The sequence below is a fragment of the Pongo pygmaeus genome, chromosome 11 (genome assembly GCF_028885625.2).
Source record: "Pongo pygmaeus isolate AG05252 chromosome 11, NHGRI_mPonPyg2-v2.0_pri, whole genome shotgun sequence".
NCBI classification, from domain to species: Eukaryota; Metazoa; Chordata; class Mammalia; order Primates; family Hominidae; genus Pongo; species Pongo pygmaeus.
In genome coordinates, this window is record NC_072384.2 from 65,508,722 (window position 1) to 65,797,079 (window position 288,358).

Sequence of the window (288,358 nt, forward strand, 5' to 3'; positions counted from 1 at the left end):
TTTGTTCATTTATTCATTAAACAATTAATGAGTTCCTATGGCAGAAAACAAATTTTTTGTATCTACCATCCTGGAGCTTAAAGTCTAATAAAGGTAAATAAACATTAAACAGATCTTTACAAAAGGGAATGAGTAAATTACAATAAATTACAAGTTATGACAGGTTTAATAACTTTTCAAAGCTGCAATCATCAAGAGCCTAAAGTGTGTGGTCTCTGCCAAGCTTTAGGGTTTAAGTGAAATTCACATCACTTGTTATAGTCCAGGAAATTCTTTGACTGAATTTCTTCAATTGACTTCTTTTAGACTATTGTATGGTACTTTGTTTTTCTTTAAAAACACTCCAGCAGCTCACATACCTGATGACTAAGAATTTCTGATAGCCATACATTTACTTCCTACTTACCTGCATTATCAGATGTTGGGAATGTTTCTACTCAAATATCATGATGGCAACTTACCAGGGGAGTTATTTTTTTCTTGATTTTCTTGGCTAGATCTTGACATTTTATCTATGCAAAAGTAGGAGAGAGAAGACACAGAAAGATACATTTAAGAGTCTGTTCTTTTGAAATAGAAATAATGAATTATTTAAGTGTTTACAACTGTGATATACAAAATGTCTTCAGACAAGATGCCATCTGTTTTTCCTTCTACTTCTTTAACTAATCATTTTTTCTAATTGATAGAATAAGAAATAATGATAACTCCTCCTTCTGCCTGGTGTGACATTCAGATAAACAGTACAATATTTTAGATTTTCCTGTCTTAAGTCCAAATTCACATCTGAAAAATCTTACCCACTGTCAAATTCACAACATATTCCTTTTGAATGTGAGAAAACTAATGCTCCATTCTAATTTTTGTCATAAGTTTGAGAAAAAATAGGGTATTGATATTTGATTCTTGATAACTTTGTTTATAGCAGTGTTTCCCAGTAGTCGTCAAACTCTTTAGAGGAAACACATGCTAATGCCAAATGTTTCCTCTGCAACAATAAAGGAGTAGACAGAGACTTCAGTAGAAGTGAGGTTGTGGATTCCGTTAGGCTCTATATGTGACCTTCTTTGGATACATTGTATCTGATTTTTCTCACTGATCTTCCTTCCCCTGACTTTTTCATTGGTTTCTCTCTTCCCTGCATCCGTTTCAGCATCTGTTTATTAGTAGCCAATACTTAATGCTGCTGCTTCACTGCATTAACTGTAGGAGAGTAAAAACTTTACCTCTACCCTCTTAGGTACTTTGGCTGATCCTGAGAATGAGTTTAGTGTAAGACATTAACTAGAGAGAAGCATGCAAAGTGTTTAATATAAGTTTCATGTGACATGGGAGCCTTCATAAGCAAGTGAAGACCCCAAGAAGTAGCAAAAGCTAAATGCTTTTATATGAGGTTTAACAAAGGGAGACAATTATAGAATAGTAATTAACTTATGTGGAGAGGCTAAATGGAAGATAAGAACTATTTTTCAAAGGTCTGTTTATACTGAATTCTCTTGGCTATCACTCCCTGCTGAAGAATGCTACTTTTCTCTGGGTACAAGGAGGACGTCGTTCACATGAAAGTTTTTAATCTCCTGTTTTCAGGAAGAAAAGGGGAGACAACCATGCTGTTTTGCATCTACTGCTTTTCAAATTCTTTAGCTCAGTAATAATACTATGCCAAAGTGGCATATTTTGGGGTGGCACAGTGTGCCACCCTTCCTGCATCTGATCAGCTTGTTGTTTCAACTCGCTTGCCCTAGATACTTCTTCTTCCACCAGTTAAGACATCTGTTTATATAAGAAAAGAGGCCAGAAGCTCATCCAAGTATCACTTCACACTGATGCAGCATTCCTCTGTCCTCATGACAGCATCCAGACTCCATCTCCCTCAGGAAGAGAATCCCTTCCATTCAGAGTAATGCTTGGAGGCAGAGGTTATGTTTCCCCCACCAGCTGAGAAGGGTTTTTTGTTACGCCCCGCCCCCCTCCCCCCTCCATGTTGTCCAGGCTCTTGCTTTTTTTTTTTTTTTTTTTGAGATGGAGTCTGGCTCCATCTCCCAGGCTGGAGTGCAGTGGCGCGATCTCTGCTCACTGCAAGCTCCGCCTCCTGGCTTCACGCCATTCTCCAGCCTCAGCCTCCCGAGTAGCTGGGACTACAGGTGCCCACCACCACGCCTGGCTAATTTTTTTTTGTATTTTTAGTAGAGACGGAGTTTCACCGTGTTAGCCAGGATGGTCTCAATCTCCTGACCTCGTGATCTGCCTGCCTCGGCCTCCCAAAGTGCTGGGATTACAGGCATGAGCCACCGCGCCCAGCCCAGGCTCTTGCTTTTTATCCAACTCTTGCTTTCTCATGCACTGGGCCTTCCTAATCAGCCCATCCACTTGTCGGAATTAGCACAATGAAAACAGCTGGAGCTCACGCCTCAGGATCCCTCTTCAGAAATTTATTTATAACTGTGCTTTTAATTTGTGGCAGTATGTTTCTTTCCCCAAATGTTTATTTTGAGAATATTCAAACATACAGAAAAATTGAAGCGGAGTATAATGAATGCCTCATGTTCATCACCAGAGAACATTTTAGAAGTGCTATTTTGTATTGCTGTCTATATTTTTCATTCTCTGTTTCAAGTAGATAGCCAGGCTATGTGTATTTTTACAGCAGGATAAAAGAAAAAGCCTACTGTGCTTTAAAACTGTGCTGCCCAATAAGGTAGCCACTGGCCACATGAGGCTGTTTAAATTTACATTAAAATTAGATGTAATTAAAAACTGATTTGTTGCACTACCCACATTTTAAATGCTCCGTGGGCACAGTGGCTAGTGGTTACTGAATTGGACAATATAGGTATATAGCATTTTTATCCTCTTAGGAATTTCTCTGGACACCACTTTAAAAGACATTTAGGTCTTTTGTAAAAGACTAAATTTGTTAAAGAAATAAATCTGCGTTTCTTGGACGGCAGGAAGAGGTAGAGAAGTACCTCTGAAGCAAGAGAGGGAGGAGCAGTTTCCAGAAACTGGGAAAGGGATAAAAGCCGATAGGTCCTGTAATTTTTAGGGATCCAGATGTTCGTCTGTAGCAGTGCACCCAGAGGAGACAAAATCTCAGATAAATGGTTGCATGGTATGCCCAGGAGAGCTGAATCTAGGACACAAACCTCAAGCGTCCACTTTAATTTGGCAGTAGGGAGTCCACTAGAGGCTCTAATAGAAGGAAAGGTCAAGAAATTTATCTCATTTTCTGAGCACTGAGGGATATGGCTTGGCTGTGTCCCCACCCAAATCTCAACTTGAATTGTATCTCCCAGAATTCCCCTGTGTTGTGAGAGGGACCCAGGGCGAGATAATTGAATCACGGAAGCCAGTCTTTCCCATGCTATTCTTGTGATAGTGAATAAGTCTCGGAAGACTTGATGGATTTATCAGGGATTTCTTTTTCTTTTTTTTTTTTTTTGAGACGGAGTCTCGCTTTGTCACCCAGGCTGGAGTGCAGTGGCGTGATCTCGGCTCACTGCAAGCTCCACCTCCCGGGTTCACGCCATTCTCCTGCCTCAGCCTCCGGAGCAGCTGGGACTACAGGCGCCCGCCACCATGCCCGGCTGATTTTTTTGTATTTTTAGTGGAGACAGGGTCTTGCCGTGTTAGCCAGGATGGTCTCGATCTCCTGACCTTGTGATCCGCCCACCTCAGCCTCCCAAAGTGCTGAGACTACAGGCATGAGCATCAGGGATTTCTGCTTCTACTTCTTCCTCATTTTTCTCTTGCTGCCACCATGTAAGAAGTACCTTTCACCTCCTGCCATGATTCTGGGGCTTCCCCAGCCATGTGGAACTGTAAGTCCAATTAAATCTCTTTTTGTTCCCAGTTTTGGGTATGTCTTTATCAGCAGTGTGAAAATGGACTAATACAGTAAATTGGTACCAGTAGAGTGAGGTGCAGCTGAAAAGATACCCAAAAATGTGGAAGTGACTTTGCAACTGGGTAACAGGCAGAGGTTGGAACAATTTGGAGGGCTCAGAAGAAGACAGAAAAATGTGGGGAAGTTTGGAACTTGCTAGAGACTTGTTGAATGGCATTGACCAAAAGCCTGATGGCAACATGAACAATAAGGTCCAGGGGTGGTCTCAGATGGAGATGAGAAACTTCTTGGGAACTGAAGCAAAGATGACTCTTGTTATGTTTCAACAAAGGGATTGGTGGCGTTTTGCCCCTGCCCTAGAGATTTGCGGAACTTTGAACTTGAGAGATGATTTAGGGTATCTGGCAGAAGAAACTTCTAATCAGCAAAGCATTCAAAAGGTGACTTTAGTGCTGTTAAAAGCATTTCATTTTAAAAGGGAAACAGAGCATAAAAGTTGCAGCCTGACGAATGCAGTAGAAAAGAAAAACCCATTTTCTGAGAAGAAATTCAAGCCAGCTGCAGAAATTTGCATAAGTAGCCAGGAGCCTAATGTTAATCCCCAAGACCATGGGGAAAATGTCTCCAGGCCATAGCAGAGACCTTCACAGCAGCCCCACTCATCAGAGACCTGGAGGCCCAGGAGGAAAAAGTGGTTTGGTGGGCTGGGCCCAGGGTCCCCATATGTGTGCAGCCTAGGGACTTGGAGCCCTGTGTCCCAACCATTCCAGCCATGGCTGAAAGGGGTCAATGTAGAGCTCAGGCTATGGCTACAGCGGGTGGAAGCCCCAATTCTTGGCAGCTTCCATGTGGTGTTGAGTCTGTGGCTACACAGAAGTCAAGAATTGAGGTTTGGGAACCTCTGCCTAGGTTTCAGAAGATGCATGGAAATACCTGGATGCCCAGGGCAAAAGTTTGCTGCAGGGGCGGGGCTGTCATGGAGAACCTCTGCCAGAGCAATGCAGAAGGGAAATGTGGGGTCGTAGGCCCAGTAGACCCTACTGGGGCACTGCCTAGTGAAGGTGTGAGAAGAGAGCCACCATCCTCCAGACCCTGGAATGTTAGATCCACCTACAGCTCGCACCATGCACCTGGAAAAGCCACAGACATTCAACATCAGCCTGTGAAAGCAGCCGGGAGGGGCTGTATCCTGCAAAGCCACGGGGACAGAGCTACCCAAGGCCATGGGAACTCACCTCTTGAATCAGCGTGACTTGGATGTGAGACCTGGAGTCAAAGGAGATCATTTTGGAGCTTTAAAATTTGACTGCCCTGCTGGATTTCAGCCTTGCTTGGGCCCTGTAACCCCCTTCTTTTGGCCAATCTCTCCCATTTGGAATGGCTGTATTTACCGAATACCTGTACTCCCATTGTATCTAGGAAGTAACTAACTTGCTTTTGATTTTACAGGCTCATAGGTGGAAGGGATTTGCCTTGTCTCAGATGAGACTTTGGATTGTGGACTTTTGAGTTAATGCTGAAATGAGTTAAGACTTTGGGGGACTGTTGGGAAGGCATAATTGATTTTGAAATGTGAGGACATGAGATTTGATGGGCCAGGGGTGGAAAGATATGGTTTGGCTGTGTCCCCACCCAAATCTGAACTTGAATTGTATCTTGCAGAATTCTCTCATGTTTTGGGAGGGACCCAGGGGGAGGTAATTGAATCATGGGGGCCAGTGTTTCCTGTGCTATTCTCGTGATAGTGAATAAATCTCACGAGATCTGATGCATTTATCGGGAGCTTTGCTTTTGCTTCTTCCTTGTTTTTCTCTTTCCGCCACCATGTAAGATGTGCCTTTCACCTCCCACTGTGATTCTAAGGCCTCCTCAGCCATGTGGAACTGTAAGTCCAATCCAACCTCTTTTTGTTCCCAGTTTCAGGTATTTCTTTATCAGCAGTGTGAAAATGAACTAATATACCAAGTAAGCCTGCGGATATGGTTGATTTCCAGAGAGAAAGATATGATACTGAGTAAGAATTAGCTTCTAGGCAGTCTAGTGTCAGTTTAGGATTTAATCATGAATAAAGAGAAGAAATTTGGCAACTGAGTTTCAAGCCCACTTAAAAACTTAATAAAAGTTATCTTTGGAAGTTATTTTAAACACAGTGTACAAACATATTTACGTAAAAAGATAATGTACATATTTGTGGCCACTGGGGGACATTGTTCCCTCATACAAAAGACAAAGAAGATTTTGGAGCAGTGGTTCTCAAACATGAGCATACATCAGAATGACTTGGAGGACATTTCATCTACTCTCTTAGCATTTTTCAAGACTATGATTTACTGTTAACTGCAGTCACCTTGTTGTACAATAAATTGTTCTCATGACAAAAATGAAAAGTATGTAAGGTAATGCATATGTTCATTACTAGATTTATTAATTCCACAATGTATATACACTTGAAAACAATATGTCGTACATGGTAAATACACATAATTTTATATGTCAAGTTAAAAATTAAATAAAATAATAAAGATAATGAACATTTAAAAAAATCACTTGAAAGGCTTGTTAAAACACAGACTGCTGGACCTCTACCTGTAGAGGTTCTAATTCAGTGGAGATGCTGGGAAGGAGACAAAAATATAAATTTTTAACAAGTTCCCATGTGATGCTATTGCTGTTGGTCTGGGGACCACACTTTGAAAGCCACTGCTTTAGTAAAACTTTTAAAATACAGTATTAAGACTATTTATTGATCAAACTTACTTCACCATGAGAATATTATAATGAACACAAAGAACAATCTGGATGTACTGATAGGTGGCCTTTATCTGGCATAAGAAGAATGTGTGCAATTATACTATTTTTAGATGGCAATAGTACTATAGAGCATTATAGAAGGTTATAGTTTCTATATAGTTAAAGAGAAGGTGTACAGTGGATGGGGCACAGCAATGATGTGCAAGAACAAAAAACAGAACCACTTCTGAGACTAAATTAGCTTAGGTTTAGACAGAGCCTGGTCCCCAAAATACTGATATAGGAAAACCTCTCAAGGTGTGTAGCTGGGAGACTTCCTGTTCCAAAATGTTTGTGTAGACACAGGTTTCCTTCACTCTTCATTCCCCCTCCCCAACAAACCAAAACAAATATACAGCCCTGAGATTTCACCAGTGACTTCCAAAAATTCAAGTGTGAGGATAAATCAGTTCCTGAGGACATAGAGAAGTAAAAAATTCTGAGCAGATGGTAAGAGAATCAAATTTTCATATCCGAAATGCCCCTTCCTAATATCTGCCCCACACCAATTTGCAGAAAATGTCCCTTGATTCACAGTTTCTGCACTGGATAAGGTGAGATCAAGATGAACAACCAGCTTTCCTACCATCTTGGGTTCCCTGGTAGGAGACCTATTCATGCCTCAATCCACAGCAGGTATTGTGAGTGTCTGGAAGGAGAGAACAGCCAGAGACAAGGAGAGAAGGTGGAACTACCATTCTTAGTGCTTGAAACTCTACTCTGTACTTAGGCCAAAGGAGATGCCAAATTACAGTGGCTGCTCACCAGCACCATGCTGTAGGAGGTACATGTCACAGGTCCCCTGAGCACAAATCCCCAGCCAGCCTTTTTATACGACCAGGATATCCCCTTTCAAATCTCCCATTGCAGATGGGCAGTGCTCTGATTGTTTGCTAGTGCAAAGGCAAACCTGAGTTTAAGGTGCCATCTAGTCCTGAAAGGAGGAAGTGACCAAGTGAGAAAAAAGTATAAGATATTGAACAGGTAATTTAAGAAGAATCTCTAAGTTAACACCCCATCCCCAATTAAAACCAAAACAAGCCAGACAGAGAAGGCTAAAATAATCCTTTAATGCAAAGATGTAAATATACATCCACAAGAAACAACAGGAAACAGGAAACCATGAACAACACAAATGGACAATGTAAAGAACCAATGATTGACCCTAATGAGATGACAATACATCAAATACCTGACCAAGACTTCAAAATAATAGTTTTAAGGAAACTCACTGGTATCTAAGATAATGCAGAAAAGGAACTCAGAAATTTATCAGAGAAATTAAACATGGAGGTTGAAATAAAAAAAGCCAGCAGAAATCTTAGAACTGAGAAATACATCTGCTGAGCTGAAAAATTCACTGGAGGCTCTCAACAGCTGAATGGATTAAGCAGAGGAAAGAATCAGTGAACTAAAAGACAGGCTATATGACATCACAGAGGAAAAAAAAATGAAAAGCAAGATAGAGAATATTACATAGGGTAGCTGGCATGATGGCCGAATAGGAACAGCTCCAGTCTGCAGCTCCTGGCGAGACCAACACAGAAGGTGGATGATTTCTGCATTTCCAACCTAGGTACCCAGTTCATCTCACTGGGACTGGTTAGACAGTGGGTGCAGCCCATGGAGGGAGAGCAGAAGCAGGGTGGGACATCACCTTACCTGGGAAGGGCAAGGGGCTGGGGAACTCCTTCCAGTAGCCAAGGGAAGCCCTGAGGGACTATACTATCCAGCGCAGATACTATGCCTTTCCCATGGGTTTTGCAACCCAGAGACCAGGATATTCCCTTGTGTGCCTACACCACCAGGGCCCGGGGTTTCAAGCACAAAACTGGGCAGCTGTTTGGGCAGACACTGAGCTAGCTGCAGGAGTTTTTTTTTCATACCCCAGTGGCACCTGGAACTCCAGCAAGATATGACTGTTCACTCCCCTGGAAAGGGGGCTGAAGCTAGGGAGCCAAGTGGTCTCACTCAGCGGGTCCCACTCCCATGGAGCCCAGCTCTCACTGCCAGCACAGCAGTCTGTAGTTGACCTGGGATGATAAGAGCTTGGTGGTGGCAGGGGCATCTGTCATTACTGAGGCTTGTGTAGGCAGTTTTCCCCTCACAGTGTTAAAGAAGCCACTGGGAAGTTCAGACTGTGGGAAGTTCAGATTGTATGAAACTCACCATAGCACAGCAAAGTGCCTGGAGCCAGACTGCCTTTCTAGATTCCTCCTCACTGGGCAGGGCATCTCTGAAAGAAAGGCAGCAGCCTCAGTCAGGAGCTTATAGATAAAACTCCTATCTCCCTGGGACAAGGCACCTAGGGGAAGGAATGGCTGTGGGCACAGCTTCAGCAGGCTTAAACATTCCTGCCTGCTGGCTCTGAAGAGAACAGCAGATCTCCCAGCACAGTGCTCAAGCTCTCCTAAGGGACAGACTGCCTCCTCAAGTGGGTCCTGACCCCTGTGGCTCCTGACTGGGAGAGACCTCCCAAGAGGGGTTGACAGACACTTCATATGGGAGAGTTCCTGTTGGCATCAGGCAGGTGCCCCTCTGGGATGAAGCTTCCAGAGGAAGGAGCAGGCAGCAATCTTTGCTGTTCTGCAGCCTCTACCAGCGATACCCAGGTAAACAGGTTCTGGAGTGGACCTCCAGCAAACTCCAGCAGACCTGTAGAAGACGGGCCTGACTGTTAAAAGGAAAACTAACAATCAGAAAGCAATAACATCAACATCAAAAAAAAAAAAAAAAAGAAAAGAAAAAAAAAAGGATCAGCACCAAAGATCAAAGGTAGATAAATCCACTAGATGAGGAAAAACCAGCCCCAAAATGCTGGAAATTCCAAAAACGAGAACACCTCTTCTCCTCCAAATGATTGCAACTCCTCTCCAGCGAGGGCACAAAACTGGATGGAGAATGAATTTGACAAATTGACAGAAGTAGGCTTCAGAAGGTGGGTAATAAGAAACTACTCGGAGCTAAAGGAGTGTGTTCTAACCCAATGCAAGGAAGCTGAGAACCTTGATAAAAGGTTACGGGAACTGCTAACTAGAATAACTGGTTTAGAGAAGAACATAAATGACCTGATGGAGTTGAAAAACACAGCATGAGAACTTCGTGAAGCATGCACAAGTATCAATAGCCAAATTGATCAAGTGGAAGAAAAGATATCAGAGATGGAAGATCAACTTTATGAAATAAAGTGTGAAGACAAGATTAGAGAAAAAACGATGGAAAGAAGTAAACAAAGCCTCCAAGGAATATGGGACTATGTGAAAAGACCAAACCTACGATTGATTAGTGTACCTGAAAGTGACAGGGAGAATGGAACCAACTTGGAAAACACACTTCAAGATATTATCCAGGAGAATGTCCCCAACCTAATAAGACAGGCCAACATTCAAATTCAGGAAATACAGAGAACACCACTAGGATACTCTTCAAGAAGAGAAACCCCAAGATACATAATTGTCAGATTCTCCAAGGTTGAAATGAAGGAAATAATGTTAAGGGCAGCTAGAGAAAAAGGTCAGGTTACCTCCAAAGGGAAGCCCATCAGACTAACAGCGAATCTCTCTGCAGAAACCCTACAAGCCAGAAGAGAGTGGGGGCCAATATTCAACATTCTTAAAGAAAAGAATTTTCAACCCAGAATTTCATATCCGGCCAAACTAAGCTTCATAAGTGAAGGAGAAATAAAATCACCTACAGACAAGCAAATGCTGAGAGATTTTGTCATCACCAGGCCTGCCTTACAAGAGCTCCTGAAGGACGCACTAAATATGGAAAGGGAAAACCAGTGCCAGCCACTAGAAAAACATACCAAAATATAAAGACCCACAACACTATGAAGAAACTGCACGAACAAATGTGCAAAATAAACAGCATCATGATGACAGGATTAAATTTACACATAACAATATTAACCTTAAATGTAAATGGGCTAAATGGCCCAATTAAAGGACACAAATAGGCAATTTGGATAGCGTCAAGGCCCATCTGTCTTGACCCATCTCACATGCATCAGGAGACCCATCTCACTTGCAAAGACACACATAGGCTCAAAATAAAGGGATGGAGGAATATTTACCAGGCAAATGGAAAGGAAAAAAAAAAAGCAGGGGTTGCAATCCTAGTCTCTGATAAAACAGACTTTAAGCCAACAAAGATCAAAAAAGACAAGAGCATTACATAATGGTAAAGAGATCAATGCAACAAGAAGAGCTAACTATCCTAAATGTATATTCACCCAATACAGGAGCACCCAGGTTCATAAAACAAGTTCTTAGAGATCTACAAAGAGACTTAGACCCCCAAACAACAATAGCGAGATAGTTTAACAGCCCACTATCAATATTAGACAGATCAACGAGACAGGAAATTAACAACTATATTCAGGACTTGAACTCTTATCTGGACCAAGTGGACCTAATAGACATCTACAGAACTTTCCACCCCAAATCAGTGGATTATACATTCTTCCCAGCACATGGCACTTATTCTAAAATAGACTACCTAGTTGGAGGTAAAACACTCTCAGCAAATGCAAAAGACGGAAATCATAACAAACTGTTTCTTAGACCACAGTGCAATCAAATTAGACTTCAGGATTAAGAAACTCACTCAAAACCACACAACTACATGGAAACTGAACAGCCTGCTCCTGGATGACTACTGGGTAAATAACAAAATTAAAGCAGAAATAAACAAATTCTTTGAAACCAATGAAAACAAAGACACAATGTACCACAATCTCTGGGACACAGCTAAAACAGTGTTAAGAGTGAAATTTATAGCATGTTAAATATATAAATATAGATATACATAATATATATAAATATAAATATAGCACTAAATTTATAGCACATCAGAAAGTGGGAAAGATCTAACATCGACACCCCAACATCACAATTAAAAGAACTAGAGAAGGAAGACCAAAGAAATTAAAAAGCTAGCAGAAGACAAGAAATAACTAAGATCAGAGCAAAATTGAAGGAGACAGAGACACAAAAAACCCTTCAAAAAAAATCAATGAATCCAGGAGGTAGTTTTTTGAAAAGATTAACAAAATAGGCCACTAGCCAGACTAATAAAGAAGAAAAGAGAGAAGAATCAAATAGACACAATAAAAATTGATAAAGGGGATATCACCACTGATCCCACAGAAATACAGACTACCATCAGAGAATACTATAAACACCTCTATGCAAATAAACTAGAAAATCTAGAGGAAATGGATAAGTTCCTGGACACATACACCCTCCCAAGACTAAACTGGGAAGATGTTGAATGAATCCCTGAATAGACCAATAACAAGTTCTGAAATTGAGACAGTAATTAATAGCCTGCCAACCAAAAAAAAAAAAAAAGCTGAGGACCAGATGGATTCCCAGCCAAATTCTACCAGAGGTACAAAGAGAAGCTGGTACCATTCCTTCTGAAAGTATTTCAAACAATAGAAAAAGAAGGACTCCTCCCTAATTCATTTTATGAGGCCAGCATAATCCTGATACCAACCTGGCAGAGACACAACAAAAAAGGAAAATTTCAGGCCAGTATCCCTTATGAACATCAATGTGAAAATCCTTGATAAAATACTGGCAAACCGAATCCAGCAGCACATCAAAAAGCTTATCTGCCACGATCAAGTTGGCTTCATCCCTGGGATACAAGATTGGTTCAACATACGCAAATCAATAAACGTAATCCATCACGTAAACAGAACCAATGACAAAAACCACATGATTATCTCAATAGATGCAGAAAAGGCCTTTGATAAAATTCAACACCGCTTCATGCTAAAAACACTCAATAAACTAGGTATTGATGGAACGTATCTCAAAATAATAAGAGCTATTTATGAAAAACCTTCATAGCCAATATCATACTGAATGGGCAAAAGCTGAAAACATTCCCTTTGAAAACCAGCACAAGACAAGGATGCCCTCTCTTACCACCCCTATTCACCATAGTATTGAATTTCTGGCCAGGGCCATCAGGCAAGAGAAAGAAATAAAGGGTATTCAGATAGGAAAAGAGGAAGTCGAATCGTCTCTGTGTGCAGATGACATGATTATAAATTTAGAAAACCCCATCTTCTCAGCCCAAGGACTCCTTAAGCTGATAAACAACTTCAGCAAAGTTTTGGGATACAAAATCAGTGTGCAAAAATCACAAGCATTCCTATACACCAATAATAGACAAGACAGAGAGCCAAATCATGAGTGAACTCCCATTCACAATTGCTACAAAGAAAATAAAATACCTAGGAATACAACTTACAAGGGACGTGAAGAACCTCTTCAAGGAGAACTACAAACCACTGCTCAAGGAAATAAGAGAGGGCTCAAAAAAACTGGAAAAACATTCTATACTTATGGATACGAAGAATCAATATCATGAAATGGCCATACTGCCCAAAGTAATTTATAGATTCAATGCTATTCCCATCAAGCTACCATTGACTTTCTTCACAGAACTAGAAAAAACTACTTTAAATTTCATTTGGAACCAAAAAAGAGCCCCTATAGCCAAGACAATCCTAAGCAAAAAGAACAAAGCTGGAGGCATCATGTTACCTGACTTCAAACTATATTACAAGGCTACAGTAACCAAAACAGCATGGTACTGATATCAAAACAGAGATATAGACCAATGGAACAGAACAGAGCCCTCAGAAACACCACACATCTACAACCATCTAATCTTTGACAAACCTGACAAAAACCAGCAATGGGGAAAGGATTCCCTATTTAATCAATGATGCTGGGAAAACTGGCTAGCCATATGCAGAAAACAGAAACTGGACCCCTTCCTTACAACTTGTACAAAAATTAACTAGAGATGGATTAGGATTTCAACATAAAACCTAAAACCATAAAAATCCTAGAAGAAAACCTAGGCAATACCATTCAGGACATAGGCATGGACAAAGACTTCATGACTAAAACACCAAAAGCAATGGCAACAAAAGCCAAAATTGACAAATAGTATCTAATTAAACTAAAGAGCTTCTGCACAGTAAAAGAAACTGTCATCATAGTGAACAAGCAACCTACAGAATGGGAGAAAATTCAATCTATACATCTTACAAAGGTCTAATATCCAGAATCTACTAAGAACTTACACAAATTTATAAGAAAAAAAACAACCCCATCAAAAGGTGGGTGAAGTATATGAATAGACACTTCTCGAAAGAAGACATTTATGTGGCCAACAAACATAAAAAAACGCTCATCACTGGTCATTAGAGAAATGCAAATCAAAACACAATGAGATACCATCTCACACCAGTTAGAATGGCAATCATTAAAAAGTCAGGAAACAACAGATGCTGGAAAGGATGTGGAGAAATAGGAATCCTTTTACACTGTTGGTGGGAGTGTAAATTGGTTCAACCATTGTGGAAGACACTGTGGTAATTCCTCAAGGATCTAGAACCAGAAATACCATTTGACCCAGAAATCCCATTACTGGGTATATACCCAAAGGATTATAAATCATTCTACTATAAAGACACATGCACACGTATGTTTATTGCAGCACTATTCACAATAGCAAAGACTTGGAACCAACCCAAATGTCCATCAATGATAGACTAGATAAAGAAAATATGGCACATATACTCCATGGAATACTGTGCAGCCATAAAAAAGAATGAGTTCATGTCCTTTGCAGGGACATGGATGAAGCTGGAAACCATCATTCTCAGCAAATTAACACAGGAACAGAGGACCAAACACCACATGTTCTCACGGATAAGTGGGAGTTGAACAACGAGAATATGTGGACACAGGGAGGGGAACCTCACACACCGGGGCCTGCTGAGGGGTTGGGGACAAGGGGAGGGAGAGCATTAGGACAAATACCTAAGGCATGTGGGGCTTAAAACCTAGATGATGGGTTGATGGGTGCAGCAAACCACCATGGCACATGCCTGTTAGAATGGCTTTTATAAAAAAGATAGGGAATAATAGATGCTGATGAGATGTGGAGAAAGAACCTTTTATACCATTGGTGGGAATATAAATCAGTATAGCCATTATGGAAAACAGGATGGAAGTTCTTGAAGAAACTACAAATGGAACTACCATATGATTCAGTGATACCACCATTGAGTATATATCCAAAAGAAGGGAAATAAATGTATCAAAAAATATCTGCTACCCTGTTTATTTCAGCACTATTCACAATAGCCAAAATACGGAATCAACCTAAGTGTCTATGAACAGATGAATGGATAAAGAAAATGGATCTGGAGATCATCATACTACGTGAAATGAGCAAAGAACAGAAGGAAATATTGCATTTTCTTACTCATATGTGGGAGCTGAAAAAGTGGGTCTCATGGGGTAGAGAGTAGATTGGTGGTTACCAGATGCTAGAAGGGAAGAGGGAAGTAGGGAATGAAGAGAGGTTGATTCATGAGTACATATGTACAATTAGATAGAAGAAATAAGACCTGATGTTCAATAGATCAGTAGGTTGACTATAGTTAACATTAATAGAATGCATATTTCAAAACAGCTAAAAAGAAATAATTTGAATGCCCTAGAATAAAGAAAGGTTATTCTATTTAAGATGATGGATATCTCAGTTATTCTGATTTGGTTATATGAGTGTAGCAAATTGTTACATGTATGACTAAAATAGGTACAGCTATTATGTATAAAGAAAAAAGATGTGTACTTGAATATGGCGGGCCTTAAAATTCAGTGATTTATTTCCAAATTGTTATTCAGACAGTATCAAGGAGTCTATATTTGTCAGGATAATCTAGAGTTAGATCCTATTTTAGAGTTTAATTAGAGGCTGAAACGTGAGCTTCCTGATGACATATGCACAGCCTTGAAGGGCAGAGTAGAGGAAAATCACCTTTCGCAGGTTCCTATCATCTGCCACAAATTCCTAAGAATTGGATGCTCTTCTATAATATTGGTATCCTTTTTCCTCTCATAGTTATAATACCAAAATCACTGCATAGATGGAAGTTATACCTTGTCAGGAGAAACCCTTTGTATATTGTCTTAAAAGTCTATAAAATTAATGTGAGCTTTACTTGATTCACTATGTTAATTATGATAATTGTTTTGTGCCTCTAGAAATCGTTTTTACTCTCTGAAAAATAATGTTTCGAAACGAAAATGGACCTTGAAAGATTTTATCTTTCAAATCCTTCATTTTGTAAACGAGAATTCGATGTTCAACAAAGTTAAATAATTAGCTCAAGGTGTTAGCAATTTTATTAGACTAACAGTATTTCTGGTTTTCTGAAAGAGTGATTGAGAAACAGTAGCTTAGGAAGTTTGAAAAATTAAGTAAATGTTTTTGATCTAGTTTTACATATACTTACAACTCATGAAAAAATATGAACAGTTTTAGTAGTGTTTATCTTTGGGCTTCTCATTTCCTACTATGTAAATTTCAGTCTTGTTTTGTTACAACAATCAAGACTAATTTCTATTTCAGAAATATCTTTTGCAATCTCTTTGAATGTTTTAAAATAAAACCTCTACTGCTTAATAAGATTAACTTCTTTTAACTATAATTGTTCACAGATAATTAATGTTTTTTATTTATTAATTCAAATGGTAAGAAAGAATTGAGTAACATCAAATATGCTAATAGTGTGTGCGGTATACTATAGGCTGAATGTTTATTGCTAATAGCATTTGCCATATTCTATAGACTGAATGTTTATATCTCTCACGAATTCATATATTGAAATCCTAACCTCCCATATGATGGTATCTGGGGGTGGATCTTAGGGAGGTGATTAGGTATGATAGGAGAGCCCTCATGAGTAAGATTAGTGTCCCTATAAAAGTGCCCAAACATCTCCCTCACTCCTGTCATGTGTGGACTCAGTAAGAAGACCATTGTCTACGAACAAGGAAATAGGCCTTCACGAGACATCAGATCTTCTGTGGCCTTGATCGTGTGCTTCCAGCCTCCAGAACTTTAAGAAATAAATTTCTGTTGTTTTTAAGCCACCCAGTCTATGGTATTTGTCGTAGCAATCTGAATGAACTAAGGCAGAAATTGATACCAAAAAGTGGGAGTGCTGTTGTAATAAATACCTAAAAATGTGGAAGCAGTGTTGGAACTGGGTAATGGGTGAAGGAGGCTGGAAGAGTTTTAAGGTGCATGCTATAAAAAAGTCTACATTACTGTGAAAAGGGAATGTCATAAAATTCTAAGACATACCTGACTAGTTTCATACTAAATTTAATACTATTAATGCCTAATGAATTTTATTGTAGCAAATCATAACATATAATAAATAGAAGAAGCTCTGCTGTAATAATGTCATTCCTCATTCTCTTCTCTGAGAGAAATATTCCTAGACACTTTAACCATTCCCCATAAATCCTATTATCCACCTTCTTACATATTTATACATTCACAATCTTATGATTACTACATTTTGCTCTAGCATTTCACCTGTCTCAGGTTATTAATCAGTATAACTCAATAGACGTTTCCCTTAGGTAGGGCAAATGGCTGCACTTATGACTAAGTCTGATCAAAGGCACAATCTGTTTGCCTTTAGAAATTTTTGTTTTCCATGACTGCAAGAAATACTGCTGAACAAGACATTTCTTCATCATCCTTGATGAAAGATGAACATTAATAATGCAGATAGAAATCAGTCCAAGTAATGTTGAAGAGAAAACAAGGTCCAGTAGCACTACTTCCTTTTAGAAGATAAGAATAAACAAATTTAAAATGGCAAGCTCAATAATTTCACCCTAACAAAAAATGAGGTGAGTACTTAATAACCCTTGAATTCTAAAGAGTTTAAAACCAATTTATGTACTCGTATCTTGAAAATATTTGTGTATAAACATATCTATACTTATCTACATCTATGTCTGTTTCTTTATAGGTAACAGGTATGGTATGCACTGTTATGCATGTAACATATGCTCTTTTAAATATGAGTCATATGTATCCAATATGACTGAAATATACCAAGGTCAATTTTCATTTGTAAGTTTTGTGATATCTTATTCTTTTATGTATCTTATATATAATGGAAGCCCTCTGATATTCTGTATAAGTAAAGAAAAAAGATTTTAGAGGCATAAAAACTTAAAAAAAAACTATTTAAAGCAATACTAAAATTTAATTCAATTGCTCATTTACTAAATACTTACTCATCATTTTGTGTATGCCAAGCACTATAGAAGTTCATTTCTGCCTATCAGGCAGATGGTATATATTTTCTTGTGATAGCATAGAAGTAAGGGTGATAAAAGGGAGAAACCTACATTCCAAAATACACATAATGGTGGATTAGTAACCCTCTGTCCTGATATGCCTGTAAGAGTCCTAGATTGTGCCTGTTTTAGCACAATTATTAATATTGTCCCCTTTCACTCTCAAAAGTGTTTGGGTTTGAGTATCTGGGTACATGTCCAAACCCTGACACTTTTGAATGAATCCCACAGAGATTCACAGGAGAAAAAATTCTTTTCCAGTAATAAGAAACAAAGAAGCTGTCTCCGAATCCTGAAGAATGGGCTTGCTTTCACAGGGTAGAAAGAAAGAAGATATTCAAGGCTTATGTCTCATCATTGCTTGTGTTTTCCCAGTAGCTTCCTAAACTTTGTCCCTGATTTCTGTTTCTTTTGTCTTTTTGTTTTCAGCAGTTGCTTGTTATTTATTTTATTTATTTATTATTTCCATTGCTTTAGTGGTACAAGTTTTTTGTTGTTGTTGTTGCATGGGTGAACTGTATAGTGGTGAAGTCTGAGCTTGTAGTGTAGTGATGTAGTGATGAATAGTGTACATTGTACCCAATAGGTGATTTTTTTATTCCTCATCTCCCTCTCCCCCTCCCTACTTCTGAATCTCCAGTGTCCATTATAGCACTCTTTATGGCTTTGCATACCCGTGGCTTAGCTCCCACTTGTAAGGGAGAACATGTGGTATTTGGTTTTCTATTCCTGAGTTACTTCACTTAGGATAATGACCAGTTCGTTCCATCCTAGTTGCTGCAAAACATGTTTCATTCATTTTTATGGCTGAGTAGTATTCTGCCATAAATACTACTATTTAGTCTTCAAGCTTGTCCCGCCTAACTTTATTGTTCTTGTTGTTCTGTTTTGTTTTGTTTTAGACTTTAGCAGCCTGAGGCCATGACTTTTAGTTTCTGTCCCTAGTGATAAGTGGAAAAGGGAGATGAGCAAGGGGCTTTACTGACCCAAGCAGAAATAGAAACTAAGAACCCATGACTGTATTGTCTACCTTGGACACCCCTGATTTTCTTTATCCACTCTTCAGTTGACAGACACTTATGTAGATTCCATATCTTTGCAATTGTGAACTGGGCTGTGATAAACTTGCAAATACAGGTGTCTTTTTGATATAATAACTTACTTTCCTTTAAGTAGATACCCAGTAGGGGGATTGCTAGATAGAATGTTAGATCTCTTTTAGTTCTTTGAGAAATCTCCATACTGTTTTCCAAAGAGGAAACATAAATTGTACATAAATAGTACGTAAGTTGTACTAATTTATGTTCCCACCAACAGTGTATAAGCCTTTCCTTTTCACTGTACCTCACCAACATTTATTGTTTTTTTACCAATGTCATTTTTCCCAGAATTAGAAAAAACAATTATAAAATTCACATTGAATGTTTCCTTTGTCTTGAAGTCAAAATCTGCTCTCACCGACTTTTGCTTCTTTTACAAATTTCTAAATGGGTCTTCATCACCAAGGCCCCCACCGTGCATTTAAGGCCCTTTATCATCTGAGTCCTGCTTGTCTCTCAGTCACTGTCATTGCTCACTTTTCACATTAGCAACAGTGAACTCTTGAAAATGCTCTGAACTGTCCATGTGTTTCTTATTTTCACATGTGTCTTTGATTGTCATCATTAGAACAAAGACTTATGTAGTAATTATATGCCTGGAACTGTTGATCTGAAAGCTTTACTTCCGTTAACTCATTTAGTCCTCATAAGAATTATTATTACCATTTTTACAGATGATGAAATTGAGGCAATGAGAGGCTAAGAAACTTTTGTAATATCAGTATAGCTGATATTTGAATCCAGGCAATCCGACTCTAGAGCCTGTGGTTTTGGCCATTGGTCTGATATTTTTGCTGTCCTGGCTGTCTTACACCCTTATTCTTCAAAACCCAGATCAGAAGTTATCCCATTATAGGCTCGGCATGGTGGCTCACGCCTGTAATCACAGCACTTTGGGGGGCCGAAGCGGGTGGATTACTTGAGGTCAGGAGTTAGAGGCTAGCCCGGCCAACATGGTGAAACTCCGTCTCCACCAAAAACACAAAAATTGGTCAGGTGTGGTGGTGGGCGCCTGTAATCCCAGCTACTTGGGAGACTGAGGCAGGAGAATCGCTTGAACCCGGGGAGTGGAAGCTGCAGTGACCCGATAATGCGCCACTGCACTCCAGCCTGGGTGACAGAGGGAAACTCTGTTTCCAAAAAAAAAAAAAAGTTTTCCTATTATATAACCTTTCCCTGTATCCTCACATAGCATTACTCATTTGTTCTTCAATATATCCTGTAATTGTACTTATTTCTTTTGCTGAATTAGAAAGATAAGTTGAACAATAACAGATATGGGGAAAGCTGCTTGACTTCTGGCTAGTTTTGTTGATGGCTGATAGGGATAGACTATAAAGGGACTAATTTTGGACATATTAAGTTGAAGGTGATAGCTGAATATGCAAGTACAAAAGTCCAACAGACGTGTGGAGATGCAGCACCAACTCAGCAAAAAGGCTGTTGCTGCAGTACACATCTAAAAGGGGAGAAAATATTGATAGAGAGTAAAAGCAAAGAATCAAAGATACAGGCCGGGCGCAGTGACTTAACGCCTGTAATCCCAGTACTTTGGGAGGCGGGGTGGGTGGGTCATGAGGTCAGGAGATCGAGACCATGCTGGCCAAAATGGTGAAACCCCATTTCTATAAAAAAATACAAAAAATTAGCTGGGTGTGGTGGCGTGAGCCTGTAGTCCCAGCTACTCAGGAGGCTGAGGCAGGGGAATCGCTTGAACCAGAGAGATGGAGGTCACAGTGAGAGGAGGTTGTGCCACTGCACTCCAGCCTGGCAACAGAGTGAGACTCCATCTCAACAACAACAACAAAAAATAAAGACAAAAAAAGAAAAGAAAAAGAATCAAAGATACATTAAGAGGCCTAGGGTACTCTAGTTTTATGGAAGACACAGTAAGATGCAATTTAAAGAGGGAGGTGATGATCATCATCACCATTGAATTCTAAAAAATCTGCCAGATACGATGAAGACTGAATAAAGATCAAATTTAGCTAATTTAGAGTGGTAAAAGTAGGAGCCAGGTTTGAGACCATGAAGGAGAGAGAGAAGGTGCTCTTGAAGAGTAAGATTCAGCATTGGGCTGGTATTTGAATTTGTTTGAGTCACAATTTATTTCAAACAGCTTGAAGAAGAAAAATAAGACTTGTATCTCAATGGTTTCCAACAAAATATACACATAATAATGGCAAGTTTAATTAACACCCCGGTAGTCAGTTCATAACAACTTAGAGGAAAACTTAAACTTTCTATAACAATATTTTTTTAAGATGAATTTATCCTTAAAATTTTTTTTTTACAAATTTATTTTAGGGACTTTCTGGTCTCCATATTCTCATAAATAAAAGTTGCATTCTGTGAGGAGAAAACAAAAAAACTCACCACAGTGAACAATTGAATTGCTCTGTGGACATCATGCCTTTCTAAGCAAGCATTGAATATAGGAGATGTATTTGTGATAACCAGAGACAGAGTATGTATAGCTTGGCTCCATAGGGGTAATGTTCTCGGTTCCTATATCTACCTTTTGTATTTTCCAGCCCTTCCCTCATAATGTTACTGGGAAAGTTAACAGCTAGCGTAACATTTTGAAAACCTAAAGTGTTTAAATCAACAAGATTATTCACAGTCAAATTTTCTCATAAATATCACTGGAACCTATATTTCTTTTAATTTTAACCAAGAGTGAAGGTGGTGAGTATAGAGCTCTGGTTTTAGAAACTAACCTTTAAAAATAAAGAGATAATGACACAGTGAATAAAGATGCATCAGGGTTGAGCAAAGTTTTTTTTAAGATTAGAAAAACTGATTTTGAAAATGCAAAGGCAGACAAAAAGGATCAGTCAAGAGGGAAAGAATAAAGATACAAGAGAAGTAGAACAAGTCATGGAGCAAGGTATCTGAGAATGTAGAAATGAATGGGAAAAACTGATCTCTGAAAAGATATAAAAGGACGGATTGAAAGAAGGAAGGAAGGAGAGGGAGACAGGAAGGAAGGGAGAGAGGGAGGAAGGGAGAGAGGAAGGGAGAAAGGGAAAGATAGGAGGGGGAGGTAAAGTAAGAAAAAGGAAGGAAAAAGGAAGAGAATGGAAGGAAAGAAAAGGGAAGGGAAGGAAAAGGGAAGGGAAAAGGGACTTAGATATTTTTCACTGGATAGGAAAGAAATTGAGGAAGTTTATAATGATGTCCTCTTGTTTCTTGCTGAGGTGAGGGGATGAGTTATCTGCAAATATGAGGAGTGTTCTAACGGAATGATAAAGGACTCAAGCAGTTGAGTAAAATCAATTGATATTGCAAATTATCCACTTGTGATTTTAAGAATTTCTTGGTGATGCAATTTTCCCATCTATACTTGATTGTCTAGAGTATTTTCCTCCTCTAGTGCCTTTGCTGCCACACTGATTAAATCAATATTGATTGACAACCTCAGTGGGATATTTCCATGTGCCGGGAAGAATAGTACTATCAGCTGTACCCAATTCATGGTGATTTAGAAACACATTTATTTTCTTATATAATAAGAAATTCCAGTGCACACATGAAGAATATGCAATTACCAGACATATTTGCTGTCTTCAGTGCGACAAGTTATATAGTTCGAGTGTCTGGGCTTTGTGATACATATATACAAACATACAAACTTATGCAGTAGAGTTGTCTATCCCAATGGTTACTAGACTTTTGAATTTCATGCACCAGTAAAATACAAATGGGAGGACCGACACCAGGTTGCCAATTTTCCATTTGGCTAAATAAAATATTAAAACCAATAACCCATTATCACGTATTCTCACCATCATTTCAAAAGAATATTTAAACATTAAATGGTATTAGTCTTTAGAAAATAATCTAAAAGACACAATTTCAGGATAAAGGTCTTTAACTTGGATATGTTCAGCTTTATAAATATTTATGGCATTATTCTTAATTTTCTGGCTTAACTATAGACACGTGAAAACGTTGTCATAAGAATGCTGCTCTGTGGAGCTGTGTTTGGAATTACTGTTTATACCCACAGTGTCTGGTCCCCAGCTTAGGCAGCAAAGCGCCACCTTCTGTTATCCAAATCAGATCTGTTTAGCATCAAATACTGGGGTCTTAACCACTATGCCACAGATCTTTTCTAAAATATTCTTATTTTAATTAAACAGTGATTATTATGAAGAACAAGGAATGTAATCATTTCTGTGACATTTCAGGAAGATTACTGCTAGGAAATGAGAATAGCAGTTAAAAAACCAGTATACAATGAATTAATTACAAAGTGTAGATCTAATTTTGAAGAAAGAAATTATAAAGTCCACGGCATATAAAATATGATAGTGTGAACATGCAGACATAGGCACTTCAATAACACACAGCAAAAAAAAAAAAAAAAAAAAATCCTCCCCTTTCTAAAGACACACACACATCTATACTTTTATCTATGTCTGTTTACATACATACATATATATATAAATGTAACTCATTTTTCTTTGAACTGATTCAAGAATGAGCTACAGACATTGTTGCATTCACCCCTAAATACTTTAGCATGCATTTTCAGAGAACAAGAACATTTTCTATTTTCATGGAATAGGCACACTAGTCTTAACAAAATTAGGAAAATTAACACTATTATAACACTAATAACTAATAAACAGTCCATATTCAAATTTATTCAGCTTTCCCAATAATGTTATTTGTCTGTTATTTTTTAATTTGATATTCCATCCTGAATTGTGTTTAGTTGTCATAGTTCTTTGACCTCATGGAATTCTTTAGCCTTTCTTTGTCTTTTATGACATTGACATTTTTAAAGAGTTCGGTCCAGTTATTTTATAGAGTGTCCTCAATTTGGTTTTCCTCGTAGTTAAATTCTGGTCTTAAAATTTTGACTGCATACCAAGAAGTAATGTGGCCCTTTCAGTATATCTTATCAGGAGGCACATAGTATCAGTTGGTCTCATAATTGATGATATCTTTGAAGGTATTGTCTGCTGTGTTTCTCCAAAGTATACTTTCTTCTTTTTAAATTTTCTACTTAATAGAGAAGAGATACTTTAAGATGATACAAATATCCTATTCCTCATCAAACTTTCACCCATGAGTTTTAATACTCATTGATGATTCTTCTATGAATCAATTGTCATTAGAGTGATTGCCAAATAGTGATTTTCTAACTCCATTATTTCTTCTACAATTGTTAATTAACATTCAACTGCAAGAAACAGATTTGTATTTTTCCTTATTTACTTACATCAGTATGTATTTGCTGATTCTTATTTTATTCAATGAATTATAATCTTTTACTATCATTTATTTTGATGCTCAACTTGCCCCAGATTTGGCCAGTAGGAAGCCTCTTCTGGTTGGTTCCTGTGTCTTACTGACATGACCTCATCATTCTTTGAAGAATAATTACTTTTCAGCACAGAAAATATCATGCCAAATATGTCAAAATGAATATGGAGATTTATATGATTATGTTTTACCAGTTCTCTTTGTATTTGGAACGGTAACAGTGAGTAATGGCATGGATGGGTAGTATAAAAAGTCTGCAGGGTTTATCCTATAATTCTGACCTACCTTAGTTGGAAATGGGAATTTTTTTCATCTACTAATATATCAGAATTAATTGTTGTGTTGTTTTAGGATTGTGATGTTATGAAGAGGCAAAGTCAGTCCATTGTATAAGGATGGGAAAAGCACTTTTAATTACTGTCCCTTTTCTGATTGAGGCTATATTCCCTCTTCTGGCTTCACCTGATGACAAGGGAAGGCTTCTCATTCCTCAGAAATTTAGATAGATTAATTTAGACTGTTAATTTTACTATCTGGACCACCCGAGTAACCTTTCCATGATATCTGTGAATTCTGCACTGGACTTCATTGTGGTTCCCCCAGTAACTGTTTTCCTTTATTTGCAAAAGTTAGCAAGATTAAGACCCCAAGCTGAAGCAAGGCACATCTTTGCTTCCTGCTGACTTTCATGAGCTATTGAATCACCTTGTATCAGCCAGGCAGGAGACAGATGGCATGCTGAAATGAGGCATATGGAAGAATTTCATGAAGGGGACATTTACAAAAGTGTCAGGCAATGTTAGGAGAAAGCTACAAGGAATACAAAAGCACTCTCAATGCAGCAGCAGACCTGAAGGAGCAAGGGGAGGAGTGATTACCAGACCCCAGAGAAAGTAGCTTCAGTTGTATGAGGGGCAGTCTGATTGGAGTATGACTTTTGGGGGAAGAATGAGTCCAGTGCCAACCCAGGGCAACCCAGCAAAGAAGGAATTGGAGAAGAAATATTCCTATGTCAATCTTCTCTCTCTGGTGTTTTCCCACTGGTGCTTCTCATTGGCCAAACCAATTGGGAGCTCAAAGCTAGGAGAGCCCATTTTTGCAGTGTGTAGAAGTCACCCTTCTGGGACACACAGAATGATGCAGAAGCATAGAGAGTGGCTCTGGAGGAGCAAACACAGTATCCTACACACATGGCAATTCTAAATTTTTAAATGATGATTTAAGGGTTTCTTTTCATAGCTCAAGGGGTCATCCACCATCACTCTGGCTCCCATACTTCTCTTCCTCCTAGAATCACTAGCTATCCTCTGACACCAGTTCTTCCTCCTAACAGAGAACACACCTGCTGTTTGTAATTCTGGGAGATCATTACACCCTACCTCCAGTGACACATCTACCCTAGGTTTTCTTGTCAACCTGGGTATGCCTCTGTGGGGTGGGTGTGTGTGTGTGTGTGTGTGTGTGTGTGCGTGCGCGCTCCCCTTCTCCCCCAATTTGTAATGTAAAAAATCTCCATATCATTAGAATATTCTGTTAACAAAAAGTGACTGGGCAAACAATAAAATAAAAAATGTAATCTTTATTAGTTTTGCACATTTTAAATGTTGGTTAGCATTATTTAGCATAATAGTAGCATTTTCCAGCATGCAGTTCACGAATACAGTTTATCTAAGTAGTTTTAAGAAAAAGAGGAGCCTATGGTTTGCTTCTGTAAGAAACACAAAATGTCCTGATGTAATTGACTATATAAGTTGACTACTCAGTTTTTGTGGAAAAAAAAATTATGAAGCCCACATTATATTTAGAACAATCTAGAGCAGCATTACTCCAAAGAAATGAAAACATCAACTGAAGTCAGAAAAAAAGAACAAAAATAACATAAGCACTACCTTCAATTCAGTTAGTACAGGTACTACCAGAAATATAAATAAAATTTTAAACTCTTTTCCAATTGCAAAGCATAATTTGGATATGAATCATGAACCTATTTTGCTCCTTAAAATTGTGAAATAATCTAAAATTAGCAAATGTAATTAAAAAAGCAGAAATCTACAACTACCCAGTCTTGTTTTCATGTCTTATTTAGCAAATTTCTTTCATGAAAAAGTACTATGGACAGAAAGTAAGAAAAGTGATTGTGATATCAACCTGAAGATAATTTCCTCTTCATATTTATGTACATAATGCTGAAAAATAAAATAAAATGACTTTTTACAGTATTTATATTTGCTTATAAAATTCTAAACACATTTTTAACAGGTTAAGCAGTGTGTTTTTTTAAACGTGTCTGTACAGTCTGGCTATATACCATATGTTATCCACTTAAAATGTAAAAATAACCAAAAAGCTGTTAAAGTGCTGCAAACTATTGCTTAATGACTTAAATAAATGAGATCTGTTGAACAATTTCCTTGACTTTACCACTGACATATGGTTTCTCATAAATGAGATTCTGAGCAGTGAGAGAAACCAGATACAGCAGCATCGTAATATAAACATGCATTGATAGCATCCAAACTATCTATAAATGGTACAGAATACATTTTATTACCTGTGTAAAGCTTGCACTCTACATTTCTTGTGGTACATATTTGATGCAATAAATACTGTGCTTAGGTCATTATTTGTTTGCTCAAACGTGCACCACAGGGTAAAATGACTATTTACATAATAAATAGCATTTCATTAACATATACAGTGTCAACCTTGCTGAGAGCCGAAGATGGCTAAACAAAGTGCAGGATAAAGCAGAAATTTATAAAGAGTAATTTTGGTCAATTCAGTTTTCTGGCGGTGGAGGGTGAGGGGCAATATTCATTATTCAGGTTTTTTTTTTTTTTTAAATACAACAAAAAGAAACATAACATTTATGACTCCAGACATTTGAATGAAGTTTGCACCTGCTAAGATTTACTGGCCTACCCACAAACAATCTACCTGGTCTAGGGGCTGGATTTCACAAAACAAGATCAACAAAGCACCTCCACTTATCACCCAATTACCCCTCCCAGAAATATGGTGAAATTTAAGAACTTGTTTTTCTTGTGACTTTTTCTCATGCATGATCTCTAAATGCAGCATGCCCTCATGCAAACCACGACTTTGTGTAGCTGGGAGGGCCATGTAGTTGCCATACCCTCCAGGTGGCATACCTGTTATAGAGGTCCTTAGCCTATTTCTCAACAGAAACTTCGTTTACAAAAATAGTCACATATAATAAACACATGGATTAACAAAAAGATGAATCCACTAACAGATTCCGTAAAAATGTGACAAATGTGGCAGTTGAAATGCAAACAGTGGATACAATTACTACACTAAAGTGTTTCATGTTAAACAACCCCAAAATTATAGGTTTGCACCCCTTGAAACTGGTCCCTACAGTCTGACTAGCCATTGTGTATCTTATCTTCAGCAGTGTCAGCTGGTAGTGAGAACAGTAACCTCCTGTCAAGGTCGTCTCCCCTTTACACAGAGTCACAGTTTGCTGACAAGGGGTCACTGTCTTATTGTAGGCACTGACCTTAAGGAGATTTGTGTAAAAACAGTCAGTTTGGCATTGACCTCCTAAAGGAGTCCTGTTGATAAAAATACATCACCTTCACAGGCTGTAAACAATTTGTCACCCAATTATTTTTATTTATTTTCATTTATTTCCCTTTGGCTTTTTCATCTTTGCCTTCTTGCTCATGTTTTTCCACAATTGGCTTTGTCACCCGGTCATAGGAAGGTGGACAAACTGCAGTGGACATGGTCAGATCAGTTTTTTCTGTAATAGAGTTTTCATTTATTCTGTCAATTATCATGTCTTCTTTTATAAGAAGATTAGCCCCACCTTTGATTTTGTTTTTATTGTACGTAAAGGAAGCTTGTTTTACAGTTCGCTTTAAAAGGTGGCGTCTGTAAGCACGCTGAATAATAACAGCAGATACTTCCTCTTGTTTTCGTTTTAAAGTAGTAGTGATTGGCTGATAGGAGACCTTGGAAGGATTGGAAGCCATGAATCGCTCTTCCATCTGTATTCGTAGAGCATCCATCTCTCCACTCTCTCCTAGAACCCGCTTTGTAAAAGCAAATAAGATATCAAGACAGTGGATCCGGTCACCACTCACCATGGGCAAATCCATGGCAATGAGCTGGAGTTTGTTTGGTTGCGGCAGATTGAGAGGCGGTTCAAGCGCAGCTGCAAACTGAGATAATTTTTCAAATTCCATGAACTGAGTTGCATCGGGATCAAACTTCTCCCAAACCTCATAGAACATCTCAAAGTCATCCTCACTCAGAGGCTCTGCACTTTCTTCAGTAGCAACACTGAAGTTCTCCAGGATGACCGCGATGTACATGTTCACCACAACCAGGAAGGATATGATGATGTAACTGACAAAAAAGAAAATTCCAACAGATGGGTTCCCACAATCTCCCTTAACTGAGCTTCCAGGGTTAACTTTATTAGGGTCACAGTCGGGTGGCTTACTGTTGAGAATGGGTGCTAACAATCCATCCCAGCCAGCAGAGGTTGTAATTTGGAACAGGCAGATCATGCTGTTGCCAAAGGTCTCAAAGTTGAACATGTCATCGATCCCAACTTCCCTCTTAACATAGGCAAAGTTGGACATCCCAAAGATGGCGTAGATGAACATGACCAGGAAGAGCAGGAGGCCGATGTTAAACAACGCAGGAAGGGACATCATCAAAGCAAAGAGCAGCGTGCGGATCCCCTTTGCTCCTTTGATCAGACGTAGGATTCGGCCAATCCTAGCAAGACGGATCACTCGGAACAGGGTAGGGGACACGAAATACTTTTCTATCAGCTCGGCAAGAAACATACCTATGAATAAACAATGAGAATAAACAGTGAAGAAATCATGCGTTAAAATAAACATATGTTTCTTCTAAAGCTTCAAGGTAAGGTTCAGAGTCCTGAACCCAGTTATATTATCTTAAATATGACAGCTGTATATGATATATATATATATAAAATTGTACATGATATATTATAAATAAATCTTAACTTTGAAATTCAGCAATAATTTCAACTATAAGGATTATAGTACTTTTTTATCTTTAAGAGATGTTTATAAACTACTTTTAGTTTATGTAAAGTCCCAAGTCAGAATTTAAAAAGAAAGTAAGTTAAAAATGCACATTTGGCCAAATAGTAGCAGCCCAGCAGTATAGGTACAAGTTTATATGTATACAGTGACTTTTCTGAAATTGCCATATTCTAAATTCTCTATTTACTCCTTTTCCATCTGAAAGTATTGGCAGCTTTTGATGCTACTTTCATCTCCCCATGATCTTGGTACTTAGTTAAGTTCCACTCTAATATTTTTATATACTTATTTCTGTATGTTCTGGTGCATTTCTAAAAGGATCCCAGGTTGATGCTCTTTTTAGTATCCTGTACTTAATGTTGTATTTCAATTCTTTTTGGTCTCCTGTACCTAACACTGTAATCTCAGTCTTCTTATTTTCAGCTTCTCTCTCCATTTGCTTTTTAGATAAAAACAATACTTGTAAAGTTAAGAAGAGCTCAAGAAACTAAATGCCTTCAAGTTTAAATGCCTCATTCTGAAAAGACGAAGTGTAAGAGTGTGTGTGTGTGTGTGTGTGTGTAAGAGAGAGAGAAGGAGACGTGTGAGAATACAACTTTTTATACCTTGGCCACGCTAGTTATAACCAAGGACTCTAATTAGTGGGAATCAAAGGCTATATACAATGAGTTGGATATAAGGCCAGTTTCTTCAGAGTGGGGAGTAGCATGAAAATCTGTCCAACAGAGGTGCCTCATTTTGGATAGTAAAATATTGACCCAATCATATCATCCTGTTTAGGGAAGAATGAATAGTTTAGGCCCAAGAGACAGATGCTTTTCACTTTACTAGAGCTTTAGTTTTGTCTAATGAAATGAGCTATTGCTCATGAGACTAGTTATATGTTTCAGGCTTGGAAGTATAGTACTGATGATGTCCCATGCCACCTTATTTCCCTTGTGCATCATTATGATAAACCCATTTTTAAGGTAGTCTAGAAAATCTCTACATGACACTTGCAGAGAACCTACTGTATGCATTTGCTAATGTTCAGTCCTTGTCTTTATTCTCTTTTTATGCAATACTTTTCCTTATCTTGAAACCACTTTCCACTAATATCTATATGCTGGTGACTCCATGTCTATTCTCTAAAGCAATTTTCCTGAGTACCAGACTACATTTCTAGTCTTGTTAACAGAACCATCTAGATACTGTATTGTTCTTCAATCTCAACATGTCAAAAACATTTTTATTTTAGTTAATAGCACAGTTCTAGTTCAAATGAATGAGGTTTTACTACATTTACACTAAGTATATTATTCTAAATGGATAGAATAAGAAACAATACTGACATATAGTAGGAGACATTTTGTTAAAAAACCAAACACACATGGATAAAATGTATCAAAATATTTACAGTTGATTATCTCTGATTGCTGGGATGATCTTGAATCTAATCTTGATTGTTTCAACTTTCACTTTTATTTAACTGAATTTAAGAACTTTAAATATTTCTTACCTACAATGGAGAGAATGACAACCACAAAATCAAAAATATTCCAGCCAATGGTAAAATAATAATGGCGTAGAGAGATGAGTTTCAGTACACACTCTCCAGTAAACAGCACAATGAACACCAGATTGATTCGTGACAAAATGGTAGTCACATATTCACTCTGGTCATCTGTTTCCACCATCATTGTGACCATGTTAAGACAGATGAGAATCATGATGCTTATGTCAAAAACTTGTCTGGTTACGAAGTCAAAGACCATTGCTTGAAATTTGTTCTGTAGAGAAATAGAAATGCTTTTAACAAAGGAGTTTTCTCATGTGCATTAGCATTAAGTACTTTCTGCATTAATTGACTTTCTAGTTTCTTGCAAAGTAGTCATTGGCCCTGATTTTTGTAAGAATGATTTATAGCATATTAATTGTTAAAATTTAGTTATTTAAATTGCCATTTACTAATGTGTATTTCTCAGAATAACAATCCCTTGTCCAAAGAGGGTTTCTGATAAAAACAAAAACCAAACAAACAAAAGAAACATTCAACACTGTATACTTCTTCCAGAGGTATGCAACGCATATCAACATTTTAAGATTATGAAAAGGTAAGAAACCCATTTAATTTTTTTTCAAGACTTTCCAATGATCAGCTGGACCATACATCCATTTTAAAATATAGTACTATTAATATTTCACTTGTTGTATTCTCAAATAATTGTTAAGGAGAATTTGGAATTTCCAGGACACATCTATAACATTATGCATTTAAATACCACATATGGCAATATTCATATTCTTCTACCAAATAGCCTTGGCTAACATTGTCAGACACAGAATGCTGAAACTGCACAAGGATAATGAGACCAGAATGACATTTCCTATATGTTTATGTCAAAAAAAAATTCACGTTCTTTGTCATTGATCTGTGATTCTGCTTCCCATTTCTGCCACTGCTAGTCACTGAAGGCCATCTGCAGGCTTATTTCTTTGAGCCACTGAGGAATTCTGAGGGCATTTTGCAACTTATATTTTTCCTACAAATTGTTGGTTCATTTCTACTCTTAGTGCTAAATTTTAATGGAGAAAGTACATATTTCTCATCATTCTCAGGAAGGGAATATTCAATCATCACAATATGAATATTTGCTAGTATTTTCTTCCTTGATGCACCCTAGGAATTACTGAAACCTCTCAGATCATCATAAAAATATTTATAATGTGGGATAATAGCTGTCCATTTTCATAGCAGTTTGTTTGTTTCATCATGGAAGCATGAGTACTGTTATTTATCATCATAAACTGTAATTACTGACCCTGACTTCTGCAGACATTAGTAATATCTAACTCTATAGCCATACATATGAATAGTAGATACTGGAATTCTTTCCTCCTTTAAAACACTTAGTATCTCTAGTGAAAAATAAAATAGAAGGTGTTATTTCACTCAACACTTCATCCATTTCTTAAAATATTAGGAAATTGCATTTCTTATAGCCCCATCCCAAGGTTTACTTCTTTCCCTGATATTACTTGGCAACCGTTCTTGAGTTGTGTGATTAACCTTCTCCTGTGCACATCACATTGTCTATGTGTCCATTGGCCAATTAATATGGATTCTAATGGGGTGCTTCTGAGTCTCTTGAAGTCAAGGGTGTATCTTCTATTTCTTCGTGTTCTTTTTTGGTCTTTATTTTTTTTTTGTTACCATTACCATAAAAGATACAAACTAATGATGCTCTAAAAGTGAAAAAATTTTTTCTACTGGAAATGTTAGCTACTTTCTTTTTTGTGAGACAAGCATGCTAGTTTTTGTTTTTATATTTTTCCCCCATATCATTTGGTATTTCTTACTCCTGGTCGAGGTATAGGCTTTTGCGGTTTTTTCGATCCTAATTTTTTCATTGCATTATAGTATTTCTTCTGTTCTTCTGTCATAAAGATGTCTTGACCTCCAAAGTATAGAAAAGAAAAATCAAACTGGTTAAAACTGTGTCCTTTTGCACATTTTTTTCAATGTTAAAATAGAAAATGGATGGCTAAAAAAAGAAATACAAAATTCAACTGATTAGCATAATTATATCTGGGATTTAAAATGTAAAAAATTAATTGTACTCTTTAGGTATGATAATATTTAATTCCCTAAATAATTCAAAATTGACTTTATTATTATTATCTTATGAAGACAAACACCCCCAAATCTCAAAAAGGTTAAGTATTTTACCCAAGACCTTATGCTTAGTGAGTAGCGAAATTTGGTTCACTGAGATAATAAATACTTGGTACCTTATACTATACATACTACCTTTATGATGTTAAAGGCAATAATTTTCTTATTTAAATGTAGCAAAGAGTTAGAGTATGTATACTGCAAGACAGTTTGGAGTTACTCATTAAAAAAGTCACTCTAACTCTGTCAAGAATTGGAGCAAAGGGATAAAAAGAAAACTGGATGAGTTAGTGAGAGATTTAGGGGATAAATCAGAACTCATAGCATAGTAAGTATGGGACAGACCAGTAGGGATAGAAGATTGGAACACTGGCAAGTAAGTGAAATGGAGTAGCCTGATATTGACTACAGAATACTACTGGTAATAAGAAAAGGGAATTGAGGGGAGAATGTTCTGTAGTGAAAGAAAGCACTCATTCATTATACAAAAAGCAAACATACTGAGCAAGTGAGATGAAGCAACAGTACATAAAGGAAGAAATACAAATGGCCAACGAGCATTTAAGAACATGTTCGAATGTAATAAAATACATAAAAGTCATAACAAGGTGATAAAAGTCATAAAAATTAAAATTAAATACAGTTTTCACCTATTAAATACCAAATATTCAAAAACAGAATGTTTGGTGACAGTGGGGGAACAGTGGCATGGGTGTTCCATACACTGTTATTGGGAGTTTGAGTAGTTATATTACTCTAGGGGAGTAAAATACTTCATTGTGGGAATTTATTCTAAGGAAATAATTAAAGCCTTATTTTCTCTGCCTCTCTCTTTTTTTTTGTACGAAGACTTTCAACAAGGTACTATTTAAATCATTAAAGATTAAAAACAATCTAAATTATCAACCTACTGGGGAATGAATAAGTAAGTTATGATAATGCATATATGAAGACTTAACAAAATGAGAAAATACTTATGTTAAGTCAAAAGTGGAATTTATAATTATAGATAAAAAGCTCAACAATAAGAGTATGTGTGGAAATAGTCTGAACAGAAAAACAAAATGTGAATGGCAGCAGTTACTTCCAAGTGATGATATTTATTTACTTTCTATATGTTCTATAATGTACATAGGTAATTGGGACAATCAAATGAACCTTATAAATGATAAATAATAGTCATACAATTCAAGACTGAAAGGGATAGCTTATAATTAAATATCTTGGAGAAAGAAGTGGGAATATATAAAAGAAATCAATGAAAGAAAAAAGCATAACAATAAACACTGGAGGAAGCTTACATCCAGTGCCTAATTTATTGCAACGAATTAGTTGGAAAATATATTTTCAAGGGGGAGTGGGTAGTTGTAGGGATAAAATAACAAGTTGCTTTTGGGAAAGATGCATATTCGGTTGCTTTCTAGTTTTATTCTAATTATTATTTTTTAAAAGATAGAAAATGTTTCTTGATAATGAATAAGAGGAGGAAAAACTTTATGAAACTATGAACAAGAGTGTGGAACACAGTTATTCTTAGCTTTCTATAGCCGGAAATATATGGATAGTGAATGACAGAGGAAGAGGAAGGAAAAATCAGTTATAATATATACTCCCATTTTGTTTCTAAATTCAAGTACTCATTTGGCAGACAAAACACTCCAAGGAATAATTTTCTATCTCAGTGGGAGAGAAAATATTAGAAATACTTATCTTCTTTTTCTGCTGGTTGAAATTATCTATGATGACACCAATAAACAGGTTCAAGGTGAAGAAGGACCCAAAGATGATGAAAATAACAAAGTAAAGATACATGTACAGACTTTCTTCATACTTAGGCTGGAGTTCCACCTACCAAAGGGGAATATTTTGTAAAATATTACCATACATTTTAGTGCTGGAAATGTCATTGGTGCTTTTTCATAACAATAGAAAAAATTATTCTTACTAATATGTCAGCATTTTTTTTTCTGAATCAACTACCTCTAAAAAACATCCCTGAAATTAGCCTTCAGGGATGTCTTCATGTGAAAAATATGGCTACTATGACATTCTAAAATCTATTTTTACAACTATAAATACAAATAATATTCTTCCATTTGAACAGTAATGTGCTAAATTTGCAAGCCTAGGTACTGAATTTTAGTAATTTTAAAATTATTAATAAAAAATTTAAAACTGTAAATATCTATAGGCTAGGTTTAGAAACAGTCATTCATGTATACATGAAATAATGTAGCAAATAAGAAATGAGTTGTTCATTCAGATGTTTGGCACTATACCCTAAAGTAACAGTCATTGAATTTTTCAGATTAAGTAGACATAAACGGACAGTCCATTTTATAAATCCTCAGTTGATTATTTAATTCCTAGATTGTGCTTAAAACAAATGGGCTATTACTTATAATTTAGTAATGGACTGAAAGGGTTACTATAGTTTTTTAACAGATTCATGTCCTTCTAAAGGCAACAAAGTTAAAAAACAACTAAACACACAAAACAAAATATAAGTGACAAAGTGAAATAAAATAACTCTGGAGGTTATCAAAACGATATTCAACATAAAACTGAAGCTATTTGAAATGCACTTCAAGAAAGATAACACCAAACTATCAGGTTGAAGACTGCAGGGACAGAGGTTATTCTTTATGATGATAAACAGATGGGACTTCAGAATAGAAAGATGAAGGTTGATAGAAAATACTACATCTTACAAAGTTTTGAAGAGCAAAGTTGGAATGAGCATGAATTTCAGTTTAGGTCATGGAGCCTGAAAGAGGCTGAAATCAAATAAAATAGGTTTATACTTTGGTGATATACACTTAAAGGAATCTGTTGGCCGCAGAAGTGATTGCAACATTAGTAAAGATTCCAGTCAATTTATGAATGCTAAAATCATATAAAAACATTATTTTATATGGTTTAAAATATGATTATTTGAAAGAAATCATCACAGTGATCTAAGGCTGACAGAACAATATCCATAACTTTTCATGCTGTCTAATATGGAGGGTGACTATACATTTCAACTAATGATAGAAATCATATATTTCTTCAAATTTGGTCCTGCACACTAAAATTACTACTAATTATATAATGTGTGGATAAATAGGAAACAAAATAGAAAATATTTAAAAGAAAAATATTTATAATATTCAAAATAATTCATGTGTTGAATTATCTTAGTAAGATCTTTCTGATAAACATTGCTATGCTTGAATATTTACCTGTCACACTTTTTCCCAAATATTTTAAATCAAGATAGAATCATTTCATTTGGTCGTTTATGCTTTATTCGATTAATTTTACCACCTGATCAATATTGTAAAAATACTTAGAACACAAGGAATACTTACATTTCTGGAATCAACTGCTGCATACATTATATCCATCCATCCTTTGAATGTGGCCTATTAAGAAGGACATGCATGTTTTACTTTGGAGTAAAAATAATTTAGACCTGATGTTTAATAAATATTCTTACTGATATAATTTTCAAAAGGGAATATTTTTGAAAGACATTTCAAAACAAATTTTACATAGATTTTGGACCAAGACAGTATCTTAGTACGGCTTTTCATTTCTAGAACACATATTGAACAAAATGGCCATTTGGTATATCCTCCCCCTTGATAACCAACTCACAAGCACTTTTCAATTCTTTAGAGTTCATGGTATCATGATATTTAAAGCAGTATTAAAATTTGCTGGAGCACTTTTTAGAATGTCTTACAAATGCCAACACATGTGTCAATAGCTCTATCAGCCAAATAATTACAACTTAGATCTAAGGATCATCTGCTAAAATATATCTGCAGGGTGATCAAAGTGATTGAAAATTTAAGGTTTCTCTTTATTGTAACAATGTAAGGATGGTACCGGGATACATAAAGGCAGGGTTGCAACTATCCTTTTAAGAATTTTGCAGCAAAACATTTAGAAATACAATCCTTTGAAGAATTTTGGATCAAAACATTTAGAAATAACCACCTATTCTATTTTCTTTCTGAAATTCTTGAAGACAATAAGTTAATATGAATAAGAAATGTGAACAATAGTACAGCAGACACTTGGCACTCACAGGATGAAGGATACTCCGGCTAATAACTTACAGTAATTTGTTATTTGTCCTGGGGCATGAATTTTGAGTCCTGTGGGCCTAAAAGGATTATCCCTTAGCTAGTGAGGGAGGCTAGCAAAGCCTTTAGCATCTGTATCACAATATATCTTTGTTTTGATAACACTAACCCTTGTGAAGTGGTGGATATCATGAGACAAAAGCTAAGCAAGGGTGTGGGTGACAGCCGTGAAAAGAAAGTAATGACTCCTTGCTAGAAAGTACAAGGCTTTTGCATATGAAAGAGAGATGTGTTAAATATGTCAGTGGCTTAGGTCAATGATAGAACAATTCCATTATACACTTGGTATAGAAACAGAAAAAAGTGATTCAAGGGACCATTTCAATGACTTACTAATCAATAGAGAGGTGATTCTATAAAAGCCAAATGTGAAGCAGTATTTTAGAGGGTTTTTTTTTTTTTTTTTGGTGGCAGAATTTATTTAATAGTTTTGTGCAGGACCATCACTATATTTTCAGAATTGCTTACATTTTAAAGGATTGCTTAAAATTTTTAATTTTTCTTTCCTCAAATTTATGGAGGAAGTGGTTGCTTTAGTGATATTTACAAGTATGGTAATTAGTTAAGGGTTAGAATAAGTGCCCAAATAAATATCATCATGTGTCGACAATTTTTAAAGAAAGCATTCTTGCTAGATATTTTTAACTTTTATTTTTATTTGTCTGTAGAGACAGGGTCTCACTCTGTTGCCTCCACTGGTCTAGATCTCCTGGCTTCAAGCAATCCTCCAGCCTTGGCCTCCCAAAGAGCTGGGATTACAGGCATGAGCCACCATGCCCCACCCGTTCTTACCAGATTTTAAAAATCTCTATTTTAATTGCATGAATATTATTCAGAGTAGGTCAAAAATGTTAAGAAGAGAAATAAGAATTTCCAACAAAAAGATGGGAAGAATTTGTAAAGTAATCATAGTAGACACCTCTGGAAAAGCTGCAAAAGGGTTTTGACCAGTGTTGGTTTGTTTGCTTGGTTAGTCTTCTGGTTGAACAGTTGAAACCTTGGTGAGCAAAAATTGATTTCTGCCCTAAAGACACTGTAGAACCACAAGGCAAGAAAGAAATTGTACAGTCTTTTTTTTTTAAGCTGAGTTTTCAAATAATCTGGACTCTATTTTATTCCCTGCTTTGTTGTGGTGCTGCTGCAGCTAGAAGCAGAATCAAATGAAAATGTTTAAAGGGCTACCTTTTTTTATATAAATTATAAACTATTTTTCGTGGAGACCCAGTCTTAGAGACCTAATAGTGAAAACATTAATATTTAGGATAAAATAGACTTAAATAATGGTGCTGAAAGGTCATTTGAGATAAGACAACAGCTGCTTGCGCATCATTTTTGTTTCTAGTTGCTTCCAGGTATTATTTCCATTTCACTATGGGGATCTAATTCTCTTTTTTGTTGTTTTTTGTTTTTTTTTTTAGATGGAGTTTTGCTCTTTGTTGCCCAGGCTGGAGTGCAGTGGCACCCACCACTATGCCCGATTCTAATTCTAAAACCTAAATGTCATTCCCCAAACTTTGATCCAAATAATAGAACTCAGCAGCAGTTAATCCCTACCAATTAATTACAATCCAATTAGGTGTATTAAGTGTATGTGTTTTGGAAGATGATCTATCTGTTAAGTGTATTCTGTTTTGGTAGCTGATCAGTGAAACAAGCCTTCTAATCACAATAAAAAATGGCAAAGTTACTGATTTATTAATTTACTTGTTTACATAGAAAGAAAGAGCAATACGGAAACAAAGAAAATACAAGAAAAAAGACAAAGAGGTCTTTGTTTGGCCTGGTCAATACTGACTATATCTGCAGTCCTTACATGTAATAAAGTTTTCACCCATCTGGGCTCATAAACGTGTACTAACAAATTGAAATTTTTTAAATAGAAAGAAATATATACTTTTTTTAGGAACTAAATAATAGATGTATGTCATTATTTTGTTATTATTGCAAACAATAAAAATATTCAGAGAAAATAGTGTTCACTTACAACTTGAAGCAAAGAGAGATACCCAAATCCTACATTATCAAAGTTTACTTTCACATTTTTCCATCGAGCAGTCTCATTTCTTTCTATTAGTTTTAGGCAATCAGTATGATTATTCACGTCTTCGATGTCAAACCTGTCACCAGTTGTGGTATTAATACAGTGGTAGAATTTGCCAGCAAACAAATTTACGCCCATGATGCTGAAAATTAGCCAGAATATAAGACAAACCAGAAGCACATTCATGATGGATGGAATTGCTCCTAAAAGGGCATTCACAACCACCTAATACACAAATGGAAAAAAAGAAATGTCAGAATTCTTATCTGTTAATAAAGAAAAAAAAATTCCCCTAGTAATCTCTGGTCTTTCCATTTTTTTTTTCTATCAAGGCTATTTATTCTAGGATATGTAAAAGCAAGGTTTAAAAAAAAATCTTAAAATTCATTTTTTTTCTTAAGCAATACACTTAGGAAAACAACTATAGGCAATATAACCAAGAAATGAAACGAAAATGTTTTTTAAAAAAAGGGAGGGAGAAGCATTAAAAAGTTAAAGGAAAAGGAAAATCAGAGGAACTTGCTGCCAGATGAAGTCAGAATTGTGTTGTTTATCAGAAAAAAGAAAAGTTAAAAAGCCTATACAGAAGTTTAACTCATTTTAAAAAGGCAATATATTCAAGAACAAAACTAAAACATTTGGACCTGAGTTGATTTGACCAATATATTTTTAAAATAACTTAAAAATTCAGATGATAAATATAAAAAATATTATTAAATACCTAATATAATTGTCTTTAATTATTCATGCATTGCTATGACTAATAATTTTTGCATAAGAAGCAAGACAATTTGCATTATGTATTTCATTAGATCATCACATCGTTTATTTCAAGCTCCAGTCATGTCAGTTGTTTCATTTACTGAGTTTAATTCAAAAAACTTATTTCAAATGAAACATAATAGAAATCATTTCTTAGGAAAATAAGAAAAAGAGGGATGCCATACATAGTTTTCAAATCTGTTGTGATCACATGAAGTTCTGTGTTCAATTATTAAATTATTATCTACTTTTTTTTTTTTCTATAGAAGGATGTTTTCCCCCTCTTTACTTCCGGACCACTAGTTAAAAATCTGAGTGTTCATGTTTGGAAACAACATAGGGATGGCTTCCTTGCTTTCTCCTCCATACCTCCCACTGGAGCTGCACAGGAGTGGCTAAGAGGGAAGGTAAAAACAGACCCTAAAATGCTTATAAGGGGCGGCTGCCTCAAACTTGGACATTAATAGCTAAGTTTAATTCCACTTATGTGCTTGTATTATTCTTGTCAGTCTGATCCAAAGGAAGTAGTCGTCAAAACATCTTCTATTTGCCATTTGATGCCAGTGTATTTTTAGAACAATTTTTTTTTTTAACTGCCTGTCTGAAAAAAAATACATGAGCCAATTTCTTATACTTCTGAGCCCTGTTTAAAGTCTGTAAAGAACTCTAGGCCTTCTGGGGAACATAAAACAGTGTGATAAGTGGCCAAAGAAAATAAGAATACCAGTAATGACAAAGGTAGAGGGGATAAGTATGAAAAATTAATTTGGTTGAGTTATCCAGGCAGAACCAAATGATGTGGGCCTATGCAACTACCAAGCTGACACGTGACACTTTGCCTTATCTCATCTGACTGTCTGCAACAATACAGTGGACTTCATAAATTCTCGTTTTATAATTTATTTTAAATGGATGAATAGAATTAGATTTCTTTTAGGTTAGAGATTTGGAAATTGAAATCAAGTTACTATTTATTTCCTTTCTTTTCTGAATATTTTGTCCACTATCCAGATTACAATGCTGTTTCTAGTGTGTATACACAGAGTACTAATTAAAATATGTATTTTGCCTTCAACACTCAATTTAGAGTATGAGCAGAACATTGATTATCTATACCTATTTCTTGATTTTCTTTTCACATTACCTGTCTCACATTTTTTCTTCGAAACATTTCTCAGCTTTGTCACCTCTTTTCCATTCTCACAGTCACCACCTAGAACTGCCCTCTGTTATTTCATACTTGCACTATCATCTGTCTCCTAACCTTCTCCTTCATTTAATCTATGTAAGATGAATTAATCTTCCCCAAGTCCCACTTGAAAGTTATTTATTGGCTCTCTAACTACCAAATATTTTTCTTACCTTGGTATTCACATCACTCCACAATCTATATTTCCAGTTTTAACTTCCCTGGTCATCTATACTTCATGCCACTTCAATTAATATAATAACCATATGCTAATATAATTGCCAGATAATTGAGGTGCCATTTACATTGAAATTCCTTGTCTAATAGCTCCTTTTCTGAAATACTCTCCCCTCTCAAAGGCTTTAGTTCAAATAGCACTTCCTTCATGGAGCCTAACTTTGCCCCCCAGTTTAGCCTCCTAAATAAAGAGGAATGTTTTCCCCTTTGAATTCAAGAATCAGAATTCTAGTACTGAACAGAACTGTACAGATAATTCAGTATTGTGTTCTCATTTGGCATATGAGAAAAATGAGGTTAAAACAAGTTAAGTTCAGAAAGCAGCCTATAAATAGCGTTTAGTGCTGTTTCCAGTCTATGTGGAAGAGTTGCTCCCCTTATCTGGTACCCATATTACTCTGTACTAGAGTTCAGTGTAATCCTGACAGATGGTAAGATTTTCTAAAAATTTAAGATGCAAAAATATGTTCGTGAATCTTCCAGGGCCTTGAGTGTCTTGAATATAAGAACATACCAGAGAGCTTTGAATATAGGAATAAAATAATGGTTGACAAAAATGAATGGATTAATGAAGCAAAGTTTAGCTTAGTATTTATTGCTCAAAACATAATTTTTAAATGTTATTTCTGAATATGGGATGAGAATAATTAAGGAACTGAGCACAGGGAGAAGTTTGTGCTTAGGAAATATGTTTGAGAGGTTTACTTTGAAACTGGGGATTGATTTAGAGTTAAAACGAACTCTATGGAATTTATGATGCAAGCATGTACTCTGCAGCAGTGCACTTCAGGATATGATTTGCAAAGTTGGCATACATTTGGCCCAGAGAAAAGTTTTATTTTTTTTGTGAAAATAAAAGAACCTTATCTTAGAAAACATCTGGCACAGTATTGGGGAGTTTATTATACAAAGCTATAGTCATATTTATGATGTATTAAATTAGACAGTGAAAGATCATAGAAAAGATTTCCTTTTCCCAAGAGTTCCAAGCCATTCCTTGGTTCAGCAGAGAAGGAGGTGTATTAACTTTTTTCAGTCTCAATAAAGCTGCAGTAATTGGTTCTCATGGGGGGAAGAAAGTAGGCAGAATTAGTCTGAATAAATTGGAAAGAACAAATTGAACTTTCAGGCTACATGAAAGGAGATGTCTGAGAAAGGAACTATCTTAATGAATTAATACTGTACTAGAGGTTGTTTCTTCTCAGAAGCTTTTTTTCAAAACAAACATCATCAAATAAAGTTTCTCTACTCTAGCACAACCAATTCTATTTCTGGTTCACTACCTGCGTTTTTAAAAATAAGTCTACACTAAATGAAGGATTGATAATTAAATATGCAAATTCACATTAGAAATTTTCATATATGCAGAAATGTCTTTTTATCTGAATTAATTACTTTGAACTTCAAATCAACATTATTCATGAATTCTAGTGCTTCTCTAATAGAAATAAAATCCATGTGAATAAAAATAAAAGTGGGCAAAGTAGGCATCATCCATTTTTAAGTATGAAGAAGAATAATAGAATCTTTCTTAAAAATCTAAAAAAATTATGTTGTGGGTTTTAATTAAGACAATTATTTTTGTAAGCTATGATATATTGGTGATCCAAACAAAAATTCTGACTTTTTCTGTCTCTCAAGTATAAAAACTCTTCTTCTCGTATAATACACTTAAACTTTAAGAATGAATAAAATGTAGAGTTATGTTTATGTATGTTTTCACTGTGATATCTTTTAAAATCCTAGAAAGTTAGTTGGGAGTTACTTATTCTAAGAAGTGAGTTTATGCCTTAAATTTTATCTTAATAGTCATGATAAATGTTTTTGTTTTATTTCTAGGTATGTATTCTATTCTGCATAATTCAAATAAGTGGATTCTTTTACATTAACTTTTTGTTTACAACACAATTCACATGTGCTTAAGCATTCAACTATTTCTTAATATATTTTTGCCTTGTTAACATTTTGAAAATAACCCCATATGAACTTACACAATAAAAAATGAGAATGGTCACAATCAATACCAGTCTTATGAAACCTGAAATATTGCACCCTCGTATCTGTTCATACATATCAATAATCAACTGATGGTATCTAACTGGTAATTTTCAGGACCCACACCAATGTACTAAACAGCAGGGGCTGTATGCCTCAAACAGTATAATGAGCTTAACAAGTTAAATTGTTTTTTCACATAATCATTCTACACCAGGGTCCCCTGCCGTCACCAATCCAGTAATCTCCCCAAAAATGGATAACTCCATATACACATAACTAAATCATATTCAATGAAACTTAATAATGATATCAACCATTGGGGTTAAAATCCACAGAGGGTAAATTCATAAAGGTTTTTTTTTTATTTTTCAAATGAAATTTAAGACAATTGAAAAGAGGGGATTAAGATGTAAATACTGTATTTTCCCTACTGTGGTGCAATAATAGAACCCTTCCCAATCCCTCCCTCACCCCACTACACATAAGTCACAGTGCAAGGATTAAAGGTAGCAAAAGGGGTAATACAGTACCCATAATAAAGGGCTCAGGGGAGGAACCAGCGCTCCACCCCATCCAAGTTGGAGCAAGATTATCCTATACAAAATAGAAATATATAGTTTGTTATTAGTTAGAAATCTGATATGACAGAACATTTGGTGTTACTTTTGTTCATGATGCTCTCCGTCTGTTTCCCTATCCATTAAGACTTGAGTTCTTTTGAAAAAGAAGGTATTTAAGATTTCCTAGGTTAGGAAATTAAAAATACAAATTTAAACACAAATTTTATTTTACCCTAGATATTCACGACATCAATTCACTCAGTTTAATTTTACAAGTTGAAAAATTTGGACTGGAAATTTGAAATACAATAAATGTTTAAAAGCTGTCAGCCAGAAATGTGCATAAAACATGCAAAACACAAAGTGCAACGTGATGATAATTTATTCGTTACTTTCTAACTTCTTATCAAGCACTGTACAACATGCTTTATTCAGTAATGTTGCATAAAAGCACATGCTTTGAAAAAGTAACAGAACAACAAAAATAAAATGAGTGCCTGAGTTACGCTTTGACGCAGCTATTGTGATTTTATGCTGCTAGGGCAAAGAATTAAATGAGAGTTTCTGAGTATGTTCAAATCTCACTTCCCAATCATAATCATCATTCTTATATCCAACCTCACCATCATTCATGATTATATTTTTACAAAGTAAAACATCCAAACACTAGAAGTATAAAAAATAGAATCAATTATAAGGTTATTTTGACTCTACAATGCCAAACAGGTATTGAAGAGATTAGTCATTTTAGTGCTGTGTGTATGCTGTCATTATGAGGAATAGAGCTATATTCATAAATCTGACCATTTAAATTATTAGTTTTATCACTATCAGCATTTATAAGGATTTTATGTCTAAAACTCCAAGTTTCAAAAGCTAACCTCTTTTAATATAAAAGGCATTAATGATTAATAATTATAGATATGGTTATTTCTGAGAAAATTAAAAGTATACCCACAAGATCAACTTTTTTATAGAAATGAAGTGTAATGTATGGAGATATCTGAGCACTTGACCAATGAATTTAATAAACTTCCAAATGGTCAAATGTAAAAGGTTTATAATATTTTCAAATGTTTAGCATTGTTCAGATTTCACAAGCCATATAAAATATATTATTTTGATTCAGGCAACATGTTTTCAAGTAGAATGTACAGAAATGACATTTTTTATCCAGAACTGAAACTGCCAGTCTGAAACAAAACAAAGTGACATTTAATTGGAAAACAGACTTAATTTTTATATACCCCAGAGAAAATTTCTGATAACATTTTGGTGAAAATTTGAGGCTCTCTGTGAGAAATAAAAGAGGACTACTTGTATTATATTGAGTTGTTGATAATGAGGACAAAGTTTTCATATATGTTAGGGAAATCGAAGACAAGTCCTACGTTCTTACAAAGTGACATTTATAATAAGATTTGAGAAGAGAACATAAGGCTATAAACAATCTACAAAGTGCAAATGGAAGTCTGCAATACAGCTTAGTTTCCATAAAAGTAACTAAACCTTAGGAGGTGAAAGAGCAATGTTTTCCTATTGGAATCACGCAATTCAGTGTTTTGTTTTGATAATAATTTTTTTTAAAAAAGCAGAACTAATTTTTTATATTATACATCTATAAACTAATGCTTTAAAAAAGGCATGGAAAATAGCAAGTCTATAATGGCAAAATTTCTAATCTGTTATGAATGATGGAAAATGATTACTGGGTCTTTAAAAAGGATAAAATAACATTTTGTGTGACTCTGACCAATAAGATGCAAGTTAAGGTTAATTTATAAATTACCTATAGTAATGAGTCAAAATTATATTTTCTGTTCATTATAAGTGTTTTACTTTATTGTTATAAAAATGATGTGGATTTGTATGTAATCTTTAAGTTAGTATTACTACTTTCATAAATTCAGTCAACACTTAATATCTAACCATCTAACCTTGAATATATTCAAATAATGCAAACTTTGGCATTATACAGACAAAAGTTTTAACAACTCCTTTCATTTTTTTCTTAACACTCATACTTAGGCACATGTGTGATTCACATTATTTTCAGGAAAACTCATTAAGTACAGTATATCATCACAAAGAATAAGTACCTGATATAGAATTTACTTTAGATTACTATTATATCATTACACATAGTACTTTAATAATGCATCTGCTTTTTTTTGTATATAGATTTGTAAGGAAACTCCCAAGATGGATTAGGAAATAAAGTCATTTAAATAAGCACAGCAGATAAATGATATTATATCATTTCAAGAGAGGCCTATTTCTCTTGCATATCACCTAGAAGTAAATATGCAACAGATAAAACAATAAAGTAGCAATTTTGCAAGAATTTGCCATTCCTTTTGCATGCATGGATTTTCCTTTTTCTAAATTTAATTTAGTTTAATTTTGGCTATATGCAATACTTCAGGTTCTTTCATTTTTCTTACCCTCATCCCTTCAAATCGAGATAAGGCTCTTAGAGGTCTCAGAGCTCTTAGTGTCCTGAGAGATTTGATGGCTCCAAGTTCTGAGTAACCCAAGGCATTTGCTGTTAAACTGACCAATGAAACCTGCACACACAAAAATAATAACAGTTAATAAATAGAATTATCATTCAATGTGTAGTTGCTATATAATACAACAAGTATAATTTTTGCTTATAATTATTCAGAAGATAAATGTTCAGACATTTTCATTAAACCTTTAAAAAATTAAATATTTTCAGTTTGATGTAAAGGATGTAACTTTTAGGACATTAATTAAAAGCTAGTTGAAAAAAATCCTTAAATGTCATATAATTTATCAACTGAATAATTAGAAAAAAAAGTAAAAGTTAGTAAAAGAAAAGAAGGAATCAAGGTGGAAAAAAATTCATTGGCTATTCTTCCTTTATTTTATTAAGTTGCTGTTGAATTTAAGGCTTTTCTTGTAGCTAGTTATAAAATACAAAAACTGCTGTTGTACTAAAAAAAGCAAGAAGTTTCTACCGTGCATCAGTATATTCAACTAATCATAATTGGTATTCTCAGAAATTAATGAACCACATCACTTTTGAAGGTGATATTTTGTCTTGGTAATACCTTGCATTTTCACTTGTTTATTCTTACATAAGTAACTTAGAAAGAAATTCCATTACAAAACTTCCTAAAAATTTTTTATACTAATTTATGGCTTCTGCCATGATATCTGGCCCCAAATGGCCAATGAATGAATATTTACCAAATACACACAGCAATAAATTTACTTCATTTGTATTCATTTGTAGGTAATATACATGACTAAAGGAAAAATCTTACGTATCTAATTCTCTAAATAAGGAATTTACCAAAACTTTGTATTCAAGGAAGATTACAATTTATTTGGCTAGAAAGAGGCTAGTATTGGACAATTCCACATATACTGGACACTATTTTTGTAAACTTTTCTTTTTTAAAATGTATTAATTGTATCATATTTAATATACTTCTTACATTATTTGAGATGTGCTGTAATTAGTCTTTTTATAGAGTGCTATACTGATCTTCATTAAAGAATTAGAACAGAATTATTGTTACAAACTACAAAATTCTCTATAAAATTATTTTCTTAAAATGTTTCAAAAATGACACTAAAAAACTTCCACCAAAAAGCTGATGTGTAATAAACATAATAGAAAAAAAACCTCAGGAAGTTTTAAAGGGTTAAATTACATTTAGATTTAAATTATAGTGTAAACAATTCTGAAATTGAAATATAATGTAACTTCTAATGCTTGAAACCTCAATATTAGAAACTTTCTCCCTTATTGATGTGATAAAGCAATTCTTCCTTTGAGATTTCTCTCAATTGGCTCATTTCACAGTAACATTGTTAAGTTTTTCAAATAGCTTAGCTTTGCCTTTGTTCAGAATCAAGGAGATATAATGCATGCATGATTCTTAGCTCAAGAAACACTTTCCACAAGAAACCCTCATAGTCTTGCTGGGTTAGTATCTTTTTTGGGGTAAAACTACTCAATATGAAGTCAGGATAGTTTTGCTATAGCTTTCTAAAGCTGAAACTTTGCCAACTTGATAATAGAAAACATGATGCTTAACTTTAACACATCTTGAAGTCAGTCACTTGTTTTCAGTAAATGCAGTATTAATCATTGGGGATACAAATTCTACAAAGGGCTGTTTGGGCTTGCCCTAGAATGTAAACTAGATTTACATTCTAGGAAAACTTTCACTGCTGCATAAAGTAGACTTATCTTTCCCTACACTCTGCATACCTTACTCCCTATAATGAAGTCATAATCCATATAATCTACTATTTAAATCTACTCTTTAAAAAGTTTGAGTAAATCAAAGAGAATTTTTTTAAATGACTGTAGCACCCAACAGTATCACTGTTTTTATTGATTGCCTTTAATACTGTACAAGTTTGGGGTCAAGAGTTTGGGGCCAAGGAACTAACTCAGTGGCACAAAGTCAACAAGTGATGGTCCTGGGATACAAACTTGAGTCTGTCTGACTCACAACATAAAGGATTTAAGCAACATACCTTTTAAGTTCCCTGTTTCACTACTTTCCCTACAAACTGCTGATGTGTTGTTTTTTCTTTAGCTTTCTCAGATAACTAGAGAACTACCGTAGATTCCATCCCCCAATGCTATTTTAAATCAGAATTAAATTAGCCCTTGTCTTTCAGAAACGACACTCTCATTGAGTATATGCGTTTAGTGGTTATTATAGTCTGTCAACATAACATAGTGGTCTGAGACTCACTATTGAAGAATTTGAATATACATAAGACAAGCTACCTTGAACAGAGACAAAAATAGGAATGATACCTACATCAACAATTAAGAAGTCCAGCCAACACCAGGCATTGGTGAAATATGTTTGATAGCCATATGCCACCCATTTTAGAAGCATTTCCAGAATGAAAATGTAAGTGAAAACCTTGTCAGCATATTCCAACATCGTCTTAATCGTCTTTCGCTGATCAATATATATATCTTCAAATGCCTATAAAGAAAATGTTACACATTATTAGCTTTCAAAAATAATTATACTCTATAAGCTATTTTAAAAATCTAATCATATATGCATATGACATTTCATTGGAATAGGAGGGCAGAGAAACAGTAGTTACTGTTACTTTTTTTTTTTCCTCTCAAATGTCTTTTACTTATTTGAGACTATTGGTGAAATAAATAGGGGAAAGACTATTGGTGGAAGAAAAAGAAAAGTATGATTCCAATGAATTAATTTGACTTAGCAAATAGTTCCTGATGTTGTATCCTGATGTGGCCATCCCAACTTGAAGTTATATATTCCTTTTGTTTCATTTATTTTGCTTCCTTCTATTGGCTTTTTTTTTTTTTTTTTTTTTGCTATAGAAAGGAGGTTGAAGAAATAATGAAAGCTTATGCTTTTGTAAAGCAGAAATTGTGATTGATCTTCGCAGTCTCCAATTTGACTAAATAGTTGGGTTCATCTGCTTTTTTGTTGTTGTTTGTTACTTTTTAATAGTTTGTTTCTCAACAGACATACAGCGTGACAATGATTAAATGAAATTACTTTTCATTTAGATTCTAATATATATTCTTCTATTATGAACCTCTTGATGTTTCACTTCTAAGTATGCATTCCTTTCAACGGTGAAAGACTTCTAAAGTAGCATGTAGAAAATATTTCTTTCTTCAGAAAAATTACAGGTAAATATATGTCTGTGTTAGAATTATAAAAAGTTAAAGAAACTAGTAACACAGTTGCATTTCAATCAGGCAAACTCTGTTTCTCTCTCTTTCTCTCTCTTTTTCTATCTATGGTATTTCCTTTGTGTTAGTGTTTCCCTAAAATGCTATCTGTATGTTTTATTTATATTTTTATAAATAATTTTCCTATAACAATAAATTTATTCTGATGAAATGAACACGTTGTTATAAAGATAAACCCATCCTTAAATGAATCTCTTGGGCATGCTGCCCAATATTTATTGTTACCAACTTTCATTATTTCCTGAGTAGCACAAAAATAGTGAGCACACAATTGGAAAAAGACAGAGAAGTGGTCCCTAAGGACTTACTACTGTTCATCAAGAGATAATAATAATAAATACTATTTAGAAACAAAATTTATCAGAACTCAGAGAATATATATTCCCATCCCAGGGCTTCCAATAACTTTTTTTTTATTAAATAATTAGTAATTGAATATTCACGTCCTTTGGTGTTAATGAATAAGCTGAAGGGCTACACTTTCTGGGCTATTTAATAATAAGCAAAAATTAATTATTAGCTTCTTAAAATTATATTTACATACATAGTAAAAGTAAATCCAGAAATACAGAGTTATAGAGTAAATCTATAGTCTAGAAGATACAAGGTGGGATAATTAAAAATGCATTGGATACTAAGACAATGAAACAGAAAGGATTAATAAGTCATCAGTATTAGAATGTTCTAAAAATTAGTGCTGTATCACCTTTTCTTAATCTCACTCACCAGAGCACCACTACTAAGGAGAATCATGAAAACAATGAAGGTCTCAAACCAGTTATGTTCAACTATTCGGAAACACGTCCTTCTCAGGTTCCACCATTGTTTTCCTCTGCCTTCTTCCACATTGATTTGACAACACTTGAATCTTTGTACACAGCCTGCAGAAATAGTGTTGAAATAAAAGTAGATAAAATATCTCTGCTTCCATAATATCCTTTAGCAATGTCCTTGTCTTGTCTTTTTATTACTATGCTCATCTTTATCTTGCTAGCATAGCTCTCTAAGCCTAGAATAGTAAGAGCACATTCATTAGCTGTGTGAAGTTGTGGAAACATTCAGCCTCTTTAAATGGTGCCCTAGCAGACAGTATTTGCTTTGTCTGCCTCACAGTGTTATTGTCCAAGAGAAACTTTGTAAATTACAAATAAATGTGAGATAGCTTTTCCTTGTACCATATCATCCTGTTGCACTCTGTTGAAGTCACTCCAGAAAAGAACTTTAAATTGGACATTAATAATGATAAGCAGAAAACTTCCCTTTTATAAAGGATATAGAGTAAAAATGTAGATCTCTTTCAACAATGCTGCATTTGTTACCATTTAGGATTTTTTGTGATGTGCCTAGAAGGTCTTATGTAATTTGCATAATTAATTTAGTTCACTAAAATCTAATTTGTATGGTTTGGCTTTGACTTGTCATTGCCTTCCTCACACACTGCTTTCACTTAGTCTAAATGAAATCAACAGGTACTTCTGAGTACCATTGTAAGCACACACAAAAAGGCATAGAACATGTACCTTACTCCCAAGAACCTTAACCAAAAAAAATCTGGTTTAAAAAAAAAAAAAGGTATAAATACAGGATCCCTGCTCCAAGGCAAAAAAAAAAAAAAAAAAAAAAAAGAAAAAAAAGGAAGGAAAGATACGTTTGAAGAAAAAGGAGAAAGGGAATGAAAAAAGGAGGGAAAGATACGTTTGAAGAAAAAGGAGAAAGGGAATGAATGGAGAAAAAGAGGAAGAAAAGAAGGGAAGGAGGAAAGAAGGAACTAAGGAGTGAAGGAATGGAGGAAAAAAAGAGAAAAAAGATAGTAAAGCAACATATAACAGTTCAAAAAGAAAGAGTTTTCGTAGGATAATATATGTTCTCAGGTAAATTAAATGGAAATATTTGTTACAGCCATTCAGAGGAACAAGCTGCTGTTCCACCATGGTCAGATGAGGGTAATTTTGAAAAGGACATTAAGTGACATGCATGATTTGTATAGGGAATAGAAGAAGACTGAAGGTATACTAGGCCTATGAAAAAATAACATCAAATAGAAAGTATGCATATTTCCAAACTTCAAATTCCCAGGGATATCAGACCACAGGAAATATTAGTTGTAGGAAAAACATCTCTCTTCTATCTATTGTCCATACTGCACCAGGCTCAACTAGTGACTGTTTAGGTATAGAGTTTCAAGGGCAGTATTTATTCCCCATTTCATCCAACAATTATTGGAAACTGATGTTTTTATTAAAGAAACACAATTTAGCACTAGCAATCCATTTAGTTTTAGCAGTCAGAAAGTTACTTTTTAGGCAAATTCTGTGTAGGATCATTTTCACTAGTGTCTAAGATGCCAACTTATTGTGAAATCACTACTTAATTTAAAAATAGAAGTTTTGATGGTATTAAAACATTTTTCCTCCATGTTCTTAATCTCTTCCACATATTGGGCAGATATAATCAAAGCACAACACTAGACTTTAAGTATTTTGTCTGTCAGCATATTAGAGGTAATTGAATTATATCTATTACAAAGTGCCATTTTATTATATGTGATTTATTTTAGCTGACCAACAGCTAAACAAGCTGCACTCCAAATGAAAGATTAACATTAGGATTCTTTTCTTTACCTTCAGTGAAACAAGCTTCCGGTTCAAGGGTTTCTTCAGGTTCCACTACGGGCTGTTCTTCTGCAGGTGCGCCGATGTCCACAGTGCTACCTTCTGATGAGCTACTGCTTTCATTCAGTTTCTGTAAGTGAGATGGACATAGAAAGTAAAGTCCTTTAATTTTGGTAATAAATTGCCTGTCAAGAAAGGATTATTACTATGAATTTGTTTTTTATTCTTCTTGAGGTAGAGATATTTTTAGAGAAAGAGATTGAATAAGAGGAAGAAATAAGAAAATCATTGTCTATGCTAACCCTTTTACCATAATTCACAATGTAAACATGAAATCAGATTGCTATGTTATGAGGTTACAAAAGGCCATCAGTCACATGTACTGAGCAAAACACTGCCCTGTGGATTAGAGAATCAAGGGACAGAGGGAAGAGAAAAGGGAGGAAGAGAAAAGGGAGGAAGAGAAAGGGAAAAGGAACAGGAGAGTAAGGGAAAAGGAACAGGAGAGAAAGAGAAACCTTACCTTAGAAGAAAATAATGTCGTTAGGTTATTCTGCAGTTTAATGTTTGACTTTACATATTTCTTTAACAATGTCTTACCTGTGTGTACAAATACTACCTGTTATTTTCACTCATGTTACTAAGATTCATGGTTAAGGTGTTCAGAGTTATTTACTATAAACGTGCTCGTTTGGAGAGAAATTGTTATAAAATGTCAAAAATTACATCAATAAACAATCTTAGAGATATTAAATAGACATCTTCAATTTCTGGCAAATATTTTAGAGCCTGAAGTGTTGTAAAATGAGATAAATACTGTGTGGGAAAATTCAGTTTCCTCTGACAAATCATGTTTATGTTAATATGCCATGTGAAGCTGAAAGAACAAAATCTAGTTAAACAACAACAACAATAACAATATCCTTCATATTTTGACAATAGTGATGGGATACACATTTCTCTTTCTAGAGTTTCGGAAGACAAAGATGGCAGAGATAATAGAAAAGATTAACTAACATATTAAGATAGGAAAAACTCATGACACTCTTTCTGAAGACCAGCAAACTGGCTTATAAGTTTTTGGCAAGTGTAATTAATTCATTAATTTATTCAACTAATATTTTTTGAACACCAACAATATGCTACCAGCTGAGTATTCACTGATAACTGAAATATCTATTATCCTTATTGGAGTATCAAATCTAGTACAGTATTTTCCAAACTTTAGGCTTATGTAGACCCAACAATAGGCATTTAAGTGCACACAGCAACAAGCCATTCAACCCGTTATCGCAATATTGTAAATAGTAAAAATTAAACACAATATTAAAATTATTAATATGAATTTCACATACATAGGAGAGTGTTGATATTTCAGAAAAAGTTTCACCAAAATATTTGTATTTGCTTGAAGGATAGCTTATATGTCTGGGTCCATATCTAGTTGCCTTCTTTCCTTTCCTTTTAATTTCTTAAAATAGAAAAACTTACCTGACAATTACAGAAAATTAGGACCTATAATGGCATGTAGCTCTGTCATAGCTCTGTGAATTCAGGTTGAAGATGATCGTTGAAATTACAAAATATTTCTCACTGAAGACTAATTTCAACATTCTAACACATATTAAACAGGCCTGCATACTATGCTCAGAAGCTGAAAAGTTGATTGTTCAACATGATAGACAGTAGTAAATAGATTATAATCTACTTTTGGGTTGCATTTAGCTTTGACTATCTTTGTGTTCTGTTCTAGCATTTGCACTGAATTAAAAACATATCCAGGAATAAGTCATTGGTTTCTTCCTCTGACAAACGAAGAGAATCACCTAGTGGCAGGCGTTAGTCACATTCTCAATCAAACTACTCATAACATCACATGATCTTCTGAAGAAATTCTTATGTCTTATCCTCAACATTACACAGATTCATCATTTGGCCATAAAGTGATAGGCCTAGGCTGAGACTTGTCACTTCAACAAGTGCCTTCATATTTTAAAAATGACCTTGATTGGCACTATCCGGGACATAATGAAATTCATTACATATTTTATAAAAAACATGTGAGCAACATTTCATCACCCATTGTTCTTCACTGTAGAAAAGCAAATGCCCATTCTTCATGAAACAATTAGAGAATGGAATTTGAGAATTTTAACAATTTTCACCAAAATTAATTAAGAACTAGAAAGGATATTATTTCCTGTGAATAAATTTGTGTGGAGAGGCATTCAGGTACAAAGAATTATAATAGCAAATCTACCTTCTATATATATAACTGTTATCTGCTAGGTCTGATCCCCACATAGTTTTCCAGTCTATATCAAGACTCACAAAATAATAGAATATTAGCATAGAAATCTACTCTTCATCAGTATAGGTTGTCAGTAATAAGCAGAACAAAAAGTTGCTGAGTAATTAATCTTCATGTAAGTGCCACACATAAATGACTGATTCTTTGCACATAAGTGTTTTATCCAATTGTAAGGTGAATTAGATCCTGGCATGAACATGTGCATAAAAATTGTTCTTCCTTGATTACAATGGTTATTGCATGATATTAAAGTATACTGATACAGTGATAATAAAGTATTGCCAATAACTAGTTTTGCTTTCTTACCAACCATATTTGTTTTCTTATGAGGAATACTACTTTTAATGATACCTCTGAAGCATTGATTTTTATTCTGCCTTTAAGTGAAACCACTTATTCATTTTATGAATTAAAGCATTGTTTTTTACTTTTTCTAAGACAAAGACTTATCTGACTTACCTAAGTTGTGACTATTTTCTGTGAAAATTACAAGAACCGAAAAGACCTTATGTTACTTTTTGACACATTTTCAAAATGGCATTCTCTGAAGAAGACAAATAGATCAACAGTTCAATAAGCTTTAATATTCAGATATTTATCTTATATTTCTTATTTAGACATTTATTTTTAGGATGCTTACCTAAGATGGTCACTCTTACAGAATTACTTTTTAAAAATACATGTATACTTATAGTTTTTCTGATGTTTTTGCATTAGAGTCTCAATTCACAAAAAAAGCTGAGTTTTAAGTTTATATGATTTCCATTCCTATTTTATCACTTTGAGTTACTCAACCAAGATAGTGTAATGATGATGTAACACAATACGAGAATAACATCAAAATGGAAAATTGAACAGTGTAAGAGTTGGCATGCAATTGGACATACACGAACTCTACCCTGTCTACTAAATGTTAGGAAAGTAAAAGTTACTACTAATTTTAAGTACATGAGCAAGTGCTTGTAAGTACTCACAGTACATTGGTAACTCTAGAAGAATGTAGTGGATATTAATAACATAAGATTGTATGAACTGTATGATTGTATGAACATTACAAGATAATATGAACTCTAAATTAGCTTATATTTAAAATATGTTAAATGTTTCTGAATAACTTTGCTATTTCATGAGGACTACTTTATAAACAAACTGGGACCATGGGTGGGCTATAGATCCAGGAATTGGTGAATAGTGTTACTTCTCCAAATTGTAAAACATTAATGGCAAAGCCAAAGATAGTCACAATGGATGGATACGATATACTTCTAAGTGTGCTTTCTTTTTTTAATGCATAGATCCTGGAGTCACTCCATATTTCAGAAATTTTAAGGTGATTTAAAAGATGATCAAATGCCCTTATTAGCATTCCATTGGAATATCTGCACTTGGAAAGTTCACAGGTCTAGACAAGTGATCGTCTACATGTTTACAAATTAATTTTAAAACATTTTTTAAGCAATATAAGTATGTTCTACAGTCTGTCTGAACTACTGTAGGAAAGTGGAGGTGTGCCTAATAATACTCAAATTTAGTATGCTCTCAATCTAAGTAATGACTTTTTAAACAGTCTTAAACATACTTCTTTAACCAAATTCCTGATTCTGCAATATCACTCTTTCAGCACCCAGACTCAAATTTTTTTTTTTACTTTTACTTATTTCAAACATTGGCAGTAATCAAAAGTCAGTTTTCCTTGTTTTATCTCTGAAATAACTATTTGCTCAGCCAGATTCCAAATTCCTATGAAATTTCTGTTTATTCTTGTTACCTTTTCTTTGTTTAACTATAAATAAAAATGGCCATCCTCATTCTAGCCTCATGTGACTTAGACCTTTGTGGTCCACAAAGCTTAGTTTATGTATGGTGAATGACTAACAAACATTTGGTGAATGAGTGAATAGATGAATACCTCTGTTTCAGATATTAGTGATGGATGAAGTTTTTGTTTTCAACTTAGAGTTCCAACCAAATCTTCCAAATTTGTCTTTCACAGATAGAAGCTGTATGTTAATCAAGGCGAACTTCTTTTTTTGTTGTTGAAATGGAGTCTCACTCTGTCGTCCAGGCTGGAGTGCAGTGGTGCAATCTCGGCTCACTGCAAGCTCCGCCTCCTGGGCTCATGCCACTCTCCTGCCTCAGCCTCCCAAGTAGCTGGGACTACAGGCGCCCACCACCATGCCCGGCTAATTTTTTGTATTTTTAGTAGAGACAGGGTTTCACTGTGTTAGCCAGGATGGTCTCGATCTCCTGATCTTGTGATCCACCCGTCTTGGCCTCCCAAAGTGCTGGGATTACAGGCGTGATCCACCGCGCCCGGCCCAAGGTGAACTTCTTAATGTTCTCTGACTTTTTGTCATAGTGATTTTTCCTCCCATCATTGTGGAAGAGTAATAATTGCTCTCTTATTTAAACCCCTTTCAACACTTTACAGGCACTACTTTGGGCACATATTGCTTTTTTATTATAACTTCTCTTCATTCTAATGGACTTACAAAATTAATGACACTTGCAGTTTTCTCAGTAAAATACAATAACTGATGACCTTGATGTGTAAAAATTGCTCAGGTAGTTGGCTACTGCCTAGGATATCTGCACATTTCTCTTTTCACCAGCTGAATAGTATGCTTATCAAGAATAAGTTATGTTTATTTTCAAATCAACTTACACTATTCTAAAATACTGTAAGTGTGTAATTTAATCTTGTAGAATTTGAAAAATGCATTTAAAAAGTGTTGTTGTATTTATAAAAACTTAGCCAGAATCATTGAATAAATGTAATACAGGTAAATCCCCCACATGGATACATGTACATTAAAAAACCATAAAATTAGGTGTGAATAATTACTTTTTAAATAGTTACAAATATAAATTTCTGGGAAGATACTAAATTCAGGTTGCTTTATATGATTCGTTAAGATATTTGTCTTCTGGGGGAAAAAAAACTAAACAGAAATAATAGATGATGAATTACAAGTGCAGCTCATGCTAAAGCATTGGTGTAGCACTCCAAACAATGAACCCATGCTAGAACAAGGCACCTAAAGTGACATTTTTATATGTCATTTTTATTTTGTAAATAAATGGAGCAGTTGAATGTTTGGGATCCAGAGAAGTGTATACATCTTTCAGGAACAATATATGATTAAAAATTAGATTTAAAAAATGGTATTCATATTTGGCTTAAGCTCTACTTCCCAAGTCAGCATTTTGCAAAGGGAGGCTGGTAAGCCACATCATGGCTAACCCTTATGATAGACCCTGATTCTCATAATAGTAAGAAGAATTTTCCCCTACTTTCAAATCATAATAACATCAGAAAAAGTGACATGTGACTATTAGAAAGATTAAACACTAAGCAATGGGGCTTATGTCAATGAATTACTCTAGATAAATTATGATAACCTGAGAGAAGTGTTAGTGCTTTTTCTAGAAATTTATATATAATGTAAATAAATGAGCATTCGTGTAAGAAAGGAAAGAAAAACAAACAAAATAAAATAAGTTCACAAGTGACTGAACTAAACTGTTTTTAGCCAAAGCATGGGGAACAACAAGAGTTTTGATTGGCATGTTAAATAAGGAATACAATACAGAAATTAAAATTAAATTAAACAAATAGTAAAGCTTTTACATAGTCAATAGATTAAAATAAATAAAAACATTAATATAAAAGTCATCCAGACCTTCTCAAAGATGATAGTAAGTTTATAAAAACAAGAAAGGCATTAAGCTTAAACACATAATTTGTATAAATTATTTCTAAAATGCTATATGCTTAGTCTTTAATGTACTTTAGAACTTAGAGAAAGTCTATCATCTGCAGATAATAAATTGTACAGCTAAATTTCAATCAACAATTATACCAACATTCAGTATGTATGTTGCAATGAAAGGCATCTGTCCTACTAATATTACAGAAGAGGTGTTTCCAGCCAATGTTTTCCAGAGATCTCACTCCAGCCTTAAGTGGCTAAAGGCTTTAATTCGAGCAGGGAAGTTCCACTTTCATCTAATTTATGCATGATACATGAAAAAATTTGATTAAAATATTATTTAAAAGATTGGAAAACTCCCTATAGTCCCAACTACTTGAGAGGCTGAGGCAGGAGAATTGCTTGAACTTACAAGTTTGGGAACAATTTCAGCATTATAGCTGGATCCCATTTCTAAAATAAATAAATACATAAATGAAAATTTAAAAAATTTTGAAAATGTATAGGAAAGCCATAATTGAATCAAAATTTGGGGAAATGCATACCCAAATTTAAAAAGAGGATATTAAATGAAAGAAAAAATATGTGTGGTGAATATAGGGGAAACTATGTGGAATTTAGTATCATGAATTTCAGTGGAAAAAAGGTGATAAAATGAAAAAAATCTGCAAGATTTAGCAATTTCAGATGAAACAACTTGGCACTAAGCTAATGCAAAGAGCCATTATTTTAAAAAGGCTCTTAAAGTTTAGAATTTGTCACCAACACCACTAGTAACTGGGTGGGGGGTGGGGTTATACCAAGTGAAGAGACAGTATCTTTGTAGGTATTTAAAAAGTTATTTCAGGGGTTTAATCTATAAACTTGAAGAAGAATTGACAGTATGTTGAATGACATGTAAGAATCTCTTCTTTATGTCTGCAAACATGCTTTCTTCATGACAGTCTGTAGTAAGCAGAATTCTAAGATGGTCTCCAAAATTTCTGGCCACTGTTGTCATGCCGTTGTATAATCCCCTGCCCTTATGTATGGGCAGGACCTGTGACTTGTTTCTAGCCAATACAATGTGGCAAAAGTAATGGGATGTCACTCTGGTGATCATGTCACACTGAATCATTTTAGAAAAGTTATAATGTTTTCTTTTTTCTCCAAGAAATAAATAATTAGTAGTTCTGACTTTTTAATGCTAAGTACCAACAACCAGGCTTACAGAAGCAGCAAAATGTGAAAGCTTTGCTACGTGAAAACATATACTACCAATCAGGTAAACTTGACAAATTATACTCAGGTGTTTTGCTAGAAGCTGAGAGGGGTTGGAATTGAACATGACCTCAGAAAACTACAATATTCAGATTGGTAAAGTAGACCTGGATAGTATAATTGTTTTGGCAAAAAACACACAATAGGTTAAAAAAAAAAACACTAGTATGCAAAATTCTCGACTTTAAACCTCTTTTTAAATTGAACATGGTGCCTCTATGAATATTTTATAACTATACCTCATAACAATAAGTATGCATATTGGTCATTTCATTTGCATATATGCAGAATATGTGCATACATTATCATGTGGTAAAATGATCCATATACGGAGTAAGTAGATGATATAAATTACTTTATACAGCCACTGTCACTCACCATTTCTGAACTGACTATTCCAAGAACTTTCAAAACAAGTGATGGCCTCCAGTGGAGCCAACAACCTTATTTTTTCACCCTTCTCCTGGCCCAGGCCCCAGGAGTGGAAAGAAAGCCACCAACAATGAATTGGAAAGAAACCCAGACCTGGTTTGACCTCTCACTTTCTGTGTGGCTTTGCTCAAATAATTCTTCCTTTAGCCCATTTTTTTTAATATGTAAGATGAAGAGATGATCTTTAAAGTTCCAGCTTTAATTTTCTATGACTTTGTAGTGTTTCAGAATTTGAAATGATACATTTGGACAGTCTTAAATCCAAGAGAGATGTGAAGTGAGGACTGATGAGAAGGTGATGAGGGAGCAAACCTGGACTCAGGAGGAGAAAAGGATGAGGAAGTTCAGAGTGGGTATGGCTGCTGGGCCTGCACAGTCTGGGTAACATGCTGGGACTGTGGCTAAAAAAGTCCTGTGATCAGCCTGGTCAACATAGTGAGATCCTGCTGTCCCTACTAAAAAAAAGAAAGAAAAAAAATGGTGATTTTTTTTGATATGGAGTTTCGCTCTTGTTGCTCAGGCTGGAGTGCAATGGCGTAATCTCAGCTCACTGTGACCTCTGCCTCCTGGGCTCAAGTGATTCCCCTGCCTCAGCCTCCCAAGTAGCTGGGATTACAGGTGCCCGCCACCATGCCTGGCTAATTATTTATATTTTTAGTAAAGACAGGGTTTCACCATGTTGGACAGGCTGGTCTCGAACTCCTGACCTCAGGTGATCCACCTACCTCGGCCTCCCAGAGTGCTGGGATTACAGCATGAGACACCACGCTTGGCCAAAAATTTTTTTAAATAGCTGGATGTGGTGGTGCATGCTACTTTGGAGGCTGAGGTGGGAGGATGGCTTGAGCCCAGGAGGTTGAGGCTGCAGTGAGCTGTGGTTGTGCCACTGCACTCCAGCGTGGATGACAGAGTGAGGCCCTGTCTCAAAAAACAAACAAACAAACAAACAAACAACAAATAAATAAAAAGAAAAATCCTGTGATCATCTCTGACCAAGGAGAAACAAATAGCTGTTCCCACCTTAGAGACAAAGAAACCATCCACATATAGCTGGGCTTTTAATTTCGCTATTAGCTGTATATGAAATATTCAATTACTAAACATTTATTGAAAGGTACCATGTTCTGAGATTTGTGTTAAGTATCTGTCTCATGGATCTCCTTCATCAGCATAATGCATTATTTACCTGGGTTTTTGTTTTGTTTTCCTTTTCATGTGTTGCTTTTGTTTCTTCTTTTTTATTGGCCAAATTGAAAAGTAGAAATTACACTACCATTGTTTTGATATTAACTTATTTGATAACAATTAGGAGTAATATTTCTTGAGGTTTGTCTTCCAGTTATATTTTTTATGACTTGTCTCTTTTGACTATTATTTGTTTGTTTATTTGAGACAGGTCTCGTTCTGTCACCCAGGCTGGAGTGCAGTGATGCAGTCACAGCTCACTGCAGCCTCTACCTCCCAGGTTCAAGCAATTCTGCCTCAGCCTCCCAAGTAACTGGGACTACAGGTGCATGCCACAACACCCAGCTAATTTTTGTATTTTTTGTAGAGACAGCATCTGATCCTCAGGCTGGTCTTGAACTCCGGAGCTCAAGCAATTCACCCACCTTGGCCTCCCAAAGTGCTGTGACTACAGGAGTGAGCCACGGTGCCTGGTCTTTTGCCTATTTTTCTATTGGAGTATTAGTGTTCTTGTTTGATTGCAGTTGCTCTTTATACATAGAAAATCATTTGAATTTTCGTAACAAGGATTATTTGCCAAATGTATTTGTTTTCTGTGTCTGTGTAACAAATGAGCATGCACCCAGCATCTTAAAATAACATAATATTCACCAACTCACAGTTTCTGTAGGTTGGAAGTCTGGCACTGCCTAGCTGGATTCTCTGCTCAGGGTCTCATTGGGATGATGTCAAGGTGTTGGCTGGAAATCCAGTTCTTTTCCAGGGCTCAGGATCTTCTTCCAAGTTTACTGTCGTTGGCAGAGTTCATTTCTCATAATTATAAGACTGGGCTTCCTACTTTCCTGCTGGCTCATGGCCCAGAACCACTCTCAGCAACTAGAGGCCACCCATAGTCTCTGGCCACATGGCTGCTGTATGCAGTTTACAATATGGGTGTTTGCTTTTTTCTGGGCCAGGCAGAGCATATCTTTTCAGCTTCCTCTATGTGATAGCAGGAGAAATCACTGTGCATTTAAAGAGTTTGCCTGGCCTGATTAGGTCAGGCCCACCCAGCATCATCCCCCTTTTTGTCATAAATGTAATGTAATTAAAGGGTGATACCATATCCACAAGTTCCAACCGCACTCATGGAGTGGGGATTATACAAGGGCAAGTGTATTGAGATCATCTTAGAATTCTGCCTGATACACCAAAGTTTGTGTGTCTTACTGATTTTTTTTTCCTAAGAACCACAACCTGTTATACCAATATTGTCTGCTACATTGATAATTCACTATTTTTTCTCTTTATGTATATCTTCTTTCTTTTTTGTTCCTTTTCTAATTTCTCAAAGATATTTGTTAGGTTCTTTCATCCCTTCTTAATCATATTGGTAATATTAAGACATATTAATGACTACTTGGTCTTCTTACACAAATTTTGACATAAAATGCTCTTATTTTTGAAATAGCTATTTAGGTATTTTATTACTCTTTTATTCGATATTTGTTTAGGAGGAAATTTCTTAATTTTCAAATGGTTGGAATTCTTTCTATCAATTTATTATTAATTTCAGGCTTAACTACATTGTGACTGGATAACCCTATATGCCAGCTATTTTAAATTTATTGAGCTTTGCTTTGAACTCCAGTATATGGTTACTTTTATAGAAATATTCCATGAACCCTTGAAAATAAAAATTTTCTGTAAATATGTTTTTTGAGATAATATACAGTCATAATATATTTACTTTTGCTATTAATATTATCCAAATTCTAAATGTTGTCATCTATTTTTTAAAATATTTTACCATAGGCTAAAAAAGTTGTATTAAAACCTTCATAACCAGTATATTTGCATCAATATATTCTTATAGTGGTTGAGATAAAAGATGAAGTGGTCCAATTCTTTATTTGATTGGGATAATAACACTATTATTATTAAATACTCAAAAAGGGAAGGAAAAGCTCCTCTTCAGATGTGTAGGAAAAGTCCACCTCTATGTTAGCACATGAAATACGAATTCAGATAAAATACTAAAGAAATTCAATAACGGCAAAACTAAAATATTCTCAAATAAGTATTTTTACAGATTTAAAAATCAGTAAGGCCAATTAATTTTTCCTTTTTTGTTCTTAGATTGAAATTTAATTTCATTTTGAAATTTGCTATTCACTAATAAAGCAATTTGTTCTCACTGTTTTAGAGATTAATGGAATATTTCTCTTTTTTTTTTTTTTTTTTGAGACTGAGTCTTGCTCTGTCGCTTAGGCTGGAGTGCAGTGGCGTGATCTCAGATCACTGCAAGCTCCGCCTCCCGGGTTCGCGTCATTCTCCTGTCTTAGCCTCCCAAGTAGCTGGGACTACAGATGCCCACCACCGCGCCCAGCTAATTTTTTGTATTTTTAGTAGAGACGGGGTTTCACCGTGTTAGCCAGGGTGGTCTCGATCTCCTGACCTCGTGATTCGCCTGCCTCGGCCTCCCAGAATATTTCTTAAAATCCATTTTAATATTTATTAAACCATGAATCAACCTTAAATTTTACTAATTTCTAAATAGGCTAGTTCATTTGAGAATATGTATATTTTCACACATGAATCTTAATAGCTAAATTATACACTTATACACTGACTTGTATCATCCGTGTATTTTTGGCAGGCTGACTTAATATGTGAGCTGACAGAATGCAGAGACGACCACGTTGTATGTGAAGCATCCACTTTGCCTTGTACACCAGGGCATTCAATAACCACTTAATAACTACAACCCTGATGGTAAAAGCATTTTTCCTCCGCAGCGGATTTATGCAAATTTCTTGTTTTTTAAAAATGTTCTTTACTATAGCAAATGATTTTGACCTTGAGGGTAAGGCAAAACAAAGCAAGGCAAAGAAAACTTTCTTCAATATTCTCTGAGAGTAAGTGATTAAATGCTTTTTTTCTTGTTCTCTGACTTGATCCTACAATGTTTATGTTTTTATTTTTAAACTTGGTTTGTTATAGGGAGCTTATTTATAGAGTTTAGTAGGAGTTCAAATTATAATAAGTAATATAAATAAATCTGGAATTTAAGGGTCAAACGCATACTTAATATGTGGTCATGCGATGTCTATATATTTGTATATGTATATATGTGTGTACACGTATATATTTAATATATATATTTAACATACACATATATATTTAAATGTAACATATGAAGAATATTACCCAAAGTACTTATTTTTAAAGCTGGACAGGTACTATTTTAATGCTGGGTACTTTTACTATTGTGACACATGTATCTCCTAAGTCATGCTAAAATGAGGTTCTCTACCACCTCAGAAATATTAGTATTAATATTTCATTGTGTACGCTGTGCACTAGTAAATATTTCTGTTGTACACTATGCATATTAAAAATTAAAATGACCGCTATTAAAGACTCTCAACAAAGGAACAATATAATATCAATGGAAAAGACACTGTAATGAGACTCAACATTTCCACAGGGCAGCTAGAAAACTCAAATATTAACTCATTAATTCCCACATTATTCCCAGTTGATTTCTTCATCAAACTGTATGTTGAAAGGACAATCTTCAGTGATTCTTCATATTTATAAAATGTCAATTGTTTCTATTCTTTAGTCAAACACTTGCCCAGTATAAAAGTGAAAGTGGAGGAATATGGCTCTATACACTACTCTGAATTTTGCTTTCGATATGTCACACATAAACTTTTGTATCAATAATTAAATATAAGGGAACAAAAGCAACACATTTCAGACATATTCAGTCAATAGAAAATCATGGTAATACAAAAAAATTGGAAAGAAAACAAAAAAATTCTGAAAAATTGCATTTATAATCCCCAAGCTAGAAACCAAAATGCAAATCAAATGAGTAATTTTCATTGTTAAATTCATTTTGCCAAATTGAGCACAGAGTTTCTATAAAGTTATTTTGACATTGATTTTTAATGTTAAATTATAACATACTTAATAAGTGTCTACTGGGCAAATAAACTATATATCTATATAATGAAAGAGTTGAAAGTACTGCTGTTCTGAGGATCAGAGAAACTTGAGTTTGAATCATAGTCACTAGTTTTATGGACTTTAACCAATTATCCCGACCTCCTTAGGCTTTAGGTTTCTAATTTGTAAAATGGTTCTTACTTCACATCCTTGTTATAAGGACTGAACAAGATAACAAATAACGTTTGGCGTATGCTTATTTGATAAATGGTAACAATTTCCATCGCAGTATTGTGTTGTTTGTAATAGGTGTGATTATTGATATTTGAACTTTTTGACTACCAAAAATGTGCCAGGCATCAAAACTAGGACTTGAAAAATAAAATAGTGAACATAATAGACTCAGTATCTGCCCTCGTCGGTTCACAATCAGATGGAAGATACAGAGAAGCAATTGCCACACACTCTGATAGGAGTAGTATAGAGTATATTGAGAACACCACCTAGCTCAGTCTAGGAAGGACGGGGTAGAATAAAGTTACATTTGGGACAAGAAGGATGTGGTGGGTGAGGATGAGTCAGGTGAATCAGGATGGAGTAAGAGAGTATTCCTGTCAGAGAGAAAAGGTATAAAGATGAGAACTGATAAAGCATAGGGAATTCCATTGAATGAAAGATTAGTGTAACTGGGTGGGGAGGTGTGAGGTGTACTATTCCATGATACTGAAGGAGTCAGCGGTGGTCAGTTTTACAGGGACTTGTAGCCGTGTTAAGTAGTATAGACTCCATACTGTGAGCAATGGGCAACTCCTGAAAGGTTAGAGAGGACAGAACTGTTACGGGATTTGCATTTTAGAAAGACCATCTATTGTTTTGTCAAGACTACACTAGTGAGAGGAGACCCCGTTTGGAGGCTGTAGCAGTAAAACTGGAAGATGATGGAGGTCTGACACTGGGTAAAAGCCTTGGGGATGCAGAGAGGTGGACAAAGATAGGTAGCTTTGGCAGTCCCTAGTGATCAATTAGAAGTAATGGAGATAGTACTCTTGGGTTCCATGGATAGTACTCTTCACAGAGAGTAGTTGCCATCTCTTAGAGACTATGTGCTTAGGTTGGAGATTATTGTATGTTCCTTAACCCATATAACGTAAGATAAAAGTATTAAATGGAAAAATATCAGCAAAGCAACAAGTATATTTAAAATGCATATATATCAGTGATATAATTGGGAAAAAATGGAAATCTAGAAGTAACTGCCCATCACCTATTTATTAATTCATCTAATAAATATGTTGTATGTGCTGTGGACTTAAGGGAAGACAGGGTTAGTGTTTTTCCTGTTCTCAGACCTCATAAGCTAATGATGCATCATAGAAGTTCTTCCTAATGATTTGGAAGACTCTTCGAGCAGCTTTAAACTCAGAAGGGGATGCTCCTTAAGCACAACTATCACAGTCTGGGAGACTAAGTGCTCTCTAAGTAGAATTAGACCACCACAGGTCAGTGTGGGATGCAGAAGCAGATCAGCCTAAAGTGCAGGCCAGTACCAGAGGAACAGGACCTTTCAGGACTAAGCAGGAGGACTCTGAAACACTCCAGACTATGCCGTTAACCTATGCCCAATGTGCAGTGATTGGAAGTTAACACCAAATCTATAGTTGACACCTGTACCTAGTTCTTCAACAAATAGTATTATTTATTTCAGAACTATGCCAAAGAAAGTACATTTTCAGACACTATTAAGATTTAGTGTAGTAGTTAAGAGCGTGACTATGGAGCAGGCTATGGAGCAGACTGCCAGGACCAACCACTTACTATTTGTGTAACTTTGGCAAGTTTTCCTTTGTTTAAAATATGTTTATTTTTCTCATCTTAAGGCTGGAATAACAGTGTATCTTACGGCATGAAGACTGAATGAGACAATATATGCCCTCCAATAGTACTTTGTCCATGGCGAACATTTAAACAACAGCTGTTATTAACATAACTTGAATTACAGGGACTTAACTGACATTTTTACTCATTATTCTAGAGCTCACTCATCGCAAAAACAAGTGTATTTCTTTTATAATTACTTTAGTAATGTGCCTTTTTTGTTCCCAAAAGGTATAACTTTAATAACTCAATTTATTTAAAATTTTTATTTAAATGGAATTACAGTAGTAATTTTCTTGACATCACCTTACACTTTTGAACATTTTTAACTTCCAAATAGCTTTTAGATCTTCATAACATTTCTATAAGCATCATAGGACAGATATCTCATTTAATAAATTAGGAAACAGGATAATATAGATTTAGCGATTTGCTCATAGTAGAGTTAAGGCTTATAAGCTCTTAATCTAGTATCCATATAAATCAACCAAAATGCAAAAAATTATTGGGCAACTGTTATGCACCCAGCATTGTGGTAGGTGCTTCAGAGGATAGAAATGTTATAAAATACTATCCAAAACCAAAATAAATTTACTTTCTATTTGGGGAGATAAGATTTTGTATTGTCTTTTGCATAGTCTTGGTAGTTTTGCCCAGCCTTCAAAGCTCTCTCAGATCTGTCCAAGTCACCATTCTTTATTATTAATGTTCAATAAAAATTCATGTTTCTAGCTTATCATTATTCCTACTATGGCATGAGTCAAGAAATTTTCTGAGGTTTTAAAAACCAATTCCTCAAATTATTTGAATGTACTTTGAAGGTTGAAGTCTCTTAGGACTTAAAGAGAGGACGAAATGTGACTCATGCTATTCCCTTTCTTCTTTTGGAGACCAATAGAAGGAAGATGTAGAAAAAACAGCCCTTAGTTTGCTCTGGAATGGAGGATAGTTAGATGTGAGTTCACCACAGATGTAAGAGGCAAAATAAATGTGAGGTGCCAGTTCACCATATCTCTTCATACCAGTCTATTCTTGCTTCCTAGAAACCAAGACTCCTTACCTACATCTCATCCTCAGCTCCTGTGATTTACGCCCCAGGAATTCCAAACTACTAATTGTCTCCAAATACATCCTCTTGCTTCCTGTCTTTAGGTTTCTGCATGTTTGTATTTCCTGATTGGAATGCCCCTTAGAAAAGTAATTTTCTTAAATATTTTAAGGAGCTTACCAATATCAAGAATGTAATCAAAACAATTTAAAAATAAACAGAAAATATAAAATGTATCACCATCCCCAGATAAACTTATAAAACAATTTATTACAGAGGACAAAAGGCAAACAACAAAAAAAGACAAGTAGTGGAATATGTTAGCAGGAGTAATTCTTGTAAGAAAACTTACTGGAACAGTGTGGAATGCAACTGGTAATAATAATAATGATGATTTATCAAATATTCTATATTAGGAACTGTGCTAAGTACTTCACATTTATTATCTCATTTAATACTCTGCCCCAGAAATGCAGTCAGTAACATTATGCACATTTTTGAGATGAGGAAACTGATTATTAGATAGGTAAAGTCACACAGTAAGAGGCTAAAATGAAAATTATATAACCCAGTATCTGGCTCCAGGGCATAACCATTTACCAACTTTATAACTGTGGCCTCACATGTCTAAAAACAAATATTTAGTGTATGAATAATAAACAGTGGGCACTTGTAATTTTAACACAAGGCATTAATATAATTTTGGAGGTATAATAATGATGCATTGTAGATAAGTCATTACTGGAATTCAGGAATGGAAACAATAACATGTTCAAATGAAACTAGTCTAATAGAGGCCATGAAAGGTAACATTTTTGCATCAGTAACATATGTCTCAATATGAAAATTCATACTTAAAGGTTGAAAGTCATACATACACACACACACACACACACACACACACACACACACACACAGATGCTCCTCAACTTACGATGGAGCTAACTCATGATAAACCCATTATAAAGTCGAATCATTAAGTCAAACCATTGTAAGTCAGGGTCCAACTGTAAATACACACACAGAGAGAGAGAGAGAGAAAATCATTCCTTATAGGTTATTAGTATACTCCTTTATCTAGTCTCCCTGGCATATGATAACTGATAAATAAATGAAAATAGGCAAAAAGAATAAAGGCTAAAACAAAAACAACCAAAATGATGAGATTAATATACTACAGGCAGCATTCCTAATGTAGAACAAAGACTCTCCATCTATTGGGGCATCTGCTGTCAGCTTAATTCCTCTAAAAGCAGAATATCTCATAATTTGTGCCTTACTTTGATGAACAGAATACAGTATGAGACTGATGAAGCAATGAGGGCAAACAATATTGTGTGGGTTTATTTCTGACCAAGAAGAAAGGAATTGTGAAGTAAAAGTGCCAGGAAATTTGATACAATATGGTAATCTGTGAAAGAATATAAAAAGAAAGCCAGATTCAAAAATGAATAAAAGAAATTGAAATGTATCATTAGGGGATAAATAGAAGTTTCAGTATTTAATTACAAAATTTCATCTGGATGAGATACAACTGCATTTCAACAGCAATTCATGTGGAAAAGATGAGAGATTATTACTTTCTTAGAAGGGTGGTGTAAAGTGACAAGGTAACATGGCTAACAAAAACAAAAGCAACAAAATCTAATTCAAGTGAATCTTGAATCTAGAGAAAAAATTGGTCCAAAATAATTGGAATTAAAATGACAATCTCAAGTATGCTCTAATCAGAGAAAGTATTTATGAGAGCCCTTCAAAAGGGTTTTATTAAGAAGAGTTGAATGAGCTGGAAAAGTTTGATCTGAGTGTCTACTTTGTACCAAAGATGTTTAAGTAGGTCACCACATAAAAGGAGAGACATGCACGCATATAAGTAGCTATCCTAAAATATGATAGTACTTTGTAAGATGCATGAGTCAAGAAGATGCATTATTTATTACTATGCTCTATGTCTTATATCTCTGGGAACCAAAAAAGAAAGCAATCTGTTCTGCCTAAGGTTGGGAAGGCTTCGTTACCACTACCTTCAAAAAGCTGAAACAGTCTTTCTGAAGCTTAAGAACTCCTGGACTTCAGACACTGTGCCCATGAACCAAGTGGGTGCATTCTAATTAGACAAGCAACACATTAAAGTTCAGCACAGGTGGCAAAAGCTTCATTTACCAGGACTTCTCCCTCTGATTGAAATGTGCTTTAACGTTATTCTATTCTATTTCATTGGCTGGGTGCAGTAGCTCACACCTGTAATCCCAGCACTTTGGGAGGCCGAGGGGGGCGGATCACTATTTCATTAAAATTAAAAAACAAACAAACAAAAAAAACAAAAAAAGTGGAGTATTAAAGGGATTTCTCAAGTCTAACTAAACTATGACTCACAATTTGAGAAGCACCACATTAAATTATCTCTAAAGTTTCTATTACCCTAACATTTAAAATTTCAATTAATGCAATGTTCCAAGATATAAAATACCACAAAGTAGAAAGAAACAGAACTACCTCTAGTGCTTCAGTGGATAGTTGCTTTATAAAAGGTTAGTGTTTCTTTTAGCCTTGATCAATATACAAAAACAATAAGAGTATGAATCATGTCAGATTTTTACAGAAAATGTATATCTTATGGATGGTCTTTGTAAAATAGTCTTTTTCCTTTTTAATATAATATAGCATATGGTAGCCATTAGGCCTCATCAAATGCTAAATGTAGGTCTAAAGATTCAAGACAAAGGAAGCTAGACTAGACTATTACTAAATTTATTTTAACAGAAGTTCAGAATCAATTTTATAAATATAAAGACAACAATTTTTCAAAAAATTGGCCTTCATCTGATTCCGTAGGAAAACTCAAATAAACAAAGTCTGAACTGACATAATATCCAAATTAAAATTCTGTAAAAAAGTCCACAATATTTGCTAAAAACAGTCTATTTTTTTTTTGTCCTGAATCTATTTCTATAGACATGGAAATGTGACAGTATCTATCTACTATTACATCTCTGCACTGTATTTCTTTCCCTTCTCTCATCAAACAAATCTGAATTAACTAAGCAGCTCTAATGCTAGAGTCAAGGCAGCTGCTTCCAGCTCCAATATTAGCCCCCTACTCCTAAAAGTGGAGGTTGACCTAGATTATTCAGAGACTCATTATAAATACTTGAAGCATCTTTTAAGGGATATAGTCACTAAATCAAAAGAATGTCACATACCTGTGGTATATTCCATGGACAACTATCAAAATGCAATGGACATGATGATATCTAATAGAATTGTATCTCTAATAAAATGTCTTTAATGTATTCAATCCTTTAAAATATTTAGACTATACAGCCTAAAAGATGGGCACCCTGCTGTTTTTGAGATTTCCAAACACTAAATGGGAAGTAAAGGTGCTTTGTCCTAGACTCCTTGTTAATTATCTTATATATCCATTAGACTTTTAACTTAATATTTTAAAGTAGGTTGCTATGGATTAAGTTTTGTCTCCACAAAATTCATATGCTGAAGCTCTAACCCTCAATATGACTGTATTTGGGGATAGGGCCTGAAGGTGGTGATAAAGGTTAAATGAGGTCATACAGGTTGGACTTTATTCTGATAGGGCTGGTGCACTTATAAGAAGAAGAATAGACACCAGAGTTCTCTCTCTTTCCATGTACATGCATTGAGGACAGGCCATGTGAGGACGCAGCAAGGAGGTGGCTGTCTGCAACCCAAGGAGTGAGCCCTCACTAGACATTGACGCTGCTGGTATCTTGATCTTGGACTTTCCAGTTTCTGGACTATGAGAAAATAAATTTTGGTTGTTTAAGCCACCCAGTTATGGTATAGTGTTATGGCAGTCCAAACAGGCTAATGCATAGGGCGGTGTAATTTTAGTTGAAGGAGCTACAAGAATATTTCTTGTTGTTAAGTTCTCTTCAATGTACATGAGCCAATGTGATGCAAAAAACAATAAACAGAACTTGTAAACAAGGGCTCTAAGTTCAACTCTCGGCACTCCCCCCACTAGTTATGTGACCTAATGCTCCCTAAGCTAATTTTCTTATCTGAAAAGTTAACATAATAACACATTTCTTTCCAGGTTATTGTAAGGATTAAATCTGATGATGTTTGTCTATTTGTTGGATCGTTCATTCATTCATCTAACAAATATCCATTACTAAGGATGAGAAAACTCACACATATACTATATTACCCTTTAATTTATCAATCATTTCCGAGTTAAATCTTTTGTTCCTCAGTGAAATAAAATTTTACATGATGTCAAAAAATCTATATGGAAAATATATAATAATAAATACAGGCAAAATAATGCATGTATTGTAAATGTTCCTCAATTTACAATGAGGTTAGCTCCTGATAAACTCATTGTGAGTTGAAAATATTGTACATCAGAACTTATTTAATACACCTAATTACCAAACTTTATAGCTTATAGCTTACCCTAGTCTACTTTAAACATGCTCAGGACATTTAGATTAGCCTACAGTTGGGCAAAATCATCTAAAGGAAAGCATGATTTATAATAAACTGTTGGATAACTCAGGTAATTTCCTGAATACAGTACACTGTACGGTAAATATTGGTTGTTTATCCTTGTAATCACGTGGTTGACTGGGAGCTGCAGCTTGCTGCCCCTGCCCAGCATAATGAGGGTATATTGTACCACAAATTGCTAGCCTGGGAAAAGATCAAAATGCAAAATTTAAAGCAGGGTTTCTAGTGAATGGCTATTGCTTTTGTATTATCATAAAGTAAAAAAAAAATCTTAAGTCAAAACATCATTAAGCTGAAGATCATCTGTATGTGTGTTTATGTATATATGTATATGTATTCATACCTTCCCACACCTATAGAATCTTACCTCTTTGCTTTCTTCCAGATCCGATTCACTACTAAAGTCTTCCGTGTTTAAATTTTCAAAGTCAGATTCTCCTACAGCAATTGGTACAGTCACAGTAAGACTAGGATTGTTTATGAATGACATGTAATCACTTTCATCAATAATGTATTTTTCAACACTGCTGCCAGTTCCTATACCACTTGTAGTTCCATTTACATCTTTAAGATAGTCAAGATCTTTCCCAATTTCTGTTGTATGATTGGACATACAACTGTTTTTCTTGTTGTTTAGATCATCAAGTGGCTTAATTTCATCTAAAATCTTTTGTTTCCTAACGAAGGACTGTTGAATAAATTCATATATTTTTCTTTTCACATAAGCTACTCCTTTGTGCATCCTATCCACAGCAATTTGGAGATTATTCATTTCATTATCATCATCAGTGGCTGCAAGGTTGTCTGCACTAAATGAGCTCAGAAGCAAGGCCAGAAAGAGATTCAGGACCTTAAAAACAACAAAAACATGATTACAATTTTACACCGATGTAGGGAAGAGCAGATTACAGTCACTTATTCTTTTAAATGTGGAAGAAACTCTAAGTTCTAAAACTTGATGAGAAGGAAACACCACAGCATAGTGATTAGAAGATGGGTGATCTGAATTTGTGACTGGCTCAATAGCACATCCTTGGACAAAGACATGATTTCTATTGCTCTCAAGTTCTCCCATTCGTAAAGTGAAATTGAATGAGCTAATCTAAGGTTTTGTTAACTCTAAAATTGTATGAGTAAAAGAAAACAGATTTATATGTGTACTATACGAGAATTCTTAAAAATCACTAATGTTTCCAAGTATGCATTTAAATGCATTCTATAATTTTTTGATAAACAAAGATATTAAATTGGATGTCAATTGAAAAATAACCATTATGACTCAGAATGAAGATTAGGCGCTTAACATAGGCATTGACACTTGTTTTCTTAATCTGTTATATTTCTCATACTTCATTGTTGACTAAGTAGAGCTGTTTATGAATAATCTCTCATATTTCCATGAGACTGGCACATGAATGTACATACCTTTAGAATATTTTATATATTACTATACTATAAACAGTAACACTCCAAATTTAAGAGAGAGAAAGATTGATCAGTTAGTCCATTAGGGTAATCTCAGGCATCATTAGCCATTCGAGAACTGACGAACTCAGGTTGGCTAGTGCATCTGCCATATGACATAGAGTGATTGAATATCATATGCTGCAATGGGGTAAAGAAATGGCACAAGCATTACGAACTCTTAAAGACACCACTTTTTAGTCCTAGTCTGGATGGTAATTTTGCACTTTCTCTCTACTTTTTTTAGACTTCTCTCTTCCTTGGCTCTGAATTTATAAAATGGTCCCAGCACATCCTTTTAGGCTCATCTTCAGTATGATACTCTATTGTAATTCACATTAAAAAATGTGATAAAGTGACTGACAAAATAGAATTTGGTATAAAAAATTCAGGGGCACTGCTGTATTGCTGTGTTGTTAAAGTGATAATATATCCAAGGTAATGGATTTTAAACCAGTAATCATAGTTTGTTTTTCTTTTTGACAGAACAGTCAGCATTACATTATACTCTTAATGTATTTCCAAAATGCATATCTTAAGTGGGTACATACCACTAGGTTTCCAATCACCATGACCATCATGAAGACAGTAAGGCACATGGCTTGACCAGCAACCTCCATACAGTCCCACATGGTTTCTATCCACTCCCCACACAGCACGCGGAACACGATCAGGAAGGAGTGGAAGAAGTCATTCATGTGCCAGCGTGGGAGTTGACAATCACTGGCGATCTTGCAGACACAATCTTTGTAGCTTTTACCAAAGAGCTGCATGCCGACCACGGCAAAAATGAAGACGATGATAGCCAAGACAAGGGTTAAATTTCCCAGAGCCCCCACGGAATTGCCGATGATCTTTATTAGCATATTTAATGTTGGCCAAGATTTTGCCAACTTGAAAACTCGCAGCTGGAAAATGAAAGATTAATATATATTTGTATGATTCTTAAAAGCATTATATGTGTTGAGCTTTACCTAGAAATGGTAATTAGAATTCAATATCTTACAATATCTGATCTGCCCTAACCCTCTCAGGCTCATGGCTAATTTTTGGACTCCCTAGGAAAAGCTGGATTTTCCATATTTTAACCATGTAGATCATTTTATATGATGGTGAATTATTTTTCTTTCCTTTTCTTTTTTCTTTTGTCACCCAGGCGGGAGTGCAGAGGAGTGATCTCGGCTCACTGCAACCTCTGCCTCCCAGGTTAAAGTGATCCTCCTGCCCCAGCCTCCCAAGTAGCTGGGACTACAGGCACGTGCCACCACACCTGGTTAAATATATATATAGTGGAGATGGAGTTTCACCATGTTGGCCAGGCTGGTCTCGAACTCCTGACCTCAAGTGATCCAACTGCCTCAGTCTCCCGAAATGCTAGGATTACAGGCATGAGCCACCAAGCCAGGCCTCTTATAGTGAATTTTTAATGAGTACTTGGAATCCAACTGTTCTTAATTTGTTTTATAAAGGTGATTCTAAGGCCGGACATTATAATATTAACATCTGAATCTGAAATATCTCTGCTGAAAGATATTAATTTGCCAATAGTGTGCAAAGTAACATCATACTGAGCCCTGATTATAAGTAGAGAAAAGTGTTCATTATTCATTAATGCTCCTTAAGGGTATTCATGTAGTTACATGCACCTGCATTGAAAAACTTGGAATATTTCCTATGATTCTACAATTATTTTCCTGACTTGTAAGGATATATGTGTGAATTAATGGGCATGCTTAGTCATCCTACAGACTTTCTCTCCTTTGACTCTTGCAAGATGCATATTTTCCAGAGACAGAATTAGAAAAAGTTTCTGCATGCACATCTTACATCTGATTTTCATCCACTGCTACAAAGGGCTATATATATTTTCAAGTTACTATTAAAAGGTGATGCATTTTCATTAAAAATATTTTCTTAGGTCTAGAAATTTAACTGTAGTAGTCTCTAGAAGCAATACTTAGTGAAAATAGCAACTGAGTAATACGTTAACCTTTATGTAACTATGTTCTTTGAAATAAAGGTTTTCGTAAATAATTGAGAATTTTTTTCCACGTAGGAAAAGTTTTTGACAATGCAAATGTTACAGAAAAACTTACAATGCTAATGGTTGTGTGGCAAAAAAACTATGACATTGCTGTGCAAGAACCCTGATTGTTAGAAAGGTTTTTGAATTTGGTGCTTTTTTTTTTTTTTTTTTTTTTTTTTTTTTTTTTTTTTTTACCAATCGAAATGAACGGAGAACAGATAATCCTTCCACATTGGCGAGTCCAAGTTCTACCAGGCTAAGCGTCACAATAAAACCATCAAAGATATTCCAGCCTTCTTGGAAATAATAGTAAGGGTCCATGGCAATAATTTTCAGAAACATTTCTGCTGTAAAGATCCCAGTGAAAACCTAAGATCAAAACAAAATTAATCTAATTCCACCAGATAATGATAACATACATGACATAAGATTTGCTCTTAGAACATAATGCTTATGCTATTTTCCCACAATGATTCTATTACTTACTTAAATTTGTATGGCAATTTGTAGTTGATGAAAGACTCTCATATACATTATTTAATTTTATCCTTGTGGAAACGCTAAGTAGATAATATACAATTATTACTTTACAGATAAGGAAACTAAGATCTTCAGATGGGTGAGATGACTTGCTTGATATCATACAGCAAGAAAATGCCAAAACTAGGATTTGAGTACAAGTCATCTTTTTTTTTTTTTTTTTTTTTTTTTTTTTTTTTTTTTTTTTTTGAGACGGAGTGTCAGTCTGTCGCCCAGGCTGGAGTGCAGTGGCGCAATCTCGGCTCACTGCAAGCTCCGCCTCCCGGGTTCACGCCATTCTCCTGCCTCAGCCTCCTGAGTAGCTGGGACTACAGGCTCCTGCCACCACGCCCGGCTTATTTTTTGTATTTTTCGTAGAAACGGGGTTTCACCGTGTTAGCCAGGATGGTCTCGGTCTCCTGACCTCGTGATCCGTCCGCCTCGGCCTCCCAAAGTGCTGGGATTACAGGCGTGAGCCACTGCGCCCAGCCCAAGTCGTCTATATTTAACAGTGCTCTTTCCATTATACCAAACTACCTTTTTCTCCAGACTTTATATAACACAAGTACTGACAACATTTTGCCCATGAGCACTTTTATTTATCTATGAGCTTATTCCTATTTCCCTCAAATCAGAGTTATACATTCTTATCTGTTATTATACTAGGTGCATTACTATTGTCATTGTTTGTTATGCACATGAAAAAATAAATTTACTTCTGTAGTATAAATAGTAGAACTTCAAAAACATAACTAATAAAGTGCAGGTTGTTATGCATGATGCTTTTGCTTTCTACCATCAAAAATCCTAAACTTCAAATATTACAGGAAATGTATACATTACTTTAGATAGCTCTTTCCTTCAGCAAATAAAAGCTAATATTCCTAAGTTAAGTTGACTGGCAAACACTTTAATAATTTATGTTTTTGAAGCACAAAAAGGAAAAATTAAGTGGCAACTTTCACCAAAAATGACCTTCGTAATCATATAACACACAAAATGTACTGGAGGTTTTCAGTAGTTCATGGTTTTGATATAGAATAGATGGATAAACAATACATGTACTACTTAGATCCTGGAAGAAGAAAAGCTGGAGACATTTTTGAGTTGTTAAATTATTTCTTGCAATGATGGTGACTAAGAAGGATAAAAGAGATCCACAATTTTATTTTAGTCTTCTACAGTAAGGGAAATTGTAATAATATCTCAAAAAGTATGTTCTTAATATGAGCTACTTCTGGATCTTGGAAAGTTATAAATATTGCTGTTGACTTTTCAAGTAGTGCTGTAGGCCTATGCCTTTCTCAGTTTTTGTGAGCACATTAAGGGTCATTATTTTTGGCAAAAAGTAGAGTATAGCCAGCTAAATATAATTGTGATTTTGTGGGGGCCAGGAAGCATGAAGGGTGGTTGAAAGACTGCTATACACAATTAAATATAAACAGTTTCTCAAGCAGAAAATTTGAAGACTAAACACATTTACCTTCCAATATGCTTACCAAGTTTCCTACTGTAAGCACATTATTGAAATGGTCTGTCATTGGATAGTGCTCCATGGCCATGAAAAGAGTATTTAAGACAATACAGATGGTGATAGCCAGGTCAACAAATGGGTCCATCACGACCAGGTTGACAACATGTTTCACTTTTAACCAATATGGAGAACAGTCCCAGATTAAGAATATGTTGGAAAATTTATACCAACAGGGTGGGCATTTCTGCCTGGATTCTTCAAGTTCTAGATTAAGAAAAAAAAAAAAGAACCACCAAAAGGTGTATTTTATACACACACATTTATTTCATATCCACTAAACTTATTTTCAGTAATCAGCACATTTTTGTTACAGTGACAACCATTTTTGTACTTGTTAAAAAAATTAGTTTACTCTAAACCTCCCAAAGATATTTCATCAGACACACACATAGAGCCCAGGTAACGATGGGTAGTTTTTTGTCTTATACACTGACATTGTGGCTCAGTGCTTGACCTCAAGTTAAATGAGTGGTCTTTCATGTGACGTCTCAATGGGAACATGGTTTGGGGTGGTGTAGATATTGTGTGTGCAACCCTATGTGAGTGACTCTACATTGTCAACCTCAGACTATGAGAGCTAGAATAGGGATTGATGTGAGCCAAGAATCATCTTTTTAGCTCCTTTTTATTTTGTGAAAATGACCTGCTCTTCCTCTACAATCTTGAGAGTACTTAGGATGAGGCTGAAAAGGGCTGTACTGCTGAAGTCTTAAACTAATGGAACAAAAAGAGGGTCACTATGACTAATGAGATTAGAAACCCCTAACAGAAATGCTTTGTTCTGCATTTTCAAAGAGTTGCTACACGGTTAGGAAAACATTCTTAGTCCCAGTATCACTCATTTTAAAATAAATTGTTAAGGCTTCTAGAATATCTGAGTAGATATAAGAAATAACAGCTCTTGAATTAGACTTACTGTCTTTTCATTAGAATGCACAACTCACAGATATATTTGTTTGAAATGAGACAATATAAGTTTGGTGAAAGGAAACGAAAATGGAATTTGTTACCAACCTTCTACTGTATTTGTTAGAATGCTGGCTATACTCATTGCTCGTTGCCTTTGGGAAGGATCTTCTAGAAAGTCCATGGAAATGTGGAAAGAACTTGACCTTCTCTTTCTCATTTCAGTTTCAGTGGTTGTTCCCTGTAAAAAAAAATGCTAATGCATTAAACAATTAATTTGAGCAATATGACAAGCAAACAACCAAATGGTGACACAGTGAATTTCATGAAACACATGCATCATGCACTTTCATATTCAATTGGTGATGGCAGATATTTCTGACTTATTGTATCATTAGCCTGGAATGTTCAAACTGTTAACCATTTAGACATACAGCAAAAACCAAGATTTTAACTTCCTGATTTCATAATTTTATAAAATATGAAATAATTTTAATATAGTTGATAAAACTCTTAAGAGATATATTTAACAGTTATTACCCTTATTTCTGAACTAATAATAAAAGCCTAGTAACTTAAAAGTCCTACAAGTGATCAAGGCACTTGATTTTTGAGAAGGTAACTATTTAATTTTAAGGAAGTATAAATGATTGCAATACACTTAGCTGCCATCTTATTTTCTGGACACAAGATGTAGATGGTCATTGACAACACAAACTCTATGTTAAAAAGAACACACACATGCTGCATGGACAACAGTTTCATCCAGGGTACCAAAGCAATAAGTCATCTAATTCTGACTTAGTCATGCCTCCTCATGCTGATATATTTCCAAGTGAGTAAACAGTGTAAGAAGAGGCAGCATCTGTTTAGAAATTCCTCATCTGTGTATACATCCACAAACACATAACATACCTTTGTACACAGACAATTATTTTATCTGTCTGTATTAATAATGTATTTGTGTCTCTTCATTTAGATTAATTTTGAGAAGACCTATATCAGCACTTTTTAGTAAGAAAAATATGAGTACTAGGAGTATTAAGGTAACAATGAAGCTATCTACTTAAGCACAGTGTTTTTGAAAATCTAAACTAAAGCAGAGATATTGAAGAATCCATTGGAAAGATTTATTATACACCCTTGACCCTTAAACATAGAATCATTCATTTACTTATACCACAGCCTTAGAGAATGTCCTGCTCTCTAAATTCAGTGTGGGTATATAGCAAATCCTCCAACTGGAGGCAGTAATTATTGTGTCTAATCAATCCTTAGCACTTTTAATAAGTAAATGCATTCAGGTTTGTGCAGGAGACTGCTAAGGTTTTAAGCTTTAGTTGGTTAGTCTATTAAAGATATTACAAGATGCAGGTGCATTCACAGCATGACCAACCAGGAATCATTCTCAAGGTTGCCGTTCTGTAGAAACACTGGCTGGCGCAGCAATAGTGGGCCAGCCATGCCTGAACTATTTAAAACTTCCTTACATTGTCATCAGTAGCTGGCTTATCTATTATCACCTCTGGCAGAAGCTGTCCAACAGGCGATGTAGGAACTGAAGGTCCACCAACCAAGGAAACCACACCATTGCAATCCACAGTGCTGTGCATCTTCCCATTCGCTGGAAACACTGCCAGCATCCGGGATGACCTACTGGTCTGACTCAGGTTGCTGTTGCGTCTCTCTCCATGTCGTCGGGGCACAAACAAGGAATCTCTACGGCTCTCGTTATCCTCAAAGGTACTGTGCTCATCATCTGCGAAGTCGTTCTCAGATCCCACATCCTTTGCTCGCCCTCTAAAGCTGAAAAGGCTTGTTCTGCTATTTCGCCTTGGTGAAAATAGGGAGCCACGGATGCTCAGCAAAGACTAGAAGTTTGAAAGAGCAAACCAATAAAGTCATATTAATATGGCCCTTTGAATGTGATTTCATTTTGCAAGATTAGGTAGAAGGAGATTTCAGCATTCATAACAGAATATGGTTCATTCCTTTTGATTATCATTCTCATGTTATGTGCATTCACATTAAATTACCTTGATAAAAGAAGGTTTCTAGCCCTTGGGATTAAAGAATGAGGAGATAGATTACAACCTTAACATATTGAAACACACACACACACGCGGAACCACCATTTCTCAAGTTCAAAGGGAAACATCCTCAGAATATGGCAATGGACGTGGTAAACATTCAGTGAACACTGGCACCATGACCTTAACAAGGCCACCTTGCTTTTTATGGATCTTGTCTTTCAAAAACTTTCAACACTCCTCATGATTTACTTTAGTCCACCTTTCTAAAATCACTTTAATTATTATTTCTTTTTCACCTATAAGGCATCGTATTGTTGGAACTTGAAGTTCATACTTCTGAAATTCAGAGTCATGTGCCTTTTGATCAAGTGTACCATGACTAATATTTTCAGAAGCATGCATGGTGACTTATAAAGAAGTTAGGAGGAAAAACAACATAAAATCATAAAATAACCTAAGGACATTCCTGATCAACTATCCTCACTTCCACATTTTTTTTTTCTTAAAAGTGCTGAGGATCAAAAAGATTAAATGTCATTAGTTGTAGACAAATATCAGCAGACAGTATCAGAATGACAATCCAGTTCTCCTGACTGTCAATTTGGTGTTATCTTAACTACACCGAGCTGTAGACTTACATATCTGTGGAGTAAAGTTTTTGCATAACTATGTGAAGAAGGGATGGGTTTAAATATAACACAACAGTGGTCGATTCAGTTGATAAAAATTCCTGAGTCCATTTTCTAATTCTCCCCCTCTCTCCCATGTTTTAATTTTCAACCGTGCATCAGTAAACTCAACAGTGCCATACCTGGTGTGGGGAAGAGTACCTCTTTTCATATGTCAATCGGTTCCCTTCAATGGAGAAGCGAAAACCTTTCCTCCTGATGCTGTCCTCAGATTCAGATTTTTGGAATTCATCCTCATCTTTCTCTTCCCCACCAGACTGCTCTTTCTGTTTTCTTTTCTTCCTCCGATTTCTTCTTTCCTTAGCACTCTTGGAACTCAACTTAGAGGCTTCAGATGAGCTGTCTGAGAGCCTGCCTGCTGCACTGGGCTCTCTGGAATGTTCTGAGGCAGTTGCCGTTGCTGCCTGCTATATTGAAGAGAAATAGTTTTAACATAGCACCTGAAAAGACTGTATCTTTCTTTGAAAGGGCTGAAGTATTTGCATGGCTTTTAAAAAATATATTGAACTGACTGAAGATCATCTCACAGAGAAGATTCTCTGCAAGCATAAGAGATTTTTTTTTTCTTTCCACCTAATGAAGGCTTTCAGAGATAATTTGGTTTTCTCCATGGTAACATTTATTATGTCTGTGTTAATGCCCCACAGACCACACATTCAAAAATATCCATCATGTATCAACAAGAAAATAAATTCATTAGTTTTTGGGATTTGATTTACTTTCAAAATTGGTATTTAATTAGTGTTGTTTTCTTTTCTCTGAAAAAGAAACTGGAGTATGGAAGAAAAGCTGATGAGTTTAAGGCAGGGGAATGGGATAAGGACCTGAGGTCCTTTCTCTAGTTATTGAAATTGGATTGTCCAATACCCTCAAAATATTATTAATCCTATTTATGGACAGTTACAAAATCCCTTTCTCACCCATCCACAATATCCAGAAGAATGGGGAAGGAAGAATCAATAGTTTCTGCTGAGCAAGATAAGACATCCAGTTCTCCAAAAACTGTCCCCACCATCTTCAAATCAGTACTGGTTCTTAAGGAGCACATGGGCATGGAATAAAACAATGCTTTTTGATTATAGCTTGTACTGGTACTAAGTTGACACTTTTTTATTATTATCATTGTTCCCAGGGTAACCTTGATAAATTAATTACTCTTGCATATAAATTAATATTTCTGAAACAACTTTCTTCTTTAGTAAAGACAATAAGTTTGTATGCTAAACAGAAAGATGAGAGAGATAGGAGAGGCATTTTATGATTTATCACACTGTGAGGACTAACACTTCACTATAAAAACAAGTAATCCTTTTTAGATGGTCAGTCTCTGTAAGATTGGTAACATTCATATGTCTATTGGATGCTGCTATATCAGAGATCGTTATATTATTTGATCACTTCCTTATAAAGGTAATAAAGCAACCACGTTAAAAGCCAACATATTTTTAGTTAAAGAAAAAAGGAGACTATGTTTAAGAACTGGAGGAGCAACTCTTCATATGATAACCAATAATTTCTTGTTCTAAGAAAAGATGATTTTCTCCTAATGCCAGTTTACTCATTGAATAAAAGTCTGTCACTTGAAAATACCCCAAAATAACATTTTCCCTTTACTTTGAGAATCTTAAGGTGATTAAAATAGCATGAGAGAGTTCTATTGTGATTATTATTATACACATCTCAAAATAAACAAAATAATTAAACTAAATAAAAGTAAGTGGATGATCAAAATATAGAAATCATTATTAATTCCTCATATCACCACCTGCCCTTAGGTACTCACTTTCTCTTCAATATTATTGTAACAATCAGAACAATAAAAGGTCAGTGCCATAAGACAGGGCAGCTTTACCTGAGCTGCCTCCTGTTGCTTTCTAAGCTGTTCGATCATCTGCTGAAATTCGGCCTCTTTCTGTTCTGCTTCTTCCAAGGTGGCCTGATTCTGTTCCTCGTAGGCCATGGCCACCACAGCCAGGATCAAATTTATTAGGTAGAATGAGCCCAAGAAAATGACCAACACAAAAAATATCATGTACGTTTTCCCAGCAGCACGTAATGTCTGCAAACAAAAATATCAGAATTATTTCTCAATATTATTTCACTAAGTGGTGGCTTCAACTTTCAGTTTACTTGTGTGTCTAGCAAAACTCAGATAAAATAGTAATTATGTTGGTCATAGCACCCTGTACTTTTTTTTTATTGTTTCTTTATCTTCAGCTTCTTCCTTCTCTCCTAGCTTATGCATTCACACTATGATTTCTAGGGGAGAATTTTTGTATTCACCAAGAATGAAACAGTCAATAAAATGCCATGGAGTCCTCCATTAAAGACCTGAGCCTTAAGGAAAGTCAAGGAAGAGACCAAAGTTATCTTTCTATATCTGCTTCTTCATTTTCATTACTTCCCACCTGAGGGATAATATTTGAGGGGGTAGATAGGGCTGAAGGGAGAATGTGCCTTCTGTTTAGGACAATCTGTGTCTGAGAAGGGTCGGGAACAGCTTTTCAGCCAAGAAGAAATGGGAGAGAATTGCAATCCTTGCCATCACTCTGCTCAATATGTGTTATAATCAATAGGATAGAGGAACTCAAGTCTCGTTTCAAGTTCTGCTCTTTCTACTATATTATCCTCCAGTTTTAATTTCATAACTCAATTGGTTTTCTTGTATACTTTTACTTAAATGGAGAGTGTGGCTCTTTAGTTTCTCACCAGTTGATAAAGATTTTCCCAGAAGTCCTGAGTCATTAGTCGAAACAAGGACAAAAAAGCCCAACTGAAGGTATCAAAGCTTGTGTAGCCATAATTGGGATTTCTACCAGCTTTCACACACATATATCCCTCTGGACATTGGCTGCAAGTGGGATAAAAGAAAGTATTACAAGTCGTTCTGCTGCCTTTTTACTCTGATACTATGCTATAATATTGCCTAGTCAGAAAGATTTGGTATTTCAAAATAAAAGTTTGATAAATAAGTAACTAATCTATTTCCCAACTTTTGACTGCATATAGTCTTATTAGCTACTTGGTGTCATCATTAAAATATGGTGCAGCGTTTCTAATAAATAATTTTTGTTGATAATTTGCATTTTCAACATCTCCATTTCATTTTTACTACTATGGAGTCTCCAGAGTTTATAGCTCAATATACTTATCTAAAAGAAACAACATTGTTATTATTATATACTCCTAGAAAAGTAGGAACAGGATTACTCCTCTTTTTGTATTTTTGCTGTTATATACAGTAGATGTTTAATAGATATATTTCTCTTTTTTTATACTTTTATTTGAAGTTCAGGGGTATGTACATGTACAGGTTTGTTATATAGGTAAATGTGTGTCACGAGGGTTTGTTGTGTAGATTATTTCATCACTGAGGTATTAAGCCTAGTACCCACTAGTTATTTTTCCTGATCCCCTCCCTCTTCCCACCTTCCACACTCTGGTAGGCCCTAGTGTGTGTTGTTCCCTATATGTGTCCATGTGTTCTCATCATTTAGCTCCCACTTATAAGTGAGGACATGTGGTACTTAGTTTTCTGTTCCTGCAATAGTTTGCTAAGGATAATGGCCTCCAGTTCTATCCATATCCCTGCAAAGGACATGATCTAATTATTTTTTATGGCTGCGTGGTATCCCATAATGTATATGTACCACATTTTCTTTATCCAGCCTATCATTGATGGACATTTAGGTTGATTCCATGTCTTTGCTATTGTGAATAGTGCTGCAGTGAACATACATATGCGTGTGTCTAAAAGTATTACTTCTTGTTTTAGAAAACATAAATCTTACCTAATATTTACATAATCTCACACTTTATCAAAAACCTTACATATAGCAAATTAATGTCAATAAAATTAGTTGGCTGTTGTCTTCAGTTTCTATAAAAAGAGAGAAAAGATACACATATGTATGTGTACATACAAAGATACACAGATACACACAAATTATTGACTTACCCTGCATCAGAGCTATTTCCACATAGTAGTGCATCTAAAAAACCCTCCAGGAAATAATGATATCCTATTTGAAAAAAGAAAGTCATATGATGAACATTTGCATTGTTAAAAACACTAAAATGAGAACAGGAAGGTCAGGTTCTACTTTTAAGTTTATTGAGTAATTTTAAATATATAATTCATTCAAAGGCACAAGTATTTGTCTCTTCTCCCTCCAAATTCTAGATATTCTATCTAGATACTTTACAGTGCAAAGTATTTCTTCATTATGAAGAAATGGCATTAAATTGGAAACAGTGCAAAGATACTTTACTATAGACACTTTACAGTGCAAAGTATTTCTTCATTATGAATGTAAAGTTAGTGATAATGACAGGTACTAACATAATCTTTCAAAAAGGTATTAGTGTTTGTTCACCATTCTCACGAAAAAAATTCATTCAGTAAAAATAGGAATGACAGGAATTTCTTTGTTTTCACAAAACAGCCACATATTTCAAAATAAAAGAATAGTATATTTTCTGGTCCTTCTATATTTTTAACACTATACATTTTAATAATTAAGTATAACTTATATTCTCACATTTTCCAGAATATAGGCAACTTATAGTAAAATATGCATAAATCATATCAACAACTGAAATGAAAGCAATTTTAAAAAGTCTTAAATACTAAAGCTAAAATAATGACTGTAGGTGAACACTACATTCTCTCAAAGATTCCTGTTTCTTGCAAACTCCTTGGCTTCTTGCAACGTCCAGTTCTTCTATAACTTTTTCCTTGGTATTTTCAACTTTCTTTCTACTAAATATTGACATAATGAAGAACTCCCCTCACTGTGCTACCAGTAACCTGTATATACTTGAATTATTCTTAGGATGACACTACTATATTGTAATTATTTATTTACAAATATTCCTTCTAGAAAGTCCTGATCATTAATTATTTCTATATTAGTGTTTGTTTGAGACCAGGTAGCCTTTCTGTAAAGTTTATTGAATTAATAAGTAAATAAAAGACAAAAAAAGAAAAACATGGAATTAAACAATCAATGTTGGATTTTGTAAGAAGATATATTTTCTAGATGCTAAGTTTTCTGAGGAATTTATTCCATACATAGTTCCGTACAGGACACAGAAGCACATAAGGAAAAATATCATTTTTATTTCTAATATTCTGACTTCCTTGAACCTATACAGGAAAGTTGACATAGTATTTCCTAACTTTCAATTAAAATTAAACAAAGAGAAAGGACTATAATAGTTTCTGGATGAATTTTTGATATCTCATATTTATAAATGAAGTTTTGCCCATTAAATTCAATGATCTAACCTTAATGATCAGCCTTAACCTGAGGAAAATATAATTTTTCAGTTATAATATTTATCTTTAATTTTAATAAATTTAATTTTCTATTACTTTCAGAAATGAACCATTTTATTTATATTTGCATTTGGTTTAAAATAAGAACCATAGATGTTTAGAGCTGAAAATGACCTCAGATATTACTTATTTATTTTACTTCAAGTATTGGAAAAATGCAGTCCAATAAATTTTCCCTAGAGAGAATAAACCCTAAATAACCCTCATAGTCAGTATTTTGAACTTAGATAAAACAAACAAACCACAGATTTCAGGGAGCTGGTGATTGAAGTGGACCTACTGGCATCGTATCAAGTGAATAAGGAACATTTGTGTATTGCTCAGACACTGTTCTTAATCTAAAGATTGACAACTAAAGATTTACAACTAAATCTAAAGATTTTCAACTGTTTGTAAATTATTTATTAGCATATCACTGAATGTCATGGAAGAGTTTATTCGTATCAACCCAAGGTATTTTCCAGATTTATAACTATAAGAAGACACTGATTAGTACTTGCTTTTTAAACTATGCTATCATTACTTTCATAAATATCGAACAGCTAGTAACTTTCTGTAATTAATTCTGTTTGTTCCACACAGTCATTGAAGTTTTCTTTTTTTCCAAAATATTATTCATCACCTTAAAATAATAAAGATACACTATATTCAAGAACATCTAAAATCTAAGTTGTATAGGTTTAATGTTTTTCCTTAAAAAGGACTTTTTCTTTTCTTATTAATCATGTTCTAACTCTCCTTGCTTTTGAAATATCACTACTGGCAGATTCTAAAATTAAAGAGAGAGGAAACTTACACACTTTTTATTGTCACTTTCAAAAGAGAAAGGGTATTAGCACAATTATTATTTGTGAGACAGAGTCTTACTCTGTCACCCATGCTGGAGTTCAGTGGCATGATCATGGCTCACTGTAGTCTTGACCTCCCAGGTTCAAGTGATCTTCCCATCTCAGCCTCCTTAGTAGCTGAGACTATAGGTAAATGCTACCACACCCAACTCATTAAAAAAGTATATATATATATATATATATTTTTTTGTAGAGAAGGGGTCTCACTATGTTGCCCACACTGGTCTCAAACTCCTGGCCTCAAGTGATCCTCCAGCCTCAGCCTCCCAAAGTGCTAGGATTATAGGTGTGAGCCACTGCACCCAACTAACATTTTCTATTACTGTCTCCTGAAGCTTTATTAACTGTAATTTTCTTCTTTTTGATGTAATACTACTTTTTAAATATAAGAATAAGATTTACTTTTAGGTATCACTTTATTTCCTTAAGGTAATAAAATAATCTATTAAACTATAACACTCTGAAGCCACGCATTACCTCCATTATTTTCCCCAGTGTACTATACAGTTTCTGATACATAAAAGACGTTGTGTAATTAATGTATAATGAGTTATATTTGCATAGTACTGTAGAATTCGCAAAGGGCATTCACATATTTTATCTCCTTTCATTATATAATTACCACAGGAAGAATGTATAGCAACCAAGGATCCTAGGAAAATTCTTCCTAGCTGAATTCTTCAGCCTTCCAAATGATGATACTATAGAAAGTGGCATTTAGGAGTCAAAACTAGAGTAGTTATGAACAAAATTGTTAAATGTATGTGTAAGCCATTGATAAGGTGATTAACAAAATTCTTCTTTTAGTTCCAGAAATATAAATAATCTATTATTTAAAATCCAGGGGATAGAAATACCAAATAAAATATAATTTTAAATATTGTTAAATAGTTTGATTAGGTAATTTTCTAAAAGATCACGTCTTGTTACGTAATCATTTAAAAATATTTTTCATGCCTAGATGGAAGGCACATTAGCAATGAAAAGACTAAATATACATGATAGTAATTCTTTTTTAGAGGGTGTTTTACTTATTTCATTAGTTTTAAATTTTAAATTTTAATTTTTGTGGATACATGGTAGGTGTTTCTATATATGGGGTACATGAGATGTTTTGATACAGGCCTGCAATGTGTGCTAATCACATCATGTAAAATGAGATATCCAGCCCCTCAAGTATTTATCCTTTGTGTTACAAACAATCCAATTCTACTCTTTAAGGAAATGTACATAACAATAATTCTTACTTGAATCTTGAATATATGACTTCCAGTCAAACTCAAAGACAGTTTCATTTATAAGTGTACCATTGTAATTCACAGTTATATTCTTTTCTATACTATGTTCCTCCAAGGAAGCATTGGTGGGAGGCCATTGTATACATTTATTCCTCAGGTTGCCCATGAACAGCTGCAGCCCAATTAGAGCAAATACGCTCAGACAGAACACAGTCAGGATCATTACATCTGAGAGCTTCTTCACAGACTGGATCAGGGCTCCCACAATGGTTTTCAGGCCTGAAAGAAAGAAGTCTATTACTATGAAGACTTAACACATGTGAAATAATAAAAGCTTCACACAATTTTCTTGAAAACATAGATTTCATTCATAAATCCAAGAATGTTTGCAACGCTAGTGGAGAAGCAACACTTCATGGAAGGGGAAGAACTTATGAAGATAAACTCCAGAAATGTAATGATTTAAACAATGAAATGAAGATTCATATCCCATTATGTCGAGATAGAGTAATGGAAGGTTCATGTTCTTCATGGAGCCTATATTAAGGAAAGGGCCTTGTCTTTTTCCTTTTTGCTACTGAAACTTGTCTCACATTTTCATTAGGGTCAGGGGTCAGTTTTATAACAAAATACCTGAATAAATATTTTTAAATTCCTATTTATAAGTAGGAAAGATTTTGCTGTACAACTGAAAATGGTCTTCAGTATAATTGTGCCTTAAGATAATAGATCCTCCATGCAGACTACACTGTTCTTTATTGTCTTATTCCCTTCTCTTTTGTTAGCAAAAAACTTAGAAGATTTGCATTGTATACACACAGTCATTAATGACTCTAATGAATAAGAAATTACAGATTGGTACATTTAAAAGGGAGCAAATTCTCGATAAAACTAACATGGTGGAAAAAAAAAAAAAACCCATGATATTTGTAAGTGCAAATCACCTTGACCTCAAATTACAGTATCTCACATAAGACATTGTTAAACTCCAAGGCTGATAAAGCTTACGTCTAAACAATAAGAATCATTTTCTTTGAAACACCTAGTCTTATGATTCCTGATTTTCTGTAAAACTGAATGTCAAGCAAAGAGAAGGATGCTGAATCACATGATGGGTCCATCTCGTTGTCTAACCTTGCTCTCACCTGGAATGACTGAAATCGTCTTCAATGCTCGGAGAACTCTGAATGTTCTCAATGCCGAGACATTGCCCAGGTCCACAAACTCTGTGACGTACCTGTAATAGGGAGTTCACACACAAACACAATAACAGGATACAAAGAAAAAGCTGTAGGTACAAGGAGCCTATGCTTTACTCTAATCACTTCTTACCTGGAATTACAGAAATAGTTTTCAAAGCTCTCAAGACTCTGAAAGTGCGAAGAGCTGAAAAATTGCCTAGGTTTACAAATTCTGTTACAAACCTGTAGAATTAAATCAGAATTATTCAAGATTTTAGCAGGATTTATATTACTTGCATGGGTCTTTTATAAAGACCTTCTTGGTGATTTTAAATGATAAATATTATAAGTGGCAAATCAGGAATTAGATTCCATCAATCCTTTGTTCACATAATTTAAGGCCATTAGCTAAATGTAAACTTCATAAAGTAGGCACCCTTGTTGTCACTCTGGAAAGCAATGCAACCAACATCATGTGTAACTTGTAAAAAGAAAGTAAATCTTGGCTATGGTTTAGGGTTTTAGTCAGAAAAAAATATATGAAATCACCCAACAGAAATTTAGGCATTAAAAGGCAATTTGCCTTACTGCTTTTATATATGAGATAAGATTTTCCTAGTGTAACTTTTAAATAAAAGTTAAGCAAATTAAGAACAATACTTTATGAGGGTCCAATGCTGCCCCTATTATTACTGCCATTTTGTTCTTAAGAAATAGAAGTCCTGTAGGCCTTTTGAGCTGTGGCCAGAGAGCCTAGCAAAGAATTGGCCCAACCTGATCAGATAGGAAATTAAGACGAGACATTCGGAGTCCTGAGTATATCAGTGCCACCTCTCCTGCTCCTATCCGCTACATCACAACTGTTAGAGGCCAAAAAATCAGCTCCTGAAGGAAGGATGAGGGTGTTGTTGGGCTGCCTCCTTCTACACCCTACTTTCACTTAGTCTGGAATGGTTTTCTATTATTGTTCTGGGTCTCTTCCTGAGGAAGTTTGCCACTAGAAAAAAAAGCATGGGGGTGCATAAACTGTACATATTACTGAGTGGATATGAATAGGAGATAAGGATAAGGAAGTTTCTGTTCAGACTAAAGAGATGAAGAGAGCCATAAAAGGAAAGAAGAAAGAAAAGGGGTCAGGAGAGAAACAGAAAGAGGCAGAGAGAATGTATTCCTCTACAGGTCTTAGAAATCAGTAATTTAATATATTAAAAACATAATATTTCAAGTATCTTCTTTCTTCTCTTAGTTTGATTTGTCAGATCGTTTTGATGCTAGTAGATACTTACTTTCGATTATTCTACCAAACCAATAAAAGAAGCTGTGTGTAATATGAGCAAGGTCATTGCAAATTTGTGTAGCCAATAGAACTGTTTTGTGGCTGTAATTTTTAAAGTGATTTTCACAGATGTATTACAAATATGCTTGTGTTTTGACATTAGATTGTGTGTGTTCATGTGTGTTTGTGTGTGTGTGTTTGTGCATGTGTGTGTGGAAGAGTGGCATATGTGAAATTTTCTGACAGATGCTACGTGTGAAAATTGTAGTTCTCAACTACTGCAAAGCCTTCATGCTATAGTGGAATTCCACTTAGACCTTTGTTGTGCTAAATTGAAATCCAGAGTTTGAATGTATAAATCACACCAAAATATTCTACAGGTAAAGCAAGCCTATTCTTAAAAGCATAAGCACTGATGGAAAACCAAACTATGTTCTCTCTTAAAGTTTCAAAAAAGGCACTTACGCAAAAGTAATGACAGTGAAATCGAGCCAGTTCCATGGATCCCGAAGGAAAGTAAAATCTTCTAAACAGAATCCCCTTGCAATAATTTTTATAAGTGATTCAAAAGTATATATTCCTGTGAAGGTGTATCTGAAAACGAGCATCCAAAAAATTTGATAAAGTAATAGTGTTTTTTCATAGCATACCAATTTCTTATCACTCCATCAGTGGAATAGATAAATACTAAAAAAGAAAACTAAGCAGATGGATTTTATTTTCATACAAATGAAACGTAGCCCTAAATTTAAATTCAACTTCCTAACACAAAGAGTTGTTTCGTAAAGTGTCTTAAGAGCAGTGTGAGAAATACAAGGTACATGAAATCTATTTAGTCGTTGTCTGAAATGTCTTGGTATTTACGTAAATACAGTCTCCTGAGAAATATTTAGTATGCTTACATGATGGAATAGCCAATCAATAATATTACAGAAGCATGAAATGATTTTCTTTTAGGGAAAAAAATCTCAAGTTTAATGGTGTTCTAAGAATGAGAGGAAATTGACAAATTAGAATGTCTTCTTTTTTTTTCTACAAGATAATTTAACTTGCTTGGAACAAAGACTTCTTTAAAATCAAAGTAAATATTTCTAGGGTTATAAGAAGTAAAAATTTAATTTAGAATAAAATTCTTGTGATAATTCAGGAACTTAGGTGTTGGCAAAGTTTAAATCTTCTACTCAGAAATTGGGGTGTGAGAGTGGCATAAAATCACAAAAAAACTAGGGCGACTGAAAACCTGTGGGGCCTCCCATATTAACTTCAATACTTCAGAATTTTTTGTAAATAAAATTTATTATTTTCTTCAAGATGTCATTTTTCTTATTGGTTTCAGCCTGGAAGTGTCTAGGAAAGGAGACACTCTTGGAAATAGGTTGGTGCAAATGTTGGTGGACAGTCTTGGAAATAGGTTGGTGCAAACATTACCTCCAATTGAAGGTAATGGCAAAAACCACAATTATGTTTACACCAACCTAATACTTCTGTAGTTGCTATGGGTCAGCAGCTGTATAGTAACAGGCATTACAAATAGGAAGTGTGGGCAGGTGAGCAGCTATGGTTAGAGTAGCCCAACTTCAGTTATCACAAATCTGGCCTCTGTGCTTCAAAGGTATCCCCAGAACAGAGAGATCATCAATATAGTTAGTAATGCTTCTGGTTTCTGAAAACTCTACAAAAAGTTCCACTTCTGTTAGTTTAGTCTTCAGTCTACTGAATTTTCAAGTTCTACAACCCTGAAACTTTGGATTATTTTTCAATTTGTTGGTGACTACGCTTGGAACTATATTGGCCTGACATGAAGTGAATGTGCCTGATGGAAATGAAAACTTTGCGAGGTTCAATATTGTCTTCACATGGCATTTGTAACTAACCCTTTTTGATTCGTGATTCAATGTATTTATCTGGAATTTAACTGGAACCAAGGTCTACCATATTGGCTCTTTTCTGCAATTGCTTTGACCACATTTGGTTTGGCTACTGTAGATTTTAAAGAAAAAGGGGTAAATGTCCAAGAGTGGTGGTCTTCAGGTGAACACCAGGTACAGGCAAAAGAGAGTGATAATCAGTATAACGCCAGCAGGCCTGAGGGCCAATGAGCATTGTCCTCTTGCTGCGTAATTTTGTCTAGGAATGACTTTAATAAAATGCTCTTCAGTTTTATTTTAAGACTACATTAAGACACAGTTTCAAAATCCCAAATGTATATATGTTATTAAAAATATAAGTTGAACTTACTCTACATTCTTTGTCCAATCAGGAGGGTTACTCATTGTCATAAACACACAATTTGTCAAAATAGTGCACATAATTAGCATGCTGAATAATGTAGGTTATTGTTAAGGAACACACAAAAGAAAATCGAAATCCAAGTGTTATATTACAAAAAGCTAACATTGAAAAGCCCAAACTGCAGCTTAGCCAAAATTCAGGGATAAATGCATTATGGGCAAGTCATCTAATCTCTTTAAATTTCAATTTCTTCATGTGCAAAATGTGGGTAATAATATCACCTTCACTGAGTATTTGTATAGATTAAATGAGGTAATGTATATGAAAGCATTATATCAGTATAAGGTGTTGTTTTTACAACTATTATTAAATCAATATATTCACCTCCCAGAGAACTTCAGTGGGAAGACTATTTTTGTGCTACCTGGAGTTGCATAGTTTTTCAGCAGAAAGTATTGACTTGAGCTCATTCAGGCGAATAAACTAGTAAATTGTTGAGGAAGGCCGCTTATCTGCAATATTGTAATTTCTTAAACACATCTTATCCAACATAGTTCAATGCATGAAAACAATTTGTAGTCAAAGTACAGCACGATGCTAATTGTTGGGTTGCTCTATTTTGACTGAGTTTATACAAGTGCAGCAGCGTTCGATAACATTAAAAGTGAATATTCTTGAAGGTTGGCACTTAACATGATGGGAATGTAATTAAAATTCAACATAGCAAAGTGATGTTGGCCAAGAGACTCAACCTCTCTGTGCCATTGCCTTGTATCTCTTCCTACTTCTCTACAATGGAGCTAATAATGTACTCATTTTGTAATGTAACCATTTTTACATGCAGATTAAATGAGTTAATATATTGGAAATGCTTGGAACAGTCACGGTACATAAGTAAATATACTCTAAGTGGTAGCTAAAACAAATGAACAGACATAACAGAATTATAAAACTGAAAGGGACCCTAAAAATTAGTTTTATCACTATATTTTAAAAATCAGGGAAATAAGGCCTTACTAAGCTCTAGAGGAACCAGATAAAGGGTCCAGGACTAGAATATAAGTTTCCTGCATTAAGATCCAATATTCCTTCCACTATAGTTTACTGCCAAAACAAAAATTTTCCATAATTGAAAAAGAAAGTTTTCATCAAATGACCACATGATGGCGCTAGGAATACAAACTGGGACAAGGAAACTTGCGTAAGTGTAAAAACCCTATCATATGATTTTTATGTTTCAAATCTTTTAATTTTAGTAATAGCATATTTATACCACTAAAGAAATTTCTTGCTATCATATTAAAATTAGAATGGTCGTTTAAATTTTAGAATCCTTTAAGAAAAGTAGTATGAGCTTATGATAATTATAATGGTATTTTAATATCTATTATTGTCAAAGCTATTAAACAAGATACAATCAGAAGTGAATTGTTTTGCTAAATTGATTAACAAATGAATTTAGTCGTAGAGTCCTTTTTAACACCAATGGGAATCATGAAACCAAATCCCTTAAGACCATTTGGAAATATATGCCAACTTCTCTCATTAAATTCCAGAGTCTTTACTAAGCAAACAGTTTTGCATGGCAGCATCATAACTTATGACTTGAATTTGAAATTCAGCCAATATTCCAGTACTTCCTTCACAAAAATCATCAGGAAATTTCAAGAATTAACTAAGTACTGGCCAAAGACTCCTGACATTCTCTGACAGAAAATATACTTAAAGGTTTATTCTAAGATACACTGAAGTGTTTTATATCATAACTATGGATAAACTTGAGTCTGGTTTTCTGTTATTATATCATTGCTCACTGCAAATTCTACATCATCACAAACTTTGTATAAAGATGGTAGAGGTAAACATGGTTATCTTACTTTAGATTTGTAGGATTCAATACATATAAGTGTTTTTAGAAAGATAACAAAAGTACATAAATACATCTTTATATATAATATATAAAATGTTAAAGACTGCATGTTTCAGTAATGTCTGTGTGATTAATGAACTTTAAGAATGAGGCTAATATGACAAAGATGCAAAATGAGAGTGATGAAAACTATATAATATCGACATTTCCCAATTTAATTTGATATTTAGCTATAAAGTGCTTACAGATCATGTACAAATAGTTAATATTAATCACTTGAAAAAGGATATGAATGTACCAAAATCTTAATAGCTATTTTCCTAAGAGGATTGAAGGGAGTTAAAATGTACAGGGCAGAGGTGGCACTGAACCGGAAGATGGCCTTCCCTTTATTCAATACTATAAAAGTCTGTAAGACAGGAACACAACATAGAAGTATGAAAGTATAAACCACTTAAACTCTATTATCTACTTTCTGTTACTTGTCATAATAAATTATTCTAAAGTTAAATGAGAAACCAGCACAATCACAATTTCTAAAGTGCACCATGAAAACAAACTGTCACTGGATCTCTTCTTAATTAGAGAGGAAATCCAATGATACCACTTACCTTTTACCTAATACTTACCCTCAATTTTATTGTACATAAGACTATTAGCCAAGAGACGTCATTTATTTTCTTGATATTTTAAGTGTCTGAGTTAAATGAAAGTCTTAAATGGGTGCACATTTCATTTCATTCCAAAAAACTTAAGGCACTACATGCTTTTTATAGTGATTTCAGCTTTCCCAATTCAAATATCTTGAAAATTAATCCTGTGGAATGCAAAATCATTCAATAGAACTGATACTATTTTTGAAATAAAGATTGTTTTTACCATCTGTTCTCATAAAATAAACATTATCACTCTCTTCATAATAGAAAATAAAAACAGCCACCATCAAACCCACTCTTGGGTTAGATGGATGTAATCCAATAATTGATTTCTGGAGGCCAAGATCCCTGGAGAGTACCCGTTGACCAGAAGTGCTAAATTCTGTACTGGGATTTCTGAGTTAGCTGACATACTGAATTCTAATCCCAATTGACTTCCCATCTTATGCAGTGCTTTCTTATCACAGAGGAAAAGCTCAAAGCCCCTGAAGAATCCAGGATCCATGAATGTGAATGAAATTCCTTCCAAAAATTAGACTTATTTGAGATCAATTGGCCGTGGGCAGACAAAACATTAAAGAAGCAACATGCAAGGGTGTAAAAAGGACCCTGACTCAATGTTTTCCAAGGTGCTTACTTATATTTAGACAGAGCCAGGGAGAAAGCCTTTATCTCTGTGAAGAACATATTTGGGAAAGGAAATTTAAACTTCTTCATTTTAAATTCACCCGTTCTTCAAAAGCTCTCTTTTCTAAGCCTTAGGATGCATATCTGCACAGATCATGTTATGATATAGCAAGCATAAACTTTATTTTCTACTAAGAATCTTTGTATAGTCTTAGCTCATTAACAGATTTCCCCTATACTTGCAGGATTTTCTAAATTCAAGTAAAGCAAACCCACCCTCCCACACCCCTACCCCCTAAATATTTATGGAGCTGGTTTTTTAAAATTAGCACTTTCTATCTGGTATGGGTAGAAGTGTCCTAAACTGGCTGTGAAAGTATGGTCCCCCAACCAGTACTGGTTAAGTATAGATATGGAGAGTCCATGTTTAGAAATTTGTAAGGCAATTAGACCAATTAATGTTGTGTCTGTTTATTCTAATAATAAAAAAGTAGGGGGATGTTGTTGTGGGCCTGTTTTTCATTTCAGTTCTCTAGAGACTAATTTTTACTTCATTTTATAGAAGAATAGAGACCTCACATCCTCAACAGAGTTTGAGAAGCACTGCTCCAAGTCTCACCTCTGCCTGCATTCCCTCTATCATCTTTGAAGGAGTATGAGTCCAGAAAACAGATAGAACTTTACCACAAAGTGCATTTGAAGGAAGGGAGAATTTCACCTGTGCTTACTAGAAGAACAATCACCTGTGCCAACAATACTTAGCCCTCTTTTTCTCTGATTCATTGAGGGATTCTGTCCCTGAATGACACTGTGAGATCATCATAAATCTGAACAGACTTGTGCAATGCAAATGCCTTTGCTGTGGGGGAATATGAGCATGTAAGAACACAGAAAGGCCCAAAGTGAGCTAGCTCAGGAATAAATATGGTCCACCTTTCAAACATACTGCATATACTTCCTTTCCCCCCAAATATGCTGAGTAAAATCTGATAGAAATATTAGGGGCTCAGATGGCCGGGCACAGTGGCTCACGTCTGTAATCCCAGCACTTTGGGAGGCCAAAGTGGGCAGATCATCTGAGGTCAGGAGTTTGAGACCAGCCTGGCCAACATGGTGAAACCCCATCTCTACTAAAAACACACAAAAAAATTATCTGGGCCTGGTGGTGGGCGCCTGTAATCCCAGCTGCTTGGGAGGCTGAGGCAGGAGAACAGGAGAATTGCTTGAACCCAGGAGGCGGAGGTTGCAGTGAGCCAAGGTCGCGCCACTGCACTCCAGCCTGGGTGATGTGAGCAAAACTCCATCTGAAAAAAAGAAAAAGAAATATTAGGGGCTCAGGTAGGAGAACCAGTAAGGATATAACACAGAATATATATATTTTAAAATAAGAATCTGTTGATTTCAAATAATATTAAAAGCTAATTTTGAAACAAATACTAGTGATTCAAAGAGATGATGAGAAAGAAATGACAATCCATAGATGGCCTAAATCTTGGGCTGGAGTGTGAGGATAATCAAGATGGTACTGTTTGTACCTCCGGGGATAAGGAAAATAACCAGGCTCATCCTAAGGAGACAGGACCTTACTTAGAAGAGAACACCTGTGATGCTGGCTCCTTGGTCACTGTTAAGCCCAAACCATGACCAGAGGTAATAAATGACCAAAACAGAAAAGATAGACAAGGAGTGGTAAAGTAAAAGGCAAAGCTAGAGGTCTAAAAGAAGGGAGGGGAAATATTTCTGCCCTGAGTACTAAAAAGTAAAAGAGGCAAGATTCAGAAACCAAACACAACAAGGGTCCAAAAAGGGAGTCTGCCTAGAAGTAAAAAGAGCAGAGGATTCTAGACAAAAATCAGGGAAAGGTGGGGACAGAGAGAAATCTGTTAAAGGACACAAAATTACAACTAGATAGGAGGAACACATTCTAGCTTTCCACACCACTGTAGGATGACTATAGTTAACAATAATTTGTTATATAGTTTCAAATAGCTGGAAGGAAGATATTGAATGTTCCCAACACAAAAAATGATAAATGTTTGAGATGATGGATACGCTAATTACTCTGATCTGATCACTATACATCATATGTATTGAAACCACTATATGCCTCATAAATATGTACAATTATTATGTGTCAATTTAAAAAATAAGATAAAAGGAGGTATAAAGGGCTGAAACTCAGGCGAGTTTAATGAAACCAAAGCACTCCCAATGTTTATATGTGATTCTAAATCTAAAAGTCCTTTGACATAGAGAAAATTAATACTTTGACACAAAAGTTCAAAACAAATGGGCATAATTATCAATTGTTCAAGCCTTAGATGAAAACATTTACTGATTTTACAGTGTATTACCTTTATTCATTTAAAAAATTTAAAGAATGTGTAGAAGATTATTTTGTAACAAGATTTATATGTGTAATGGAAAATACTTGCAAGCTGAATTTATAAATGGAACTGGTAAGGTTTTACTGAACAACAGTATTTGTTTTGCCTTAATTTTTCATAAGACATACTGTTGTGCAAGACATCCTTGCTACCCAGAAAGCTAACAATAAGGCCAACATTAAAGGACCATTTTTCATAGGATTTCTTCTGTGAGAACTCCATTTTTCTTAGATTGAAACATACATGCTTATGTGCAAACTTCATAGATGTAGCGTTAAGGTGTTGATGGATTTTAAACAGCCTTCCAATAAAGCAAAAGTACCCAGACTTGTATAGCAAACCAATATGTATAATTTTAAATATGATAGCACTTTCATGTCAGAGTAAGTTCCATTTGTAATGTCAATCTTATTATATGTAATTGATCTTATGTTTACTTCCTCAACTGTCTGTATCTTACCTTCTTGTAATTGCTTACATAGCCAAGAAGCCAATCATTCAGTTTATAAGTGTTAAGAATTAATAAAAGGATACTTGTTTCCAAGTACTCTCAGATACAACTTTCTCCCAAAAGTGGTATTGATGATATTGAAGGGAGGGAAGAGTCTGAAGGAAATACTGTTTACTTACAACAAATACTTAAGTAGCTCTAGAGTTTTCAAATATATAGATATTTGCCTTCCCCGCTGTACATATAAGAAAGGGCTCCAAGAGGGAAGAGTTCAAAGACTAGCTAAGATATTGCTGTACCTTAAACTGTATAAACAAATATTATGTAGCTTTAAGCTAATCAAGATTTATGAACTATTAAATTGGGTGACTTTTTAAAAACTTTTTAAAAGAATGTATTGGTTAGCTTATTATAGTGAAGTATCTTAGCATCCTTTAAATCTAATTAGTTCAACAAAGATTTCATTAATACAACTTATCAGGATAACTTTTATTGCAGTAAGTCATTTGAATAAAAAAGAAACAGTTCAAAGTTGGTGGTGGAGGAGAAAAGTTTTATACAGTAGTATCTAGCCCAAAACAAACCCCTCTTTACCACCCAAGGCTCATAGGAACATTGACATGACTGGCTCCACTTACAAGCAGCAAGACTTTGTGGTTTAGTACAATTCAGGCACATCTATGACTATTCTTAATATTTGTCCTTCAGTTCGTTTGTTATAGGGCTAAAAGAAATGCTTTAATTGCAGTTCTACAAAGAAATAGAGCTGTTTGAAATTAATAACATCATTTTAACACGTGGATAATTTTCTGCTTCAAAACAAATTTTGAAGCATGGCATTGTAACTGAGGTAGCAACTAGATTTTACATGTGAAAAATCACTTTACAGACTTATTTGCAGGAATGTAACATTCATACAATAGGGGTTTTTCTAGCTTGTCACTTATGTCTTCATATACAGGTATCAAGTTTATTGAGCATATATACAATAAGTTGGTAATTATGTATGAGCATTGCAGACATCCGGAAATGAGCAGGGACCTAGTTTAGGTCCAATTGTTAATTTCAATTGATGGCAATTCAAAATACTTGTATGAACTGTTTAGTACAATATTTGCAATGCCCTGTGCTACATTCTAAAGAGAAAACAAAGATACATAGGTTATAACACCAAGACATTTATAAACTAGGAGATGCTCAACTATTTGTTTTAATAGAATATAGAAGAATTGATGAGGGTTTACCTTGACCAGCACTTTCCAACAGAAATATAATGTAAGCTACAAATCTGAGCTACAGTTATGATTTTAAATTTCCTGAGAGCCACATTAAAAGAAAAACAAAGCAGGTGAGATTAATTTTAACAGTGTTTTCTTTAACCCAACATATCTGAATTATTATCATTTGGAAATGAAATTGATATAAACATTTTCGAGATATGTATATTTTTATACTAAGTCTTAGATCTTTGAAATCTGGAGTTACACTTACATATTTCAAGTACTCAATAGCTACACAAGGCTAATTAATCTCTGCTGTATTGGGCAGCACAGACCTAAACTTAAACCATCCATTGTTCAGCAAGCTCATACCTTCTTCAGCAATCCTTGCCATGTAAAAATCATTTATGGTTTTAAAGAAAAAGCAAGAAGGAAGTTATATAGAAAAATTGGTAATAACCCTGGTAATTAACAGTTTAATAATCTGGGAAGCAACATTATGAAAATATAAGTATGATTTGTTTTATCTTATGTTAAGAGTGCAAACTCTGAAATTAGATTTCTGGTTCAAAAGCTAACTTTGCTGCCTTCTAGCAGTGTGATCCAGAACAGGCTTCTTAACTTTGTGTGACTCAGTTACCTCACTTGAAAACAGAATAAATGTACTTAGCTCACAGAGGTGATGTGATTCCAATTTAGTCGGTCAGATTTTGATACCTAGTTTTTATACTTTAAATAAGTAATCCAGATGATTCTGTCATAGCAGAGCTGTTAATGTTTGTTACCTAATGGTTATAAAAAATCATAAGCCATTGCCAAAATTATCAATGATTATGTTGTACATGTGGATTGAAATCTTGCCTCTTGATCTAACTGAATAGTTACTAAGAAAATAATTATGTTATAATGATTTGGTAGAAATTGCTATTTATGAAACTATATTTGTTATTATCTAGTAATCTTTTCTTGTTTCTGGGCTTATAGAAAGTGATTTGTTTACAATTTTTTCCCAGGATGGACATTGAATTTATTAACAAGCCATGGTTTTTCAGTTTCTTTTTCTCATTTAAATATAGTCATTACCTTAACATTTATTTCAATCTAAGGGCCATATTCTTCAAAGTACATAGTTTAAACATAAGCTCAAACTTTGTGTTTCATCTAAACATTTTTGAAACATTGCCAAACAACAGGGCTGACTCCAAATTTATTGCACTTTCTTACTCTTAAAGTAAATCTACTGGCAAAGACAAGAAATAACACAGGAAGGTGAGCTATGATGATGAAAAATACACAAAATGTAGAATGTACTACTGGTTGGTTAAATTTATCCTTTAGCTTCAAAGTTTAAAACAGGCAATTTCCAACACTTACATGAGCTGTGCTCCAAAAATGCATTTGGAAGTCAATTGTTTGGAAATGTGAACATATATTCTCACAGATACACATATATTTCTAGACTCACAAGTCTATCAAACTGTTAATGAAGTACAATTCTGAATTAATGGCACTGCGAAACTTTATCACTGTGTGTAAGAAAGTGTTACTCTGAAAATGGCGGAGTTCTCTCCTTGAAATAGCCTGGAAGTCAGACTAGGAAAATTATCTGGCTCTAGCTCCTACCCAGAAGTGCTATTAAGTTTTTCATAGCTCTAAGCTGCTGGCTTGGAAAGAGGTTCCAGCATGAAGGCGGAGAATTAGAGCCATGTTGCAAGAGGAGAGATGCTTCAAAGTTTTGGGTGTGAAGAGCAGCATAGATGGTGAGGAGATTCCATTAGTATAATACATATCTCTGGGGACATTTCTTATGCTGGGCCAATTCCATGGCATATAATTTTTTCCCAAGGACTTTAAATGGTCTCACCTACTTCCCTTCTCATTTATCATAGCCTGTGAGTTCAAGCCAAGATTTTCTTCCTTTTCTGGCTCACTGGGGGATGAAAAGTTTTCTTGCAGGCTTTCTACCTGACTCTGAAAACAGTATGCCATATTTAATATTTTTTCATCTCCTAGTCTCATTCAATTTTTTCCTTTCAACCAGGGATAACCAGACTAAACAATAATCTGTGTCATTTGCCTACCCGTGGGCCACCAAGCTTTAATATATAGCCTTCACTTAATGACTGATGTGGTCCTTAAGCCACAGATTACAAACTAAAATGCCCACAGAGGCTAAGTGACAATAGGTACCTGCCAGTTTTAGGCATATAAGTCAGTATGCCTGAACTGATATTTCAAGAGGAATCCTTAGGTGTATAATTTTATGTGTGTGTGAAAGATTTTCTGATTTATAAATGCCAGAAAATAATTCAAAATTATAAATAATTTTGTTAGTTTAACAAAACATGTCTGTGGACTCCATGCCTCGTAGTCAGTTTTTAAACATTGTTGCCATAAGCTCACACAAAAGAGAAGAATTTGTACCTAGAGAAGAGTCTGTAAAATTGCTTGTTCCTATGCTTTAGCTGGGTGGGATGGGGGAGGGTTGGGGCCAGTGGAGGAGATAACTCAGCAGAAGGTGCCTCCCTAGAAAGTGCCTAGGTAGGCTTTTGTCAGCCAAGGCTGCAGAGCCCTCAGCCTCTTCTCCAGCAGAGAGAAGAAACTATAACAATAAGGAAAAAGAATAAAATCTGGAGCTGAAACAATTTTCAGCCCTATATCATCAGAATGTACATACCATGGGTCTGCTACACTATTATATGGTCAGTTAATTTTTCTTTGACTGGAAAGAACACTTTTGAGCCCAGCTTGATTACAAGCTTGCTGTGTGAGAACTATGAGCAAACTATTCCCCTCAATTTCTCCATCTCAGTGGAGAAGATTATACTAATACCAGTCTCAGGATTGTTTTGAGGACAAAGTGAAATAAAACATGTCAGTGCCCTTAGTGAATTCTAAAGTGTCAATAAAAATATAAGGATTAAAATATTTAAAATGCATCTCTGTATTCTAACTCTTAAATATACACATATAAGAACATTTCTGTTTCTCCAAAGCATGGCCAATTTTAGTATTGGCATTTTCAGGTTCAATATCTTTCTTCTCAAACTTCCTATCGAGGAAAACGAGGCCATCAGCTTCCTTCTATCTGACACCTAAACACCTCCAAAACCAATTCTGACTCTATCCATTATTCTACATCTCCATTGTCAAAATGCTAGATCAAGTATAAAACTCCTAAATTTCTCATAGAGAAGTTGAGTGATTTTTAACAATGTAAAGTGGACCATGTTACTCCTGTACCCAAATACTTGATGGAAATTTATTTTGCTTTGAAAATAACCTTCGAACTCTTTAAGATGTACTGAAAGATCCCTTTTATCTAGCCCCAGGTTATACCTCCCCAACCTCACCTTATTCTCTTCTTACCTATTACAGGTCAGCTTGATTATATGTCTTATTCTATGCTGTTCTCTTTCCTTGGAAGATTCTCCTCCCCCTCCTCCTTTTTAACCTTCAGATCCCAATTTAAATGCCATTTCCTTATAGAGGCACACAATTTAGATTTCCTGAATTGATCCTCTTTGAAAATAGGTGCTTATCACCCTACTGGAATTTAGTGGGGAAAAAAATTTCTAATTATTTTAGAAGCTAATCTAGATCACTGAGTGTCTAAGATTTTAGTTTTTCCTTTGTCACCTCCCTGTCTCTGTCTCAGAAACAGTCCCAAGATGGTGATGTTGATAAATAAAATGAGTAATAATAATAAATAAATAAGTTTTTACAAAGGCAGGAAATGGCCAAGTGTTGAAATGACCAGTAAGGGTTTGGGAAATACTGCCAGCCTGGGAGACAAGAATCACATCTTGCAAAATAGCATGAGTAGGAAACAGGAAGGACAGCTATAGGCTTATTTAGATTCTATCACTGACTTCTCTTTTTTTCCACTGCTGTGATTAGTGCTATGACTGCAAATCCAAACTAACATGGCAATGGGCCATGGAAACTCACTGGTCTAGTTTTAAAACTAGTCTCTGCTACTTAATAGTTTTGTGATCTTAGGCAAGTTATTTAAACTCAGTTTTATTATTTTTAAATAAAGACAAGAGCTATCTTGAAAGAATCTGTGGATTAAAAAAGAACAGTAATTATACTGATATTATATGTAGCATGTAGAGTACATAGCTTTTTTTTTTTTTTTTTTTTTTTTGCCTGCTTGGGACACCTTTTCTAACAGTTCCTCTTCTCTTCCTTTTGGAGTAAACCTCTGCCCCACTGTCTTCCCGTGTGGCTTGGTGGAGCTGACCCACCCCTTGGCAACACAGGTTAGTATGTGACAGAGACCATCCCATACCAAGGAGACCATCACATACCACTGGCCAAAGTGAGTGGTTCAGAGGAGGCCATGTGCCCTAATTAGACTCAATTCTAGGACAACTGCTAGAGCTTTTGAGGAAAACCTGAGCCTTTTTTCTTTCTTCTTTCTTGTTTTAGTGAGCAGAAGATAGTAGTTACAAGGCTGTAAGATGTTAGTTTAGCACCACTGGTGGCTATTTCTGCCATCTTGTAGAAGAGCCAGCCTGCAAATGAAGCCAGCATAGGTGACAGCAGAGCTGACCATGGAAAAGGACTACCCTCATGACATTGTCTGAGGTATTGGGTATTTTGATATTAAAACCAGATTCACTAGGCACATTTCCTTTATTTTTCCCCAAAAGTTGTTTCTGTTGGGTTTTGGAAACTTTCAGTTGATGGATCTCCTATTGATATGGCAGATACTCTAAAAATGCCAGGCATCATTTTATTGATCAACATCACCATCTTGGGACTGTTTCTGAGACTGAGACAGAGACAGGGAGGTGATAAAGGAAAAAGAAGCACAAGGAAGAAATAGCGCATAGGGAGGAGAAAGATTGGGAAGTCAACTACAGGGTCGTGGATGTAAGGGAGAGTCTGGGTGACTTGTAGTTTTACAGGAGCTGATGATAAGCAAAGAACAACTACACACTGGGGACTGCCCATATGACAATTCGTGAAATTATAAGCTTTTAATAATCATCCTGTTTTCTGATTTCCCATTAATTACTTTTGCAAGAAAAACTCCATAATCCCAATTAAAAACAAAACAAACTCTCTCCACCCAATTTAACAACTAAAAACTCCTGTGGCAGTGATAGACCAAACATGAATTTGAAATCACAAATTCATATATGACTTCTCATGGAGCCCAACAAAAAGAGAGTGTGCATCTTTTCAGGACAGTTGATAGCAAGAGAGAATAAGGTAGCAAGACAGAATAAGCAAGAGAGAATAATGATCTATAGGACTTTTTAAAGATGAATACGTTTCTGCACTCCATAATTAACAAACATCCATTTTTACTACAGATCTAAAATATCTCATTCTATTTCCAGTAAACTGTCACATTGTTAAAATGATATTTTCTTCCATGATAATAATGAGTCATCTGTAATTTTAACAAGAACATGAGAAGGAAGACATTTTCTGTAATAAAAAGTGGGTAAAGAATTTGAATGTAGGGCCAAGTGGTACAAAATCAGCCCAAGCTATGAAAGGAAACTGTGAAAAAAAGTCCCATGAGGGGAAAAAAAGGTGTGTTCACAAGCTAAAATGTGCCTTGCTACACAGCTAAAGTAAATAAACAAACAAAGGGAAACCAATCTGGAATCATGTTCTAAAGACCACTGAGTCAGAGCTAACACGATATGAAAAATACTGTCGCCATGTTATGATAGCATTTTTGTCCCCTGAGTTTTTAACCTGGAACTCTGAAGGCTTAAAACATCTGAGGATCTAAAAACCTTCTAATGCTTCTATGCATCAGGAATGTTCATGAGATGGTTGCTACTATTTCTTTAGTTACTACTACAATATTACTGAACATGGATTAAACTACTTTAGCAATTTTAGTAGAATATTTGAACATTACATAATTTGTACATCTTAAACTGGGACAAAGAGGATAAAAATATATGGGTATATGCCATTGGAAAATATACTCTCCGCAGTGACATTTTTATAAGCTCACTGACATTGCCTTTGTAAAAGATTACAGAGAGCTTCAGTGTGGTAGTTGTGTTTTTTCTATTCACATAAATTCCTTGCATGTACACTACTGCACTTTAACATAAAATATAACATAAGGAATGGATTCTGCAAATATTTTTACAATTGGCTTGTTTTGTCTATTCCGTATAGTTGAGAAAGAAACCAGAGTCTTTGTATACTGATGCAAATGACACATTAACTATTGTACTAGAGTCCCACTTTAGGGAAATCACTAGTCTAACTGCATATTCCATTTCACTCAGGCAAACCTAATCCACACCTCCAATATCAGCATTAGTGGAAAATCTCATCCTAATAAACATTTTCCCTGGTGACATTTCCACTATTCGACCATTTAGCTGTGTCAAGAGTACTGTGTATGTGTACTGCATTGTTTTAATGAAGATCACCCAGCCAATCTCAGATAACCCAGTCACTAAAATAAAATTAGTCATCGAATATTGAAAGAAGTATTCATTATTTTTAAAAGGTTCAGATTTTTCCAAGCATTCCAACTTTAGTCAGAGCAAATTAATTCAGTTTAAGAATATTTTTCAATACTGAAATAAACCAATTAGAAAAGAAAATTAAAGGCAGAAAAAAGTGTACAGGCAATTTATAAAAGTCTTAAGACATAAAAATGCAGAAGAAGGAAATTTCAAACACATAACTCAATCATGTGTTCTAAGCACACCATGTTTGTTTTTAAGGATTTCAGCCCTGCAAAAAGCTTCATGTGCATTGCTGTTGAATGACTTACATTTGAAGATTTGCTTGGTGTCAGCTCAATGTAAAAGCCATGAGTATACCTTACCTTGGGGAAAACTCTTTCCTGATAACAATATTTCTCTTATCAGGTTGTTCTACTTGCATACTGTGATTTGCTCCAAAATGCCAAAATGCTTTTCTTTCCTCATACCATGTGCATTTGAAGACAAGAACAGAAGATGTTAAGAGCAAGTTTAGACGTGAGCCTAACAAAGTTTATAAAGGTTTCCTCGACACAAGAATCTGGCTGTCACTTCATCAGAGTTAGCCTTTTACCCTCAGTTTTAAGATGTTTCCTTTGAGTATTTTGAAAATGTTTGCACAATTTTGTTTTATATCTGTCTTTATATCCTTTGCTATATATAATTCATTATAAACCAATTATGGACCATCTTCTTTAGGGACATCCCCTCGAGACAATCACTTTTATCAGTCTGAAAGCTTTTTAATTAAAAAAAAAAAGATTGATTGGATGTTCTGGTTTCCAGATGAAGAATGTCTACCTTTGTCAACATGCACTAGTTTGGTCTTTCTCAAAACATTCATTTACTATTTCACAAATAAGGACCCAGCATAGGAGCAGAGATACTAAATTTCTTCCCTGTTTGATTAAGGGATAGGTGTGGGGTGGCTTTAATAATTTTTAGATGGTGATTGCTACCAAAGAGGTGAGGACTGGGTGTCTGGGGGCAGCAAAAGGCCTGTTGAGGATGGAGCCCACTAACACATCCCAAGAGCAGCCTCTGAATAAACTGGAAGTATCCAATGGCTATAAATACAGCAGCATACTCTATGCTGTGAATGAATTTCTGCCTGGAACACATCAGAGTTTTCACTTCAATGCTGAAGTCATTTTAAATGAATTAAAATGTTTAGGCAATAGGATTATCTGCATTTTTACTTTTCTTATACAAATAAAGTCCTCGTAGTTTGCTTAGTTTGGGCTTTGGCTATTCAGATACATTAATTTCCAAAGAGCTGATTAAATAATAAAGTGCAACTTTTCTCATAACTTAAATGGCAGTTATGAGATTAATAATCTCTTATCAACTAAGATTTGACAATATGGTGTTCAAAAGCAAAGTTAGAGGAAAATGAAATACATGGAAAATGATCCATCCCTTCCTCTACTGTAAAATGAATAGATCAGTTTTTAAAAAGGGAAAATATGTAGTGATTCCTAATGTAAATCCTAGTACCACTGTCAACTGATAATTTTAAATGTAATTTAGATTTGTAGATGGTGTAACATTAAAGTTGTATAATGTTTAAAAAAAAAAAAAGAAGGGAAAATACGGGCTGGGCGCGGTGGCTCATGCCTGTAATCCTAGCACTTTGGGAGGCCGAGGCCGGTGGATCACGAGGCCAGGAGATCGAGACCATCCTGGCTAACACGGTGAAACCCCAACTCTACTAAAATTACAAAAAATTAGCCAGGCGTGGTGGCAGGCGCCTATAGTCCCAGCTACTCGGGAGACTGAGGCAGGAGAATGGCATGAACCCGAGAGGCGGAGCTTGCAGTGAGCCGAGATCACACCACTGCACTCCAGCCTGGGCGACAGAGAGAGACTGCGTCTCAAAAAGAAAAAAAAAAAAGGGAAAATATGTTATACCTAAACTGACTATATCCTGAAAAGTTAAAAAAAATCTGAACCTAAGGCTAGTCCACCTTTTGTGACGCTCTTGCCTCTGAAACTGTAACTGTCAATCGGAAGTGATTTATAAAACTGCCTCAAATTCACATATTACAAATGCCAAACTTTTGCATGCATTTGGCAAGGACTAACTTCACACAGAACTGGGCCAGAAACAGAGTCCCTAAAAGTTTAGCGGGTATTTTAAGGTCCAGGTCCAACAAAAAAATTTATTTAATTACAATCTTTGTGCCCTACCTTTCCACTAAGATTCACAAACGCATTGTGTCAGGTGAAAAAGAACAAAATGTTATGAATCACCTAACGTCATACATTTAATTTAAAATCAATGCAATAATCTTAAAAAAAATTTTTATGCTTTTCTTTTTGGTTTGGTGAAATGACAGTCATAATGAACGGTTGGATGCTTAATATAAGATTAATTTCAAGCGTGGATATTAAAAAAGCACGCATTCAAATATTGTTTATAGGTTCTTCAGGTTATGACATTTTTGTTAATTCTTGCCAATATTAATACATTAATACCAAAATATTAAATAACTTGTAAAATTCTAGTTTATGTAAAAATGTTATTTTACAGGTAAAAAAATTTCTTCAGGAAATTAATTGATTTGTTGTTTATAACATGACATAGAAATTGCAAACCCTTGTGGCATCAAATTTGTTTGCATGAAAAATTAGTACTAATATTTTCTATAGTCTTTATAACTCATGATTTTGAGATTTCCAAGTATTTCCAAGTACAGAAAGTACAAAAAAATTGTATAGTAAATCGAATCTGTGGAGAGAATCTGTCAATTTGTTAAATTAGCTGCCTCTTTTTTTCCTTCCTTCCTTCCTTCCCTCCTACCCTCCCTTCTTTCTTTCTTTTTTTTTTTTTTTGACACAGTCTTGCTCTGTCTCCAGGTTGGAGTGTAGTGGCGTCATCTCGGCTCACTGCAACCTTGGCTTCCAGGGTTCAACAAGCGATTCCCCTGCCTCAGTCTCCTGAGTGACTGGGACTACATGCGCGTGCCACCACGCCCAGCTAATTTTTTGTGTTTTAGTAGAGAAGGGGTTTCACCATGTTGGCCAGGATGGTCTCAATCTCCTAACCTTGTGATCTGCCTGCCTCAGCCCCTAAAAAGTGCTGGGATTACAGTCTTGAGCCACGGCACCTGGCCTCTTTTTATTTGTCATTGTGCATTTGGGACAGTTGCATATGTTATGATACAATCAATTCATTTCTCATGTATATGCATAAACCACCCACAAATGTGTTTCATTTCTTAAACAGAAGGATACTTAAGATTTTGTGCTAATTTGGCATGTGTTGGTGCTACAACAGTCCAAGGAATGCAGTAGGCAATTAGCAGCAAAATATGCCTGATAAAAAACACTCACTTTCTTATTGATATAGTAGGGGTCCAGGTCCTCCAGGGGCTCTGACACCATCTCTGGAGGAATGTCTCCATAAATAAATGGAAGGTTCTTTCCAGCTTCCAAGTCACTATTTGGCTTTGGGCCATTTTCATCGTCATCTTTTTTGTCTGGTTTGGGATTCTTAGCCTTTTCTTCTGCAATGCGTCTTTCAATAGCCGCAAGAGATTCTCTGGTGAAGAAGTTGAAGCTGTCAGGTCCTGGTGGTACAAGCACTGTTTGCTCCATCTTGTCATCCTGCACATTTTAATTACCATTTATTCTGCATATGAAATTCCTAAAATAAAAGGAATACAGATATTTTAAAGAGAGGACTAAGAGATGTTAAGATAAATAAATTCTTGTCATGAAACATGAGCTAGAGGATTTAAAGTCTGTTTTCTCCTTAAATTGAAAGGTGATTTCTAAAGAAAAAATTTTAACACAAATGGTTTCTGTGTTGAGTTTAGTTAAGCATCACTTATTTATTAATTCTTGTGCTTTACTGATACAGGAACTGTGCCATGAGTTTTAAAAGTGGTTCAAATATGGCCTTAATCAAAGTACATTAGGCTAATTACCACTATATCACTAATGAGTTATTCAGTCTGTGACACACCCAGAAGACGGAGACTGTGCGTATAAAGACAAAGGATAGCTCATTTAACAAGGATGAGGGGAAAAGGAATTGTCTCTGAGAGGACATAAAATCTAACCCTCTAGGTCTGAGAAGTGATTACTGGCCAAGTTAGTCAGGATAATTTGCAGTGACCAACCTTAATGACCAATCAAATAGTTATTGCTGTCTTGACTGGGCTTTCACCTCTTCTAAGATTTGAGACAACTGGAACTATGTCCTGCTCACTTCATTAGCCATGCATGGTTGGCTTACTTGAACACATAAAGATAAAGACAGTCCACAGTTGGACAAATGTCATTTATGTGAGTAAGAAGGAGAGGAAAACTAGGCTGTAAAGAAATTACTAGATGGAGGTGGGGGTGGAAGAAGATAGCTGTAGGTGCAGAGACAGCAGGATTCTCCTGTTTCAAGAAAAATGATTAGAAAGAAGTCAGGGTGCCATAAACTCAATAGAAACTGAAGTATTTTTCTTTACTGAAGCAATAATGAAATTCTTGCTGATTCTATCGTCCTATAGTGCTAACCATATTATGAAGGCCTGAGGCAAAACCGTCAACCCCATACAGCAGAGTCAGACCTGATCTGATGCCAGACGCCAAATCCCAAATGTATTGTTTTAAGGCATATTTAATATGAGCTCAGATTTCACAGATATTACTGAGCCAAAACATTCCAGAGCCTAAGCTGCCACTTGGCCGTGAATTTTATTTGGAGACTGCATTAACTCATTTAAGGTCAGCAAGCTATGGTACAGTTAATTACAGCTTTGGTGTATATGAACTACAGTAAGAAAATTGCAGGCATAATTATTTTGTGAGGGACAGAGACCTCAAATTTCAAGGAGGTTCTCATTGCTGTGAGGTTTATAACCATATTTTTCAGAGTGGATGATCAAAAGAAGGGAGGACTGAAGTTTAAATTTGTACCCTTAGTCTATTAAGTGAAGTTTTCAGTGGTTCTTAGAACTTAACCTGCAGTTACTTAGTACCTGCAAGAATAGGTTGCCTGTAAATCAATGAAAACTGAATGTTCTGTCTACAGACTCTGGTTCCCATACAAGGCATCAGGAAAATACTAACATTTATTTTTTGCAAATAAAAGTTTAGGGATAACAAATATAGTAACTTTTCTCAAAAGGGAAATAAAATATTCTGATGTATATGTATAGTTTTTATCTTAAATAGCTTTTTGATAGAAAATATGTGTAAGTGATATAAATGCAAACATCTAAAAGACAATGCAGTATAATATCTTGTTTTTACCTTGTTTCCCCAGGCCCAATTCCCCTTACTAGAGGCAACCACTGCTACTTATCTCCCATATATATTTCCAGGTATGCAATAGGTATATGCCAGAACATGAGTGTATGTATACATATTCTATTTTAAAATACATATTCAAATGGTATCTTATTATACAAACTGTTTTCCACCAGCATTTTTTACTTAAAATGTATATTAGAGTTCATTTATCTTAATTTTTATAGATTTGACTCCTACCTATTACTGGCTACGTGGGTTTCCATTGCATGTTATGTGCCGTAATTTATTTAACCAATTCCCTGAATGTGAGTATTTGGGTTGTTTCCAATCTTCAGCTAATATTGAATAAAGTTGCAAGTAATACATTTTTACACACATACTTTCAAATATATGTGGATATATTTATAAAATTAATTTTTAAAGGTAGACTTGGTTTTGCACAGAATGAATATTTATTTATGATAGTTACTGCAAAACTACTTTCTATGGAGTTTGTATGAACTTATTCTCCTGACAGCAATGTAACAGAGTGCCTATTTATCCTCACCAATATAATATGTTATCATATTTTTGATATTTCCAATCTGACAGGGACAAAGATGAGAGCATATTATAATTTTAATTTGCATTTGTCTTACTATGAGAAAAGTGGAACATATTTTTCTTATACTTAAGAATTATTTTTTATTTTCTTTCCTGCAACTGCTTATTTAAAAACAGCCCATTTTTTCCTTTTATTTTTTTCAATCTATAGCATCTTTTAAGACAAAATATTAGCCACTTGATTTTTTGATGTGTGGTCTTTTAAAAATATATGTTTTTTGACTTTATGGTGCTTTGTGTTACAGATTTTAAAAGATTTAATTAAAAATGTTAAAATTGTTAGGTGATTATCTAATTCTTCTTTGGCTTCTGGATACTGTATAATGCTTAGAAAGGCATACAGAGGGATGGGCAGCAAGGGGTAGGAAAAAGGATATAAAATATATACATACACACACATGCATCTGTATCACCTTTTCCTCTTGTATTTTTAGTATTTTGTTGGTTTAATGTTATAAGTTTAAATATTTGATCTATTTGGAATTTATTTTCTATATGGAGTGAGGTAGAGATCAAAGAACAACTAAATAAATGCAGAGATAGTCCATGTCTTTGGATAGGAGTGTTCAATATATCCAAGACACTAGTTCTTCCCAACTTGAACTAAAGGTTTAATTTAATCTCTGTCAAAATCCCAGCAGTTATTTTGTGGATATTGATAAACTGATCTTAAAGTTTATTTGGAAAGGCAAAAAACCCAAAAGAACCAACACAATGTTGAAGAAGAACAAGGTCGGAGGACTGACACTAACCCAACTTTAAGACTTACTATAAAGCTGCAGTAATCACAGTGTGGTACTGACAAAAGAATAGATAAATGGATCAATGGAATAGGATAGTGAGTGTGGAAGAAGGCCCACATAATTACAACCAACTGATCTGTAATAAAGAAGCAAGGCAATAAAATGAAGAAAAGATAGTCTTTTCAACATGTATTGCTGGAATAACTAGACATCCAAATGCAAAAAAAAAAAAAAATGAATCTAGACCTTACGCCTTTCACAAAAAATAATTCAAAATGGATCACAAATCTAAATGTAAAATGCAGAACTAAAAAACTACTAGAAGATAATATTGAAGAAAACCTAGTTGACTAAATTTGTTGATAACTTTTTAGTTTTCTGTTTTTCTTGGAACTGTCTCATCTTCATATTTGAGTTCTGGAATATTTCTGGTGATAATCTCAGTGCTATATATTTGTTTTTGGTTTTCTAGGAGTGATGGTGAGGAGGAATTGTGCCAGCTTGCTTCTTCACTGCCATTTTGGAACCAGAACTCAGGTGATGACTTTTGAGATATAACACCAAAGGCACGATCCATGAAAAAAAAAGAATTGACAAACTGATATCATTAAAATGAAAAATTTTACTCTGTGAAAGATATTATCAAGAGAATAGGAAGGCAAGCCACATACTGAGAAAAAATATTTGCAAAAGACATATCTGATAAAGGAGTGTTACCCCAAACATGCAATAAATTATTAAAACTCAACAATAAGAAAATGAACAATCTGAATAAAAAATGAGCCAAAGACCTGAACAGACACTTCACCAAAGAAGACACACAGATGGCAAATAAGCATTATGAGAAGAAGATGCCCCACATCATATGTCATTAGTGAAATGCAAATTAAAACAATAAGATAGCACTACACACTCATTAGAATGGTCGAAGTCCAGAACACTAACAACATTAAATGCTGATGAGGATATGGAGCAATAGAAGCTCACATTCATTGCTGGTGGGCAAGCAAAATGGTACAGCAACTTGGAAGACAGTTTAGCAGTTTCTTAAAAACCAAACATACTCTTACCATATGATCCAGCAATTGCATACCTTAGGATTTAACCCAAAGGAGTTGAAAACTTATGTCCACACAAAATCCTGCACATGGATGTATACAGCAGCTTTATTCATAATTGCCCAAACCTGGAAGCAACCAAGATGTCCTTCAGTAGGTGAATGGATAAATAACCTGTGCTACATCCAGACAATGGAATATTACTCAGCATTAAAGGAAATGAGCTATCAAGCCATGAAAAGACATGGAGAAACTTTAAATACATATTACTAATTGAAAGAAGCAATCTAAAATGGACATACAGTATGATTCCAACTATATGACATTATGGAAAAGACAAAACTATAGAGACAGTAAAAAGATCAGTGATTGCCAGGGCAGTGAAAATACTTTGCATGACACTGTAATAGTGGACACATGTCATTATACATTTGTGCAAACCCATAGAATGTACAATACCAAGATTGAATTATAATGTAAACTATGGACTTTGGGTGGTTATGATATATCAATGTGGGTTCATCAGTTGTAACTGTATACAATACCTAAACACTGTCTTTAAAATAGCTCTTGAATCAAAGAGGACTTTGATTCTAATACATATAACATAGCACATATGTTAAAATATACCTATATACAATATAGGTATATTTGAACTGCATTTAATTTGTTAATTTAGGGAAAAAATTAATTTTCTTCCATTGTATTTTTTCTCTTCTAAATAGATTATTTTTACAGTAATACATATGTGCTACTCTGGCGCAAGATATTGATAGTAGGGGGAGGCTCTGTGTGTGTAGAGAAAGGGGAAACTATATTTTTGGCTTAATTTTGCTGTGAATCTAAAACTACTGTAAAACTAGTCTATTTCAAAGAGAAAAAGTACAATGGAAGAAATGTTTCTAAATACAATGTAAGCATTTTTTAAAAGCTTTGAATAAACCAAAAGTAAATATAAATGGATGGAAAGGTATATCCTATTATTAGATAGGAATGCTATATCATAAAGATATTAATTTTCCCTAAGTTAATAAATTAAATGCAGCCTTTGAAAAATAATCACAAAATTCATATAACTAGAGAAATCTATTTGAGACTTCATGTGGAAAAATAAGCAAACAAGAATAACCAGAAAATTCTTAAAATGAATTTTGGTTTCAAAGTCCTCACTGATGCAAGAACTATTTAAAAAAAAAGTGTTTAAAATTTTCAAATGATAGATTTTCCTCCTAAGTTTTAAATTTATGTTTAGTTTTATTACACTATGCTCTGATAATGTAGTTCATACCATTTCTGTTTCTTGGAATTTATTGTGATTTCTTTTTATCCTAATAGAGGTTGTTTTTAAAATGACTTTTCTAAGAACATTAAAAAGAAACTTATTCTTTATTTTAAAGCAGTAGAGTTCATTATGCCTCAATTATATTGATCTTATTTCTTATCTTATGTAGACCTTCTATGTCTGTACATATTTTTTTCTACTTGATTGTTCCAAGTTGAGAGAGGCGAATTAATGTCTATTTAATGTGTATTTATTTATTGTGGTTTCTGTCATTTTTGTTCTATGAATTCCAATGCGGTATTGTTTGATGTGTAGATAACACTTATGATCAGATCTTTGGAGTGAATTGAACCCTGTACTTCCTTAAATGGCCCTTGTTTATCCTACTGTAGTTTCTTCCGTTTAAAGACAACTTTGTCTCATAGCATATAATGACTTTAATTTCTACTTATTTGCACTTATCTAGAATGTCTTTTTCCATCAATTCAGTTTCATCCTTTTCATTTCACTGTCTTAGCACTTTCCTTAATAGGTATATGTTTAGATATCATATATAGGTATATTTTAACATATGTGATCATTATGACAATCACCGTCTTTCAAACAGAGTGCCGCACTTGATGTTATTGTCCATGAAGTTGTGTGAATGGACAGAAACAGTTACTAAAAGCCTTCCTATTCTCCAGAAATACTGCATTTGAGAAAAGCTCTCTAAAGAAAATCTCCCTGGTCACTGGCTATCATTTACTGGAGAAATAAACAACCAAGAAAGTAGAAGACATGAATTCTACACTGACAAATATGATCAGTTCAAATGTATTATATATAATTATAAATTAGTGAAGATACAGGAATTATATTCACATGTCAGCAATATAACCCATATTATAATGAAATCATACTGATACTAGAAAAAGTATTTTTTTTTAACTCTAAGTAGATCTTCCATTCAAATGCTACCTAAAAATAAATTATGTTACATTAGTTATAAGAATAAAACCCATTAAAAATCTCATAAGGTTAATTATGAAATACCTAAAAAACTGTCAAATGTCATTCAATATTAATATTTTTCAGTAATATTATGAAAAAATGTTCTAAATTACATTTGAAATCTGTACTTATTCTATTAAAATACAGAAATAAATCATGAATTTTCCATTTACACTTGCAAAGGAGATTTCACCTCTTTATTCTAAAAATTTATAACAGAAGACTTAATTGTCCTAATTTATGAAAATACATGTCACTAGATATGGGGTAGTAACCTCATAGAATCTGCAGTTTTGGCTTACAGCTTTCTCTTTTCATAAAAACTAGCATTTAAATATTTGGTTACATAGAGGAGACCTTGCTCCTTTCAAAAGAGATAAGACAATGAAACTTTCCTAACAAGAGAAGACTTCAAAGAGAGAGGCCTTTTCAAGATGATTATGGTTATGCATTTGGACAAAATAAAATTAAGAAGAGAACAAGAAACCATAGCTAGGAAGAAAAAGTAACAAAGTGCATGTTAGCAAACTTCAAATCTGAAGGAATTTTAAAAAATATTGGAAATAAGTAGAGTAGTGGGCAATAGAAAACTGGAAGAAGAATGATTCTTTGGAAGACAAGAAAAACACATTACAAGTGGAATTCAGTTAGATAAGCAATCCTGAAGAAGACAGGAAAAAAGTAATCCAAAAGAAAATGAAATTGAAGTGAGAGACCATGGGGGAAAAAAAAAGATTGTGAGAAAATGAAGTGGAAATTTTGAGTGGAAAGAAATAGTAAAGTAATAGCAATAACATGACCAATATCAAATAACGTGGACAAAAGAATTATAAGGAAAAATTTGTTAGAATATACAAATAATAAATAAATATATAATATAATGTGGTAATATCTAACTGAAAGAAAAAGAGGGAGGTAAATCTGTAGCACTATAATTACAGATTACATTCTCGGGAGACTTTACAAGATCGGAAAGTTAATACTGATAATATTCAGTATCATTTCTAAGACTTTACTAATTCATTACTTATAATAAATGTTCTAGTACCGGATGAGGTTTTTGCTTCTGGGCATTATATATCTCTGTTTCCCATAGAAGAGGACACATGTATTACATTCCGGACTTGAGGAGGCGTTTATCACAGCCAAAAGATGTTTACACTTGAGGTGACTGGGACTGGTGAACCATATGGCTTTGGTGACCCTCAAAGTGCAGATGGAGGAGCTTTATTTAAAGCAATCCTAACGCATGAAATCTTACAGTTAAACTCCCTTGGGCATCTGCTTTTCTCCGGTCAAACAGAAATATGTACAATAGCTCACAGTGAAGTATTTCATTTTCCTTGTGGCATTTCATGCAGAAGTCTTAACTGTAAAGGCAACCTTATAAATGCTTTGTACCCGAAGAAACTGGCCTTTTATAAGTAAATCATTATGCAGTTTCTTCCTTTGGAGAGCAGCTCCGTGTGGCTACTTGGGCCTCTGTGGTTAGATCTGTTTGGTTAATGGGCTTTTGGGCTTTCACACAAAGCTATACTCTCCACAAACTTCTGTGAGATAAAAGGGTGATATCTGTCTTAGTCCTCTGATTATTTTTTCTTTGTTCAGAACCTGAGAAAGATGAATGAAATTTAGTGTTTCCCATCCCCGAGAGACACCCAGCATCCACAACTTCACACTCTGATGCCATTGTGTATTTATGCAAGGAATACCATAACTAAGGTAATGTCTTGAGATTTTTTGGTTCAATAATGTCATTAAATTCTATGTTGTTTGTAAAGCCTAAAAGAAATTCCCCCTCCTACTCCCCCGGTCTCTCCCTACAACCTGGTGAGACAATTCTTTCATTTTCTCCTCCCAGTTTCCACTGCTATTGTTATGATCTATTAGAATAATTGCTATTTTTTTTGCCTTATCTGACCCTAGAAGTGATTTACAGGGAAAAAAATTACTAACCAATTGATTAGCGAATTGAATATAAAGTGCAGCTCTTAATGGTTTATTCACAGACAAGAATATATATAGTCCTTAATGTGATAGTATTTTGTTGTTGATGTGGAACAGTGTTAGTCTATAATACAGGCTTTCAGGCAGAGAAGACCTAGTTTACCTTGACCTCTGAACTTCTGAAAGGTTGAGTAAGTTATTTTAAGAGAATTAGACAAAGATAAGTAAATCAAAACCAATAAATGGCAGAGATTTAAAAAAACAGAGATTAGTCTATTCCTCTCATTTAATAGAAAACAAACTGAATCAAAGAAAAATGGGCAATTTCTTTGTTTAGAACTTATGTGCTTCCTACTTTCAAAATAAATATGTCATTTGTGCCAGGTTACACAGCTTATTAATGGTGGGACTTAAATCAGAACTTTTATTTTCTAACTCCCAAACCAGTGTCTGCCAGGTCCTAATAGTTATGAAATATGTTTTTAAAGCTAAATAAAATATATGAAAATATAAGTACTGTGTTAAAATAGTATTTATCTACTGTAATTGATCTAGGTCTCTCCAAGGAATTTATATTACTCGGACAGACCCAAAACAAATACAGTAAGTAAAGCATTCTGGCAAAAATGGAGACTTCAAAATTTTGAAAAATGGGAGACTCCAAAATTAAAAAAGAAGATGATTGTAATATTCAAGTTTAGAATTATATGATGCAGGTTTTAATCCTGCTGAACTATACCTCCACTGTCAATTTATGTTTTACTTCCATTATGTTTTATGTGTTGCTAAACTGGATTATTTCTAGTTACTAACTGAGCAGATGGCTTTATATAATTTATCTGTAACTCCAAAGTTTGATATAGTTATGCAATATTTATATATCTTCACCACCTTATAATATATAATCTGATGTGGAGAAAAATTATATATCTTCAATTCTGTCTATAAAGTAGTTTAATATCCATACTGAAGAGAAACCAAAAAGACTTCTGCCAAAATGCTTGCCATCTCCTTGTAAAGAGCTATTACTATTCTGGGGACATAAACCATCTGGGCATGACAATTTGTGAAGTGTTTCAGTTCGTTTTGTAGTGTTCTTGCCACCTACTTTACAAAAGAATGTTACGCCAATAATAATAAAAATAACTAGGTAAAGTGTTATTCTTACTGTTGTGCTCTCGCATAACTATTTTTTAGCAGCCAAGAAAGAAATTGGTTTTTACATAGAAATCCCAAACCTAGAAAGTATTGTTTTATAAATTTCTTTTCTAGAAATAATTTGATTTGGTGTAATTATAATTACAAAAATATTTCATTTGATTTCTCAATAAGCCAATTTTTAGCAGGTTGGGGTTAACAAAAACAACATATTTCAGCCATATGTTTAAAACTTTTACATTTAAAAATAACTTTATTATCTACCCTTAGTTTTTCATGCCTTATGCAAACTGCAGTTAAAATAAGGTCAGATATCTAACATATGTCTGTATCTATATTTGTATACTTCAGGGGTATTTTTCAAGACACCCTAAAAATAAACTAAGAAGTAAAAAAATCACTCAATCTACTAGTGACTCTGTCGACCTGATATAAAAAAACTACTTTGTTCAAATTGAGTGCATCACTTATTACTCTGTTGTATAGATGGCCTATATTTACTTGAGATGCTAATGTGAAGCTAATACAAAGAGTGTGATAAAAACATTATATGTTGAACTAAAATAAAACATTGCATTCTAGGCATGTTTGGAATCAAGAAATATAGAATATTTAAATGTCTTAAAAAACTGCACAAATATTGGGACTCTTTTGCTTTGTTGTATTATTATTGAGAAAAATCCCTAGAAAAATAAAATAGGACATAAATTTCTAATCCCATCAGTTGAAGTTAACTTTAAACATAATCCCAGTTTGGCAATATGTGTGGGGCAGTATTGATGAATACCAAATAGAAATATGTAGCCTCCTTTATATCAGCTGTCATCTGCTTGAACATACTCTTGTAGCCCAAAGCCTTGTATTCTTGCTGGGGAGAAAACTTTCCTACTCAAAAATAGTTCTAATAGATATTATTCTATCTCTAATCTTATTTTTCTTTGCCTTATGATAATTTTTTTTTTAAGAGATGGGTTTTTTCTCTGTTGCCCAGGCTGGAGTCAGTGATGTAATCATAGCTCACTACAGCCTCAAGCTCTTGGGCTCAAGTGATTCTATCTCAAGCTAGAACTACAGGTGCACACCACCATGCCTGATTAATTTTCTTATTTTTGCAGAGAAAGGGTGGAGGGGGGTCTCACTATGTTGACCAGGCTGGTCTGGAACTCCTGACCTCAAGTGATCCTTCCACCTTGGCCTCCCAAAGCTTTGGGATTATAGTTGTGAGCCACTGCACCCAGCCTGTGTTAAATTTTCTTTGGCCAAAGAGTTCATTGAGTCTAGTCTTTTGGGCAATTATTATTTCCAAAATATGCCTTTAACTATACTATCATTTCTTCAATTGATGGCAATTGAACTTCAGCAACAGTTCCACCACTGAGCAATATAAGATGTATCTGAATGCATTCCTGAATAAAAATATGTCTTGACAGTATGAAGTACTGAAACGTGTATGTTCTAGACTTGGGCTGAGAGTCTTAGCCACTGAAAAATTTATTTTGTGACGGCATAGCTTATTAAAATATACATTTATGTGTGCTTTGCTTATATTTTTCCCCCTTTTTATTATTTCAAGCAAATTGTGAGGTCTTTATTATCTCAGGAATTTTAGTATGGCAGTAAACAGAAGCTGCTTGAAGTCAATGCTTTCTTTTCTCTCAGTAAAATCTTTAATGCATTGCAAAAATGATGTTAGAAATCTCAGATCAGGGGAGACAATTGTATGGGTAAGCAGTGAGACTCTCTAGATGAGGAAGGGGATGGCAGTGACCTAGGCAGGTGATAAAATCTCAAATAGGACAACTGCGAAGCTAGATCCTAGAGAGGGAAGATCCCAGTCTTGCCAAAGACTCATAGATGCTAGGCATGACAGAGAAACAGCAGATCTTACAGACTTGAAGGGGTGAAACGGGCACCTTAGTGGCATTTAGTCATGGTAGACATCCAATCATTTGCTCTTCGTAAGGGACTTACACATCTCCACTAACTGCCACGTGACTTGCAGGCCCTCTCAGTAGGTGGCATTCCTAGACTGTACTTCCTTGCCCCTTTGTCAGTTTGACCATGAGACTTGCTTTAGCCAGTGAAATGTGAGATGACACACATAATCTTCAACTACACAGATGATTCCCATGCAATATTGTTGTTTCTCACAGCTTCTTGTTCTTTTTCCTCTGCCCTGAGAATGGGAGGTCTCAAATAGGGATTGCTCCCTCAGCCTGGATCCTGGAATAAGAAGACACATGGAACAGGGCTTCTGGAGCAACCAACAGCTACTAGGAGTTGTGAATCACTGAGATTACAGGGTTGTTTAACAGCAAAGCTAACTAGTCTGTCAGTGTGCACCACTAATCAATGACCAGACTGCTAAACAGATTAGACAAATAAAGAAATACAATATCTTGGCTAGGCATGGTGGCTCATGCCTGTGATCCCAGCACTTTGGGAGGCCGAGGTGCATGGATCACTTGAAGCCAGGAGTTCGAGACCATCCTGGCCAACATGGTGAAACCCCAACTCAGCTAAAATTACAGAAATTAGCCGGGCGCGTTGGCGGGCACCTGTAATCCCAGGTATTTGGGAGGCAGAGGCAGGAGAATTGCTTGAATCCGGGAGGTGGAGGTTGCAGGGTTGCGGTGAGCCAAGATGGCACCGCTGCACTCCAGCCTGGGTGACAGAACCAAAAAATAAAAATAAAACAAAAACAAAAACAAAACAAAACAAAAATTCACGAAAAAATACAATACATAGTTTTTGCCTGAGATTCAGATCTGCCATAGTTTATTAGGCTCTGCCTGTAGTTTTCTCATGAAACACGTCAGTATCATTAGGATGATTAATTTCATTTTTTTTCCTTACAGAGAAGATTGTCATTAAAGAGTAAGACCATGGATAGCTCACATAATAAATCATGTGAAATTTAGGATCTCTTCTAGACGATCATAGTCAGAATAATTTAAGGGAATTCCTTTGAACAAATATGATTAGTTTATATCAAGAATATAGTAATGACTGTCATTGTAAGTAAATTATTTAAGTTAACCTCTTTCCTCTTTTAGTAAAGTTTTCCTGTTAGAAAATAAGTAATCTTATTGTGTGGGTGAGTGGTCACTAGGCAGAGATTTGGGAGGATGTAGAGAGTGAAGTCTAATCCTCATGACTGTGATGGTGGTTGCGGATTTTGAGATACCAAGTGTGAGGTGATAGGCACTCAAAGCCCAATGTGGGCCTCCCTGGGCTGTTTAGCTGGCAATGAGAGATGCACTGCCTATATCTAAGTTGTATATGGCAGGTTTTGCACAAAGTGGATTACTCAGAGAAGAGAAAGCCTAATGGCCAGTCTGTTCATCTTCCCCTTTCTCGATGTTCATCTTTTCTCTCCCAGCTCTCCTTTATTCTCCATTTTCTTTTTTTTTTTTTTTTTTTTTTTGCTCAGCCTCCATCTCACTTCCGTTGCTGTCCTCTCCCCACCCCTTCCCACTCCGGACTCTGCCTCTCCTTTGTAGACACTTCAAGAGTCCATTCTATTTCATTCAAAAACCACGGTCTAGAAGTAACTTAATGTAAACCCACAAAGATGGAGACAGAATGAATGCCATTCTTCTTGCTGCTGTCTCAGACAATGCAGGTCATTTTTGCCTATGGTGCTGGTAAAGGCAGGAGTTATGTAGCTATAAGTAGCAGCCAGAGGAAATAGTGCCTGAGTCAGCAATTGTCTTTTTATTGCTGTGGGGCAATAATGGGAGAAAAAAAGCAGGCTTGGTACAATTCCCTTTGAAGGAAAAAGATGCCAACACTAGCATTTTAACACAAAATGCTGGTTGGGGGTTGGCGGGAAGGATGCTTACATTCCTTCTTTGGAAATATCTACTTTGATAACCATTTCAGTAAAATAATGCAGTATTTTCAGTGTGCAAATCCTTTCAGGACTCATGGTTGTATGGCAGATGCACCTGACAGCAATAATTTAAGGGTACCCTGAGAATGACTCTGTGGTCTAAAAAGAATGTGTGTTTGGAAGTCTGAGGTAACAAATCTGGCTGGAAGTGGCCAACCTGGAAATTTGCTCCTTATTATTAAGGATTTCCAAAGCCTGGTCCATTCCTCAGAATGTGGGCCATACAGTGGATGAAGCCCTTTGTTTGGATTAAATGAGTGTTGCTAGGTGGAGAGTGCTAAGTGAAAATGCTATATAAACTGCATGCTTTTTACAAACATTAGTGGTTCTCGCATCCAGCCTACTGCCACTGGACCACCCCTGTATATGAGTCCTAGATAAATCCTATGTCTCCCTTGCTGGCTTCAAGTCTCTTCTTTGGTCTCTTGGCCATGATGCCATCCCTATTGGACTCAATGGTGTTCCAGCAAAACAATGGTATGATTAGACTCTGTTCCTGGAAGACATACAGTATACTCCTTTGGTAGGATCTCTGTGGAATGTTTAGTCATTAGTGTTATTAAGAAATCATAGTTATTTAATTTATGTTTTAAGACTTTCACCTTTCATTCTCTGAGTGTTAGTTAGTTCAGGGTGTGAAATGGTTCAAGAGAAATACTTGAGCTGCTGCAGCCAGAAGGATGTTTATGGTGTTATGCAGGAAATATCCTGCAGAATTCTGTGTGGAATTCTGCTCAGAGGGGTTTCTCTTTAGCATAGACTCAATTTAAAAATACTCTTCTGCTCAAAAGCATTCTTATGAAACCACCTCATCACAAAGCAAAACTGTCCAGGCATAGTTGCTGTATGGAGAGATACAGCGTAGAACCCATGGACAGCGGGGCTGAAGCAGAGAAAAACTGCAGGGGAAAGAGAAACAGATCCAGGAATGGGGAGAGGAGAGTGTTAAGCACAAATTAACTACCCTGGGGAATGAGTATCAGGTGTTTGACACTTTCACTTTTCCAAATAACCTGAAGACAAATGGAACCTCCCTGAGTTATGAAAAATTGAGACTAGAAGTATCAGAGCTGCAGAATTCATTTGGTTCAGATTCTGTATATATAAAATCTAGACATAGAACAATTCTAAGCAAAGGCTTATTATCTGCAATGGTTACTATGGATTATTGTTCAGAGAAGAACCATTTTAGTATAGAGAAAGCTGAAAGAACTTACAGAAAATAGGTCTTGAAAGATGAAAGGCAGAGATAATTTCCTGATTCAGAAACTCAGCATATTAAATTTTCTGTATGTTATTTATCATTTATGATATAAAATTATGCTTAATTTATTATGTAAACTGAAAATAAAATTCTAAGCCCCCTGACTGAATTGACCTTCTCCTGGCCAAAAGGATCCCAGAGTAACCTTGAAGACTAAATTCTCAGCCATGATGGGATCGGGGAGTCAGACATACCTCTTTATAACCCCTCCCTCACTAACCACTATGAGGCTTTCTTCCCTAAGGGCTAAACAGAAACCAGCGCTTTCAAAAGACTCCTCCACTGGCATGGACCAACCACCTGACACTTTCCCTCCATTTGTGCCTCATAAGAGACCACCCACTAGGGAATGATTCTAGCCATTCCACTGAGAATGTGCAGTAAGGATTTTTGTGTCCTCTGCTTCACCTTTTAATGTCAGAGGACCGAAAACTCTACCCTCGGATCATGCTAATGTCGCCATTTTTTCCACATGGATCCCACGAAGGGGCATGAAGCTCAATTGAGGATGTGCATGCGTCCCCTCTCATAAATATTCATGACTCCTCCTACAACTTATTGAACATATATATTTGGCCACCGTGCTTAGCATAAATTTCTGTTTCCTTTTTCCCTCCCTTGAAGTGTCTGTTTCTGGCTTCTGGCTGGAAGTTATGCTTCCCAACCTGTCGGAAGGTCAGTCTGCAGGCTGCAGCCCTTTATGAGAAATAAAGCTCTCCTTTCCAAATTTATGAACCTCATCATTCTTCAGGTGATAATCATATAAACGTCTACTTAAGTTTGCTTTCAGTCTGTCATGTGAAGTCAGTCATTCTCACTATATTCCTTTTGTGGTATACTGGTCTGGGTTAAAGAGACCCTCTAGGGATTATTATACAGTTTCGTCTTGTTTGAGAGCTCAGCAGCTGATGATTATCACAGATTTGTATAGAGTGGACACTACCAGATGTCCAGCACATCTGTCAAGCAGATGTGACATTGAGCCAGGTCTATTTCTGTCTAGGTGTATGACACTTGGTGCTACAGTTTGGGTACGGTTTGTCTCCATCAAATCTCATGTTGAAATTTGATTCCTAATGTTGGAGGTGGGGCCTAATGGGAAGTGTTTGGGTCATGGGTGGATCCCCCATGAATGGTTTTTGCCTCATTCTCACTGTAACGAGTGAGTCCTTGCTCTGTTAGTTCTCATGAGAACTGGTCGAAAAAAAAAAAAAAAAAAGCAGCCTGGTGCAGTGGGCTCACACCTGTAATCCCAGGACTTTGGGAGGCTGAGGTGGGTGGATCACCTGAGGTTGGGAGTTTGAGACCAGCCTGACCAACATTGAGAAACCCCGTCTCTACTAAAAACACAAAATTAGCTGGGCATGGTGGTGCATGCCTATAATCCCAGCTACTTGGGAGGATGAGGCAGGAGAATCGCTTGAACCTGGGAGGCTGGGAGGTGGAGGTTGCGGTGAGCCAAGAGCATGCCATTGCACTGTAGCCTGGGCAACAAGAGCAAAACTCCATCTCAGAAAAAAAAGCCTGGCACCTCACCCTGTCTCTTGTTTCCTCACTGGCCATGTGGTCTCTACCCACACAGGCTGCCCTTGCCTTCTGTTATGAGGGGAAGTCACCTGAGGCCCTCAGTAGGAGCTGATTCTGGTGCCATGCTTCTTGTACAGTCTGAAGAACTATAAGTCAAATAAACCTCTTTTTTAAAAAAAAAATTTACCCAGCCTCAGATATTCTTTTATAGCAATACTAAATAGACTAAGAAACATGGTCTATACAGTCAATTTTGTTCATTTCTTTAGTATTTATTGAATATAGACAAGGTGTAAGGCACTGGTTAGAGATGTGGAGACTATGAAGTTGGCAAATGGAGAATAATAATATTGAGAATCCTGCAAAGTAACCAAATTCATTTTAGAAGCTCCTTTATGAAATAGACTTTAGGCTTTAGGCTTCTTGGATCTTTACTTGGAAATTTAGGTATTCCTGATTTTAACAGATTCATTAAGTCCCAGAGTAGAAGAAAATGGAGGTTGAACACTGAAACATTAACTTTGAAAACTGAACATCTCTGTCAATCCCACAATCTCTGTGTGTGTGTGTGTGTGTGTGTGTGTGTAAGGGTATGAGCTGCAACACAATCTTGAATTATTGTCACCAAACCATTTTTAAAATAATTGGTCAACCGCCCATCACAACACTTGTATTCACAATCCCATGAAGTTATCAGACCAGAGTGATTTTTCTTTAATCTAGATGTACATTAAAATGTGCATCTCATTTAAAGATATTTTTGGTACATCAAACTGAATGTTGATAAACATGTAAGACAATGGAATATAAAGTTCAATGCATGTCCTGCTTTCTCTCCATCTAACCATTTTTGTGGTGCCAATGCCTATTTTCAGGTGTCAATGATGAAGAACTGGAAAAAAATATAGTTAAAACAAAACTTGCTAAAGAAAAAAATGCATGCTTTTTTGGACTCATTTCTACTCTTTCATATCAATATGTTTTCTAACATTTCTTAAGTGCTGAGAAAATTTTCCTTTTTGTTATCCTCAATAGCAGGTGGCAGCTGAAATTGTTCAATTATATGCTTTGTTAAAACCTTATAAATAATTTAAATACTGTTATTACAGTCAGCTAAAGCCCACGCTCAAATTATATTTTCTTTTGTTTAAATTCCCAAATATATCTCACCTGCTACCCTACATTCACCCCCAGTAAAGTCCCAAAGCCCCTGGGCTAGGTAGGGCATTATTGTTTTAGAATGTTACCAAGTTGGCCTGGAAGAGTACTTGATTTGTTGCGACAACTGTTGTTGTTCTTTAGGTAGAGTGTTGGGTAAAGGAAACAATGATGTCCAAAGGGGCTGGACTGGCAGATTGGAGGTAGGGAGACACAAGGTCAGCGTTATGACATGGAGGCTATGAGTAACCACCATGATGATTTAAGATATCTGAACAGGGTTGCCAGAAAAAATACATGCCACACAGTTAAATTTGAATTTCAGAGAACTGATTTTTTAAAGCATAAGCATACCTCATACAATTTGTTTTATATTTACTATACTTTAAGTTCTGGGATACATGTGCAGAGCTTGCAGGTTTGTTACATAGGTATACACGTGCCATGGTGGTTTGCTGCACCCATCAACCTGTCATCTACTTTAGGTATTTCTCCTATCCTTCCCCTAGTCCCCCACCCCTCAATGGCCCCGGTGTGTGATATTCCCCTCCCTGTGTCCGTGTGTTCTCATTGTCTATATTTGGGGCCCACTGCTAGTAAACATTATTCATTGTTTATCTGAAAGTCAAATATAAATGGACAGTTTGTACGTTTAGTTTCCAAATGTAGCAGCCCTAAATATGAAGAAAGTCTTCTCTGCTAAAAAAATTAATTTCCTGCTTCCTGAAATTCAATTAATTAGCATTTTCAGTTCAGTTAGCAAGTGCTCCCTTTTAAAAGACAAGTATCTCTGGGAGTACATGAGTCGTTTATGCATCAATGAGACTACTTACTTCTCAATGTAAAATGCATTTCTCATTGTCAAAGTGTGGGGTGGGGGGAGGGGGGAGAGATAGCTTTAGGAGATATACCTAATGCTAAATGACGAGTTAATGGGTGCAGCACACCAGCATGGTACATGTATACATATGTAACTAACCTGCACATTGTGCACATGTACCCTAAAACTTAAAGTATAATAATAAAAGAAAAAAAAAGTGGGTTAATCAATCAGAGAGAGGGCCTAAGAGTTCTTTTTTTGGTTGAGTAGGTAGGGGGTGGGGCTGGCTGGGACCTGTTAATTTCAGTGGAAGAATACATGTGGATGAATTACTTTTAGTGGGGATTTTCTGATGGAATGAATTCTCAACGTGCCAGGAAGAGACTATATAAAAAGATGGAATGGGGGTAGAGAGTGTAAGGTGGTACTGCTAGAAAAAACTCACTCATTCTAGGATTTTTCTTGAACAATTAAATACTCATGAGAGGAACCAGTGTTGGGTTTTATTTTTCAAACATGGACGAGGGTAAATGTTAAAACCAGTGGCAAGAAGATTTTCACGTTTCTTTCATTATTAAAAGTATTGATGTAAGATTATCCTCAAATATATGAGTAGCGCATCTTTCCACATTAATGACTCCTCCTTTGTTTATCACTTCGCTTTAACTCAGTAGGTCCTATACAAACCAAAGAAATTATCTTCCTTCCTTCCTTCCGTCCTTCTTTCCTTCTTTCTTTCTTTCTTTTTTTTTTTTTTTTTTTGATATAGGGTATTGCCCTGTCACACAGGCTGGAGTGCAGTGGTGAGATCATGGCTCACTGTAGCCTCAAACTTCTGGCCCCGAGTGATACTCACACCTCAGGCTCCTGAGTAGCTGGGATGCATACCAGCATGCCCAGCTGATTTTTAAATTTTTGTACAGGCAGTGTCTCTCTATGTTGCCCAGGTGGTCTCGAACTCCTGGCCTCAAGTGATCCTCTTGCCTCAGCCTCCCAAGTTGCTGGGATGACAGGCATGAGCCATTGTGTCCAGCAAGAAGGAGAAAAGAATTTAAACTTCTAAAGATGAAACTGCTACACCTGGACAGCCATAACAAAGAGAAGAGTGCTCTTAAGCATTTGTGAAAGTCAGAAACCTATAAACTTTTGGGAAACAAAATAAGTATATTTTCCCTTTAATCTTACAGGTGATGCAATACACTTCTAGCAAAAGTGAAAGGGCAAATAGGAATTTGGCAACATTGAGCTCTCTTTAAGCAGAAGCCAGGCCATAGGTTCTTCACTAGTCACCATGGTCTACAGCCTTTATTGTCTTTACCAGTCACTAGGTATGAGACATTTTCTCATAAAATGTAACTGCTATACATTCGCCACAAACTTCAAACGCCCTTTTCACCTCCCATAGTACCCAGAAGAGTGATAGGTACTTAATAGGTCCTCAGAAATTTTCAGTTAATGAATAATTGTTAATTAAAACTTATACTAGAAGCAAACTCTTGAAACATATTCTAAGTACTAAAGTCTAGTATTTTATATCTATTGTTTTATTCATATTCTTGTTTGTTACTCCTAATCAAATAGTGCAAAGTTTAAATTTCATTTTCCTAAGATTTGTGTTTTAAAATAACACGATTTACCCAAGTGACTTCAAACAACAATTACATTCTATTTAAATTACTAATATTTTATTGCATCACAATCTGCATGAAACAGATGTCAGGATATAATGAACTAACCTGCATTGTATTTTTATTTTTGTCTCCTGTGGAACAACGATTTTGTAGGAAAGAGAACTACACAGCTGACTGACTGATGGGGAAAGTTACACAATGCATAGCTTTGCAGCAACATACTAATGCGGTAGGGAGATGCTGCAGAGAGGCTAGAAATAAAATCATTTCTTTCTGGAGCAGCACTGCTTGCTGTTGGCTGGGACAAAAAAGAAATTTCCTTTTTTTCCTTTCTTTTTTTTGAAAACTCACATAACTAACATTAATTCTGTTAAGCACTGGATACACGGAAATGTGTTTACCTTAGAAAATCATTTAGCAATGTTTAGAAACTAGACATATAACAATTTTAAATCTTTTTAACTATCTAATGACCAAAGCAGAGGGTCCTCACAAGAGGGATTTAGGTGCTACTCAATTGAATAAAGAAAATATGGATACATTTATTGTATGCCTTATTCAGTTTGAGGTTCATTTCGAGTTTAGAAATAGGGATATAAAAACATCAGGGGTTAAACAGCATGGGTAAAGGACATGAACCAAGCTGCAGAGAAGAGGCTGACTGCCTGCTACATTTGCAGGCATTACTCAGCACTTTTCTTAAACCGATACGTCTTGCTGGCTGCATAAGCAAGGCAAGACCCTTTTCCCTACGGCTCAGGAAGGCAGAGAAGTCAACTTCAGCCTTGAAAAAGGCAAATACTTTAGTGCAATAATGAAATGAACTAAATGTGTTGTGCTTAATGTTTCTTCCCCGCCCGCCACTAGAATTGTATGCATAATCATTCTATGCAACATATCGAAGAAACCAAAATGTTTGCCGCAATGTGCTCAGTAATTTTGTTTTGAATGAATGAATAACTGAATTCATGATCAATGCCTTTTCCTAGGTCACCTCCTCAGTGCACGGGCTATAGGAAGGGCAAATGTCACTGTCCTTCCCACCCATCTCATTCTAACACAAGTGTTATCATCAAACTAAGGAAACTAAAACATGTAGCCATAAAACAACTGTTTAGAGCTTCATTCAGATAATATTTTTTTCTTTAAAATCCAAGAATGTCATAGTAAATTTTAATTAAATGAAGGTGTCTTTGTGGAGAACTTAAATAATATGGCATATTGCTTTCTGTTTATCTAGTAGAGACTACACTTTGAAAATATAGACCATTGCATTCATAAAAATCATGTGGAGATCTTTTTGAAAACACATAGTCCAAGGTCCCACCCCAAGATTTTGTTTCAGAGATCTGAGGTGGACCTAGAATCTGTGTTTAAACTGCTTGTCCAGGTGATCAGGATGTAGCATTCATAGTTAATGAATGGGAAATTTTGAGAAACACTGTTACAGAGAATGGTCTAGGAAAAGCATCCATTACAAATATAAAAAGCAAGCCTTTGGTACCTAAGGGACTGAGTCGATTCATGCAGGTATTGGTTTGTTGATTAAAGATGCATCCATGATTCAATTAATTTAAATGTTAGAATGGGTCATCTCTTTTGGTTTTATTTTTAATTGTTTTGTACAAATGAGGTCTCGCTATGTTGCCTAGGCTAGTCTTGAACTCCTGGCCTCAAGTGATCCTTTTGCCTCAGCATCCGGAGTCACTGGGATTAAAGGCATGAGCCACCGTGCTCAGGTAGGAAAAGATCGTTTCTGACATGGAGATTTATTTTCTCAACCAGGTAAGCTTTATGATAAGATCATTAAACTTAGAATAAGAATAGTCAGGTTCAAAATTTGGTTGTAGTCCTTAACAAAACTGTGATATTAAAATAGTGCCCTGGCCTTGCTTAGCTTCAATTCTATCATTTATAAAATGTGAATAATTTTATTTGTTTGTTTGCTTTTGTTTTTGTTTTATTTTTGAGACCGAGTCTCGCTCTGTCCCCCAGGCTGGAGTGCCCTGGTGCAATCTCGGCTCACTGCAAGCTCCGCCTCCCGGGTTCACGCCATTCTCCTGCCTCAGCCTCCCGAGTAGCTGGGACTACAGGCGCCCGCCAACACGCCCGGCTAATATTTTGTATTTTTAGTAGAGACGGGGTTTCACGGTGTTAGCCAGGATGGTCTCGATCTCCTGACCTCGTGATCCGCCTGTCTGGGCCTCCCAAAGTGCTGGGATTACAGGCGTGAGCCACTGCGCCCGTCCAAAATGTGAATAATTTTTATAATAACACATGATAGGTGCCAACTCAGCCCTCACTCCTTTTTTGAAATTGTCCTCCATGTAACCCATACCGAAAGTATAAACTATGTTTATACCATGTGACTCTTTCACCCCTTTCCCATGGCCACAGCTTGGTAAGTTTTATGAGGACACTGATGACAGGGGGACTCATCTATAGGCTTAACTGAAACAATAGAATTTGCTTTCTGGGTGATGTTTAAATGAGGTAAGAGTGAGTGAGTCAGAATGTTATGAGAAGATGTACTGCATGACCTAGAGTTGAGGATGAGGAAGCTATGTCTGGCCATGACCAAGCAGAGGATATCGGCCAAAGCAGAAAAAAAAACAGAAGTAACAGTAGCCATGCAAGCACTCAGAAAGAATGTAGGCTGTTTTGATATGTTTCTGGACTTCTCATTTCCAGTTTAATCTCTTTATGGCTTACTTGGTTTTTGGCCTATGGGATTTTCAGTTGAATTCTTCTTTTTTTTCTTTGAGACGGAGTCTCACTCTGTCGCCCAGGCTGGAGTGCAGTGGCGCGATCTTGGCTCACTGCAAGCTCCACCTCCCAGGTTCACGCCATTCTCCTGCCTCAGCCTCCCGAGTAGCTGGGACTACAGGGGCCCGCCACCACGCCCGGCTAATTTTTTTTATTTTTATTTTTAGCAGAGACGGGGTTTCACCGTGTTAGCTAGGATGGTGTCAACCTCCTGAACTCACGATCCGCCCGCCTCGGCCTCCCAAAGTGCTGGGATTACAGGCGTGAGCCACCACGCACGGCCTGAATTCTTATAATAAATAAACCATTTTACTTATACCTGCTTAAATGTGCCTTTATGGTTTGAATACAAGTGTTCTGACAAAAGCACAATGTAAAAACACTGAACATAACATGTTCTTAAATTTTTGTTTTAAAACAAAAAAAATAGAGGTTCAGCAAATTTAAATAGCACAGGTAATAAAGTGATGGCCATTGTCAGACAGTTTGGAGGAAGTTTGAGATTTAAATCCGGGTCTAATCTTTCACAGTTCAATGCTCTTGTTTTAAAACCAGAAATTCAGGCAGCAAGACTGGTATTTCATTAGAAACACTTACGACCCCAACATGTTTTCACATTGAGAAATTGAGTCATTCCACTTTTTCATGAAAATAGGCTAAAAGAATCCTTATCGGTCAAATCTTTCACACACACAAAAAATGATCTTTAACATTATTTCAAGCACTCGGACAAATACCAAGTTGGGATACCAGAGATCTATGTTATGAAGGATGGATAAAACATCTAATAAGAAAAAAAGAAAGCCATTATTATTACACCTTAAATATTAAATGAGAAAAAAAGGAATGACCCTTGGAGAATGACTGATTTTGAGAATTGTATACTGATAGACGTGTTGGAATGGACTACTTGCAAACAGAATCACTGAGCCACTTAATGAGTTGAGTGGTTGAAAGTGTCCTTTTAAATGATCAATTTAGACCCCAGAGAATATCTGCCAGACAGAACAAGTTTTAGTGTAGTTGATAGTAAGTTGTGCCCAGAATATTAAATTGAGTCAAATTTATTTTCCACATAAAGTCACAGTTTTATATGTCATTATATAATCTCTTGGCAGAAATAAGGAATAACATTCTGAATGTTGCACTCCAAAATTCAAAGAATCTTAGTATAAAAATATCTAGCATTTTAGATGTTTCAAAGTAGGGCCAAATGCAGAAAATAAGTTGGATATGATAAAAATACCAGAAAGTTCTATTCAGTTGGCATCTCACTAGCAATTTCATCTTCTAATAATTTAGTTGCTACGCATGGAGTAGAATAGAGTTTAACAACAACAAAAGATCATTAAATACCAATCAACCAACCAACCAAACACCAAAGGACCTATTAAACTTCAACGATGCTCAGTTATACTCTTGAGGGTACAGGGCTATCAGAGATGGGCAGTGTGCTCCTTTCCTGTGTAGTCTATGGGATCTATCTATGTAACCCTCCATGTGCTCCTACCCTTCCCCTTCAGCTGTTAAAAACACAAAGCCAAATTCAGGATCAAACAAAAATTGCAGTTATACTTCTGAATTTGGCAACATCTATTTCACCACTCCTTTTAGATCATTTGGTCTTTATTATTCTGCTTTATATTGTATTTGATTTTGTAAGTCAGATCAAATAATTTTTGGAAATAGAAAATAAATAAGCTCCCCATTGCTACAGGTTATACCCATTTTAAATGATTTATCTTTCCATAGGGATAAAAATTCAATTACGTACCCTCCTGGTGACAAGCCTCCGTACAATTGAAGGCAGTTATTATGTCTCTCTTTAGTTTTCTCTTTTCCAAGCTGAAAAATTTTCAATATTTTAACCCCATAATATAGGTATGATATAATTATTTGTATTCTTCTTTTGCTCCCTTCTAATTTCTGCCCAACTTCACTAATCTCCTTAGGGTAGAAACTGTAATAGAATAATGGTGATAAGAACAGTAAAAAGATGATGTCTGATTTTTGTATACATTTCCCTTAGTATGAATTACTGTGTCAAGTTTTTTAGTAATATAATACCTTTATTTAGCCTTTCTCATTGTGCAAGCCAGTTTGACATTTTAACAAAGGGGGATTGAAACAATAAAATTGATCTTTAAATATAAAAATATCCCATGATTCTCCCGTTCTTCCTGCTGTCAGTAAGAAACAATGATTGCCTGTTAAATAAAAGAGCCTTATTGGTTCTACCAAATTTGTGACTAATTAGCTTCTCTGCCATTCTGTAATTTGTATAGTTTGTTCTTGGTTCAAAATATACTACACGCTAACCAAACTTGACACTAGAGTCTCACTTGCCTTGATGGGCCAATTCCTAAAGGTTTCAAGGTTATTCTGTTTCCTATTTATACATTCCTCAGAGCTATTAATATCAATTTCACTTAAAATTTATATTTAATATCAATACCCAGCATGAAAAGCTATTAAATGGTAATAGTCTTTAGATTAATTTAGATAAGTTGTAATTAATATATTTTTCCAGGATGTCATAAAATCATCATTACTTATCTTGAACCACTTGAACCCTCCCCTAAAAGCAATATGATACAGATGAATAATTGCAGAAAATTAGGCCCAGATTTATTCTAAAGTTTTCAAGAATTCATAATGTTCCACTCCAGTTTTGGATTCATGTTAAATACATGTCTTACAAACATTCACACTATATTCTTTTTAAATTATACAAATATAAGTATTTAATAAAATGCAAATTCTCTCAAAGAGTTATTGACTCCATAGAAGACTTTTGAGAGTCAATGTCTATTGTTACTATCAACTGACACTGAAAGTTCAATTTCTTTCATTCATATGGTAGTCCATAATTCTCATATGAAAGTTGGAAATCAGGGATGAAAGATCACTTTTTTTTTTTTTTTTTTGTTACAGAGTCTTGCTCTGTCACCCAGGCTGGAGTGCAGTGGTGTGAATTCGGCTCACTGCAAGCTCCGCCTCCCTGGTTCAAACAATTCTCTGCTTCAGCTTCCCGAGTAGCTGGGATTACAGGCACCCACCACCACACCCAGCTAATTTTTGTATTTTTAGTAGAGACAGGGTTTCACCATGTTGGTCAGGCTGGTCTTGAACTCCTTACCTCATGATCCACCCACCTCGGCCTCCCAAAGTGCTGGGATTACAGGCGTGAGCCACTGTGCCCAGCCTGAAACATCACATTTTTTATAAGAACATATACATGTATAGATGTGCAAATACCTTCTTAAAGCACAGATAAGTGGTATCCATTATTTTTTTCTTGATCAACATGACATTTTGCTTTAACTCAAAAGAAAATTATATTGATCTGACAATTTCTTTTTACAAGGTCATAGTAATTTTATTCTGTGCTATTCTAGGTGACTATTAATTTTAATATATGTGTGACTTTTTGTTGTTTTTGTTTTGTTTTTATTGAAATTTGAAGATACTGAGTTAAGATGAAAGTCCTAAAGTTCTTCAATCACTTTTCTGAAATCCAGACCTCCAAATTTGCCCTTTCATAAAGTTTACCACTAGACTTAACAAAACACTCTAAGTATTCACCATTAGTGATGTAAATCTAAAATACTATATACTTCTTTCTTCTTTGTGTGTGTGTGTTTTTTTTGTTTTTGTTTTTTTTTTTTGGAGATGGGGTCAGGCTCTGTTGCCTGGGCTGTAGTGCAGTGGCACGATCTCGGCTCACTGCAATCTAACCCTCCCAGGTTCAAGCAATTCTCCTGGCTTAGCCTCCCGAGTAGCTGGGACTACAGGTGCATGCCACCACGCCTGGCTAATTTTTTGTATTTTAGTAGAGACAGGGTTCCACCGTGTCACCTAAGCTGGTCTTGAACTCCTGAGCTCAAGCAATCTGCCCGCCTTGGCCTTCCAATGTTTTCTTTTTTAACAATTTACAAATGTACAGTGATTACACTTTGTTTCTACTTTTGAAACTTTTTTCACCTTCCTTCCTAGAATGGGAAACCTATTAATAGTTCTAGAAATCTCAATGCCTACCTCATCCTTTAGACTTTATTAATTTGTTTTTTCTAAATGCCAGGGCTTGAAAATCAGATAAACACCATCTCTAGAGATCTGCTATATGTTTAAAAAATGATTATACGTGAGATTATCTAGACTTCACTTTGAAATGAGAGATATAAAATTATATTTGGTATGTTCAAAGGTACTTGTATTCAATTAAAAAAAAAATAGGGTCTTGCCCTGTCACCCAGGCTGGAGTGCAGTGACATGATCATAGCTCACTGCAGCGTTGAACTCCTGGGCTCAAGTGATCCCTTCCTCAGCCTCCTCAGTAGCTTGGAGTACAGACGTGTATCACCTGACCAGCTAATTTTTAAAAATATTTTGTAGAGACACGGTCTCACTTTGCTGCCTAGTAGCTTCAAGCAATCCTTCCACCTTGGTCTCCCAAAGTTCTGGTATTACAGGCATGAGCTATCACACCTAGCCTCTATTTGAAGTTGTATTCTAGAGTCTCGTAGAATTAGAAAACTTATATCTAGATAAATAGAGGTCATTGTAGAAATATTTGTGTGCAATCTGCCTTGTTTGGATGAAGTTTTCTTCTCTTGCATTTGTAACAATTCACAAGAAATATCTATCTGTCTATCAAAATCTGGCGGAGACACAATGAAAAAAGAAAACTTCAAGCTAACATCCCTAATGAATATAGACACAAAAATCCTCAACAAAATACTAGCAAATTGAACCCAGAAGCACATCCAAAAAGCTAATCCACCATGATCGAGTAGGCTTTATTCCTAGGATGCAAGGTTGGTTCAACATATACAAGTCAATAAATGTGATTCATCACATAAACAGAACTAAAAACAAAAAAAACACACGATCATCTTAATTAAGATGCAGAAAAGGCTTTCAATAAAATTCAACCTCTCTTCATGTTAAAAATCCTCAACAAATTAGGCCAAAGTATAAGAGCCATCTATAACCAACTCACAGCCAACATCATACTAAGGCGGCAAAAGATGAAAGCATTCTCCCTGAGAACTGAAACAAAACAAGGGTGCTCGCTCTTACCAGTCCTACTCAACATAATGCTGGAAGTCATAGCCAGAGCAACCAGGCAGGAGAAAGAAATAAAAGGCATCCAAATACGAAGAGAAGAAGTCAAACTATCTCTCTTTGAAAATGATATGATTTTATACCTAGAAAACAAAACCCTACAGTCTCTTCTCAGAGGCTCCTAGATCAAATAAACGATTTCAGGAAAGTTTCAGGATGAAAAATTAATGTACAAAAATCAGTAGCATTTCTATACATCAATAACATCCAAGCTGAGAGCCAAATCAGTAATGCAATCTCATTCACGATAGTCACGAAAAGCATAAAATACCTAGGAATACAGCTAACCAGGGAGATGAAAGATCTCTACAACAAGAATTATGAAACACTGATGAAAGAAATCAGAGATGACACAAACAAATAGAAAAACATTCCATGCTCACGGATAGGAAGAATTAATATTGTTAAAATGACTATACCACCCAAAGCAATTTACAGATTCAATGCTATTTCTATCAAACTACCAATGTCATTTTTCACAGAATTAGAAAAACTACTTGAAAATTCATATAAAACCCAAAAAGAGCCTGACTAGCCAAAGCAATCCTAAACAAAAAGAACAATGTCTGAGGCATCACACCACCCACCTATAATAGAAGTCTACAGTAACCAAAACAGCATAGTACTGGTACAAAAACAGACACATAGACCAATGAAACAGAAGAGAGAACCCAGAAATAAAGTCACACACATAAACGTTCTGATCTTGAACACAATCTATAATAGCAAGCAAGGCAGAAAAGACTCCCGTTAAATAAACTGTGCTGGGATAACTGGCTAACCATATGCAGAAGATTGAAACTGGACCCCTTCCTTTCACCATATACAAAAATCAGTTCAAGATGGATTAAAGACTTAAATGTAAGACCTAAAACTCTAAACCCTAGAAGAAAACTAAGAAATACCTCAATTAAGGTCTTGACAAAGATTTCATGACAAAGTCTCCAAAAGCAATTGCAACAAAACCAAAAATAGACAAGTGGGACCTAATTAAAATAAAGAGCATCTGCACAACAAAAACAAAACTATCAATAGAGTAAACAGACAACCAGCAGAATGGGAGAAAATATTTGCAAACCATGCATATGACGAAGGTCTAATATCCAGTATCTATAAGGAACTTACACAAATCAACAAGTGAAAAACAACCCCATTTAAAAATGGGCAAAGAATTAAAAAGACAGTTCTCAAAAGAAGACATACACGTGACCAACAAGCATATGAAAAAATGCTCAACATCACGAATCATTAGAGAAAAGAAAATCAAAACCACAATGAGATACCATCTCACACCAGTCAGAATGACTATTATTAAAAAGTCATAGGCTGGGCACGGTGACTCACGCCTGCAATCCCAGCACTTTGGGAGGTTGAGGCGGGCAGATCATGAGGTCAGGAGATCGAGACCATCCTGGCTAACACGGTGAAACCCCGTCTCTACTAAAAATACAAAAAATTAGCCGGGCGTGGTGGTGGGCGCCTGTAGTCCCAGCTACTCAGGAGGCTGAGGCGGGAGAATGGCGTGAACCCGGGAGGTGGAGCTTGGAGTGAGCCGAGATCACGCCACTGCACTCCATTCCAGCCTGGGCGACAGAGCAAGATTCCATCTCAAAAAAAAAAAAGTCAGAAAATAACAGGTGTTGGCAAGGTTGTGGAGAAAAGGGAACACTTATACACTGCTGGTGGGAATGGATATTAGTTCAGCCACTGTGGAAAGCAGTTTGAAGATTTCTCAAAATAAATGAAAACAGAACTACCATTTGACCCAGCAATCCCAATACTGGGTATATATCCAAAGGACTATAAATCATTCTACCAAAAAGACACATGCACGCATATGTTCACTGCAGCACTATTAACAATAGCAATGACATGCAATCAACCTAGATGTCCATTAATGGCTGACTGGATAAAGAAAATGTGGCACAAATACGCTACGGAATATTACACAGCCGTAAGTAAGAACAAAAGTATGTCCTTTGAAGCAACATGGGTGCTTCAGAGAAAATACCATCCAACAAAGTTTCAGTAATATTCGAGTTATTTTGTGGATAATGCACAACTTTTGTACCTTAAGGCATGGTTCAATTCTGTTTAAGAATAAATCATTTTTAGAAAAAGAGGGAATCCTCCCTAACTCATTTTATGAGGCCAGCATCATCCTGATACCAAAGCCTGGCAGAGACACAACCAAAAAAGAGAATTTTAGACCAATATCCTTGATGAACATTGATGCAAAAATCCTCAATAAAATACTGGAAAACTGAATCCAGCAGCACATCAAAAAGCTTATCCACCATGATCAAGTGGGCTTCATCCCTGGGATGCAAGGCTGGTTCAATATATGCAAATCAATAAATGTAATCCAGCATATAAACAGAACCAAAGACAAAAACCACATGATTATCTCAATAGATGCAAAAAAGGCCTTTGACAAAATTCAACAACACTTCATGCTAAAAACTCTCAATAAATTAGGTATTGATGGATGTATCTCAAAACAATAAGAGCTATCTATGACAGACCCACAGCCAATATCATACTGAATGGGCAAAAACTGGAAGCATTCCCTTTGAAAACTGGCACAAGACAGGGATGCCCTCTCTCACCACTCCTATTCAACATAGTGTTGGAAGTTCTGGCCAGGGCAATTAGGCAGGAGAAGGAAATAAAGGGTATTCAATTAGGAAAAGAGGAAGTCAAATTGTCCCTGTTTGCAGATGACAAGATTGTATATCTAGAAAACCCCATTGTCTCAGCCCAAAATCTCCTTAAGCTGATAAACAGCTTCAGCAAAGTCTCAGGATATAAAATCAATGTACAAAAATCACAAGCATTCTTATACACCAATAACAGACAAACAGAGAGCCAAATCATGAGTGAATTCCCATTCACAATTGCTTCAAAGAGAATAAAATACTTAGGAATCCAATTTACAAGGGATGTGAAGGACCTCTTCAAGGAGAACTACAAACCACTGCTCAATGAAATAAAAGAGGATACAAACAAATGGAAGAACATTCCATGCTCATGGGTAGGAAGAATCAATATCGTGAAAATGGCCATACTGCCTAAGGTAATTTATAGATTCAATGCCATCCCCCTCAAGCTACCAATGACTTTCTTCACAGAATTGGAAAAAACTACTTTAAAGTTCATATGGAACCAGAAAAGAGCCCACATCGCCAAGTCAATCCTAAGCCAAAAGAACAAAGCTGGAGGCATCACGCTACCTGACTTCAAACTATACTACAAGGCTACAGTAACCAAAACAGCATGGTACTGGTACCAAAACAGAGATATAGATCAATGGAACAGAACAGAGCCCTCAGAAATAATGCCGCATATCTACAACTATCTGATCTTTGACAAACCTGACAAAAACAAGCAAAGGGGAAAGGATTACCTATTTAATAAATGGTGCTGGGAAAACTGGCTAGCCATATATAGAAAGCTGAAACTGGATCCCTTCCTTACACCTTATACAAAAATTAATTCAAGATGGATTAAAGACTTAAACATTAGACCTAAAACTATAAAAACCCTAAAGAAAACCTAGGCATTACCGTTCAGGACATAGGCATGGGCAAAGACTTCATGTCTAAAACACCAAAAGCAATGGCAACAAAAGCCAAAATTGACAAATGGGATCTAATTAAACTAAAGAGCTTCTGCACAGCAAAAGAAACTACCATCAGAGTGAACAGGCAACCTACAAAATGGGAGAAATTTTCGCAACCTACTCATCTGACAAAGGGCTAATATCCAGAATCTACAATGAACTCCAACAAATTTACAAGAAAAAAACAACCCCATCAAAAAATGGGCGAAGGATATGAACAGACACTTCTCAAAAGAAGACATTTATGCAGCCAAAAGACACATGAAAAAATGTTCATCATCACTGGCCATCAGCGAAATGCAAATCAAAACCACAATGAGATACCATCTCACACCAGTTAGAATGGCAATCATTAAAAAGTCAGGAAACAACAGGTGCTAGAGAGGATGTGGAGAAATAGGAACACTTTTACACTGTTGGTGGGACTGTAAACTAGTTCAACCATTGTGGAAGTCAGTGTGGCGATTCCTCAGCGATCTAAAACTGGAAATACCATTTGACCCAGCCATTCCATTACTGGGTATATACCCAAAGGACTATAAATCATGCTGCTATAAAGACACATGCACACGTATGTTTATTGTGGCACTATTCACAATAGCAAAGACTTGGAACCAACCCAAATGTCCAACAATGATAGACTGGATTATGAAAATGTGGCACATATACACCATGGAATACTATGCAGCCATAAAAAATGATGAGTTCATGTCCTTTGTAGGGACATGGATGAAATTGGAAATCATCATTCTCAGTAAACTATCGCAAGGACAAAAAACCAAACACTGCATGTTCTCACTCATAGATGGGAATTGAACAATGAGAACACATGGACACGGGAAGGGGAACATCACACTCTGGGGACTGTTGTGGGGTGGAGGCGGGGGGAGGGATAGCATTAGGAGATATTACCTAATGCTAAATGACGAGTTACTGGGTGCAGCACACCAGCATGGCACATGTATACATATGTAACTAACCTGCACATGGTGCACATGTACCCATGTGTAATAATAATAAATAAATACATAAGTAAATAAATAAATAAATAAAAGAATAAATCATTTTTGAGCTGCCTACTAGATTTCAAGCCTGACTTTAGATTTGGGATATATATATATATATATGACAGTTTCTGTTCTAGAGGAGCAGGCAGTCTGTTAGGCCAGACACAGTTGAATACCAATAGATTATAATATTGAGGAAGTAGGCTGGGCGTGGTGGCTCACGCCTGTAATCCCAGAACTTTGGGAAGCCAAGGAGGGCGGATCACCTGAGGCCAGGAGCTCAAGACCAGTCTGGCCAACATGGCAAAACCCGGTCTCTACTAAAAACACAAAATTTAGCCGGGCATGGTAGCAGGCACCTGTGGTCCCAGCTACTCAAGAGGATGAGGCAGGAGAATCACTTGAACCCGGGAGGTGGAGGTTGCAGTGAGCCGAGTTCGCACCACTGCACTCCAGCCTGGGCGACAAAGCAAGACTCTGTCTTAAATAAATAAATAAATAAATAAATAAATAAATAAATAAATAAAAATACTGAGGAAGTATAACAATAAGTTATCTTTGAGACACGGAGGAAGCACAGAAGAGGATATAATCACTTCTTTTGGGATGCAATGAGGGGGAAAAATGTTAAGAGAAGCTTCCTAAGTAGGTGAGAGCTGAAGTGGATTTTGTAAAATAAAAGGAAATTAACCAGGAAGATAAAGGTAAAGAACTGAGGACATGTGAGGCATGTAAAATTAATATGATCTTTTAGTCACTTAGAAAAAATACCATAAAGAACACTAATAGTGTTTAAAAGCATCTACTCAGTGCCAAGAATTGCATTATGTATCGGTGAACATAACTTTAGACTTTACTATACAACGTGAAAATATATATTATTATCACTATTTTACAGATGAAGAAACAAAAGTCAGAAAAAATGTAGCTAATTAAAGTGATACTGTGTATAGCTAGAGCTGGGATATGAATGCTGATTTGTCTGACTCTAGCCCTAGTTTCTTTCCATTATATCAATTTCCTGGAAATATATCTCTGTTCATGGCATAGTGCCTGATACTATGCTTATTAATATCTTTTGAATAAAAGAACCACTGAGTGATTTGAAATAAAACTAAATTTAGTTAATTTTATTGGTGGTATATAGAGATAGTAGGAAAAATAATTGAAAAGAGACATAAACAGATTTGCCAATACTTTCTAAGAAAAATTATGGAAGTAGACTTTAGTTAAAATGAATGCTTTCATTGTTAGAATTCAACTTTAATCTTTGCAGAATACAAACAAAGACCCATTTTTCTAGAAGAAGTAACGGGGAAGACAGAGTAAGAAAGAGATAATGATGAACATTGTCTAATGTTACAGCATAATCTAGTAAGGTAAGAACAGAAGAGAATTCATTGACTTACCAACACAGTTGTCCCTAATCACCTCTGTGAACCTAGAGTGCTATGATATAATAATGATTGTGGTGGTTTAAAAAGTAAATGGGGCTGGGCATGGTGGCTCACATCTGTAATCCCATCACTTTGGAAGGCTGAGGCAGGTGTATTGCTTGACCTCACAAGCTCGACACCAGCCTGGGCAACATGGCAAAAGCCCGTCTCTACAAAAAATACAAAAATTAACCAGGCATGGTGGTGCGTTTGTGTAGTTCCAGCGACTTGGAAGGCTGAGGTGGGAGGATTGCTTGAGCCTGGGAAGTGGAGGCTGCATGAGCCGAGGTGGCACCACTGCACTCCAATCTGCGTGGCAGAGCCAGATCTTGTCTCAAAAAAATAAAAAAAGTAAATTAAGGTGCATTTTATGTATGAGACTATGAGACCGCCAAATGATATTTCTCAGCCAACAGCCTTCACAGACATTTGTCTTGGAGCTGATTTGGCTACTTTGTGTTGCCAGTATGCTGTTGTAAGAAAGCACAGGAAAGCTTGTAAAGAAGAAAATAATTGGTATCATGGTCCTGAAAAAAGTTATTTCCTCAAGGAATAAAAATAACAAAAGAAATGATGTAATTTCTCAGCTTCTGTTTCAAATAACCTCAGTGAAGTCCTAGGGGAAATAGCTTATATCATATGTCTTACTCCTTAGGATTTTTGCTATAGAGGAAAAAGTGTGAAGCTTTCTTAATTTAATGTTTTATACATATTTGCTTGGTGTACCTGGACCTTACAAAGTGGATACTCTTTAGAAAGTGATGAATATTTTCACTTTTAAAAGGTTTCAGAGTTTAAAAAGGTTGAAAAGAATCATTCATAAAAGTTTAAAAACAACTTCATCAAGGGTTTCTCTTTTGCCAAAGTTATAAGTTTAAAATGAGAGAATGGATTTGGTTATTAACAGGGTTACCACCAGGCCTGAATGTAAATTAAACCTTTGCCAATAGAAGTGAAACAGAAAGAATCAACCAACAATTTTGTGAATTACAGACCTCATACATATTAAAACTTCTACATATGTAGTTATGCTTCAGTGAAACCCTTTACATTGTAGTTATACTTCAATGAAACCCTTTACATTAAAATAATCATCACGTATTTGACCACATGAAAATAGTTTACATCTACCACATTTGGTTTATCTTGGCCAAAAACAATTAATCCTTAGAAAATCTACTATATGAATAACTCAATAATAATCAAAGCATTTGAATTAGAAATAGGATCAAACACACTTTTTTGAATGAATGCCTAATTTTTATTTCTCAGTGGAAATGCTAGGGCATATCCAATATTCACTAGTGAAAAAGGCTATTTTCCATGAAGCCCAGTGAGAAGATGACATGTTAAACTTGTCCAATTCCTTTTCAGGGATAGCATCAAGAAATTAAGTCTTTACCCCTATAAACTGAAGCATTTGAAAATCAGTAATATTAAGTGAGCAAAATAACTTGTGGCAACAGGTGTCAGCCTGGGACACAATCAAGATGCAGAAACCGGGCCGGGCGCGGTGGCTCACGCCTGTAATCCCAGCACTTTGGGAGGCCAAGGCAGGCAGATCATGAGGTCAGGAGATTGAGACAATCCTGGCTAATACGGTGAAACCCCGTCTCTACTAAAAATACAAAAAATTAGCCGGGCATGGTGGCGGGCGCCTGTAGTCCCAGCTACTCAGGAGGCTGAGGCAGGAGAATGGCGTGAACCCGGAAGGCAGAGCTTGCAGTGAGCCAAGACTGCGCCACTGCACTCCAGCTTGGGCGACAGAGCGAGACTCCATCTCAAAACAAAAACAAACACAAACAAACAAAAAAGATACAGAAATCACATGCTAATTTAAACAGAGAAAGTTTAATATATGAAGAATTATTAAGTACTGATAGGAGAGTAACTATAAAGATGTAAGAGAATCTAAAGGGTATCCTGGAGCTAAGGACTCGAAGAAGAGTGAACTGGAAGGATTTTCCATCCCAAGGCTGGGGTCCAAACTTCATTGGGAAAAGTGTGGTGGGAGCCCTCTTTCTCTACAGCAGAATAGTTTGCTGGGGTGTCCTGGCCAGAGCTCTGGTCCACAGTTGGGCCACAGTTGGGCAAGCAGAAACAATTCTTTAGGGCACAGGTGAGCTAAGGGTGGTGGGTGGGCCTTCAGGAGTGCGGTACTGAAGTGAGGATGTGTCTGTGTTGGCAGTGTGCAGTGTCTGTGTTGGGAGAACTATGGCAAAGTGGTCACTAGGCCCTTATATAGAGGCTGTGAAGTCACCAACAGACTGCCCCATTTGGGCATGTGGCTGGGGAAGAACACCACCAGATGTCATTACACAAGCACGTTGCCAATGGTCCATTGCTAATGGTCCACATTGCTAATGATCCAAGTAAAATCAAAACGTAGCATTAGAACCAGGAAGAGAAGCCCCTTCCTCCTGCAGCGACCCTTCACTGCCCTCTACTGACAAAGAGCAACATCATGCTCACGGTCTAAGACAAATGCTTTAAGTGCCCAATACACTATTTCTGGTTAGCTACCAAAGAGAGCTAAGAGGCAATACACTGGTAACTGTCATGTCTTGTACATGAATATTATTATTCATGTTTTTTTTAAATCACAGACTATACTTCTTAACGGCTACATACATTTTATTTATATTCATCGGAAACTTACTGCTTATTCTTCGCCCTTAACTACTTTTATAGACCAACATGGAACCAAATTTGCTGTCATATAGGCTGTTGATCTCTTCATCCACTAGCACTTTTCTGAAACAAAAAGCAAGTAATCTTCGAATTCACATAAGCATTTATCTGCAACTCTGGTGTTACTTGACGACTGACTTCTACCTTCCAGTATATTTGCTTGTGAATATGTCTTGTTTTTTGCTTTAGTCCATAAGCACCTTGAGAGCAGCATTTACCTTTGCATTCTTCACTGTATCATGCAGAGTACTTTACCCATAACAGTCACACAATAGTTGCTGAATTAATTAATAAAATATTTGGAATAACAACACCTAAGAGTGAGAGGTTACAAAACACAATAGTTCAAAATTCAACAGTTATAAAAAAAAATCAAAAGTTAAAATACAGAATATGTTACAGTATTGAACATTGTATGGTAAATGTAACTTACTGGAAAGTATGAATTTTATAGTGATCAAATATTTTTCTTAATATTTAGATATCTGACACATGTAAAGTAGCAATGGTTCTTATTCTGAATCATTCTTGAATAAATAAGAAGAGAATACAACTTGGCTAACAATTTTTATCAATTCAGCTTTGGGTGCTAAGATAATTTAATTGGGAAAGAATAATCATTTCAACAACTAGTACTAGAAAAACCAGATATCCACATGCAAAAGGAAGGATTTGAAACTTTGGATAACAATGTACAAAGATTAATTCAAAATTAATCATAAATTTAAATGTAAGAGCTAAAACTGTAATTCTTTAAAAATATGAGTAATTATGGTGCACACAGATGAGGCAATAATTTCTTAGCTGCAACACCAAATGCATAAGTGGTCAAAAGAGAACATTGATAAATTGTACTTCATAAAAAATCATTTGCCCTTCAAAAGACAACATCAAAAAAATGAAGACAACCCACAGATTGAAAGAACGTATTTGCAAATCATATATCTGATAAGCGATTGTATCTGGCATATATATATATATTTTAAAACTCTTACACGTCAATAATAAAAAACCCCAAAGAACCTAACTATAAAAATAGGCAGAAGATTTGTGTAGATACTTGTCCAAAGAAGATAAATGACTAATCAACGAGCACATCAGAAGATACTCAACATCATTAGTCATGAAGGAAATGCAAATAAAAAACCCAATGAGACATCACATCACACACACTGGAATGACTATGATAATAATAATAAAACAGATAATCACAAGTGTTGGGAAGGATATAGAGAAACTGGAACCCTCATATATTGTTAGTAGGAATGTAAAATGGTACAGCCATTTGGAAACACACTGGCAGTGTCTTACAATGTTAAACATAGATTCATTATATGACCCAGTAATTTCACTCCTAGGTATCTAATCAGGGTAAATGAAAACACGTATCCATATGAAGACTTGTATGGACATGTTCATAGCAGCCTTATTAATAATAGCCCAAAAGTGGAAAGCACCCAAATGTCCATTAGCTGGTAAATGGATAAACAAAATGTGGTATATCCATATACGGGAGTATGATTGGTCAATTAAAAGGAGTGAATACTGAAACATGCTGTTAGGTGAATGAATCTCAAAGATATTATGTTAAGTGAAAGAAGAAAGTCACAAAAGATGACACATTGAGTGATTCTATTCATATAAAATGTCTAGAATAAGCAAATGTACAGAGACAGCAAATAGTGATTGCCTAGGACTGGGAGTGGGAATAGAGAGTCACTACAAGTGGGCATCAAGTTTCTTTTTAGCTCAATGGAAATGTTCTAAAATGAGATTGTAATGATTGCTGCACAACTCTGTAAATACACAAAAAAGCACTGAACTAACAAGGAGCTAAAACTACAATGATAATCATGTAAGCAGTGATAATTATTTGATTCCCTTCTTTTTCTGTTTGAATCAGAATGCCTTGATAATTTTTTATTCTTTTCTCCTCTATAGGATTTCGAGGAGTTTAGAACTTTACAGAGATAATAACAAAAATTACAGCATTTGATTAATAAATCCATCTTTTAATAATTTTCTTTTTGCCTAAAGTCAAGAATAATTGTCCATCTTAGTATGTTTATTAATTACTCTTGGTGTTATGTTGGGCATTATAATAAAGAAAAATATTTGTTTCATAATTTAGGTTGGAATTTTGGATCCTACTCTGACTAACTAGGTACACTACTGAATTTACATTAAGATAACAGTACAGATAGATAAGAACATTGATTTCCTTAAGATCAGTAATTTGAAGCTTAAACATAGTATGCAACACATTGAGAGTCTCAAAGAAGTAACAAGTGCCATCTTTAGAAAATATTTTACATACCTGGTGTGGTCTTATCATAAGAAGTATATGCATACATACCTTGACATACTGTACTTTGCTTTATTGTGCTTCACAGATACTGTTTTTCACAAATTGAAAGTTTGTGGCAACCCTACGTCGAGCAAGTCTATTGGTGCCATTTTTCCAACAGCATGTGCCCACTTCGTGTATCTGTGTCACATTTTGGTAATTCTTGCAATATTTCAAACCTTTTCACTATTATTATATCTGATATGGTGACCTGTGATCAGTAATATTTAATGTCACTTTAGTAATTGCTTGGGGATGGCAAGAACTGCACCCAAATAAGAGTGAACTTAATTGGTGTTACGTCTGCTCTGACTGCTCCACCAACATGCTGTTCCCGTCTCTCTTCCTCTCCTTGGGCTTCCCAGTTCCTTGAGACACAAGAATATTGAAATTATTCCAATCAATAACCCTACAATGTGGGTGGTGGGGAGGTGGGAATGATTAATGGGTATAAAAATGTAGTTAGATAGAATAAAATCTAGAAATGTAGTTAAATAGAATAAGATCTCGTAACACAACAGTTATCACAGTCAACAATAATTTATTGTATATTGAAAAATAACTAAAAGAGTATAATTGGAATGTTCGTAACACAAAGTAATGATAAATGCTTGAGGGGACACATACCCCATTTACTCTCATGTGATTATTGCATATGATACGCCTGTATCAAAACATCTCATGTAACCCATAAATGTATACACCTACTATGTAGCCATACAAATAAAAAAAAAAGTTTTTAATCCCTCCAATGGCCTTTAAGTGTTCAAGTCAAAGGAAGAATTGCATGTTTCTCACTTTAAATCAAAAGCTAGAAATAATTAAGCTTTGTGAGGAAGACATGTTGAAAACCTAGATAGGCCAAATGCTAGGCCTCATGAACCAAACAACATGCCAAGTTGTGCATGAAAAAGAAATATTCTTAAATATTCTTGAAGGAAATTAAAAGTGCTACTCCAGTGAACACAAAAATGATAAGAAAGTAAAATGGCTTTATTGCTGATATGAAGAAAGTCTAAACAAAAGATTGAACCAGCCATAACAGTCCCTTGAGCCAAAGCCTAATTCAGAGCAAGGCTCTAACTCTCTTCAACTCTATGAAGGCTGAGAGGGGTAAGAAAGCTACAGAAGAAAAGTTTGAAGTTAGCAGAGTTTGGTTTATGAGGTTTAAGGAAAGAAGCTGCCTCCATAAAATAAAAGTGCAAGGTTAAGCAGTAGGTACTGATGTAGAAGCTGCAGCAAGTTATCCAGAAGATCTAGCTAAGATCATTGATATGGTTTGGCTATGTCCCCACCCAAATCTCATCTTGAATTATAGCTCCCATAATTCCCACATGTCATGGGAGGAACCCAGTGGGAGGTAATTGAATCATGGGGGCAGGTCCTTGTCATGCTGATCTTGTGGTAGTGAATAAGTCTCAGGAGATCTGATGGTTTTATAAAGGGCAGTTCCTCTACAGAAACTTCCTTTGCCTGCCACCATGTAAAACATCCCTTTGCTCCTCCTTCATCTTCCACCATGATTGTTTGAGGCCTTCCTAGGCATGTGGAACTGTGAGTCAGTTAAACTGCTTTCCTTTATAAATTAGCCAGTCTCGGGTATGTCTTTATTAGTAGTGTGGGAACAGACTAATACAATCATTGATGAAGGTGACTACACTAAACAACAGATTTTCAATGTAGATGAAACAGCCTTATATTAAAAGAAGATGCCATCTAGGACTTTCATAGCTAAAGAGGAGAAGTCAATGCTTGGCTTCAAAGCTTCACAGGATAGGTTCAGTCTCTTGTTAGGAGCTAATGTCACCAGTGACTTTAAGTTGAAGCCAATTTTCATTTACTAGTCAAAAATCCTAGGGCCCTTAAGAGGTATGCTAAATCTACTTTGCTTGTGCTCTGTAAGTGGAACAGCAAAGCCTGAATGGCAGCACATCTGTTTACAGCATGCTTTATTGAATGTTTTAAGCCTGCTATTGAGACCTTCTGCTCAGAAAAAAAAAAAAAGATTCCTTTCAAAATATTACTGCTGACTGACAATGTTCCAAAGAGCTCTGATGGAGATGTACAAGGAGATTAATGTTATTTTCATGCCTGATAACACAACATCCACTCTGCAGCTCATGGATTAAGGAATAATTTTTATTTTCAAGTCTTATTATTTAAGGCATACATTTTATAAGACTATAGCTGCTATAGAGAGCAATTCCTCTGATGGATCTGAGCAAAGTAAATTGAAAATCATCTGGATAAAATTCACCATTCTAGATCCCATTAAGAACATTTGTGATTCATGGGAGGAGGTAAAAATATCCACATGAACAGGAGTTTGGAAGAAGTCGATTCCAACTTTCATGGATGACTTTGAGGGGTACAAGATCCAGTGGAAGAAGTAACTGTAAATGTGGCAGAAATAGCAAGAGAACTAGAATTAGAATGCAGCCTGAAGATGTGACTGAATTGCTGCAATGTCATGATAAAACCTTAACAGAGGAGGAATTGCTTCTTATAGACGAGCAAAGAAAGTGATTTCTTGAAATAGAACCTACTCCTGGTGAAGATGCTGAGGACATTGTTGAAATGACAAAAAAGGATTTAGATATTACATAAATTTATTTGATAAAGCAGTGGCAGGGCTTGAAAGCATTGACTCCAATTTTGAAACAAGTTCTGCTGTGGGTAAAATGCTATCAAATGGCATCACATGCTACAGAGAAATCTTTTGTGAAAGGAAGATCAATCAATGTGGCAAACTTCATCGTTGTTTTATTGTAAGAAATTGTCACAGTCATCTCAACTACCACCCTGATCAGTCAGCATCCACCAACATCAAAGCAAGACTCTCCACCAGCAAAAAGATTATATGACTCACTGAAGGCTCAGATGACTGTTAGCATTTTTTAGCAATAAACTATTTTTAAATTAAGGTATGCACTTTTTTTCAACATAACACTATCACATACCTAATAGATTATAGTATGGTGTAAACATAACTTTTATATGCACTGGGAAATCAAAAAACTTGTGTGACTCACTTTATTGCAATATTGGCTTTTTTTGTGGTGGGCTGGAACCAAATGTGCAATATCTCTGAGGTGTGCCTGTATTTGGTCTTAGTCCTTGCTGCCTGGCACAGAGCTCCTATAACCCTTGTTATTTCCTGATTAATATGGGTGATAGCAGCATCTTTCTTATATTTGGCCTTAGTTCCAGTTTCTGACATAAGAGCTTCTATAATCTTTGGAATCTCTGGAGTGCCTTTTTGTATGCTAATGAGATGACAAGTGGCTGAGGGCCCCTACATAGCTACAGGATTGAGGCTAGTCACTAGAAAGACCTGCATCTGCAAGGGATGGGCTAGGGGCTGAAGATTAAGCTAACCACGAATGGTCAATGTTTTAATCAATTATGCCTACATAATGAGACCTCCATAAAAACTCTAAATTATGGAGTTTGGAGAGCTTCTCCTACACTATACTTTCTGCTATATGTCTCTTCCAGGCTGTTCCTTTACAATAAACTGGAAATAGTAAGCTCTTAAATTCTGTGAGCTGTTGTAGCACATTATTGAACTGGAGGATTTATAGCTGGTCAGTCAGAAGTTCCAGAGGCCTGGGTCTTGCAACTGATGTTTGAAGTGGGGCAGTTTTGTGAGACCGAGCCATTGACTTGTGGTATCTGAGGATAATGCCAAGTTATTATTGAATTGAATTGTAGGACACACAACTGGCTGTCAGACAATTGAGTGGTGAGGGAAACAAAAACAAAACAACCCACATATTTGATGTCAGAAGTGGTGTGGTTAAAACAGTAGTACTTGGCTTTTTTAAAAAATTTAGAATCTAAGTACTTAAGAGTAGGTATCTTGGCACCTAGTATTAAATATACTAGGTTCTCAATACATATTGTTAAATGAATGACTAGTAAATGAAAAAAGAATGAGAAAATTATTTCTTGCTCTGACCAACTTCCTGACTGTTTTACTCTAAGGCCCAATAAATATGAATATTACCATAATAGCTAAAAGAATGCTATTGATTAAAATGTTTCCTGTCATTTGTCTTTTAGCTTGAACAACTGATATATATACTAATCATAAATATAAAATAAAATAACAGGTGTGCTATAATTTTAAACAGCTACTTTTAAAGTTTTGAAATTGTAGATTACCCTCTGAGAATTAGATGCATACACCAAGGTTATTGCTAGAGGGCAAGAATTACTACACTTTAATATAAAACACAATGGAGACTTGGAAGGGCGGTAGGTGCAAGGTGGGTGGATGATAGGAGGTTGCTTGGTGCTTGGTGGATACAATGCACATTGCTCCAGTGATGGATGCACTGAAGGCCCTAACTTCACCAAAATGCAATATATCAATGTAGCAAAATTGCACTTGTACCCCACAAATATACAAAAATTTTAAAAATTGATAAAATAATAATTAAAATTGTTCTTCACACTCTAATGTTACCTTGGTTTGAGATATAATGTGATCCTTGGATTTCATGGAGGATATTAATAATTCTCTTTCTTAGATAATAACAAACCTGTAACTATCCATATTTGAAAAATAAATAAGAACTTTAAAACTGTTACCACTTCCTTACCTCCCTTCCAGCTATCATATTATTTAGTATGCTCATCAAAGACAGATTTTAATGTATATTTTAAATTTCTTAAAAAGTTTGTATCAAGAACTCTAAGAAGAAAGTTGTTTTCTGCTGTAAAGTGGTAGAAAAATCAGAAATTAGTTAAACAATGCAATGATTTTCAGAGAGTTGTTCAATGTTAATATATAAATTATTTTGTCCCTGTTTCTGAAAGCAGGAAAACATCTGAGAATATTAAAGAACTAGCCCAAATGGGTTCATTTTGAACAAACGACGAGAGAAGGAGAGAGTGAATGAAAGTAGTGAGCCAAGCTCTTTGTGTGATTCCTACTCCCAGTGAGGACCAGAAAGGAGAATCAAAAAGAAAGAGAACAAGCCCAGTGCAAGAAACCATGCACTGGAATTGTTTCCTTCAGATTTAAGTGTTAATTGACTATATCTTGTGTGTACTGCATGGACTTTGTTGGCCTTCTGTTTTCCTTAATCAAGAAAACTCTAAGTTTTGGGCTCTGTTTATAGAACAGATGATCTTTTGGCTATTAATAAAAATGTAAAATGCTTGGTATTTTTAATGTGTTATTTAAATTTACTTCAAAAGTAATGATCCAACTAAAATGAAATAAAATTTCCATGATTATCAGAATAATTAAATAAATGTAAAACTACAAGGAAATATTATGAAGCCATTAATATTATACTATTGAATTATTCTGATGGCATTAAAAAATGTTTAAGATGTAATGTGTGCTACAAAATTGAAAACACCATAGGAATCCCATTATTCAGACAAGAAGAGAAATGGTTTAGAGCAAAATATTAACATATTAAAAGCAATATTTTATTATTGTGGGAAAAATCACATAGATTATGAAATCACAAATATTATTTTCTTCTTTATGGTTTTCTAAATATTCTGTTTTCTATAATATCATTAATGTATTCCATAACTATAAAATATAGTACTTGAATAATTTTCTAATAATTAGACTCAAGCAAAGACCAAAGAATGCCTCAAAATGAGCTAGGCGCGGTGGCTCATGCCTGTAACTTTGGAAGGCCAAAGCAGGTGGATCACCTGAGGTCAGGAGTTCAAGACCAGCCTGGTCAACATGATGAAACCCCATCTCTACTAAAAATACAAAAAATTAGCCGGGCATGGTGGCGCATGCTTGTAGTCCCCGCCACTTGGTGGGCTGAGACAGGAGAATTGCTTGAACCCAGGAGGTGGAGTTTGCAGTGAGCCGAGATCGCTTCATTGCACTCCAGCAGCCTGGGAAACAAGAGCGAAACTCCATCTAAAACAAACAAACAAAAGAATACCTCAAAATGATAAAAGGAGAAGTAATCAAATTTCTCAGACATTGAATAAGTAAAAACAGCTGAAGGTAATAATTTGAAGAAAAAATGCATTCAGAATTACTTTGAAAAGCAGTGCTTAATCATAGTATATATAAGTAGTTCAATACTCATAGTATATACGAGTTTAGAATAAGAGTTTGGGATTTGCATAAGAAATAAAAGAATTATTTAAATTATTATATGCTTCAAGTATATTTCTACAAAAACAGTATTTGCAAAAGCATCCCATAAAATATAAAACTGTCAGGTATTAATATTAAAGGTAACCCTAAAAATGTTTTTGTTTTGTTTCATTTTCAAATAACAATTTCTATTGAGAACCTAGACACCGAAAACGGAAGTAGGCAGTGGTAATGAGACTTAGTCACATCAGACAATATGCTGCACCATATTGCAAAGAAGGTACAGTATAGCAGAGGAAGACAGGGGAATTAGCACAATAAAGTGCAGTGGGAGAGATGATAGAAATCTATACAGGACCTAGGCACAACACAAAAGGAAATTAATCATACTTGGGGAAGAAGAGGTCGTGGCTATTCACCAAAAAAAGAAGCAGTAGCAAAGGCCTAGAGATAGAAACAGCTTTAGGTCTTCACAGAAATGCAATTAGTTCTTTCTGAAGGACTAATGGTAAGGTAGATCGACCATGGGGTAAGAAATAAATCTGGACAGCTCATAAAAGCCAGCCATGCTGAATAACTGAATAACTTTTACTCCAGGATATAACTTAGAGTCTTAAAAAGTAGAGATTTGGCCCACATGTTTGAAAGGTCACTGGTGGTAGTATGGAGATCAGGTTCTAATTGAGGGAAGGGAGTGGGTGAACATTTAGAAAAAGACCAATAGAAACTTCTTACATTGGTTTAGGTGACGAAAGATGAAAGTCCTAACGAGAGTATTAGAACATTTATATTTTATAATCCTCTGATTTGCTTTGCAACAATTTTTACTCACTTTTCACAGAACTTACAGAACTAAGCTGATATGTGCAGCTCATATTACAGTAATGAAAAATGTACTAACTTGTGTAATGTGACAGATATTTTCTCTATCCTGCATAATTCTGGGGGACTCAATTATCTGCATTATAGTAATCTCAACTAATACAGTGCAACAAACTTAATCTGAATAATCTATCAGATAATCTGATAATTCATCAGCTTCAGTGTCCCAGAATCTGATGAATTATCAAATTCATCCTTGTCATAATTTTTTTGTCTCAGGACTCCTTTTGATTGTTAATATTATTGAGGAAACAAAAAATTCTTCTTTATAATGAGTTCAATGTATTGCCATTTACCATGTTAGAAAGTAGAAAAATCACAAGCACATCAATTAATAAATTTATAAATTGTAATCATAAATCACATGTCAACAAAATAAATTTCAAGTGAAAATAACCATATTTCTAAAAGAAAAATATCTAATGAGATGAGTGCTTGGCTAAGTTATGCAGGTCTTCAAAATATTGGAAGATTTCATTATTCATCTGTTAATATTACCACTAATCACATCAGAAACCCTGTAAGTTTTGAGAAGCTGTTGAGCTCATGGTGGCAGATACATCTTTTTCAAAATAATAAATTTTCTCTTGAAAGGCCAAATTTTGTCACTGACAACAAATATTGTCAAATGTATTTTTAAAAAGACAGTCTCCATTTATTTTCAAAAATTTGTCTTTTCAATATCTGTTTGAATAATCACAATTTGTCTCTCAGTCATTTTTTCAAGTAAAAATAGTATTCTGTGGAAGTACAGCTAGTTTAGCTTGCAACTCAAACAACTACACAAGTGCTTTACCTTGAGACAACCAGCATCATAGTCGATATACAGCAGATGTTAATCATGTATACTTTCCATTTCTTCATGTATACTGAATATTAAAAATATGCGTACTTAATGGTATAGATTAAATAAAATTAATTTTTAGTATTTCGTCAAAGACATTCTTTTAGTGCAACTGGCTTTAATTTTATTCATGTATTTATTTACTTATTTTTACTGGGAATGAATTACAGTGAAGGATACAATGACAGTATAGTTTGTTGTCACTGTCTTAATAAGTGTTAAGGCTAGGGGTTTCATTGTTCTTCCAAATGTCAACACAGTGAAAAAGGTAAATAATGTTTTTGTGTCATTATGAAAATAGGTTGGACCTAATGAATCATTTAAAAAGTCTCAAGGCAATGCAAGAGCATCTGTGGACCACATTTTGAAAATAACTGCTAAAATCACATTAAGAATTTTTTGGCCGGGCACAGAGGTTCAAGCCTGTAATCCCAGCACTTTGGGAGGCTGAGGGAGGCGGATCACAAGATCAGGAGTTCAAGACCAGCCTGGCCAACATGGTGAAACCCCGTCTCTACTAAAAATACAAAAATTAGCTGGACATGGTGATGTGTGCCTGTAATCCCAGCTACTCAGGAGGCTGAGGCAGCAGAATCGCTTGAACCCAGGAGGTGCAGGTTGCAGTGAGCCGAGATCGTGCCACTACACTCCAGCCTGGGCAATAGAGTGAGACTCCGTCTCAAAAAAAAAAAAAAAAAAAAAAAGAGTTTTTTGAATTTTTGGATTATATTCTATATGCATCAAAGACTGAAAATTCTGAGAACATGACTGTGAAATTTTTTTTTATATGTTACTGAATGGAAGGAGGGTTAGAAATCAGCAGAGTATGCAAAAACAGAGTAAAACAAAATGCCTAGGAATGAAAAAAAAAGAGAGAGAGAGTCAGGGAGAGTAAGATAAAGTTTGGTCCTAGACAAGATACAGTTAAGATTCCACTTTTTGCTATTCCACAGAGATTTCAGGGAGAAAAATTACACTCCTATTTTCTTTTTCTTTGCTTACTGATTTCTATTTAGCTTCTATTTTTTTTTTTTTTTTTTTTTTGAGACAGCGTCTCACTCTGTTGCCCAGGCTGGAGTGCAGTGGCTAGATTCTTCTTAAGTATGCTCAAACTTCCTTTTTGGAATGTCTTCCAAAGGCACTCTTGCCTTCATTTGTACAAGTTGATTGACCCTTTAAAGGCTTTAAATATTATTGTGCGACCTCACAGACTCCTCAAATCACCTGAAACCTGAAACGCTGAGGCCCAGGTGGCACTGAAATGATGGTATTCTAGACCTGACACCGGACTGTTTTCTCCTTGGTTATGTCCCAACACACTGACATACACAGCCCAAAATACTACTGGCCTTTTTAAGTGGCATATCACATTCCAGGGTAATATCAAAACTGCTGCCTGGTAGCATTTGTGAAGTCTCAAAGTAACTCTTTCCAGGATTTTCAAATCCACTGAATTTCTTAGATTGAAATACGTATGCGACAGAATTCTCTTAGCTTTCTTCCCTCTATGAATATGTAATTGGAAACTCTGAGATCCGGTTTCTCATCTTTATTGGATTTTTTCTTTAATCTTAAAATTATGAATATTTGCTTTACAATAATCTAGATAAGGAGTCCCCAACCTTTTTGGCACCAGGGACCGGTTTTGTGGAAGACAGTTGTTCCATGGACATTGTGGGGAGTGAGGGCTGGCATTAGAATCTCATAAGGAGCGCACAACCTAGATCCTGTGCATGCCACGGTTCACAATAGGGTTTGTGTTCCTATGAGACTCTAATGCCGCCACTGATCTGACAGGAGGCAGAGCTCAGGCTGTAATGCTCCCTGGCCCACTGCTCACCTCCTGCTGTGTGACCCAGTTCCTAACAGGCCAGGGACCAGTACTGGTCCATGGCCCAGGGTTTGGGGACCCCTGATCTGATGTTACGAAGTTACACCATTAATAATCTATTTCTCCTCACACAGATTTCTTTCCTCACATCCTCAACACATATAATTTCACATCTCCAAATGCAGCGTTCCCTAGTAATTACCCTTCTTACTCCATTCTGCCACCTCTGGCCCATTTTCACTTGCCGTTCCATTTGATAATCTAGTAGCTTCATTTTGCCAGCTTGATGAATTTGGTTCTAAGTAGTTTAAAAATTTAAGGACATACTATGTCAGTATTTACAGATGCATCTTATTTATTCTTCAGTATTCTCAAATGTTCAATTTGAGGTCAAGTTTTGCTAAAAACAACCCATTGCAAATAGATGTTTTATATATATAAGATAAATTTCTTAAAATTCATGCTGAGTTCTAAAGAGAAAACTTGGGTTACCAAGTAACATGATTTTCGGAACACCGCCAATTTGCTATTTCAAGTCTAATTTTACATTAGACCGATTCCCAAAGCTTTTCCATTCTTACAAAATTTTCAGAATACTGTACTTTTATTATACAAGGTTTGTGGCCTAATTTTATTAATATTCCAAAAGATAAAATATTCAAACATTCAATTGTTTCATCAATAATTTAAACTAAATTTACTATTTTGATTAAAGATACAATGAGTATCTTTGCATGAAACAGATTTACTAAATTCTATTTGAAAACTAATGTACACTAAATTTTATTCTAGTTTTTAAGGCAACATATGTTTATTTTGGACATTTTTTTAAGAAAAACATACCAAAACAATACCAAATTGTTAAGAAACAATACCAAAGAAACAATACCAAAGTATTTGAAAAAATAAATTGTTAACAATAATAATTTTGTTGTGTAAAATTGTGAGTTATTTCATCATCTTTATTAATTTATATTTTCCTTTTTGCTTTATATATTACTTTTGTCATAAGAAAAATGATATAATATTCTATTTTAAATTTTTTTGTTTTATGCATTTTATGCTCCTTTTTTATGTACTTTATGTTCCTTTTCCTTTATGTATTACTTTTGTTATAAGAAAAAATAAGATGTAATATTCTATTTTTTAAAACAAAAACTTTATAAAGAAGAAAACAGAAATCCTAATTCTATAAACCAGAGATAACTATTATATTATCTGCAGGGCTTTTTCTAAGCAAAAACATGGTTTTTTTTTTTTCCATAATTGGGGCCATATATATATATATGTTTGTATGGTACTTTTTAATATACCGTTATATCCTGGTCGATTTTACATAGAATTAAATATTCCTTGAAACGTTATGTTTAATGGCACTATAATATTTCATCATTTGCATAGACTATGATTTATTTAGCCATTCTTTCAACCTTCCAACATTGTGTATGTAGACTGCTTTCTTTTTTCTTTTCTTTTTTGAGACAGAGTCTTGCTCTGTCATCCAGGCGCCAGGCCAGAGTGCAGTGGCATGATCTCGGCTCACTGCAACCTCCACTTCCCGGGTTCAAGTGATTCTCCTGGCTCAGCCTCCTGAGTAGCTGGGACTACAGGTGCACACCACCATGCCTGGCTAATTTTTTTGTATTTTTAGTAGAGACAGGGTTTCACCATGTTGACCAGGCTGGTCCCAAACTCCTGACCTCAGGTGATCTGCCCACCTCAGCCTTCCAAAGTGCTGGAATTACAGGTTTGAGCCACTGTATCTGGTCTATGTAGACCGTTGTTAATCTCTTCAATTTTGTTTGGGTTGAATTAGTTTTCCTACATGGGGATAGTTTGGTGGAAATGTCAGTAAAGGATCTGTTAGTTAAGTTTACTCTTAACTAAAAGGATCAGATTCATGACCCGAACTTGACCAATTAGATGTTTACTTCCTGGAATTTTGGTGTTAAACATGAATGTCAGGAAAAAAAAAAAAAAGAAAAAGAAAGAAAGAAAAAAAAGGAGCCTAAAAGCAGTTGAGCTGATTCATTCTAGATTACAGCACCTTACAGAAACCACCAAAAAGTCCACCAACTGGGCTATCTGCTCTTATAATTTTCTCTGCTCCTGGCATTTTTCAGTTTAGATTGTAGCTACCCCTTAACTCTGTGAACTGTAATATCTTTTGAAGACATTGCTTTTATACTTAAATTAACCTGAGTCAGTTTCAGTTACTTACTGTAATACTTTAATTTTTTTTTACCAATTCCCCATGAATTCCTAATTTTATATCCTTTTCTGTCACTTTCCTCATTGAAATAAATGAGCGTCTTAATTCTTATCACAGATCATGAATGAAACTGTGACATTATAGGCACAGCAGTGGAATCAATGTCACCATCTTATTTTATTTCTGCCCCCACTTTGTTAGTCATCATGCCTGTAATTACAAACCTAATTAATTGCCTTTATTAGAATCTTAACACATACACAGATAACTCATTATTATCCAGTAGCAGGAGGGTATGAATAATGAAAATCCATCATTTATAAAATAACCACAACAGTTTCATCAACAAAAAAAAAATATCAATTTAACCTTCTTTGCTTATGATTTTAGTAGTCATAAGTATTGCCAAAGACAACTGTTAGGAGCCAAATTGTATCCTCCCCAAATCCATATGTTGGAGTCCCAAACTCCTATACCTCAGAATGTGACTGTGTTAGGAGTTAGAGCCTTTGAAGAGGTGGTTAAGTGAAATGAGATCTTTAGGGTGAACCACAATCCAGTATGACTGGTGTCCTTAAAAGAGGACGAAATTTAGACACAAAAGAGACACCAGGAATGCACATGCACAGAGGAAAAGACAGACATCAGCAAGCCAAGGAGACGGGCTTTAGAAGACACCAAACTTCCCAGCACCTTGTTCTTGGACTTTGAGCCTCCAGAACTGTGATAGATACTGTTATTTAAGCCACCCAGTCTGTGGTGCTTTGTCATGGTAGCCCAAGTTGACTAACACAGAAACCAACCCTATTTGAATGGCACACTTCTGTCTCAAGTTCAATAGTTTCCCCAATGGTATCTGCGAAACAAAAGCATACTAGCAACATATATCACAAAGAACATGGATAATATTTGTGTAACTTTGGGAAAGCACGTGCAATACAGTAAATATGTTTCTTTGGAATAAATATAAACCTTTCCCTGGAAATATTTGCTCATTATCTCCTTAAATTTTCAGTGGAGTCACAAATGAATATGTTTCCAATAATGAGAAGAAACATTTTGTTGTGAAGTTAGATCAATAAAGTGTTTAATAGTTAAGGGTATATGGACCAGTTTTCTGATTCTTTAAAGTTATGTGGATTCTCGAGAACAAAGAATCTCACTGACCTTTTCTTAAAAGATATATCCCTAGTACCCACTGTAAGAAATAATTGATGCTAAAATCATAAACGCATGGATAACAATGTTAATAAGACAATTCACTGGGGAAAGAATTGTCTTCTCAACACATGGTGCTGGGACAACTAGATATGAACAAACAAAAGAGTAATGCTGAACCGCTACCTCACATTATATGCAAAAAGTTGACTCAGAATGAATCCTAGATCTAAATGTAAGAGCTAAAATTATACAACTAGTTGAAAAATAATAGAAGTAAATTTTTATGACCTCAGATTAGGCAACGGTTTCTTATACATGAGACTAAAAGCACAAGTGACAAAATAAAAAAAATTAGAGTAGATTCTTCATCAGAATTAAATCTAAGTTTGTAGGCAGAGCACCAAAGGAGAAACAGGCAATATGAGAAGGCAAAGATTTTTGACCATTTACAGAGAAAAGCTAAAACGTCAGGTTGATTCTAAGTTAGAAGAGAAGCAAATTCACATTTTCTAGAGAAGAACTACAGTGTGCATAGGTAACTGAGAATGAGGGGAAGCAAATAGTGAAAAAAATATAAAAAGATAAACCATTGGAATGTGAGTCTTGAAGGAATAAAAATATGATAACAAAAGTTTTAACATAGATGAAAATGAAAGCTGATGTTTATCAAATTATTTTGAAATCACATTCCTACTCATTCATTTGCAAAAAAAAAAAAAAAAAAAAAGATTTGTTCAAATCCCTCCGAGCAGCTCCTGTGTCCTGGCCACTATGGGGGATGTAAACACTAGTTTTCATCCTTAGTGTCTCTTTCTTGCCTGCACCTGGTCAGTTTATCATTTCTGGAGGAAGAAAAACTGACTGGGTGACTATATCATTCTAACCAATGATCTCATTCAAACAATTTTTTTTCATCAAATAGTACCTTTTCAACATTTTTTAATTTTTAAAAAAGTTTTTAGACAACAGCAGTAGTGAGAAGAGGGGAAAGAGTAGAACAAGGAGTTTGATGTGTAACTGACTGTGAACAATCAACTGAGATAACTCACTACCTTTGGACCAGTCCCTTTCAACATTTTTGAGGCAATTTTTTTGCATTCTAGGAACTGCAACATTTTTTCAGAGAACTTTACAAACTCTCAAAACTTTTTTTGTGAAAATGACTGATTTATGTTTTTTTAAACCTAATAACTTGTTAACATTAAATGTTTTAAATTTATTTGACATAACTCTTTGATTTGTTTTTTTAAAAGTCAGGGGCAATTAGAGCCCTAAGCCCAATCTCTGAGATTCCACAGATCTGGCTGCACACCTCTATGGTGCTATTTCTGTTCGTTTCTTTTACTTTCAGGATCACCCACAAGGTTTGTGCCACTCTTCATACCTGTGAGGCACTTCACCCTTTAGCACCTTTGATTCACTCCATCATTGGCCTCATTAGATTTCTGCTTAAAAAAACACTTTCTCCACCTCTTTCATTATTTTCTCTCTGCATGCCCCTCTCATCCTCACTATCTCTTTATCTTGCATTATTTTTCTTCAAAGAACTTACATTTACTGATATTTCTTTGCACATTGATTTGCCTACTGTCTAACTCTGTCACCAGACTGAAAGCTGCATGTGGGTAGGAATTTTGCTTTATTCACCACATTCCTGCACTTAGAACACAAACCCTTCTATCTTCTATTGTACAGGAGAGCTTTTTTTTTTTTTTTTTTTTTTTTTTTAAAACAAATATCCGGGTGTGAGGGCTCACTCCTGTAATCCCAGCACTTTGGGAGACTGAGGCAGGCAGATCACTTGAAGTCTGGAGATCGAGACTAGCCTGGCCAACATAGTGAAACCCCATCTCTACAAAATACAAAAATTAGCCAGGCATGGTGACACTCGCCTGTAGTCCCAGCTACTCGGGAGGCTGAGGCAGGAGAATCACTTCAACCCGGGAGGCAGAAATTGCAGTGAGCCAAGAACGTGCCACTGCACTCCAGCCTGGGTGACAGAGTGAGACTCTGTCTCAAAAAAACAACAAACAAACCAACAAAAAAATGGAGTGGATTTGGGTAATCATTCTAAACCAAACTATTTCTGGAATTTTGGCATGGCAGAAAGCAGATGAATTACAGCTTGCATGTACAACTGCACCCAACTTGAGTCCTGAGTCTCTTGGCTAAGCTGTAGCTGTACCATCACATGGATGATGAGCAAATGTCAAGAGCACAGACGCCATGGCCACGGTGTGGCTGGATTGCTTGGATTCTGCCACTTACTAACTGTATAACCCAGCAAGTTAATTGAACCTCACTGTGCCTTGGTTTTGTCACCTGTAAAATTAACAGTAGTACCTACCTCATAGGATTAAATGAGGTCATATTTGCAAAGTACTGCTTAGGATAGTGGCTGGCACAGAGTAAATGCTATATGTTTTTGATAAATAAAACAATTAATAAATGGAAATCTAGGAATGTGGACAAAATTTAAAAGTTGGAAAAGCAAACTTTGGGGCAGCTTGGGGAATTTTGTCACAACTTCTTTTTCTGATCACAAGTGCAATGAGAATAAATTTCTTCCCACCCTACCCTAAACTAAAGCAATCTCAATTGAGTTGGGGAACATGCTTCATTCACTAATTAGAATTTCAAAAGGAAGTGATAACCTCATGGAGCACAGCCCCATTGACCCTGAGGGTGACTATACAGGACCTTCAATTGCTGATTCTCTCCCCACCCTTCTCTGGGATCTGTTTCTCCCACCCTCCCCATTCTGAGGTAGCTGGAAGAGCGTAGGCTTTGTGCCCTTTGGCGAGTATGGGGAGAAAGTAGTAGGTTCAGCCTCTCCAACTGCCCAGGGAGAAGGCAATACCTTTCAAGGTCCCCAGGCTAAATTTTGGAGGGATGCTTCTGTGTGTCACTGTCAGGCTCACACCGACATAAACCCTTGAGAAATGCCTGGTCGGTGATGTCCTAGAGGTAACACCAGGCAAGCCCCAGATTTTCTCTTCTTCGTCAGCAATTCCCAGATGAGGTGCTCTTGTGTTTACCCTCTCCGAATCTCTGGATTCCCTGATAGTACCCTCTAAACAAGGAACTAGAATGTTTCTTACTGGATTCCTCTGTTGGTGGTGATAGAGTTTACTTTGGGTCTCTAGTGGGTCTGGTTGCCCCTAGTATCTCTGGTTGGTACAGCAGAATCCTGACTGAGCTCCTCAGTGCCTTCTTGAATACTGTATAATTAACTAGGCCTCCAGTTGAGCCCCCCCTTGCCCCAACCCATAGATGGACAATCCTTCCTGCCATGTCTTAAAGAGAAATTACCATAATAAATGAATCTGCAGACAGCACATTTCCCAGCAAGAGGGGGCATGTAAACCAAGTCTATTAGTATTGGCAGCAAAATCCAATGTGTTATTTTTACCAGTATGAGCACTCTGGGTATCCTGGCCTCCTATATAGATATTGGAAACAAAACAGACAAACAATGTGAAGGGAGGAGGAAAAACAGCCACACAAATGAGTTACAGTGAGTTTAATGAAAACTAATTCCATTGCTGGGTCCATGTGATATAACCAGCCACTTGTGCTCTGTTCTAGTGGTTTATAATGTTACCTCACCCTCTCCAAGAAATTGGTTTCCCGTAAATCTCTGTGGCCATTCATTCCTGTCTACACATTATGTTCCTAAAATAGACACCAGCTAAAAATCTCTTCCAGGAGCTTTGTGAAGGAAGGCCTAAATTGCAAAACTCCTCCTAGAAGAGAGATGTGATTTTGTAATTGCTTCACAGCAATTACAAAAGCAACAATCATAAAAGAGAGTTTTAAAGGAGTTTTTCACCACAGTTATTCTCCTGAAATGCACAGCTGAGGGAAAGAACAGTGTCAGATGCCCCGCGAACGTGCGGAAGCTCCCAGTTGCATCACCCCGGCGTGCCAGGTATTGCAGCAAATAGGAAAGGTAAGCTACCCACTTCTCTGGGCAGGAGAAACTAAAGCAGGAATCACCAACCTCAGCATGGAATTTTCCTATTTCTGTCTGGCAACATCCTCTTGGGGTGATTTAAAGTGCTTTTTGGAGAAATATATTCTGTTACTATACTAGCGCATCAGAAATACCACATGAACCTGCAAATCCATAGAAGAAGAAGCCACATTTTATAGGTGTGATAGCAACAGAACTTGGCAATTTGCAAGTTTGCTACTGCACTCAGAAATATTTAGTCACATGCACATATTGACAGTAATATACCCTGCCTTGACTTAATCGTTGCATTGGACAGGTGAAAAGCACCTACTCACCACTCCAGACCGATTTGTTAACAATCACCAGTGAGTAATCAAAGAGAACAAAAAGAAATGAGAAGTAAATGCAGCAAGTGGGTCGGGTCTTTAACACATACCTCAAACAGGTAGTAGTCAGGAAACATGACAGCAAAGACATTTGGACAAGCCTCACCTCCACCCAGAAATAATTCTTATGCTGTTCTGAAAAGCAAGACAGTTCACACTAGGAACTGAGCAGTATCTGCAGTATCATTGCTGATTGTGACCTCTGTCTAAGTAAAAATAAGTCAATGTTTCCTATTTGGCATTGCATGGAAAAGGGGACTCTTTACCACTTCGTTCAAACTGCTTTTTTAGCGTGGCTCAATAGGAGTTGGGGGGGAATAATCATTGCCCCTTCCTTGTTCAAGGCATGAGGCATTTCTTCTCAAAAGCCCAGCCTCAGCCTCAGGAAGCTGAATACCCCTGCAATGCTAGGCTCCGGCAGCAGCCCCGCTGCCTTCTTTCTTCCTGTGGAGTTAAAACTGAGATCTAATTTTTGCTCCGTCCTTAAGAACAATATGACCTCTATTCCCAGCCAGCTAGTCCACTTCCAAATCACCAGTGAAGGAGGGGGCTTCAATAGGATCAAAAGGGACCTTGAATAGGTTGAAGGCAAGCAAAGGCAAGAACTGGCCAGATGCCAAGCTATTTCAGGCCAAAGAATCCCATCTTCTATCAAAATGCTGAATTGCAAAACAAACCTGATTTCAGTTCATGGAAGGTTGAGAGAGGAGGGGGGAGGGGAGGGGAGGAGAAGAGGAGGAGAGGGAGGAGGGGGACAGTTGTTCTGAATACACATACAAAAATGGACTTCCTGCTCTGCCCAAACTGAATTTCCATGGACCCTTTTTCCAAAGGAATAACTAGAATGAATAAACTTAAAATCAAGATGAAACAATTAGATGGCTTACCTGATTAAAAGGAAAATTATCCATCTGCAGTGAGGAACAGCATCACCCAAAGACGAGATGATAACAATGTGCCTTCAGTTGCAATTGTTCAGATTCCTTCTTGCAAAAGGTGACAAAGTATTTACAAGGGCTGCAGTCTCACTGGGGCAGAACACACAGACACACAAACACACACAAACGCACACATACACACATGCACCAGAGACCTCTGCAGTATCCTCTCGGCTTCATCCTTGCCTCACTCTATGGTACCTAATACAAATCAGCAAATAGCTTGTTTCAAAAAAAAAAAAAAAAAAAAGTCAAGACAGCACCTTACATTACATCGCCATCTAGTGGCTAAATATTAAACACTTTCTCACAATCCAGATCTTTGATTTCTTCCTCAACCTCTTTTTGCTCAGCCTTTGTTTCCTTTCTTCTCTGTAATCTCCCACTATTGCTTCTCCTTGCTTCTCTTTCATTCCCTATTGCTGTATAATATCATGAACCTAATGACTCAAAGAGGAAAAAGTTTGAAAGTAAATATAGCTATTTTCAAGTAGTATGTGAAAAACTTTAGCATTATTTTAGTTTGAAACTGTTACTTTATTCCTAATATGAATCGTTATCTATAAAAATGATATATCTTATAAATAAAACTTTTTCTTTTTATTCCACCAGGAGACAATCAGGTGGCCCTTTATTACAGATCTATGGCTTCAAATTTTTCTGTTTTAATATTGTGTTTTAGGAGTAGGTTTCATATTATAGTGAAGAGCTCGGAGTCACAAAATGTGAGTTTTACTTCAAGTTCAACACTGATGAACACATGCCTTTAAGAAAGCCACTAAAGTCTTCTATGGACATTTACATTCTTACTATCTTCATCTGTAATTAGAGATTAAACAAGACTTTCAACCCACTCTAAATTTCTATGGTTTTACTATATTTTACTCCAATGTTTTCCCATCCTGTGGACACAACCTAAAGCTTAATTATAATAAATCATTTTAATAAGCAAATATATATAGAAAGAGAGTCCAATTGCCTATTACCAAAAGATAGAATTATAAAAACCATGAATATCAGTTTTTTCTAAGACAATGAAAATCCATGCTAAACTAATTATAACTCTTGGAACTGAGAGTAGAGCTTTTTATGTTATACATTGTATTCTAAAATGGAATCAGCCTTAAACATTCAGTCATACGTAAAATCATGATTATGTGTAGATTAGTCATTGGAAGTAAATATTTCATCCTCATTATTTTTCTTTTGCCACCTAACACACTTCTTATTACAATCATTGCATGTGTTTTATCATTTATCAATATAACCTTCAATATTTAATCCTTCTCTTATTACAGGATGGTGAGATAAATACTATTAATGTTATTATAATTATAATTATTCCTATTTATACTTGAGAACACTGAAGCTTTCTGAGCCTTATTGAGGTTTATTCAAGACCACATAGCTTGCAAAGCAATAAAACTAAGGCTGTTTTTCTCAAGAGCCCAAAGAATAATCCATTGTTCTTCGCAACATACCTAAAAGTCCACCATTTTTTTCCTGTTCTAGAATCATAGAAAAGTAATTTTGATTTCTATGTTTACAAAACATTTACTGGCCCTTAATTATGGACCAATGGGTCCATCTTGTGGATCCATCTTTTTATCCATAAAAGAAAGAAATTAAGTAAGATAATTTCCTGCTCCAGCTCAAAAACTCTATCCAGTGCTTTCCCAAAAGCCAGTCGGAGTAGCATGAACACATTCATTTGAAGTTACTCAGTGTCTGGGAAATGATGTTGCCCAGTATCTGGTAGAGTCAGGGCAAAGTTGAAAGAAGCTGACGAGACAGGTGATCAACAACTGGTAAACGATTACCAAGATGTTAGAGATGAAAAGAGAGTGGGAACTGCATGAACTAACAGGCAATTTTTTTAGAATAATATATTCCATATGAATAGTACTTAGAGTTTAGATATGTAGAAATACAAAATAAGAACATCCCTGGCCACATGTTTTAATGAATTCTAATTGCATATTATAGGTGCCAATTTTTCTGAGTGTCTTCTCTTAACAATTCCCCCAATAGTCCTTCTCCCCCGATCCTTAGTGGTAAACCTACCCTCTTGCTACAGAGGACTGTACGCAGTCTACGCAGCTGACCTGGTCAAAGAGAGCCACTACATGTGATTCTGGCAGCTGTGGGGTCAGCCTTCCCTCACCATGGGGACTCAGGACCAGGTAGACCAGGATACTGTGATAGCAGCCAGCCACACAGATGTGGAGGAAGAAGTGACAAAAGACAGAGCCAGAAAACTCCCTGTGTTCCCAATGGTGTTCCTGTTTCCATCTCCAATCTACTCAAGATCCAAACACTTTCTTGATGTTGAGTTCCATGATAAACTCAAACTCCATTTATGCTTAAGTGAACTTGGTTTCTGTTGAACTATGGAGTCCTAACCACTTCATTAGCTTCAAGAAAGTTGCCAGTACTGCATCTGTCAAGTATTATTCATATTCTGGGCATCTGACACTTCATTTATTCACTTCTTCATGCACCTGATATATGCCAGGCACTTTTCCAGGTACTTAAGTAACATCAGCAAACAAACCAGATCAAAACCCTCTCTTTGTGGAGTTTACATTGACATGTCAGTCATATGGAAAGGCACAATGCGTTCAGTGTGCACGCTACCTTTCTTCCGCCTCCATGTCTTTGTTCACAACCTTCACTTCTCTTGGCAGACCTTTCATCCATCTACATGTAGCAAATTCGACCGATATTTTAAATGTCTGGGTCAAATATTCTCTCTTCTCCAACGTCTTTTCTATTTTCTCAGCAGATAGAATTCTTTTTTCTTTTGTTAATTATGGAACAATTTTATGTTGTATCTTATGAAACATGGTCATTTGACAAGTTGAAAGCATTGAGCATAAGGAGATAAATGACTATTCTCATACAGACTCCTAGAAAAGGCCAATATCCCAAGCATGGGCCAAAGAGTACTATTAACTAACAACTCATCATTCTGTACACAGACACTTCATTCGTCAGAGCTGAAGCAGTTTTACAGTATTAGTAACTTTAAATATTCCATGTTTAAGACTGAGCATAAAGGCAAAATATGAAATTTTTATTAAATTAGTGTAATATGCACTTAAAATCACATATTTATTTTTTAAAGTTAGCAAAAGATATTAAAACAAAACTCTGTGCTACCCTATGTCGCTACTACACTTGTCCCATTTGACCTTGTGCTAAGAGTTTTATATATGTATCTTATTTGGCTCCCAGAATGTAAACTCCCTGTGGAACCAGCTTTGCATTTTATTTATTTTTTTGTAGATTAATTTATTGAGAGATAATTTTGTCTCTTTCTCACTGTTACGTTTCCAACTTCAAAAAACGAAAAAGTAATCTTCCTCTGCCCCCATTGGTAAAGTTAGCCATTCCAGGAAACCCTTTGTAATCTTGTTTCAGAAGTTGGAAAAAATTAGCTGCCCACTTCCTAGGTGACAATATTTCAATCTGAATGCATGGACTTGCTAAACAGGCTGAGGGGGCGTGGCTGTGCCTTTTTTATGAGAGTTCCTAACAAGGGAAAGAGAATGAAGGCGTAAGATGTCATTTAGTCTTTGTAAGACTCTGTCTCTGTCCTGAGAATGTGGTTGTTACTTTGTTATAGCTCTGTCGGTTGCACTGCTCAGTGCCAAAACATAAAAGGGAATATTATAATGGGACATCATCTCTGTCAATAGATTTTGGGTATTAAAGAGAGCGTGAGGTCACTCAGGTGGAAAAAGCTGTGCCAGGTAATTTTGTCTGTTAGTTTTACGACATAAAGGAGAAACTCTCGATGCCATTAGATCTTGAAAGAGTTCAAAGAGAGAACTACCTAATTATCAGAAGGCTGAGGAATTAGTGTAATTAGTATCTGAATATTCTTTAATATTTTCTTGCATAGAAAATAAAGGTAATTTGTTATCAAAAACATTCTTTCAAATGTCTATCTCCTGGAGTTGTGGAGTTCTGAAACTTTAACCAGCTGCTTTATAAAGAGAATTTATTAATTAACTTTATGCCTGCCAAGGAGAAGGAAGCCATTCTTAATTTTTAGCCAAAAATTTTCCAAAGTAATGGCCAAATCATTAGGTTTTGAGTTCCGGATTCCCTTGTTTAGAGTTATAAATGACATTTGAGTTTTAAGGCAGAAATGTTTATAAATTCCCCTGTCATTTGTTTGGGAATCTATAGTCACTGAGCAACATGAAGCTGGGTCTCCCCTCTCTTCCCACCACAGGAAAGGAATCGGAGGCTGGAGGCGAACTTGAGTGCCTTGAGGTGGTATTCCAAAGGAGATGTGGTGACAACAGACAAGTCTAGATGTTAGCAGGTCTTCTGATGAAGTCGGAGAGTGATCCCAACACAGATAGCAAATGCTAGAGTTTGGATTTAAACTCAGACCTTAAGATTTTAAGTCTACAGGACCACCGTATCACTACAAATCCTGACTTTGCCCCCTTTTGATTGGAATGATCACATAAAGCACACTACTGATGTGATCCTTGGTAAATGTAATTTACTACTTAAGTACTTTGCTTTTGTAGATGTCAATTTCCTAGTGGTTTTTTTTTTCTTTTGGTAAATGCAGCATTCTGCAAAAATCTACTACCAATTCCTTGCTCTCACAAAGCATTTACCAACAATGTGCCACTATTTTAGAAATAGAAACCATATCCTAGCCGAAAATGATAAACTCATATATTTCCTTTTGAGATTAACCTGCCCTTTTGAAAGGGAGTCAGAAATGAATGTGAAATTTATTTGCTATTAGACAAATAAATGCAGAAACTGCAACTAAGAACTCTCTTTTAGGACTAGAGCAAACTAGTTTTTCTGCAAGTTTAAAGTTACAATTTTTTGATGGCAAAAACTGGCCAACTGATTTCAAAATATCTTATAGGTACTAAAGTGGACTTTTGAAACTGTGGTAAAGTCCATACATTCCATAAATTTAAAAAGTAATAATCAGCCATTTTTTTCAAATATGATATAAAATATGATATAAAAATATCCCCTCCCTGCAACTGGAATTCACTGAATCAGAGCTGCTATAGGCTTGCATTTTTTGATGCACAGATAACCACTTTTTAAATCACTTGTAATATAATGAGCTTAAATAATTGAATTTTTTTTCTTACAGATTTGATTCTGAAGTATTTTTGAAGTATCTTTAGAACCAATGTGCTTGTGGGCACACATTAAACTATTTAAAATTTTATTAAATGTTTTTAAAAAATCCTTAAAAGAGAGAGAGAATGCCGGTTCTCTCTTTCTGGTAGTGGAGAAGAAAAAATAGTATAGGCTTTTCTTAACTCACCACAATGCACTAATTAAAAGTGATAGAGAAAGGAGGGAAGTTGTGGGATTATGATGGAGATAATCAGATTCCGCAGTTGCCCTCTGCCTTCCCGGCTATCGAGACAAGGCACAGAAGCCAGAATTATGTCTGCAGGTGATTATTTCAAGGAAGCAGTTACTCCTTGTTGGAAGATTCACTGCAATTTCCTTTCAATTACGTAGGCAGACATTGGTGTTGGAGAAAGAAATAACAATATTCCTAAACCAAATAAATAGGTTTTATGAACAAGGCAGAATAATACATGAACCTGATTTCTCAAAGGGAAATTAAGTATATGAATGTCAATCATCTGATGAGATTAGCATTACAATATAGGTTCAGAATGAGTATTAAATCACAAAATTACTTTTTATCACTTTATATAATAGCATTATTCCTCTGATTATGTCACCAACTGAGCAGCACTTCAAAAATTACTATAGTGATCTGTATATATCTTTAATTTTAAATCCTTTATTATTTGGGGACCTGGTTTATTTTTTATCTTTTCTTCTTCAGCTAATGTGTAAGAAGACACTATTAATATTTAATGAAGATGACACTAAAATGTCATTTTTCAAAACAACAAACTCTTCGCCTTTTCCTAAACAAGCAGGGAGCCATTATGCCTTCACTATTCCGCTTCCTTTGTTTCCTCTGTTTTCAGGACCTTCTCTTCTTTGGCCGCATCTTCCTCCACCCTCTATCTGTGCACCTCTCCACGGTCTGACCCCACTCAATAATCTCTTTGAAAGTAAGAACTATGACTTATTTTTTTTTTTGTCATTGTTCCCCAAACATATCCCAAGTCTGTGGTAGAATTAAGGTAGTTTCTGGAGAGAACCTGATAACATCTGCTGAGTATTGATGAATAAAAATTCCATTATAGAATTCCAACAAAATCCTCAAGTGGAATAAAATAACTTTGTAAACCTCATAAAAAAGAATGTCAATTTACATAAATCATTACCATTGCTTTATGGATAGGGTTTTGCTAATCATTGAGAAATTGTGGAGCTGGAAAGGTCTCAGAGGTAAACCAGGCAAGGGTTCTTATTTTGGATATGAGGAAACTGATGCCAAGAGAGGTGCAGTAACTTGTCCAAGGTCACATAGTTTTATACCACAAAGGTCCATTCAAGTTTTTCCACAGTTTAACTCTAAAGGAAATTAATATTGAGTGAGGTACATCAGCACATAAGAAGCAAAATGGAAGTGAGTGAAGTATTTCTAGATATGCCACAATTGATTTTCACTCATGTTTTGACAGAGAGATGGATGTGATGAAGGGTATGAATGCAGTTACTGTTAAGAAGGTGATGGACTAACCAACATTGGTTTTAGCAAAGAATAAAGAAAGTGACTGTCCTTCAATCTAGCTCCACATGCTGTTCTTAAATATTAACCACAAAGTACTGAAGCGCAAGGGCACGAACTCTGGGTACGCAGAGTGTAGCGTTGACAGCTTTCAGGAATGCAGGCCCAAAGACAGCCCCAGAAAATATCCAGGAAGCAAACTACCTTGAAGTTGTATACTTTCTTTGAAATGCCAAGATGTAATCTAAAAATATGTGTTGTGCTTTTTTAGTCTAATAAACCACATTTATATGACGGTTATCTATCATATGGAGAGACAAAATTCAACATTTCACATGCCTGAGCTTTATACCCCTCCTTTAAATGTATCAAGATTTCATAAAGCTTTGGTTCTTCAGAAAAGATCAAGGTACATCATAATATTTAAAGCATTATCTCCATATCTATTGCCACAGGAGGATAAAGAGAAAATAAACATAAATGTAAATAATGAAAATGCCTGAGCAATCATAAAGAATGAAGTTACTGTGTGGATTCTGTTCTATGTTTATGTGTTTTTTTCCTTTGCTCTTAAGTCAGTTAAACATAATGCTTGGGTTCTTTCCTGATTTATTTCATTCAGCAATCCCCCCTACCCCCCGACATCCCTTGCAAAGATGAATCAACAAAAGCTATTAGCAAGAACAATATGATTGATTACTTATTGGAACTCGAATACCAATTTTCCATTTAAGTATATATTTATATCAACCACCTCACTTGCCTACCTATTGAAGAGTTTCAATTAGATTTTTTTTATAAAGAGGACTTTCTTTACTCTAAAGGTTATCGCTGATATTTATGAAGACAACGCTTTATTTACAGAATAAAACTGAACTTTGCCATAACTTAGCATAAGCAAATATGTAGTTCCTGTTTCCCTAAAGGATTCCTGTCAACATCTTTTTCCTTTCATGTTCAAAGGCAGAAAGCCATTGACTTTACCAGGAGCACAGCAAAGCCATCCGTAAAGTATGCAAGTGTCACTAGAATTAGGTGCTACCATGTTTCTTGGGGAAATTAACACTTTTGACACATCTGTATGCAGTTCCAATCTTCGGATATCAATTTACAAACTCACATAAATTACATTTGGTTACATCTTTTCTTTTTGTTTCTTTCTTTGAGAAAAGCAAGAATTCTACTCTAGGCCAAATAATGGACAGAGATCATTAGGGTCCACTCCAGGGACTGAGGCCCATTAGAAGAGATTGGCAAGTGACTAGGGAAAAGGTACATCGAGGGTCAGAAAATAATGACATTTAACCTAGATCTCCTGGTGATTCCTTGGAAATTTTGGGGCCCATGAGCTCAGTTGCTGCTTCTGGGATTGCCGCTATTCATATCAAATAGCAGAGAACTGAGATGTCTTACCCAAATCTGAGAAGATTTGGATGCAAGCATGGGATAGAGGTGCTAGGCAGCTGCACTTTCATGCCTAAGTGCAGTCTCTCATACCTGTTCATCTGCAGTGGCATGAAAGGCAAACAGATTCCTCTGCTCGCTATGGGTTGTTGAAATGACAAAACCACTTTGTCTCAACATTTTCTATGACACTTGATACATAAGGAAGCTCAGAGACTAAAGTCCTTGTTTCCATGTTCCACTAGATCTTTTTGAAAGTCTCTTTTACATTCTGGTTGCTATCATGACATCGAAGTCACCTGTATTCCTCATCTTTGTGGGGAAGAGCAGGCTAAATAAAGTAGGTAAGGACACCTTCTGAGTCTGCACCCCTTTAATTGACACATAGGGAATGTGACCCTTGACTTTTCTGCTTCCCTTATTCTTTCTTCAACTAAGCAAATATAGAATGTGGATTTTCCCATGCTCTTAGCAAGGATGAAACTCAGCGATCATTTGCTCTACTTCACATGGTAGTTGTTTCTAAGATTACGTATCATACGTATGCATATGTATATATATGTTATGTTATGCTACACACACACACAACTGCTAATGAGTGTTCTATCTCCCCTTTTCTTGTCCCTCTGCTCTCTAGGACAGCAGTAGCTTTATATGTATCTCCATCTGCCCTAAGTCTCCTCTCTTGGCCATCACAAACAGAGTTACCCTTCCATGAACCATCTGTTGCTTTAAAATTATACCTCAGATGCAGTCAGGTTCCTAGCAGAAAGTAGATGGTACATTCAAAATGGTTAAAATAAAAATAATTATGGAGAAACTATTGACCAAGTGGGTTAAGATGGTTGATGAGTGCCCAGGAACTAACAATAGAGAGATCCAATGCCATTCCAGGCAAGAGTGAAAGAGTGGCACCAGATTCCAATGAGAGCTAGAGCTTTAGAAGACCCAACCAAGAGGTTTAACTAAAGATGAATGCAGCTGCTTTTTTAAGCTAGGAAGTGAGGTGTGATGGGGGAGAGTCTCCAATTTTCTGCTAATGCCTGTCTTGGGCTGCATTCAAAGCCAATGGATAAAGGCCCCTAAGTTACTCAATCCCTGGAAAGTGGACTTGAAAGTCTTTCCCTGTACTTGTCCATTATTCCACTTCTAACCTACATTTTAATACTCCCAACACTCTTCCCTGGTCTGCATTCCTTGGAGTCCAGTGCTCCTGCTAGTAGCCCTTCTTCCAGGGCTCCAGCATTCGTTGGGCTCTAGGAATGTTTTTTCCAGGTTAGCAGATGTGAAGGGCTGGTGGGAACTGGGGAAAATAACGATGTGTCTCATCTTATCTCTAAAAACATCTATTTTTCTTCGTTTAAAAAGCAAAACACATGTGTTTAAAATATTTTACAGAGATGTACAAAAATCTTTATGATAAAAGATCCTATTTAATACCCTAACCCTTAATACAGTGCCTAGTATATGGTAGTGTATGATATGGTTTGGCTGTGTCCCCACTCAAATCTCATCTTGAATTGTAACTCCCACAATTCCCATATGTCGTAGGAGGAACCTGGTGGGAGGTAATTGAATCATGGTGGCAAGTCTTTCCTGTGTTATTCTCATGATAGTGAATAAGTCTCATGAGATATGATGGCTTTAAAAATGGGATTTTGCTGACACAGCTCTCTTTTTGCCTGCTGCCATCCATGTGAGATGTGACTTGCTCCTCGTTGCCTTCTGCCATGATTGTGAGGCCTCCCCAGCCATTTGGAACTGTAAGTTCAATAAACCTCTTTCTTTTGTAAATTGTCATGTCTCAGGTATGTCATTGTCAGCAGCTTGAAAATGGACTACTCAGTAAATTGGTACTGGGAGTGGGGCACTGCTAAAAAGATTCCCAAAAATGTGGAAGCCACTTTGGAACTGGGTAACAGGCAGAGGTTGGAACAGTTTGCAGGGCTCAGAAGAAGACAGGAAAATGTGGGAAAGTTTGGAACTCCCTAGAGACTTGTTGAATGGCTTTGACCAAAATGCTGATAATGATATGGACAATGAAATCCAGGCTGAGGTGGTCTCAGATGGAGATGAATAACTTGTTGGGAACTGGAGTAAAGGTGACTCTTGCTATATTTTAGCAACGAGACTGGTGGCATTTTGTCCCTGCCCTAGACATTTGTGGAACTTTGAACTTGAGAGAGATGATTTAGGGTATCTGGTGGAAGAAATTTCTAAGCAGCAAAGCATTCAAGGGGTGACTTGGGTGCTATTAAAGGCATTCAGTTTTAAAAGGGAAACAGAGAATAAAAGTTTGGAAAATTTGCAGCCTGGCAATGCAATAGAAAAGAAAATTCCATTTTCTGAGGAGAAATTCAAGCTAGCTGCAGAAATTTACATAAGTAATGAGGATCTGAATGTTAATCCCCAAGACAATGAGGAAAATGTCTCCAGGGCATTCAGAGGCCCTAATAGCAGCTCCTCCCACCACAAGCCTCGAGGCCTAGGATGAAAATGTGGTTTCATGGGCCAGGCCCAGGGTTCCCATGCTGTGTGCAGCCTAGGGACTTTGTGCCCTACGCCTCAGCCACTCCAGCTGTGGCTGAAAGGGGCCAACATAGAGCTTGGGTTTTAGCTTCAGAGGGTGCAAGCCTCCAGCCTTGGCAGCTTCCACATGGTGTTGAGCCGGCAAGTGCACAGAAGTCAAAAATTGGGGTTTGAGAACCTCTGCCCAGATTTCAGAAGATGTATGGAAATGCCTGGATGCCCAGGCAAAAGTTTGCTGCAGGGGTGGGGCCCTCATGGAGAACCTCTGCTAGGGCAGTATGGAAGGGAAATGTGGGGTCAGAGCCCCCACACAGATTCCCTACTAGTGCACCACTTGGTGGAGGTGTGAGAAGAGGGCCACCATCCTTCAGACCCCAGAATGGTAGATCCACTGACAGCTTGCACTGTGTTCCTGGAAGAGACACACTCAATGCCAGCCTGTGAAAGCAGCCAGGAGGGAGTCTATACCCTGCAAAGCAATAGGTGTGGAGCTTCCCAAGACCATGGGAATGCACCTCTTGCATCAGCGTGACCTGGATGTGAGACCTGGAGTCAAAGATCATTTTGGAGCTTAAAGATTTGACTGCCCTGCTGGGTTTCAGACTTGCACAGGGCCTGTACCTTCTCTGTTTTGGCCAATTTCTCCCATTTTGAATGGCTGTATTTGCCCAATGCCTGTACTCCCATTGTATCTAGGAGGTAACTACCTTGCTATTGATTTTATAGCCTCATAGGCAGAAGGGACTTGCCTTGAGACTTTGGACTGTGGACTTTTCAGTTAATGCTGAAATGAGTTAAGACTTTGGAGGACTGTTGGGAAGGCAAGATTGGTTTTGAAATGTGAGGACATGAGATTTGGGAGGGGCCAGGGGTGGAGTGATATGGTTTGGCTGTGTCCCCACTGAAATCTCATCTTGAATTGTAACTCCCACCATTCCCATGTGTCATGGGAGGAACCCAGTGGGAGGTAATTGAATCATGTGGGTAGGTTTTCCCTGTGCTGTTCTCATGATGGTGAATAAGTCTCACAAGATCTGATGGCTTTAAAAACAGGAGTTTGCCTGCAAAAACTCTCTTTTTGCCTGCTGCCATCCATGTGAGATGTGACTCGCTCCTCCTTGCCTCTAGCATTATTGTGAGGCCTCCCCAGCCATGTGGAACTATGAGTCCAAGAAACTTGTTTTTCTTTTGTAAATTGCCCAGTGTATTAGTTCATTTTCATGCTGCCAATAAAGACATACCTGAGACTGGGTAATCATGGCAGAAGATGAAAGGCACATCTTACATGGCAGCAGGCAAGAGAGAATGAGAGCTAAATGAAAGGGGAAATCCCTTATAAAACCATCTCGTGAGACTTATACACCACCACAAGAACAGTATGAGGAAAACTGCTCCCATGATTCAGTTATCTCTCACCAGGTCCCTCCCACAACACATGGGAATTATGGGAGCTACAATTCAAGATGAGATTTGAGTGGGGCACAGCCAAATCATAGCAGGTAGAGACTCAGGAGTAAATATATTGATATTCAAGCAGTACTATTTTTAGATAAATTCTAAGAATAATTTTAGAATAATTGTTGTTAATTTTATTGAGGACTTAATATATTTTGGGACCTTCAAACCTCACAACAGTCTCATAAAATAGTTACTATTACTGTGTTATCTTCATGAATTTATAAATAAGGCAACTGAGGCTCAGAGTAGTTGAGCATCTTGGCCAAGATCACACAGTAACGAGGTGACTAAGTGTAATTCTGAAACCAGCATTGTATCTCCAAAGTACCTAATCTTACCATAAGGCCATACTAAAACTCTCCACAATACCACATTATTAAAATTATGGTGGAAAGTCTCTGCAATTCAAGTTCACGGGCAAACAAACAGAAGACAATAGTCTTTCTTTACTGGTCAGGATTACATCGCATTAAGCTCATATAAGGACATAATGGGGGAAAGACATTTCTACATGTAGCTGACCCAAGATAGTTTTTAGGTGTATGATCAGTCTATAGCCTGGATTCTTGTCAAACATGTTAGGGGGCAGCATGTGGCAGGGTGGGAGGGAGGCAAATGGAGATCTTCCTTCTTACTTGTCTCAGATTCTTCAATCTTCCATAGCAAGTGAAAGAATATAACTATGTTTGGAAGTACTCTCACCAAGTTAACAAATACACTAAACACATGAGTAGTGAGGGGAGAAGCATGCCTCAATCTGGCAAAGCTTCAATCTCCAGAAGTCTAAATTTGTTAGAAATGAAAAAGCTAGCAAAGCAGAACTGCTGATCGTGAACACTTAACAGTAAGATTCCTTTGGTGGAAGCTTCATGTTGCAAACATCATATTTAATTAGGTGTTTTTGTCTCAGCTCATTTTCTAAAAACAAGTGCTTTTTGGCTCGCTTGATGTTTGTGAAGATATGGACCACACAAAACCAGGATACTTTCTGAATTTTAAAACCTTGCTTCTCAAAGTGTGGCCACAGACTGGCAGCATCCCCACTTCTTGGGAGCTTGTTGAAAATGTGGACTCTTTGGCTCCACCCAGAACTTCTAAATAAGAATGTGCATTTTAACAAGATTTCCCCAGGTGATTCTGTGCACACTGGTGTTTGAGAAGCCCTGACTGTCACATCTGGCCTCAGCTCTTAAAGCCTACTTACTTCCTTCTGCACCTTGAACATGTAAATCAGCCATTCTGCCCTGCTCACCATTCCCTGGGTGTTCCCATTCCCCTTTGCAGCCCTGCTTGTACATACTATTTAGATACACCAAGCAAACCCAATCTACTCTTCTAAGTCACATTTCTAATGTCAATTGACTTGAGTGGCTCTTGAAGTAAAAATTAACTTTCCAGTTTCTCTTCTCTCAGGCCCAGTCTGCAGTAGCAATCACTGTTAATTTTTTTTTTAATCTTCTCTAAAATTCTTGTGTATATCCAAGCATCTGAAATATACATGTTTTATATTTTTCTTTTTTTTAGACCAGGCATGGTGTTTCACACTTGTAATCCCAACAATTTGGGAGGCTGAGGTGGGAGGATTGCTTGGGGCCAGTAGTTCAAGACCAGCCTGGACAACATACTGAGAACCCATCTCTACAAATATTTTTTTAAAAAGAAAGAAAAACATCACACAATATATATGGCTGTAAACCTAGTTTAAGTTACATAATTTATCTCTAATTAGTTCATTTATTATTGCTTAAAATATTTTGTTCTGTGTATAGATGGATATACCAAAGTTTATTTAATCAGTTCTCAGATGATAAACACTTATGTTATTTTCTTTCTTTCTTTCTTTTTTTCTATTTCAAACAATGCAGATGTATACATTTCTTTACGGTTGCATTTCCCACTTGTGCAAGTTTTCCTTTAAGATCTAGTCTCAGGAAATGGATCTGTCAGGTGGAAGGGTATGTGCCTTTTAACCCAGTAGATATCAACAGATTTCCCTCCAAAGGTGTGGCACCATTTTATATTCCAGAACAGCATTAGAAGCCTGTTTCCATCACCAGAAATTATCAAACTTTTTTCTTTGTTGACTGGGAGGTAGAATCTAGGCTGTCTTAAACTTATCTAGGAATTTCTCTGAGGCATTTATGAGTAGACACAAAGAGGGTGGAGGAGAAAGAGGAAGTGCATTCTAAGAAGAGGAGATATCATGTAGGACATATGTAAAGCTGGGTCTGTGGAAGTGGCTAGAGTCTGGAGAGGTACGCAGACAGCCAGATCAGAAGGGCCTGGCACACCTGCTAAAGAGGGAAAACTGGAACCGCATTCCCAAGGAATCCATGAGAATATCGTGTTAAGAAGATAAAACCAAATAGTTTGTTTTTTATTTCCACAAGTTTGGAGGAGCCATCTATTTCTTGTCAGGGCATTGACTGATAATAGTTGTGTCTTTATAATTGGCTTATTTTCTCCTAAAACTCAATTTAGACAAAGTAAGTGTGGGTGTGGGAGGGTTGGCTAATTGTTAGGAAGCAACATTTGGTAAATCTGGAGGCCAAACCCAAAACTTTTAGATTTTTATATTCCTGGTTGTGCTTACTAATATAAAGTTAATTGTAATGCTTTTACTAGAAGCTGTACATTTGAAATCAAAACACTCTATCACTGCTACTTTCCCTTCTCCCAGTATGAGGTAACAATAATATTCTTTAGGAAATTTCATATGGAAGGTTGACAACTGTTGTACTTTCCTTATATCTCTGAATAAGATAATTCCAACAGAACATTGACAACTTTTAGAAACCCAATTTCACTGTCTCACTTGCTGATATGGTTTGGCTGTGTCCCTACCCAAATCTCACCTTGAATTATAATAATCCCCATGTGTCAAGGGTGAGGACAGGTGGAGATACTTGAATCATGCGGGCAGTTTCCCCCATACTGTTCTAGTGGTAGTGAATAAGTCTCATGAGATCTGTTGGTTTTATAAATGGGAGTTCTCCTGCACAAGCTCTCTTGCCTGCAGCCATGTAAGGCATGTCTTTGCTTTTCCTTTGTTTTCTGCCATGATTATGAGGCCTCCCCAGTCATGTGGAACTGTGAGTCCATTAAACCTCTTTCCTTTATAAATTACCCAATCTTGGGTATATCTTTATTACCAGCATGAAAACGGACTAATACACTCCTTGAATATAAAACAGAAAGAAAAAGAGAATGCCACTTTATCAGAGAGCTATAATTTCATTTGAAACAAAACAAGAAAGATTAATTTTTTCAGAACTCAGCATTTTTTTTTTTTTTTTTTTTTTTTTTTGAGACGGAGTTTCGCTCTGTCGCCCAGGCTGGAGTGCGGTGGCAGGATCTCAGCTCACTGCAAGCTCCACCTCCTGGGTTCAAGCCATTCTCCTGCCTCAGCCTCCCAAGTAGCTGGGACTACAGGTGCCTGCCACCACACCCGGCTAATTTTTTGTATTTTTAATAGACGGGGTTTCACTGTGTTAGCCAGGATGGTCTCTATCTCCTGACCTCATGATCTGCCCGCCTTGGCCTCCCAAAGTGCTGGGATTACAGGCGTGAGCCACGGTGCCTGGCCAGAACTCAGCATTTTTATCAAACAAATTCCAGATCCTAAGACATGTGTGACTAAGGATGTATTTTGGTGTAAATGAGGAAAACAAAAACGTTGAGACCTTTACTTATCTTCAATAATCAATGCATCTCCAAAATGGCACTATTAAATCTAATCTTCTTGGATTTGGTTGATATTTGGATGGTCATATTGCCGAGCTAAACTCCTTTACACAGAATATTATAATTAGAAAAAAAGTCTGAGGAATCATCTAATTCAGGCTCTCAGTTGACAAAGAATTTACCTTACTTTGGTAAAAGTTTGCTTGGCTTTATATGGAGGTTTCTCAAAAAACTTTGAATAATTATTTTCTGAAATAATATTCTAAATTGGAAATTGGAATAAAAGATCATTCACGTTCATCTTGAGTATTCGCTTTAAGACTAAAGAGGGAAGTGACTTTGTGATCCAGGTTTGTGACATTGTATTTTAAAGGAGGAATTTATATTTGATGCTGGGAACAATTTTTCACGTTCAAAGTCTGAAAACATCTCTGTATCAAACCCAAAGAGATTTTCTCAAGTGAAATAAGTGAAACAAAGAAAGTAGCATTAGCAGTTTCTAAAGTTGCAGAGTTCTTTTTAAAATTTGTTTTTTGGTCCTTCTAGGCCTCATTTGCAAGTTGCTACTTAATTAACTAGGGTGGATAATGTTAGGTAAAGTCCAAAATGTAAAAGAACTACATAGCAACACCAATATTTCAGTATTTCTTCAATAAAAGTTACTGACACTCTCTATATGTCAAGCACTAGAGGGTACCAGTGAAAAGAGATGGTCTGTTGCTATGTTCTGCATTTTCGTTGGTGAAAACAGAGAAGTTGGCTGGGTCATCAATGTAGTACCTCTGGTAAAGCTCAAGTATAGGTAAATTTAATTCAATCTCATGTTTGAATTATTCCCTCTTAAAAGGGAAATAATCCTATTCCCATGGAGTTTTTTGAGGGCACTAAGTGATAGAACACATGTGACTATGACTAGTATAATAAATGTTGTATTAAAATCATTCTATAATACATATACAGGAAAAAATAAGCATATCATATGAATAAATGTATGATAAGTCAGGTAAAATGCATTAATACTAGGAATAAAGCAAAGCACTGGTAATCTCTCTGAAGGTCTTTGAGCAGGAAGACTCTTGAGACAGGTCTTTATAAAAAATCACTTAGAAATTATACTTACCAATGTGTTCAAACTACATGAACTATTGAGTTTTGCTTTGTAGGATAGTGGAACAAGAAGTGAATTTGGCATTTGGAGACCTTGAGCCTTTATTTTCTTACTGCAAAATGACAGAGATAATGGGGCCTATCTTTTAGAGTTGCTATGGGTCTCAGAAAGGATCATTGTTTTTTTTTTTGTTTTTTTTTTTTTGAGACAGAGTCTCACTCTGTTGCCCAGGCTGGAGTGCAGTGGCACAATCTCGGCTCACTGCAACCTCCGCCTCCCGGGTTCAAGCGATTCTCCTGCCTCTGCCTCCTGAGTAGCGCAACACCATGCCTAGCTAATTTTTGTATTTTTTAGTAGAGACAGGGTTTCACCATGTTGGTCAGGCTGGTCTCAAACTCCTGACCTCATGATCCGCCAGCCTCGGCCTCCCAAAGTGTTGGGATTACAGGTGTGAGCCACTGCACCCGGCCTAAGGTTTTTTTTTTTTTTTTTTTTTTTTTTTTTTTTTTTTTGGGACGGAGTCTCGCTCTGTCGTCCAGGCTGGAGTGTAGTGGTGCGATCTCAGGATTTCACCGTGTTAGCCAGAATGGTCTCGATCTCCTGACCTCGTGATCTGCCCACTTCGGCCTCCCAAAGTGCTGGGATTACAGGCATGAGCCACCATGCCCGGCAGGGATCATGTTTTTAAAATTACTTGAAAATACATATATAGTCATTCAAGTATGAGGTATTATTATTTTAACAGAAATATAGCTACCTATGTCTTATATTAGGTTCCTTAATCCACATATATCTCAGAATAGCACCTAATTTGAATTGTAGAATAGTATATTGAAAAGAATCTTTAACTGTTGGAGAAAAATTGTGTGTGTGTGCATGTGTGTGTGTGTGTAGGCGCGCATGCATGTGTGTGAGGCTTGTCTACTTCTATCGCACATTTCAGGTCGAGAAAATGTCTGTACTAAATTGCCAAGTGGTTTAGGTAAAAATTCATGGAAAGGTATAATTTAAAATTCTGAGACTCTAGCTTGTAACATTTGTAATTTTAAGGCTAAAGACATGAAAATGAACTTAAATTCAATATTCCTTCCAACAGCCTATGATTTTATAACTTTATGATTATACCATATGACCCCAACTGCCTTCTATGTATGGTGAATGGTTCTAAGTTGAAGGCCCTTTATCTTCTAAACTCATTGATGAGTTTGGGCATCTACATCTGGATATAAGAGCTGTGGAGAGATGGACTACTTTCCATACTAAGAAGAGAAACATTTGGAGTATTCAGATCTCTCAGGGAGGGGATGAGGAGCAGAGATGGGATGGGGAAGGGAGAAAATGCAGGTAGAAGCCCACATCTTTAATAAAATTTATTAAATTGAAAAGGTGATTGGTGTAGGTAAGTCTCTGTTAAAAACTAGTGACAGACAGACACTGGGTCACTTGACAGAGTCGTTAGGTGTAGTATACATGAAACCACGATGCCAGGACACAGAGGATGATGTAAGACTAAGTCCCTGATAAGTTGCAGAAGGTTTTGGACTTCCACTGACTGTGGTATTGGTAGATACCTGAGCAAGATATCTACCAATAGATATCTACCAATAGATCGTCACCTAGATCTTCAAAGGGGCAAACATGTCCCACCTTATACCTGAGTTATACAAATAAAACATATCTTCATTTATTTATAAGTTTTAACCTACCTGCTTCCAAAAGGATAAATGATGTGTTTGTTGTATTATTTATGATGATGGAACTTTTCATAGAGGAGCTAATCTAGGTCAGTGGTTCTCAAATGAGGAGGAGGTCAGTTTTGCCTTTGGTAGACAGGTATCAATGTCTGGAAATATCTTTGATCATCACAACTGAGGGTTTCTATGGGCACTTTGTGGGTAGAGGCAAGGACCCTGCTCAAAATTCCACAATGTCCAGGACAGACCCCACAGCGAAGAATATCTGACCCGAATGTCAATAGTACTGAGTTGAGAAACCCTGATGTAAGCCAGCCTCTCATCTTAATAAAGGAGAAGCTGAACATCAAAGAGGGTCAGCGATGTGTGCCAAATCATACAGTGAGCAAACAGATAAGTCCTCTAGTATTTTTCCCATTACGCTATTTAACTTCTAAGAGCTAAAGTTCTAAAATGGAACTGTTGGAAAATAGACCTTCTTATGGACATATTTAGACTTAAGATATACTAAATAATTGCATAAATCTTTAAAACAGAGTACTGCTTACAGTAGGGTATCTAGGCAAAGATGAACATGCAAAATTTAATGACAATATGTATTTAACTATATACAGTAAAAACCATTTTTATAATATTTAACCAAATTACTTCCCAGCACAGTGGTTCTCAGACTTCAGCATGCTTCACAATCACCTGGAGGAAAGGCTTACACAAACACAGATTGCCAGGACCCATCCCTAGAGCTTCTGACTCAGTAAGTCTGTCATGAGGCCCGAAAACCTGCATTCCTAGCAAGTTCCCAGGTAGTACTGATGTTGCTGGTTATGAGACCACACTTTGAAAACCACTGTCCTGGAATTTAGGAGGTACTTAGTAAATTTTGGCTTAATATTGTAAATATTCAAACAATATAATCTCACCAAAAAATGTAATCTCACTTTAACATAGATTAGTTAATAATGTTAATTCCCATTTAGAGGAATACAAAGATATATATGGTAGGATCAAAACTAATTTAAACCTCATTTAATTCAAATTCCCCATTTTAAAATGAAAAAATTAATATATTTTAAGCTTATTACAACAAAGAAGAATCCCTTTTAGCAATAGCCAAAAGAAACAATATTAAATGCAAATCAATTATAGACAATTTGAATACTGACATTGTTATCTGAAAGATATATAAACTCAAAGATTATAAGTACAATTAAGTATGTATCCACCATTTTTTAACTTCTGAGGAATAGTCTAAATGCCAAACTGAGTAAAACCTGGTCTGATGGGGCTCTTATCTCAAGCTATGTCTAGGGAAAATGCCTATTGACATCAGTAATATAAAATCAGGCCTCAAGGGACCACAATTGTCTCTTTAAATTATTTGGGAAATCATGTACATGTTTAATCAACTAAATACAGCATACAATTGTAAGTGGTATATTTTCATCATAAATAATCAATGTGCTGCTGTTAATATGGTTAATAGAATGAAAAGTACCTTCAAGGAAATTTATTTTACTATCACTCATTTTCATTCCTTTAATTTAATTTTTAAAATGCAAGAAATTTTAGATACCTTAAAACTACCTGTTTACCTAGAAAGTATGTGCTAAGTAACCTGCGTAATGCCAGTCATCACTGAGAGACACCAAAACAAATGATTGATAGTTAACTTTCCATTTTGCTCTTTGAGATCACGTAGACAGTTTATGCGGACTTTACTTTCCTAACTCATGTCATCCTGTCCAAGGTACTGAACTTCGCTTGCCAAGGACACACAGGAAGATAAACCCTCTCAAATATGCTACATTTGTCTTCAACTTTTAAAATATCCATCTATTTTTTAGATTAGATGCCATCTGTTGTATTATCGTATCTGGTTAAATCTTATTAAAATTCCTGGCCAATGTATCACTCTGCTGCGGCAATCTTACCCTGCTACCTCTCTAGGCTTTTCTGCAGCATTCAATAAAGAGCCTGCTATTTTAACTAATTGCTGAGGCAGGACACAGTGTGAGAGTCTAAAACAGAATCAGCGCTATATCGTTTCTACTTTTACCCACAGAGTGAACAACTGTTCATATCAAACCTGGAATCATCCCTTCAAGTCTCCTAAACACAGCACAGTTTGAGCCAATGCAGTTAATCCACCCTCCTTCAGTGCTAGTGTCGAATGGCGCTTTTGCTGCAGTATTCACCTTGGAACTAAGTAGGCAGTATTCATTATTTGTTGAAGTCACCTAACTACCAGTTTATTCTTATACGATCGCAAACAATCACAACAGAAGACAGATACAGGCATATATATAACTCACTTACAAGGGAAGCAAATTTGCAGCCACAGACAAGGGCAACATAACAGCCAAGAACTGCAGTAAATCTCTTTGAGCTAGCAGCCACCTCTAATAATGCTCTCCTACAACACCTCCAATCAAATAAATTGTATTCAGAGTTTAAATATCAAATCAACATTCATTCCTTTATGGTTACAGATGATGTCTGATAAGCAAGTTTGAATTTATGATTTATTTACTCCTTAAGTGTCTCAAAGCCAGGATTACTGGAAGACTTACTATGCTTATTCAAGCATGCTGACAGAACTGTAATCTCAGTAATTTCTCCCTGCACCTCTCAGCATGACTGACAGGCATCTGCCAAGAATGTAGTACATAAACCGCTGAAACATGCAAAAATATTTACCCCCAAAAGATGTAGTAAAAGCTCAGCTTCCTCCAGCTTCCATAACCCCTGAAGTGTTAATCTGGAGGAACAGTTCCATGAGTTTCCACGGGCCAGCAGTGTGTCTCCTACACTTGACCTAGACAGTCTTACATAACGAAGCACCGGTGCTGGGGAGCTCTCTGAATGTCATCACCAGCAAGAGCAAGAAGTATTGGCAGCAGCAGGCAGCCAGGAAGGCTGGGAGTTTGCATGGAAATCATGAAGTCTTTCTTGTCTTCCTCTTTTGAAATATTTTGGAAGGAGAGTTAAGAATAGCTCAGAAACTGGTCTCATTCTTTTTGTGGGAAGAATGACCAGAAGCATAAAAGCTAACTCTTCCAGCAAGTGCAAGACACCTCTTTCGATGTTTGCAGTAAACTTAACAAGAATGATTGCTATCAGTAAAGTCTTGTACCATGACACCTAAAAGGAAGGAAATGGTAAAGCAAAGTAATAACTCAAAGACTGCCAGCGAGAGCTTTTGTCTACCTTTAACTCATTGTGGTGAGTAGAGGGAAATATATGTATATGTAATGAGATAATTATTGGGGGTGTGAGTTGTTTTGCAGGATGATAACTAAAGGATTTGTAAAGAGTGTTTATGTTCCTTAAAGATCTTGTTTGTGAGCACGGTAATAGGATATCAAATTCAGAACATGATGGGTTAAACTGGTTGTGTTTAATGTATTTCAACTTCTGAAATTCTTATGCAACTAATAAGAAAGCAGATATCTGCCTATGGTGGGTTGCAGATAAATGTCAGATGTGTTAATTAATTACTTCTATTGTCTATACTGAAAAATAAGATCTTAATTTTAGCTTTCAGATTTTGCATATAATCAATCTTCTTTTAGACTCTGAAAATAATTTCTTATAATGGAGCAAGAGGATTGCTGTGCTTTTGAGATAATCTGTGTTAGACTTTCTCCTAGATATCTGGGGGATAATGTAAACAGTAAATTTAAAACAATGTACTCTCCATCTAATTTTCTTTCAATTATCCCAAATGTGTGCAATGCAAGTTATGCTTTTAAAAACTTGAAATGATAAAACCAGTCTTCTATTCTGATTCTGAGTATGGTGATATGGTATTATTAATAAAAGATGACATTATATTGTTTAATTATATATAAAATTGTGGTTTGATATGAGTTGTTGGCTAATATGTATAATTCCTGAGGTAACAGAAATAGAGAAGGAACCACGCATGATTTAAAAATAATCTTAATGTTCTGCTCTTAGCTGGGAAACCTATCTGCTAATGCGTCACACTAAGTAGAGTGAGGAAATAAGAGAATTTAGATCTATGAGGGAACACAGTGATCTAATTCCAACCCATTACTTAACTCATAAGGAAACTGAGGTAGAAAGAAGTTAGATGATACGCCTGACATAGAGGAAGAGGTGAGTGAACAATGGTTTTCCTGACACTAACTTGTTATTTTGTCACCCATACTGCAATGAATAATTGTCTTTTGATACTGGAATAAAGGCTTGATGTACAGTGATTTTTTTATATCATACAAATGACAGAAAAAAAAGTGGAGTAGTACTAAATATCTGCTTTTAGCAGTAGTCTGATTTTGGAAAAACAAGTTCTGTACTGATTGGAATGAGAAACTTTCTTCAGTTATTTCTCACAACAGTAATGAACACATTGGTGCAACATTTAATTAAATATTCAATGATGAAATTGTGTTCTGAACATTAAGCTATGTACACCATGCTGTTGGCTCAGATCCTTTTATTTTATTAATGTTGATTATGGTGCTAGGCTTCTCTATCCCTTGGAGAGCTAATATATGTGAAACAAACAACCCTCAGGAAGCAAAGAACTGGAAAATAGAATGTTTTTAAAAAATATTCTGTCTTATTCTTTTCAAATAAACTAAGCCTTTTGTAATCAGGTGTGTGTTTTTCATTCTTGTATCCCTGCCGCTAGCAGAGTGCTTTCTGGGCCTCCAATAAGTGTTTGCTGAATGAATCAATGGAGGGATGAAAAGTATTCATAATGTGTTCCTCCCTGTATGGAAAGTGCATAGAGTATGGCCTAGTAGAGTTATTTGGAGGAGTCATTTTAAGAAGTGTATGAAAATGTTTTACTAATACATATCAGTTTAATAATTGCCAAAGTAAATGAATGCTTCCGAAATGCATGTTTGGAAATGGTTAAAAAATTTTTGGCACATTCTTCTAATTGGATCAACTTGGTATAGGTTTGGGTGCTTATAAGAGATAATCAAACATATACTAGCTTAACCAAAATAGAAGTTTGTTTTTCTTAAGTGACATTAGTCTGAAGGTAGGACTTCACAGTCCTCAGAGGTCTAAGCTCATTTTTCTTCCTCTCAAACATCCTCGGCTTGTGACTTTCATCCTTCTATTTGTTGCCTCATGGTCTTGAGATGGCTGCCTCACTTCCAGCATCCTAACTACATGCCAGGGAGAAGGATAGGAAGACCAAATGGCATAAGACACATGCCAGCTAAATCAGGTACCTCCAAGAGCTTTCCCAAACCCCCTAGAGATTTTAACTTATAGCCTATGGGTCATAACTGGGAAAATGCTGCTCCCTCCTGCAAGGGAATCTGGAATCACTGTGTTTTTAGCTGAGCCCATTGCCACCCCTAAATAAAGTTGGGGTTCTGTTTTTAAGACAAAGGATGTATTTCCCCCATATCCATTTTCCATTAATGTATAGTTTTGGTTACTGGTAAAATCTTTAAAAATTCAGTGTGATTGGTTAGTCTAAGCTGATTTGTATTCCTAAAGAGCAAAACATCTCCTCATTTTATATCTGAGCTTTCTATGGAAAAAAATTATCCTACTTTTAGAAGAGAATGTTACTTGTGAAACAGATGGGTTTATAACTATATTGTAGTCAGATAGATGTGAAGAGAAAACTGTAGACAGACTTTTCATAATGAAAAATGAAAATAATCCCATGCCCTATTTCATCTCACATTCACCCTACAAAATAAGGTTGTCTGAAGTTTTTTTCTGAAAAGATTCTGACTGGAAGAATAGATAGGCACTGAATTAAAGCTTCAACCTTTGGAATCTCTTCAATTACTAAGCAAAATTTTATGTCACTAATTTAGAAAGGAGGCCTTTAATGAGTTTTTTGTTTTTTTTTTTTCCTTTCTTTTCCACTTGTTATCTTGCTGGAATCAGCTACACTGAATAGCATGTGGCTCCCCCTGGCTGGTCCGTGGAAGGTCTTTGTTTTTTGTTTTGTTTTGTTTTTTTTTAAATTTATTTATTACTGTAAGTTCTCCTAATTCAGTCTCAACAATGCCTCTGTAGACCAGAACCTGTTCTTCACGTTGGCACAAGAAATAATTTGAAAGGTGCTAGAACATGATAGTCCCTCTATCCAAAAACTTACTTTAGACTTGGGGAATATTTATGGGCAGGCTGGAATAGCAGCTCTCTAATTTTAGAGGAAAAAATGATGGTCTTCTTAGTGTCTATTAAACTCAATTTTTCTATGTAAGATAGTTGACTTCTGAATCCAGATTGCCATCACCTTGGAATATTCTATTCAAAACCAATTGCATATTAGGCTCTACTTCACTAAAAAGCTTCATAGAACATAGTATTCATTTCACCCTCTCAAAGAAATAAATAGGGAAAATTCTTTGTCAAAAATCAGACAATATCCAGACTAACTGGAGACTGCCAACATTAAAAAATACTTAGTAACTGGCAGGTATAGATTCTGTAAGTCACAGACTCAAGGTAGAACAAAGTATTAACTTTCATCATTTTCTTATAAATTAATTTGGTTTCTATTATTTTTTACCTAATTGCAGAAAATCTTATTTAATTATTTGTGAGCCCACTGAATGACATTCTGCTTTTTCAGTTATTTCATGTTGAATACACTAAAATGTGAGATTTTTATTTTTGCCCTTTATATTAATTGGAATAACCCTTGTTCCAGCAGCAAATACACTCCCAAATCTTGATGGCTTGGTACAATGAAATTGTATTTCTTGCTCATGAAAAGTTCTACGTGGTTGTTCCCAGTTGGCAGGTGGCATTCATGTGATCATTTATGGATTCAGGATTCTTCAGTCTTGTGGCACCTCTTGCTTCTAGGTACTCAGAGTCAGCTGATGATGGAAAAAGACATCATGAAGAATTACACCTACCTCTTCATCCCAGAAGTGACACACATGGCTGGCTTATATTTCAATGGTGAGAAATAGTCATATAGCCCCGTTAGATGCAATGGAAGGCTGAGACATTCCCCTAGCTGGGCAGCCACTTCCTAGAAGGAGACATGAATTTTGGTGGTCACCAAGCTGTCTTTTCCTACCTTTCATCTTTGCAGTTGAAGCAATTTAAAAACATATGTTATCTTTTTGCCAATTATTGTTTAAAAATTAAATTAGAGAACTGAGAGGATTTAATTTGCAGGGGGGAGTAAATTCCATTATGTTGGTGCTATGATTGATTCTATTTTGCACCTTAAGATTAGATCACATACTTTTTCTTCTACTCACAGAGCCAAGAGAAACTTCAGTATAGATTTTCCAGTTGTTACATCATAGTATCTAGGATTCAAGTCTCTTTTACATTTTAAACAAAGCATCCTAAATTGCAACAGTTCTACATACCAGGAGGAGCATGGATGATCAATATGAACTTTAAAAGGGTTATTTCTGAACCCATTCTGATGGTAGCATCCAGCTAATATCCAGCTAACATTTCTGTATTTCAGGTAGGATATAAGAAGGGACAAGGAGAAAGGGGTAGAATCTATATCAAGAAAGAAAGCTGGTCGTAGTGGCTCACACCCACATCCCAGCACTTTGGGAGGCCAAGGTGGGAGGACGGCTTGAGCCCAAAAATTTGAGACCAGCCTGGGCAACATAAAGAGTTCCTATCTCTACCAAAAAAAAAAAAAAAAAAAAAAAAGTCAGGCATAGTGGTGCATGACTCTGGTCCCAGTTACTTGGGAGGCTAAGGTGGGTGAATTGTTTGTGCCCGGGAGTTCAAGGATGCAGTGAGCCATGATCGCGCCACTGTTCTCCAGCCTAGGTGACAACAGAGCAAGACCCTCTCTCTCAATAAAAAATAAATTTAAAAAAGTTCTCATAAATCCTTAGTAAACATCTTACTATGTGTCTAATTGCCTGGAATTGTTATATGGCTCTTCACAGCAGCAAGAGAGGAGGCTGGAGAAACATAGCTTTTAAATTGGATTCATAGATGTTTCAAACAAAACTCAGTTCTCTTGGCAAGGAAGAAGGAAGGAAAGATATGTGGCAGGCAAATAACAATTTCGGCCTCAATATTAACAGCCCAATTAATCAGCCTGAAGTGATTATAAACTTGTTTTACACTTTCCAGAGGATTTAGTATTGTGGGTGTGGGTGTGTTAGACAGAGAGAGAGAGAGACATACACATGCACACACACACACACACACACAGAGAGAGAGAGAGAGAGAGAGAGAGAGAGGAAACAATGGAAGAGACTTGATATTATAAGAAAATTGGGGATGGAGAGGACAAAGAATAAGCTCTAGAAAAAGACAATTTCAGAATATTTTGAGATAAACCCTAAATAAATGATGAAGGGTATTCTAGAATAATGGAGAAATAGATTACAGTTCAATAGAAACACAAAGTGGTCTGAAAAATACATTACATCACTGGAGCAGGTATGTTTATGATTAGTGCCCTGTGTTGGAACTGAGAAGGACGAGGCTCAGGCAGGATGCTGTCCTTAGTAATAATGCCTGAGGAATCTGCTTATTCCAAGTGATCTATTTCATAAGGGAGCTGAGGAAAAGCAACTGTTCTTTAGTGATTCCACAATCCAAAATCCAGTTTGTCTATCTAAATATATGGACAATAAATAAAAAGATCAAAGAGGATGTTTTACCAGACAGGCCAGCTAATGTGGTGACTAAGGTGGGTGGCCAACACAGATAAGGTCCTCTAGCTCTGGTCAGTGTTGGGGTTTTGAGTGTCAGTTGCTGTTTTACACTACATATGTTGCTTTGAATCAGACATCTAGCAAGAAAGAGGAAAGGAAGTGGAGAGAGAGAGAGAGAGAGAGTGAATGTTAATTGGTGTTGAGGATGAACCCCTAGGCAATCTAGAAACTGCTTTTATTTAAAAGAGTTATGTAACCTAGTGTTTAATGAGTCAGGGTTTTTGTAGATTTATAATTTTGCCTTTCTGCATTTTTCAATCTTGGATTCTCTTCTGAACCTGCAGGGATATGTACAAAGTAGGTGTTCTACTTAGTCCAGGAAGAAGGACCCCCAAAATTTTCTGTTCTCTTTACCAGCTGCCTCACTTCGTTATGCACACACACACCCACCACTAGAACTTCTCAGTTTTGAAATTAAAAGAGAATCATCTAGTTCAGGACATGAGTGTGGATGGGAGGATGCAGGGAGGCAGGCAACTGGAAAGAAGGAAGAGCTAAGTGTTCAATTTTTGTCCTTTCTGGCATTTTCTCTTTTCCAAGTTGGTTTCCCAAGTGAGATCTCAGAACACACAGTCCCTGGTTAACTCTCCAGTACATTAGATTATCTAATTTCGCCCTAAAAGGCCTAAATGGCTGGCCTAAATGTACTGTCGTTTCTTTTCTGGGATCCCTACATCTAATTTTTGGTCAATCTCCACATAGTTTGCCTTCTCAGGAACTCCCTTCTAGATCTGTGCATAAGTCTCAGACCAGATAAAGAGTTTGCTTTTACACCCACTTATTTCGGCCAGTGTTCTAGTATCATTGAATTGCTTACAGGTATGAGAGATCTTTATGCTATTTCAAGCCTCTGTGAATATGCTCAGGCTGCTTTCCATCAAGGGCATTCATCTTCCCTCATTCTACCAAGACCTGGCTTCACCATTCCATCCTCAGTCCTTTCCCAAAAGTCAAAGGACACTGATACACTAATAAGTATCAATTACACCTATTATGGATTAGGTTTAAGAACCAGTTCTTTCAGACTGCCTTTCCTGATTTCTCTACCCCCATCTTAGTGGAAAGGATTCCCGCTCACTGGGATGTTGCTGTGGACTATAATAAAATTCTAATGTGCTTATACTTTGTTAAACATATTTGCCTATATGTCACCAATCTCAAGTAATTAGCTAATTATTTGAAAGCAAAGATTGTGGATTATTCATCTTTGAGTTTTCAGCACCTAAAACAGAGCCTTACGAGAACACAGTATGCATTCAACTATAGTTCTTTGCCATTAAAATTGTAATTATTGATAGAAATGAAGATGAACCCTATCTATTTTAAGAAAGCCAAATACATGCAAGCATAGATTTATTGAATAGAAAATACTAGGGATAATGATATGTCCTATAAAAAGATGCTCACTTTGTAAGAGATCACCAGGTTATCATCGAAAATATCATCTAAAAATTATCTTTACACTCACTTCACTCCAGAAAAAAATTATTTCTTAAAATAAGCAACATCAATACTTCAAAAATCTACTTGAAGGCAATTGCTTGATTTTTTAAAAAAAATTATATCTGGTTATAGTAGCAGCTCCAGTTTGACTACTATCTGCCTATTTTATTAAATCCATGTATAAGAATTTAAAATCACCTCTCTTTTGAGAAGCTAGACGTTGGTAGTCTATTTTATAAAATACCATAAAAGTTATAGAAATGACATCTAGACTTTATGACATATCTTTAAATTCGATATTTTTGTCCTATATTATATATGATGTTTTTGTTTCTCAAAACTCTGACATTTGGTTTATTATTTTGTTGCTATAGCAATCCTGTAATAGGTGTTGAACATATTTCATGACTCTACCCCACAGTTTCCTTTAAAAAAACATGGAGGAAGAGTGCACATGACTCTTCCCAAACCTCACAGTTAGATTACTGACTGTTCCCTTCTAATTTATTTACTTACTTTTGGAATTTATGTTTGCCCATGATAGGCCTCCATTCTGTTCAATGTGCTCAGTACATTTATTAGGGTATCAGCAATTCAAGCAGTCAACAAACACTTCTTCTGTGTCACCCTTTGTTTATTGTTTCTGCAAAATCTTCAGGCATTTTTAGTCAGATTTTCAAATTAAGCTATTGTACTTTGAACCCAGCTTTAGCAGTGCTATACTCAAATAGCAAATCTTAGCTCCCTTCTACATTTTTGTGTTAATATCTATGAGTACATAGAACTCTAAACCAGCAGAGTGCTCTCTGCTTAAGGCCAGAGTTCTCCTGGAGGTGGAGAACTAAGGTTATATTTTCTGTACTGCTTAATCCAGACCGAACTTTTTCTGTTTGTTCTTTTAGCCTCATCTCTTTCCCACGCCCTCTTCCCAGACCAAGCCCCCCACCCCGCTCCCAGGTTTTCAGTTGAAGAAAAGACCTAGAAAAATTAGATAACTTGCTTGAGGTCACAAAGCTAGTTGGCAGCAGGGCTTGGCCAATAAATAGGATTTCTTGACTAGAGTCAAATAAATGAAAAATCAATATAACTGAAATGAGCAACAAACAATCAAGATTTGTTTTTGTGGATACAGCTGGATTACAAAAATTTTAAAATGTATTCCACTTAGCAAAACCTCTAAATATGTTCTTTATAGTGACAATATATATTCTGAGACTTCCTCTTCTTGTTCTTGTAAAAGAAGTTGATGAGAACGTTGGGCTAATGGCAGATAAATGTGAATCATAATTTATATTTGTATAAGTATGTCAATAGTTTAGAAAGATTATTTGATCCTCTAGAAGCTTGGATTCTTACCAAATCCATGTGAGGTGGTGCTATGGTTTGGATATTTGAGCCTCCAGATCTCAAGTTGAAGTCTGATTCCCAGTGTTGGAGGTAGGGCCTAATGGGAGGTGTTTGGGTCATGGGTGGATCCCTCATGAATGGCTTGGTGCCATCCTTGCAGTAATGAGTGAGTTCTCATGCTATTAATTCCCAGAGAGAGCTGATTGTTAAAAAGAGCCTGGAACCCTCTGCTCTCTCTTGTTTTCTCTCTTACTATGTGATCTTTGCACACACTGGCTCCCCTTCACCTTCCACCATGAGTGGAAGTTTCCCAAGGCCCTCACCAGAAGAAGGTGCCAGCACCATGCTTCTTATACAGCCAGCAGAACCATGAGCCCAATAAACCTTTTTTGAAAAATAAATTACCCACCCTCAGGCATTCTTTTATAGCAACATAAAGAGACTAAGACAGGTGAGTAAGGCAGTCATTTACCTGATTCCATGCTCCTTTTAAGATGGAGCCCAGGATTCATCCCAGGTAGTGGAACCCTGTGTGTAGCACTCTATGCAACATTTCACACTGTAGGTTTCTACTAATCCAGTGCAGTTCTACAAGGATGTGAGGTGAAAAATAGGAGAGAACATCAATTTCTAACCCAACCCTGCCACAGAGAATCTCTGTTACCACTCAGGCTCCCACTTTGAATTTTGAAAGTGAAGATCATGATTTCAAAGATGGGCTCAGACTTGTGAAATCTAGTGATGAACAGATATTCAGAAATGCCAAGCTCTGATATTATTGTAAGTAACAATTAGTTCCCAGATGATTTTTATTTTGGGGAAGAAAATCTCAGAAGTGATTAGTCAACTAGCCGAACAGCTGCAAAAGTCTTCATATTTGAAGACATTGCCCTCTTTTCAGAGGACAGGCAATAGAGCTCCAAATGCAAGCAGATTTTGCACACACCAGGAATTACTCTGTCAGCAGGCTTAACTAGGTAGAAAAAGTTTCCTCTAATTCCAATACTAAGGCACATTATAAATCAATGACTCACAGGATTTAGAGGTTGGAGGAAACCCTGATTTTGCCATTGCCCTACTTGGCTAACTTAGCAAGTACAGAAGAAGATGGAATTTGACTTCAATTAGTGTTCCTTTTAAAGAAAAAAATATTTCTAGAACACACCCAATCTTTCTTTAGTAATGTAAAACATTTTAAATTTAACACATTAGTGGTTTGATGTTTAATATTTTGAGCCCTAATAAATTCTGTTTTATTTAATAGACAATAACATTTGTTATGTTATACTTATGCATGCTTAAAACACATAAGTTAGGCCATTTTTTAATACAAACTTATTATACAGAACGAAGCAGAAAAAAATATCACTTATAACACCACATGCTGACCATACTCTCTCTATAATCCTGGTTCCTTAGCATTCAGGGCAAATTTTGTAGGGAAAGTGGGACTAATGATATTTCCCTCAGAGAATTGTTGTAAACTTTACTGGGAAAATATATGTTAGTAACTGGCACATGATAGGTGGTCCATAATGTTCACTTCTAACCTTCTTGCTGCCCTCATGCAAAGACAGGAATTTTTATCCCTAGTAAGCCAAAGCAGGACTACTTTCAGCCAGGTAAATCTTCAGATTCAACTAGATTAGAAATTTTTTCTTTGAGTTTTTTTAAGAAAATTCCTTTGTATTATGATTTATCTGTTAAAGGAAAGGTAGGAAGGTTGGAAGTGTTCCTTATTCATATAGAAAGCCCACTTTCAGTGTATGTGCTAGCCAGTGATCCACTGATTGATTGAGCTTCCCAAGTATCCTTACTTCTGATGTACTTAGCCATCTGCTGTGTCCTAGCTAGCCCTAGATAAGAGCAAGGAATATTCACTGACCACCCAGTTCTTCTGCTCCTTCTCCCCCCACCTTCTAGAAGTAAGCACTCAACTCAATCCTTGTGGATAATTTAAGGTCTGGGGAATATATAACATGGACAATATTACACTGCATGATCAGTGTTGTATTAAGCCTTAAAAATGTAGCATATAAATTTGTTTTTGTCAAATGGAAAAACATCGGATTTTAAAGGAGAATAACACCACCTCCTTCTTTGGTGGACTGAGACATGTTTTTGGGAAAAGTGGGATTTGGATAGAAAAGTGGAAGTGGGGACATCACAGAAAAGAATGTATGGTGAAGGGAAAGAGTGAACTGGTTAATCCTCCTTGAAAGAAAAAGAAAAGGAGAGGAGTATTCCAGAGAGAAGGAAATGGTCAGTTTATCTGGAGTTAAGCATTTGTGTATTATCATGATTAATCACAGGAACAGTTGCCAAGCTTTCATTATAAAAATATTCTCCAGGAGAATTCATCAAGTTCCATTGCCTATTAATTTCTGTCCATGCATTTTATTTGGCATCTTCAATGACAGAGGACACTTTTTTAAAAAAAGAAATGAAGACTAAAGAAAAAGTTCATTAGAGAAATAATTTATGTGTGATATTTAAAAATTAAGCCACGTCATCATCCTAAGAAAACTATGAGACTTTAGTTTTAGTATAAACTTGCAATGTGTTCTCAAGATTTCTAAATATAAGGCTTAACATTTTTCCTTAATACACATCGATGTGGCATCTCATATTTATTATTTATCAGGAAATTATAAAACAAAGTAAAATGATGTTGTGCCACATCATTTTTAGATATGGGATTTTAAAACTTGATTTATAATCCTACTTTTACCATGAAATACTCTTTTCTTGGATGACCTTGAATACATTTCCCATCTGTGAATCTGTGTAATCATGTACAAAAATAAATGAGACAAAACCTAAGTGCATTTTAACCTCTTCAAATTGTAAAAAGTGTATAATATTACATTTTCAAAAGAAAACACAATCCTTTTTTATTTATAGCTTTTTTGAAAACCGTGTTTAAATAATAAATAGAATCTGCAAAGTTCAAATCATTTTTTTTTGTTAGGTGGCATGAGAATTTTTCTAGGACTACAAACCAGCATCTATCCTAGTTAAATCTTAATTTCAAAACCAACTTCCTAAAAAAATTTAATGAGATAAAGGAAGATTTTAAAAGGAGATCTTCTCTCCGTTCCGGGTGGGGAATAGCAAGGACTCCTGAAATATGTATAATTTAACACTGATAACAACACAAGGCTTAGCAGTCCCAAAGTGTAACACAGATACAATCACACTTGAACCAAATGGCCTTATAAAAGCTAATGTTGTATTCAAGCCTCACCACTGAAACTGGTAAAAGTATGGCTCTCTTAGGAATGTGTGCCATCTTCCATGTGGAGGACATACCCACTGAGAGACAACTGCTGATGAATGGTTACTCCACTTCTGAGCATAGCCAAAGAGTCCCTCTGGTCAGGTTATCATCTCTTGTCAGTTCCTCAATAGGAAGACTGAGCTCCAACTCTGAATCAAAGTGCATTAGAGGGAACGTTTGCAGATATAAACTAGCTCAGACTACTGATTAAGCAGACTACTGATTAAGCATTACTGTTGCATCTCTAGCAATAGAAGTGATGGTTTGTATGTTTTTCTTTTTTAGAATCCCTTCAAGAAAGCCTATGGCAAGTTTCTGCATATTCCTGGTTTCTCACAGCCCTGAGAAACTCTTTCAGATGTTTTCTTAAGCCTGGGACCTATATGGGGATGAAATTCTAGCTACACATTAATAAATAATATCAGTGCTAATAGTGCATACACTTTTTGTTGTGAGGTAATTTTGTCCTAAATACCAATTGCTATACATTTTTAATTTCCCAGAATAAATCAAACTTTCCTTTACAAAGTGGCTAATGAAAGAGTAAGCCCTTATTCTGTTTTTCCATTTGACAAAAACAAATTTTTATGCTACATTTTTAAGGCTTAAGAACATAGAAGACTCTCTATTTCCCGAAGCAGATGTGAATTTTCTAGTTTCCAGTACAACTTTTTAATATTTAAAGTTTAGTAAATTATGGAAACCAAAATAAAGCTATGATTTTACAAAACAGAATTCATAATAAATCTTTATTCCAAATCATTTGTAGTTAGCAATAATATAGTGACAAAATCATATGAAAACTCAGACAGATCTGGAGTGAGATCCTGGCCTTACCAATTAATAGTATTATGGCTTGCAGAACTTGCTTAAATTTTATGAGCCTTTGATCTTATCTGATAAATGGAGATGATATTCTAAAATCATAGGATTGTAAAATAAGATAATGAGGTAATGTGTTCAGCATATCAAAGGTGTTCAGAAAATACTACTCTTCTTTTCCACTGTCCTCCTTAATCAAGTTGAAAGCATAGAGTGGGAATTTAATGAATGCATCGCTGAAAAACAAAAGCAATAAAACCTTTATGATCTTATCCTAGGCCTTCTATTTTTCTCACTTTATAAACTTCTAGGCCATACTGATCACTTTGTTGGATACAATTACCACCTGTGTGCTGATGGTCTCCAAATTCCTATTTCTGGTTCAAATAAATTTCCTGTGCTCTAGACCCTTATGTGTGCTTTTTAGTATATGTCTCTGTTAAACTTATTTTAAATTCAACATTTCCAGAGCTGAGTTTAACATTCACACAGTTGCGCTCCCTCCTACCTTTAAAAAAATACAATGGCAAACAATCGGCTTCTCTTGCTTTGTTTCTTAGCATAGGTGCCAAAGTCAGAAATTTGGGATACAACTTAGACTACTCCCTGTCTAAATTTTTTACATTCAGTCATTAAGTCCTGCCCCTTCTACTTCTTTCAGGTCCACTTAAAACTCTCCATTCTTCCTGTCACTACCCCACTGCAGGCCACCACGATCTGTTGCCTGGATTTTTGCAACCAATTTTCAGCTAGTCGGTCTGCCTCTAGTCATGCTTCTCTCCAGTCTGTTGCTCATATTACAGCCAGAAAGACCTTTCTTTCTTTCTTTTCTTTCTTTCCTCCTTCCTTCCTTCCTTCCTTCCTTCCTTCCTTCCTTCCTTCCTTTCTTTCTTTCTTTCTTTCTTTCTTTCTTTCTTTCTTTCTTTCTTTCTTTCTCTTTCTTTCTTTTCCTTCTCTCTCTCCTTTCTTTCCTTCTCTTTCTTTCTTTTTCTTTCTTTCTTTCTTTCCTCTCTTTCTCTCTTTCTCTTTTTTGAGACAGAGTCTTGCTCTGTCGCCCAGGCTGGAGTGCAGTGGCGCAATCTCGGCTCACTGCAAGCTCCGCCTCCCGGGTTCACGCCATTCTCCTGCCTCAGCCTCCTGAGTAGCTGGGACTACAGGTGCCCGCCACCACACCCGGCTAATTTTTTTGTATTTTTAGTAGAGATGGAGTTTCATCATGTTAGCCAAGATGGTCTCGATCTCCTGACCTCGTGATCCGCCGGCCTCGGCCTCCCAAAGTGCTGGGATTACAGGTGCGAGCCACCGTGCCTGGCCCCCAGAAAGACCTTTCTAAATATAAAACAGGTTGTATCTCTTCCATGCCTAAAGCCCAGGCCTTTCATTGTCCTAACCTGATTTATTAAGAAATATCTTTAACATGCTTTATTTACAACGAGGTGCATTTCCTAGATGCTACCCTCACCCACAAGAACTCAAACATTCATTGTGGTATTGCAGCCAAGAGCTCTCAATTGTGTCCCTTCCTGGGACTTTTCCTAGGCAGAAGAGGACCTACTTGCCCAAGGTCACGTCCTTCCTGGGGGGTAGCCTATATAGACTATGTCCAATGCATGCACCACTTGGGGTATAAAATTCTAGCCCCCATCCCAAATGGGAACAACTCTGAAGGTCCATTCCAATGTCAGAGTTCTCCATGAAATTGTCAGAATCCTTTGTTGTGACTATATTATAGCCAAATATCTGCCCCTGCACTTACAGAGAGAAGTTGAGCAGTTGGCTTTCATTGCTTCCCCACAGGTGTAGAACTTGGAAGCTCTCCCCATAAACATCCCATATGAAAACCTCAACCTCTGAGTCTGTTTCCAAGAGACTCTGCCTTTGACTCAAGACTTTAGACTTTTCTATGGACTGTTTAGCATTTAAGCATCATGCTGCATCACTTCTTCCCTTTGCATTCTATATTCTGCCCAATCTGAGCTAATTTCACTTCTTCAAACATATGGTGCTCTACCTGTGGGCCTTAGTACTTGTCCTTTCTTCTATCTGAGCACTCCCCTACCTCACTCTTCTGGTTTCTGCTTAACTGGTTTCAGAAGGCTCAGACCCAGGTACTAGTTAAGTGCCTCTCCTTTGTGCTTTCCTGGTACTTCCTTCTTTAGAGCACTCACCACTTGCATGTTGTATTGGCCATTTGTAGGCTGTATTATTGACTGGCTGTAGGCTCTGTGAGGAAAGGGAATTGTTCGCATTATATCTTAGTACATTTCACAACGTTTGGCAAATGCTAGTCTCTCAAAAATATTTGCTGAATGACTGAAAGGGTGAATGATTTATTTAAGACTGGATTTACATTGTTTGTAATTAAGAAATTTATGGAAGAAGAATTTACATGTTTATTTAAGAATGATCATGCATATTTTGCTTGAGAACTTTAGTCTTTGTTGAATATACGTGTGAGTGCTTATATGTTTGTGTATTAATTCAGACACAAATAATCATTAGCCCATATATTATTCAAACACAGGTATTAAAACAAATCTCATAATGCATAATCCTTCATAGGAGTTGCTCAAAATGTCAATTCAGTCTCTGCTAAGAGCTTAGTTTTAACTATATTAATCGTATTTTTAAAATAGCTCTTCCATTAAAACCTGGCTTTAGAAAGTGTCAGAACTTATAGTTGTACTCTCTTTGTACTCTCCTTCTGCTCTTCCTAACAATAGATTTCTGGGAAATTAAGGGCCAAAATAGATAAAATCCTGTCAAGGAGGTTATAAAGTGGTCCAAGAAATTAAATGGCCCGGTAAAGATGTTTGAATTAGTAAGTCCCTAGTCTTATGCTATAAAATGGAAAAAAATAGGAAATTATATATAAATGCCATCGTCCAACCTGATTATCACAGTTGGGTTACCTAGAAGCAGGGCAGATTCTTGTACCAAACACCAGTTGGATTTTGAGACATCAGATGCTCCCCTAGGGAAAAGAGAAGGGACTTTCTACACATTTCTAGGTGACAAGGTTGCTCCTATTGGCCTATGGCAATTTTACAGAAGAGGGGAAGCTCTGAGCTATTGATATCAACATTGACAGGAGGGGGAAATCTGCACACTGTTCTAATAAAGGGGATTTAAATGGAGACCAACATACATTATGCTATTCCCATGCCTCTGTGCTGTGCCTTTTGATAACTACAGCCTATTCATGCTAATTGCTGGCTCCCTTATTTAGACTTTGGATTAGTCAAGATTCTCCAGAGAAACAGAACCTATATCTATATCTATGTATTTAAATATCTATTTATTTATTATTGGTTGACTTATTATGAGATTATGAGGCTGAGAAGTCCTGTACTTTGCCATCTGTAAGCTGGAGACCCAGGAAAGCTGGTGGTGTAATTTTGCCTGAGTCTGAAGGCTTGAGAACCAAAGGAGCCAATGATGTAAATCCCAGTCTAAGCACAGGAGAAGATGAAATGTCACAGCTCAAGCACTGAGGCAGGGAAAGAGGGGCAAGTTCCTCATTCTCTCCACCTTTTGTTCTATTCAGGCCTTCAAAAGGATTGGATGCCGCTCAACCACATTAGAGAGGGAAATCTACTTTACTGAGTCTATAGGTTTAATGCTAATCTCATCCAGAAACACCTCACAGAAACACCCAGAAACAATGTTTAATGTGGACACCCCTGGACTACTCAAGTTTACATATGTAGTTAACCATCAAAGTCCTTAAATTTTTCTTTTGAACAGAAATAAATCTGTACCAGAATTTTCTCCACTGGCAGAAATTATCACTAATTTTCTTAAAATGTGTAAGTAGTCTCTATATTGTTGACAATACCTTATTTCTAAATTAAAAATAGAAAATAGTGATTCTAGTCCAGGATTTAATGATAATAACATATGATTTAATATTATTAAATTTCTTATTTAGATATGAGAAGAGAATAGTCAAATCTGGCAGATTCTTACAAGATGTGTTATTAAAAACAGAAGTTATTTCCTTAAGTCTCAATATTATCCTTGTTTTTAAAATACTTGGGGACACTGTTGGTGTCAGTGGGAAATTGGCACATAATTATATGTTCCTTTCCAACTCAAGAGAAAAGGAATGAATTGGTACCAAGGCTGTTAGAAGGTTCTAGAGGGAGGAAGTCATACCATAGATCCTCCTCCCATAAAGAGCTTTGCTTAAGACATTGTACACTTGTTCACAAAAATATGTCAACCTTTCAATCCACACATTTGATATTGAAAGCATAAGAATTTGCCCTTAACCATGATCCCAGAATACTTATACTTTAGACCCTTGTTAGAAACTATAACATCAAATTATCTGTTTTCTGACTCTTACCAAAAGTTAGAAAAGCAGAGTTTATAAGAGGATATTTGAGGGCATGCACTTCAGTCTTTTCAAAAGTTGTCCCACCATTATTGGATAAGCAGAAAGGTTTATCCTGGGATCACACTAGTTTTCTTCTCACTGAGTATAGAAATTAGAAGTATACAATGGACAAATTCTGGAGAGACCCACTGCAGGTTTGATTTGATTATGATCTGATTGTTTTCACTGATGTAGAATAAGAGGCTGTAGATAAGTTTCTGTTAATAGTCTGGCCAAACAGTTGTATTTTAAAACCAAAGACCATCTAAATATGCATCTTTTGGATAGGAAAGAAGGAAAAAAATCTAAATTAAAAATTGGCTTCAAACTAAAGTTTAGAAAGGATTTTAAGTGAGATCATGTAGCTCAAACTAAACATACACACAAATCACTATCTAAATAGTGACTATGAATCTTAGCACACAAATTACCAAACTAGAAAGTAGTTGGACAATTCTTTGCTCTCTGGGGAGTGCAAAAACCTCCAGGCCCATGTCCAGTGGGCTGGATGCCTGGTTAACTTCAGGCTGGCTGGACACTTGCTGTCATTATTGAAAGCCTATCAAGTGGGTCAGAGCTAGCTCTGGCAGGTGGGATCTGGGGAAGAGAGAAGACCATGTGACCAAGTTTGTTCATTCCAGCAGGCTACTCCACCTTTGCCAAGATAAAGTATAGCTTATCTCTGGGAGGAAAAGAAAACTGTTTTAAGAATTGCTTATTAGGAAAAAAAAAAGACGGTTTACAGATTTTTAGGAATATATTTATATTCTATATAGAATATGTATGTGTATTTGTATATGTGCCATATACATACATATTTTTCAAATTTTAAAGCATTTTTGTTCTTAGAGATGAAGTATCTTTAAATTTTTTTATATATAAAACATCCAAGTTGACTCAAAAAGAACACTAGACCCTTAGGTTTTGTCAGAAAATGCTAAAAGTAGTTGGCTTCAGGGCTGTATTGTATGATTGACTCTTATAGTCATTTCATGCTCCCTTGTGCCATGAAACCTCAGCTGCTTGCTTCTTTAGGCTATTGCAGCTGTTACCGACACAGGATGGTAACGGAACATTGATACTACTGCAAGAAATCTCTTGCTCTGCTCACTACTTCTGGTCTCCTATGAAGAACTGGGCCACAGGGGCAAAATCTGGCTTCTTTTGAGGCTGCTAAAACACCAGTAGGCCCAGCCCCAAAGTGAGGCAAAGTATTAAATTTCCATGGAAAAATGTTTACCAGGGGGAGACAGGAGGGAAGAGGGAAGCAGCAGGATGATTTTTCTCCTTTTCCTCCACTTATGGACAGATCCAAAGCATGGTGTTATTATTTAGCCTGACCAAAGACATCCTTATGGATGTGCCTCTTCATGAAGCAGGCCAGCCTCATCATGTACCACTTGAATTTGTTTAGGCTCTTCTCCAACCCACCTCACGTTTCCCACTCATTTGTTCTTTTGTGATTGCCTCAGGCTTTGTTTTCTAGTCAACCATGGCCAAGGCTGGGGCATAATCCTTTAGCTACTGCTTGATAAAATAATTACCAAATCCTTTAAATTCCAACCACATACCAACATTTCCTAACTATACTCTTTTTTTCCAGGCTTTATTATCATTAGGAAAACACTAGATACAAGCAAGAGAAAAAATGGGGAAGAGTTCGTTGAAAAGTAGTACCAGTGGTTTTCTTTCATACATTTATTGATGATTTCTAATTTCTGGGGTTTTTTTCTTGCATATTTTTAGTTTCATTTTTTTTTCCTGTAGTGCAGGCATATTCTTTATTTTAAAAACTGTTAAGAGAAAGCAAATGAAAATATTTTATGCTTCATTTTTAAATATTAGATCTATTATTTATTCTTTCTAATGTACTTTAAAATATGTTTTACAAGACTTTTTGTTTTTCACTGTGGTATCTCTCAAGTACAAAACCGGAACTTAGAAGACATTCAACAAATGTTTGAATATGGAAATGTATTGAAGGAAGCTTATGAAATAGATATTTTACTCATTTCCAAAATATAATTTTGGTTTCAACATCTCTGCCATATTACCTCTTCTTCTATTTTAACACCCTAGTCCAAATCCCTATCATCTCTTGCCTAGACAAAAGCATCCTAATTTCAATCACTGCTTCTACACTTGTCCTGCTCCTACTCCAGCTGGCAATCAGAATAATTCATTAAAAGTTTAAATTAAGGCATCCATAGAGGAAAAAAAGTAAAACCATCTTTTTTTACTGAAAATGATTCTATATGCAGAAAACCCTAAAGACTCTAACAAAAGGCTACTAGAAATGATAAATGATTTTAGCAGGGTTTCAATATACCAAATCAATATGAGTAGCATTTCTATACTCCAATAATACACAGGCTGAGAGCCAAACCAGGAACACAATCCCATTTATAATAACCACAAAGAAAATGAAATAAGTGGGAAGACAGCTAACCAAGGAGGTAAAAGAGCTCTACAAGGAGAACTACAAAACACCGCTGGAAGAAATCAGTGATGACACAAATAAATGGAAAAATGTTACATGCTCATGGATTAGAAAAATTAATATTGTTAAAATGTCCATACTGCCCAAATAAATTTAAAGATTCAACGTTATTCCTATCAAATTACCAATGTCATTCTTCACATAATTAGAAAAAAAGACTCTAAAATTCATATGAAACCAAAAAAGAGCCGAATTAGCCAAAGCAATACAAAGCAAAAAGAATAAAGCTAGAGGCATCACACTAGTCAACTTCAAACTATACTATAAGGCTACCATAAGTAATCAAAACAGCACGGTACTGGAAAAAACAGATACATAGACCAATGGAACACAATATAAAACTCAGAAATAAAGCAACACACCTACAACCATGTGATCCTCAACAAGGTCCAACAAAAATGAGAACAAGCAATGGGGGAAAAACCTCTCTATTCAATAAATGGTGCTGGGATAACTGGCTAGTCATATGCAGAAGAATGAAACTGGACACTTACCTTTCACCACATGTAAAAATTAACACTATAAGCGTTGAAGATTTAAATGTAAGACTAAAATTATAAAAAATCCTAGAAGAAAACTCAGAAAATGTCCTTCTTGACATCAGCCTTGGTGAAGAATTTATGATTAAGTTCACAAAAGCAATTGCAACAAAAACAGAACTTGACGAGTGGGACCTAATTAAAGAGATTCTGCACAGCAAAAGAAACTACCAACAGAATAAACAAACAACCTACAGAATGGTAGAAAATAGGCACAAATTGTGCATCAGACCAAGCTCTAACATCCAGAATCTATAAGGTACTTAAATCAATCCACAGGCAAAAATTAACCCCATTAAAAAGTGGGCAAAATAGATGAACAGACAATTCTCAAGCGAAGACATATAAGCGGCTAACAAACATATGAAAAAATACTCATGATCACTAATCATCAGAGAAATGCAAATCAAAACCACAATGAGATACCATCTCACACCAGTCAGAATGGCTATTATTAAAAAGTCAAAAAACAACAGATGCTGGTGAGTCTGTGGAGAAAAGGGAATGCTTATAAACTATTGGTGGGAATGTAAACTAGTTCAGCCACTGTGAAAAGGAGTTTGGATATTTCTCAAAGAACTTAAAACAGTGTGCTACCATTTGACTCAGAATCCCATTGCTGAGTATATACTCAAAGGGAAACAGATCATTAGATCATTATAGGTATATGCACTCATGTTCATCACCACACTATTTACAATAGCAAAGACATGGAATCAACCTAGGGGTCCATCAGTGGTGGGATGAATAAAGAAAATGTGGTACATATACACCATGGAATACCATGCAACCATAAAAAATAATAAAATCATTTTGTTTGAAGAAACATGGATGGAGCTGGAGGTCATGATCCTAAGCAAATTAATGCAGGAACAGAAAACCAAATAAGGCATGTTCTCACTTATACGTTAGAGCTAAACATTAAGCACACATGGACATAAACATGGGAACAATCGACATAGTGCACTAGTAGAGTGGGGAGAAAGGGAGGTGGATTGAAAAAGTACCTATTGGGTATTACGCTTGCTACTTGAATGCAATATACCCATGTAACAAACCTGCATTTGTACCCCTGTATTCAAAATAAAAGTTGAAATTTAAAAAAAAAGTAAATTCAAGTATGCCATTGCACTGCTTAATACATCTAGAAAAAAACTCAAGCCCCTTATCAAAGCCCACGCAATCTAGCCCCTGCTTGCCTCTGATCTTATTTCCCCCCATTCACACCAGGTTTTCTTTCCTCCAATAGGTGGCGTTCATTTCCATCTGAAGAGATTTGCACATACTGTTCCTTTTGTCTGCAATGCTCAGACTCTGGGTCTTAAAATGACTCATTTTTCTGGTCATTTCAGCCTTACATTAGATATGACATCCTCAGCAAGGTTTTTCCCTAGCAAACCAATCCAATTTAACCCTCTCCCATCCTGTTCCTTATGGTCATTTCTTCTTATAGCACCCTGGCTTCCTTTCATCCTAGAATTTACTGCTATCTGAAATTATCTTGTTCATCTATTTGTTTAGCTTTTTAAGTATTTGGACATGGCTTTTGTTTCCTCACCCAGCATACAGACACTAGAATGTACACTCTGGGCAGGCGGGCATTATTTGAGTTTTGTACAGCACCTGGAACAGTGCCCTGCATGCACCAGCCGCTGAATATATACTTGTCTCTATTGGTTAAGGTAGCACTGGTATTTTGTAATTTCCTTTTAAAGTTCTTTCAACTTAGAAATGTTATTCTGAAACCTCACACAGCTTTAATCTGAATCCAGTGAAAGATAAAGAAAAGCTAATGAAACCCTTCCTTAAGAAGTGTGCTGCATCACAAAACTAAATAATATTCAGCTATTTATTTGGGGAAAAATGGGTTAAGTGGTAAGAAGACCCTTAGGATGAACTAACTGTTCACTGCTTAAAATTCTCACATTGTTTTGCTTGTTGACAACCTTTTTAAAATGCACATACAAATCTTTCTGGAATTTCAAAATGCATTAGTACTTTTACATTTTGTGGTCAGTGTTTTCTACGTCTAATGAAAGTCTTCAAGTTGAGATAATCCTGGTTCAGGTTTTTTTGGAAGCAAATACTTGATATATTTCTCTATAACATAAGACTGAGTTTCCCCAAAGCAATTTCATCAAGTTAATTGCTCCACCGTGATCTAAAAGATCTTTCTTCCCCATTGCTTTTATCAGGAACTTGACATCATCAGACAGTAAATCAAGAGGTACTGACAACTGAGACTGAGTGATGGTCCCTGCCTAGGATTTGGAATCTTTGCATGAAATAGGGACTCTAGCCACCAGCGACAAAGAAGTCAGGGAGACTGTTGTCTCTAGGAAGCACTTCCAGGAAACAGGAATTCAGGTCAGTAATCAAAATTACTAATAGGTTTGGAAGCTACATTAGCATTTTAATTTCTTCTAACTTATTTGCTTGCCACCCTCCCAAAGCACACAGAACTTTTATGCACCCTTAAAAGTAACACAAAGTAGAATTATATATATACCAGTTCATTGCCATGGGAATTTGCTATAAGAACATTCTCCTTAGTAGAAATAATTTTTTTATTGTGAAACCATCACTACAAAACTTCTTTACAATGTTTCCTTTATTTTTCTGTGGAAGAAGGTGCTCTATAGAGAGTCAGTAAAATTACTAGACTTCATATTGGTTTAATGTCTGCAGATGGAATTGAGACACTTTAGTGTGCCCTTCAGTCCAATGCTACCACTTCCTGGTCATGTTTAAATTGGTTTTAATTGCTTCAGTGTCTGCTGATGGCAATATCCATGTTCAACAATGATTGTGGGACATGTGAACATGTTTTTACCAATGTTTTTGTCTTGAGTCTCCAATGCTGCCTTTATGGAGGGGAAATAAGTATAAGATATTGGACGTGTTCTGTGTGCACTGAATAAAACATTTAAATGAATTAAATCAATTAAATGAAACATTTAAATGAATTAAACATTTAGTTGTTTTGGAGAAGGCATAATGTTCAGATGTCTTAATTGCTTTGTATTTTTACTTTTCTTTAGTGTACTCTGACTATAGTGAGCTTCACTTTGCAGTAGGGCACAACTTTTACATTTCCTTTTATATCACAGCTAGTTGGTAGGAAGGAAAGACAGATATGGATCTATCTTTCTATTTAATCCTTGGAGTATCATAAAAATAAAAACTTCCTAGTCTTATTCTTTAGTCCCTTTGCCCCACAAAGTAAAATAATTTCATAGACATTTGATCACTCCACAACAATAAATTAACAGGTACAAATAATCATTTTTGGAAGTCAAGTTCCAGGTATTTAATTAGGGATTTAAAGATTTCTGATCAACCAGTTTAATGATGTCTGTTCTCTAACTGAAGTACCATATTTACCTATAAAAATGGGACTTATTTATTATCTTCTTGTTTCTTGTGTTTATTTAAAAAATTGAGCAAATGCTCACTGTTTTCTGACTCTGTTTCCCCTACAAAGAAAAAAAGTACGATATTTTTGGTCTTCACTTCATGTTCTAGTAATCTTAAATTTTTTGGCCTAGGTTTATTATACTCACTAGTAAGATGAACTATCTTGCTCAGTTCTGAGCAGCATATGCAACCACAATTATTCTTTAAAATATGTAAATACTGAGACTAGCTCTCCTCACTCTAAAATAATCTTACGTTCTCAATAACTTTTCTCTGTCTTCAAGAAGACACGAGAATTTTGGGCCCCACTGCTAAGAGTAGAATAATTAGAATTTTCTTGCCGAGTAAGCTTCATACTGACTATCCTTTAAAATAATAGAAGCAGTGAAAAGTAATGCAAGCATGAGAAATACATACTGCAGATAAATTATTCTTTTTAAAAACTTTATATGATCAAATTCTGCTTTATTTATTATTAGTCTTAAGGTATTATTCTTTTCCCAAAGTAAAATCAGTTGGCAAATGTTTTGTAGATTTATTAGTATATCTAGATACTGAATTTTAAAAACAACCATTTTAAGTACTTAGCATTTGCTTAGAGATGCCTGATGCATACCTGTGCAGCTTTATATCACCCAGTGCCTGTATCTTTGAGTACATTTCTGTGTAACCCATATGCCACTTGGTTTCACCAACTCTGGGCGTTAGGGATTTATGTTAGTTACCTCATTGCTATATTTGGTTAATTTGACTTTTTCCCATGTACACTGTAAAACACTTATCTTCCCCATACAAAGCTCTCATTCAGTGTGAACCAGTGGGAATAATTACCAATGTGACCTCAGAGGAGAATCTAAGTAGACAGTGAGGCTTGGATCCTGAAGGCATCCTCACCTGGCAAACTGCCCACTCCACATCTGTAATTGACTTGATTGTGCCTTCTGCCTAAAAGGTCATATCCATACTATGGAGCTGCCTACATCTGCCTTAAAGCCTCAGTATAGTATTCCAATTTTAAATAAGCCCTTCGCCCTATGCTCGTTCCACCTGCTTTATTTCTAAACTGATGATAGGATTCATTCACCAGAATGAACCCTGATCTATAAAACCTCACAGATAAATGGATTGGACTAAAATTTACATCAATTCTTCCTGTTGTGCTTTCTTCGGAAGCCTAGTTTCCACTATTCCCCTTTTGGTGAGTGCCAGATTTACTTTGGGAAAATTACTTCTCATTTTTGTATAGTCAAGATGTCTTGCTCTCTGCTGCTTGCTTTGTATTTTTACTTTTCTTTAGTGTACTCTGACTATAGTGAGCTTCACTTTGCAGTAGGGCACAACTTTTACATTTCCTTTTATATCACAGCTAGTTGGTAGGAAGGAAAGACAGATATGGATCTATCTTTCTATTTAATCCTTGGAGTATCATAAAAATAAAAACTTCCTAGTCTTATTCTTTAGTCCCTTTGCCCCACAAAGTAAAATAATTTCATGCCCCACAAAATAAAATGACTTAGGTGGGGCCACCTTGATTTTTTTTTTCTCTCCCAAGACTAAGAACTTGAGTAGAGTGAATACAAGGAAAAAAGTGGTGGCACTCAAACTGGTCTGCTACTTGGAATCTTTGTAGCCTTGTTTTCACCTTTTTTTTTTTTCCTGAAGTCATCTTCTTTAGCCTTCCTATGAATTTTGAACTACAAAATATTCTTGCAGTACAGTATTTTCTGCTTAAGCAAGTCAGAGTTGATTTCTATTGTTCATATCGAAATTATCCAAGCTTAAGTATGTGCTTTCTTGAGTGTAACTCTGAACTGCATATACATTCTTTATGGAATTTATTCAATATAATTATGTCTGAATGAGCACTTTGGGGTAATTTTTGACAGTTTCAGAGATTGTTTCACAGACGGAACTGCCAACTTAGATTTTAGGCCTACTTAAAGAGAAGAGTGAATTAACAGAACATATTTCTGGTCATGCAATAAATAACTTTTGTTGTTGAGAATGATAGTAACAGGAGTTAAAAAATATAAATAAATAAATAAATAAATAAATGATAAATAAATATTTTGGGTGCCCATAAAGAGTATTTTTTATGTTTGATTAAGAGGAAGATATTATGTGATAAAAGAGATAAATCTCCATACTGAAGAAAGTATTAGACACAACTGTAGAAAGTTAAATAAAATGTATGTCCTTATAAATTATAGTACAAAAATGCAAAAAAAAAACCATAGGGCAATCATATGATCCATTGCCAAATGAAGGCTAGAGATAACAGATGCTGTGCTGTCAGAGGGAGCTATGACACCCGTGTGCTAAAGTTGTCTGGAAAAGTTTCATAGCACCCTAGAGGAGATTGGATTAAACTAGGCCCAAAAGGATAAGGTGTCCAGTGAGTATCCCCCAATCCTGCAAAGGATGCCAAACCACAAGAAGGGGACAGCTCTAAAGGGTACATAATATTATAACAATACCCTTGAACTGGCCTTTCTGATGACAAAGTGATACCTCATTTAATTTTTTCTTCATCCACCAATTTAACTCTCACATTTGCTTTGTGACTTGCTCAGATTGTCTGATTTGGTAAGCCATTTTATCAAATCTCAGAGTTCTTAATCCTCCCACTTTAGCTGCAAGTTGAGAATTGCCTTCTTCTTGCAATATTGATTTTGGAGTGTCCTCCTAGTAATGCCCTTCTCACTGGCTCCTCTCCTGAAATAATTGGCTCCTCTCTTTTTTGAGCAGCATCTCCTGGGCACATGCCAAGCTTCTCTCCTTGACAGTCTCCAAGGGCTGTACTCAGATAACTGGGAGGACTTGGGTAGACTGAGGGAAAGACACTTCAGAGTGATAAAGTAAAGGGAAAACTGCATAAGCCAGAGGGTAGATGCATAAAAGTATATAATACATTCAGGGGAGCAGCTCTGACTGATTGGAGTGACAGGATGGAATGCGGGAATAGCAGAGGATTAAAATAATAAAACAGGTTAGAGTTAGTTTCTGAGTCTAGCACCCAAATGATGTCTGGTTTTCATTCTGTAGGTAATGGGAGCACAGTCAATGTCTTTAATCAGCACCATCTATACGAACATTGGGCTTTAGAAAGATTCATTTGGAAATATTATGCCAAATAGATTGAAAACAGGAAGCTCTTGCAACGACCTAGATAGGAAGAGATGAGGACCTTGGCTGAGATAGTGACAAGGAGGATGAAAATAAGTGACTGACATTCAAAGGCATACTAATGTTCTTGAGAGCCCCAAATGGTTTTTATTGTGCTGTGCTTACGTACAATAAATTACCAATAACTATTCTGAAGCTAGTTATTTTGTAGTTTTAATTAAAGCTTTTCAAGATCCATTTATTAAGGCAAGGAAGGTACACAAATCACTGAAGGGAGCCTTGGAAAATAAGATAGTATTCATGTTGCTGCCATATACAGAAAGACAAATGCCATGTAATTTTCCATTGATCCTGAACAGGGGAGAGTTGGCAAATAAGCCTTACACAGTAGAGACAGGCCCGGGTGTGCCCCTCCCTGTATTGTCATCACCACTCTCATCTTCCACCTCCCACTTCTGGGTGCATGGGCATAATGTCCAGGGGAGATGGTCTGGTTTGTTTAATGTAATCTTGTAAAGGTTTTTTCTTTTTCTTTCTTTCTTTTTTTTTTTGATAAGCTAGAGTATATCTCCTTTCTCTGCTGATAAAAGTAACTCATAATTAGTTTAATTTTAAAAAGTTTAGACAAAAATGAAATTCATAAAAGTATAAAAAATTAGAAAAAAAATAGCCAATCCTACCACCTAGACATATTAGTATATGGTATATATATTTCTAGATATTTTAAATGAATTTACCTATACACGAACTTATAAGATTTTTTAAAAGATGAAAAGTGCTTAAAATACATAGAAATATTTTCAACCCCCTTTTAGGAAATATTTTCAAAAACATATACATACACTTATTCTAATGATGATCATATGAATAGTACATAAATGTGAGGTAGCTTAGGATGGAACTTTGAATCTCATGGGGGCCTGCCCTTAGGACCAGAGAGCTGGTTTAATAAATGTTTGTAATTGAGGTTTTCTGTATACATTTTGTTTAGGAGTGTCTTCTCCAGCAGAATTGACATTTGGAAGTAGGACCATCTAATGGTTTTGTCTTTGGTACTGCTAAGAAGCAGCATGCAAAAGCCAGCTTTATTGTTCTGTTTGCCCAGTGAAATAAATAAAATAGCATACACCCCATCCATATCTGGCCCTGGGAATGGGACTCTTTAATCAACATCAAGGCCTTCGCTGCTGATAGAGCGAGCGAGAGACAGAGAGAGAGAGACAGAGAGAGAGAGACAGAAAGAGAGAGATATCTGTAAGATGAACCAAATATAGCACTGAGCTAACTGACAGCTGACAGTTTTAATAAATACATTCTTTAAGTTGCTGTATTAACACTACGACCCTAACCAGACCACATGAAAACACAAACATCAAATTTATCTACATAGAAAAAAAAAATGACTGGAAGGAAATGCAATCCTTTTTTTTCTCAAGGGAATATGACTTCATTTTTTTCTTCTTTTTGGGTTTCTGTGTTTTTCAAATTTCAACAGAGAACATGTTATGCTTGCAATCTGTAGAATTAATAGTTGACATTAAGGGAATAACAATAGACATTATGGAAATGTGTGTTTCTGCACCACAATATGTTCTCCAAATAGGCAATTCAGATCCCTTTGAAATGACTAGTGTGCTTTGTCTGGCCTGGTGTAATGTGTTTAAGAAGCATGCCTGAGCTGGCCAGGCTGCAGCGGACTAGTTTGTGATCAAAGACTAGTGAACCTGTACTGAGATTTGATTCATGGATGCTCTAACTTTAGTTTATATCATACCAGCAACAAACAGTATAAAGGATAAAAAGCTCATACAGATACAAGTGAGTGAGAAGATGCAGCTCCTCACAGCCTTTTTCATTCTGGGCACACACACAATGAGCCACCTACAAGCTGAGTGTGCAACCCATGAGGTCACAGGAGTCCAGAGCTGTGGGCTGGCCGCCTCTCATATCTTTGGAAGCCAAATCACAATTTAAGACTTACCTACTGTCATATAGCACGTTCCTTCCTGTTGACAGGTACATACTTTCTAGATCAATTTCTTATATTTTCCATTTTTAATTTTTAATTTTTGTGAGGACATAGTAAGTATATATATTTATGCGGTACATGAGATGTTCTGATACAGACATGCAATGCGTAATTATCACATCATGGCAGATGGGTTATCCAACTCCTCAAGCATATATCCTTTGTGTTACAAACAATCTAATCATATTCTTTTAGTTATTTTAAAATGTACAATTAAATTATTATTGACTATAGTCACCCTGTTGTGCTATCAAACACTAGGTCTTATTCATTCATTTGAACTATTTGTCTCTTCCCCTCAGACCCCTCACTCCCCACTATCCTTGCCAGCCTCTAGTAACCATCCTTCTACCTCAAACTTTGTGGGTACAATCATTTTAATTTTTATGTCCCACAAATAAATGACAACATGGATGTTAGTCTTTCTGTGCCTGGCTTATTCATTTAACATAATGACCTCCAGTTCCATCCATGTTGCTGCAAATGACTGAATTCATTCTCTTTTTTTTGTGTGGCTTAATAGTACCCCATTGTGTATAAGAACCGTATTTTCTTAATCCATTTATCTGTTTAAAAACATTTGGGTTGCTTCCAAATCATGGCTATTGTGAACAGAGCTGTAGCAAACATGAGAGTGCAGGTATCTCTTTGATATATTAATTTTCTTTCTTTTGCATGTATACCCAACAGTGGGGTTGCTGGATCGTATGGTAGTTCTATTTTTGGTTTTCTGAGGAATTTTCAAATGGTTCTCCATAGTGATTGTACTAATTTACATTCCCACCAACAGTGTATGAAGGTGTCCTTTTCTCCACAGCCTCACTAACATTTGTTATTGCCTGTCTTTTGGATGTAAGCCATTTTAACTGGGGTGAGATGTCATCTCATTGCAGTTTTGATTTGCACTTTTCTGATGATCAATGATGTTGAGTACCTTTTCATGTACCTGTTTGTCATTTGTATGCCATCTTTTAAGAAATTTCTATTCAAATATTTTGTCTATTTTTTATTCAGATTATTAGATTTTTTCAAATAGAGATATTTAAGTTCTTTGTATATTCTGATTATTAATCCCTTGTTAGATGGGTAGTTTGCAGAATAGAGAGCTCAGAACCAAATACACACACCTACAGTAAACTCATTTTCGATAAAGGTGCCAAGAACATGCAATGTGGAAAAGGCAGTCTCTTCAATAGACGATGTTGAGAAAACTGGATATCTATATGCAGACAAATAAAACTAGACCCCTATTCTTCACTATATCTAAAAATCAAATTAAAATCAATTAAATAATTAAATATATGAATTCAAACTATGGAATGTTACAAGAAAAGACTTTGGTCCGGGCAAAGATTTATTGAGGAATACCCCACAAGAACAGGCAACCAAATCAAAGATGGACAAATGGGATCACATCAAGCTAAAAAAAAAACTGCACAGCAAAGGAAACAGTGAACAAAGTGGAGAGACTACCCACAGAGTAGATCCATTTCTTTTCATCAATCCTACAGGTGGCCTTTTACAGTGAGGTCCATGGAACTTAAATGTGTTTACTGAGATGTTCCTGACTTGGCTTCTCTCACTGTTCTTTTAAGTACAGATATCTGTACTGTGTAAGTACTGTGTCAATATAAAATAAATCCCCAGAAAGCCAAACATTGTTAAGATGTGTCCTAACAATTCGGGGTGAGGAGAAGGATTCAGACACATGAAATTTAAACAATGACCAAAGTAAAATTCTCAGTGAAGAAGTTAGTCAAGTTTGTGAAAGTTTCTGAATAAAAAGTTTTGTTATTCTTTTTGACTCATACTAATTTATTTGTGCAGTATGAGACTTAACTGCATTTTGTAACATGGTAAGTCTATTTCAATGGCCAGAAGATGGAGCCATTATATAAAGAATTTTAAAAACTTACATCCCAAAAAAACCGACATTTCTCTTTTTACTAAATAATTATTTTAAAACATCTTATGGAATCAGAGTAGTCTGAGTATCTTTTTGCTTTTAAAAATGAAAAAGAAGTAATATTTTATCCTCACATATGCAGAGAAGTAATATATTTTTAGTCAATTAGAACCTACATAAGTGAGCATATTTATGGAGGATTCATTGCTTCTGTCCTCAGTGGTTGAATTATATTAGGAGAGATACCTGTAAGGTAATAATAGAATAAGCTGTTTGATGCTTATACTGTAGAATTATAATCACATTGGTTACTTTGGACCCTGGAAAACTTTATCAAGCAAGTGGCATATGAGCTGCTACTCTTTAACAATATTATTTGGGATTCTCATATAACAGGTAATCTGGGACTGTATTTTGACAATGAGAGATGCTCTAATTAAAAAAAAATCTATTGTGTACCATCTATAAGCACCATCTTCCTATACATTAATAATAATTCTTCTCTGTGACCTTTTGAGCATTTCCAAGCATTTTCCAAGTTCTTTCATATACTGCTCATAATAATCTATACTTACCTACAACAGGAGACAAAACAAAGAAGTTAAATGTCATATTTAACTAAGATCACACAGTCAGTAAGTAGCAGAGACTGAGACCCAAAGAGGCACTGACATAGAGGAGAAACTCATAGAGGCACTGTCTACTGGATTTTTCAGCTGGCACTCTAACTTCTACAGTTCAGCACATGCTTGAAACGAACTAGCAACTTGAGAAAATGAGTGCTTTCTGGATGGGTAAGTTTTAGGAGGACACATTGAAAGTTATGTGTAAAGAATATAGAACCTATGAATTAAAATCCAAAGCGGATTGAGGGGAGAAGATGGCCAACTAGAGGGGAGAAGGTGGCCAACTAGATTGAGCCGGGAAGCTACGCTCCCAGCAAGAGAAATCAAAATATCAACTAAGCCATCACACTTTGAACAGTTCTTTTGAGAGAAAACACTGAAAGTAAATAGAGAGGCGATGCAGACAACAAGGTGGAAGAGGGAGGAAGCTGGGACCCTGCATGGAGTTGCCAAATGTCAGAACCGGCTCCCAGCCCTGAACAGGTCCTAAGGAAGTGAAAGAACTGCAGGGCAACACACTCCCACCACTGACCTCTGAAATCCTAGCTACAAAAGATCCCACGACCCCCATAGGCATTGGAAAGCTTGTTTGGAGGTCCTAGCAGGGGAGCGCAGCTACTTGTATATCCTTGACTGAAGACTGGTCCTCCTCTATCCTTCTGTTGGAGATGGTCATCCTTTTCGGCAGAGCGGGCAGCTTTGGGAGGTTCGCACCTGGGGCGGTGAAGGGGGAAGGGGACACCTGCCTAGCCAGCCAGATCAACCAAATCAACCCTGGCGATCAATGGGCCTGGTCCCAATACCCAAACGTTTGAGCACACAGCTAAGGAATATTGAGCTGAAATCTGTCGCTGAAACTCAAGGGGAGGAGGAGCCCCTACTCTCAGAGCACTAAGAAAAGAGAGGCATATATGCTCGTGGGCCGGCGCCGTAGCTGGGTGTGCCTCCCTCCACAAGACCAGCCCGGGAAGGGTGTAGCCTGCTTGCGAGCTCTGCGTGAGGGAGCCCCCACAGATGGGAACAATTAACAACCCAGTGATCCGGGTGCAGAATGCTTGGGACAAAACTAGCTGGTTTGGTCCAGCTACTGGGGCAGACCCCGGAAAGAGACCTGTTTAGGGGAGCGTGAGCTGGGCAGACCCCACAACTGTCTGCTGGGCAAAAAACCCTGGGCCAGGGGCGCCACACCGGTTGCACAACCATGGCAATCCTGCCCTACCCAGGGATCCTCCACCTTTGACCCACTGCATCAACACATAAACCACAGATGTACCCTACAACCTGCCCTGACTCTGCCAAGTACAGAGGACCAATGGGCACCTAAGGTTGTTAGGTTGCTGTGAGATCCAGGGAGCTGGATCATAACAACCTAATAACCTTCGGTTAGGGCCACCCCTAAGGAACGGAGGAATGCAGCCCACCAGGGTCCTTCACTAAGGAAAGAAGAGTGCCGCCCAATGATTGGAGGGGGTCCCCGCAAGGCCCATGGACTTGGTGACAGGGTCATGTCTTGCCTACCCCATCTCCCACACCCGAGAGTACTGCTGCAAATGCACTGAAATACAAAACAGGTGAGCGCCTAAGTATCTGCCAGCCCTTACTATTAATGTTACGCGCCGTCGCCATCTACTGGATCAAGCCTGGATTACACCACCAAATAAAAATTCTCCCAGCGAACATTGCTGGTGAAACCCAATGCAGGAATCTAGCCACAAAAAAAGATCATGCACAAAACCTCGGCCTTTGAAAGTACCAAAAAAAAAAAAAAAAAGAAAAGAAAACAAAAAGTACGAAGCCAGTAGACCATACTCAACATAAACCAAAGTCAAACCCTCTAGGGATATAATATAAAAACAAAAGCTTCGTCTAAGTGACAGCAACTTCCAAAAGCTATAGGAACATCAGCCCTGACAGATACAGAATTCAGAATCTGGATGGCAAAGAAGGTAAACGAGATTCTGGAGAAGCTGAAACACAATCCAAGGAAGCAAGTAAAACATTCCAAGAGTGGAAAGATGATATAACCATTTTAAGAAAGAACCAAATGGAATTTCTGGAATTGAAAAACTCACTACAGGAATTTTATAATATACTTGGAAGTATTAACAACCTAATAGACCAACATGAGGAAAGAATATCAGATCCCGAAGACTGGTCCTTCAAATAAACCCAGTCAGACAAAAACAAAGAAAAAAAAAAGAATTTCAAAAGTTAACAAAACCTCTGAGAAATAGGGGATTATGTAAAGGGACCAAACCTGTGACTCATTGGCATTTCTGGGAGAAAAGGAGAATGTAAGCAACTTGGAAAACACATTTGAGGCTGTAGTTCACAAAATTTTCCGCAATCACTAGAGGCTGATATGCAAATTCAAGAAATCCAGAGAACGCCTGTGAGATACCATACAACAGTGGCCCCCAACCTCTTTGGCTCCAGGAACCGGTTTAGTGGAAGGTAATCTTTCCATGGACTGGGGAGGTGGGTATGTTTTTGGGATGATGGGAACACATTATATTTATTGTGCACCTTATTTCTATTATTATTACATTGTAATACATAGTAAAATAATTATATAACTCACCATAATGTAGATTCAGTGAGAGCCCTGAGCTTGTTTTCCCTGCAACCAGAGGTCCCATCTGGGGATGATGGGAGACAGTAACAGATCATCAGGCATTAGAGTCTTAAACGGACCATACAACCTAGATCCCTAGCAAGCACAGTTCACTTCTGATGACAGGTTCAATTGTACTCTAAACTTCAGCATCACACCATACACCTTTGTAAGAAAACTTTGTACCCTCAGAATCTAAAAAGTTGAAAAAAAATGAAAAAATTAGAGCAATTTCCGTTGGTTATCAAACTCAGCTGCACATTAGAATCACCTCTGGAGCTTCTAAAAATTTCAATACACTCAGCTACACCCCAGATTAATTTAAGTAGACTCTATGGGAAGAGACACAGGCATGGGTTTTAAGGTCTCCAGGTGATTGTAACATGCACTAAAGTTTGAGAAACAAGGCTCTTAAGCAGCATGTTCTCAGCTGTCATGCATATACAAATCCTTGGCATCTAGAGAGCCCCTCTTAAGTATGGTTACTAGACAAAAAGCCTCAGCATTACCTGGAGATTGTTAGTTAGAAATGCAAATTTTGAGCCCCACTGTATATTTATTGAATCTGAATCAGAACCCCTGGGGTACATGCCAGCATTCTGTGCGTTAAAGTTCTCCAGCTGATTCTAATGTGTGCAAATGTTTGAGAATTAATGGTCTCACTTGGGCCCATTCTTCTCCTCCGCCTCCTTTTTATTGCTGGCAGGTGGAAGTGACACCATCTTCCAAAGGCATGGAACTTTATTACTTCATTGACAGTTTTATCCTGGAAACTGATCTATCTTTTGTTTTTCACCAGAATTTCTAAACAAATAGGCACAAGCTGTTTGATATTGGGTCACTTTTTCTTTCAATGGCTGGTGCCCTTGATGTCTAAAACGTTCGTGTTTTAGGAGGATGTCGAAAAAGGGAATTAGCAAAGAAGGGAAAAAAGAGGAGAGAGCATTTCCAAGACTTTGTTGGTGCACTGAACTCTAATTAATCTACTTTTAGAATTCTCATTCCAACTAATTATGTACTACACATATAGTTGACACTAAAAATAAAATTTGCATCATCTGTGAGACATCTAGGATGTTCGGAAAATAACTATGATCTTACGAAGCAGCTTGACACTGACAATACTCTTGTTTGTTGCTTTGTTTTTGGTGGTTTCTTTACTACTACTCCCTGAAACAAATGAAAGATGTGGTATCTGGAGTCAGATTTGAATTTGAACCTTGATTTTACCCCTTTTGTGATGTGTATCTGAGCATGTTACCCAAGTTTATTTCCTCATCTCTCACAGATAACTGACAAATTAGTTTTTAGCATTGTGCTAAGATAGGAGAGACTGAACATAAAATGCCTTACATTATTCTTGGCACCTAGTAGATGTCAGTGGTGTGCTGGAGCCTTCTTGGGCCAGCTGGAGAGAGCAATGGTGCACGGCTCCTTCCAAGTCTATGTTCAGTGACTTGAGATTGCTGGAATTCAGCCATGGGATGAGTGTTTACACCACAGAAATAGGCAAAAGATACATACAGAAAAGGCCTTATCCTCCAGGAGAGCCAGTTGCTTTACATTTACCAGTACACCATTGGTAGACATTCCTTTTGTGGTTATCTGTTGATGGGTAGATTTTAGAAGGTAATTTGTTTTTCTCTCATGAAACAAAAATAGCAAAGCATAGCCCAAATAGAAGGATGTCACAGAAGGGCTCCAGGAAAGCCCTTCCTGAGATCACTCTCTTACCATATATCTATTATGTATTCTCAGGATTTCTCTCAAATTCCCAGACTCACGGAAAAGATGACACTCAATTATGAGCAGACACTGACATTTTTTGTGAGATTAGTTCGTCAGAGGTTTTCCTTCTAAGCCAAACTGACTGAGTTCAGGGATCTGAAAAACACAATTTAACTAATGAGCATCTGTTGGCTGTAAGGCCATCTAGGGATGAAGATAGCTAAAGCAAACAATGTCTGTAGTTCATGGGGTTACATTTATCAATGCAGAGGAGACAAGTAAACACATAATCAACTTTCCATAATTTTAGATAATAGTAAATGGTAGATGAAAATAAAACAGTTTAATTTGGTAAACAGTGAGCAGGGCAGTGGAATTGCTTCAAGTAGACTGACCAGGAAAGGCTTCTCTAATAAGGAAATATTTCAACAGAAATCTAAAAGGATGCAGCTGTGTTCTGAGTCAGAGGCACATTCCAAGTGACGAAGAGCAAGAGAAAGGCCCTGAGGCAAGAATAAACTTGTTTTCAAGAACAGAAAGCAGGTTAGTAGAGCTGAGGCACTGTGAGTTTAAGAAGAGATTGGTGTGACATGGAGCAGCAGCACAGTCAAGCAGGGAACAGATCACATAAAGCCCTTTAGAGAGTGAAGTCTGCTTTTTACGCTAGGTGCAATTGGGAGTTCTGAAAACCGTAAGAAGCACTGGGGTTCAGGGAGACAGTAGCCTGATCTCCAATAGAGTTTATTATTATTATTATTATTATTATACTTTAAGTTTTAGGGTACATGTGCACAACGTGCAGGTTTGTTACGTATATATACATGTGCCATGTTGGTGTGCTGCACCCATTAACTTGTCATTTAACATTCGGTATATCTCCTAATGCTATCCCTCCCCCCTCCCCCTACCCCATAACAGGCCCCCATGTGTGATGTTCCCCTTCCTGTGTCCATATGTTCTTGTTGTTCAATTCCCACCTAGGAGTGAGATCATGCGGTGTTTGGTTTTTTGTCCAATAGAGTTTTAAAGGATCACTCTGATCGCTCTGTGAAGAATACATTTTAGAAAGTCAAAAGTGGAGCCAAAAGACCAGTTAAGTGGCTACTACAATAGTCTAGGTAAAAGATATAATAGTGGCTTGGATAAGGGGACAGGTGATCTAGATGAAGAGAAAAGGGTAGATTTGGGATATATTTTATAGGTTGAATCAGTAGCGTTTGTTGATGGATTTGATGTTTATGTAAGGGAAGAAAACAAGAATGTGCATATATATATATATAAAAAATATGAGTTTTAGAAACAGTGTAGATACTGTTCCCATCAGTTAATTTCTAGTCTGAGGTAGGTCATAAACGAAATGAGCTATCTAAGCAATAAGGGAAAGAAAAATGTTTATACTTATTGCAAGTTAGAAAACATAAAGCTGTTCATAGTGCATCCTGTTTCAAGCCATGTCTCCAAATATAAATGATTAATGTATTTGTGGTGTATTTAAGTTCTCCCATGGCGTTGTATTGTTGGTAAAATGCAATTACAATGCAGTAGGAAAATCATGTTTCAATTACATTGGCATATAAATTAGTCTTACATAAAATAATTAAAACATTATCTAAGTTTGCAAACTTAGGTCTCAGATTTAATGAATCTTTTTGAATATTTATTTTCTGTCTCCCTGCTACTTTTTTTCTGTCCTTTATAGTTTTGCTCTGGGAGGCTCTAGAAAAGAAGGAGAAAAAAATATTTTGGAAGCCCAAATTTTATTAAAATGATCTTAGTTTTTATGACTCTCAAGCAAAGCTATAGGAGATTCCTAGCCAGGAGATCATTTAGTGTACATTTAGTACCTAACAATTAGGTGTTCAAGTATCCTGAAAAAAGCCCTGATAAACTGTTTGTTGGGTAAAATTTAATAAATAATTTTACAAATGCAAAGCCAAGCTTATAAAAATTAAAGAAAATTTCCAGGAACAAAAAAGCAAAAGAGAAGCAAGAAACAGAGTGGTAAGATGACATTATAGCTGTGACTCCCTGGGGATGGTGGCTGATTTCAGTAACTCAGGAGCTTGTTTGTTATTGTTGTTTATTACTTTATTGGGATATAATAAGTACATAGTACATTAAGAAAATTGTACAGTTCAAATTTACATATTTATACTCCTAAATAAACACTACCTAGGTTAGGATACAAAACATTCCTATTACCTAAGAATTGTCCCTTATGCCCCTCTATGCCAATAACTCCTCCAAAGTTACCACTCTTCTATTAGCATTAATAAGTTTTGCCTGCCTGTCATTAAGCTTCATAAATTAATTCAAACAATATGTAATCTTTTGTGTCTGGCTTCTTTTGCTCATAATTATGTTTGTGAGATTCCCTATGTTTTTGCATGTTTTACATGTATCAGTAAAATGTCTTTTCTTACTGTTGTATACCACTTTTCTTAAGAGCTAGGATCACAGCCCGGCGTGGTGGCTCGCGCCTGTAATCCCAGCAGTTTGGGAGGCCGAGGTGGGCAGATTGCCTGAGCTCAGGGGTTCACAACCAGCCTAGGCAACATGGTAAAACCCCATCTCTACTAAAAAAAAAAAAAAAAAAAAATTATCCAGGCGTGGCGGTGTGTGCCTGTAGTCCAAGCTACTCGGGAGGCTGAGGCAGGAGAATTGCTTGAACCCAGGAGGCAGAGGTTGCAGTGAGTGGAGATACTGCCACTGCACTCCAGCCTGGGCAACAGAGTGAGACTCTGTCTCAAAATAAATAAACAAATTAATTAACTTAAAAAATAAAGAGCTAGGATCACATTCTGTCACTCAGGCTGGAGTGCAGTGGCATGATCATAGCTAACCGCAGCTTCAAACTCCTGGGCTCAAGCAATTCTCTTGCCTCAGCCTTCTGAGCAGCTGAGATTATAGGCACAAGCCTGGATTCCCTTGTTGTATACCTATACCTCAATATTTATTCTTTCTAATCTTGATGGATGTTTGGATTGTTGCCAGTTTGAGACCATAATGAATATATCATCTGTAAACATTCACATACATGTTTTTGATGACTATAAATACTCCTTTCTGTGCATATATACCAGTGATAGAATTTCTGGTCATGAATATATATGGCTAGCATTAATAGATACTGACAAACATATCTTCAAAGTAGTTGTCCAGGTATATATTCTTACCAGGAATATGTGGGAGTTTCTTTTGCTCTACATCTTTGAAAACACTTATTGTCAGGTTTTTTTTTTTAATTTAGTTATCCTGGTGGCGGTCTAGCAATATTTCATTACTACTTTAACTTGCATTTTTCTGATGAATAACTCAAAAAATAAGAAAAAGACTGACATCCCAATGCACGAAGTTAGCATTTACGTTTGTAAATGCTAAATATTGTCTTTGTGTCTTGGTTCTTTTTCCTTCTCTAGTTCTAAAGGCAATTGCTTCTCTTATTTTTCCTGGCTCCCTTCTGGATTCCTTTTTGCCTATAACGCTGCTCTAAGTAGTATTCTGGCTGAGGCTTGTAGGGGGCAGACCTACTTGTCTTTAAAATAAATGGACAATGCATGATTCTTTAGAAATAAGCATATCTTTTAATTGCAAGCACCAGGCCAAATTAGGTGACTCTAAACCATTTATTAATCTTTGTTCTGAATTTAAGATAGAAATGAGGTGATTAGGATGAGTAAATAAAAGAAAATAAATTGAGCAGAAAATGAAGGATGGAAGAATTCTTTTCCCACTTCTATTTCCTCCTCCTCCTCTTTTATCAGAGTTTTATCAGACTGATTCTATTAAGGTCATGGACAAGAATCAATATATCAAGATGAGCTGAGTTGTTCAGGTGTTACAATTTTATCTTTATTATTTTTTAGAGGGAGTCAAAATTAGATTTGATATTTAGAAGTTTGGCAGTTGTAAACTTTACAGGATTTTTTTAAGAGAAAAAGATATTTTCTGTGGCATTTCATACTTTCTTTTCATCCATAAAATTTTGTTAGCTCATAATTTCTCAAAATGAGAAGAGCATCACAGAAAATTATAATAAACTATCTTCAGTCAGAAGCATACACTTATATTTTAACTGTAAATTTTAATCCTTGTCTCATTCATTGTCTTTGGCCAGAAATATTAAAACAAGATGAGTATTTTAATATTTAAAACAATTTTTTTAAATTGTACTTTAAGTTTTAGGGTACATGTACACAACGTGCAGGTTACATATGTATACATGTGCAATGTTGGTGTGCTGCATCCATTAACTAGTCATTTAACATATCTGCTAATGCTATCCCTCCCCCCTCCCCCTACCATAGACTGGATTAAGAAAATGTGGCACATATACACCATGGAATACTATGCAGCCATAAAAAAGGATGAGCTCATGTCCTTTGCAGGGACATGGATGAAGCTGGAAACCATCATTCTCAGCAAACTATCGCAAGGACAAAAAACCAAACACTGCATGTTCTCACTCATAGGTGGGAATTGAACAATGAGAACACATGGACACAGGAAGTATTTTAATGTTCAAAAAAAATACACTTAGGGAAGTGAGAAATCAAATAACTATTAAGAATAAAAAAAGTTAGTTGATGAGTGATGTTTCTCTGGAAAAACACCTTATATATTATTGAAACAAATTTCTAGAGGGGAATACATCTGGATTAGAGAATTGTGTAAGTCTCAGGCCCTAGAAAACTTTTATCTGCCTCCTCCTCCAATGTAGAATTTCCTCTGACTTGCTTTGAATCACAGCACACTCAGTTTAAGGGATGTCTGCTTGGTGGGCCTATGCTTAATACAAAATTCTATTCAGAGAAAGTTGAGGAAAAAGTTACAATTTTTTTTCAACTAGCAGCATGAGAAAACTTAAATGTAATGAAATGAATGTAATGAAATAAAGCCCCACTTATTATTCATTCAGGATATGATCTGAAAAAGCTGACCTGAAATATTATGTCTGAATTATTTTTCTTGGAAAAAAGTCCTTTGTTTCAAAGTGCAAATTGTAAAAATGCACTAACAGCGTGTCAAAGAAACTCCACTTGAACAAGTGATCCCATCTCTGTGACTGTTCCATGTAATTATGATAAAAATGGCAACCCAAACTCTTGAATAACCATAGGAAGAATTATCATGTCTGAATGAACCCAAAGCTTACCTACTAGCCAAAAAGAAACACCTGAACTTAAAGATAATTGACTCAATTTCTCACAGAAAGACATCATTTTGAATTTGCAGCAATATTTTAAAAGAGAAAATCGAGAGCACGTAATGTCCCTAGGACAACTAGTTAGTCATTTTTGGGGTAATGGTCTTCACTGTTGCTATGTGATTATTTTGGGGCTCTATCCAATTCAATAGATCTTGGGTAAGTCTCAGTATTTTTTAAACTAATAGCTAAGGTAATGTCGGTTATCCATGATTCATACCTTGATAGACATTGTCAGAGATCAGTCGTTGTAACTGGGGAAGATTTTGTCCCCCTGAGAACATTTAACAAAGATGGGGACATTTTTATTTGTCATAACTGTGGAATTAGGAATGTTTATTGATATCTAGAGGTTAGAGACCAGTGATGGTGCTAAACATCCCACCATGCACAGGACAGCCACTCACAACAAAGAATTATCCAGCTCAAATATCAAGATTGCCAATATTGAGAAACTCAGGCCTTAGAGAAATAAATGTCTGATTTTAATGTAGATTGTATATGAAAGTTTTCAGTTTTCAATCCCTTTGTTTCCTACTTGACATTATCTCTGTTTTTTTCCTACTCCGTTAAAGCTATAGAGGAAAAACACTTTTAACTTAGTCCTTCAAAAATGCCAGTTTTCTATCCTAATTTTATTTTGTGAGCAGTGGGACAGTTTCAAACATGCACTCAACTTATGATGTGAAAGACATGTATAGTCTCTCTCAGGACAGAAAGCATTGGCACTGTATAAGAATATAAGAATACACTATACTTTTGTTGAGAAGATCTTGCAAACAGAAAGAAAACTATTGAGGCTGAAGCACACAGATTGAGATAGGGAAAGAGGGAAGATAAGAGCAGTGAGGCTGACATGGTGTAGGGCTGGAAAGCTTGTAGAACTTGTAGACAGTAACAGTATAGAGTTTGTAAAATCTTTGCTGAGGATTTTAGAATTTATCATAATAATAATGGAGAAATATTACAGAATTTTATGCCGGAAAATAACCCAAAATTTTAAGCAGGGAAATGTCACAACCTCATAAAATCCACTCTGGCTACTGTACTGAGAATAGATTTGGAAGTCAGGCAAGAATGGATTTAGGAAGATAAAACAAGTAGGTTATTACATTGTCTTATAAAGAGGTTAAAGGTGGTAATGGATTAGATTGGGGTTGACAGTGGAAATTAAGAGAAGTTGATGGATTTACGTCACATTAGGTGGTAGAATGAACTGGTCTTGGTGAATAAATGCGGAGGGTTAATGAAGAGGATTACTAGTTTGGAAAACTGGATGAATGGTGGTACTAATCAATGAGAAGGAAGATGTAATTTATTTACCATGATATACAGTTGTCCCTTAGTATCTGTTGGGGATTGGCTTCTGGACTCCCTGAGAATACCAAAATCCACAGATGCTCAAATTTCTCATACAAATGGCATAGTGTTTGCTTATAACCTACACACATCCTCCTATATAGTTTAAAATTACCTACACGTCACTTCATTTGCATGGATTCAATGTAGTACTCAGCATATGGAAAATTCAAGTTTTGCTTTTTGGGGCTTTGTGGATTTTTTCCCCAACTATTTCTGATCCAGAGTTGGTTGAATCCACAGATCAGAAACCATGGATATGGAGGACTGAATGCATATATATATATATATATATATATATATATATATCTTCCACCATGAGATTAGTATTCCTGTAGAAAAAAGAAGAGAGACCAGAGCTCACTGCCTCCTCCATTTGAAGACACAGTGAGAATGCTGCCCTCTGCCAGCCAGGAAATGAGCCCTCACTGGGGAACGAAATTGGCCGGCTCCTTAATCTTCGACTCCTCAGCCTCGGGAGCTGTTAGAAATAAATTTCTGTTGTTCTAGCCACCCAGTCTATGGTACATTATTATGACAGCCCCAGCTTTCTAAGACCAACACAAAAATGATAATACTCTGGCTCCTGCTATTCTTTAAGTAATAATCTATTATTGTCTCTGACTCCTGAGTCTCATGTCTTCTGCAAGCATGTAACATGCTAAAGTGAATTATGTTACTCTAAGAGTGAAATATATAATGCACCCTTCCTTAAATGTATTGACATAGAAACTTTTTATGTTCCAAATGAAACGTTTTAGAAGACATTTGCTGTAGATTTTCTTGGCCTTCATTTTAAAGGCATGAGTGGGACAAGTATACTTCAGATTCTCTTTGACTTTGAGAAAATTACTTAAGATTGCCCATTTTCTTTGGCTTCTGGGTAAAAATTTGTAAGGTGCTTTGCCAAGAATAAGGTGCACTGAATGGTAAACACGAATAGGATAGTCAACAGGGAGGAAAATCTCCTCCTTTAAATTTTTGATAAGATAACAATTAACCTTTGCTTTCTACATCAGTCTTTTGCAGGCGAGATCAGTGTGCCAAACTGCCTCACCAGTGTCCCTCTCTTTTTACCTCCACAGTCTGTATGAGCCATTGTGGTTTGATAAAATAACCTTTCTAGCAGCATTGCTCATCTGTATTTATACCTTAGCATGGTACATTGGAAAACAGGAGCATGCATTTGTGTTTGATCCTTTGTAACAAATGATCACAAATTTAGTAGCTTAAAATAATACAAATGTATTATCTCACAATTTTTGTGAGGCAGGAGCCTGGGTTTAGTTATCTGTGTTTTGTATAAAGACACACGTAACCCCATCCATTTATTTTTTCTGTTCTGTTAGAAGGAATTAGTGTATCACAGTTGGTTTATATCCTTTTCTTATATGAGCAAGATATCGTTCTTTCTCATATAAAAATGAGCAGTCCTCAAGAGTAGCCTAAGAACAGGAGAAAGCACATTTTAACATATTGTCAATGTACAGAGTAGAAGACACAAGATATTTAAAGAGAGTAAATCCGGAGGCTCTTCAGATGAAGGGCCAGCCATAAGTAAATGAACGTATTTCTTTAAAGCAGCACATGCAAACCCAGATTATGTTCTCACATATTTAGAAATAGTAATTTAATGGGAGTGCATTCTTAATATTCACTGGATATAATTTTCCCATAAATTCTAAATTTTACATATCACTAAAAATAGAAATGAATCATGATGGTATATTAGAGAAGAATTATATTTTTATGAAAAGAATATGACTGAACTAACTTGAAGACATTTTGTTTTGTAGGAAATAAAATAAAAACTAGGTCATGCCAGCAAATATTACAACTTAGGAATAACTTTTGCTCAATTCTACTAGATTTTCGAAATTTTCAACAAGCTCTGAACATTTTCTGTATACTTATTGTGCATTGCTTTTATCTATTGTTTCTAAAGATATATTTAAAAAGATTCAAGCTAAAGCACAATGATGCAGTTGTTACCAATGTCTCATAAATCTCTTCAAATTACCTTTTCGCAGACAGATCAATTATTAATGTAGGTATGGCTCTCAGAGTAATAGGAAGTCAAGCTAAGTGTAGCATGTTCGCTCTATTGCTTGTTTATAACTATCAATTATTCATGTTTCATTTCCTGTGTGCATCAAATACTATTGCAGCAAAATCCCCCTCTGCTCTAGCTAGTATGTAATTTCTGCCTCCCTTGAGAGAGATTACCATGTATCCTGCAGCTCATTTTGCTTGGGTTATGGCATAGCGTTATCTACAATGTGAAAGAATTTAGCTTTGTTGTTGTAAAAAATTTACATGTATGACAATCACTTATGTTGAAATGGATTACAGTATTATTCAGTGATTATAATTCTATTTTGCAGAGTGGCTATTGCAACTATCAGTACAGAAGTCCCAAGGACTATTTTACACCTTTTACATGCTATTATGATAACATAAAAGTTGAAATAATGGCCTAGTATAGCAATTATTTTTAGAATATCTTACCTAATGACCATCAAAAGGACTTGATGCTTATAGCTAAAGTAGAGGGTTGTATTAATTACTCAGCTAAAAATGGTAAGAACCACCTCCGCTTTTTGGAAATAAGCTAGACCTTTATAAATGTGCATATTTCCTGATTTTAATATGTTGTTTGAATTCATAAATCTAAAAAGTAGCTAAATTTTGAAATATTTGGTGCATATGCCACATCACTAAATATTTACTACCTACCAATGGGAGCACAAAACTCTTTTGGGCACTATAGTTATACTTACCTATATAAAATAGAGAAAATATTGTCATTATTTAACATTCATGGAGAGTGCATTGTTCCTGTATGATACAGAGGTAGCCTGGGTTCTTAAATTTTTAGTAGCAAATTAATTGCCATACTAACTACTCTTACTACTAATATAAATTTTCAATGTGTTTTCAGTCATTGTTCTAATTTCTTCATGAAGCTTGTCTCATTCTATCATTACAACCACATAATGAAGTAGTACTCTTCTCCTCATTTTATAGATAAGAAAGTTGAGGCCCATATAGGTTAAAGAATGTATTCAGTAAACTCATAGGGTCATGGCTTAACTGGGATACAAATATAGTTCTAGTCTTAGAACCCATGCTCTTAGCCATTATGTATGCTATATCACCTCTTAAGAGCTGGTACAGCTTTCCCATCTGTAAAATGAGAAAAAGAGTAATACTCCATGATGTGGTTGTGAGGGTGGAATGAGACAAGCTACACAAAGAAATTAGAACAATGACCATACAGAATCAAGAATTTATATTAGTAGTAATAGTAGTTAGTATGGCAACCAATTTGCTACTAAAAATTTAAGAATCCAGGCTACTTCTGTGTCATACAGGAACAATGCAGTCTCCATGAACCAAAGCTCTTAGCCATTATGTATGCTACACCACCTCTTAATGCTATTACACAAAGATGTAGACATCGCTGTGTGGCTAGATGTTTGCATATTTTTGCTTCCTGTCTCAATTTTCTCCCTTTGCACAAACCTTGATGTGGATTTCAAGGAATTACTTTGGAACTCTAGATTCTTTGTCCTTGTCTTTGTTTCCCGGGAACACTTCTTACGGAGGACGTTTGAAGCTGTCCTTTCAATGAAAAGGAAAAAGCTATCAGTTGCTGCAACTTATTTAGATATCCACTGACTTTACCTGCCTATGGTTATTCTAACTGAAACAGAAAATACTTGTAAACGTAATTTTATTTTGTATAACTTTTATTCTTAGATTATGTTACAATGTGTCAGTCTCAAGTATAACTACAATATAATTTATGGCAAACTCAAACATTTTGAGCATTCATAGACCTATGAAATTTGTAAAGAATCCTATGTAAACAGCTTTATTATATTCATGGCTATTTATTTATTTTCATGAAGCAATTCTTGATTGTTTCCCTCAAGAAGATAATAACATAATAAACCACAGATATTTTTTAAAAATTGGTGGCCTTTATACATAGGTCCTAAACCCAGGCCAATTCTCTGGCCATCCTAATTTAGTTGGCCCTTCTTTCAGCACTTCTATTAACATTTCTCTGAAATAGCTATTTAGAACTGCTTTATTTACATATGCGTTTTATTTTCAGTCTTTTTAATAAAGCTATCAAAACTCTATAAAATCATGCTAAATATTTTGGGTTGCGATGTTCAACAATCAGCATTTAAAAACAGCTCACAAGTCACCCAAATCTTTTGCAAACTAGGTAACTATCAAAAAGCTAAAATTAGATTCTCTAATTTTCATCCGAAAGATTTGTGTTCAAACCTGTTTGGGGCATGGTGGCTCATGCCTGTAACCCCAGCATGTTGGCAGGTCATGGCGGTAGGAACACTTGAAGCCAGGAGTTTGAGACTAGCCTGGGCAACATAGCAAGACCCCTTATCTACAAAAATTTAAATATTAGCCAGGCATGGTGGCATGTACCTGTAGTCTTAGCTACTTGGGAGGCTGAGGCAGGAGGGTTGCTTGAGCCCAGAGTTGAGGCTGCAGAGAGCTATGATCATGCCACTGAACTCTAGCCTGGGTGACAGAGTGAGACCTGGTCACTTAAAAAAAGTTTTTAGAAAACCTGTTTGCTTCCATTCTATTCTAAGTTAAGTTCTTCAGTGTAACTGCCATTCTGTATTGTTGGGTGTAATAAGTTCAGCGATTATAAAATTTAAATATTAATATGACAGTGCCTTCTGAAGGGTGAAACCATCAGTACAAACAGTAATCCACATGTAAAGAGAAGTCTAATTTTACTTCAAGCTTATACTTAATAAGCTCTTTCTTCCAAATAAATATTATTTTTAATTGATAAAAAGTCACAAGTAGACATTCCTGAAACAAACATAAATATATGTAAAACTTAACCATGTTATTTAAAAAAAAATCATAGTTCATGAAATAGGAAAAAGAACAACTTTATATATATATTTGAAATGCTAAGAAGAAATTGTGTTAACAAACCAGTTGCCCATATTTTTTATTTTACATAAAAACAAGGCAATGTAAAAACTTTAATAGAAAATTACACACGAACCTGTCAAACATCTTTTCTTACTACATTATGTAAGTATTCATAATGCAGTTATATTTGTGAGTTTGAAATAATGGTAGATTGAATTCAAATTTAAGGTGATGTTAAATTCTTAATTTAATGTATTTAAAAATCTGATGAATGGAATATATTTTGTATAGGTCCCTACTTAAATTATCAAAACCTATTTCCAACAGGCTTGGTAGGTATGTGATAAAATGATCTATATAGTCTCAGAAAACACTGCATGGTGTCTTTCATATTAAATTAAAAAGTGGTTCAAATAGCCTAAGATGAATGAACCTAAGATGGTATAAAGAATCTTTAGCACTAGATTGAGTTTTATACTTACATTAGAACAAATGTCTCAAAGTAATAATAGATGTTGTAAAATATATCACAATTTAAAAACATTCTAGACTTCTGATCTCATTCTTTAACCATAATTCTTTGTTTCTATAGGTATGTTTAAATCCTCTTTCTTTTTAAATTGCCAGAACAACAAAAAATATGTGCTTTAAACATTTATTATATAAATGTAATTTATTTTTTTAAATATGAAAAGCAAATTAGTGAAAGTTGTTTTATATATTTGCTTCAATATCTCCCACAAAAATCTTCTAAATAAAACTACATTCTACCTGTGTAGCTCAATTTTTGCCTGTGCATGAATAACTTTATTGAAGAAAGATCTCATATTCCTGAAATAAACTCATGAAAAAGAGCATTATGGTTATTTCTTTTCAAATTACTATTAATAGGTGTTTTCAAAAAACTAGATGTCTACAGCTAATGCAAAATGAATATGTGCTTGATAAATTAGAAGCCCATGGTACTGTGTTGATTGAGGCAAAATATATTTCATATCATAGAATTTTAAGGAGAAGGTGACATCTTCCTCATTGTATACATTGAAGTATATCCAAAAGATTACTTCCATAATTTAGGAAAGTAAGTTGGTGGCAAGAGAGCAAATTGGCAAGAATCCCTATTTAAATGCTTTTTTATTCATACTAAACACATAGCTGTGTTGAAAGTCTGTCATATTACATGATTTGAAAGCTTGCCAAACACGGGATTGTATACAAGTGATGCAATAAATACTGTGCCCAAGTTATTATCTGCTCAAATATGTACCATGGTCAAACAACTAACTGCATATCAGGAAGAATTTCATCAACTTTGCTTACAGCGAAAGGATGACTAAACAATACTGCATAAGAAAGCAGGAAAATTTGACAAAAGAGTTTAAGAGACTATTATCAGTATTTTGGACTGCACAGTCAAATGTTAGGCTATGTAAATAATAGCAAATAGAACTTCTGTCAATTATTACTTTTTTCTCAGTTATCTTTGTTTTTTTGAGGAGTGTAATATGTACTTAGAATAATTTTTCAAGTTCTGTGGTTATTATATGAACAAAAAGGGATATGAAAGAAGAAAGGCTATGAAACACAATACTCTAAAGGTAAGTCTTATCCTTGTTGGCATGTGAGTCAAGATGAATGAAAAACATTTGTAGAAATGAACAGCCTACATACATTTTTAATCCCATGGCATTTTATAGGCACATATAAATTGGTTCTGATGCAATGTAGAATAAATTTAAGCACCTCAAAATATAGACTAACCTCTGTACATTGATAAAAAGTCAAGCTCCCTAATAATGCATTTTAACTAAACATTTATAACTAATGTCCATTACTTCTATCAAGCATTTCATTGCAAAGCCAAGGCAAAATACTTTTGTTGATTTCAAAATAATAGATAAATAATAGATTTTTCTGTGTGTGTGTGTTGTTTATTTACATGGGAAACAAGACTAATTACAATCCTGTGAAAAGATGACAAGGCAGATGTAAAAGTTTTCTACGTGGTCTTCTGATTTATTAAAAACCAAAAAACTGAATCACCTTTGTATGCTATAATCAATAATTCCTACAGAGTTCTCTTACGATTCTTAAAGAATCATCGGTGCAAAAATAACCATCTGCTAATGCTGCCCACCTTTCTTAGGAAATCAGAGTTAGTGACTGCACTGCCTTTGAGAATATTTTGATAAAAAGGATTTTGGCATAGACTTCCTCAAAAGAGTTTTATTAACACATATAAATCACTTTCACAGGCTGTAAACAATATATCAAAAACGAAGCTCTATTTTTTGCTTTCCTTGCTGTCTTTCCCTTTGTCTTCCTTTTCTGTTCTGTCTTGTTCATATTTCTCTTTGTCTGGCTTTGTTACACTATCATATGAAGGTGGAGAGGTGGTGGATGAAGTGGCATCTGTTTTTTCTGGACTTGAGTTCTCATTAACATTATCAAAAGCCATATCTTTTTTATTGAGTAAATCATCATCTCTGTCTCCATCTTTTATGTATATACTTGATATATTTTTGACATTTTGCCTTAAGCGGTAACGTCTATAAGCACGCTGAATGACAGTAGCAGACACGTCCTCTTGTTTCCGTTTTAGTGTGGTTGTGATGGGTTCATAGGACACTTTGGAAGGATTTGCAGACATGAACCTTTCTTCCATCTGTGAACGAAGAGAATCCATCTCCCCACTCTCACCCAAAACACGCTTTGTAAAAGCAAATAAGATGTCAAGACAATGGATCCTGTCACCACTGACCATGGGCAGATCCATGGCAATGAGCTGGACTTTGTTGGGTTTTGCTATGAGAAGAGGAGGATCCAGGGCAGCTGCAAAATCAGAGAGCTTGCAATATTCTATAAACTGAGTTGCATCTGGATCAAACTTCTCCCAAACTTCATAGAACATCTCAAAGTCATCCTCACTCAGAGGTTCAGTACTTTCTTCAGTGGCAACACTAAAATTCTCCAGTATGACTGCAATGTACATGTTCACCACAACCAGGAAGGATATGATGATATAACTAACAAAGTAGAATATTCCAACAGATGGGTTACCACAGTCTCCTTCAACTGAACTTCCAGGATGAACTTTTTTTGGGTCACAGTCGGGTGGCTTACTGTTAAGAATAGGTGCTAGCAATCCATCCCAGCCAGCAGAGGTTGTAATTTGGAACAGGCAAATCATACTGTTGCCAAAGGTCTCAAAATTGAACATGTCATTAATTCCATCTTCCTTTTTAACATAGGCAAAGTTGGACATTCCAAAGATGGCGTAGATGAACATGACCAGGAAGAGCAGGAGGCCGATGTTAAATAACGCAGGAAGGGACATCATCAAAGCAAAGAGCAGCGTGCGGATCCCCTTTGCTCCTTTGACTAGACGTAGGATTCGGCCAATCCTGGCAAGACGGATCACTCGGAACAGGGTAGGGGACACAAAATACGTTTCAATCAAATCAGCTAGAAACATACCTGTATGTGGAGGAATATAATAGAAATAAAATATTTAAATATGTATGCTACCTAAAATGATGACTCAACAGTTTTATCTGTCAACTCTTTTCTTATAAATTCAAGACAGTTATTTTATACTGAATGCAATTACTTAAAAAAGGATTAAGAAATTCCAAAGAAAAATGACTAACATTACCATTGTGACATTTTCTCCTTTTTACTAAGCTCATGGGCCATTTTTTTCCTCCATAATAGTGTTTTAAATTTTAAGAATAATACCTACTCACATAGAAAATTCAAGCAATACCGTTAAATGCTAAAAAGAAAATATAAATCACCTGAAATGTCAACAACAATAACTATTATGAATATTTTTTTGAGTATCACTTCAGACATTTTTCTGTGCAAGCACATGTACACACACAAACAAATGTATTCATGTTATATAAGCTTTTTTTGTAACCTATTTATTTACTTATTTTTCAAGACAGTCTCACTCTGTCGCCAAAGCTGGAGTGCAGTGGCGTGATCTTGGCTCACTGCAATCTCCACATCCCGGGATCAAATGATTCTCCAGCCTCAGCCTCCAGAGTAGCAGGGACTACAGGCATGCACCACCACACCTGGTTAAGTTTTGTATTTTTGGTAGGGACGGGTTTCACCATGTTGGCCAGGCTGGTCTCAAACTTCTGACTTCAAGTGATTTCGCCCACCTCGGCCTCCCAATGTGCTGGGATTATAGGTGTGAGCCACGATGCCCAGCTTGTAACCTATTTTAATTACTTTATTTGTCATGGAGATAGTTTCATAAAAATGACAACAAAATAATTTATTATAGTGGTATAATGCTCTCTCAAAATAACCACAAATTGAAGACTAGCATTTATACTGTTTCCATTTTTGTTACTGAAATGAATATTTAAATAGGTATGTTCTCCTAATTGCATGAGTACTTTTTAATAATATATTAATAGAACTTGGGTCAACAGTATATATATATTTATATATATACACACACTATATATACACACATACTATATATATATAACATACTATATATACTATATATATAGTACTATATATATACTATGTATACATACTATATACTATCTATAGTATATATAATATGTATACACTATAGTGTATACTATATATAGTATATAGTATGTATATAGTATATAGTATGTGTATACTATAGATAGTATATAGTATGTGTATGCTATATATGGAGTATATAGTATGTGTATATAGTACTATATATACACATACTATATACTATATACATAGTATGTGTGTGTGTATATATATACATACAATATATAGCTGAACCTATCTCCAGAAAGCCTGTACTAATTAACATTTCTAATGGCAGTATGTGATAGTGCTCGTACCTTACACGTTCACCAGTATTGAGTACTACCATTCTTCTTTATAGTTTTTTACCAAAAAATTTTCATGACATTTGAAAACATCTACTATTGTAATTTATTTACATTTTTTGTGAACATAATCCACAATCTTCATTGTGTTTTGTTATTTTGTATCCTTATTGGTTATTTTTAACTTCTGTTTTTGGCTTAGTTTGGTATTTGCCCGTATGTCTGTTGGGATTTTTACTATATTCTTATTAATTTATAAGAACAATTTTCTGTTTAAAGTATTGATCCTTTCTTGGCCTTAACTGTTACGTAAACATTTCCCCTATTTTTTATCTTTCGACCTTTAATTTATGATGATTTTTTCCCCAAAGAATATTTTGTTTTTTTGTGCAGTCATTTCTTCTTCATTTTTTTTTTTGGCTTTACAAATTTGTGTTATGAATAGAAAGGACTATAAGAGTATATGGTTATACGTCTATTTCCACATATTTCCTACTAGAATCTCTTTTTTTTAACTTTAGATTTTGATTCATGTGATCTTTTCACTCAGTAAACTGGTAATTATACGTTAAAGTTTAATTTGGACTCTCTTCAAACCCATTGAGCTTTTATATTTGAACAATTTTACTTAACATAAATATTATAAGTCTTAATATTTTGCAGAATAAGCCACCTCTTGTCACCCTAATTTTCTTCCAGATGAATTTAGAATCATTTGGACTTATATTGTTATTGTCTATTTATTACCCCCACTACATAAAAAGACTCATTGATATTTTCCTTGAATTTATAGATTAATAAATTTAAAAGTCTTAATTACAATGAGAGAAGCTTATCTAAGTACGTGATAATCCTTTCAATTATTTCAGCTTTCTTTTATTTCCTAAAGTTTTCTTCAGAAGTCTCATATGATAAAGTTATTATTAGATAATTTACTTTATTTTTATTGCAATTGTGAATCAGATTTTCTATTTTTTTCATGTATAAGATAATTATTAGTGTTGGTACATGTAATTTAAAATTTGTACCTTTTGAACTCTAATTGAATTTATTTTTAGTTGATTCTCTTTCATTATATGAAGAAGGTCATTATATGAAGTTCTTGCATTATATGAAGAAGGTCATTATATTAAGGATCATTTGCTCCATTGTTTGTATATATGTACCTCTTTGTTTTCTTATCTAATTGCATTGGCCAACACTACTAAAAACAGGGATGATACAGGCACACTCTTTTCTTTTTCCTGACTTAATAGGAATGCTTTCAGAATTATTTTTGTTAGTGTGAAATTCTCACCTAAATTTTAATTCATTTTCTTACATCAATTTTGGTATGACTTCTGGTGATAATATGCTTTTCCAAAAATATTGATTTTAAATGCTTACTCTGTTATGTGGCACTCAATTTTATGATTCTAAGTCATGCAACCTTGAACCTTTTCAGATTGATAAACTGTTGATTAAATTTGTAGTAAATAATCCCTATAATCTCTATTAAAAGTTTATAATTCTAAAAAGAAATACAATCCTAAAATACTTTGCAAGATATGTGAAAATAACAACAACAAAAAAAACTCAAGAAGATAGAAAAACAACCATGACAATGAATGTATAGGAAGTATAAAATCATGTGCTGTTATTCACAGACATGACCGTGGCTGGTTGAGGAATGATTGGCATTTTATACACTTATGAAGTATTAAGCCTTAAAAAATAAAACTGGCATTTCTAGAGACCTTAACTTCACTTTAAATTCTGGAAGAATTTTCACAAATTCACAGATACTCTGGCTATTAATATTATCATTAATCAAATGACAAGTCTCACATGTGCGAAAACCAGAAGTTATTTCAGATTCAACATTGTTTTTTCCAAGACACAGCTATATATAAACATGGTAACTAGCTTTGCAAAGGTAATAGTGGAAACTAAATATCAACAAGTATAATTTCCTTCTAACAGATAGAAATATTTGGCTTTGGGGCCTGTAGTGTAAACCCAGAAACACTGTAGTATGAGAGACAGATATTTTTGTTTTGCTTTTTAGGATTTTTTCATTCTTTCATTGTACTGACTTACTCAAGAGTAAATTTGCATTCAGGAATTCAGAATATACTTCCTTGAGCATAAGTGAAGTTTAGCTTTACTCAAAAAATAAAATCTGAATAATAAATATTCTTACCTACAATGGAGATAATCACAACCACAAAATCAAAAATATTCCATCCTACAGTGAAGTAGTAGTGTCTGAGGGAGATCAGTTTTAGCACACATTCTCCAGTGAAAAGGATTATAAAAACTACATTTATCCAATATAAAACTTCAGTCATATGTTGACTTTGACCCTCCTTTTCTACCATCATGGTTACCATGTTGAGACAGATAAGAACCATGATACTAATATCAAATGCTTGATTTGTCACTAGGTCAAATATACATCCTTGGATTTTGTTCTGCAAAGAAACGAGAATAATATTGAATGCAGAGTAAATTTTTCAAGTAGAATCTAGAAATTAAAGATATGCATTAAAAATGAATTAGAAATAATTTGAAAATCTATATGCTAAAGATATATATATTTTTTTACCCCTGGTCGAGGAATTGGCTTTTGTGGCTTCTTGGACCCCAGCTTTTTCATTGCATTATAGTATTTCTTCTGTTCTTCTGTCATAAAGATGTCTTGACCTCCAAGGTAAAGAAACAAAAAATAAATGTAGTTAAAACCAGGATCATTGTCTACATCTTTCTACAGATCACTAAGATAGGTTAAAATGTGTTAATATAGAAATAAAATGTATTTTATTATGTTCATGATAGCTATACATAAAATATATCTTAAATAATTACATATGTGTAGAAACATGGGTCTCCAAACACAGTTAAATGTGCATATATAAATATTTGTATTACATATAATAAGGATTGGCTCAATTTTCTTTTGGTGTGCTAATCAGTGTTGTTTTAAACTATGTACTTGTATCTTTTTTATCTGCTAGCTGTCTTACCATGACTTTTATTGCTAAGAGAAGTTGTAAGAATTAAAAGTAATGAATGTCTTCTTTGATGATTTGGCTAATATTTAGAACTTTTACAAAGAACAGGGAGCCAAATCATGAGTGAACTCCCATTCACAATTACTACAAAGAGAATAAAATACCTAGGAATCCAGCTTACAAGGGATGTGAAGGACCTCTTCAAGGAGAACTACAAACCACTGCTCAACGAAATAAAAGAGGACACAAACAAATGGAAGAATATTCCATGCTCATGGATAGGAAGAATCAATATCATGAAAATGGCATTACTGCCCCAGGTAATTTATAAATTCAACACTATCCCCATCAAGCTACCACTGACTTTCTTCACAAAATTGGAAAAAACTACTTTAAAGTTCATATGGAACCAAAAAAGAGCCTGCATAGCCAAGTCAATCCTAAGCAAAAAGAACAAAGCTGGAGGCATCACACTACCTGACTTTAAACTATAATACAAGGCTACAGTAACCAAAACAGCATGGTTCTGGTACCAAAACAGAGATATAGATCAATGGAACAGAACAGAGGCCTCAGAAATAACACCACACATCTACAACCATCTGATCCTTGACAAACCTGACAAAAACAAGCAATGGGGAAAGGCTTCCCTATTTAATAAATGATGCTGGGAAAACTGGCTAGCTGTATGTAGAAAGTTGAAACTGGATCCCTTCCTTACACCTTATACAAAAATTAACTCAAGATGGATTAAAGACTTAAATGTAAGACCTAAAACCATAAAAACTCTAGCAGAAACTCTAGGCATACCATTTAGGACATAGGCATGGGCAAAGACTTCATGACTAAAACACCAAAAGCAACGGCAACAAAAGCCAAAACAGACAAACGGGATCTAACTAAACTAAAGAGCTTCTGCACAGTGAAAGAAAGTATCATCAGAGTGAACAGGCAACCTACAGAATGGGAGAAAATTTTTGCAATCTATCCATTTGACAAAGGACTAATATCCAGAATATACAAAGAACTTAAACAAATTTACAAGAAAAAAACAAACAACTCCATCAGAAAGTGGGCAAAGGATATGAACAGGCACTTCTCAAAAGAAGACATTTATGCAGCCAGCAGACATCTGAAAAAATCCTCATCATCACTGGTCATCAGAGAAACACAAATCAAAACCACAATGAGATACCATCTCACACCAATTAGAATGGCAATCACTAAAAAGTCAGGAAACAACAAATGTTGGAGAGGATGTGGAGAAATAGCAGCGCATTTACACTGTTGATGAGAGTGTAAATTAGTTCAATCATTGTGGAAGACAGTGTGATGATTCCTCAAGGATCTAGAACTAGAAATACCATTTGACCCAGCAATCTCATTACTGGGTATATACCCAAAGGATTATAAATCATGCTACTATAAAGACACATGCATACGTATATTTATTGCAGTACTATTCACAATAGCAAAGACTTGGAACCAACCCAAATATCCATCAATAATAGACTGGATAAAGAAATGTGGCATATATACACCATGGAATACTATGCAGCCATAAAAAAGGATGAGTTCATGTCCTTTGCAGGGACATGCATGAAGCTGGAAACCATCATTCTCAGCAAAATATCACAAGGACGGAAAACTAGACCTCACTCATAAGTGGGAGTTGAACAATGAGAACACATGGACACAGGGAGGGGAACATCACACACCAGGGCCTGTTAGGGGGTGGGGCGCTTTGGGAGGGATTACGTTAGGAGAAATACCTAATGTAAATGATGAGTTGATTGGTGCAAACCAACATGGTACATGTATACCTATGTAACAAACCTGCACGTTGTGCACATGTACCCTAGAACTTAAAGTATAATAGTAAAGAAAGAATAGGGGCTACATACAATAACCAAAATTGTATTAATTTTATATTCATTTTAATATACCATTATTCCTTTACAGAAAAATGAATATAAACTAAAACGATAATATACATTTCTATATCTCTATTTGAAGAAACTCTTTGACTACCTTTTTAATTCTAAATAAAGGATTTCAACATAAACACTTTTTTGGATGTCAACATTATGCTTGATAGATTTCTAGGTACTGAGGAAGTTATCAATCATCAGACCCAAACTGAAGGACTTTCCAATTGATTATGTAAAAGAAAATATAACTTTTAAAATTCAACAGTAAATAACATAACATCTAAATGAGGTTTTTGACTGGAAAAGCCTAAATCTTACAAAGGAGGCTAGAAGCTTCAGTTGCTCCCTTTGTTCTCTGCTAATTTCTTAAGTTAGCTGTAAGTTTTACAGATTTATGTATATTCTACATTAGTCTATAATTTCACCTTTTTTAGTCACAGCATAAATTAGTATAATCCATATAATTAAGAATTTATTTTCAAGGATTTATAGTTCTGAGATCATTACTTAACTTGTAGGGTGCTGGAGTTAAAAATGACCTGGTTATGGTTTCCCTTTATTCTCTTGGATTTGGTAATATTCAGCTTCCTCTTATTTACTTATTTTTTTAATTGTTTGCTGTTGAATGGGAAGCTTCCCATTATACTGAATTTTCTTATTCATCAAATACCTAATGTTAACCAGACTTCCCTTTCTGCCTTAGAGTGTTTTTGTTGTTGTTTTTGAGGGGGTCTTGCTCTGAGGCCCAGGCTGGAGTGCCGTGCCACCATCTTGGCTCACTGCAACCTCCACCTCCTGGGTTCAAGTAATTCTCATGTCTCAGCCTCCCAAGTAGCTGGGATTACAGGTGCATGCCACCACATCAGCCTAATTTTTGTATATTTAGTAGAGACAGGGTTTCGCCATGTTGGCTGGTCTGGTTTTGAACTCCTGGCCAGCCTTGGCCTCCCAAAGTGCTGGGATTACAGGCGTGAGCCACCATATCCAGCCACCTTAGAGTGTTTTAATTCAGCTTTTCTCTATTTAATATGCAGTCTTTATGTAATTTTCATATTCATCTCACCTACTGGCAAGGCATGAGAGAGAGAGACTTCATGTCAATGTCAAGAGAAGCCCAGATCCTTTATTGTTCATTAATGGGGACTGAATATTACAGCATGCCAAGAACTTAACAGAAGAAGCTGGAGAAAAACTGAGGAGAAAACTCCAACTTTGAGGAGAAAATCAAAGTAACAGATTTTGTTTTCCCCTAATGATAGCCTGGTTTGTCAATATGATAAAGAATGGGATAAAACTAATAGAAGATTATGAATTACTTCAATAGAGAAACTTGTGTGGGTATTTTGTTTTCCTATAGCTTATTTAGGCCTTGTGCAAAATGTACCCCTTTAAAACCTAGGTGGAAGGAATTCTGTAAGTCAGGCTAATTTTTTTCTATGTTACAATCTACATCGAGGCTGCATTACACAGCAATACACTTCACTTCTGGTGTCAGATCATCTTTGCTCAAGTCCTTTCTTTTGTCCTTGGGTAAGTTTCTTAATTCTTTAAGTAAAACCACCTCATCATTATAAGAGTAGTCACTGCATTTGTGTTTGCTGAGAAGATAAATTGAGGTAACATATGAAGAATACTTAGCATAATATCTGGCACATGGTAAGTCTTCATTAAATTTTAGTTACTATTACTGTTGTTCTTATTAACCTTCCTGATAAGATTGGAGTTAATGAAATGGGGTTATTGTTAAAATTTCCTCCATAGTTGCTCAAATATGTAATTATATATTTGTATAACTATATCATGTAATCTTCCTTTTTATAGCTTGAACTCATTAATGACTTTTGTTCTAATAGTAGTATGTTTTATGATTATTAAAAACTAATTTCACATGAAATCATTAGAGGTGAAAAAAGTACTTATGAGGATGATGAATAGTTGGAAAAACGAGTAAAATTGGGTTGGTTATTAGAAAGAGGCATGGGTTGTTGATAGAGCCATAAGCTTTGATCAAATTATTGAAGTTAAAAAGCAGTAAGTGGCAACATTGCATTGTGGAAAAGATATGGGGTTTCAAATCAAACAGGTATTTCAATCATAACTGTGCCAGTATCCTGTTACTTGGTTTGAAACAATTTATCCACCTGTTCTAGGGGCTAATTTATTCATTTGCATCAAGATACCACTTTCAAGGGAGGGAGAGGAGTCTAGCATATCAAATGTCCTTGCCGTTCAGTGTGCTGCACTAGGGTCCAGTTTCACTCTTGCCTCATATGGAGCACTGAAAGAACCAGTATGATTAGAATAATTGATACAGCTACAAACATAGGAAAAGGGGAAGGTAGATTAGCTGTTTGAGAGACTCTCAGTATCTCTAGCCAGGCTGATTGGCAAAGGTTTTTCTCTGTCAAAGTCAGTCTATAAATCCTGGTGGCTGTTTTGTGTCATTTGTGACATTGCGTCAGATGACTGACAGGTGGCTATTCTTCCAATGCACAGACACCAATGCAAAGCACAAGGAACACAAATAATTAGGGAAACAACAAAAAGGGATAAAAGAAATCCAGTTACTGACCCTAAAGAAACAGAGATTTATATCTCTCTTCAAAAGAATTCAAAATAATTATCCTAATGAAGTTTAGCAAAATACCAGAGAACAGAGATAGACAACTAAACAAAATCAGGAAAATGATACATGAACACAATGAGGATATCAATGAAGGGACAGAAACTACACACGCAAAAAAATAAACGTCAAATATGAATAAAAACTCTGGAATTGAAGAATACAATAACTGAACTAAAAAACTCCCTAGAGGGTTCAATAGCAGACTTGATCAAACTGGAGAAAGAATCAACAAACCAAAAAAAAAAACAAACAACCCCATCAAAAAGTGGGCAAAGGATATGAACAGACACTTCTCAAAAGAAGATATTTATGCAGCCAAAAGACACATGAAAAAATGCTCATCATTACTGGCCATCAGAGAGATGCAAATCAAAACCACAATGAGATACCATCTCATACCAGTTAGAATGGCGATCATTAAAAAGTCAGGAAACAACAGGTGCTGGAGAGGATGTGGAGAAATAGGAACACTTTTACACTGTTGGTGGGACTGTAAACTAGTTCAACCATTGTGGAAGTCAGTGTGGCGATTCCTCAGGGATCAAGAACTAGAAATACCATTTGACCCAGCAATCCCATTACTGGGTATATACCCAAAGGATTATAAATCATGTGACTATAAAGACACATGCACACGTATGTTTATTGCGGCACTATTCACAATAGCAAAGACTTGGAACCAAGCCAAATGTCCAACAATGATAGACTCGATTAAGAAAATGTGGCACATATACACCATGGAGTACTATGCAGCCATAAAAAATGATGAGTTCATGTCCTTTGTAGGGATATGGATGAAGCTGGAAACCATCATTCTCAGCAAACTATCGCAAGGACAAAAAAACCAAACACTGCATGTTCTCACTCATAGGTGGGAATTGAACAATGAGAACACATGGACACAGGAAGGGGAACATCACACACTGGGGCCTGTTGTGGGGTGGGGGGAGGGGGTGGAGGGATAGCATTAGGAGATATACCTAATGTTAAATGATGAGTTAATGGGTTCAGCACACCAACATGGCACATGTATACATATGTAACTAACCTGCACGTTGTGCACATGTACCCTAAAACTTAAAGTATAATACAAAATAAAAATTAAAAAATAAAAAATAAAATAAAAAAACCCTCAAAAGATGGACACCAAAAAATAAAAAATAAAAAGGTAGATCATTTAAAATTATCCAGTCAGTGGAGCAAGAAGAAATAAAAAAGAAAAATGAATGAAGATTTATGGGACATCATTAAGTGGAACAATATATACATTATGAAATCACAGAAAGAGAAGGCAGAAAGGGGTGTAAAAATATTTTTAAAATGGCTAAAATATGTTCAAATTTGGGGAGAGATATGAACACCTAAATTTAGGAAATTCAAAGAATCCCAAATAGGACAAATCTAAAGAAGTCTCGGCTGGGCGTGGTGGCTCACACCTGTAATCCCAGCACTTTGGGGGGCTGAGTGGGGGTGGATCACCTGAGGTCAGGAGTTCAAGACCAGCCTGGCCAACATGGCAAAACCATATCTCTACCAAAAATTACAAAAATTAGCTGGGCGTGGTGGCGGGTGCCTATAATCCCAGCCACTCAGAAGGCTGAGGCAGACAGAATTGCTTGAACCCAGGAGTTGGAAGTTGCAGTGAGCCAAGATCACACTACTGCACTCCAGCCTGGGCAACACAGCGAAACTCTATCTCAGAAAAAAAGAAAAAAAAGTCTCCACTGGAGACATAATATCATCAAATTGCCAAAAGTGAAAGGGAAGTTTGAAAGCAGCAAGAAAAAACTGAATTGTCATGTACAGAAGAGCTCTCATAAGATGAACAGCAGATTTCTCAGCAGAAACTTTAAAAGAGCAAATAAAGTGAAAGTATATATTCAAAATACTTAAAGAAGAAAACTGCTGACCAAGAATAATATACCTGGAAAAACTGTCCTTTAAAATTAAGGAAGGATAAAAACTTTCTCATACAAACAAATGCTGAGGGAGTTCATCACCACTAGAGTTATCTTATAGGAAATGCTAAAGTGAGTTCTTCAAGTTGAAACGAAAGCATGGTAAAGAGCAACACAAGGGCATATGAAAGCACAAATCTCACTAGTAAAGGTAAATACATAGACAAATGGAGAATACTGTAATACTCTAATAGTATTATATAAATCATTTATAATTCTAATATAAAAGTTAAATGTCAAAATAATTAAGAATAACTAAAATTACAAAAATGTGTTTGTAGAAACACATTATAAAAAGATGTAAATTGTGACATTTATAGCAAAAAGCGTGAGGGAGGTATTAAAAGTGAAGATTTTTGGTGTATGATTGAAGTTGTTATCAGCTTAAAGTAGACTATTATAAGATATTTGTGATTGCCTCATGATAACCACAAGGAAAATCCATGTAAAAATACAGAAATAAAAAAGAGAAATCATAGCATATCACAATAAAATATCAACCAATCACAAAAGAAGACAGTTAAGAGAGAAAAAGACAGAAAAAAATTACAAAACAGAAAAATTTAACAAAAAGGCAATAGTAAGTCCTTACCTACCAATGATTATTTCAAATACAAATGGATTAAACTTCCCAATCAAAAGACCTACAATGGCTGCATAGATTTATGAAAACAAGATCCAGTTATATGCTGTCTTCAGATACTCGCTTCAGATTTAAGAAAACGTAGTTTGAAAGTTAATTGATAAAAAAGATACATTTTGTAGAAATGGTAACCAAAAAAGAGCAATGGGCTATACAGTTGTCCTTTAGTATCTACAGGGTCATGGTTCCAGAACCCCAAGGGATACCAAAATTGAGGATGCTTAAGTCCCACAGTCAGCCCTGCAGGACCTGTGGATAAAAAAATTTGACCCTCTGTATCTGTGGATTTCACATTCCATGAATACAGTGTTTTCAATCAGCATTGGCTGAATCTACAGATGTAAAACCTACAGATACAGAGGACACCCTGTAATTATATCAGCCAAAATAGACTTTAAATAAAAAACTGTCACAAGAGACAAAGTAGGTCATAAAATAAGATAAAAGAGTTAGTTCATCATGAAGATATAACAATTATAAATATATGTGAATCCATCATCAAAGCATGTAAATACATAAAGCAATCACTGACAGATCTGAAGGGATAAACATGCAGCAACACCATAACAGTAGGATACATCAACACCCGACTTGCAATAATGAACAGAACAGCCAGATATGGAATCTATAAACAAACTGTGGATTTGAACAATGCTATAGACCAAATGGATCACAATCACACAGAATATGCTACCCAACAGCATCTTAATACACCATCTTTTCAAGTGTGCACGGAATATTCTCAGGATAGATCACATATCAGGTCATGAAGTTAGTTTTGACAACTGTAAGAAGTTTGAAATCATACCAGATATCTTTTATGACCACAATGGAATGAAACTGGAAGTCAGTAATAGAAGGAAAACTGAAAAATTCACAAATATGTGGAAATTAAACAACACTCTCTTGAAAAAGCAATGGGTCAAAGAAAAAAATCAATAGGAAAATTTAAAAGTATCTTGAAGCAAACAAAAATGAAAGCACAATTTCCAAAATTTATAAGATGCAGCGAAATCAGTAAAAAAAGCAAATCTTATAGAGATACATGTCTACACTATAAAAAGAAAGATCTCATATAAACAATATAGATTTACGTGTCTAGGAACTAGAAAAAGAACAAACTAAGCCCAACATTAGCAAAAGGAAGGAAATAATAAATAGTAGAGCTAAGTAAGTGAAATAGAGAATAGAAAAGCAATAGAAAAAGTCAACAAAACTAAGAGTTGGTTTTTTTGAAAGATAAAATAGACGAATCCTTAGCTAGGATAACTAAGAAAAAAGATAGAAGACTCAAATATGTAAAACCAGAAATGAAAGAGGAGAAATTACAGCTGATTTTATGGGAATAAGAAGGATCAAAGAGACTACCATGAACAATTATACACCAACAAATTGGATAACTTAGAAGAAATAGGTAAATTCCAAAAATATACAACCTACAAAGACTGAATCATGAGGAAATAGAATAACTGAATAGACAAATTGAACCAATAATAATAATAATAATAATGATAATGATAGTAACTCCCAAAAAAGAAATATACAGGACCAGATGGCTTCTCTGGAGAAGTCTAACCAAACATTTAAAGAAGAATCAACATTAATTCTTCTCAAACTCTCTTAAAACTTTGAAGAGGAAAGAACACTTCGAAAGTCATTTTATGGGGCCAGAATTACTCTCATATCAAAGCCAGACAAAGACACTGTAAGAAAAGAAAATTACAGCTTTTGAAGGAAGTGACTTCAGCAACATTGTGGAATAGGAGGTTTATGACTATTTTTTCTCTCACGGACATACCAAGTAAACATTTACATACACATGGATCAATTCTCTCCAGAGAAACCCAGAATCCAGTAGAAAAACTCATACACACCAGAGGACAGAAAATATCCGTATTAAAATGGGTAGAAAAAGTGGAAAGACACTCATGCACTAACCCCACCCTGAGCACAGCGCCTTACATTTGGGAAGAAAACCAAATTTGCAGCTACTTCCCAAGGGTTGAGAAACTATAGCACACATATAGAACCCAACTTTTTTTTTAATTTGAGGAAATGTATTTATTTCTAGAAAATGCTTTTTCTAGAGTGGAAAGAGAGAAGATATGAACTATATTATAAAATCATCTTCATAATTGCCTTAGTTTTCCATTTTGTAGAACCCAACTTTTATAGTCCCTGACACAGAGCTTGGCTTTTAGATCACCATGCTTGAGGAATGGCAGAGATAAGCCATTGGAGTTTTCTCTCAAGTACAAAAAACAATGGGGGGTTTTGAACTGCCTGAGCACTCTCAGAAGCTTTAATTCCTGGAATCAGACCATCTTCCAACTTCCCCATGGAAACCATTAGGCTGCACGTTTTCCAGCCGCTCCCTGTGGTTCTGGCCTCTTCCAGTACTTGGAAATCTACATAGCAAATGAAGAATAAACCTTCTTCAGCCTAAACAAGACGAATAACATTCCCTATGCCTTCTTCCCTGGCTTCCTCCAGAGACAATCCCAACTCTACAGTCTTTCTGTTAAAAGAGGTGGAAGGTCTCTACCACCAAGAACAGGAGGGTGGCTTCTTCCCTGGCTTGCTCCTGACATAATTTATGCAGTCTCTTATTAGAGGAAGGCTTGAACTACACTTCAATCCAATAGATCTAACAGATATTTATAGAACAGTTCATCCAACAGCAACAAAATACATATTCTTCTCAAATCACATGAAACACTCTCCAGGGTAGATCACATGTTAGGCCACAAAACAAGTTTTAACAAATTTAAGAAGATTAAAATCATATCGAGCACCTTTTCTGTTCATGATGACATGAAACTAGAAGTCAATAAGAATAACCTTGAACAACTCATAATTATGTGGAAATTAAACAACATGCTCCTGAACAACCAATGGGTCAAAGAGGAAATTATATGGAAAAACAGAAAATATTTTGGGATCAATGACAATGGAAACACAAGATAACAAATAGTATGGAATGTGAAAAAAGAAGCCCTGAGAGAAAAATTTATAGTCATAAATACCTACATTAAAGAAAGAAGGAAAATCTCAAATAAACAACCTAATATTACATCTTAGAGATTAGAAAAAGAAGAAGAACAAAATATCCCCAAACTTTGCAGAAGGAAGAAAATAACAAAGATAAGGATAGAAATAAACAAAGCAAATACTAAAAAGTTGTTTTTTTGAAAAGATAAAATTGAAAAACCTTTAACTAGACTAACCAAGGGAAAAAAGACAACTCAAACAATATCTGAAATGAAACAAGGGAGACTAACACTGATAACGTAAATACAAGGAATCATAAACTATTAATGTGAACAACCATACACCATCAAATTGAATAACCTAGAAGAAATGAACTAATCTTTAGAAACACGCAACCTACCAAGACTAAATCAGCAAGAAATATTACGTCTGAACAAACCAATACTGGATAAAGAAAATAGATCAGTAATAAATTAGGTCTCCTATCCAAAAAAAAAAAAGGAAAAGGTCACTGGTGAATTCTATTTAAAGAAGTAATATGAATTCTTCTCAAATTCTTCCAAAAAATTGAAAAGGAGGTCCAACTCATTTTATGAGGCCAGTATTATACTGATATGAAAACTCCTCTAAGAGTATGCTACCAGAAAAGAAAACTGCAGGCCAATATTCTTGATGAACATAGATCCAAAAATTCTCAACAAAATACTAGCAAACTGAATTCCCTAGCACATTTAAAACATCATTCACCAAGATTACTTGGGATTTATCTGAGGGATGCAAAAATGGTTAAACATACATAAATCAATAAATGTGATATGCTACATTAACAAAATAAGAACAAAAATCATATGATCATCTTACTAGATGCAGACAAAGCATTTGATAAAATCCAGCATATATTCATAATAAAATCTCAAGAAAGTAGATATGGAAGGAATGTACCTTAACAAAATAAAGCCATATATGACAAGTCCACGGCTAACATTATGCAAAAACTGAAAAGTTGGGAGCTTTTCTTCTAAGATCAGGAACAAGACAAGGATATTGACTGTTACCACTTCTTTTTGACATAGTATTAGAAATCCCATCCATAGCCATTAGGCAAGAAAAAGAAATAAAAGACATCCATGTAAGAAAGCAAGAAATAAAATTATCTCTGTTTGCTAATGACATGATCTTTATATGTAGAAAACCCTGCACACTCTACCGAGAACTGTTAAAACTGATACATAAATTCAGTAAAGTTGCAGTTTGCAAAATCAACATAGAAAAATCAGTAGCATTTCTATACATTAACAATGAGGTATCCAACCAAGAAATTAAGAAACCTATTTAAAACAGCATCAAAATAAATAAATAAAATACTTTGAAGTAAATTTAACCAGGAAAGTCAAAGATCTGTACACTGAAAACTACAAGTTGATTAAAAAAAACTGAGGAAGACACAAATAAATTGTAATATATTTCATGTTCATGTGTTGGAAGAATTAATATTGTTAAAATGTCCGTACTACCCCAAATAATCTACAGATTCAATGCAATCCCTATCAAAATTCTAATGTCAGTTTTCACAGGAATAGTAAAAAATCCTAACATTTGAATAAAATAAAAAAGACGCTAAATGGCCAAAGCAATCTGAGCAAAAAGAACAAAGCTAGAGGCGCAATACTCTCTCATTTCAAAATATAAAGCTATGCTATTGGCATAAACACAGATATATCGGCTAATGGAAAAGGATAAAAAGCCCAGAAATAAACCCAATTATTTATAGTCAATTGATTTTCAACAAAGGTGCAAAGAATAAACAAAGGGGGAAAGGACGATCTCTTCAATAAATGACGTTGGGAAAACTGAATATTCCTTATACAAAAGAATGAAATTGGGCCCTTTCTCATACCATATTTTAAAAAATCCAAACAAGTAGAAGACTTAAATATAAGAAATGAAACTATAAAGCTACTAGAAGAAAACATAAAAGAAAAGCTCTATGACATTTATCTAGGCAAGGATTTCTTGGCTAGGACTCTAAAAGCACAGGTAACAAAAGACAACAAGAGACAAGTTGGATGAGATCAAACTAAAAAGGTTCTTTACAGCAAATGAAACAATAACAGAGTGGAGGGAGAGCTCATAGATTGAAATAAAATATCTGCAAACCATACATCTGATAAAGGGCTAATATCCAACATTATACATAAAAAGCTCAAGCAACTCAACACCTAGAAAATCAATAAACCAATTGTAGAATGGGCAAATAATCTGAACAGACATTTCTCAAAAGAAGAGATATGAATGGCCAATAGATATATGAAAAAATGCTCAACATCTCTAATCATCAGGAAAATGCAAATTAAAATCCCAATGAAATATTACCTCACACCTCTTAGAATGGTTGTTGTCAAAAAAGATGAATGATAACAAGTATTGATGAGGATGTGGAGAAAAAGGAACCCTTATACATTGTTAGTGATAATGTAAATTAGTACAGCTGTTTGAGAAAAATAGCATGGAAGTTCTAAAAACAAATACAATTACCATATAATTCAGCAATTCCTCTTCTAGGTATATAGTGGTATATATTTAATTCCTTTAGAGGAATTAAAATCATTATGTCGAAGGTATACCTGCACTCCCATGTTCATTTCAGCATTATTTACAAGAACCAAGACATATTAGGTTGGTGCAAATGTAATTGCAGTTTTTACCATTACTTTTGCTGCAATTAAAAGTAATGGCAAAAACCGCAATTACTTTTGCACTAACCCATAGATGCAACCTGTACCCATCAACAGGTGAATGAATAAAGAAAACGTGATAGGTATGCACAGTGGACAACTATACAAAACTTTAAAAGAACAAATTTTGTCATTCATCCCAACATGAATGAAACTAAAGGACATTATGCTAAGCAAAATTAGCCAGGTACCAGGTACAGAAAGACAAATACCACATGATCTCACTTACATGTAAAATGGGGTGGGGGGAGGAGGGAGGGATAGCATTAGGAGATATACCTAATGTAAATGACGAGTTAATGGGTGTCGCACACCAACATGGCACATGTATACATATGTAACAAACCTGCACGTTGTGCACATTTACCCTAGAACTTAAAGTAAAATAATAAATAAATAAATAAAAAATAAAAAAGTGAGAAGTCAACATTACAGAAACAGTGTATAAAGGTGGTTACCATAGAACTGGGGGAAGACGATGTGGAGAAAGTATAAATGTTGATCAAAGGATGTACATTTTTCATTTAGAGTAGAGGAATAAATCTTAAGATGGATTAAAGACTTAAATGTAAAATCTAAAACTATAAAAACCCTGGAAGACAACCTAGGCAATACCATTCAGGACACAGGCATGGGCAAAGATTTCATGATGAAGACACCAAAAGCAACTGCAACAAAAACAAAAATTAACAAATGGGATCTAATTAAACTAAAGAGCTTCTGCACAGCAAAAGAAACTATCAACAGAGTAAACAGACAGTCTACAGAATGGGAGAAAAGTTTTGCAGACTATGCATCTGACAAAGGTCTAATATCCAGAATCTATAAGGAACTTAAATGAGTTTACAAGAAATAAACAACCCCATTAAAAAGTGGGCAAAGGATATGAACAGACACTTCTGAAAAGAAGACACACATGCAACAAACAAGCATATGAAAAAAAGCTCAATGTCACTGATCATTAGAGAAATGCAAATCAAAACCACAATGAGATACCATCTCACACCAGTCAGAATGGCTATTATGAAAAAGTCAAAAAATAACAGATGCTGGTGAGGGTGTGGAGAAAAAATGAATGCTTACACACTGTTGATGGGAGTGTAAATTAATTCAACCATAATGGAAGACTGTATGGCAATTCCTCAAAGACCTAAAGACAGAAATACCATTCAACCCAGCAATCCCATTACTGGGTATATACCTAAAGGGAAATACATTGTTCTATTATAAAGACACATGCACACATATGTTTATTGGAGCTCTATTCACAATGGCAAAGACATGGAATCAATTCAAATGACCATCAATGATAGACTGGATAAAGACAAAGTGGTAAATATATACCATATAATACTATGTAGCCATTAAAAAAAATGAGATCATATCCTTTGCAGGGACATGAATGGAGCTGGAGGCCATTTTCATTAGTAAACTAAGGCAGGAACAGAAAACCAAATACCACATGTTCTCACTTATAAGTGGAGCTAAATGATGAGAACACATGGACACATAAAGGATAACAACACACACTGGGGCCTATGGGAGGGTGAAGGGTGGGAGGAGGGAGAGGATCAGGAAAAATAACCAATGCATACTGGGATTAATACCTCAGTGATGAAATAATCTGTACAACAAACCCCCATGACATGTTTACCTATGTAACAAGCCTGCACATCCTGTACATGTACCCCTGAACTTAAAATAAAAGTCAAAAAAGTCACACATTAGGAAATGAAAAAAATAAATGTATTGTATATTTCAAAATTGCTAAAAGAATAGCTTTTTAACTTTCTTGCCACAAAAAAATGATAAGTGGGTGAAGTGATGGTTATGTTAATTAGCATGATTGAATCTTTCTACAATGTTTATATAGATCAAAACATTGTTTTGTACCCCATAAATAAGCACAATTTTTGTCAATTAAAAATGAACAAATTTTTAAAAAGAAAAAAGCAACTACAGAACAAGATCCCTGATGAACATAGATGCAAATAACTTCATCCAAATATTAGCAAACTGAATGCAACAGCCCATTAAATGATCATGTACTACGACCAAGTGGGAGTTATCCCTAGGATGCAAGGATGGTTCAACATATGCAGACCAATAATGTGATACACCACATGATCTGAGAAGGATAAAAATCACAGGATCATCAAAAGAGATTCAGAAGAAGCATTTGACAAATTTCAACACCCTTTTACAGTAAAAACTAAAAAAAGAAAACAAAAGCTAGGTATAGAAGTTGCTATAACTTGAAGGTTTGTCCCCTCCAAAGCTCATGCTGCAATTTAATTGCCATTGTGACAGAATCAGGAGGTGAGACCTTTAAGAAGTGTTTAAATTATGAGAATTTTACCCTTTTAATGCATTAATACTGTTATCTCAGGATTGAGTTCATTATAAACAGGCAGGTTCTGCCTCCTTTTCTCACTTACTGTCTCTTTGTGTCATGTGATACCTTATAGCATGTTATGATGCAACAAATAAGACCTCAACAGACAGCCCCTCAATCATGAACTTTCCATCCTCCAGTACTGTGATCTCATAAGGTTTATGTTCATTATAAATTACCCAGTCTGTGGTATTCTGTTATAGTAGCACAAATGGATGAGAACAGAGGAAATATACCTCATGATAACAAAGACTAATTGAATATCCCACAGCTAACATCATATTCAATGGTGAAAAACTGAAAAACTTTCCTGTAAGATCAGGAAAAAGACAAATATGGCTACTCTTGCCATTTGTATTTAACACAGCACTAGAAGTCCTAGCCAGAGAAATTAGGCAAGAAAAACAAGTAAAAGACATCCCAATCTGAAAGAAAAAAGTGTTTACAGATGACATTATCTTATATGGAGAGTACCCTAAAGACTCCACACGTCAGGAAAATCTGTTAGAACTAATAAATTTACTAAATGTTGAAGGATATAAAATCAACATACAAAAATCACCTGTGTTTCTATACACTAACGATAAACAATCTGAAAAGAAGATTAGGAAAGAAATCCCATTTATGATAACATCAAAAGAAATAAAATACCTAGGATATGCTTAACCAAGGCATTGAAAATGTATGCACTGAAAACTACAAAATGTTCATGAAGGAAATTAAAGAAGACACAAATAAATGGAAAGATCCAGTATTCACAAATTAAATGACTTAATATTGTTAAAATGCCCATACTACCCTAAGTGATCTGTGCATTCAATACAGTACATATCAAAATCCCAATAGCATTATTTACTAAAATAAAAAAAAATCCTAAAATTCATATGGAACCACAAAAGACCCTGAATAGCCAAAGCAATCTTAAGAAAAAAGAACAAAGTGGAAGAATCACATTTTCTCATTTCTTATTTATTTATTTATTGAGAGAGAAGATCTCACCCTGTTGCCCAGTCCAGAGTGCAGTGGCATGATCATAGCTCACTGCAGCCTCATATTCTTGGGCTTGAGTGATCCTCCCACCTCAGGCTCCTAAGTAGCTAGGACTATAGGTGTGTGCTATCATGCTTGGCTAATTTTCAAATATCTTTGTAGAGAAGGAGTCTTTCCATCTTGCCCAGGCTGGTCTCAAACTCTCGGCCACAAGTGATCCTCCAGCCTTAGCCTCCCAAGTAGCTGGGATTATAAGCATAAGCCACTGCACCCAGTCCCCACAGGTCCTCGTTTCAAAATGTATAACAAAGCTACAACAATTAAAATAGTATGGTCCTGGCATAAAACAAATATATAGGCCAAGGAAACAGGATAGAGAGCCCAGAAATAAACCCATGCATAAATACTTAACTCATATTCAACAGGGGTGCCAAGAATACACAATAGAAAAGAGGCCACTCAACAAATGATATTGGAAAAACTGGATATTCACATATAAAAAAATAAAATTGAATTCTTATACCATACACAAAAATAAACTCAAAATAGATTAAACATTTAAACCTAAGACCTGAAAACTGTAAAACTCGTAGAAGAAAACATAGCAGGAAAGCTTCATGATACTGTTCTTGACAATGATTTCTTGGAAATGACTCCAAAATTCAAACAAGAGCAAAAATAGACAATTGAGACCATATCAAACTAAAAAGCTTTGGGAAAAAAAGGAAGCATTCAAGAGGGTGAAAAAGCAACCTACAGAATGGGAGGAAATATTTCCAACTATATATCTAATAAATGGTTAATATCCAAAATATATAGTGAACTCCTGCAACTTAAGAAGGCATGCAAATGGCCAACAGGTATATGAAAAGATGCTCAATATCAGTAATCATCAGAAAATTCAAATAAAAACTGTAATCAGGGTTGGGTGCAGTGGCTCATGCCTGTTATCCCAGCACTTCGGGAGGCCAAGGTGGGTGGATCATGAGGTCAGGAGATCAAGACCATCCTGGCCAACATGGTGAAACCCCATCTCTACTAAAAATACAAAAATTAGCTGGGCATGGTGGCACATGCCTGTAATCCCAGCTACTTGGGAGGCTGAGGCAGGAGAATCACTTGAACCAGGGAGTTGGAGGTTGCAGTGAGCCGAGATCACACCACTGCACTCCAGCCTGGTGACAGAGTGAGACTCCTTCAAAAACAAACAAACAAACAAACAAACAACAACAAAAAACTGTAATGAGATATCATCTCATACCTGCTAGGATGGCTATTACCAAAAACAAAAACAAAAAGCACCCAAATCAAAAGATAATAGGTATTGGCAAGGATATGGAGAAATTAGAACATTTGTACATTGTTGGAATGTAAAATGATGTAGCTGCCATAGAAAACAGTATGAAAGTTCCTGAAAAAATTAAAAATATAACTACCATATGATCTAGAAATGCCACATCTGAGCATATTTTAAAAATTTGAACTCAGGATCTCAGAGTCCACACTTCCATGTTCACTTCAGCACTATTTACTATATCCAAATATGAAAACAATCTAAATGTCTATTGATGAATGATGGGATAGAAAATGTGGTATTTGTATACCTGCGTGTGCGTGTGCACACACACACAAACACACACTATTCAGCCTTATAAAGAAGGAAATCCTGCCATATGCAACAACTTGAATGAACCTGGATAAATTTATGCTGAGTGAAGTCACAGAAAAAATATTGCATAATTCCACTTCTGTGAAGTAACTAAAATAGTCAAACACATGGAAACAGAGAAGAATGGTGATTGCCAGGGCATGAAAGGATGGGAAAATGGAGAATTGCTATTCAATAGGAATAAAGTTTCAATTATGCAAGATGAATAAGTTCTAGGGACTTCCTGTAGTACTTTGTAACTATAGTTAACAATATATATAGTATACTTAAAAATTTTGTTGAGCAGGTAGATCTCATATTAAGTTTCCTTACCACAATAATTAAAATTAGGAAAGGCAAAGAAAAGGATACCACTTTCATTTGTTTTTTTCCTTTGGAATAAATGAGTTCATCACAAAGCATCTACTACGTACTTCTACGTAGCATGTGTTAACTAATTGAAGTGTTGGTCATGTTTTTTCAGGGAAGAGTGGAAAGAAATTCTAAATCATTCAGAAAAGGTCAGAAAATAAAAGCTATACTTAGATTGTAAGATGAAATACTGGAAGAATGATAGAGGATATGAGTTTTTGATGCTTTTAAATCAGTAACTCTTTCCTGACTTTAGTGGTGATAGTATCAACCCATCCTATTTTACTTCCTGCAGTAGAAATGTTGTTGTAAGAATAACATTAACAAGCAGGAAGATTAAAGTCAATTGGATGTTGGCTGTTTTATTCATGCTCATACTGCTCTTTCTAGACATGTTTAATTTATTCTATGCAGGCAAGACTGAGGAATTACTTGTGTGTGCTTATATATTACATATATGTATATATAATGCTTAAGTTGAGAAAAATAAATTGAAAATAAGGGTACACTTTATAAAATGTAAAATGGAACATGAGATTTAAAAATCTTTAAAAATAAACATCTGTATTTGTAAATGTCAGGATAAATAATGCAATATTTACTAAATTTTTGTCTACTTGTGAATAGTCAATCATGTACACTAATGACATTTTGGTACATGAACATCTGTCTTCTTAGATGCTAAGCCAGACCCGAAATTATTATTCTCTTTTGTAATTCTACCATTTAGTTTCCAAAGATCTCTTTTTGTATAGGTGGTACCACAACCAGAGTATCTCAGTTAGTTGACAAGAAACTCCAGAGTTAGACTCCTTTATATCTTGCAAATCACAAGCAATACTGTAGATTCTACCCTCTAAAATGTTTTAATGGAACATATTTCCTATTCTCCATTGCCACACAGGACTAATTTGGAGACTAAGTGTGGTCCAGGTGGCAGGTCAAGCAGGGTCTGAAATAGTCTTTGGTCTTTCCCTAGTCATTTTGTGCATCACTGCTAGATTAATTTTTTTTAAAGCTCAGTCTCAGACTCTAGAAAAGCAATTCTGGAGCTAGATCCATAATGAAACTACTTTTTAGCTGTCACCTCATTTGCAAATAAGATAATTTTTCTGAGAGGTTAAATGAGGATACTATGTCTTTTAGATTTGTTGTAAAATTTGACTACAATTTTGTTGGAAGTATTTTACACAGGATCTGACATATCATGGAGTCTTAATAAACATCAATCTCCTGCTTCCATGTTCTTCCCTACTCAACATATATGAATGAAACACCAGCTGCTACTAAAAAAGGTCTAATATGGCTTTTTATATCTACTCTCAGGCAGGTCAAAACCTCATCTTTTACTATTTCTCCAAATCTTAAATTTCTTCAGAACTGAAAGCATTGCTATCCCCCCTGAATTGCTGCCTCTTTTATCAACAAAATTCGTTTGCTCATTCATTTCTGTTTTCTTCCATGTGGCTTAGCCATTCTTTTGCCTCTCAGTTGCTACATGCCTACTTTCCCACCTTCCAAAGCATTCTCAATTGTCACATATTTCATAAACCATTCTATAGCAGCATCTATTTTTACTCTGACTGTCATGTATATTTTTTGTGCTTGTTAATTTTTCTTATTGTATTTATGATGATTATAGTATTTGGGGATAGATCATAGTAGGGAGTTTAATAGAGTACAAGATAAATCGAATTTACTACTGACTCTATCTAACCTTCATCACATACTCGATATATGACCTTGGGTAAGTCACTTAACCTCTGTGTGCCTTTCCTCATTTATGAAAGAGACTCTGTAATAATACCTTTTGTGATTGATGTTATGGGTTGGATTGTGTGCCCTAAGAAGGTACATATAAGTTCTAACCCTTAGCACTTCAGAATGTGACCTTATTTGAAAATAATATTTGAAAATAATGTGGTTGCAGATGTAATTAAGATGAAGTCATACTGGAGTGGAGTGGGCTCTTAATCCAGTGTGACTGGCATCCTTACTAGTAAAGGAGAAAGACACACAGAGGGAAAATGGCATGTCACTATGAAAGGAGAGATTGGAGTTCTGTTGCCATAAACCAAGAAACACCTGGGCTACCAGAAGCTGGAAGAGGCAATAAAATATACTTCCTTAGAAGCTTTAAAGAGAACATGGACCTGCTGACACTTTGAATTTGGACTTCTAACCTCAAAAAGTGTGAGAGAATATATTTCTCTTGTTTTAAGCCATCAGGTTTGTATTATCCTGTTCTTGTAGGTCAAAGAAACTAATACGGTTGATGTGAAGATTAATTAATTAAAAATTTCAGAAGACTGTCCAAATTACAGTATTCAACAAATCTTAATTTTCATTACCTGTATTATTTATTCTGCTATGATATAAACTCCTTGAGCTCAGGAACCGTATCTTACGTTGGTCTCCCCCAAGCTCCAACCCAATATATATCACACAAAATAAAATATGTAACTACTTATAAAATGTATTTTGAGTAAATAGTGTATTGATTTTTCTTAATTATTCAATCGTCTATAGGAAACATTGGAAAGAACAGAATAGTTGATATATTGCTCAAAACCTATGGGTTTAACCTAAATCATAAGTTAGCCAGAACCTATTATTTAGAAAATTGTTTTCTGTGCAAAAATGAATAAGATTAAGCATATTTGTAATTGTATACTAGTCAATTATTTGAAAAATAAATGAAGTTCTAATAAAACTAATCATGAATTGATATCAAGTTAAACTTTACATGATCTTTTTTGGAAAATAATTGTTCATCCCTTTCATTGCAATGAAAAATATTTGAAATACTTATCTTTTTTTTCTGTTGGTTGAAATTATCTATGATGACACCAATGAACAAGTTCAAAGTGAAGAATGACCCAAAGATGATAAAGATGACAAAATAAATATACATGTAGAGGCTATATTCATATTTGGGCTGCTTGTCTACCTATAAAATTTACAAAAGTTAGCATTATATGGACAATAACATTCATTATTTTCTTTTTCACATGGTTTGACAAGGTAATTCAAACAGTGCTATCCCAGGTAAACATAGGATTTAAGAAGCCGTAGCATTGTTGAGGTTTAACATAATCACTCTTAACAATTTATTCAACATGTATTCATTACATACTTACTATTTAATTTATTACATACTTATGTAATAATATAATCTTCAAATAACTACAAAGGGCTTAATCATATGCATATTTTCACTCATATTGGTAGGAAAATTCAATAACTTAAGTGACATACTATGTGTATGTTATTTCCAAAAGTACTGTAACAAGACATTATCATATTTATATACATTTTGCCATGTATTTTCATTTGATTCCAAATATGTCTTTATTAGATTTTGTAAAAATATTACCTAAAGAGTAATCATTAAAGTTTCTTAGCATGGAACTGATTTCACATAAACTCATCCAACGTGTTTTAAAATGTAAAAAGAGTAAAAGCTGTACATTAAAATTATTTTATTTTTATTTTGATAAGTGAATATTTACTGAGCATTTAGTAATGCCAGCCTGCACTAAGTGCTCTGCTTCTATTTTCTTGTTGGGTCCTCACAACACTATGGAGTAGGCATTGGATGATTATAGACATTTATTAGACAAATGATAGATTCATTAAATTATAGATTAGACAAATAAACTAAGTCTCAAGAAGGTAAGGTAATTTGCCCAAAGTCAGTTGTAGAGCTTGGATGATGTGGTACAGCTAGAATTTGGATCAGGCTCTATCTCCAACTGCTGTACTCACAACCACTAGGCTACTATAAGGCGGATGTTCTTCATTGTCTGTGTGAGTCCCAAGGGCTTCATGAAGTTATAGTGTGGAAATCACTGAAATAAACTAAGAAGCTTTTAAAAATAAAGTTTAGTGCTAAGATAATCAATACTTACATTAACAGAATCCACTGCTGCATACATAATAATCGTCCATCCCTTAAAAGTTGCCTTTAAGAATAACATTAATAGAATTTGAATGTTAAGCTCATATTCTAAAATAGCCATAAACATAGTTTTGTCTGTTTAATGTTACCACAATTATTAAGTAATACTAGTAAGTTTTGCTGTATTCAACATGTCCATTTAATATAAAGATTTTTTTTAAAAAGGACATATTCCCAAGTAACATTCTAAATCTTAGTCCTAGTTAATTATTTCCAAATTGTTACAATTGCCTGTGAATTTTGCACATAGCCTTTTATTTTATAAAGGTGAAGGAAAATTTCATGAATAAGACAGGAAACATCTTTTCTCCATTTTTTAAAGGGTTCTCCATGCCTGTGGGAAGTTCCTCTCATCCCTTCATAGTGTGAAGCAGGAAGTCCAAAAACGTTCATTTTTGAAGCAATATTTGAATGGTGCAAGATGGGAGTCCACATGACACCAAAGAGTCAATTATAAATGAATAACTCAAATGCAACAGAACTCATGCTTCTTATTCATGCAGGAATATGTTCTAGGAAAGACCAACACTTTTTTTTTTTTTTTTTTTTTTTTTTTTGAGACAGAATCTCGCTCTGTAGCCCAGGCTGGAGTGCAGTGGCGCGATCTTGGCCCACCGCAATCTCTGCCTCCCGGGTTCACGCGATTCTTCTGCCTCAGCCTCCCAAGTAGCTAGGATTACAGGCGCCTGCCACCACACCTGGCTAATTTTTTTGTATTTTTAGTAGAGATGGGGTTTCACTGTATTGGCCAGACTGGTCTTGAACTCCTGACCTCATGATCTGCCCACCTTGGCCTCCGAAAGTGAAGAGATTACAGGCATGAACCACTGCGCCTGGCCAAGACTGGCACTGTTTTAAAAACCACACAGTATTTTATCTTCAATTTATAATTAATAGCCTATTTAAAGAATAACTTATATCCTTTGTCCAATATCTATTAAAATACCAAGCATTCATGAAAGGGGACACTTACAACTTGAAGCAGAGATAGGTAACCAAGTCCGACATTATCAAAGTTCACTTTCAGGTTTTTCCATCGCACATTTTGACTAACATTCATAAGGGCAAAACATTCGGAACGATTTGGAACTTGACTTGCAGGAAACCGTGACCCATCTGTGGTGTTAATACACTCATAGAACTTGCCAGCAAACAAATTTACTCCCATGATGCTGAATATCAGCCAGAATATAAGACACACAAGTAGCACATTCATGATGGAAGGAATTGCTCCTATGAGTGCATTCACAACCACCTAGTATTCAAAAGAAAGAAAAGCATGATTAGGATTAGTAAGATGTTAAATAGGCAACATGAAAGAAATGCCATGCAGACATAAACAAATTAGAAAAGCCGCCCTTAAATATCTAAGACATCAAACCAACCAACCGACTCATGTCTATTAAATGCCTACTCTACACTCAGCAGTATGCCAGCAAGACAAAATAAGACATGAACTCTGTGATCACCAGGCTTACAAATTACATGATTATCACACAATAAAATTATTAGCAAAATATAAGACAAAATAACTAAGATAATATAATAGCTTAAATAAATGTAAAATAACTAAAAATAGTAAACCAAAACCTGTTATTGATAAGGTAAACTTGTAAAATCTGTACACTCTGGAAATAAATGTATAAACATAAATGAAAAATATATATTTATATACATTTAAATGTTCATGATCCTATTATTACCAGCATTAAAGATTCCCCCATAGAGAAACTATTGGTGTATATCAGGTGGAATTATGACTGGACATCATTTTAATTAAATTAAATTATTTTCTTTTCTTATTCTCTTTTTTTGAGACATTCTCTACAAAAGGATTGAGAATCTTTAAATGGTTTGAATCCTTTAGATTTGGCTGGTTCTACGAAATAAGAGCAATCTTTTAAAATTTATTATTATTACTCTACATACTTTATGCGTAAGCCTTTGACTAAATATGTATAGTGCTGGCCACAGTTAAGGCAAAAATTAGGAACAGTTTTTCTTTAATCCTTTCTTTATTTCTGCTTTTCAGCATTTGTACTGCTATTGATCACCAGTTTGTCTTGCCACTCCAGTTTTTCTCTAGGGCAATTGCTGTAGCATTTAACACTCTCCAGATTTTCTCATTTACTTAATCCTTCAAAACCTACTTATCATCTTACACTTCAGCTTGAGCTCCCATTCAAGTACAAATGTGTTAAAGATTAACCTGTTAGGGAAGGAGCATTGGGATCCTTCTTTTCTGCAATGTATTAAGCAGGTTCTCAAGATGCTTTAAAATAGAGAAATACTAAGGATCTCTGACTACTAATCAGATCATCTAGGGAGAACGTTTGCAAACATTTTTATAAATATTTTTAGGCTTTGTGGGTTATATCTCCGTTGCAACTATTCAACTCTGCCATGGTAGTCATAGGTCATACATAAACTGGTATGGCTGTGTTCCAAGAACATTTTCTTTACAAAAACAGGCTGGGGTTTGTTGACCTTTCGTCCAGAGCAATGATTATTTGGAGTTCATGGACTTGTAGAGGTTCCCTGGGGGCATGAAATTATATAACAAACATTATGGTTGTGCTGTCTTTCCGGAAAGACAATTCTTACTTTCATCAGATTCTTATAGTCTATGTGACCTCAAAAAAGATTAGGAGGAATAGGAATAGAGAATGAAGTTCAAAGTAGCCAGCTCTTAATAGAGCCTACCTTTTCATGCTCATTTCCTGCTGCCCTCCCTGCTGTGTTTATCACCTAGGCACACTGATACATCTAGTCACTGACCAAGCACACCTTGCACACTCTGTTCTGTGCCTCCCTACCCTGTGGTATCACTGCCTGGAATGCCTATCTGCCTATGACTTGAGGCTTACTCTTCAGTTATGAAATGTCTGAAATGTCACCTCCTTGTGATATCTTCCCAGACTTCCCCGGATAGCCACTCTGTACTGTATATTCCTGTATCATTATGTGCCCTTGTCTGTCTCTCTTGTAACCCTTGATCCTACTCACTCTTTGGGGACCGGGGTCTATGTACCACTGTACTCTGTGTTTTTTATATCACAACACCTGACACATAGTTGGTGTTTAAAATGTTTTTCTAAAAAATGTGAGTAATGATGGAATCATGGGTCTCTGAGAAAGACAGGCACCTATTGGTCTGATGAGAAGCCAGTTGGGAAAGCTAAAGAGCCTAAGGACTCAAAAAAGCTGACTACAATATGCCTCAAATGCATTATTTCATTATTTCATTTATCCTTTAAAATAGCCCTGCAGCATGAATAAATTTCTCTTTTTGCGTGGTTAACAAATGTAACTAAATAGACAGTTGCCCCTCAAAATATACTAAACTATTCTTCTGCATCCAATTCACCTGTAATACAGATAAAGAACAAAGAGCAAACAGAGTTAAATAGTGGGCTGGCTTGATCTCTGAAGCAAGTGGTTTTGTAGGGGAAAGTTCTGATAGATTGTAACATTCTATTAATGCTCAAAAAATTAAGTTAATGTCAATGAATTCTAATACCACCTTTCTGCACAAAATGAAACTTGTAATTTTCAACTTGTAGACAGAATATTTTTGAATTGTGCTTATGAATTTTTTTGTATAATCATGATCATGATCTTTCTTATATACTTGGAAACCATTATACACTGGATACTTAAAATAGCAGAGATTGCAGTCATAATTAGGTTTGTAGGGATAACAGTGAAGATTTGGTAGGCTGAAAGATCTCTAATGTTCACTTGAGGCTGGTTAAAACCCAAATTTCTTATCCCCATCCTGGAGTTTCTGACTCAGTAGGTCTGGGGTGAGATCCAAGAATTTGCTTTTTTTTTTTTTAGATACAGAGTCTTGCTCTGTTGCCCAGGCTGGAGTGCAGTTGCATGATCTCGGCTCATTGCAACCTCTGCCTCATGGGTTCAAGCGATTCTTCTGCCTCAGCCTCCCTAGTAGCTGGGACTACAGGTGAGCACCACTATGCCCGGGTAATTTTTTGTATTTTTAGTAGAGATGGGGTTTCACCATATTGGCCAGGCTGGTCTCGAACTCCTGACTTCATGATCCGCCCGTCTTTTTAATAAGTTTGTAGATAATGCTAATAGCTGGTCAGTAAACCACACTTAAAGTATCAGTAAGCTGGACTAATGTCCATGTTCAATTGCTCAGAGATGGTAAGGTAGGGAGGTAGTTAAGTAAACAAATAAGTATAATACAATATAATGAGGATTTTCGGTGTCTGAACAGAGAGAGAATATCCAGTTATGTCTGCTGGTGGACGGACAAGGCAACTTTAAATTGAGCCTTAAAGGACAGATAGGTGTTTGTCTGCTATACAGACGGGTTAGGGTTGGGGCAAGGCAGGGGAAGCATTCCAGAACAGAGGCATAAAATAGCAGGTATAAATCTGGAGAAGAAATTTTAGAAGAGTACCAACACATGAGGATATGGACTAATTACAGAAAATAAAGTTGTTGTCCTCCATGTGTTTTACAAAGTTGCTGGTTTAATACAATCCTTAAAGCTAGGTTGTGGTAGTTGTTATTCATTATAACTTGTTTGTCTCTGCTAACTGAGTATCTTTTCAGGCACTCTGCAGCCTAAGTGCAAATTAAGTAAACTCTCTGAGCTTTAGTTTTCTCAAATATAATTTAGTTATAATTCCACTTACTTTGCAATGTTATTTTAAAGGTGAAATTAAATGTGATGGCTGATGCTATCTCACTTACCTATCTTTTCTAATGCTCCTTACCCAGGTAGTTCCTTAAACAAATATTATTTGAACACCTGATATAAGTAGGTCCTTGATTACTTATGTATGAGAGATGATGTTAGGACTAATAGTTTCCCCTTTCACTTGGACTTCCTAGCACAGGGAAGATTTCCATTTAATATGGAAAAAGTCATTCATTTGGATCATTCTATTGTTTGACAATGTTAGATAAAGGCAGGATTACTGTGATTAACTTATTCCCTTGTTAAACAATATGCACTGAAATACTGTGTATTTTATATATATAGAGAGAGAGTATGCATATATATACTAATATGTACAGTAAATGAAATGCTATATATACATATATTATATATGCATATTTTATATATAGTATTTCATATTCTGTACATATGAATATATACTAGTATATACTAATTAGTATTATACTATTTTTAGTAATATACTAGTATCTACTAATGAGTATTATACTATTTTTAGTAATACACTATTTAATTAATGCTATAATTAGTATTTATATATTAGTATGCATATATACCATTAGTATATATAATATGCATATATGCTATTAGTATATGTAATATGCATATATATACTATTAGTATATGTAATATGCATATATATACTATTAGTGTATGTAATATGCATATATATACTATTAATATATATAATATGCATATATATGCCATATATATGCATACTATATATAGTATATATGCATACTATTATATGCATAATATACATATATATGCATATGTATATATGTATATGTGTGTACACACACATACATAAACAGCCCATGTATTTATGTAAATAGAAACAACTCATAATTTCTACAAACCCATTATTTTTATATTTTAAACCCCATTAAAAAATAAGAATATTATGAAGTTTAGTATTTTCTTACCCTCATTCCTTCAAATCTAGATAAGGCTCTTAGAGGTCTTAAAGCTCTCAGTGTCCGAAGGGATTTAATGGGGCCAAGATCTGAGTAGCCAAGAGTGTTTGCCACTAAAGTAACCAAAGAAACCTATAAAAATAACATTTTCATTAATTGCATCAATAAAATGATGAAGCATAAAAGGAAAAAGTCAATTTTGAAACTCACTAAAAGCAACTCAACAGGAACAATAAAATTGTTTATATGGAGCTGTGTAGTCAATGCCTAAAAATAGAGTAAGGTGGATGTTTCTGTAAGGAAATAGATTTAAAAGAAGGTTAACCAAAATAAGAAGAAATAATGTAAGCAAAGTAAGTTGCTTTTATTCTATTTGAATAGAAATCATGCTTATGCTTTTCACACTTTTCTAATCAATTGTTTTGTAATTGCTTATTAAATCTAAAAATTTAATTAGAACAATGGTGAACATTTTAATTATAAAACTCAGGTCAAAATGAAGTGTGTGATTCTGAAGCTAAGCCCTACAAATGTGGTATTCACTCAATTAAATCTATGTCTTAGTATAAATCTTATTAAAAAACATTTTGAAGACTCATGATTTTGAGTTGGGGCAAATTCCCAACGAGATTGCTTCTGCCCTACAATTTCTAAGGATTAGCACCAAAGATCTACCAAATAGTTTTTCATGGGAGAAAAATCACAATTGTACTGAAGAGAGAATGAGAGTAGCTGATCTCATTGGCTTCACAATCAATATGGATAAAATAAGAGCTTCATCATGTTAGATAGATCAGCTACAATTACCATAACAAGTATCCAAATGAAATTTGAGTTCTTATCGTAAATGATCCTTAAGAAAGAACATGAACAGCAATACAATCAATACACATTTTAGTTACAAAGCAATGAACTTCTCAATGACCTTAGATCTGGATCTATAAATGCATTTACTCTCTGAATTAGTTCCATGGAAAATATTCATTTGCCTCACATCCTGTGTAGCAGGAGACGATGTCTAAGAAAAATGTCTGGAATGCAGTTCTTCATTACGAATAAGTTAGTGACTGAGAGATTCAAGTTTTCAAGGGAAGAATAGGAACACATGAGAGCCAACTTTATATATTTATCTATTTCAGGAGTAGAAAAAGTCATTGTTCACAAAAAGTTCATTGCTGTTACCATCAGAGACAGGTAAACTGATTTATGAAGCAGGAGGTGTTTTAAAGTACTCATCCTCATGTAGTATTTCCAAATGTCTCACTAAATGTAACATGGCTTTTTAAAATTCCTAAAGCTATGTATTTAGCAGAATAAATTGCTCCTCCTGCCACTCTTAAATTTGCCCAGTCATTCACATCCATTATTTTCCACTTGAGAACACTCAAAAATACGTATGCTCCCTCTTTAATCAGAAAAAGAAAAATTTTTAATGTTTTGCTGTGGTTTGAATGTTTGTCCCTTCTGAAACTCATGTTGGAACTTAATTCCCAATGTAACAGTATTAAGAGGCAGAGCCTTTAAAAGGTGATGAGGTCATGAAGGCTCTGCCTTCATGAATGGAATATAGAGTAAGGGCTTAATGGGTTATCATGGGAGTGAGTTAGATATCACAAGAGTGGGTTTGTTATAAAACCCAGTTTGGCTCTCAGTGAACACCCCTCGCCATGTGATGCCATGAGCTGCCTTGGGACTCTCCAGTGTGCCCACCAGCAAGAAAGTTCTCACCAGATGTGGACCCCTCACCTTAGACTTCCCAGCTTCCAGAACTTTAAGAAATAAATTTATAGAATACTTTAACCAGTCTCAGGTATTCAGTTACAGCAATAAAAGGTAGACTAAGATGTGTCTGTTATAATTGATACAGCCCCTAAAATACTAATAGGTCTGTTCTCCAAGCCACTGTTAAGTGAGTTTTATGACACGGAATATATGCATATTATTAAGAAGACTATGGTATAGTTTGTAACTGAGAATATATATGCATATGTATTCATATCTTTCTATAAACACACATGTATATATACAAATATACGCCTGTACTGATGAACACTGTTTAATCAAGTAAGTTTCAAATAACCCAGAAGCCTGCAGAAATCAGACGAGTCCATTCTCTGAGTAGCAAATAATATAAGTAGTTCTGAAATCTGAATATACAACAGAATCATATGTAGGTCTTGTTACAACGATTTGCCGCATCCAACCACAGAGTTTCTGGTTCAGTAGGTCTTGGGGTTGGGGGCAGAATTTGCATCTCTTAGGAGTTCTCACCTGCATGTGCCAATGTTTTCAGTTTTGAGACCATGCTTCAAGAACAACTGCTGTAGATAAGTTTCTATACTTTTCAGAAAAAAAAAAAAAACAGCCACTCCCCCAGATGTGCATCCCAAAATTTGCATCTCTATCAGCAAGAATATTGTTTGGAGCTTTACTCTCTGTGCTTTGCATTATATTTGTTCATTTCCAAAATATTAAATAATATTTCAAATTGGAGTTGTTTATCTCCCTGATTTCTGCACATTACATACCCCTGAACAGGAGGTTATACTCATTGAGAATCATCACTTTAAATTTTCAAATATAAAACAATTTCCATTATTAAACAGCCATATCTCTTAATTTAAAATAAGTTCAATTTTACTTGTAAACCTTCATTTCTTACACTGGATGACGAAAATGAGTATATTTGTGATAATATTTTAAAGATTTTAAAATATCTAAAATATTGTATAATTTTTTAAGAGAGAGACCCCGTCACATTTACAGTTTAAGAGAAAAGAAAATCTACATTCCTTCTATAATTTCTTCTTATTTGGGGCAGCCTTTCTTCAAAACGACTATATTACAAAAATACCCATTTTATCATTTTTCATTTTCTAGGCAGTAACTAGATAATTTGATATATGAATGATTAATTAAAAAACAACAAGAAATCATTACTATATCAGAAGTTAGAATTCTCATAGAGGAAACCTAAGATAACACATACAAGATGTAATACATAGCTATGTTAAAAATTTTTTCACATTACATATTATAGAAAAAAGTTATTGTTTTTAACATTTAATATTGTGTGATTAGGAAAACAAAAGTTATTGTTATTATATTTTTTTGAGATGGAGTCTCACCCTGTCGCCCAAGCTAGAGTGCAGTGGCGCGATCTCGGCTCACTGAAACCTCTGCCTACTGGGTTCAAGCAATTCTCCTGCCTCAGCCTCCTGAGTAGCTGGGATTACAGACACCTGCCACCATGTCCGGCTAATTTTTTGTATTTTTTAGTAGAGACGGGGTTTCACCATGTTGGCCAGGCTGGTCTCAAACTCCTGACCTCAGGTGATCCACCCACCTCGGCCTCTCAAAGTGCTGGGATTACAGGCGTGAGCTACCGCGCCTGGCCAGAAGCCAAAAGTTTATGAAGCTTTGAATAACAGTTGAGAAATTGAACTTTTGAGTAAATATGACTAATTTGGTAACATTTTGCAGTCAGATTTTACTATTTGTGATCATGCTTACTTGTGATTTTCTAATCCGTGTATGATGCTGTATGAGTTCAACTTTTCTTAAAAGCTCGATAATGCAAACCCTTGGTTAAATTTTAAAGCACTTATTGGCATATAAAAATTTGCATGTTGACCTCTAATTATGTCAGGCATCATATGGAAAACAACTCTCTAAAAACTATGACTGATTATAGGATGTTTCTTCCCTAAACACAAAGGTTAGGATTCTGAAAATCTAGAAAAATTAGTAAAAGATAAAGAACATATCATTCTGAGAAAAATAAGACTGGGAGATTGAGGTTATAAAATAATGTAAGAAAGCCATTTTAATTAATACAAAATATGTCATATATTATTAAATTATATTATTAAAATATAAAATAATTAGAGTACATTCAATGAAATGATAATAATGGGTATTGTACCATTGGTTTCTATTTGAGAGTCCTTGATCTCACCGACTGTTTTAAGATTTCTTCTCTATATCAATCAGAAGCCTGTAAAAATATTTCTGCTTTGTTAAAATAATATGTAAACTAAAGAATTATTATGTACTTTCCATCATCGAAGTATTCAACAGTTCTTTGAATTTATTATCTAAAATTATTACATTAATAATAATGCCTACTCCTCTGCCCCACTGCCATTCTGCAGATGAAGGGCAAGTTGCATATTTGAGATAGAGACAATTGTGTCTCATTTTGGTTTTTCCTATAATTGGGTCTGAGATAGATATTTTAAAATTTCATGACTTCTCTCTCCCCAAATACAAAGTTAACTTTGTTTTTATATAATGATTTTTAGAAAAATTTTAGCTCACATATCAGCCAACTTGATATACCCCTCATCCTCTCTTATCTTCCAATTTTACATTGTGAATAATCATCATTTCCTCTCTTTAATCTGTGTCTCTGCCCTTTTATCATCTCCTACTTCTAAATTTTGTTTTATTCTTAACAGGAATGACATTCAAATCATATTTTTTTTTTAAAAAAAAAATCACATCTCTTTTGCAGAAAACATAAAAAACTCAATTATAAATGTTACAATGTCACAGAAATAATTTACATTTGTTGAATTATTTCTGTTCTAATATTCCTCACAGATATATTTCCACTGGCTGTGCTAATATTTCTAAAAGAATAAACCTATAGCCTGAAAGTATATGAAGCTTAACAAAATTAAAATATGGTAATATACAATACTGGTGAAGGTTTTTTCACAACACACAGTAAGAATAAATCCTCTTTTAAAATGTACTCAAAAGTACCTACATCAACAATTAGGAAATCCAGCCAACACCAGGCATTGGTGAAATATGTTTTATAACCATATGCTATCCATTTTAGAAGCATTTCCAGAATGAAGATGTAAGTGAAGATCTTGTCTGCATACTCCAGGATAATCTTAATGGTCTTTTTCCTTTCAATATAAATATCTTCAAAAGCCTGTGGAAATAATATTCAAGTTTCAATCATGCACAACTTAAGCTTCATGATTCATAAAAAAACAGGAAAAATACAATTCTAATGCTAAGACCACTGAAACGTAATATTGACATGGGCCAGCTGACATTTTTTCTGGTTTACAGTTATGACAGAACAGTTAGTTCTAGCCTTCTCACCAGTGCTGCTGCTGGTCTTCAGAGGTCAAGAGAAAGTGCAAAAGAATGAAATTACTTGTAATCCACAAAAAGACTCATGATCTCTGACACCTGATCATTTCCACCTCCATCTGATTCCTCCTCTTTCTCCATTAAAATTGGATAAGTCCTAATAATTTCAGACATGATCCCATGGCCAGCCACTGTTATAAACTTTTCACATCCTACACTCCCCTTTTTCCCCACCAGTAGGTTGTGGAGCCTCTCTTTCAGCTCTCAAATGCTTGTGCATCCCAGTGCCTAGCACCATGTTAATAACAGCAGCAGGAAAGGAAAGATTTGCTAAATGAATGACTGCAGTAGCTTAATAGGCCTATAGAACACAGAGGGTGCTTTTTCCTTTGACTATTCATCCATATATTATCCTCCAAAGCTTCAGCTCTAAAAATCACTGTTCTATTCTCTCCATGAATGCGGTACTTCCTATGCTTTCCAAGAAATTTTAGTAAGTGATGCACAACAATATTATGTGACAACATTAGGTGAGCTCTATCTGATTTAGGGCTTACACTTTACTGTTACTAATTTTGGTTATCACTCATTTACTTCTATTTTGTGTATGCTCTTCTGTCTGAGGAGCCACAACACAGTGAAAGGATAGGGTGACTTTGACTTTAGACTTCAGCCACATGTCCCTTGACAAAGAATTTGAATGGACTGAAAAATTGGGCTCATTGTTGCAGTGAGCCAAGATCACACCACTGCCCTCCAGCCTGGGCGACAGAGCGAGACTGTCAAAAAAAAAAAAAAAAAAAAAAAAAAAAAGGCTCATTGAGACACTGAAAATGATTGCTGATCTCAACAGGTCTAAAGTGTTAGAACTTTCTCTTTCAGATCGAAACACTATTAACCCTGTTGGATAAAATGAAAGTCAAAGACCTGTATCCTTCGTGGTTAATATTATATTTATTACCTGTCTACAGTCATGAACTTGTGCCATTCAGATTCTTCTTATTCTACGTTCTGCTATCAATAATCTAAAATTACCCTTAGCAGTTTTGGGAAACTGTTGGTATCAATATTGAAGAAAAGAGACAAGTTGGGGCAGAAAGACTGAATGGACCTACTAAGATGCAAAAAGAAGGTCCCAGCAGTTGGCAGAGGTTCTGAAATTCAATGGAATTGAAGTGCAGAGAGAGGCTTCTAGCCCTCAGGATTTTCCTCCCTGACATTCCGCCCCTAAGTTCTGGAGGAATCAGGCAAGCCATCTGAACTGAAACTATGGCAATGACTCAGTCCTTGAAATACAAAGCCAAGGAAGGGGCTTAGTCACAAGGAAAAAGAAGCCTGTTTCTAGAACTGGTGTACAGAGTCAGAGCAGAGCTGCAGGAAGTCTTGATGATGAGAACCTCTCTCTGACTGGTCCCAGAGCAGGAATTAGAATTCAGCCCACAGGGGTTCTAGCTTCCAGAACCAATTTTGTGGATGTAGGAGTAAGGAGTCAAGAATGACCTTACGTGAGCTCTATCTGATTTAGGACTTACGCTTTACTGTTACTAAATTCAGTTACCACTCATTTATTTCTATTTTGTGTATACTCTTCTTTCTGAGGAGCCACAACACAGTGAAAAGATACGGTGACTTTGACTTTAGACGTCAATTCAGTGATAGCTCTGTCATTTACTAGCTTTGGGACATTAAGCAACTTTTAAAACTGTACCCAGCTTCATCATTGGTAAAATAAGCAAAATATCATAATCTCGCAGGGTTGTTTGAAAATTAAATGAGAAAATCTAAAAGAAGATTCTGAAACACAATAAATATAAGCTAAATGAGAGCTATTACTTCTTTTTAACTTTTACTTTAGGTTTGAGGGTACATGTGAAGGTTTGTTACATAGGTAAACACGTGTCATGGGGGTTTGCCATACTTTTAGAAAATCTAGTTTAATTGGCAACCTCTCTAAGTACAAACACCAGCTTCTTGAAATATCTTTCCCTTTTCTTCCTCATATGATTTACTTAAAATACAGTTTTGAGGATGCCCTCCCCAAATGTCTTCCTCTGTTTTAGACATTTTGAACAAGGAATTACTCCAAACTTTTCTTTAATTTTTTTGTAACCTCCTCTCTGAAATTCTCAGTCACATATGTGAGTCAGCATGGGATAAACTTCCTTAGTTACTAGGAATACATTGTATGGTAGACACTATCAAGATTTCTACTTGGACGACTCCAGATAAGGAAAATAGAGCTTTTCTGATCACATTTTCTGTTTCTGAGAGTTGGGACTTGTTAGGAAAGGAAAGCCACCGTGAGTCCCTGCAGATTGTTGGGGAGTTTGCCAAGAATGCCAGGCTCTGCCTGCTCCTTACCTAGGACATTCCTCAGGGTTGTGTTTGCAGTGAGCAACCTTGAGACATGAGGTAGGGTCTCTGGGACAAAGAGCAGGGTTGCTTATGTTGCTTGGTATAAAAGGATGCGTTCCCTAAGCTCAGTGTTCCTCAGCTGTGACATCAATCCACTATATGTGTACACACTCATTCAGGCTCATTTAATGCCCCCATGAGACCTGGGTAAAGGGGGAACCAACAGAAACATGTTGAAACTCATGCTACTTTCCATGCATAAGTAATAAAGTCCTTTATCTCTGACACAAGCACCTCATATCTTCTGCCAGCATCCATGAAACAGTATCAGGTCAACCTATTGGCATATAAGTACAATAAAATCAAAGTCCAAACTCATGAAGACTGTCTATGAGGCAAGTCACAAAGTTCTTGAGTATTCTATTTTTAGTATGATGAAACTTCCAGTGATATATCTAGCCAGATCTGGGCTCCTAATGGCTTCTAGTGGCTCATCTCTGTCAGCATCAGCAGGAAAAATGACAATTAAGAAAAAGGTTCCAGTTACTTACACCTTATACAAAAATTAATTCAAGATGGATTAAAGACTTAAACGTTAGACCTAAAACCATAAAAACCCTAGAAGAAAAGCTAGGCATTACCATTCAGGACATAGGCATGGGCAAGGACTTCATGTCTAAAACATCAAAAGCAGTGGCAACAAAAGCCAAAATTGACAAATGGGATCTAATTAAACTAAAGAGCACAGCAAAAGAAACTACCATCAGAGTGAACAGGAAACCTACAAAATGGGAGAAAATTTTTGCAACCTACCCATCTGACAAAGGGCTAATATCCAGAATCTACAATGAACTCCAACAAATTTACAAGAAAAAAACAAACAACCCCATCAAAAAGTGGGCGAAGGACATGAACAGACACTTCTCAAAAGAAGACATTTATGCAGCCAAAAAACACATGAAAAAATGCCCACCATCACTGGCCATCAGAGAAATGCAAATCAAAACCACAATGAGATACCGTCTCATACCAGTTAGAATGGCGATCATTAAAAAGTCAGGAACAACAGGTGCTGGAGAGGATGTGGAGGAATAGGAACACTTTCACACTGTTGGTGGGACTGTAAACTAGTTCAACCATTGTGGAAGTTAGTGTGGCGATTCCTCAGGGATCTAGAACTAGAAATACCATTTGACCCAGCCATCCCATTACTGGGTATATACCCAAAGGACTATAAATCATGCTGCTATAAAGACACATGCACACGTATGTTTATTGCGGCACTATTCACAATAGCAAAGACTTGGAACCAACCCAAATGTCCAACAATGATAGACTGGATTAAGAAAATGTGGCACATATACACCATGGAATACTATGCGGCTATAAAAAATGATGAGTTCATGTCCTTTGTAGGGACATGGATGAAATTGGAAATCATCATTCTCAGTAAACTATCGCGAGAACAAAAAACCAAACACCGCATATCCTCCCTCATAGGTGGGAATTGAACAATGAGAATACATGGACACAGGAAGGGGAACATCACACTCTGGGGACTGTTGTGGGGTTGGGGGAGGGGGGAGGGATAGCTTTAGGAGATATACCTAATGCTAAATGACGAGTTAATGGGTGCAGCACACCAGCATGGCACATGTATACATATGTAACTAACCTGCACATTGTGCACATGTACCCTAAAACTTAAAGTATAATAATAATAAAATAAAAATAAAAAAATAAAAACATAAAAAAAAGAAAAAGGTTCAGGAAGCTTGTAATTCTACTAGATCTCTTTCAACTCTCATGGAAGCTGCTTGTATGTGTACAAGAATGAGAAACTTGTCCTACTTTTATCCTAAAACTACCATCTGTTTTCCCTTTTTATAACACACAAGATGCTTCACAAACTGACCTTGCTTTCTCATAGTATCTCTGGCCACCTGTACTTGTTCTTCTTCCCACCACATTTGCAGTTCAGCAGTTTTTAATTTCCTGAATATCTGATGCTGTTTTATGCCTCCTTACCATTGTGTACTTGTTCCCCTCAGCCTGCCTTGCCTAACTAGAAAATTCCTATTTGTCTTTCTAGACCCTGAAAAGCACCATTTATGTTTCTGAAATTGCAAGCAGACAGTTGTTCTCCTTGCTACAGAACTTTGTCACATTTACACTTCGCTTACAAACACATCCAAGCTCTACAGTTACTCATTTGTATTCTTCTCTTCTCCATTGCTCTTAGCTCCTTAAGAATAAACAGTACCTGGATCTCATTTATCTTTGTATTTGTGAAAGCTGATCATACAAATTGGGTCATTCTTGTGCTACTCAACTAACAGTCAACTAAGAGTCAAGAAGGCAGGGGGAAAAGCTCTCAGGGTACACAACATTACTCCAAGAATTGTAATTCTCTGCAAGACTGACTGTTGAAGCTGCTTGTTGTAACTTGAAATTAGTTTTATCTATAGCTTCTGAGGAAACCTGTTACACTCTAGGACTAATTGTGCCAACCACTGTTGCTCGCCAGTTGGAGCTTACCAGCTCCCCAGATCATTACTAGAGCCAATGAACTTTCTCAAAGAGCAATACATAACATTTTCCCATTTTAATAAAACCTCTAACCTTCTCTCTTTGTTCTACAGGGAAAGTGCTTTCGGTTTACGCCACAGACTCTCTCCCTGTTTTGCAAACTGATATTGCCAGTAAAATTCTCTTTTCTATTATAGCCATCCGGGTGGTCCTTTGGACAACAGCATTCAGGGCAGCAAGGATAATGCCTGGCATGTAGGAGTGCTCAGTAACTATTTACTGAGCCCAAGTAAAATTTTGTCATTAGCACTAATCACAGGGATTAATTCTAGGTAAAACGACTTGCCATGATATTTTTATCTTTTAGCTCATTTTAAAGAATATTGACTTAATCAATATATTGACTTAGGTGTCAGATCATTTACCAGGGCACCACTGCTGAGCAGGATCATGAGGACAATGAAGCTTTCAAACCAACTGTGTTCAACAATCTTGTAGCAGGTTTTCCTGATGTTCCACCAGATTTTTCCTTTCCCTGACTCTATGTTAACTTGGCAGCATGAGAACCTCCGTACACAACCTGACAAGAAAGACATGCATGTTAAATCTTGATATTCAGAACAAATAAAATTGTTAATACATTATTTAATGCAAACTGTTTTCTGTGATACTCCCTCAACCAAATAATTTCAAGACCTATACTTGCAGTTTCAGATAAATTTAATTTGGATGCTGCCTTCCTTCATCTTCTAACTTTGCATGATGTTTTGTTAATACTTGTTAGTTAGTTTTAGCTTACAATGTATTCTTGTCTTCTGTAATCCCCAATTTCTCTTCAGTCTCCTCCACAGTCTGTAGACCACTTTCACTTGATGTGTGAATGAATGAATGAACTAAAATCTGAAGATGAAATGAATTTTAAGGTATTCTTTTCTGACAGACAGATTTTTCTAATCTATAATTTTAGATACTTCCACTCCTCTACGATAAAAACCCTCTGAAATACACCTTTCTAAACAATATTGAGAAAATTAGTGGAAAGTCCTGAAATTAAGTTCAAAAGAAACTCATCTTGATTAGAAGATCCAGATGAAACTGTTTCAAGTATTCTAAGTTAAAACCAAATCTGACTTTAAAATTTCATGTATAAAATATACTGCTACAAAAAAATTGAAAATTTTACTTAAAAATGGTTAGGTTTATTCATTCACTGACACATTTTTTTGTCCATCAAACCCTTGTTACATATCTTCTATGTATTCACCTCTGTACATGATTTCCTTTCCTCAGGGAATTTATGTTAGGTTTTGGTTAGGTAGATAAAAACAGAAATAAATGACTGTGACTAAATATGGCAACTAAAGTGACAGAGAGTCAGGGTTCATTTTGATAGCATGGAAGAAATCAATCTCACCTGGCTTATTTCTTGAGAAAGAGAGATCAGTAGAGGCTTCCTAGAAGAGATGGAGCCTGGGTTGAATCAAAATATCAGTAAAAAAGAGTTTGGGTGGAATTCCAGGCCAAGAGGGCAGCAAAAATTGTTATGCATAGAAATTTAAACCAGTTTAGAATTGTGATGCAAGCAGAATGTACACAAGAGGCAAGGGTGAGAGGTGAGCTTAGAAAAATTGGTCAGATTATGGAAAGCATTGGCCTTTACGTTAAGGAGTTTGGCTTATATCCTATAGAGGTTGAGGAGTAAGTAAAGGGTTATAGGCAGGGAACGAGATATGCAAATTGCAATGTAAACAGATGTCTCCACGCTACTTGGAGGATAAGTTGGAAGGGGTGAATAGAGAGGAGTAGGGGTAAAGAAAGTTTCATACCCCAAAAACCATTTGGATTCTGGTCCAGTATCCCTGTCTGGAGGGAAAGATTAGTTAGGAACTAGAGTTGTAACAGATTCAAGACATTTGGCAGATAAAATCAGCAGGATTTGGTGATTGATTGGATATCAAATGTAAGAGAAAGGAAGGAGCCCAGGACTACCAGGTGGATGTTAGCAGTGAATTGAAAACCACAGGAGGAGGAGCTGACTTGGCAGGTAATGATTTTGAGATGCCAGTAAAGTGTTTAAATACAGATACCCTATAGATTTTAAAAATGGGGGTGGGAACGTGAAATGGGAAAAACCCATCTAGAAAAGAATACTTAGTAATAATTAGCATACATGTATCTGCTGAAGTCAGAACAGTTTTTGAGGTCATACAAAAAGAGTACTTAGGGTGAGGAGGAAAAAGGGCCAACTCCGAAACATTCTGAAACAACAATATTAAGGGAGAAAATTCAATGGTGTGCTGAAAGCAGACCATACCAATTCTCGTTGTTAAACTGTCAGAAATTCCTGATAGTCTGTTGTTAAAAGCAGCCATTATTAAATATTTGACTACATAAACTTAGAATTCTATAACTTACCTTAGGGAAATGTAATAAATACTAACACGTATCACTTCCTAGTTATTTTACTGTATTTTATTATTATTTGTCTAATCCGTTTGAATGGCAGAAGTATAGCATACTGTCGGGCTATTGTGTGTCTCTTCTTTCTGGACGGTGGTCTATTCTCTCTGGATTATTCTCTCTGGACAGTAGTAATATGCCATACTATTGGACTACTGTGCAACTCTTCTTTCTGGATGCTGGTCTATTCTATCTGGCCTATTCTATCTGGATGGTGGAAGTATGTCACACTGTTGAGCTACTGTGAATCTCTTCTTAACTCCGCATTTAGCAACTTCACATCAGTAGTTTGAAATCAGTGATGGTGGGAATCTTTACAAAAATCTCCAAGCACCACAAATGAGAGCTTCTTGATTTTCTAGAGTAGAATTAAGAAGGTGACGGAGGAAATACTAATAAAACAGATAAACAGTCAAGGTGTATTGTGTTTGTAGCCATTACACTGAATAGCACAAAAATGAAAAAATATCCTTTCATGATTGAAATTCTGTTTTTTGATTTGCAAATAATTGCTTACATCACTGATGAATGAGTAAAGTTCTGACATATAGCTTCTTCAATTCTTTTTTATTTTGCTGATTAACATAAATACCAAGCAGTCTTCATGTTAAAACTATACTTGTTTATTAGCTGCAAAAATAGGTTGCCTATACATGCAAAAGTTTGGCAAAGTTCAAAAAAAGCATTCTTTGAGAAACAATTTGATATACAGAATGTTCAACAAAAAGTTGTAATATTTTATTATTTGTAAATTGTGTGTCATATATCCTAATATCAGTAAAATTTATAGTAAATGATATAAGTACACATTTTTTATTTTCCTTGGAGAACCAGTTTATAAAAATATTTACCTACACATCACTAGGACAGGTAGAGGAGAAAACTTTGAAGTAGATGAAATGAGAGATGAACAAGAAGAACCAAGAGGGCGCAGTAAAAGAGAAACCAAAGAGTAAAAAGTTTTACAAGAAGTGATAAACAGAGCTATGAACATAAGAGGCCCAGAAAGAGAATGATTGAAACACTGAAAAATTTTAATCAATTTAAAGTTTATTAAAGCAACTAGAATTACTCTGAAGAAAAGAGAGAGTCTTTAAAAAGTAACTACAATGAATTCTTCCTCATAAAATTTTAGATGAAAAACCTCATTTTAGATGAAGGCAGGAGGTGGGAAAGTAAGAATGGGCAGCAGTTTTTTGATACCTGTTTCAGAAGTTTGAATTTTAGATATTTCTAAAAGATTGATTTCCTTTTCTGCAAAACAATATAATTCATTAACAAGTATTGAGCCTTTCAAGTAACAACTTCAGATAAGCATAAGTTGTATGTTCTAAAACAACAAAACTAGAATCCTCTTGACAAGGTGCACCTGGTAGATAATGTTTTGTAATGGATCTTTTCATGTTTCTGAAGTCTAATTAGTGCATTGATCCAGTTGATATGAGGTTATTTTCTAGCACTTTAATTTCCAGCTCTATAGAAATACAGCAAACAAGGTGTTTCCCTCTCCCCCTATGTCTCTGGTGTTTTTGTTATCATGTATATTTTATGTGTTCCTGTTTTTTCTCTCTGGAAGCTTCTAAGTTCCCAGAAGACTCAAACTGAGTCTGTAATGCTTGCCCTTTGTACTTACAGTACTCATCATAGTCCTCTACTTGGCTTAATAGGTCATTTATAGTTGATTTTTAAAAGACTTGATTCCCCAAAAAGAGTTATATAATCTTCTAAGCAGTTAGTCATAATCTGAAAGGTTGCATCTCTGTGAATTCTATACTTTTCATAAAGATTGGATGAAAAAGAAAAAAAAACAAGATGAATGGAAAATCTAAACATAGCTTCATTTATACAATGTTAATTACAGTGAATATGATCTCAGATCTGAAATTATTCATCATCCTGTACTTAAATAATTATTATCTAAATGCATTTAGTTAAGAGGGAACATTCGATAAAATGATATAAAAACAGAGTAAAAGGGTAGGGTTAAAAATTAACTCTAAGTTAATCTTTTTCATGGCAAATAAAAATACCAGAGAGAGTGAAAAAAATGAGATGAATTTTTTAATATTAACTTAGTGCTTTAGAATTTGTCTTAAACTTAAAAACAATGATCACGTACAAGAAAGAATCTATCTTTCTCAGGGGCAAATCATTGGATAAGAAAATTATCCCTTTGGTTAAGAAGATTTTGCTCTCTGGGATTTACTTTTGTCAATCTTAAAATTGAAGGGAAACATTATTCTTATGATTGAGGAAATAAAAACACTAAAAATCCTAATTAGAAAAGTTAGTAAACTTTCAATCTGAAATGAAGTTTCATAAATATTGCCCTCAGGGTTTATCACACCTCAGAGAGTTTATTTCTCTTATTTTGAGGCAAGAGTGATGGAGCGCCTGTCTGGTTTTTGTGCAAAGGTATATCCCAAGAGATTTCCAACCAAGCCGGTTAGCAATGTTATCACACCTTCTCTTTAAAAGGACTATTAATTAAACGTAAACATAACAGAGAATCTCTCAGACATTTTAATGGGTCCCAGTGAGTAAATGCTATTTCTTTTGGGTGGTTTCACTAATGTGCTCTCATGGTGCATTACATAAAGTCTATGCTGAGTTTCATCATGTTAAACCAAAGCTCTCAAAAAAAAAAAAAAAAGAAAAAGAAAAGAAAAAAGAAACCTTTGACCACTTCAGAGACAGACTATTCATTAAAAACTATAACAGCATGATCAATATAATTAATGTAAAAATTGATTATGAAAACAAGCTTTTTTCACCATTTCTTAATGTCTAATATAACTAAAACAAATATTTGTTAACATTATCTTTCCAAAAGAAAGAAAAAATAAAAGTCACAAAGGAGTTGGTTATTGTGTTACTAAAGTTAGAATTAATTATTAGTTATTTTATAGGAAGTGGTTGAATACAAAACATTTTGAAAGGAAGATGATTTGGCTCCTCCTACCAAGTTAACAGAAAAATACATTACTATTATTATCATTATTATTTTTTGAGCGTCTCACTTTGAAGCCAGGCTGGAGTGCAGTGGCACGATCTAAGCTCACTGCAACCTCCGCCTCCTGGGTTCAAGCGATTCTCCTGCCTCAGCCTCTTGAGTAGCTGGGACTACAGGCACTCACCACCAGGCCCAGCTGATTTTTGTATTTTAGTAGAGACGGGGTTTCACCATGTTGGCCAGGATGGTCTCGATCTCTTGACCTTCTGAAAAAGGTTATTTTTTGCTAACTCTAATCCAGATTATGTAATTTACTAATTTGATAATCTAAAAGCAGCACAATATAAAACCACATAGACCCGAAGAGTCATGTCATGTTCGTAATTATATAGGTTGCCAAGTCATGTAGAACTAAGGATAGTAAAGAACAGGGCAAGATATAAGGAAGCAGTCTGAAGTCTTCAAATACAAAGTAATAGACACGGAGCTAAGGAACAACCTTGCATAAGAGGGAGAGAAAAGGTGAATAAGAGGAATCAGATGCAATCAATGAAATACATTAGTAAAGTGATAATTATGAAGCTGAAATGAATCAACCAATGTAAGACTATGAACAACAAAATCATTTTAACATTTGTCTTCAGTAAAAACATGCTACTCAGATTTAATTGTTTTTCATACTTCCTTTAATTTTTTCTGTTACCTTTC

At 35.7% G+C, this 288,358-nt stretch overlaps 2 protein-coding genes and 1 long non-coding RNA gene across 10 annotated transcripts in view; 1 reads left to right on the forward strand and 2 right to left on the reverse strand.

The window, feature by feature from the left end:
- Window positions 1-25,766: 25,766 nt before the first annotated feature.
- SCN1A (sodium voltage-gated channel alpha subunit 1) lies at window positions 25,767-168,250 on the reverse strand. Of its 2 annotated transcripts, XM_054478114.1 has the most exons (28): window positions 168,020-168,250; window positions 115,132-115,224; window positions 110,776-111,088; window positions 95,910-96,028; window positions 93,756-93,845; window positions 91,983-92,111; window positions 90,206-90,297; window positions 89,070-89,339; window positions 85,592-85,655; window positions 84,343-84,484; window positions 83,486-83,692; window positions 81,756-82,040; window positions 80,402-80,782; window positions 79,020-79,152; window positions 77,971-78,209; window positions 76,148-76,321; window positions 74,478-74,834; window positions 72,830-73,312; window positions 52,218-52,338; window positions 50,323-50,477; window positions 48,668-48,841; window positions 46,298-46,420; window positions 39,051-39,332; window positions 36,284-36,337; window positions 34,641-34,778; window positions 32,615-32,719; window positions 30,774-31,044; window positions 25,767-29,049 (listed from the first exon to the last, which is right to left on the reverse strand). In XM_054478114.1, the coding sequence occupies exons 3-28, from the start codon at window positions 111,037-111,039 to the stop codon at window positions 27,872-27,874; spliced, it is 6,030 nt and encodes a 2,009-aa protein (XP_054334089.1). In that variant the 5' UTR covers window positions 111,040-111,088; window positions 115,132-115,224; window positions 168,020-168,250; the 3' UTR covers window positions 25,767-27,871. The 2 variants fall into 2 exon arrangements, with proteins under 2 accessions (XP_054334089.1, XP_054334088.2); XM_054478113.2 differs by lacking the exons at window positions 95,910-96,028; window positions 110,776-111,088; window positions 115,132-115,224; window positions 168,020-168,250 and having other exon boundaries at window positions 25,768-29,049; window positions 80,435-80,782; window positions 81,756-82,037; window positions 93,756-93,840.
- Window positions 168,251-189,743: 21,493 nt separating this feature from the next.
- On the forward strand, window positions 189,744-239,960 carry LOC134737691 (uncharacterized). Its single transcript, XR_010122837.1, has 3 exons — window positions 189,744-189,830; window positions 211,785-211,956; window positions 239,781-239,960. It is a non-coding gene; the product is annotated as an uncharacterized LOC134737691 (long non-coding RNA).
- SCN9A (sodium voltage-gated channel alpha subunit 9) overlaps window positions 235,335-288,358 on the reverse strand; it is a 178,909-nt gene continuing 125,885 nt past the window's right edge. For 5 of the 7 annotated variants that reach the window (XM_063647615.1, XM_063647611.1, XM_063647610.1 and 2 more), the window contains 9 exons: window positions 282,663-282,817; window positions 277,013-277,186; window positions 272,248-272,370; window positions 267,584-267,865; window positions 266,561-266,614; window positions 265,462-265,599; window positions 243,955-244,059; window positions 243,550-243,820; window positions 235,335-240,006 (listed from right to left, as the gene is read on the reverse strand). In XM_063647615.1, coding sequence (XP_063503685.1) covers window positions 238,814-240,006; window positions 243,550-243,820; window positions 243,955-244,059; window positions 265,462-265,599; window positions 266,561-266,614; window positions 267,584-267,865; window positions 272,248-272,370; window positions 277,013-277,186; window positions 282,663-282,817 — 2,495 coding nt within the window. In that variant the 3' untranslated portion in view covers window positions 235,335-238,813. The remainder of the gene's footprint in view (window positions 240,007-243,549; window positions 243,821-243,954; window positions 244,060-265,461; window positions 265,600-266,560; window positions 266,615-267,583; window positions 267,866-272,247; window positions 272,371-277,012; window positions 277,187-282,662; window positions 282,818-288,358) is intronic. The other 2 variants (XM_063647614.1, XM_063647613.1) reach the window with 1 other exon arrangement.

What these genes read in the sequence shown, in the direction of transcription:
- SCN1A (XM_054478114.1), bottom strand. Translation starts at nt 111,039, where the DNA reads ATGGAGCAAACAGTGCTTGTACCACCAGGACCTGACAGCTTCAACTTC. An exon ending in TCCTTAGTAGTGGTGCTCTG is followed by an intron (nt 48,842 to 50,322) that starts GTGAGTGAGATT and finishes TTTTCTTTATAG; the next exon opens with GCATTTGAAGATATATATAT. An exon ending in TGTCATTCTCTCCATTGTAG is followed by an intron (nt 29,050 to 30,773) that starts GTAAGAAATATT and finishes GTTTATTCATAG; the next exon opens with GTATGTTTCTTGCCGAGCTG.